The 272,897-nt window shown below is 56.6% G+C and overlaps 12 protein-coding genes and 2 long non-coding RNA genes across 25 annotated transcripts; 5 read left to right on the top strand and 9 right to left on the bottom strand.

The window, feature by feature from the left end:
- Window positions 1-17,988: 17,988 nt before the first annotated feature.
- On the bottom strand, window positions 17,989-20,445 carry LOC125110728 (uncharacterized). Its single transcript, XR_007130698.1, has 2 exons — window positions 20,391-20,445; window positions 17,989-18,126 (listed from the first exon to the last, which is right to left on the bottom strand). It is a non-coding gene; the product is annotated as an uncharacterized LOC125110728 (long non-coding RNA).
- Window positions 20,446-41,762: 21,317 nt separating this feature from the next.
- On the top strand, window positions 41,763-46,145 carry SMPD1 (sphingomyelin phosphodiesterase 1). The gene is made up of 6 exons (XM_047751810.1): window positions 41,763-42,195; window positions 43,126-43,898; window positions 44,421-44,592; window positions 44,843-44,919; window positions 45,096-45,241; window positions 45,390-46,145. The coding sequence occupies exons 1-6, from the start codon at window positions 41,896-41,898 to the stop codon at window positions 45,797-45,799; spliced, it is 1,878 nt and encodes a 625-aa protein (XP_047607766.1). The 5' UTR covers window positions 41,763-41,895; the 3' UTR covers window positions 45,800-46,145.
- A 260-nt stretch (window positions 46,146-46,405) lies between these two features.
- On the bottom strand, window positions 46,406-66,853 carry APBB1 (amyloid beta precursor protein binding family B member 1). 2 transcript variants are annotated; one of them, XM_047751809.1, is made up of 14 exons: window positions 66,792-66,853; window positions 58,207-58,938; window positions 52,507-52,688; window positions 52,353-52,409; window positions 52,185-52,270; window positions 52,006-52,069; window positions 51,428-51,577; window positions 50,982-51,109; window positions 50,468-50,582; window positions 50,244-50,328; window positions 49,781-49,864; window positions 47,349-47,464; window positions 47,052-47,228; window positions 46,406-46,971 (listed from the first exon to the last, which is right to left on the bottom strand). In XM_047751809.1, the coding sequence occupies exons 2-14, from the start codon at window positions 58,922-58,924 to the stop codon at window positions 46,804-46,806; spliced, it is 2,130 nt and encodes a 709-aa protein (XP_047607765.1). In that variant the 5' UTR covers window positions 58,925-58,938; window positions 66,792-66,853; the 3' UTR covers window positions 46,406-46,803. The 2 variants fall into 2 exon arrangements, with proteins under 2 accessions (XP_047607765.1, XP_047607764.1); XM_047751808.1 differs by lacking the exon at window positions 66,792-66,853 and adding an exon at window positions 66,435-66,547.
- Window positions 66,854-72,867: 6,014 nt separating this feature from the next.
- Window positions 72,868-82,192, bottom strand: HPX (hemopexin). The gene is made up of 10 exons (XM_047752974.1): window positions 81,567-82,192; window positions 81,345-81,409; window positions 81,187-81,258; window positions 80,616-80,737; window positions 78,930-79,080; window positions 78,142-78,354; window positions 77,788-77,895; window positions 73,618-73,748; window positions 73,379-73,541; window positions 72,868-73,259 (listed from the first exon to the last, which is right to left on the bottom strand). Exons 1-10 carry the CDS (start codon window positions 81,647-81,649, stop codon window positions 72,988-72,990), a joined length of 1,380 nt encoding a protein of 459 aa, XP_047608930.1. The 5' UTR covers window positions 81,650-82,192; the 3' UTR covers window positions 72,868-72,987.
- A 5,934-nt stretch (window positions 82,193-88,126) lies between these two features.
- On the bottom strand, window positions 88,127-113,252 carry TRIM3 (tripartite motif containing 3). 4 transcript variants are annotated; one of them, XM_047752374.1, is made up of 12 exons: window positions 113,124-113,252; window positions 104,464-104,628; window positions 97,447-97,678; window positions 97,098-97,249; window positions 96,733-96,913; window positions 95,691-96,423; window positions 95,463-95,566; window positions 90,547-90,714; window positions 90,191-90,359; window positions 89,872-89,942; window positions 88,802-88,942; window positions 88,127-88,694 (listed from the first exon to the last, which is right to left on the bottom strand). In XM_047752374.1, exons 2-12 carry the CDS (start codon window positions 104,592-104,594, stop codon window positions 88,542-88,544), a joined length of 2,235 nt encoding a protein of 744 aa, XP_047608330.1. In that variant the 5' UTR covers window positions 104,595-104,628; window positions 113,124-113,252; the 3' UTR covers window positions 88,127-88,541. The 4 variants fall into 4 exon arrangements, with proteins under 4 accessions (XP_047608330.1, XP_047608332.1, XP_047608329.1 ...); XM_047752376.1 differs by lacking the exons at window positions 104,464-104,628; window positions 113,124-113,252 and having other exon boundaries at window positions 97,452-97,677; XM_047752373.1 differs by lacking the exon at window positions 88,127-88,694 and having other exon boundaries at window positions 88,809-89,942.
- Window positions 113,253-115,298: 2,046 nt separating this feature from the next.
- Window positions 115,299-120,237, bottom strand: ARFIP2 (ADP ribosylation factor interacting protein 2). 3 transcript variants are annotated; one of them, XM_047752967.1, is made up of 8 exons: window positions 120,042-120,169; window positions 119,109-119,249; window positions 118,757-118,853; window positions 117,918-118,036; window positions 117,513-117,734; window positions 116,813-116,970; window positions 116,507-116,681; window positions 115,299-116,062 (listed from the first exon to the last, which is right to left on the bottom strand). In XM_047752967.1, exons 2-8 carry the CDS (start codon window positions 119,205-119,207, stop codon window positions 115,907-115,909), a joined length of 1,026 nt encoding a protein of 341 aa, XP_047608923.1. In that variant the 5' UTR covers window positions 119,208-119,249; window positions 120,042-120,169; the 3' UTR covers window positions 115,299-115,906. The 3 variants fall into 3 exon arrangements, with proteins under 3 accessions (XP_047608923.1, XP_047608924.1, XP_047608926.1); XM_047752968.1 differs by lacking the exon at window positions 119,109-119,249 and having other exon boundaries at window positions 120,042-120,237; XM_047752970.1 differs by lacking the exons at window positions 119,109-119,249; window positions 120,042-120,169 and having other exon boundaries at window positions 117,918-118,083; window positions 118,752-118,853.
- A 59-nt stretch (window positions 120,238-120,296) lies between these two features.
- On the top strand, window positions 120,297-126,218 carry TIMM10B (translocase of inner mitochondrial membrane 10B). Of its 2 annotated transcripts, XR_007130803.1 has the most exons (4): window positions 120,297-120,377; window positions 120,579-120,674; window positions 120,871-121,161; window positions 125,521-126,218. XR_007130803.1 is itself a non-coding variant. In XM_047752767.1 (3 exons), exons 1-3 carry the CDS (start codon window positions 120,339-120,341, stop codon window positions 121,045-121,047), a joined length of 312 nt encoding a protein of 103 aa, XP_047608723.1. In that variant the 5' UTR covers window positions 120,297-120,338; the 3' UTR covers window positions 121,048-124,862. The 2 variants fall into 2 exon arrangements, 1 of the variants encoding a protein (XP_047608723.1); XM_047752767.1 differs by lacking the exon at window positions 125,521-126,218 and having other exon boundaries at window positions 120,871-124,862.
- A 1,211-nt stretch (window positions 126,219-127,429) lies between these two features.
- On the top strand, window positions 127,430-196,761 carry DNHD1 (dynein heavy chain domain 1). The gene is given in 49 exon segments (XM_047752075.1): window positions 127,430-130,729; window positions 131,107-131,161; window positions 131,292-131,365; window positions 131,619-132,432; window positions 134,960-135,133; window positions 139,442-139,645; window positions 139,726-139,836; window positions 141,207-141,363; window positions 147,113-147,367; window positions 147,457-147,594; window positions 147,725-147,776; window positions 152,593-152,858; window positions 152,949-153,192; window positions 157,835-157,992; window positions 158,377-158,515; window positions 158,518-158,859; window positions 162,402-162,529; window positions 162,622-162,820; window positions 163,173-163,267; window positions 163,784-163,988; window positions 165,244-165,369; window positions 165,667-165,764; window positions 165,853-168,736; window positions 168,892-169,069; window positions 169,229-169,421; window positions 169,651-169,936; window positions 179,934-181,539; window positions 181,741-181,949; window positions 182,143-182,347; window positions 182,418-182,520; window positions 185,603-185,662; window positions 185,664-185,753; window positions 185,950-186,132; window positions 186,247-186,402; window positions 186,404-186,649; window positions 186,651-186,680; window positions 186,851-187,322; window positions 189,599-189,886; window positions 190,010-190,165; window positions 190,322-190,500; window positions 190,638-191,600; window positions 191,798-191,984; window positions 192,163-192,285; window positions 192,375-192,576; window positions 193,261-193,352; window positions 193,511-193,630; window positions 193,829-194,612; window positions 194,745-194,766; window positions 194,768-196,761. Coding segments are annotated over 49 exon segments (14,484 nt in total). The 5' UTR covers window positions 127,430-130,617; the 3' UTR covers window positions 195,089-196,761.
- On the bottom strand, window positions 164,658-220,405 carry RRP8 (ribosomal RNA processing 8). Of its 2 annotated transcripts, XM_047752070.1 has the most exons (8): window positions 220,196-220,405; window positions 217,807-218,173; window positions 216,881-217,340; window positions 216,665-216,794; window positions 216,431-216,537; window positions 216,254-216,350; window positions 164,912-165,016; window positions 164,658-164,804 (listed from the first exon to the last, which is right to left on the bottom strand). In XM_047752070.1, exons 1-7 carry the CDS (start codon window positions 220,292-220,294, stop codon window positions 164,918-164,920), a joined length of 1,359 nt encoding a protein of 452 aa, XP_047608026.1. In that variant the 5' UTR covers window positions 220,295-220,405; the 3' UTR covers window positions 164,658-164,804; window positions 164,912-164,917. The 2 variants fall into 2 exon arrangements, with proteins under 2 accessions (XP_047608026.1, XP_047608025.1); XM_047752069.1 differs by lacking the exons at window positions 164,658-164,804; window positions 164,912-165,016 and adding an exon at window positions 212,528-216,030 and having other exon boundaries at window positions 220,196-220,403.
- Window positions 206,082-208,297, top strand: LOC125110668 (uncharacterized). Its single transcript, XR_007130688.1, has 2 exons — window positions 206,082-207,609; window positions 208,178-208,297. It is a non-coding gene; the product is annotated as an uncharacterized LOC125110668 (long non-coding RNA).
- A 59-nt stretch (window positions 220,406-220,464) lies between the features above and the next one.
- ILK (integrin linked kinase) lies at window positions 220,465-226,982 on the top strand. 3 transcript variants are annotated; one of them, XM_047752071.1, is made up of 13 exons: window positions 220,465-220,605; window positions 220,941-221,162; window positions 224,169-224,334; window positions 224,513-224,608; window positions 224,789-224,885; window positions 224,992-225,075; window positions 225,188-225,273; window positions 225,395-225,504; window positions 225,614-225,741; window positions 225,832-225,953; window positions 226,056-226,155; window positions 226,263-226,393; window positions 226,575-226,982. In XM_047752071.1, the coding sequence occupies exons 2-13, from the start codon at window positions 221,074-221,076 to the stop codon at window positions 226,722-226,724; spliced, it is 1,359 nt and encodes a 452-aa protein (XP_047608027.1). In that variant the 5' UTR covers window positions 220,465-220,605; window positions 220,941-221,073; the 3' UTR covers window positions 226,725-226,982. The 3 variants fall into 3 exon arrangements, with proteins under 3 accessions (XP_047608027.1, XP_047608029.1, XP_047608028.1); XM_047752073.1 differs by having other exon boundaries at window positions 220,473-220,605; window positions 221,063-221,162; XM_047752072.1 differs by having other exon boundaries at window positions 220,530-220,605; window positions 220,938-221,162.
- On the bottom strand, window positions 226,951-228,377 carry TAF10 (TATA-box binding protein associated factor 10). Its single transcript, XM_047752074.1, has 5 exons — window positions 228,124-228,377; window positions 227,828-227,982; window positions 227,518-227,582; window positions 227,309-227,423; window positions 226,951-227,121 (listed from the first exon to the last, which is right to left on the bottom strand). Exons 1-5 carry the CDS (start codon window positions 228,353-228,355, stop codon window positions 227,032-227,034), a joined length of 657 nt encoding a protein of 218 aa, XP_047608030.1. The 5' UTR covers window positions 228,356-228,377; the 3' UTR covers window positions 226,951-227,031.
- Window positions 228,378-229,228: 851 nt separating this feature from the next.
- Window positions 229,229-237,017, bottom strand: TPP1 (tripeptidyl peptidase 1). Its single transcript, XM_047754054.1, has 13 exons — window positions 236,936-237,017; window positions 236,768-236,839; window positions 236,372-236,511; window positions 234,973-235,123; window positions 234,658-234,785; window positions 234,040-234,218; window positions 233,673-233,871; window positions 233,350-233,538; window positions 233,039-233,108; window positions 232,211-232,331; window positions 231,969-232,127; window positions 231,674-231,799; window positions 229,229-231,542 (listed from the first exon to the last, which is right to left on the bottom strand). The coding sequence occupies exons 1-13, from the start codon at window positions 236,977-236,979 to the stop codon at window positions 231,402-231,404; spliced, it is 1,719 nt and encodes a 572-aa protein (XP_047610010.1). The 5' UTR covers window positions 236,980-237,017; the 3' UTR covers window positions 229,229-231,401.
- A 786-nt stretch (window positions 237,018-237,803) lies between these two features.
- DCHS1 (dachsous cadherin-related 1) lies at window positions 237,804-272,604 on the bottom strand. Of its 2 annotated transcripts, none has more exons than XM_047754051.1 (21): window positions 272,455-272,604; window positions 257,055-258,965; window positions 250,951-251,139; window positions 250,619-250,850; window positions 250,263-250,499; window positions 248,905-249,930; window positions 248,493-248,686; window positions 248,174-248,270; window positions 247,917-248,074; window positions 246,869-247,733; window positions 246,532-246,771; window positions 246,317-246,442; window positions 245,518-245,727; window positions 243,116-243,994; window positions 242,880-242,993; window positions 242,493-242,704; window positions 242,250-242,404; window positions 242,017-242,147; window positions 241,632-241,915; window positions 241,186-241,324; window positions 237,804-240,872 (listed from the first exon to the last, which is right to left on the bottom strand). In XM_047754051.1, the coding sequence occupies exons 2-21, from the start codon at window positions 258,843-258,845 to the stop codon at window positions 238,261-238,263; spliced, it is 9,891 nt and encodes a 3,296-aa protein (XP_047610007.1). In that variant the 5' UTR covers window positions 258,846-258,965; window positions 272,455-272,604; the 3' UTR covers window positions 237,804-238,260. The 2 variants fall into 2 exon arrangements, with proteins under 2 accessions (XP_047610007.1, XP_047610008.1); XM_047754052.1 differs by lacking the exon at window positions 272,455-272,604 and adding an exon at window positions 259,194-259,286.
- Between the last annotated feature and the right edge of the window lie 293 nt (window positions 272,605-272,897).

Below are 272,897 nucleotides of genomic sequence, written 5' to 3'. Positions count from 1 at the left end.
ACCAGACCTCTTCCCTGGGCACAGTAATGGGGCCCACTAACTCTGGCAGAAAAGCGAGACGCCTTCTAATTGCGCAAATGCATCATGTTTCAATGTGGATTTAGACTGTAAGCTCTAAAAATTAATGTCTGTTCCCGGGAGTGGTGGATGAGCTAGAATAACAATTCTATTAATCAAATGAGCTGATGTGATTCCCACTCACACATAGGAGAAAATTGAAAAGGAAATCCAGCCGGGAGCTTCTAAATTCACAGCTAACACAGACCTGGAGGCTCTTTGTCTTCCTCCACCCACCCGCCATCCCTGCTCCTATACACACGATTCCGAAAGACGCGGTGACCACAGGCATCATTTTGAACAGGCTCAAGTTCTGGGGACCTGCCTCAAGTTGGCACACTCAGGCTTGAGACTTTGGGACAGGATAAGAGTGGTGAACTTGGGGCATTCTGCTGTGGCGCACTGAGTGAGGATATGGCATTGTCACTGCCGTGGCTGCAGTTACAGCTGTGGCGCAAGTTCATTCCGTCCCTGGCCCTGGACCGGCCACATGCCGGGGGCGTGGCCAGAAAAGAAAAAAAAAAGTGGTGAACTTGGAAAGATAGAGGGGCAGGCTGGGACCTGGGACCCGGGACCCTTCGTTGCAGTGCTTGTACCTGGACAAACGCCTCCTCCAGCCACAGAGAAACTGTAAGGTACTAAAAATTGCTGCATGCACCTGTGCACGGGGGCAGATTATGAAAAGACAATACAAAAAGGCCACTGCTCAACTCAAGGGCCCCCTCTGAGGTGCCAGGAGCAGAAGCAGGGCACCACCGAGGGGATGGGCGGACCACCTAAGACCCCCCCTCCCACCTGACCCACCCATCCGCCCCGACCCCCAACCCCATTTAAAGAACCACCCCCCCACCCCCAGGGAGTGAGCAAGGGCACCCGTTTCTTGTTCTCACTCCCTCCTGCTGCAGAGGAGCCCCAGTAAAGCCTTGCCTGAAATCCTTGTCTGGCCTCTTACCGTATCTCTTGATTAAAGAGTCCAAGGATCTGAGTCGGCGACACAAGAAGTGAAAGTCGCCCCCTCACCGGTGATAGCTGCGGAAGGCGGTGATTTTGAGGGGAGCAAATTTAAAAAGAGTCTCGTGGAGACGGAAAGGATTACATCCAACAGCCCAGGAGCTCACGAGGCTCTGGATCTGCAGCGGCCCCCTCCCCCTAGAGAAGCAAAGAGCAGGTCCAGGTTAAGGGTGTTTCATCCTTCCCTCGGTGACATCCTTCTCCCTTCTGAACCCGCTTCAACTCCTCCGTGACGAAACCTGCAGGTCCGCTTAGGCTGTTGGTACCTCGGGGGAGGGGGCTGTAAGGGAAAGAGTGACCCACCAACCTTTGATTTGTGGGGGGAGACCTCGAGTGGGCTGTGACGTGGAGGTCCCGGGGGTGACAGGCCAAGCCGACAGCAGCGAGAAAATATCCATGATGACAGGGGAGCACTGCGGAGGGGACAGATCTGAGGGGCCGTAAGGCTGCAGCTTTGGGACCCTTGTACAGACGCCGAGGATGCTGCCCTGTGAGAGGAGGGGAGACGGGGCTGGGCATTCAGCGCGTCCAGATCTCACCTGGTTACCATTCGTTCCACACCCCCGTTTCAAGTCCAAAGTTGTAAACACTCGCCCCCTCAGGGCTCCCATACCCCCTCTGGCTGCCTCGATGCTTTCCCGTGAACCTGGGTGTCAAGCACAGCCCCTTCCTTCATCCGGTTTCACTAAGAAAACCTGGGGTCTCTGGCAGTTAAGGATCCAGCATTGTCACTGAAGTGGCTTGGGGACCTGCTGTGATGCGGTTTTGATCCCTGGGTTGGGAACTCCCACATGCCCCAGGTGTGGCCAAAAAGCAAACAAACAAAAACCACAACTTCTGGCACACAAAAAAGTTGAATTACAACTTTCTCTCTCTCTCTCTTTTGTTTTTTTTTTTTTTTGGCTGCACCCGTGGTGATGGGTAGTTCCTGGGCCAAGGATCAAACCCTCACTACAGCTGTAACCAGAGCCACAGCAGTGACAACACCAGATCCTTAACCCTCTGAGCTAGAGGGGAACTCCTGGTACTTTCAGAGCAGTTTGAGCTGGCTGCATCTCCTTTCTTCTTTGTGTTTGTCCGTTTCAGTCTTTCCAGCATGAGAGGAGGTTAGCACCTCCACGGCTCCCTTTCTTGGATAAAGCCCTTTCAAAACAACCTGATTTGGGATCATATTTGGGGCAGCCTGTCTACACTGGTGACTAATACAACAGATACCTAACTCTTCTGCACCCCCTGTGTCTAGAAGTCTCACACACAGGGTCTCTTTTCTCTGTGGTTGAAGGCTTGCTACGTACGGCTGCTCCTGTTTGCCAAGGCACTGCAACCCACCAGCATCTCCGTGGCCCCCACATGGCCCGATGTCGGGAGCCATAAGGCTGCTCCAGTAAGGAAAGCAAAGCCACAGTCGGCACCTGCATGAGGCTTGTCTGGTTAGCAGAGCTACAGACAAGCTGAAGAAAGAAGAAGGATTGCAGAGCAATCCCTTGAAAGACATCGGCTCCAGGAAAATAAAAATGATATCCTCTAAAAAATATGTTAATCTATTTTTCTGTGTTTATCCTTCTTTTTCTATCTCCTATTCACAGCTTTCTTACAGCTAAAGATTTACCCTGGGTACGTAAAACACTTGAACCAAAACAGAGTGAAGTTATTTAAACAATGTAATGGAAAAAGCCTTTGTTTTGGAGTAACAATTTATGGCACCTATTTTGTGAGAGTATACAGGGGAAACTTATGATTTCAGTCCCTTTACTTAAAAAGAAGTTTGGGGCTGGGAAAAATGTTGTTTGGCCTATAAATTGCTATTTTCTATAATAGATATATTTTTTATCAAATAACAGTGTCACCTGTAACTTTTATCCCTTGTGGGGGCATTTGTTAATTTGGGGGTATAATACTCCTTTCTATTGAAATTGGTGGTTTGGAACTTACGTAAATCAGCACAATAGGTTGCTGGCGCCAAATAAATCATAGTTTTAAGAATGTCATGAGCCCAAGGCTTTCATGCGTTTTTGTTAACTACATAACGCCTTTAGTTAAAGAATGTTAGGTATCATAGTTTATTACTTATCAAAGCTTTGTTCTTAATATAGAATAGAATAGCCACTGTTGTTGACCTTTTGAGAAAAATACAGTGTGAAACTTTGTTTGTAATCTTGAAGGAAAATCTAAAGTTGAAAGGAACATGTTTTAACTAACCTTTTTTTTGTATCTCAGGTGGAGGAACAGAAAGGGCTTTAAATCAAATGTTAATGTCAAATCTTACACGAAACCTGATTGTGATAGGGTATAAAAACTGATGCTTTTCATTTAATAAATTGGGTCACCTGCAGCACGCAGCTGAGGAGTTGGCTCCAATTCTTTCCGCGCCGTTTGTGGCCCATCCTGTCCTTCGGCACTCCCTGGCTGCTGGGGCTGGACCTCGGCAGCCCGAGCACATAAGTTAAGTCTAACACCCAAGGAGTTCAAGGATGAGCTGCAGCGCAGTCCACCCAAGGCTCTCACTGTTGCTGAGGCTGCGCCTTTTCGGAGGGCAGTGTGGCCGCAGCCCACACGTGCTCGATCCTGTGCAGCGGGCATCTGCTGAGGCCAGTGGCAGCTGAGTCACTGCCCCCCACACCGAGTGCTGCCCTGAGGAAGCGAATTGAGGCTGCGACCTGAAGGATGAGAAGGAGCGGCTCAGCCTGCAGGGTGGGAGGGAGGAGCCGATGCCACAGCTGGGCCGGTGTGTGTGAGGCTCTCGGGGTGGGGTCCAGAGGAGCCACTTGCCACGTGACACGGGCACAGAGGCAGGAAAAGGATGCCTTGGGGGAGCTGCACGCAGCCCTGCCCCCTGGATCTCAAGAACAGGGTAGGGCCAGGCTGAGGGCAGCAGGACGGCATGGCCAAGAACGTGGGGCCCGGCTGTGAAATGCACAGGCCTTGGTTTCACTTATTCACAGTCAGGGGCAGGATTTTCTTTTTTCTTTTTTTTTTTATTTTTATAATTTTTTTTTATTTTCCCACTGTACAGCAAGGGGGTCAGGTTATCCTTACATGTATACATTACAATTACATTTTTCCCCCAGCCTTTCTTCTGCTGCAACATGAGTATCTAGACATAGTTCTCAATGCTATTCCGCAGGATCTCCTTGTCAATCTATTCGAAGTTGTGTCTGATATGGGGCAGGATTTTCTGAAGCTCAGACTGGTGGCCGTGGGGAGGGTGATCTGGGAGAGATAAAGCTGAGGATTGGATCCAGGGAGGAAAGAGAACTTGCTGTGTGGCCTTTGGCCCATCGCATAGCCTCCCTCAGCTCCAATTTCTTCGTCTGAAAATGGGGTAAAAGTGCTGTTGTGAGGAGGGAGATAAACTTTCATCAGGGGTAAATGCTTAGTAAATGTTACCATTTCTCATCTTCCTAAATTCTTCAGTTCACATCTACTTTGTAAAAAAAAAAAAAAAGAAAGAAAAGAAAAGAAAGAAAAAATCCTACTTCTCCTCCTTCCTACATACAAATCTGTTTCTCCCGCCTCTCTCCCTTTTTTGCTTCACTGCCATAAATTCTACTTCAGTTGCCTGACTGGGTTCTCGCGTGCAGTCTGTGCCTCCTCGGATCCAGTCTGCATCTTGGCTACCAGAGTAACTCAACAGAAACCTGAATGCTTCGTCTGCCTGCTCGAGGACCCTGCCGATTCTCTATCCACGAGAGGACCGTGCACTGATCCCTGAATATGGGTCACAGGTTCCCAACCATCTTCCCCGCATGCACCTGGCACAGCTTCCCGCCCTGCGCCCTACTCCCTAGACGTTGGGGGCTGCAGGAAGCCCCCCGGACTTGGCCTCTTCCACTCACCCTCCGTCTTTACTCAAGCTTTGCCTCCACCCCAGACACCCTTCTTCATTTAGGCCACACAAACAAAATCCCAGGGCACGCTTTCAGACTCAGTTTTGGCGTCACCTCTTCTTCCCCCATGGCCACAGCCTCCCCCAAACTCTTTGCATTCCTTCCCCGACTGGCACGGCACTACGTACATCCCTGAGTTGCAGCTCTCGTCACACTTAGATTAAGTTTTTTTTCTAGGGCTGCACCCGCAACATATGGACGTTCCCCAGCGAGGGGTCAAACTGAAACTGCACCTGCCAGCCCACACCACAGCCACAGCAGCACCAGATGCAAGCTGCGTCTGCGAACCACACCACAGCTCACAGCAACACCGGATCCTTCACCCACGGAGCGAGGCCAGGGATTGAACCCGCATCCTCATATTCCCGATCCTAGTCAGGTTCTTAACCCACTGAGCCCCAACAGGAACTCCAGACTTATATTAATTTAATGTTTATGTTCATTTTTCAACTCCAAGCCTGGGGGTGGGGGACTTCTCAACAACAGTGGACTTTGTTTAATCACCCTTGTACCCTCAGTGCCTGGCACAAATTCTGTAAGTGCTGGACTTAACACTTGCTGAGCAAATGAATGTATGAATGCATCAAACATAAAAAGTCGCTCTGAATTTGGAACCTGCTGACAGGACTCAGCGTCTAGGTGGCCTGTGTTTAGGGGCTCTCCCTTGGCCATCACAGCCTGGTTTCTCCTCGCCTCCAGGGAGTCTTGAGGGCCGAGAAACCAACTAATTTCTTCTCTCTCTCAGGTGTCACCTGCTGCACCTGGACCCCACCTTGGGACCCAAACCAGAAGACCCTCCTGGTGCGAGGCTGCAGTGCCATCTACTGGTGACTAGAAGACCTGCAGGTCAGGCCGAAGGAGGAAGGGAAAGAAGGAATTAAGGTCACTAAATCTGGCCGTGGAACCACAGCTATTGGACCCACTCTGGGCAGCTTTCCCACCCATGTGAGCCCCGACTCGGGGGAGGGAGCCTCTTATGTCGACTTCCCATTGACCAAAACCCTCAGGCACGTCTCATTGGTCAGAGCCCTGCCTTCAAACCTCAGAGGTGGGGCCCCTACCCCAAGTTCCCTCAGAAGCTAGTGAGCCTAATGCTGGAAACCAACCCCCTGCTGGGTCCTCTCAGGGAGGAGAGCCTCTCACTGAGGACCCGTTGACCACACTCCAGAGTGTGTGACAAGGAGTTCCCGCTGTGGCTCAGCAGTAATGAGCCTGACCAGTATCCATGAGGATGCGGATTCGATCCCTGGCTCTGCTCAGTGGGTCAGGGATCCGGCATTGTCTGTGGGTTGTGGTGTATGTAACAGATGTGGCTCAGATCCCGAGTTGCTGTGGCTGTGGCTGGGGTGTAGGCCGGCAGCTACTGCTCCAATTAGACCCCTAACCTGGGATTAGCAATGAGATCCTGCTGTGTAGCACTGGGAGCTCTGTCTAGTCACTTATGATGGAGCATGATAATGAGAGAAAAAAGAATGTATACATGTAAGTGTAACTGGGTCACCATGCTGTACAGTAGGAAAAAAAATTGTACTGAGAAATAACAAAAAGAATTTTTTTAAAATATCTAATTGTAAAAAGAACCCTAACCTGGGAACTTCCAGGTGCTCCGGGTGTGGCCCTAAAAAAGAATGTGACCAGAGCCTCTCCTGCAGGCTTTGGTGACCAGATGCCTCAGGTCCTCGGTGACCAGAGCCCACCCTCAGCCCCACCAGTGACAGGGACCCTCGCAAAGGTCCCCCAGTCATCAGAGCTTAGCAGCGGGGGCCCCCTCGCGTCTCTCCATTTCTCACTCAGCTCTCACCCGGCCCCTCCCTCAGACCTATTGCTGGGGACAGAGTCCTCAACAGGCCGAGAAGAAAGAGCTTGGGGCATGACTAAAGCAGAAAGGCCACCAGAAAATGAAAAAAGTTTCTTTTAAAGGATTCAGTATTTGAGGGAAAGCATCAACGTGCCCATCAGGGGGTGCATGTGAACGGTGTCGGCCTTCTCGGCACTTGTTTTATGGTTTAACTCTTTTTCCTTTGAATGACACGGGAGACCAGCCATCACCTTCAGCATGTTTAGACCGCTGGCGTGCTTGATCCAGCCCCATTCCCGCAGGGGCGCGGGGCCACCCCACGGGCCCTGCGACCAAAGGGCCTGATTAAGGTCTAGCGAGCGTAACAAGAGCTCAGCGGGTCCCTTCGGATCCCCGTCTGCCTCCTGCTTCCCTCTGGTCCCTGGAGAAGCGGCCGGAGCCTCTTGCGTCCAGGGCTTCTGCCTCCTGGCTTGTCCTCTGGGCCCCTTGCCCAGACAGGGCCCAGCTGTGTCCCGTCTCACGAGGAGGCGTGGGCCGCTGGGCTGATTGGCACTGTCCCAGGGATTGTCCCCCCAGAGGCCAGCTCTGACCACCCCCGCCCCAGCCCTGGGAACTATTAGTGAGACTCCTCTTTGAAATGTTGCTGCTGTGCATTAATCCACACGGACAGGGCGACAAACAAACCAATTTCCACTTGACCGTTGCCCTCCTCTGAGACCATAGCGCCGCGTCCCCAGTAAACTCTGCGGGAAATTGGGCCAAAGGCAGGACATGATGATTCCGATTCTCAGCCCGTGCCCAGGGCTCCCAGCGCCACGGGTGTCTCCATTTGGGCGCAACAGGCTCCCTTGGCCTGGGCCGCCCTGCCTCCGGGGCCTTATCAGTGTAACCACCTGCTCGTGACCTCCAGCTGCCCCCAGGCCTGTTTTTCCCTTTCACAGTGAGAACCTGCAGCCTTTTAGGCTTTCTTTCAGAAAAACAAAACCAGGCCCTGCTTTTCAAAGCCGTCACGGGTCTGTCCCCCACTTCCTCTTTTCATTCATCCCTTCATCTTTTCATTCATTCGCTCATGCCACACCTCTTTATGGAGTTCTGCGAAGTATTGGGCCCTGAGCCGGATGTGGAGGATGCAGCAGTGAATAAAACAGACTCTCTGGGAGTTCCCGTCGTGGCTCAGTGGTTAACAAATCCGACTAGGAACCATGAGGTTGTGGGTTCGATCCCTGGCCTCGCTCAGTGGGTTAAGGATCCGGCGTTGCCGTGAGCTGTGGTGCAGACGCGGCTCGAATCCCACATTACTGTGGCTCTGGCTTAGGCCAGCGGCTACAGCTCCGATTCAACCCCTAGCCTGGGAACCTCCATATGCCGCAGAAGCGGCCCTAGAAATGGCAAAAAGACAAAAATAAAAAAAATAATAAAACAAACTCTCTGACCTTGTGGAATTTACCTCTGAACAGCAGATACAGATGTTAGACAAACGATATGTTCACTTATTTCATAAAAATTGCCATCCATGCTGCAAAGGAGATGGGCCTTCCATGTATCTAGGCCTGTGCTGCATACTTTGGGTGAAATAATAGGAGAAAAGGCATCAGTATACTGTCAAAAACTCAGAACCTAAGTGGCAAGCCAACTTAGAATTCCAGCTGGAAACAAACAACAAAACAAAACAACCTCCTGAGGGGAGGGGAAGAGAAAGTTGGAGAAATCTTTTTTTTTTTTTCTTTCTCAAGACCTCGGCATGTGGAAGGTCCCAGGCCAGGGATCAAATCTGGGTCACTTCGACTCAGAGCCTATGGTGACAATGCTGAATCCTTAACCCACTGAGCCTCGTGAGAACTCCAAGAGAAATCTCTCACGCTAAATAAAGTTCTTGAGGAGTTCCCGCTATGGCTGAGTGGGTTAAGAACCCAACTAGTATCCATGAGAATGCGGGTTCGATGCCCGGCCTCAGTCAGTGGGTTAAGGATCCAGCGCTGCCATGAGGTGTGGGGGTAGGTCATGGATGTGGCTCGGATCTGGCGTTGCTGTGGCTGTGGCATAGGCCGGCAGCTGCAGCTCCAAGTCAACCCCTAGCCTGGGAACTTCCATGTGCCGAGGGTGCTGCTTAAAAAGCAAAAAATAAAATAAAAATTAAAAAATAAGGATTGTAAAAATAAGGATAAATAAAGTTCTTGAGAATATCTCAAAGATTCCTGATGACCGGAAAAGATGAAGCCTGGGTAAAGAGCCTAGGACACACAGCCAAGATGTCAGGACTCAGATGAAAGATTAGCACAAACAGGCCAGACAAGGAAGCACACTCAGCTTAGAAAATATAGCAGCCAAGGGCTGCCTGTGGGCGCTGGCAGGAGAAACGGGAATTAAAGGAGGGCAGGATTTCTTAGCATCAGAGCAAGGGGCAGACAGGTTTTGCAGCAAAATGGGTTCATTCACTCATTTATTCAGTCATCGTCCACCGATCAGTGTCAGGCGCTCTGCTGGACACGAGGGATGCAGCAGCTAACACGATTACTTAACTGGGAGAATACACATACAACAAAACACATGCCACAGTTGCTCTAAAAATACAGGCACAAGATGCTCCTGCTGTGGTGCAGTGGGTTAAGAATCCAACTACAGGAATTCCCGTCGTGGCGCAGTGAAAACGAATCCGACTAGGAACCATGAGGTTGCAGGTTCGATCCCTGCCCTTGCTCTGTGGGTTAAGGATCCCAGCGTTGCCCTGAGCTGTGGTGTAGGTTGCAGATGCATCTTGGATCCCGCGTTGCTGTGGCTCTGGCATAGGCTGGCAGCTACAGCTCCGATTCGACCCCTAGCCTGGGAACCTCCATATGCCATGGGAGCGGCCCAAGAAACGGCAAAAAAAAAAAAAAAAAAAGGAATCCAACTACAGGAGTTCCCATTGTGGCACAGTGAAAACGAATCTGACTAGGAACCATGAGGTTGCGGGTTTGATTCCTGGCCTCGCTCAGCGGGTTAAAGATCTGGCCTTGCCGTGAGCTGTGGTGTAGGTCGCAGACAAGTCTCGGATCTGGCATTGCTATGGCTCTGGCTTAGGCTGCCGGCTACAGCTCCAGTTGGACCCCTAGCCTGGGAACCTCCATATGCCGCAGGTACAGTCCTTAAAGGATTAAAAAAAAAAAAAAATAGAATCCAGCTGAAGTGGCCCAGGTTGTTGCAGAGGCATGTGTTCCATCCCTGGCCCAGTGTCATGGCTGCAGCTTGGATTCAATTCCTGGCCCAGGGACTTCTGTATGTCAAAGGTTCAGCCATAAGAAAATAATGATGACAATAAAAAATAAAAATACAGGCCTGGGACTTAGTAGCAACCCATTGCTAAGGTTATCCCTATAAAAATGTCGCCCTCACTAAATTGGGAGAGGACCAAGTGGCATCATAGCAGGTACCCAGGCATGGCTTCTCCAAAGCCTCTGCTACGTGCACAGCAGACGAGAGTGGGCGCCTCTCGCTAACACACCCACAGTCGTGCCAATTTCAAATCATCATCTCGCATTGAGATGTAATGTTTATTTTTACTATTGCCTTTCATTTCCTGCAAAAATCCTTCCCGGGTTTAGATAAAATTGGCTTTAACCCTTGAGCGTGCATGAATATGGATGCGCTCCACGGCGTGGGAGGTGGAAGAAAGATTGAGAATGGCTGTTGTCGCAGCCGAAGATGAGTCACGTTCTTTAGACCAGAAAAGGGGCTGAGCGGAGCCCAAGGGGAGAAGCTGCAAGGATGAGCCTGAGCTTCCGCCTGGACGCAACAATGGTGCCAGGAGACCTGTCCGCTGGGCAGGTAATGGACATACCCAGGTCCGGTCAGATCTGGAACTTGGAGAGGAAGCCAGTCCACACGCCCGGAAAGCCTAGCCGGGGGGCGGGCTCTCCTTACCGAGGAATCTGCAAGCTGTGCTTGGAAATTTGACTATTGGTGAACGATTTGTAGTTTCTAGTTTTTCTTCCTCTCAGTTCTTTGGAAAAACTTTCAGAAATGCCAGCTACAAGGATACTTTCTCCGATGGTTATGTATTGCGTAATTTTTTTTAATATGTATTCAAAGTCATAGAAAAGGAGTTCCCACTGTGGTGCAGTGGGTGAAGAATCCAACTGCAGCAACTCAGGTTGCTGTGGAGGTTCAGGTTTAATCCCCAGCCCGGCACAGTGGGTTGAAGGATGCAGCACTGACGCGGTTGTGCAGGCCAGCAGCTGAGGCTCGGATTCAGCCCTGGGCCCAGGAACCTCCATATGCTGCAGGCAAGGTCATAAAGTCAAAAAAAAAAAAAAAAAAAGTCATAGAAAAAGACTCAAAACTGAAAACGGCAGCTTGAATCGTGTTCGGAGGAATTCAAGAAAGTTTCATTCACATTCTCAGGAGAGTTATAAAAACGCAGCAGCTGAACCTCAGTTAGGTACTGGGGGCAAAAGGGGGCAGGCGGCTGGTTTCGAAGTCAGAAACCTCCAAAGTTGCTGGCGTGGGGAAAGCTCCCGAAGCCCACCGCCCCGGATTTCTCCTTGCATGAGCTCCCTCTGCTAGGCCTCCCTGAGGTCCGGGGAAGTTTGTTCCCATGAGTGAGGTCCTTTCTGTTACAGATGAATGGTGGTGGCCAGACAGACACTAAGAAGGGTGTCCAGCTCTAGGGGACACCAGTCAGAGGACAGCCAGGAGAAACTGGTGAGCAGGATGTGGCATCTCTTCCCTCTGCCTCTGTAAAGTTGGCATTATCTTTACTGTTTGTCTTTTTAGGGCAGCACCCGCGGCCTATGGAGGTTCCCAGGCTTGGGTAGGATCAGAGCTGCAGCTGCCGGCCTACACCACAGCCACAGCAGCACCAGATCCAAGCAGTGTCTGCGACTTACACCACAGCTCACAGCAACGCCAGATCCTTAACCCGCTGAGCAGGGCCAGGGATCGAACCCGCATCCTCCTGGATACTAGTCAGTTTCATTACTGCTGAGACACCGCAGGAACTCCGAGTTATCTTTACTTAGTAAGATTAAGCACCATCCCCTGTCTTTCCTATTTTGAAACCATCTGGTCAAATACTCAACTACTTATTCACTGAGACTTCCGTGTATTCTTTTAAAATCAATTTAAGGGAGTTCCCGTCGTGGCGCAGTGGAAATGAATAAATGAATCCGACCAGGAATCATGACGTTGCAGGTTCAATCCTTGGCCTCGCTCAGTGGGTTAAGGATCCAGCGTTGCTGTGAGCTATGGTGTAGGTCACAGACGCAGCTCGGATCTGGTGTTGCTGTGGCTGTGGTGTAGGCCAGCAGCTGTAGCTCCGATTGACCCCTAGCCTGGGAACCTCCATGTGCTGCAGGTGTGGCCCTAAAAAGAAAAGTAAATAATTTAAATAATAATAATAATAAATAAAATCAATTTATGAAAGCTCTTGCTGCAGTTGATTGTGAATATGTCCCTAATTTGTCTGCCTTTTTATTTGGATTACTTTGTTTTAACATGCAAAAGTGTAAAATATTCCTGCAGTCCAGTCAGTTAACCTTTCCCTTTGTGTCCACTTCTGCTTCTGAGGAGGAAAATTCCTTCCTTCCAGAGATGTGATAAATAGGTTACTGTTTCCGAGGGTTTTAAAGCTCTTTAGTCCATCTGGAAAGTTCTTGCTCTGCAATGTGAGGAAGAGATGTAGCTTGTTTTTCTTGGGTGCGAGCCAGTTTGCCCAGATCATGTCTGGAATAAATTTCTTCCATTAACAATGACTTCTGATTCCACTTTCATGGTATATTGGATTCATATGTATCCGAGCCACCTTTTTCCAGGCAACCTATTCAGGTCTAAGCAATGATTTTTTTTCTTTTTTTTCTCTCTTTTTTTTTTTGTCTTTTCTAGGTCCGCTCCTGCGGTACATGGAGGTTCCCAGGCTAGGGGTCGAATCGGAGGCGTAGTCCCCGGCCTACTCCAGAGCTGCAGCAACATGGGATCCGAGCCATGTCTGCAACCTACTCCCCAGCTCACAGCTACACGGGATCCTTAGCCCACTGAGCGAGGCCAGGGATCGAACCCACAACCTCGTGGTTCCTAGTCGGATTCGTTAACCACTGCGCCACGATGGGAACTCCCAAGCAATGATTATTTTGACACTTGCCTGTGCATTCCGTATGACTCTCGGCTATAACTATACTTGAAGTTGTTTAAAGGAAGAAATTACATATTTTCCCCCCAATTACTCATTCAAGAAATATTTATAAATGTCAACTAGGGACCAGGCACTGGGTGGTGCTGGAAATGGAGTGGAGAATAAGACAGGCTCAATTTCCTGCCCTTCCTTAGGATCGAATAAGCCTTGACCACCGAGAGCGGGAAGTGGTGAGCGGCGACCTGTGCGTCCTGGAAGGGACGGAGGGAGGGCCCCGCCTGACAGAGGAGCGGGCGCAGGTGCAAAGAGGAGCAGCCTGGAGAATCTGGATGCGGCGGGACCTGGGCTGGCGGGCCACCCCTGCTGGAAGCTTAAGGCCAGCCTCCTAGAGGAAAAGAAAGAGGTGAAGGTGGGGGCCTGGTGATTCCCCCCGGCAGGGCTGTCCTGAGCCGGAGAGGGAGCTCCCGCTCTGGGCCGGGAGTCAGGACAATGCTTCCATAGGATTCTCCTTTCATTCCCAGGATCCTCCTTGAGGTTGGGCCACAAGGCATGAGTGGGTTTACGCCACAGCCTGTACCCGGGGCGGGGGGCAAGGTCTGGAGCGCCTACGCCCCCCCCACCGTGGGGTCCTGCGTCCCAACCCGGGCAAATGAAGGGAGGCCCTGGAGCGCGGGTCGCCCTCTCCTTCCTCGGGGGCAGTCCCACCGTCCCTGAAGCTTGTGCGTCCTGGTGCCCTCTCCCGCGACCCGAGTCCTGAGTCTTCCTAGGACTCTGCCAACTCGCCAGAGTCCTCAGACCGCCAAGGGCCCGGGGCAGGCCTTGGAATCTCCCAGCTCACGCTCTCCATTGTCCTTCAAAGCCCCAAACCTACCACCCAGGCATCCGTGTAGCCCAACCAGCTCATCAGGGGTCGGCAGGACCTGCGGGTTGTGCCGACACCCGCTCAGAAGTCCAGCACGGTGCTCACCCACACAGCATCACGGCGGTGTTTGGGGGTTTCTTTCCCAAAGCTTCCCACTCCCATTTTGTCCCACTCGGGCCACGCCCAAGGCCTGCCCGACCGGCTACCCCCTTTCCTGCCCCCGTACCTGCGTTCTAGTCATTCAAGCCACCTGCCTCGGCCCTTTCTCACCCCCTGGCGCATCACAATAAATAGGGCAACTATTGCTTATTCCAGTGCCAGTTGCCAGGCCACAGACTGTTACCGGTCCACGATGAGACAAGTTCAGAGATTAAGCGTTAAGTGCTAGAGGTCCCTTTGTGGCACAGAGGAAACAAATCCGACTAGGAGCCACAAGTTTGCGGGTTTGATCCCTGGCCTCACTCAGTGGGTTAAGGATCTGGCCTTACAGTGAGCTGTGGTGTAGGCTGCAGATGCAGCTTGGATCCTGCATTGCTGTGGCTGTGGTGTAGGCCGGCAGCTGTAGCTATGATTTGATTCCTAGCCTGGGAAGCTCCATATGCTGAGGGTGCAGCCCTAAAAAGCAAATAAATAAATAAATAAATATAAACTTTAAAAATTAAAGCAAGAGTTCCATCGTGGCTCAGTGGTTAACGAATCCGCCTAGGAACCATGAGGTTGCAGGCTCTATCCCTGGCCTCACTCAGTGGGTTAAGGATCCAGCATTGCCCTGAACTATGGTGCAGGTTGCAGGTGCGGCTCGGATCCCATGTTGCTGTGGCTCTGGCGTAGGCCAGTGGCTACAGCTCTGATTAGACCCCTAGCCTGGGAACCTCCATATACCACGGATGCAGCCCTAGAAAAGACAAAAAGACAAATAATAATAATAATAATCTTAAAAGTTGTAATTCTCACTTAAAATAAAACAGTTTTTTTTTAAAGAGTTAAGTTCTTAGAAATTTCCACAGCATGTGGAAGGTTCCAGGCCAGGGATTGAAGCAGAGCCACAGCAGCACCTAGAGCCTCTGCAGTGACAGCACCAGACCCTTAACCTCCTGCACCACAAGGGGACTCCCAGAAACGTTGACATCAGCTTGACAGAATAATTATATGTCATCTGAACCTAATAATAAAAGGTGCACTCAATTCAGGAGCTCCCCGGCGGTCAAGTGGTTAGGACTCAGTGCTTTCACCACTGCAGCCCAGGTTCAATCCTGGCCTGAGACTGAGATCCCACATCAAGCTGCTCCACACCGTGGCCAACAAAAACAGCAACAAGAGAGCCCTCAGTTCTGTGTGGTACCCTGAGCTGGATCCTGAAACAGAAAGAGGACATTGGTGGGAAAATTGCAAAGCTCCAGAGTCCAAAGTTTGGTCAATGGTACGACGCTAACCTGTTAGTTTTGACAAATACCAGGCGAGGCCTATCCCAACACTCCCTCTACTCTCTTCGCCACTTCTCCGTAAATCTACCATTATTCCAAAATAAAACACCCATTTTGTTTAAACATGGGCGTGCATGGTGAATGGCTTTTTTTAGTTTCATTCTTCTAGCACTTTACAAAAGTGTTAGTCGGCAGGGGATCCAGAAGGGAAATTTTAAACAAGGAAACGGGGAGTTCCCTTCCCGCGCAGCGGGTGAAGGGTCTCGTCACTGCAGCGGCCTGGGTCGTGGTTGTGGCGCAGGCCCCATCCTTGGCCTGGGACCGTCCCCGTTCTGTGGGTGTGGCCAAAAAACCCGAAACTGGTCTTTCGCCACAGAGAGCTGGCGACACCCTGCCTTATACACTGCCCTCCACAGCACTCGTCGCCAGGACGGATACGGATGCTGACGGTGAATTCCTGTTGATGACGGCCAAAGTCACAGAAGCAGGTTTTGAGACCAGTCCCTGCACCCCGCAAAAAGTCACAGCCCAGGGCCCTGTCATTACACACATCCGGGCACATTTCAGGGTTTGGTCATGCATCCAGCACGTCACAGCCTCGCTGTCACATCACAGATACTCTCACAGCTCAGGGCCAAGCGTGGGTGTGACAAGGCCCTGGAAGTGCCCACATATAAACTCTGACAGTTCAGGCCCTGGGTTGTTCTGTGTACAAAAGGGTGACAGGTTCCTGGAATGTCCGTTAGCTGTGACATGGCAGAGCCCCACTCTGTGGCATATCTGGGATATGACAAGGTCCCGGAAAGTGAGTACACGGCTCTGACAAGTTCTCACCACGACAAGGTACCGACCCTAACTCTGTCTGGGCTTCAGGACACCCCTGGGAAACTGGCTCTCTCATTCCCAGTATCCGGGTTTGTCCTGGCTCTGTGGATCCAGGGCAGCTGAACCAATCCAGAGGGGCAGGTGCCTCTGGGTATGTGAAGCCAGACTGGGAGCGGAGTTTGTTCCGAGCTCCAGAACTATTTTTTTTCCCCCACATCAGTACCCATGGCACATGGAGGTCCCCAGGCTAGGGATGGAATCGGAGCTACCTCTGCCAGCCTGTGCCACAGACACAGCAACGTGAGATTGGAGCCTCATCTGTGACCCTACACCACAGCTCACAGCAGTGCGGGATCCTTAACCCACGGATCGAGGCCAGGGATCAAACCCGTGTCCTTACAGACACTATGCCAGGTTCATTACCTGCTGAGCCACAGCAGGAACTCCCGAGCCCCAGAACTATCGATCAAAGTCTATCCTGGCTCCTGGGCTATGAGACAGACCCAGGACTCCTAACCCACAGCACAGATTTCTCTGCTTCCAGGCGTCATGCCTGGGGCCATCACCCCAGGGAGTTTGGTCGGAACTCCTCTAGCTCCCCTGTCCCCTGTCTTGCAGGTCCCAAAGTCTGAGCAGGGAGTCTGAGCAGGTCTCAGCCGAGATCCTCCACCCCAGGGACTGCCTGCCTCTGGCCGCACCCCGCCTGAGCCAAGGCCACTTGCGAAGCCACAGTGCCATCTGCTGGCCATTGTGAGCCATGCCGCTCAGGCCTGAAACGTGCGGGACAGATGAGGAGGGCAAGAGAGCCCTCCCTCCGCTTAGGCTTCATAGCGTAGCCTCCCCTGGAGCCCCAGTGGTCAGGGCCCCCCACTCGGACGGCAGTGATCAGAAGCCCCTCGTGTAAGTCTTTAGTGGCCATAGTTCCCAGGGTAGGTCCCCAAGGATCAGGCCCCTCACTCAGCAGCCCCATCCCATCCTGCAGGGACCAGAGCCTCTTTCTCAGGCCCCGTGATGACCAGAAACCTTCACTTTGGATTCAATGGCCAGAACCCCTCACCCAAGCCCCACGGGGACGAGGGCCTCCCCCTCAGGCCACTCAGTGACCAGAACTCATGACTCCCAGGGACCAGGGCTCTTCCGGGGTGACCTGGGTCGCCTCATTCAGGACCCTCTGCCCCTCATAACTAGAGACCCTCATTCAGAGCTCCGTGGGCCTAGGGAGGGGCATGGGGGTGGGGGTGGGGGCTTGGCCTCCCAAGAGCCGAGCGGTCCCATCTGGCTCCCCATCCACCTTCCCCTCCCCCGGTCTCCAGAGTGGCTTCCCATCTTGTTTGCTCCCGGCTCCCTGCTTCAGACGTGGCCACAGCTGTGCCTGGGTCTCACGAGGAGACCCAGGAGGGAACTGATCTCGTCCCAGCAGCCCTGGCCCAAGAAGACCAGATTCCGGCCACAGCAGGGCAGCCCACCCACCACTCCCAGGGGCTCAGACCCCCTGGCCCTCCAACACCCCAACTGTCACTTCACCCCTCTTCCCCTCTGTCCCATCACCATCCTGTCACACAAAGGCCGAGAGCCCCTCGGACTCACCATCCCACGAGGCCTGACCCCACCCCAGGCCTACTTCCTGGGCCCTTTTCAGATTCTTGAACAGCAAAGCCATAGAAATGAATAGGGCTCCCATTAGGCTTTCAGGCAAACAAAGCTTTTTGTTAAAGAGATAGCTTGTGGAGTTCCCGTTGTGGCTCAGTGGGTTAGGAATCTGACTAGTATCCATGAGGACACAGGTTTGGTCCCTGGCCTCAGTCAGTGGGTTAAGGATCCGGCATTGCCGTGACCTGAGGCGTAGGTCGCAGACTCGGCTCAGATCTGGGGTAGCTGCAGCGGTGGTGTAGGCCGGCAGCTGGAACTCCAACCCTTAGTCTGGGAACCTCCATATGCTGTAGGTGCGGCCCTAAAAGGGGAAAAAAAGAGAGCGAGAAAGAGAGAGCTTAGCTCCCCAGGTAGAAGGGGCAGGTTGCTTTTACGACAAAAGGGAGGGTTTATCACTGATAATTTCCAGAAGTCAGCAAACTTCTTTGATGGGCAGCAGTGGCTCCACAGTGGCTGTCAGGGTTAGGGCGCGCTTCTGCGAGGGGGAAGACGTGTAGGAGACTGTCCTGCAAGAAAGCACAGGCCCAGATAAGGTTCAAATGGACAGCTGAGCTTCTGGTCTTGCGGCATCTAGGTACATGCAGATAAGGCAAGCCTGGGTTTGGTCTCTGGGACTCAGGCCCCTTTGATCTTTTGCTTGAAAGGCCTGTTTTCCCCCAAGCTGTTCCCCACCCCCACCCGCATCCTTCTGGCAAAGATCTGTGCTCCTGACTGCCCTTCTCACCAGGGCAGACTCCACCCCCCTCCCTTCCTTGCAGATCCCAGCTCATTTCAGGCCCTTCCCTCCTCTGTCCTCGAGCCACTTCTGTTTATCCAAATAAGCATTAGATGAGTTTCTACATAGAATCGCGTAAAGGCGGCGGCGGGGGGGGGGGCTGAGATCTGAAGATGTTTTCCAAAGGACCCGAGCATAGGAAGGGATTTGAAGAAGGAACTGCGTGAGCACTGGGCGGGGGAGGGGGCGTCTGAGAACTTGGCACCCTTGCAGCCAAGCTCCAAGGCAGGAGGGGGACTTGGAGGGAGTGGCTGTGGGAAACCGACCTCGAGGGTGGGGGCAGGAGCGGAGGGGACACCAGTTAGGATAACTTGAAGCCATCGAAGCAAGAGATGATAGTGGCTTCTGCTAAGAGTGGCGGCAGAGGTACCGAGGACAGATTTTGGAGCAGATAGAGACGTGACTCGGCGATGAATAAAATTTTGAGATAAACAGAGTTGCAGAGCCAGAAGTGACTCAAATATCTGTGCCAATCATGTAGGTTGAGCCACCTCCTCCCCAGACGGAAGGCCTGGAGCCCTGCCAAATTCAGGAAGAAAATGAGAAGTTCCATTTGGGGCAGAGTTAAGCTAGAGATGCCTGAGCCAGGGCTGGAAGCTGGAGATAGGAATCTGAAATCATCAGTATTAGAAGCTGTGGGCTGGGCTGAGCTCAGGGGCCCTCAGGGGGTGCAGGGGTGCTTGGTTCCCGCCAAGCCAACCCAAAAAGGTCCCAAAATAGGCAGCAGACCTTCCTGATTGCTTTGTGGACAGCTGGATTCCCCTTATCTTTTTTTTTTTTTTTTTCTCAATCAAGTGTGAATCTCCTCATTCGACTACATCCCTTAAACTTTTATAATCAAGACCCTCGCCCAACACCATGATCGAGCCTGAGCCACAGCCACGACAGCACCCCCTGGGGGAATCCCTGCTTTGGAGTGCCTTCTGCAAAGTTTGCGGTCTCCCCTGGTGCCTGGGACTGGCCAGGGCCAGCCGTGCTGCCCCGTGGGTCACCCCAAATCTGTGTTGGGATCGGTGGGTGCCACAGTCCCTATTTTCTCCCTTCAGAAGAAAGAAAGCACAGGATTTTTCTAAAATGAATCTTGGAGATGGGAAGACATTTCTAGGAATGTCACCAAACGCAGACAGAACAAAATAATCAACCACGTAAAACAGAAATTCTGTATCGCTGAATCCACCATAAGCAAAAGAGAAAAGACCAAAAATCCAACCGGAAAAAAACTCAAAAAAAAACCTCTTACTAGTGACAAAGGCTTCATTTCTCCACCTAGAAGAAAATCCTAGGAATTAATGATAATACTAACGGAACAGTAGTAACAATCCAACAGAAAAACGGGCAAAGGAAAGTGTTCAGGTAAAAGAATATAGGGACGTGGAGTTCCCATCGTGGCACGGCAGAAACGAATGCGACCAGAAACCACGAGGTTGCCAGTTTGATCCCTGGCCTCGCTCAACAGGTTAAGGATCCAGCACTGCTGTGAGCTGTGCTGTAGGTGGCAGACGCAGCTCAGATCTGGCGTTGCTGTGGCTGTGGTGCAGGCCAGCAGCTGCAGCTCCAATTCAACCCCTAGCCTGGGAACTTCCAGGTGCCTCGGGTGTGGCCTTAAAAAAAAACAACAAATAAAACCCAGTTCCAAGCCTGGAAACTTGGCATGATCCCTTCCCCCACCCCTGCCACCTCTCTGCTCCGCCCCCTCGTGAGGTCTGGATTCAGCATCCAGGGCAATTTCAGGGGTCCCGCGTTGACTGTGACAGAAGCTTTATCTGCCTGGGTTCCCCTCACCTCTCTCAGCACAGACGCACCTGGGACAGTGACGCGAGCCCACAGTAAACCTGTATCTTGCTAAGTGGCTGATATTTTGAGATTGTTTCTTAAAGCAGCCAGTGTTACCCATCATATACAAGAATGGAAACAGAGCAACAAAAGTCCTATAAACCCAACATTGTCGCTCATTACTAAGCATGGCTTCTGGGCTGTCCACAGCACTATTTTTACCTTTCCTCAAATCTCCGCCTTCCCATCCACCGGATCTTCATTTTTTTTTTTTTTTTCTTTTGATGGCCGCACTGCGGTATGTGGAAGTGCTCGGGCTAGGGGAGGAATCAGAGCTTCAGCTGCTGGCCTGCACCACAGCCGCAGCCACTCCAAATCCAAGCCGCATCTGGGACCTACACTGCGGCTTGTGGCAACGCCAGATCTTTCACCTGCTGAGCAGGGGGCCAGGGATCCAACCCGCGTCCTCATGGATACTCGTCAGGTTCTTAAGCTGCCGAGCCGCAGCAGGACCCCCACACCCTCCATTTACGTCTTCCTACTGCGGTGACAGAAATCCGCCTGCCCGGGCACAGAAAGCCAAAGTGCCATCCTTAAGCTAAGGCATCCTCAGCCTGTGTGCACATTTCCAGCTGTCTTCTTCCCCAGGCAAGGAGTAGACAAAAGACCTTTTTGGTTGGTTGCTGTAAAGTTAGTCCCGACGTTATAGGTAGGCTCCTAGTGTCACAGGCGTTTCCCACCTTTGCCGTTTTGTCGTGTCCCCGAGGCACGCTATCTGAGAGGGTCCCGGGGCATCCTGATACCTTCGGCCACTTCCTAAATTGGAAGAGATCTGAACACCTCACAGCCTGTGTGGCTGGCCGGATTTTCACCATGGAATGCAGACAGAGGCAAGGCAATGCTGAGAGCGCGGCCAGGGTTTGGACAACCTGGAAGCAAGTCCCAAGCCTTGATTCCACTGCTCGCTGGCTGTGTGTCTCTGGTCACGTCATTAATATCACTAAGTCTGTTTCCTGAGAACTCGGGATAATAACAGGCCCTGTCTCAGGGTCATGCCGTGATACTTTGATTACAATTTCTGGTTCTGAAAGAACCCTGAAAGGGTTCCTTCCCCCATTCTTAGCTGCAAAGATACTAGAGCCCAGCTGATTTTGTAAAATCTGATTCTGGAACCCTCTCGGCTTCAGAGGTTAAATCTCCGACTGCAGCAAATGAAAATTAGAACACCATTTTGCCGCTAAAGAAATGGTGAGAGGGACAAACTGGATTTCAACAGAAAGAATACCACAGGCCTGGCTAGTTCTGGAAGGTCACCTGCTCTGTCCACACGGCACAGCTGCCCGGAGCTGGGAAAGCCGCCAGCTCACTGGTCAGGTGGGACCTACAGGCCATTGGCCACAGCACCCCCCAAGTATCTTGGAGCGACTCATGTGTTAAAGTGTCTGCTTTAACACAAGAGAGCTAAGACAGAAAGCCTGCGTTTGGCTGAGCTCTGCAGGCAGGTAAAAAGCAAAAGGAAGTCCATTACGGGCTACTGTGACCTCTCAAAGTCACAAGGAGGAAGAGATGAGAGCTATTTTTTTTTAAAGAAAGAACTAAAAAGGAAGGGAACTTGCTCAAAAGAATATACCACCTTCTTGGCTTAGCTTCAAGAAGGGCAAGAAAGATAAGGGAAACACCAAGACGCAGAGGTGGGAGCCAGGCAGGCAGAAGCCCCTGTGGCGGGGCGTGTGGTTCTGTGAGTTTGTGGATTTTCTTGTACTTTTAGGTGATGGGGGCTGAAATCAGCTGACTTGCTCAAGAGGAAGTGCCTGCCCCACCCCCGCAAGGCAAAACGCAAGTGTATTTACTGCGTTGCTTTTGTTAGAGTTGTGTGGTCTGGGGGGGGGGGGGAATAGCATCAAGCCAGGGAGGTTCTCCTAAAGGAGGGCAAGTCAGGGAACTGGGCATCCAAATAAGATCCGAGGTCTGGGTTCTACTCAAAGCTGGGGGCAGAACCAGGATCTTGTCTTTCCGCCCAGGCGATGTTCTTGCACCTTGAAGCCTCCCCTGGGCTTGCAAGCAGCTCGTATAACCCAAGTCTTCCTATTACTGGGCAAAGTTTGTGTGCCCGACACACAGTGAGGCCAAGTAAAAGTTGACTTTTGAGTCTGGGGCAGAGAAAGTTGACTGCAGGACCAAGCGAGGAGAACGGGGGGCCCTTGTTCAAAACTTTCAGTTTCCTGATGGTTTGGGGGAAAAGGCAAAATTTGGGATGAGGGCTAGCTGCGGGGCGTGTGTCTTTCTTCTGAGTGGTTGGGGGGACGGGACAGGGCAGTGCTCCAGGAATCTTGTGCTCAGTCTCAAGTAGCCCTTCTCCACCTGAGAGGGAGCCTTAATTCTACAAAAGAGGTCAAAGGCACTGTCACGTGTATCCCTTGAAGAGGAACCAGGACCCTGCCCAAGGCTGCACTGCTGTCTCTTGGCAGCTCCTCCTGCGTCTCTGCGTCTCCTTTCTCCCTGATCAGCCACCCTTTGAATCTCAGGGAAGATAGAAGAGGCGGATGAAAGCCTATCTCCTGCCAGTGAGAAACAGGGGACGTGGAAAGGATGTGTCCCCAGAAGCCCCACAGGGTCCTGTTGCACCTCCACGCCTCCGGTAAAGTCAGGGACCGGGTGGCAGTCACACATCCCCTTGTATTTATAGCACTTCCTGCCCAGCCTGGCTTCCGGTGCCCTTCCAGGAAAGCAAAGTTGTGAGGCATCGGGGCGCCGTGAGCGAAGGATCAGACAAAGGGGGAAAGGACAAAAGCCAAAACGGAGAGGACAGAGAAGCAGAGAGAAGAGAGTGCTTCGAGACAGAGGAGGAGCCAAAGCATCCAATTCGGCCAGTAGATCCCAAGGAGAAAGCCTGTAACGAGAGCCAGAGCAAGGACAAGGCCAGATCCTTAACCCACTGAGCCACGTGGGAGCTCCAAACCCACTGTTTACAATTAAAGTCATACACCTGCTCTCAGGACGGACTGCTGTTCCAGCTCTTTATGTCTCCGTGCAGAAGGAATTCAGCAAGAGGCAAAGGGATAGGAAAGAAGCAGATTTATTGAGAGAGCCGGACAACATGTGAGCCGTGGCAAAAGGCGAGAGGGCAGGCCTGGGAGAAACACGATTCCCAGCCAGAGTGTGGGCTACTTCAGACGGGGAGAGGCTCCAAACTACGGGGTGATGAGTTTTTACGGGCGGGGTAATTTCCTAGGCTAATGAGTGGGAAGATTATTCCAATTATTGTGGAGAAGGAGTGGGGACTTCCAGGAAGGGGACCATCACCCAATTTTGGCCTTTTATGGCCAACTTCGGAACTGTCATGGCACCGGGGGGTGTGTCACCTATGTACTAATGTGTCACACTGAGCGTGGAATAGGATTCAAGGTCCGCTGGGAGACAAGCCTTCTGCCGTCTTGGGCCTGATTACGACCGGTTTTTGTCGTATCCTCAACAGCTTCTATGTCACTCTTTTTTTTTTTTTTTCCTTTTTAGGGCCACACTCATATGGAGGTTCCCAGGCTAGGGGTCGAATCAGAGCTGCAGCAGCCAGCCTACACCACAGCCACAGCAGCAGCAGATCTGAGCCATGTCTGCCACCTACACCACAGCTCACGGCAACGCCAGCTCCTGTCGACGAAAAACATACAGCCCGAGAGCAGAGAGTTAAGTTTTATTTGGGGAGAAGTGAGGACTTCAACCCAGAAGACAGCATCTCAGAGAGGCCTGAGGGAGAAATTGCTCCGAGGAGCAGAGGCCCGGAAACTAGGATGTAGGAATTTTTGCAACCAAAGGGAGGTGGTAGGAACAAAATATGCACAGATAACTGGTTTACAGAAGAAGATTTGCAGAAAACTAGTTTCTGTGAGACGAGGTACAGGTCTGGGCTTTCTGGAATCTCTGCTTTGATAGGCAGCGCAGCTGGGGGCCGTGGCTTTGTTTCTGTCCTGAGCGCCCTCAGGGCTCCCTGGCCCACCCTTGGGAGTGGCTGTTCTCCCAGGTGACAGCTTTTGTTTTATCCACTTAACAGCCTAGGAGGCAGTGTCTATCTGAAATACTGCCCCAAAGAGGAAAGGGAGGAATATCAGGATATAAGTCATAGAGGGGGAGGGGGAGGGGCCCCCAGCCAGGCACACGGTTTTTCTAGAAGTTTCCTGCTGGTCTCGTGAAGGCTACTACTAGTCCGAGACCTCAGTCATCACTGAAGGGTTTTAGCGTTTTTCTAGATATGAGGAGATGCCAGAAGTGGGCTCCTAAAACCTCCTAAAAATACCTGACTATCTGAAGACCTGTTCTTCCAGTTTCCCCAGAGCACCAAGGCCTCCCTGCTGGTCCCCACCCTAAGCTCTGCCCACAGGGTGCTGCGGGTGGGCAGCCGCCGTGGCTCGTGCTCTTTGCCTGGCAAAGCAATAAAGCTATTGTTTTCTCCCTTACCCATAACTCTCGTCTCTGCAGTTCAGTTTGGCACCAGCAGACAGAGGCTGAATTCCAGCAACAGCACTCGCCATCGGCCTCTGCGTGGAGTAGAACACGAGCCCCCCTGCGGCGACCGACCCACAGCACCCCCACCCCCACCCCCACCCCACCCCAGTGGAGCTCAGGGCGGGGACCAGGAGGGAGGCCGTCTGTGGTCTGGGGAAACTGGGAGAACAGGTCTTGGGATAGTCAGATATTTTTGGGAGATTTTATGAGTCCACTTCTTGCATCTCCTCATATATAGAAAAACACTAAAACCACCCCATAGAAACTGGTTTTCTGCAAATCTTTTTCTGTACACCCGGTTCTCCGTACATCTTTTGTTCCTACTACTTTTCTTTGGTTGCAAGACTCATATATCCTAGCACCCCCACCTTGCCGCCTCCTCCGAGCGGTTTCTCAGGGGTACCTGAGATGCTGTCTCCCAGGCCTAAGTCCTAATTTCCTCTCGTCTTTCAGGTGGTGCATTTCTTCAGTCGACAGGGGGAAGGGGAGATTGCTGGCTGTGGGGGAACTAGTTCATTCTGGCGCACTGACTGCCAGAGAACCCAGCAGCGGGGCGCCGCCCTGCTAGCCCCCTCCGGCGAAGTGCCTTGGGGCGAGGGGTGGGGGGGCAGAGGTCTTCCCTTTGTTAAAACTTCAAAGCAGAGACTTTCAGATCTAAAGATCAAAACAATCAGTGGCTGGGAAGCAGAGTTAGGATCCAAGATTAAAAGGGGAGAGCAGTCAGGAGTGGCTGTAGGTGATGCAGGGTTGTCGGCAGGAGATATACAGAGAGCAAGCAAACAGCCATCTTGCTGGTGACCCGATTACACAGTCCGAGATCAAGTTCTGTCCGGAGAGGAGACTGTGCTTTGTCTTGTCTCGGTTTGCATCATTTTAATTTTTTTAGGCATCATTTTAACTTTAATTTTTTTTTTTTTTTTTTTGGCCTCACCCACAGCATGTGGAAGTTCCCAGGACAAGGATCCAACCTGAGTCACAGCAGTGACAACGGCAGATCCTTAACTGCTAGACTACCAGGGAACTCCACATCATTTTAATTTTTTTTCTTTTTCTTTTCTTTTTTTTTTTTAATTTTAGGGCTGCACCTGTGGCATATAGAAGTTCCTAGGCTAGGAGTCAAATCCAAAGCCAAGCTGCTGGCCCAGCCTCTGCCACAGCCAGAGCAACTCACTGAGCAAGGCCAGGGATTGAACCCGCATCCTCACAGAGACTGTGTCGGGTTCTTAACCCACTGAGCCACAGTGGGAACTCCAACATCATTTTAATTTTCGAAGATGGAGTGTCAGTTGGGTTTGGGGGTGGAGAAGAGGGTGAAGAGGTCCGAGAGAGAAGACAGTGGCTGAGCTGTCACTGTCCTCCAGCAAGTTCCTCTCGCATCTTCTGTGGGAGTCGCATCTGTGAGTGGAGGAGAGGGAGAGCAATAAAACCAAAGTCCTGGCCTTTGGTGGAAGGAGGGACACTTCCTCTGTTCAGAACCGGGCTCTGCCCCTTGTCTGCTGGGTGATCTTAGGCAAGTTCCTTCACCTCTGCAACTGAGTTTCATCATCTGCAAAGCAGCAGAAGAGGAGATGCACATAGCACGGTGCTGAATATATATATGTGCTGTGGGAATTCCCGCTGTGGTTCAGTGGGTTAAGATACCCACCTAGTCTCCATGAGGACGCACCTCCATCCCTGGCCTGGCTCACTGGGTTAAGGATCCAGCATCGCTGCGAGCTGCTGCAGCAGAGGTTGCAGATGTGGCTTGGATCTGTGTTGTTGTGGCTGTGGCGCAGGCCAGCAGCTATAGCTCCGATTCAACTCCTAGCCTGGGAACCTCTATATGCTGCAGGTACGGCCCTAAAAAGACAAAAAACAAAAAACCCGAAGTCAGTGGAGTCCAGGGGTGTCTCAGCTTTCTTTCTGACCACAGCTTCACACATGCTGCAGTAAATGCCCCTTTCCCACCCCTCGTCTCATGGTGTCTCAAGCAGATCTCACAGCTTTCTGGTGACTTTCCCATGGAAAGTCTCACGTTGGTAATTAGCACGAAATTCACTTCGATGTATCAAGGTGACTCCGTTTTGCTACATCAAAATTTTAACCACGTCCAATTCAGAACGTCCCCCATTAACTGTGCACCTCCAGCTCAGGCCAGTTCTGTGGCCGCTTGGAGTGATGAAAGCAGACAAGAAAGATAGCTCTTTCATTCTCCAAACACGTCCTTTATCTCCCCCAACTGGCTCCTCCGGTGTCCCCACAGCATGTCTGGACACGCGAGCATGGGAGCAGCACCAGCCTGTTGGAACTGGGCTCTTTCCCGCCTCTGCAGAGCGGTTGGAGCCTGGCGCTCCCCCGGGGACATTTGTGGATTTCAGAGGCCCCCGGAGCGCTACTCACCTGCAGGGTTCTCTGACCTGGGGGTGGGGGGGAAGCGGGCGGGAAGCTATGCTCCTCCCAGATGATCCCCTGAGACCCCGTCCCTCAGGCGTCTTCACCTCCTACAGTCCCTTCTCTTTTTTCTTCAACGGCTGCACCCTGGCGTATGGAAGTTCCCATCTCAGCCACAACTGCGGCAGTGTGGATCCTTTACCCCACTGCGCCCGGCTGGGAACCAAACCCAGTCTCCACTGCAACCCGAGCCGCGGGCAGTCAAATTCTTACCCCACTGCGCCCCGGCAGGAACTCCCTCTACCGTCTCTCAACGCCAGTAGCAAGCAGCCACTGGGACAAGGCGCCTTCCCACGTGGTTGTCTTCCTCAGCATCCACCTGTCGTTGCCGCCTCGAGCACGAGCACGCAGCCTACCCTCTGCTGTCTTCTCTCCTTGCTCTTAACATCAGGGGCGGCCCTGGCCAGCAGCCCGTTCGAAAATTACAAGGCAGAAAGACGGGAGCAGACTCTAGGTCACAAAACAAGCTCTTCCAAGAACTCCCGGACCATGCTTGGCTCTGGCAGCTCCCCGGGGACTGCGCTGGGTGTGTGTTTCTGCATCTCGCCCAAGCCTTTCTCCCCAGGAACCTTCCCAGGTTCCCAATCACTCTGAGCGGTTTTCTTGGAAGACGAGCCCCACCCCCAACCCAGTACACACATGTACACAAACAATACTTAGAAATACTTAAAAACCCATGGGGCTTGACCCTGATGCTTTAACTTTCATAGAACTTTAGACTGATTTTATAAAGACTGAAGGGAGATGTTAGGGTGAAGGGACAAAGGGTCTGTTCAGCCAAAGTTTAAATAATCTTTTGGGTATGAGGGTTATCTTAGAGATGTTGCCAAAATATTGAAATATCAGAAGTCCCATGCAGCTTTCTGTTGTACACACACACACACACACACACACACAATTATGGCAGAAACATTCTACAAACACACAGAGAGCCATGGTTCTCTCCAGAGAAAGACTCAGGAGTTTGGGGCAGGAAATAAGTTTTTCTATTTAAAATATACTCCCGAAAGTACTTGAAAACTTTTCTTTTCTTTCTTTTTTTTTTTTTTTTTTGGCAATGCCTGTGGCACATGGAAGTTCTCAGGCCAGGGATCAAACTTGCACCATAGCTGTAACCACAGGAACAGCAATAACAATGCTGGATCCTTCACCCACTGAGCCGTTAATCTTGTTAAAATGGACTTGTCTGAGACGTTGCTTCAACAAAGCCATTGCTTGGCTTAGTGTGAGTGACTCCACTCACTTTTTGGTTCCGTCAGTGTGGGGACCACGGCCCAGCAGGGGGTTTCCGACACGTCTTGGAGGCGGGAGAGGGAATAAGGAAGATCTCGACGGTTTTAAAGGTCAGTTTCCTTAACATTGCGATAGTAACAGACACGCATGTTAAAACAAAAACAGAGAGGGTTAAATTCTAACTTTCTAGAAGGGGCTGTTATTCAGCTCCATCTGATGAAGCATCGAAAGTCTTTTCCATATAGTCTATCCAGGTCGTTCGACTTTCTTATCGGTGCAACAGTGTAAGATTTCCTCTTTTCTCGGGGTTTTGTTTTGTTTTCTTTTGTTTGTCTTTCTGCCTTTTCTAGGGCCGCACCCGAGGCATACGGAGGTTCCCAGGCTAGGGGTCGAATCGGAGCTGTAGCCACTGGCCTATGCCAAAGCCACAGCAACGCGGGATCCGAGCTGCGCCTGCAACCTACACCGCAGCTCACAGCAATGCTGGATCCTTAACCCACCGAGCAAGGCCAGGGATCGAACCCGCAACCTCGTGGTTCTTAGTCGGATTCGTTAACCCCTGTGCCATGATGGGAACTCCCTTTTCTCAGGTTTTAGATCATTTTTTTTCTGTTTCTAACTCCTGGATTCCTAGTCTTTCTTTTTCAGTTTTGTTTGTTTGTTTTTAGGGTGATAAGTGGAAGTTCCCAGGCTAGGGGTTAAGCTGCATCTGCGACCTGCACCACAGCTCATGGCAACGCCAGATCCATAACCCACCGGGTGAGGCCGGGGACTGAACCTGCATCCTCCTGGATACTAGACGGGTTTGTTTCTGCTGAGCCATGACAGGAGCTCCTCTTTTTCAGTTTTACCGAGATACAGCTGGCATATATCACTGTGTAATTTAAGGTAGACACAGCACCACGACTTGACTCACATACACTGTAAAACAATCACCACGGTACGTTTAGTTAACACCCATCATCTCGTATAGACAGCAAAGAAGAAAACAAATACGTTCTCCCGCCTGCAGTGAGAGCTCTTAGGATGGCGCCCTAACACCCCCCAAGTGCACCACGCAGCGGCGGGCACTGGAGTCGGGGTGTTGCCCAGGAGAGCCCGGGACCTGCCCCTCCTTCTGACCGGCGTCTGTCCCTTGGGCCCTGGACCCCCAGTCTTACGGGTCAATAAGCCCGCTTGTATTTCCTTATAACCTGTGTCGTTCCTCTAGTCTCTCTCCAGTCAACACCCTCCTCCCGACGCCAACCTCGGGGCCCCTCCTTTCTGAGAAACACATCCACAGTGGCTGTGGCGCCAGGAAGTGGGACAACGTGTGAAACAGAAGGTCCTCCCCCGCCCCCCTGCCTTTGTTCTAGCAGCGCAGGCATCCGGTAGCGGGGGACTTGTCTCGGGTGGGGTCCCTGAGGGGTGTGTTGTGGGCAGAGTGGGGGGGGTCCCTGGGGGGAGGAGGGGGGGTCTGAGCGGAGCCGCGAAGGATCAAATGATACCCGACCAGGAAGGAGGCAGCGCAGACCGGGGCCTCGTTTCCCACCTGACGGAGGGCAGGGACTCGGGAACCGCTTCACTCTCCCTCCTCCTCCTACGCCACCCGCAGCCTCCGAGGAAGCTCCGTCTCTTTCCTCCGTCCAGGCCCGCGCTGCCGCGTGGGCTCCGTCGGCCTGTCTCCGCAGCCAGAGGCCCTGGAGCTTTACGCTGAGGGTATTCGCTTTCCCCTTCTTGCTTTCCTTATGGCTCCGAGGTGGCCTCCGGGAAGGCCTCAGAAGTCCTCTCCCCACGACTCCCACTCGGTTCCTTAGAGGCTGCTTTCCCAATAGCTCTTCTAGAGTTCCCTCTGCGGAGCGCCCCTCGTGAACCCCACTTTTCAAAATTCATCGTCTCTAACCTCACCCATCACAATTCTTTCTTTTTTTGTTCTTTTCCTTTGTTTTTGTTTTTGGCTTTTTAGGGCCACACCTGTGGCAAATGGAAGTTCCCAGGCGAGGGGTCAAATCGGAGGTGCAGCTGCCAGCCTACACCACAGCCACAGCCACAGCCACACGGGATCTGAGCTGCCTCTGAGGCCTACACCACAGCTCATGGCAACCCAGGATCCTTAACCCACTGAGCAGGGCCAGGGATGGAACCCTCATCCTCATGGATTCTGGTTGGATTCTTAACCCGCTGAGCCACAACGGAAGTCTGACCCATAACCATTCTTTACCAGATGGTCCTCCGGCTCTTCCTCTCTGCAGCTCCATACCCCAATCAAAAAATCCTTTGGAGCTCCCTGGTGGCTCAGCTGGTTAAGGATCTGGCATTGTCAGTGCAGAGGCTTGGGTTGCTGCTGTGGCACCGGTTAAATCCCTGGCCCAGAAACTTCTACATGCCATGGGCATGGCCAAAATAAAATAAAATAAAATAAATTTATGACTCAGTTGTCCAGATGGTAAGTAAGCTCTTCAAGATCTGATCTGCACCCCCAACCCTCACTAGCCTCTCCTCTCAAAACTACCCTTGCTCTAAACTTTAGAAAATTTCCCTTTACTTCAGAGTATTTCATACCTTTGGACCTTTTTTCTTTTGCTTTTTGGTGCTGAACTGGCAGCAGATGGAGGTTCCCAGGCTCAGGGTCAAATTGGATCTGTAGCTGGCAGCCTACACCACAGCCACAGTAAGGCAGGATCCAAGCCGCATCCGCAACCTACACTACAGCTCGCGGCAACATCAGATCCTTAACCCTCTGAGTGAGGCCAGGGATCGAACCCACAACATCATGGCTCCTAGTTAGATTCATTTCCGTTGCACCACCATGGCAACTCCCCGGACCTTTTGTTATACTCTCACTTCTAAGTTATTTAACCATTCTTGGAAGTTCCCTTGAGGCAAAGCAGGTTAAGGATCCCGGCGTTGCCACGATGACGGCAACCTCTGTGGAGGTTTGATCCCTGGCCCAGGAACTTCCACCTGCCACAGAGGCAGCCAAAACCAAAAAGAAAAGCTATATATATATATATATATATATATATATATTCTTATAGAGACATTTCCAGGCACTGGTGAGTACTGGAGAAAAAACAGGAGCGTCAAAGCAGGCATTGTCTGTCCTCGTGAAGTTTCCCGTGTCCTGCAGAAGGCAGACGTGAATCAAACAAGGACAGAAATCAGGGCAGAAGTACAAGATCCATGAGGGAAGAGGAAGAAGAAAAGAAAGAGGGGGAGAGAGAAGGAAAAGAGAAAAAATACAGGGGCCAGCAAAAGCACCCCCTGGGAAACCACGATGGAGCTAAAGAGCGAATCGAAGTTAATTAAGGGGGGGGAGGAAAGCTGCCTTTGGTCAGAGGACCAGCAGGTCAGAGGACTCTGGGAGCATCCCGCATGGGCGCTGAAAGAAGGGCAGTGCGTCCCAAGCACTGAGAAGAAAAGAACAGCCACCTCCTGATCCTGTTCTCTGGGTAAAGACTAATTCATTTTTCTTCCTTTCTTTTTTCTTTGTTCTTTTTACAGCTGCATCCGTGGCATATGGGAGTTCCCGGACCAGGGGTTGAATCAGAGTTGCAGCTGCAGCTATGGCACAGCTTGGCTCAATGCCAGATCCTTAACCCACGGAGAGAGGCCAGAGATCAAACCCGCGGCCTCGTGGAGGCAAGTCAGGTTCTTCACACTCTGAGCCACAGCGGGAACTCCGCTCAGTCATATTTCAAGAGTGGCCTCCTCTGGAAAAAAAACATGTCTTATCTTCATCAACCCTAACGCCTAATCAGCAGGAATCCACCCCGCCTTCCTTTGACTCTGCAGGACCAACGAGCAGCATCCAAAGACCGTTACTGCAGGTCTGTGCTGTCTTGCCCCTTCCTTCCCAGGCCCCGGCGTGGTCTGGGGGACGTGCTGGTGTCCTAGTCGTCTGTTTGTCTCATGGTCCCTGGCACAACACGGGGCACACAGCAGATTTCCGAAAGTGCTTGTCACCTGCATTGCCAGATGGCTGGAATAATGAAGGAATAAAATTTATGACAAGTACCCCCATTCCCGTGAGGATTCAAACGAAACTCTTCCGCGTGATCCTCCCCAGTGGCGCTGGTGCCAGCCTCTCCAGCCTCAGCTCTGGGCACTCTCCAACACCAGACCCCTCTCAGGGCTCCTCTGGGCACTCTCCAACACCAGACCCCCTCAGGGCTCCTCTGGGCACTCTCCAACACCAGACCCCTCTCAGGGCTCCTCTAAGCTTTGTTCCAGAACCTGCCCCCCCCCCCCGCCGCCAGAGCTTTCCTGTGCGGGGGCCTCTGTGCTCCTAGACCCAGGCACACACATCGCCTCCTCTGGACACCTCCACCAGGGCCCTCCGCTTCAGGTGGCCCCCCTCCTCTCTGACGCCTCACACTTGGAAGCTCTCATCGGACTGATTGGAATTGCTCAGTTGCTAGCACAGATCGGCCCTCCGTATCCGCGAATCTGGCATTCACGAATTCAACCTGCTGAGGTGGTTGGTTAAGCCACAGATGTCAAACCCGCAGACGCAGAGGGCTGAGGGCCTCACTGTAGGATGCATTTTCTGTCAGGGGCGTGGGCATCCCTGGATTTTGGCACCCACCAGGCTCCTGGGAGCAATCCCCACAGATCCCAGCAGATCACTGTATAACGACATATAGAAATTTCTAGTTATATTTCTTTAGGCGCAGAATTTCTCCCTCTCCTTTCACAAGAGAATTTGTTTGTATTGAATGACTCCTTTGATAAGAAGTTGAGGGCTGGGAAGACTGAGGCCCCAAAGGCTGACTGAATAACAATAGGTGACTAAACAGTAGGGCTTTTTCTAGGGAGGCTGAATTCAAAGAGGGTTTTGTTTTGACAAATCAGAGTGCGTGTGTGTGTGTGTGTGTGTGTGTGTGTGTGTGTGTTCTGAGTGAATGAATGTATGATTGCCTGGCAATAAAAGGAGCTAAGTTACTGTATGTTACATAAACCCTCCCTACATCTGGCATCTGGGCCGGGGGGTGGGGGGTCAGATTTTTCAAAGTTTCCCATATTCTTTCCCTTGGCTTCACTTCACTGCAGCCAGAGGCAGACGCTCTGTATTGCTCTGTGTCCTTTTTTTTTTTTTTTTTTAAGGTTATATTGAAGTATGCAATGCAGCACTCATTTCTGCTGTATAGCCAAGTAATTGCTATACAGGTGCACACATCCATTCTTTTTCAGATTCTTTTCCCTTGTAGGTTATCATAGAATACCGAGTCGAGTTCCCTCTGCGACACGGCAGGTCCCCGTTGACGGGCCCTTCTGCATATAACAGTGGGCATATGCCCGCCCCAACCCCCCAGGCCGCTCCCCTCCCCACATACGCTTTATCTCACTGAATCATCACCGCAACCTTGCATCATGACCCCCACGTCACACAGGACGAAACTGAAGTTGGGAAAGTGACATGCTTTGCAGGGTCACACAACCAGCGAGTGGCAGAGCCAGGATTCTGACCCGGGGTCCTGATTCGAAAGCCCATCCCTCAGCCCTTGCCTGGCCATGGAAGGTTCTGTACACACTGTGTTTGAACTGTCGGTCGGAAGACACACTTGCTTCGGGGTCTCTGCCCTTAAACTCGTAGATTTCTAGCTCCTGGAACTCCCTACAAATTCCACAAGAGGGAGACCATTCCCCATCCATTCTTGGCTGCTGGCTGAATCACAGGTTTAATTTGCAGTTTCACAGGCAGCCCAAGGGTGGACGGGTTACCTGCGTAGAATTTGAACAGGTTTCCTGACACAGTGGAGCACAGGGGCCCCAAATGGGGTCAAACGAGCCCAAATTAAGTAGGAAGCTCACGGTCCCCACCAGGCAGCCCACCCCCTCTGCCAGTCAGCGCGCTGAGAGTCTGGAACCCAATCTGTGATGGTGCCGGGGCCTGTGTGAGCCTTGGATCCTTAAACACGGAGCTTCCTTTCCCATCTCCAAGTTCCCCTCCTTGTCCAGGAGCCTGGGAGCCTCCACCGTAGGTTGCAGAGCTTCTAGAACCTAGAGAAGAGCATGGATAAATTCGTCCTTTACCACTCCCTCTACCAGCCCTGCAGGGCCCGCTCACAGTGGCTCTCAGGCCACAGGCGATCCCTGAGGTATCTGTGTCTTTGCCCAAGACAGACACTGGGAAAAAGAGTGCAGTGGACGGAGTTCCTGTTGCGGCTCAAAGGTTAAGAACCAAACTGATATCCATGAGGTTGCAGGTTCGATCCCTGGTCTCTCTCAACGGGTTAAGGGTCCAGCATTGCTGTGAGCTGCGATGTAGGTTGCAGATGGGGCTCAGATCTGGCGCTGCTGTGGCTGTGGTGTAGGTCGGCAGCTGCAGCTCTGATTCAACCCCTAACCTGGGAACCTCCATATGCCACAGGTACGGCCCCAAGGAGAACAAAAACATGAAGGCAGTGGATGCCGTGATGTTGCGCCCAGGCACCCGTTCAGGAATGAAGACTCATTCCTCCAGCAGCTGGAACGTGACCCTGGAGGAGGAGCTCCCGGAGGACCCTCCACCTAGGACAGCCACCTCGCTGTCTGGGGCAGCCCTCAGCCTACGACTGATCTGCTTTGGAGAGGGAAAGAGGCCCAGCCCCCTTGCCTCAGCCTGGAACCATTCCATGGAGAAGGCATCTAAGCTCACCCTCTGCCCAATCCCACTTTCTTCTTTCTGCCACAAGTGGTGATCCTGGGACCACTCCTCATACACCTGCTCCAAGCTCATCTCCATCTTAGGGTCTGCTTCTTGGGTAACCCAACCCCTAACACTTGGTACCAGGAGTCTGAGAAAACAGGTGCTGGGATGAGATTTGGGAGCTCAGAAGGTGGGCACTGAGAGTGGATACATGAGGCTGGAAAACCCACCAACTGACTCTGTTCCTTGGGGCAGCCTGGAGGAGACACATTTAGCAAAGCAGCAAGGCATGCACGGTGAGAAGGCCACCTGCCTCACACAGAAGCTCCACGATGGCTCTCTGATACAAGCCGAGAAATGCCACGCCCGAGCTGGGCACACGGATACCAATGGAAATAACAGCACGTCCCTCCGACACCCAAATAGAGACTGGGTGACAGCATTTCACCATCAGCGGCCCAGGAGCACCGGCTCCCCTTTACGAAGTCTGGCCCGGCTTTCGCCGCTGTAGACCACAAAGTGCTATAGCAGTCAAAGCCAAGGTGGCATTCCCAGTAAGGCGCCCTTCCTGAGGTGCCCAGCCAGGCTTCTGGTGGTGAGTTGACTGCACAGGGCTGACTCCACTCTAGAAGGTGAAGCAGTCTGCTTTGGCAGGAGTAAATTCACATCTCAGATATGGGTTTGCCTTTTTGCCCCCTGGGGCTCAGTCCTCACCCCCCTCCAAAGGGTGACGACTGGCATGGGATCCAATCTCATCAGACCAAAGACCGGCTCTTTGACAAAGATGAACAGTGGACACTGACTGCGGGGTCTGTCGATTACACTGTATATATCACATCACCCAGAAATGCCAGCCCAACACAGTAACAGAAGGAGCTGCTGGAGGCACAGCGGGAGCATAAACTTGGAATTGATGCCTGCAGAGGGAGGACAGAATGCTGTCTTCCAGCACGCAGTGTCCGCTTTAAAATAGCCACCTGGAGTTCCTGTCGTGGCTCAGTGGCTAACGAATCTGAGTAGGAACCATGAGGTTGCGGGTTCGATTCCTGGCCTCGCTCAGTGGGTTAAGTATCCAATATTGCTGTGAGCTGTGGTGTAGGTCACAGATGGGTCTCAAATCTTGCGTGGCTGTGGCTGTGGCTGTGTCTGTGGCCGGCAGCTGTAGCTCTGATTCGACCCCTAGCCTGGGAGCCTCCATATGCCACAGGTGTGGGCCTTAAAAGAAAAAAGCAAGAAACAGAAAACCTTCACATGGCACCACAGAGAGTGCACGTCAGTCTAGAAATGGTGCCGCCCTGCTCACCATCACTCCCATGATCCACTTGGGGAATTTGCCTTTTGATTTCTTTTGCTTTTTTGCTTTTTGCTTTTCAAGGCTGCACCTGCAGCACATGGAAGTTCCCAGGAAGGGGTCAAATTGGAGCTACAGCTGCCAGCCTACACCACAGCCACAGCCACATGGATCCTGAACCCACTGAGCGAGGCCAGGGATCAAACCCATCTTCGTGGATCGTAGTCAGGTTTGTTAGCGCTGAGCCACGACGGGAACTCCCTCACTTGGGGAATTTGTACTTCCCGCCCCTACAACTCCGGGCTCTGCGTGTTCAGAGGTCCTGGTTCCCAAACAGAAAATGTGTCCAACAGGGCAAAGAATATGGCTGCTGCCCAGGACTTGGGGCTCCTTGAGCGAAGGGACCAGGAGGCAAGGGGAGGCCTGGCATCTGGACCACGGCATAAAACCCGACGCCAGTGAGGGCAGGCAGGATGGCTGGTACGCAAACGAGACACAGGGGAAGGGGTCTGGCCCCATCTGGTCCACACGGGAGCCTCTTGATACCCCCCTGCTCGGCTCTATGTTGATGGGGATGCCAAGCGCAGCAGCCGTGACTTAAGCCCAGCAGGTACCAGGGCTGAGAGCCCTGAAGCAAAAAGTCTGATTACACCAACAGGGAAGATACTGAACTCGGCAGAGGCGCTAAAGGGGAAGGAAATCCAGACCGCAGAGAAGAGGAAAGGGATGAGTCGTCAGTTGCTGTCCTAAGATTAGCTGCTGGGATTCCCCAAATGAACCGAGTCCCTCGCCCTATTTCAGGACAAGTCTGAAAGGTCACCTCAGCTTCAAAACTCCCACAGGACCCCCTGAGGCCTCTACAGAGACCGCACGGCCACGGCACAGCTCAACATGTCCCTCTGCTTGGTCCTGCTATCTTCCCTTTCCTTCCACAGCTGCAGATTCCAAGAGCACCTCCTAGTCAATCTCTTGCACGTTAATCTCTTTTTCGGAACCTGATTCGTGGACAACAATGTCTTCCATGTCGGGGCAGAGGGACTGCCGGCTATCCACGAGGATAAGTGATGGAGACACCCAGAGCCAAGCTGACGTGAAAAGATGACTGGACAAACGAAAAAGGAGGGGCGGGATCAAGAATGATGCTACTGGAGTTCACCAGTAGCTCAGCAGGTTAAGGATCCAGCATTGTCATTGCTGTGGCTCTCATTACGGCTGTGGCATGGGTTCGAGCCCTGGCCCAGGAACTTCTGCCATCCATGGGCAAGGACAAAAAAAAAAAAGATATTAAGGATATAAGTGAAGGATGAGGCTGTTGCTTGGAGTCTGTGAGGTTAAGTTTAACTGGGGACCTTGCTGAGGACTATATCCCAGGACACGGGCTCTCGGAGAGATCTGGGGAACTGGGAAGAGTCGGGGGGTGGGAGCTGGACATATAGATGAGGTTTCTGCTGGGAAAACAAACATACACACAGTCGCTCGTCAAACGATACTGCTAATCACAAAGAACGGGTGGCTCCAATTGTCTTAGCGCTTCCGTGTATGGAGAGATGCAAGAGTCTGGGCTTGCGGAAGTTATCCTTCTGTTACCCGTCTTAACTACCTAGGCAGCTGCAAGGCCTGACCCCTGTAGATTTGGAATCACAGGCAACATTTTTGTTTACGAGACCTTGGAAGATAAGGTTTTGGGGAACAGAGAGAACATGGCTCTTGGTGGTTACCGGTGTCCTACCTAAGGCAGGACAGGGACCCAGAGCGGTAACTGTTAAGGAGAAATGAGGCTACTTGAAATCCCTTTCTTGGTAACCGCCCAAAGAATTTCCACCCTATTGAGAAAAACCCCTTGATGCTCCCATCCGTGTCTCCTCCTTCTCTTGCTAAGACAATGGTTTTTTTTTTTTTTTTTTAAAGAACATCTGTAAGACCCATAGGGGAAGACCACAAATTCAATAAGACTTCTTGGACTGGTGCTTGATTTTTGAAGCAGTAAAGTCACATGGGGTGTCAGTGCAAAGATGGCGCCCCTGCCAAAGAAGCCCGTTTCACCATGGCATGTATCATGTCCTGGGTAACGGGCAGAGTCAGTGGGCGACCATTCAGGTCATCACAAAGCCGGTTCCGCATGACTTCAATACAGAACGGATACGCCGCTTCATGTGAGGTGTTCCACTTGACTTTATGGGGGCTGCCGCATAGGTACCCTTATCAGGGTAAACAGACCTTGCAATGCTTTTATCCAATCTAACAGGCTGGCCACTTTCTCAGGAACAGCCTGTATGTGCCTGGATCATGTACAACCATCTATCATTGTTCCATGGTAAGCGAGGGGTCCCATACCAACCCAAACATGCTCTTCCATCCTGTAGCATTTAAAAACAAAGATACCGGAGTCCTCAGTGTGGCCCAGTGGGTTAAGAACCCAACAGAGTCTCCATGAGGATGTGGGCTCACTCCCCGGCCTCACTCAGTGGGTTAAGGATCTGGCGTTGCTGTGGCTGGGGTGTAGGCCAGCAGCTGCAGCTCTGATTCCACCCCTAGCCTGGGAATTTCCATGCGCTGCAGGTGTGGCCTTAAAAAAGAAAAGAAAAGAAAAAAGAAAAAGAAAGCCACTACCCCCCAAATTAGTCACTCACAATCCATTTCAGTAAAGAGTATTTATAGGCAGCTGATGATTCTAATCTACGAAATAAAACAACTCCTTCACGTTATATCTCTGGTTCTAGAACTTTCTTGGTTTTGTTTCCCCCTCACCATGGGCCACCCTCTTGGTGACCAGAGTCTTAGAGGTACTTTCTATTGCCCCAAATAATTTTTTCCCTTTAGGGGTGGCTTTGAGGCTAGTGGCCAAGCCTCAGACCATTCACAGTCCAAGTCCAGACCATTCTCTTTTACTTTCATTTTAGCTACTCCAGAGAACAATAGCCAAGATCTTATATAGTTTGCTTTCTTCTTATTAATTTCCACTTCCTCAAGCCTCTCGTCAACCGATGCCCCAGGCGTTGGGGATCTACCTCTAAATTCCTTTAGTAAAATTTACCTTTGTAATTGATGACAGCGCAGCTGCTCTTACACACCATGGGGGATTGTGTGGCCACCCAGGAATCTTCATTCTTCTCCCTTTTATTCTATTTCTTCCCAAACCACGTTTCCGTGAGCTAGGGCCAATCTAGCAAATCCTACATCTGATGCCAATTCTGGGGGTGTTTGCTCCGACACCCGTCAATTCTTAACACCAACTGATGTTATGACAAATCAGTTCAGTTCGGATACTCTCTTCACGGAGTGAGCACCAGAGCCCACACATTAGAAGTCTCAGTGCCACAAGGCCGTCCCCACTCCAGAGGCCCGTCACGAGTGTACCCGAAAACTGGATTCCCCTTTTGGTTGGCAGCAGGTCAAACCAACCCAAAGATTGGAAGGAAGGATTTATGACCTCCAGCAAGTAAGGAGAACACGGAGACCCTTTCCCAAAGCAGTGTCTCCCCAGCAAAACTGGCTAAAAGTGTGAAGTTGCTACATGAAAGGGCTCGAGCCGAATTCTGCATTTCGTTGGGGCGGCAGAGTCCAAGCTGGAGCGGACTGAAGTCGGCCAAGGTCAACATCAGCATCCCTTAAGGTGCCGCCGAAGCCTAAGCCGTAATTGAGCACGTGAGCGGGAGGGGCACGTTTCTGAAAAACTGCTCAGGAAAGTGCTTTGGGCCAGGCTTTACCACCGAATCCACACCAGGAGTCTTCACAAAAGATTTATCATCTTGGCTATGGTGACTTCCCTTGCCTTTAACAGTCTTTTTTTTTTTTCTTTTTTTTCCCCATTAATATCTTTATTTCTGAGACCCATTCAAGGGCAAGCATCGTGCCAGACTTAGATCTCCAAACGCCTTAGGCCGAAATTGGCTTCTTTTATATCAACAAGCTCTATCAGGTTCTTTTCCTCCGAAACTCCCTGCTTTGTCTACATACAAAATGCCCCAAGTTGGAGTTCCCATTGTAGGGCACGGAAATGAATCTGACTAGGAACCATGAGGTTGCGGATTTGATCCCTGGCCTCGGTCAGTGGGTTAAGGATCCAGCGTTGCCGTGAACTGTGCCATAGTTTGCAGACGTGGCCAGGATCTTGCGTTGCTGTGGCTGTGGCGTAGGCGGGCACCTGTAGCTCTGATGAGGCCCTTAGCCTGGGAACCTCCATATGCCGTGGGTGTGGCCCTACAAAGACAAAAACAAAACAAAACAAAACAAAACAAGCCCCAGGTTGCCACCCATACTTAAGCTCTAGGGCTGTGATCCTCTACTCGGGTTTGATAATTTGCTAGAAAAGCTCCCAGAACTCAGGAAAACACCTTTCACTTACATATCCTGGATGGTGCAAAAGGTACAGCCCAGGAATGAAACCAAGAGCAGGGCCCTGGGGGCTCCTGGGCACCAAAGCCTTCCTGGGCCCCTCATTTCTTATTTGTAGGAAAGAGGCCTCACGCAGCCTCCAGGGCTGCTCACGAGTTCTTTCCCAGTGACCAGCCCCATCCTGAGGTCCTTTAGGGGCCTCCACCCTAAGTTACCTTATTAGCATAAACTCAGGTGTGATTGGAAGAGCTCTCAATAACCAGACACCGCTCTCACTCAGGAAATCCAAAGGGTTTTAGGAGTCTTGTGCCAGGAACTGGCGACCAAACCGAATGCCTTTCCTATTATACCCTGGTACTCCATCTGAAACGATGCCCACGCAACGGAGGGGGAAGAGTCACTTGGAAAAAAAATTCTCAACGAAAAGAACCGACAGGACCCGAGAATGGAGGTGAGAATGGTATCACACACGTCTTAGTATTGTTAGAACGGAGGATTCATAATTATAAAATGCCTGTTTCGGGACCTGTCACCTCCTGCAGAGCTCGGGAAATAATAGCTTTTACCGTCATGGCTGCGGGAGGGTGGGAGGCCCAAGTTCTAATCCTCGTCCTTGCTGGCTGCGGGGTCCACACCTCTTCTTGGCCACTTCATCTTCTCTGAGCCTCAGTTTCCTCATCCACACAGGGTAGGGGTGCCCCCCCTGTGAATAAAGGGTCCTTTCTAACTGGAGGCTCTGAGTCAGTAAGATCATCAGTCAGGGTGCGGGTACCAGTGGCAGAACTAGAGAAATTGAGGGCTGGTGGTGCCCGCCAGGACAGAGGGCCAACAAGGTGTGAGAGTCCCTGCCCGCGGTGCCCCCGCCACCCAGCCCCTCCCCCGCCTCCATCCCCCACCCATCTCCCTCCCCAAGTTTAAAGCCGGGTGGGCCTGGCAGTCAGCTATCAGAGGGATCCGAACGCAGCTTTGGAGAAGCGAGGCGCCTAGGGGCCTTGGAGGGGCCTCTCGCCGGCCAGGCTCGGCTCCAGCCAGGGCTGGGCACCTGCCGGGGCCTGGCACAGCTGGACCGCCCGGGGTCAGGGCGAGGGCGGGAGCGGGACCGCGGGCGGGGTCCTGGCGGGTCGGGCGCGGCCGGCCCACTTCGTCTCCACCTCCGCCTCCCCGACACCGCGATCAGCTGCTGCGGACGGAGGAAGAGGAAGGGGCGGAGCGGCTTTGTGGCTCAGCTGCGAGCAGTCAGCCGACCGCGCCGCCTGGGATCCGGAGAGCCAACCAGGGCCCGCACCGGCCGGGGCCGGGCTGGTTCGTCGGGTCTAGGAAGCCCGGCAATGCCCCGCCACCGAGGGCCTCCCGGCCAGGACCGCCCCAGGTGGGGCTGGGAGCAGAGACTGGACAGCTTCTTGCGGGTCCCCAGCCTAAGGCTCCTGAGTATGGGCTTGGCACTGACCCTGGCCCTGTCTGACCCCCTGGTTTTCTGGGCTCCTGCTGGGGCTCATCCTCTTCCCGCCCAAGGCCACCCCGCCAAGTTCAGTCGCGTAGCACCCCAGCTCCGGAAAGCCTTTGGCTGGTGGAACCTCAGCTGTCCCGTCTGCAAAGGCCTGTTCACTGCCCTCGACCTCGGGCTGAAGGTAAGCGCTCTGGGGGCTGCCGGCGGGGGAGGGGGGCGCGGGGCGGGGCGCCGGATGGAGGGGCGCGCTGGAGCGGGGGCTGGGCTAAGACCTAGCCTAAGAGCATCAGCGACCGAGAGGCTGTGGTCCGCAAGCCTTTACCTAATCTGCCCTCCTCTGGGGACACCCGTGGCTGCAAGCCACCACTGCCACCTCCTCTGTGACCTTGTGAAGTGAGGAAAGAGTTCAGGCTGGGCACGGTGCTAGCCCTTTTATGGAGGTCAAATCAAGCCTGCAGGCTGGTTTCCTTACCATTCTTCACCCCATTTCACAAGTGAATAGAGGTCCTGAGCTGAAGTCACTTGCTGGAGGAAGGACCAGGAGGAGGGCCAGCAGCTGGTGAGGGGTAGGGCCAGGGCTCTGACCCTGGTGTGCCTGACCCAGTGCCCTCCACCTTAGCTTTAGCACCTGCAGCCCTAAGCAAGGTGCCTGGGACTAAGGTGCCACCAAGACCCTCCGACTCAAAAAGGACTTGAATTAAGGACGATCCAGAGGTGTGGGACCTGATGGGGCTGGGCTGCCTTGACCCTGATGGGGCTGTGATGAGCGCTGGTTGGTAGGTCAGCTTTCTGGGGCTCCTCAGGGAGACAAGGCCCTGTCCCTGTGTGTGTCCCCAAGCTCTGGAGAGTCGTCATCCTGCCCACCCCAAATTTCATGGCACTCGAGACAGTGGCTGAGAAAGCCAGCGGGCAGGAAAAGACCTGAAATGCCACCGAGCTAAAATGCCACTGGCCTGGTGATGCCCGAGTCACAGGGCAAGGTCTGCTTCACCATGGTGATACCGAATCCATCCTAGCCCCAGTTTGGAGGAGGGGGCCCCAGGGTGGAATCGAGGGGCGGCCAGGTCCCCAGGCTGTCTCTGACCGCTCACCCCCAGTTCTTCCCTCCCAGGAAGAGGTCAGTGTGGCCTGGGTGGGCTCCGTAGCCATCAAGGTGTGCAAGCTGCTGAAAATCGCGCCGCCCGCCGTGTGCCAGTCCGCCGTCCGGCTCTTTGAGGACGACGTGGTGGACGTGTGGACGCGCTCCGTGCTGCGCCCGTCTGAGGCCTGCGGGCTGCTCGTGGGCTCCTCCTGTGGGCACTGGGACATCTTCGAATCTTGGAACATCTCCCTGCCGCCCGTGCCAAAGCCGCCCCCGCAGCCGCCCAGGCCCCCGGCCCCAGGCTCCCCCGTCAGCCGCGTCCTCTTCCTCACGGACCTGCACTGGGACCACGACTACCTGGAGGGCACAGACCCTAACTGCGAGAACCCGCTGTGTTGCCGCCAGGATTCTGGTCCACCGCCTGCCTCCCGGCCCGGTGCCGGATACTGGGGCGAGTACAGCAAGTGCGACCTGCCCCTGCGGACCCTGGAGAGCCTGTTGGGCGGGCTGGGCCCTGCCGGCCCTTTTGAAATGGTGTACTGGACCGGCGACATCCCTGCCCACAACGTCTGGCACCAGTCTCGCCAGGACCAGCTGCGCGCCCTGACCACGGTCACGGCCCTGGTGAAGAAGTTCCTGGGGCCGGTGCCTGTGTACCCGGCCGTCGGCAACCACGAGAGCACGCCTGTCAACAGCTTCCCGCCCCCCTTCATAGAGGGCAACCAGTCTTCCCGCTGGCTCTACGAGGCCATGGCCGAGGCCTGGGAGCCCTGGCTGCCTGCTGAAGCCCTTCGCACCCTCAGGTATCTGAAGCACGTGGGAACCCAGGCCGGGAGGAGAAGGGTCGATGGAAGCCGAGAGGGCGGGGACCTGGCATCATCTGTCCTCGTCGCTGTCGCTCGAGTGCAAGTCCTCGAGTCTGCGGCTCTCCTGGCCGGCGCTCCCAGCCTGAGCCCAGGTTCCCGCCGCATCCTACCTCCTGCTCCCCTCCTTCCCAGGGACGGCGGCACTCCCCCTCCGTTGCCAGTCTGCCCTCTAAAGGGCCCTGCCCTCTGTGACATTCCCAGCGGCTCCCAGCTTCCCCAGATGCAGGTCCCCTTCCCTCGGGATGGCCTTGGCTTTCTATCAAGCTCACTTTCACTTCTCCCCCAGCCGCTCTCCTCGGTCACACAGGCGCTAGCGTCAGCGCTGTCCCAACGTGGGCTTGAGGTCAGGGAGGATGTCCTGTGTGCCTCTGGCCGCCACCCGGACGCCGTGCACAGGACCAGGCTCGCGGGACCAGGGTTACGCTTGCGCGCTGAGCCCTCGTGTTCGCTTCGTTTCAGAATCGGGGGGTTCTATGCCCTTTCCCCACGCCCCGGCCTCCGCCTCATCTCTCTCAATATGAATTTTTGTTCCCGTGAGAACTTCTGGCTCTTGATCAACGCCACCGATCCCGCTGGACAGCTCCAGTGGCTGGTGGGGGAGCTCCAGGCTGCTGAGGACCGAGGAGACAAAGTGAGGGGAGCGGTGGGGAGCTGGGGGAGCAGGGCCCAGGGTGGGGGGCGAAGCAGGCCCTTCAGGAGCAGCGCCCCACCTGAGCTGTGAGCGGAGAAGCTTGATGTTTCTGGCGCTCCCCACAACCGTTGCTCCTCGGGCGTCCGGCTCACGGTCACCCTGGAAAGCCCTTCGGTCTCCTCCCTGCCTCTCTGGCCAGGGCTGCCAGGGCCCCTGGTGCCCTGATCACCCCCCTTAACTCGCCCCACAGGTGCATATCATCGGCCACATTCCCCCAGGGCACTGCCTGAAGAGCTGGAGCTGGAATTATTACCGAATCGTGAACAGGTAGGGAGGAGTGCTGGGAGGGGGGGAGCATCCCGTCACCCCTGCTGCCCCACGGGGGTGGAGAGGCTACTTTCTGGAGCAGGCTGGAGAGAGACAGCATTCCCGCCCCTCGCCGCCTCCGATCCCCTCCGCCCCCTTGCTCCAGCTTCTGAACGGCACCGGTGTTTTCTGGCCAGGTACGAGAACACCGTGGCGGCGCAGTTCTTCGGCCACACGCACGTGGATGAGTTCGAGGTGTTCTACGACGAGGAGACCCTGAGCCGGCCGCTCTCTGTCGCCTTCCTGGCGCCCAGCGCCACCACCTACATCAGCCTGAATCCTGGTGAGTGAGGCGGGAGCCAGTCGTTGGGAGATGGTTGGAGCCGAAGCAGCAGGGGCGGAGTCCGAGCCCAGGCCACCGGGCAGGCCGTGCCTCCCCCGGGAGGTGTCTGGGCCCCTTCCTCGCTCCAGCCAGCCCTCCCCCCTTGCAGGTTACCGGGTCTACCAAATAGACGGCAACTACTCGGGGAGCTCTCACGTGGTCCTGGACCACGAGACCTACATCCTGAACCTGACGCAGGCGAATAAGCCCGGGGCCACCCCGCACTGGCAGCTCCTCTACAGGGCGCTGGAAACCTATGGGCTGCCCAACGCGCTGCCCGCCGCCTGGCACGACCTGGTGTATCGCATGCGGAGTGACACACGACTTTTCCAGACCTTCTGGTTTCTCTACCACAAGGGCCACCCACCCTCGGAGCCCTGTGGCACGCCCTGCCGCCTCGCCACACTGTGCGCCCAGCTCTCCGCCCGCTCAGACAACCCTGCCCTGTGTCGCCACCTCGTGCCAGAGGCAGGCCCCTCTGACGCCCAGAGCCTGCGGCCAAGGCCACCGTTCTGCTAGCGTCCTTCCCCAGAGCCGGGGAAGTGCATGTCTGAGGAAGGAGTGAAAACTCCAGAGGGCCCCGCGGTGGGAAGAAGGCCTGGTGGAAGCGCCTGTCGCAGCGCAAGCACGCCTCGGAAACAGGACCTCCTTTCCCGGAGCTGGTTTAGCGAAACGTGGGACGGGGGCCGGCTGCTCTGAGGCCGCTGCCCCTTTCACAGCCACGCAGCAGAGGTCTAAGTTATTAGCTGCCCCGGGCAGACCCAACAAGCTGTCACCCCAGGCCTGTGCTCGCCACCCAGGAGCCCTGTACTGTTGCTGCTGCCTGGTTGCCAGGCTGTTAAAATAAAAAGAGACTTGGACTCCAGACCCAGCCGTGACTGTCTCAGGGTTTTTGTTTTTTGTTTTTTTGGCCACACCCACAGCATGCAGAAGCTCCCGGGCCAGGGCTTAAACCCCCAACCTGAGTGCCACAGCAGTGACAACGCCAGATCCTTAACCGTTAGGCTGCAAGGGAACTCCAGTCCCAATTTCTCTCGAGGCAGGTAAGGCACTGGGAACGAGACCCTCACTGAGGGATCGGGGTACCCGGAGTGGCGGGCGTGCGGACGCCGGGAGGCACACAGCTCAGCAGGGCAGACAGACTTTATTAGTGATATCAGTACAGCAGGAGTGCCGTGGAGCAGAGGGGAGGGGGCCCGTGCCTGGACCAGTCCCCTCCTGCCCCCGCAGGACCCTAGGAAGGCGGGGCATGGCCTAGACCAGGTCCTCCTGCACCCCCAGAAACGTGGGCCTGGGGGCCTGGGGCTGGCCTTGCTTCCTGCGCCTCTTCTCATCAATCCATGTGGGCACTTCCTCGCCTGACGGGTCTCCCTCCCAGCCCCTAGGCAGGGGGCCCCAGCTACTGGGGAAGGGGCAGCTCTGGGGGGCCCGAGGTCTAGGTATGGCCGGCAGAGCCCCTCCCTGCCCCGCACCCTGAGTTCCCCAGGACCCAACGCAAGCAGGTGTAGGGAGGACCGGGGGCTTCAGGGGGTGTGGGACCCCAGCCGCTTGGGCTTGAGGGAGCCCCACAGCGACTGGACGCCCCTGCGCACCGTCCACCCTACGCGCCGGGCAACAGACTCAGCGGGGGGTGCCGGGAGGCAGGAGGTGGAGGCCTGGGAGCGGGCATCCAGACACTTCTGGTAGCGGAGCTGCAGAGAGGTGGGGGGCAGTCACGCTACAGCCTGCCCTGTGGGCGGGGCACCGCCACGGCACCACTCCCCGCACTTACCATGCACGCAGCCTGCACGGCCTCGGAGAGGCTGGCGGCGTTGGGTTCGCACCAGAACATGTGGCAGCAGAAGGAGGCCGGGCCAGCAGCCATGATGAACGCAAAGGTGTGGACGTCCCTGCCCACGGCCAGGAAGGACAGGAAGCGCACGCGGCACTCCCCCAGCACGGCCTCGGTCTGCAGGGACGGCAGCCGACCTCTGCCTCTGGGCACATCAGCCTCCCCCACGCCTGGTCTCCCCGCTTCCACAAGGCCCAGCCGTGCCCCCCACCCCCACCCCGCCACCCAGGCCTTTACCTGCTGGTGCAAGATGGTGAGGGTGGCAGGGGCCACGCTGACGTGACTCGGTGTCCACTGCTCACGGCTACTGGAGGACAGGACCGACTCCAGGGCCCCGTTGATCACATCCACCCCTGCAAGACAAGGGATGAAGCGTGGATAGTGAGGACACGACCCCCCAGCCCTGCGCTGGACCTCCGCTGCCCGCCCCCGCTTCCCTCGCCCGCGGCCCTGGGCGATGCTGTGCAGGTGTCCCTTGCTTGGTGCTCTCCCCCTTGGCTCCAGTAACCGGGCACTTTTCTAGCCTTTTCCATCTTGAATCCCAAGCTTTGTTTTTGTCCCTGACGCTGCCTCTTCCTCCAGCCTCCTAAGCAGACCAACCCCCTGGAGGTGTGCCCTATCTCGCTCTCCCACGTTCAGACATCCGGGGGCCTCGCACCACAGTGACTCTTACTCCCAAGTCGGTCTCAGTGAGCCCACCGGCCAGTCCTCGCCCGTCCTCGAGAGGCAGCCTCTGTTTTTGCTTCTGGTTTTTAGGGCTTCCCCTCAAGGAATGTGTGCTCTCGTGTCATACTGAGTCACGTCATCACAGTGCATTGTGTCCTTATCACGGCAGAGCCTTTCTCACCCCGCTGCAGGCAGGAAACGCAGCTTGGAGGACCAGGTAATAAACCTTAGGGCGCACTGAGGAACGAGGACCTGAAGGCAGGCAGTCGATTCTGGAGCCTGGGTTCTTGGCCCGGCCCTTCCCTGCCCCTTCTCGAGATTCCCAGTTTCGGAACCGGAAAGGCTGTCACATCTTAGGTGTGCTCAGTCCTTTCCAGGAGGGGCTCAGAGGCCAAGGGACCGAGGCGCCAGGCTTTTAGACCAGTCAGCTTCCCCTGCGACATGAATCCTCTAGACTGCTGTGCAGCATTTCCGCCCAGGCCGCCCCACTTCTGCCCGTACTCAGTTGACAACCGAGGCAAGAGCTCACAGAGTGCTGGGGCGTGGGTTCCGGTCCCTGCACTGCTCGTGAGCTGGCCGTGCCATCCTCTGTGTACCCTCATAGCCAAAAGATGAGGGTGAACCACGCCAACGCAAAGGCCCGCACCTCTGCGGCCCACGCTCGGGCCCTTTCGCCCCTTTTGGTGCCTCTGGCCACCCACGAGGAGCAGACCGCAGGGGCCCTTTGTGGACGGAGGGTCTCCCTCGCAAGACCTCCCGCCTCGTGGCCTTGCTTGTCTTGCCCTCTGGCCGGATCAAAGCCACCCTCCTGTCCTGAGCATGAAAACTGGCCTCCTGTGACCTGTCGAGCGACACACTGGACTGCTCCCTGAGCCTCCAGTGGCGCAGGCAGCACTTAAGATCCAGCCTCGGCAAATGCGCAGCCCGGCAGAAGGGGCCTCCAGAGTGAGAGAAGGGGATGCCTGTCCACGGGCCCTTCCCCTCCACACTGTCTGAGAAACTCCCAACCTTCCTTCAAGGTGCACCCAGGCCCCGCTTCAGAGGCCTTATCTGTTTGGGGCACGGAGAGTGCAGCTGCGACAACGCTTATCACAGGGGGAACCCTTTCTCCACACTGGGCTGGAGCCATCTCAAGGAAAGGAACCAGGCTCCCTCCTGTCGGCGTCCCCACCCCAGCACAGGGCTCACTTATCTACTGAAGGAGCCCCAGATGCATGAGCAAGTCACCCCCAGGGCCACAGGGCCAGAGGCATCCCAACTGGTGTAAGAGACCTAGGAGCCATAGAGGGGTGGTGACCAGGCAGGAACAGGGGGGCCAGCTCAGATGGCACACGGCCCAGATGTTAAGGACAATGATGCCAGCCAACAGAAGAGCTCAGAGGTCGTGAGTGTGGGCCAGGCGGCAAAGCCACGCTGCTTAACGAGCAGTCGGGGTGGCACCTGCCCCGGAGTGGGGCGGATCAGCACAGAGGCAGGGCAAGCTGGGCCTCTGCCGCCTGGAGGAAGCTCAGATGCCACGTTCTCAAGTCCCTTCTGACTCCCGGGTCTAAAGGAAGCTCCTCTGTGACGCAGCTCAGGGCACCTCGATACTTTCTTCCAGTGAATGGCTCCACTTGTCACCGCACGGTTATTGTGTGATTATTGACTTTCTCTTTTTTCCCACTGTCATCTCCTGTAACCTCCACGAAAGCAGGACTGCGGTCATTGTTTTCCCAGGACTTGGCAGCTGAGAGGCAGGCTTCTTAGGTATTTGCTAAGCGAAGGAGCAAGTAAGCGACTGGAGCTGGGAAAGCCCTGGAAACGCCAGAGGGAACCTGGCGGTCCCTGCCCTTGGGCTCCTCGTGGCCCTGGTTCCCTGGTTCACACTCAGTGAAGGCGGACAGGGGCTGCAGGGCGGCGCAGAGGGACGGGAGGCGGGAGGACGGCCTGGTGAGAGGCGCTGGGAGGCGGAGGGCGGGATCGAGGTGGCCGTCCCGTCCCTGGGTGAGAAAGGACACACGTACCAACGGGTTTAGCAACAGGCACCTTCCCCAGGTAATAGACTTGGAACTTTTGTACCAGCTCGTTCTTGGGTGCCGGGAATTCCACTGCGGGGAGAAGGGGAGGGTCAGTCCCACAGGCGCAGACCTTGCTCAGTCGCAGCCCCACCGCCAACTCCGCCTCCCTGCTCCCCTTCTACCAAACTCCCTCCACTTGTCTGACCAAAGAACTGAGGCTCCGTTTCTTCTTTTGGGGGGTGGGGCTACGCCCAAGGCATGTGGAAACTCCGGGGCCAGGCACTGAACCCGTGCCACAGCAGTGATCTGAGCCGCTGCAGTGACACCACCAGATCCTTAACCTGCTGCGCCACAAGGGAACTCCAACGCTCCATTTTTATCATTCTGGCCACTGGCTTGTGTCCCTTCTTGGGTCCCCCTACCTTTGCCAACAAAGCTGGGACGGATCTGGCACAGAGATGACACTGACCTTGGAAAGGGACGTCCACAAGTTTCGAGTGGTCCAGGGAGAGTCTGTTTACTAAGCAGCGGGCATTGCGCCGTTCGGCCATGATCTGAGGCAGGGAGACGAGGAGCGGAAGGGCAAGGGAGGGCCCATTAGGGCTCTGTCGCCCTGGAGCCCCCACCCCCTCGTGACCCCACCCACGTCCTGTAGAACAAAGGTGGCAGCTAGTCCAGGTGTGGGGGCCGTGCCTTAGAGCAGATCTCATGCAGGCTGGTGGCGATGTTCTTGGCGGGTGCCTCACAGCGAAACACGTGGCACTTGAGCATCTGGGTCAGCTTATCGCGAGCTACGTAGGCAAAGTCCCTGTTGGGGGAGGGGCGCCTCAGTGTCTCCCAGGGCCATCGGGTGCTATGCCTGGTCCCCCCCCCCCGTCCCCCCACCCCCCGTCCATCGCAGCTCCTCTAGGGCTTCTGCCCTGGGGATGGCGTCCAGTGGGTGCTGCCTTCTGGCCAGAGGGTAGACAGGCGAGCATGCCAGGGGGAGGGTGGGTGAGCAGAGCGGCCAGGAGGGGGCAGGGCACAACAGGGGAACTTGGGGGCTGCGCGGCATCTGTTCCGGGGCTGGGCAGAGGAACGGTCCGGATGAGCATACTACCTCTCTCTGGGTCCGGCAGCACAAGAGAGGCAAAGAAGAGGGTGAGGGAGGAGGCCCGCTCTGACTGCTGGCTGAGCCCCGCCCTAGGACCCCTGGCCGCGCTCCCACCTTCCGCTGTCCCGCCCGACGCCCCACACGCGGATGCTGACGATGGGCTGGGCGTGCAGCAGCGCCTGGCTGTGCGGCTCCACCAGCTTCAGCGTCTCGTCCTCCAGCTGGAGCAGCAGGTCCTTTCCCTGCAGAGACCCGGGAAGCAGACGCTCAGCGGTGCCCCGCTGGCATCGGGGCTGATCTCCGCCACCTGCAGCTCGGGGACATGTGCTTTGGTGCCGGGCTAGCCACTCCGCAGGCCTCGCTCTGGCCGAGGTCACACCTGTCATCTCTCAGGCGACTTATCATCCTCATCGCTGTCAGACGGCCGTCTCCCGAGATCCCATCCATCTCGCAGGCTGCCCCTCGGCGGGTCCACGCCTCCCTCCCCAGCCCACGCGGGGGGCAGCTGGGCTCTCCCAGTGCCTTTCCCTTGGCTGCCGCCCTGCTGCTCAGGCCCTCACCTCCCCCCAGCCCCCAGACATGGGGTCGTGCAGGTTGTTTTTGTGGTAGGAGAGCTGACGGATGCAGTTGTTGACGGCCACGCTGCTGCGGCCAGGGGCCAGCTCCTCCTCCGTCATCTCCACCCAGCCCAGGGAGCGCACGGCGAAACACTGCCAGACACAAGAGAGAGGTGGGAGGTAGAGGGTCTGGGCTAAAGCTGGAAGAGCCCCCAGCCCGGGACACAGGGAGGTTTGCTGAGACCAGGGGAGTTCTTGACACAGAGCACAGCGGGCAGGAGTGCGGAAGTCCGAGAGGCGCTACAGGCAGGGTATGGGTGGCGGGAGGGGAGATAACCTCAAGGGAGACCCCTGCCAGTCCAGGAAGCATCCCCCAGGAAGGGCCTCCTGCCAGGCCACCGAGCTGCCTGGCTCAGAAGCGGAAGGCCCTCCCATTCAGACACAGGGCGGGGTCTGTGCTGAGACTGCAGGGCTCAGGCCCTGGGCGGCTCTCCTGAGCAGAGAGGCTCCCAGAACACGACCCCAGGGGCTCTCCTGCACCCAGAGACCAGCCTGGGAACAGGCACTGGTCTCGAACACACCTTGGCCCCGGGGTTGGCATTCCGTGCAGGCAGCTTCTCCTCCTCTTGGGGCAACGGCTCTGGGCTGGAGACAGAAGGTGACACTGGGTACAGGCCCTCGAACGGGGAGCTGTCCCAAGGCCGATTCTGGGTGGACCCTCCCTCCCGAGGGCAGCCCAGAGTCGTGCCCTCACACTCACCTGAGGCTCTGAGCTGGGAAGGGCAACGCCCTCTCCTCGGGCTCCTTCAGCCCCAAATCCATCGGGGCCTCCTCGCTGGGCTCGTCCTCGAGAAGGGGAGCAAGAAATCAGGACCCGATGAGGCCCCTTCTCCAGCTCCCCCATCGTGAAGGCACTTCCCTCACTCACCTTCCAAAACTCTCCATCATCGAAGCCTTCTCCGTGGGCGAAGCCGGTCCAGGTGAGCTGGAACGGGGACGGGAGCAGAGAGTGGCCGTGGCGCGTCTCCACCAGCAGCGCCACCCCCCTCCCCTGGTCCAAAGCATCAGGCCTGGAGCCTCACCTGGGACTCCTCTCGGGGGCTGCTCCCCTGCGACTGCGACGGGGAGGCCCGGCCCGGGGGCTCCCACTGGGTGGTCCCCGTCGGGATGTGCCAGTAGTAGGTCCCTGAGGTGTCCTGGACCCTCATCCATCCAGCCGGCAGGTCGGAATCCGTCTCGAAGGCGTTGCGGTTCCAAAAGGAATCTGCCAGGTGCGGGGCTCGGTGAGGGCGTGCCCACCCATCAGGCAGACCCTGGCTACTCCGCCCAGTCCCCTCCCCCGTGGGGCAGAAGGGGTGGGGGAAGGGCTCCAGCACAAGGTTCCCGCTTCCTCCTGGAGCCCAAGGTCTGGAGTCACCAGCAGGGGACATGGCTCAGGTCTCCTCCTGCGCCCTGCTCCCGGCTGCTGCGGCTACACGGAGGGAAGGAGGGAGGCAGAGAGAAGGGAGGGAGGCTGGGTGACCCCGAACGACCTCCTGTCATACATATTTCAGATGGGCACACTCACCAACTCCTGCACACACCCGTGCACACCCGCAACATATACCACACATACCACACAGTCGTGCAGCCACCGCAAACCCAGGAAATACCGCACAAATGTCAGGTATCACATACAGGGGCACGCGCACGTGCAAAGGCAAAAACTCACACCAACTGCAGCCATCCACAGGTGCAGACACCATGCACAGAGGTGTGCACACACATGAATATACATGTTCCAGCGCCTGCCACACAAGTGTGCAGAGACCACACCCCCAGCGACCCTCAACCCATGTGTGAGCACCACACAGTGAATGCACATCAGACACACAACACACCTTCACCTCTGCCCCATGTGTGCAGATGCCACAGACACACCCACCCTGACCTTGCCACACACAGATGCCAGCAAACATGTCGTGCACATGCACCTGTCCTATGCCACGCACCTGTGACACACCGCCTCCTCCCCTGGCAGAGCCACACCATTCCAGCCCTGCAGCCTGGCTCGTGCCCCCTCCACTTCCGCGCTCCCTGCCAGCCCCGCCCCCGTCATGCCCAGCGCCCTGCCGCCCCTCACCTGGGCTACCGTCCTGCAGGATGATGGCCAGGAAGAAGTCCTGGGAGAACATGGCGCTCGTTCCCAGCCCCTCCTGCCTCCCCCCTCCCTCCTCACAGCCCCTCCAGCCCAGCCAGCTGGGCTCACAGCCTGGTGCTGGGCTGCAGAGAAAGCTCATCCCGCCCCCTTCTCACCAGGACAGAGCGCCTGCCAGGCAAGATCCACCCCCGCCCGGAGCTCGCCAGGGAGGGGCCAGGACCACCACGGAAGGGGACCTCCTCGGGGTACAGATGAGGGGGGATCCTGAGACCCCAGCCCTCCCTGCCCCACACCTCTTCTTTCTGATCCTGACTCCCCTCCCCCAATCCTGATTCTCCATCCCACCCCACAGTGGTCACCCCAGTGCCACAGGCAAGCCCCGACTTAGGGACACCAGGAGGCTCAGCCCCTTGGGAACACACCAACCACCTGGGACCCCGCCAAGCCTAGAGCTCTCAGCACAAACAGGGTGTGGCTTTGAGGCTCCCAGGGACATGCCCTGCCCAGAGCCGGCCCAGCAGTTGGAGCCGAGAGTGGGCTTCAGGGGCTGGGCCCCCATAAGTGTGGGGCTGGGTTTGGGGCTTCCCAGCCGCCACCCCCCCCTCACCTGCCAGGGCCCAGCTAGGCTGCAGCGTCTCCTCGGCAACCGCAGCACCAGGACCAGCTGGGAGCGCCCAGACTGCTGACGTGCTTCCCGTTACCACGGAAACCAGGAATCCTGACTGGTCCAAGAGGCAGCACTGAGGGACAGGCAGTCCCCAGACCCAGGCTGCTGGGCAACCAGGCACAGGGCTGGGAGGGGGCGCGGCTTACACCAAGGTGGCCGCATACCTGAGGGGCGCGTCATGGGGGCAAAAGATGCCTCAGCCCTCAGCCTCCACACCAGGTGAGCCCACAGGGGAGGGGCTCTTTTCGTCCCTCCGGCCTTCCAGGTACCTCCTGCTGCCTCTCCCCCGCCTCCTGCTCCTCCCTCCGGTGCTAGGGAATAAGAAGGCCTGCTTTTCCCCAGAGACCTTCAGAGCTCTCTCTCTCTCTCTCTCTCTCCACACCTTCCAGGAACACCACACCCAGGGCAGCCGGGCCCCCCTGGAGCCACCCCGGAAGGGACCCGCTCACCACCTTCGGATGGAGTCACACACACCAATCCACCTGCCCTCCCTGTCGGCCGGCGCCTTCCTGTGTCACAGAGCTTCGTCCTTCCGCTCTCGGCTGGAGGGCAGCTCTCCCCGCTGACCATCTGGGAGGCCCTTCTGGAGCTTGGCTCGTCTCCCTCCGAGCACAGCCCCACCGGGCCTTTGCTTCCACGAGCCGGCTCCTGCTCGGGAACCGACGCGTTCCCTCCGGCCTCCGTTCTCAGGCGCAGCCCCGCGCGCGCAGAGGCTCGTGCAGCCTTCATTCATCCACGCGTGCCTTCCTGGCGAAGGCCAGAGGCCGGCCTTTGCTCCGGAGTCAGTGATGCTCTCTCCCTTCCCCGCACGCACGGCACTGCAGTGGTCCAGACTCCCAGGATTTTCGCCTGGATCCCTGCGACAGCCTCACCAGGGGGCTCCCTCTTCTTGCTAGGCTCTTTCAATCTGGGCTGCACACCACAGCCCGGACGGGCATTCCAAAATACTCACTTCTCTCCAGTGGAACACTTCATCTCTCCTTGTCCTCAAGACAGAACCCGGTTCCTCAAGACAGATGGCTCGTATGCCACCATGAGCCCTAATGGCCTACCTCTCAGCCTGACCTTTGACCGCTGCACACTCCTGGTCTCTGTCCCCACCTGGGATGTGCCCCTCATCTCTCTGAGCCTGGGCTCCTCCCCCGGCTCTTTCCTGGCATTACCCCTCCTCCTTTGAGCATCAGTGTAAAGGCTGCTTCTTTTTTTTTTTTTTTATGCTTTTTAGAGCCACACCTGCGGCACATGGAGGTTCCCAGGCTAGGGGTCTAATCGGAGCTACAGCTGCTGGTCACAGCCACAGCCACAGCCACAGCCATTCAGGGTCTGAGCTGCGTCTAAAACCTACACCACAGCTCACGGCAATGCCAGATCCTTGACCCACTCACTGAGCGAGGCCAGGGATCAAACCTGCAACCTCATGGTTCCTAGTCAAATTCGTTTCCACTGTGCAACCACTGCTTCTCAAAACCGACCCACCCCTCCCCCACCGTGCACACGCGCCTCTCCTGCACCTCCCCCATCCTGGGGCTCAAACTACCTGCTTATTTCTGTCTCCGCACTGGACTGTGAGTGCCAGGAGGCACGGTCACCTGTAGGATGCATTCCCAGCATTCAGGACAAGGCCTGACGCCAACGATGAGCCCAACACAGGTAGGAAAGTTCATCCATTCATCATCCATTCATTCATTCATACAAACACTTACGCCTTCACTCAATAATGCTGGGGTGGGAAGGAGGAAATAATGTTTGCTCAATTCTACCACATTCCTCGGGAGCCCAGACCTCCTCTGTGGCCTTCCCGGTCGTAACAAGCCAGTCACAAGGCAGGAGGCAGTGACGCAGCCCCTCCGGTAAGCTGGCCCCACGCCACCCCCCAACTTCCAGGGCCTCCAGCAGAGCGAGATCCTCGCCCGTCCTCTCGCCTCCCCAACGCCCTTGCTGAGGCCGCTGCCGGTGCCCCGAACACCCTCCCCAGCTCCTCAGCGCTTCCGTCCTCCTACTCCCAGAGGGCTCACGGGCGCAGCCACCACAGGCACCGTCCAGGGGCACTTGAGCAACCAGGCCCTCCGTTATCTGGCCTCGGACTCACACCCACTGGGGCAGGAGGAGCAAAGGAGCAAGCTGCAGGCTGATGCAAGCCTCCGAGATTTTGTGTGGCCCCTGTGCCACGTTTTCAAAAAGAGACCCGCGTGCTAGGATTTAGAAATGGCGATGTCTCAGGTTGACACCTAGTGTTCAGCTTCCCTTAAAGTTACACAAACGGGCTCCAGCGAGACCACCTTTCCCTCCACCTAACCCGTACAAAACCAGCTGGGGCGGGGCAGAACTGCTCCCTTTAAAGGGGGTCCAGGCAGTGACCGCTGGCGGCCCCTGACATCCCCCCAGAGAGAGGCGATCAGACTTTGTCCGACAAAAGTGCTCAATACCACCTATGAAGCGTTCTTACAAAAACAAAATGCAAAAAAACCCCTTGAATCCGAATCTGCTCAAGACTCTAGAATTCACTGCCTCTGTCTGGGAAATCCAAGGGAAGGGGCACCCGTTCGACGCCACCCCAAGGAACAGTGCAAATCCAGAGCAAGGAAAACCCAGGCCAAATGAGCCTGTGGCTTCAATTAAACCATAAGAAAACTGCAAGCAAAAATAAAGAGATATGAGGGATAATGTACAGATCCAAAGAAACCTTGAGACACAGCAATCATCAAAATGTTTGCTCCTATTTGGGTACTGATACAAAGAATCAAAAACAAATTTTGGGGGTCGCACCCTAGGCATGTGGAAGTTCCTGAGCCAGGGACGGAACCCGAGCCACAGCAGTACATTGTGGCTGTAGCAACAGTGTTGGATCCTTAATCCACTGTGCCACCAGAGAACCCCCAATGAATCAAAACTTAAAAAAAAGGGGGGGGCAGAGGAGACATTTATTAAACGTAAACATTAACTGGATGTTCGATACCACTAAGGAATTACTGTTAAATTGTTGTAGGCGTGGAAAGGGTATTGTGGATTTTTTAACAGGAGTTTTTTCTTTTAGAAATGCACGAGTGAACATTTACAAATATATTTGCTTCAGAACAACCCAGCCCCGGGCCCAGGAGAAGGGGGGGGCTGTAGATATAAGAGTGTGTTATGGCCAGGCTGGGGGAAGAATCGGAGCTGTCAGTACCGGCCTACACCACAGCCACAGCCACAGCAACACAGCACCCGGGCCGAGTCTGCGACCCACACCACAGCTCACGGTGACGCCGGATCCTTAATCCGCTGAGCAAGGTGAGGAATCGAACCCAAGTCCTCACAGATACTAGTTGGGTTCTTCCCCCCCGCTCCCGAGCCACAACGGGAGCTCCGTGTTTCCTAACTTTTAGTCAACATCCTATTCCTGTCAAAACAGCAACCCCCTCGTGGTGCTCTGCACACCTGCCACCCCCGGGGGGGTGCAGACAGAGCTCGGAGAGGAGGTGCTGCCGGTTAAAACCCGCGGAGAGCGCCTGGGCCGCTGTGCTGTGTGCATCAGTGACGGCACCAGACGGGGCCCAGAGCTCGGGTCTGGGCGTGGCCCTGGTTTAGACGGCAGTTCTACCGCGATCTCAGACTGTGGCCTTGGGAAAGGTCCAGCCATCCCCAGGTGTCCCCTTGGTCACCTGCAGTAAGGGCATAATCACAGCATCTTCCTCACGTTCTACTGAGGAATAAACACGACGATGCTGAGCACAGGGCCAGGACCCGGGACGTGCCCCACACACAGGCCGGGTCCACTGGCCATCAGGAGCGTGATGCACCGGGAGCTTGGGCAGCCTGCTCAAGCACTCTGGCCATAAGGACCATTTCCTTCAGGAAAACCTGGGCATGGCCTGCCCAGGGCAGGGGACAGGGGCTCTGTGACTCCCACCCAGGCTCACCCTGGCCTCTGCTCAGAGGGACCTACCCTCTGCCTCCCTCCCGCCCGCCATCCCCACGTCAAGCTCTGCAAGGTACCTGCGTCCTCCGGGGAGCCGTAGGAGGGGCTGCCCTGGGATAAGGTGGCCCAGCTCGAGTCCTCGTCGCTGGCTGCGCTGTTCCGCATGCCGAACAGGAGGCTGGCGCTCTTGCTGTGCTCTCGGGGGCCGTCTGCAAGGGCCTGGGGCCCGGCGGGCACCTCCACACTCTCCAGGGGCTCCGGCAGCCCTGGAGGAGAAGACAAGTCCTCTTCCTCCTCCTCCTCCTCCTCCTCGTCGTCCTCCTCCGCCTCCCCTGCCGCCTTCTCCTCTCCCTCGTCCGGGCCCTGCTCTTGGGCGCTGATGATCAGGCCGGGTCCTCGGAGGCCCCTGTTGGCCGCATTATGGGCGGAGAGCTCCAGCTCAGAGTACAGGTGCATCAGGCCTTTGGGGCCCAGGGGTGCCGTCTCGGGCTCCTGGCTGGCCTCCTCGGCCAGGGTCAAGGTCACGTTTCGGTTTTGGTCACGGTGGGCCGTGGCGGCCCGCCGGAGCTGGTTCTGGCCCTCCTTTAGCCACTTGGCGTTGGCGGGGCCCGGCTCGGGCCCACCACCCTCCCCCATGGCGCTGCGCAGGTCCTTGGGTCCCACGGCCGTGGCCTGCAGCTTGGCGTTGAGCAGCTGGTTGTGGGCGGCGTGCAGGGGCAGGGGCAGGCTCAGCGCGGGGCCTCCGTGGCTGTTGGCATTGATGGCCGACTGGCTCAGGGAGGACGGAACAGACATGGCCTTGGCAGATCCTGCAGGTGGGGGGAGGAGACCGTGCTGAGCGTCCAGGTCAGGACAGCGGCAGCCCCGCTTCCGCCCCAGGCCTGGCCCTGCCCCGCTCGTCTCCCCACACGCAGCCCACCCTGCTTGGCCCTTGAGCTGTTTTCCCAGGAGAAGAGCCGGGTGCGCCCTCTGTCGGCCATCGCCACCACCACCTGCGCTGACCGGGCCGGGCGATGTCCACCCGCGGCGCTGAGCTCCTGGGACGGCACAGCCAGCCCCGCTTCGCCCTCTCTCCCGACGGCAGCGACTGCACACAATGGCTCTCTCTGTGCAGCCCCACCCCCAGCCCGGCCGACTGGGGCTTACCGTGCCAGGGGCACAGGCTGGTGTGGGGCTGGCTCATGTGCTCTGGACACCGGACACTGCCTGCCCCTTCCTCCTGCCACACCTCGCTCCTCGGCCCACCACTGTGAGCTCCGGCTGTGCTGCTATCAGCAAAAATCACCGCGCCGAGCCAGCCCCCGAGCCCACGCGGTACCAGGGACCATGAGGACAAGGGTGGCTGAGCTGCGGGTCCAGTCCTCAAGGGCATGGCCTTGGGAAGGCAGCTCACGAAGGAAGGGCCTTCAGCTCCAATTCGTGGTCCTTTGGCCAAGAGAAGCTACGTTTTGGGGACTGTTTCTAAAAAGTATCTCACCTTGGATCCCAGTTCCTCGAACAGATCCTGTAATGTCCCATGTCTGGGTCACTGCAGGAGCCTTTGGTCTGGACCCTGCAGCGCTTCGGGTTTTGTGAAGCCTTCCCTGAGCCCCCTTTGTAAGGCTGCGGCCACCCTGCCCCTCTCAGAAGCCCCCAAACTCTCCCCAGCACCTAGACCATCTGATGAGCTAATTGATCATTTACTTTGGAGGAATTTGGGGGGTTTTGTTTTTTGTTTTTGCTTTTTTGGGCCACACACAAAGCATATAGATGTTCCCAGGCTGGGGGCTGAATCAGAGCTACAGCTGCTGGGCTGCACCACAGTCACAGTGAAGGCAGATCCAAGCCATATTTGCGACCTACACCACAGCTCACAGCAATGCCGGATCCTTAACCCACTGAGTGAGGCCAGGAATCGAACCCGTGTCCTCATGGGTACTAGTCGGGTTCATTGACCGCTAAGCCATGACGGGCACTCCTTTCCTCCGCTCTCCCCCAGGCCCCTTTATCATCTCCTCTGCCAGTGCCAGCACACTCTGGTGGTGGGACTGCGTCTCGACCCTCACTCACAGTGCCCCAACCAAAGTCCAGCTGCCCTTCAGGTGAGGGGCTCTCCTGTCCCCTAGACTGTCCCCCATCCTCAGAAGCCCTCCGTGGGTCACTTCTCCACCTATCGGCCTGCAGCCCCATGGCCCTGATGACCCATCCAGCTTCAAAGTCCCATTCCAGCCTCCCTACCTGTGACCTCCCGCTGCTGAGCTTCTGGCCTCCCGACCCCGCCACCGCCCATGATACGCTTGCTCCCTGGAGTCTCCCTCCATCCTCACCCTCCGTCTCCCAGCTTTTCCTCCCTGACCCACCACCATCCAGCCCATCCAGCCCCCTCTTTGTGACCCCCTAGGACGGCCGCTACCACACTACGGTCCCTCCCTGACGCCCTGGCTCAGTCCTCTCTTCCCACCTGAGCTTCCCCACAACACGGGGCTCCCCTCACTAACTGCCCCTCCCCACGCACCTGTGCCCAGACCCCACTGCGCTGCTCCCTCCTCAGGCCTCACCTGGGAGCCCCCCACATCTCCGCCCCCGCCAGGTTCCTTTTCCCCCTGAGCCGCCACCCCCGTTCCCTCGGCCTCCTCGGTGCAGCTCTCAGCTGTGCCACCCCTCGGGTGTGGTGCAGGGTCCAGGGGCGGCAGCCGCAGCTGGTCTCCCCGTCTCCTCTAGCTCCTAGGGCCCCAGCGTGATCTGGGACACGAACGAGCAAAGGTTCCTGCCCGTGTGCCTGCCTCACGCGTCTCTGCTGCTCTGCTCGGTCCAGCCCCACTGGGGCAATGAGCCATCTCATGGCCACTGGCAGAAATGAGAAGAAACGGCTCTGCCTCTCCCCAGACCCACAGGGACCGTCCAGAAACGGGAACCAGACTGTGTCACTCTCCAGCTCAAAAATGAGACGGCTCCCGCTGCCTTTGGGACAATGTCTGGGCAGGTTAGCAGATCACCAAGCGCCCCCTTGAGCCAGGCCCTGTGACCCTCGGACCTGCTCCCCATCCTGCCTCCTTCCCGCCTCACCCTCCAGCCACATCGAGGATGGTGGATTCCAGAACACATCACACCTGCACAGCCCTGGCTCCTCATCTACACCGCTCCCTTGGCTTAGAATTCTGTCTCCTCTCAGGAGGGCCTCTGCTTGCCTTTCAGAACTTGGCTCAGCAGCCACAGCTCCTAAGCAGTCGGTCCTTCCTGGCCAGTCCCTCTTCCCCGTCCTCAGGGGCCCAGTCCCTCCGCGTCTCACAGTACCTAGCCCCGCGCCACACTCTACCAGCGCACCTGAGACCTCGTCTTATTCGACGTCGCGCTCCCGTTACTACAGAGAGGGGGCTGTGCGCCCACCCACGTGAGCCCCGGCTCAGGATGGAGGCGGGAGAGGAACCAGGAAGCTTGGAACTACCTGGGAACAGGCAGAGACAGGCTCGCGTGGCCCCGCGGGCTCGGGGGGGGGGGGGGCGCGAGTGTCATGGAGGGAGCTGCAGAATGATGAAGGCTCCCTGGGGGGGGGGCCTCGACGGGTGAGGGCTGAGATCTGGGGGGAAGGGGGGGAAGACAGCAAAGAAACAAAAAAAGGGAAAAAGACAAGAATAAAAAAGAGAGATGGGGTGGCTTAAACCGACATCCTGGCTTAAAAGCCTTCCTTCCTTCCCTCCCTCCTTCCTTCCTTTCTTTTTAGGGCCACACGCGTAGCATATGGAAACTCCCAGGCTAGAAATCGAATCAGAGCTGCAGCTGCCAGCCTACACCACAGTCGGGATCTCAACCTGCTGAGCCACAACGGGAACTCCTAAAAGCTGCTCCTCTGAGTGGAATCTCTCTGAGTTTCAGGAGGTGGAAGACCCCGTGGGCTCTGCCAAGCTCAGAGCATCATAGGAAGCAGGGGTGCACGGAGCCAGGTTTTTCAGAGCTCAGGCCAGGACCAACCTCCTGCGCACTTGGAGGTGTGGTCTGGGAAGCGCCTGTGTGCTGAAGCTGGGGTGGTGAAGAGCCAGGGGACTTGGGGGCAGCCCTGCCCATCTGGTCGCTGGGGCAGAAAGCCCTGAGGGGGCAGGGGGAAGGGGGTGAGTACCGAAGCCTGACAGAATAAAAGTGTGGTCACTGTCACCTCACTTTTCAAGGACACAGGATGACCAGCGGCTTGATGGAATCAGCAGGGGCACCACCCAGCTTCTCCCTCTCATGAGTGCTGCCCAAACCTCAGGTCTCTCAAAGGATGGAAAGAGCCACATGGATTCGGGCTCAAAGCAGGGAGCGGGGCGGAGTTCTCAGCAGAGGAACTAAAAGAGGGGCCACGAAGCCTGAAGAAGCTGATGTGAGACCATGGGGTCGGGGGCAGTTCCACTCAAGGTCAACAGTCTTCTGACCTGACCACTCACCACATGCCAGGCGCTGGGCTGGGCTGGGGGGAGGGCAGCCGGGGGGAGAGTGATGAGTAATAAAGAAAGGGTTCCTCCCCGCGGAGCTCACGGTCGTGAACCACCTGGTACGATGCAGTGCACCGCCAGGACCAGAAGAGTACCTGGCACCTCTAGGCGCTCCCTCTTTGTGGCATAAATGCCTGAGCATCACCACAGGGAAGAACAAGGCACTACGGGGGCCTGAGGCAAGAGCACAGCCCTCCTCGGCCACCCTCTCCGGGAACCCTCCCTCCCGGAGGGGGGCCCTCCCCCCCCTCCCAATTCTCAGAGGAGACTGGAGCCCGGGGCCAGAGAATGTGCTCAAATGCACAAACTTACCGACTCGGCCCCTGTCCTTTTCTCCCCTTCTTCCTGAAACCAAGGCGGCAGCAGCAGCCAGGCGACATAGACCTGGTGAGCATTTCCCTTTTCTTTTTCTTTTTTTTTTGTCTCTTCTAGGGCCGCACCCACGGCATATGGAGGTTCCCAGGCTAGGGGTCTAATCGGAGCTGTAGCCACCGGCCTGCACCACAGCCACGGCAACTCGGGATCTGAGCCGCGTCTGTGACCTACACCACAGCTCACGGCAACGCCGGGTCCTTAACTCACTGAGCGAGACCAGGGATCAAACCTGCAACCTCATGGTTCCCACTGGGATTCGTTTCCACTGTGCCACGACGGGAACTCCTGTACCGCCCTTGATCCATTTTCCCTTCCACCTAACGAACCGAGGCTCGGGGGACCCGCCATCTCCCAGATGAAACACCGAGCTTTCCTGACCCGCACTCCCCCAGCGCCACGTGCTGCTCTGGCTCTTTTCCTCCCAACCCGACCCGCGCAGGCTTCCTGACAGCTGTCTGTGCTCCCGGCTGCCCTCTCCGCCCCCCCTTCCAGTCCTGCTTCCACTCCCAGCATGCCTCAGTGACAGCTCCTACCAAGGTCACCAGGACCCCGAGGTCACATCACCCTCCAGACCCGAGTCCTCATCTTGGGTGGACTCTCAGCAGCATCGGCCACCACCGGCCGCCCATCAGCTCTCATCCACGGCCTCCACGCACTGCATCTCCGCTCTTCCTCCCACGCGCCCCCCACTGTCTGCTGGTTTCGTCCCCGCCTTGGCGGGCTCGCCTTCCGCTGCGCTTCGCTGCATCCTCCCGGCCCGTCTCTCTCTGCTTCCACTCTCAGCACAGGTATTCCCTCACGCCCACAGCTTCAGTGGCCCTCTACACACGACGATTTCCAAGAGCTCAGCTCCGTTCCGGGCCCCTCCCTGAGCTCCAGATATACTCAGTCGGCTGCCTACTCACCACCCCACCTGGAGGTCTCAGAGGCCTCTCAAACCCACACACCCGTTCCTGCTCTCTCTGCCATCCCCTAACTGGTCCCCGTTCAGGATGCCGGCTCAGGGAATGACAGGACCAGCCATCCCGCTGCGTATAACAGAAGGAGGGTACCATTCCAGATGCAACCGTCCCCTCACGCCGCATATACTCAATCCATCCCCAGGTCCTGACAAGTTCTCTCCAAGAGAAAACTCTGCACTTGATCCACTGTCCACATCCACTACTGACAACTGTCCACCCCAAGGACAAGGACCTTAAGATTAAAATTCTCAACATGGCTTCAACTGTCCAGCTCAGTCTGGCCTCTGCCTTCCTCTCCAGCTCTGGCACTCTGCTGTCCAGCCGCGCTGGCCTTCTTTTGATTCCTCGAAGACACCGTGCCCTCTCCTTCCAGAAGGTGTCTGCGTGCGATTCCCCTTCTCCCGGGAACGTCCTACCCTCCCAGCCTGACTCCTAGTAACCATCCTCTACCTCTTAGTTCCAGCAGCATGTTCTCAGCGAAGCCTTCCTTCCCCCTCTCCTCCCCCAGATCAGTGTAGCCTGTGCTCACTGGTGCTCTCGAGGCAACACCCCCCCCCCCGTGGTATTTGTTAAATTTGCAATCTTATCCTTATCTGATTCCCCCCAGACTGTCAGCTGCGGGGAATCAGATACGAATAAGGCAGACACAGACGCAGTCCACTGTGCTCGCAATTATATCATCAGTGCCTAACAGTACCTGGTATGTATTACGTGTCCAAAACGTATCTGCTGCGTAAATAAATGATTAGATAGACACTTTTTTCCTTTTAGGGCTACAGATGCGGCATACGGAAGTTCCCAGGCTAGGGGTTGAATTGGAGCTGCAGCTGCCAGCCTACACCACAGCCACAGCAACGCTGGATCCTTAACCCACTGAGCATGGCCAGGGATCGCACCTGCATGCTCGTGGATATCGGTCAGGTTCAACGGAACTCCTTATTTTATTTTATTTTTTTAAGGAAAACACTATATTAGAGTATTAAGGGGAGGGAGGCAGCAGGGTATAGGCTCTCAGAGCGATCAAGGGGAAAGAGGAGGCAGGGGTTATGGCCTAGGTTAAGCTTGGCGGCAGTGGGTGAGATGGAGTGAAATGAATGTATTTGAAAATCACTTGGGCAGTGGATGTGACAGAATTTGATGACACGAGACGTAGCGAACGAGAGCGAGAGGTTCATCTAGACTGTAGCCCAGGATTCCAGTTTGGGAACTGATTGGGAAGTAGCCATTTCTGAGAGTTGAAGGAGGAGTCGATTCAGAAGAACAGCAGAAAGGGAACACGGGGAGGACAATACAGCTTGGGATCTGTGAGTCTGGAATTCCTGTTGGACCTTCAAGGGGATGTCATGAGGCCAGGTGGAGGCTGAGTCTGGAGTTCAGGAAAGAGATCTGGGCAAGATAGATAAGGCTGGGAATTATATTTATATATATATACATATATAAATGGAATATATATATATATAAGTGGAATATATATATATATATATGGAATATATATATACAAATGGAATATATATATATACATAAATGGAATTGGAGGCCTTGAGAGTGAACGAAATACCTGAAGAAAAGGTGCCGAATGAAAGAAGATAGCCCAGGAAAGAAGCAAGAATCTCACCACCATCGAAAGGGAGGGGAAGGAGGGAGCAAATGAGATGGAGAAGGAGCAGACAATGCTGCAGGGGAGACCAGGAAAATGTTTCAAGGAGAGTTGACGTCCCCCACGAGTGCTCGGAAACGTGAGCGGATAACAGGAAAGCATCCACTGGGGTTGGCCACATGGAAGTCTCCAGTGACCTTGGCTAGAGCAGTTTCCGCGGGTGCCAGAGACAGGTGCCAGAGGCAGAGGATGGAGTGAAGTGGTTTTAGGAATGAATGGAAAATGAGGAAATAAACACAGCAAGTGCAGAGGAGGTACCCGCTGTAAGGACGGGAGGGAGCTGGACTCTGCGGAGGGGCTGGGAATGCAAGCAGCAGCACGGGCAGATGCAAAACTGGTTCGAATACCCTCTGCATTGGCAGTGGGAAAGCGGCTCCTAGGGAGCGCTCCTGCCAGCGCTAGGCCTCCCCGAGCCCTGGGGACACAGCCGGCGCCAGGGCACACCCCTCGGTCGCTGAGGGCAACAGACTGCGGCTTGACAGATGCCAGGCCTGGGACCCTGCAGGAATCCCTGCGGCCTGTCTGCCTACCTCACCCCGCGTCCCCCTCCCCGTCCTAGACCTCCCCTCCCCCACCCCCCACCGCCCCCCTCTTCCCGTCCCCCCTTCTCGCTTCCTATTCATCCCGGAGAGGCAGGAGGTAAAGGTCGGGGAGGGGACGGGGTGAGGACCGAAGTGGGGTCGGACCTGGTAAGGGAGGAAGAGGTTGGGGGGGTCGGAATAGGCGGCGGGAGGGCCGCCTTGCCCGGACCGGGCCTGGCCGGGGGACAAGGGGCGCCACAGGGCTCCGGCTGCGGGGTCCGCCGGCCGCCGGGGACCGGGATCCGAGCGCCCGGGCTGGGCCTCGGCAGGGGCAGCTCCTACCTGCGCGGGGAGGCCCCAGGCCCAGGTGGCGGAGGTGGCTCAGGCTGCGGGGCTCGGGCTCCGCGGCGGCTTCTCCATCACAACATCCCCCGCCCAGGAGCGCGCGGGCCGCGGGGCCGCGCCCGGAGCGGCGGGGGCGCGCGCCGGGCCGGGCTGGGGGAGGGGCGCCATCTTGGGCCGGGCGCGGGCGCGAGTCCCCCGCGGGCCCCTCCCCACGCGGCCTTGGGGCCTCGGGGATCCGCGCCGCCCCGGCGCCCTCGCCCGCCGCCGTCCCCGCGCCCGGACCCCGGGTCCCCGGGCGCTGCCCCAGCCTCGGCCGCCCCCCGCCCGCCCTCCGCCGCGAGGCCCCGGACTCACCGTGCGCGCCCGGCAGGCGTCGGCCCCGCACCCCGGCGGGGCGACGCGCCACGGGGATGGAGCGGGAGCGGCGGGGCCCGGGCCACGGGCGCGCGGGCAGCGGCGCGGAGGAGGCAGCCTGCGGGGCCCCGGCGGCAGCCCTCCCTGGCGTGCTGGTGGAGCGGCGAGGCGCACGCGGCGTGGGCGGTAATAATAGTAGCCGGTGTTTCTCGGCCGCTCACGCCGTGCCAGGCGCGGCGGTGAACCCTTCCCACGCACTCGTCCTCACAGCGGCCCTGTGCAGTCGCCGCGGCGAGCGTCCTCAGTTTTCCTGGGCAGGTGCTCAGGTTCAGGAAGGTAAAGCGACTTGCCCGCGGTCACAGGTAAGCGGGGACCTCACGCTGGGACCCAGGTGTTCCCTCACCCCCACCCTGTCGTCGAACACGATCGTGTGACACCAGGGCCTTGCAGACGTGGCAAATGAATTGCTCTCCAGTGGAAGCTCCCGGGAGGGAGGGAAGAAGGCAGAACGTGGATGACAGGCGTAAGCAGGGAATGGGGCGGCCCAGTGTTGCACAGCGGCCCGGATGGTGGGCTAGTTCCCAGCGGGCAGGTCAGTGGCCCAGAGGCCATCGAGGCTGGTGAGGGGGGAGATTACCAGCCAGAAACCCTCTTCTGGCTCATTCCTCCAAGACAGAGGTTTTCGTTTCTTATACCTACGGAATATTGAGCAAGCGACTCAAGATGTCCTCAAGGTGCCCAAAACTAAAAATGTCCAAATCTAAATTCATTGTCTCATCCCCTTCTTTACTGACCTTCTAAGAAGTTTCACTGGAGTGAAACAGAACCCTCCCAGTGCATGTGAGCTCAGCCACACACACACACACACAGACACACACAGACACACCCATGACTGGATGCAGCTATAGCTCATCCATCCCAGCGTCTACCGCTTGCCAGAGTCAGAGGCCTTAAGACCGTCTTGACTACACTTTCACTTGACTTGAAATAAATATAAATTTTTTACTTTATCATGAAATTTTTCATACACACACACACAGAAGTACAGAGAACAATATAAGGAACCCTCATATACCCATCATGTAGCTTCAAAAATTACCAACTCTTAGCCAAGAATTTATTAGGATTTGAATAATTTTTGTGCTGTGTGAACCATGTACCAAGTCCCAAGCTAGGATCTAGGGATCTAAAGATGAATCAGATTTGACTATAATGCAACCTGGAAAATATAACACATGACTTTGGTCCCTGAAAGACGAGTAAGAGTTGACCAGAAGAAGAAAGATGTTTTCATTCATGCGGTCATTCTCTCTCCAGAAATAATTATTACATGGGAGGCCCTGTTCTTGGTGCTAGGAGCTCATTGGGTCCTGCCCTCAGGAAGCTTGCATCGCAGAAGAAGGAGACGGTGAACGAGTGATGGGAATTGTGATGACTGCTTGGAAGGAGGGGCACAGGATGCTCTGGAGTGGACCACATTTGGCCTGGGGAGGTTTGGGGAGGCTTTCATGAGCAAGTGGCACTTATGTGAGAGGAAGGAGCGAAGGAGACAGAGGTCCTCCAGGAGAAGAGAGGGTGATTCCAAGTCAAAGGGGAAGTACAAGAAGGCCAGATGAGTGTGGCAGCGGAGAGGAAGGCAGAAGGCGAGGGGGGCAGGTGGACAGATGCCAGATCAAGGGGGGCTTTGTATGGTAGGCTTAGGGTTTGGGACTTTATTTTAAGGGCAGTGGGAAAGTCAGCAGAGGGTTTGGGGGGGGAGGGGCATGTTCACCCTGCATTTTAGGTCAATTCTGTCTGGAGAATAGACAGGAGTGGCAGGGTGGGGACCGATCAGAAAGCAGCAAATGCAGCCTAGGTAGATGACTGTAGCTGGGGGGAGTCAGGATGGAGAAAATTGTGTAGGTTTAATAACTATTCAGGAAGTAGAATTCACAAAAATTAGTGCTCAGTTGATTGAATGGCTGCGGTAAGGAAAGGATGGCTTCCAGATTTTTGCTTGAGCAAAAACAAAACAAAACAAAAATCCAGAAATATCACCCCTTTACAAACAGCCCACCAAAATGCTTGTCCTGCCAGTCCCTTTGAGCAGAGTGGCTACAATATCCAGGGAGGTAACCAGAAGCTCACAGATAGAATGGTGATGGTAGGGAGAAGAATCTAATTAGCTAAGATGCAAAAAGTAAAATGTTTGACCCACACAGTCTTTCTGAGTCCCTGATCTCCTAGGTCTGCAAATCCTCCTGTCAATGGTGAGTCAGCCTGTGCCCTTCACTCATCCTTTCTCTGTTGCAGCTCATCCCCGTTCTAATGCTTTCCATGGCCTAGGAGCCACCAATGGCCTAGGAGCCAACTCAGATGCTATGTGTGGTTTTGGTCAATGTGGGTCCCTTTGAGGCAGCAGTCTTAAAATTATTACCTTGGACCCATCAGGAAAAACTTGAATTAGAAGCAAATCCCGAGTTCCTGTCATGGCACAGTGGAAACGAATCTGACTAGGAACCATGAGGTTGCAGGTTCCATCCCTGGCCTTGCTCAGTGGGTTGAGGATCTGGGGTTGCCATGAGCTGTAGTGTATGTAGGTTGCAGATGCGGCTTGGATCTGGCGTTGCTGTGGCTCTGGTGTAGGCCAGCGGCTGTAGCTCCGATTAGACCCCTAGCCTGGGAACCTCCACATGCCGTGGGTGTGGCCCTAGAAAGACAAAATGACGAAAAGAAAAAAAGGAAGAAGGAGCAAAGCCATGCAGAATCATTGACCAAGAGTACTGGCTTTATGCGATTTGGTATGGCAGATCAGCCTGGCAGACGTCTGCGTTACCAGGCAGGTGACAGCCAAGTCACCTACAGGGAGGCATAGAGCTTTCAACTTTACTAGCATCAAAGACACTAATGGGGCAAAGGCAGCCTTTTCTACCGCTCTATTAAGTATTGCTTCGATATCGTAATTTTTCTTTTTTTAATGTAGTGGATTTACAGTCTTGCGTCAATTTCCACTTTTCAGCGTAGTGACCCGGTCACACAAATTTGTACGTTCGTTTACTCCTACTGTCTGCCGTCATGTTCTCCCCCGGGAGCCCGGATGTGGTCCCCTGTGCTGTTCGGTAGGACCGCATTGCGTATCCATTCTGAGTATAAATAGTTTGCACTTGTCCATCCCACTGCCTCGCCACCCCCTCGGCAACCACAAGTCCGTTCTCTACGTCCGTGAGTCTGTTTCTGTTTTGTAAATAGGGTCTGTTGTGCCATATTTTAGATTCCACGTGTAGGTGATACATGGTATTTGTCTTTCTCTTTCTGACTTACTTCACTTAGCATGAGAGTCTCTAGTCGCGTGATACTGTAATTTCTCTCGTGATGGAGCCAATGAACCTATCTTCTTCAGGGTGGTTGGTATTCATTTGGGACCTGTCTAAGGAGTAAAATCTTCTCACATATTCTGTGCAACTGAATTCATAAGTCGGATGGTAGGCCTGGCAAAGCCTCCCTCAATACCCTGCTTTAACAGGACTCTTCTAGTATGTTCCCAGGAAGACCATACCGGGTAAGAGGAGGAAGGGACGGAGGCCTGAACTCCGGGAACGGCAGCATTTGGTAAGCCGTATGGGAAAGGAAGGCCGAAGAAAGCTGAGACGAAGCAGAGAGCAGAAGGGTCAGGAGCGCGTCGCGTCGGGGAAGAGCGCCAAGGGAGGGGAGCCGACCAAGGGAGAAGACGCGGTCGACAGCCGCAAGCGCAGCCAAGATTTCCCACAAGGTCAAGGCGAAAAAATATCCTTTGAATTTGGCAGCGTGGAGGTCATGGATTCCGCATGATTGATAAGATGGGTATCAGCGGAAGATGTAGGCAGAAGCCGCAGTGCCGCGAACTGAGCACGTGAAGATGAGAAAATAGGATAAGTAGGTGCAGATCCCCCTTTTGGGAAAGTGGGCAGGGAGAATAGACAGTAGCTGAAACGTGATACAACGCTAAACCTTCTGATTTTGTCTTTTTTTTTTTTTTTAAGATGGTAGAGACTTGAACTTGGGTGTCCACTACAAAAAGGTACCAGTAGAGAAGATGAATTTGAAAGTCAAGGAAAACAGGGAGAGATGGAGTGAGACCCTGGAGGTGATGAGAGCAGGTCGGGTCAAGGGCTCCTGCAGAGCTGGACCCTGACCTCCATGGGCTGAGGGCGAGGATGGGGGTGGGTAAGGCAACAAGGTGCCAGCAGGCAAGCGGCTGAGGTAGTCCGTGCCCAGGGATCACCGCCTTTTCCGTCTTGAGCTGAGGAAGGGAAGGAGGGTTGGGTGAAGAACAAGGAAAACCTCGCCAGAGAAGAATCATCCTGCCGTGAACTTGTTGCTGTTGCCTTTGCTCTTGTGATCAGTGCAGCACCGTTTCCCTCTCTCGTTGGTAACAGCACATCAGTTTTCCTTGAAGAGGGAATTCCCTCCACGGCGCAGTGGGTTAAGGATCCAACTGCAGGAGTTCCCGTCATGGCTCAGTGGTTAACGAATCCGACTAGGAACCATGAGGTTGCAGGTTCGATCCCTGGCCTTGCTCAGTGGGTTAAGGATCCGGTGTTGCCGTGAGCTGTGGTGTAGGTCGAAGACTCGGCTCAGATCCTCCGTTGCTGTGGCTCTGGTGTAGGCCGGCGGCCACAGCTCCAATTTGACCCCTAGCCTGGGAACCTCCACATGCTGCAGGAATGGCCAAAGAAATGGCAAAAAAAAAAAAAAAAAAAAAAAAGAATCCAACTGCAGCAGCTCCCATCCCTCCAGAGGTGCGGGTTTGTTCCCCAGAGAAAAGGATCTGGCATTGCCGCAGCTGCAGCTAAGGTCGCAGCTGTGGCTCCGATACAGTCCCTGGCAGGGGAACTTCCATATCCTATGGGTGGAGCCATAAAATTTAAAAAAAAAAAAAGAAGTTAAAGGGGGCAGAGAAATAAAACCAATAGTAAGAAAGTTGTTCAGACGATCAACCTTGGTGTTCAGTGTGCATAAGAAAAAAATGGCCTTTAGGGAATGGGGAACCGGGCGGTAATAAAGGGATCAAACGCTGTTGTCAGTGAAAGCGCAGGAGGGTGAGAATGGGGCCGGGGAGGAGGCAGAAGGATAAGGGTGAGAGTCTGTGGTCGCCAGTGGGCCGCTGGAATTTAAGGGATGCCTTCGTGGGCCGAGCAGTTGTGAATGGGGCCCGGGGTCTGCGTTTGGCCAGGCCGATTGGGCGACTGTAGTGAGGACCCAGCCGTGAGGACCCAGGAGGTCAGTCGACGGTGGCCGTGAGAGTGCCGTGGCTCCCCGGCCTGGCGCCGAAGGGGGAGGAGTTCCACCTGCACACAAAGAGGGAGAGGAATGGCATGGGTTGTGTGGGAGCCAGTGCTGAGGGGCCTCCCGTGCCCGGGGGCAGCTGCAGGGACAGGCAGAGGCGCCCTGGGGCAGAGCCTGTCCCAGTCGAGGCTGAAGATGGAGAGACAGAGAAGGGAACCATGGAGCCTGTAAAGAATCTAGAGAAGCTTCTTGAGCACTCGAGAGGGCACACCCACAGCCACCCCAGCCCTGTTCTCCTGACGTCCTGGTGTCAGTGTGCCCAGGCTGGGGCAGAGTCTGTGCTCTGCCTCTTACTAGCCGTGCCAACACCGCAGGTCCTTTTACTGCCTTGGGCCTCTGCTCCCCTCCTGTCGATAGGCTGGAAGAAGCCAGTTGTTGACCAGGATTCAGGGGCCACCTGTGCAGAAATGAGGTTTGTCCCTCAGCCCGCCCCTCCCTTGTCTCCTGCAGTATCTCTCTCTTTTTTTTTTTTTTCTTTTTAGGGCCCCACCTAAAAAAGTGGAAGTTCCTGGACTAGGGGTGAACCAGACCTGCAGCCACCAGCCACAGCCACGGCCACCATCTGTGCCGCAGCTTGCAGCAAGCCTGGATTCTTAACCCACTGAACGAGGCCAGGGATTGAACACGAATCCTCGTGGACACTAGCCGGGTTCTTAACCCTCTGAGCCACAACGGGAGCTCCCCACAACCTGTTTAAAAGCCTCAGATCAGACATCATGAGCTTCTCAGCTCAAACCGTGGACTGCGATTTTTCCACAACCAGGGCCTGTTGTTGTCGTTATCGTTCATTTTTTATTAGACCATATGGTTGATTTACAGCTTTGATCAAGCCAGGAAGCCCTCTGGCTTCATTGCAAGGAAAGCCAGGAGGAGGAGCTGGGCCAGGCTCGCATCAGGAGCCCCGAGACCGATGGCAGCCCAGGAGGCTGTTTACGCTCTGGGGCTGGGGCAGCGCCTTGGCCGAGACCAGTTTCTCCACGTCTTTGTAGCAGTAGACATGGGGGCCGTGGACGATGTACAGGCCGAGGCCGCTGGCGGAACACGAGTTGGGGCCGAGAGACTTTTCCGTGCACAGGGCTGCATCGACCTTCTCGTGCGGCCAGGGAAGCTCGGTCCACGGGCCTTGAGCGCCTAAACTCAGGTCCAGCCACCACAGCTTCCGCCCTGGGAAGAAACACCCGACACAGCACGGCCTCCACATCATGAGGCCGCCCACCTGCTCCCGCCCCAAGGGGACCTGGGCCGTGGAGGACCAGCCACCCAGAGCACCCGACGCCCCTCACCTGCCATGACATGGAGCCGAGATGTCCCAGGACAGACGAAGGTCGCATCCACAGCGTCAAGGCTGGTGCCGTGGGGGCTCCCGAGCTCCTTCTCCAGCTGCTTTGGGTAACTGTCTACCAGGGTGTGGCCCGCCTTTGTCAGGAAGATGTAGACCTGGGTGCCCTGGGGACAGGGGGCATCGGTCAGCGTGGAGCTGGAGCTTCTCGGTCTCCTCTCCAGCATCGCTCCCGGCTCGTACCTGGATCAGGTAGAGCTTGTCATCCCAGGAAAAGGCAGCGTCCACGGCCGAAGGACCGTGGGACCACTGATGGTCAATGGGCCAGCTGTGCCACCCGTCCCGGCTGGTGTCCAGACGCCAGTAGTGGGTCCCTGTGGGGTGGCAGAAGCATCTCTAGTGCCGGTGGGAAAAGGCCAGGCAGTGAGGAGGCAAGTGACAGAGGCAGAGATGCCCCCTGAGAGGGAGGAGGGGATGTCTCCGGAGGCCACCTCCCCACCTCCCTGGGGGAAGGAGCAGAGCAGGACCCGGTCGGCGAAGCGGGGCATCGTGCCCTGACTGGAACTGGAGCCTGTGGGGCCTGACGGAAGGGCGGGCTTGGGGACCAGTGGCCACGTTGCCGGGTGAGGGGTCTGGGGGGGCTGGCTGTGCATCTCAGATGTCTGTGTACAGAGAGACTCCAATGAGATGGTGGCCAGAGGTTTAAAGGGAAGCAGCACAGCACGCTTCCCTGGGATGTTCGCACCCTGGCTGTGTCTCCATCCCCTGGGATGCCAGGAGACGGAGGGAGTGGCCAGGCCAGCACCTCGTTTTCCTGTCACTTTTCGTAGCACCGTGTGAGAGGAGCTGTCTGACTCTCTTCCTCAACCCACTGCGCTTAGAGTCCTGTCTCCTCCTCCATTGAAATGTGTCTCTCCAAGGTCGCCAGTTCCTCCAACTTGCCAGATCTAAGGTTTTCACCTTACTCTACCTCTCAGCGGCATTTGACTGCTCGCAGCTCCACCCCACCCCCCTTCTTGTCTTTTTAGGGCCGCGCCTGCAGCGTATGTAAGTTCCCAGGCCAGGGGTCGAATCAGAGCTGCAGCTGCCAGCCTACACCACATCTGCGACCTACACCACAGCTCATGGCAGCGCCGAATCCTTAACTCAGTGAGCAGAGCTGGGGATCGAACCCGCATCCTCATGGATCCTAGTTCTGTTCTGAACCTGCCAAGCCACAACAGGAGCGCCACGCAGCTCCCTTCTTAAATATCTTTTTTTGGATCCCAGCGCCTGTGATTCCAGATTCTTCCAAGTGGTCCTCTTATCTCTCTCCTCCGCCTCAGCCTGACATTGAATATTGGACTCTCCTAGTTGGGGCCTCTGCGCTACCTCCTCTCTTGGCGATTTCATCGAGTCCAGGGCTTTAAATACCATCTACATGCTGAGGCCTTTCCATCTCCTCTTCAGCTCTGATGGCCTCTCCTTCAAGCATCAGGTTCAAACTCAGCTGCCTCCCTGACATGTCCATTTGGGGCCAAGAAGACCAAAACCCTAACATGTCACGTTATTTCTGCCCCCACCAAACACGCATGTGCGCGTGCGCGGACACACACACGCGCGCACACACACACACCCTCCTTCCCTAGTCTTTCCCAATTTTAGAAAAAGACACCGCCAGTCACCTCGTTTCCCATGCCCCAAAGCTAAGTCACTCTTGCCACCTCTCTTGTCCCTCCCCTGCTCCAATCAGCATCCAATGCATGGGTTTGTGTGGGGGGCCCAGCTGCCACAGCACGTCCTCTGCTGCCGTTATCCCAGGGCAAGCCGTCTTTACCTCCGATCCAGACAGCTGCGAGAACGCCTAGCTGGGTCCCTGCTTACAGTTGGGCCTCTGGGACTTGTAGCCCACAAGAAACCAGGGCGAGGAGTTCCCGTCGTGGCGCAGTGGTTAACGAATCCGACGAGGAACCATGAGGTTAGGGGTTTGATCCCTCGCCTCGCTCAGTGGGTTAAGGATCCGGCATTGCCGTGAGCTGTGGTGTAGGTGGCAGATGCGGCTCGGATCCCGCATGGCTGTGGCTGTGGTGTAGGCCGGTGGCTACAGCTCCGATTCGACCCCTAGCCTGGGAACCTCCATATGCCATGGGTGTGGCCTTAGAAAAGACAAAGCCAAAAAAACAGAGAGAGAATGTTCACCAGGTCTGTGTTCCCGGCCGCTGCTGCCTTCCTCCTCCCCAGCACTTCAGTCCCACTGGCCTCGCTTCTTGACCCCCCCAGAGCACTTGCTGTCCCCCCACCCCCAGTGCTCCTCCTTGGGGCTTTATGCGGCTAATTCCTTTTATCACTGAAATCTCAGCTCGAAAATCCTCTCTTTAGAGAAGGGGCCCGTCCTTCTCCTCACATCCCATGATCCTGTCTTGTCGTCCTCACAGCTTTCGGGGACACCTAACATGTTTTATTTTCCATTTTAAAACATCAACACCTCGTGAATCCGTCTGTGCGAGCGTCCAGCGTATTTGAGAATAAGAAACATCTCTGACCTTCCCAGAACCCTTCACGGCCGTTGACGCTGCCTGAGAGACGTCTTCTCTTTCATTTTCCTCTTTTTTGGTGTCCTCTCTCCCTCCAGCAGGCTCTGTGAGGGCAGGTGTCTTGTCTGCCCTGTTGACGACTGTGTCCCCACGTCTAGAAAAATGCCCAGTGCCTGGCAGGTGCTTGCTGTTTGGTGCTGGGAAGATAGGGGGGTTCCCACTGCGGCCGCTTCTCTTTGCGACATTGGCTGGGCAGGGGTCCACGTGTCTCCCTTCCCCTCCTGCAGAGCGACCCTGCTCGTGGCCCCTCTTGGAAGCATCGGAGCTATTGCTGCGCCTTGTGCACAGCGAGGAAGGGCTGAGCCCCCAGCCAGGGCCACCCGAATGGGCTCTGGAATAAAACTCTGGGCTCTCTCTGGAAATCCACGTGGGCAAAAGAGCAACCAAGGCTGTTGTCAGTGGGTCTGAGGCCAAAAGGTCCTGACGAGAGAAAAAGCAGGGAGGACACGGTGGACCTGGTGGGGGAGCCGAAGTTGTGACGAAGCAGGAAGAATGGCTTAGGAGCTCCGAGGTAGAGACAAGGGATGTGTCAGTCAGAGAGGAGAGGACCAGGCCTGGGCTGAGTGGCAGGTCACACTGGAGTTGGCCCCAAGACAGCGAGTTCCCGCCTCACCTGGGTGTTTTTAGCCTAACGGTGTCTGCTCAGCAGCTAGGGAATGTCTCTCTTTCTCCGGCTGTAGGAGCTCAGCTGCATTCTGCTTTGTGGACACACGGTCTGGAGGGTCCAGGGCCTCTGCGTGGCTGGGTGTTCTCTCCACATCTCTGCGTGGTCCCTGGGGCCCTGTTTTCTCCCTGCGTTTTCTCCGTGTCTCCCTGTCTACCTCCAGCTCCATCTCTGTCGTACGAGGCGTGTCCCCGGTGGTGGATGGCACCACGCTCTCACCGGGCTGCCTCTTCTCCTGCTGTGTGTGTGTTCTCGCCTGGCATGTGGTCGCAGTACGGGTCTCTGCCTTTTCACTGCAGCTGTGTGTCTCATCACTGATGCGTGTTCTCAGTGCCCCTCGCCTTCCTGTTGCGGGGTCGGGCTCCCCTTGTGCCCGTATCTTTCCCATCATAGCTGGGTAGCCAGAGCTGGTCAGATGTGTTCCGGACTTAGGAGCAAGAAAGGATTTTCACTCTTCTGTGTCTCACCACTCTTTTACATTTGTGTCTGATCATACAGATGCCTGAGGCTGAGCCTAATGTGGTAGGTCACTCCTTCTCTTGGGGCTGTCCCCCCAAGTCTGGATTAAGACTCGTCACGGCCTGTCTGACGAACCCTAGAGCATGCTTAGGTACCAGGAGATGGGTTTTACTGCGTAATGCCGCAGGTCTAGGGAGCGTCGTCCTCCTGGTCACTCAGAGGAGACATCTCCCAGGGCTGGCGAACCTGTTGCCCAAAGGTCTAAAGGACTGAACACTTGCTGGCTGGTTCTCAGCAATGGCAACATCTCATCCCCAGGGGACATGAGCTCAGAGGTCTGGACATAGGAACCAGACACCTGGGAAAAGATGGAGCTCCTGGGGATACGCTCGGGGGCGAGGGGCGCAGAGGACCCACAAGACATGCTAAAGCCAAGGGAACATGAGGAGTCATAAGGACCCAGAGGTCCAGGGAGGGCATAGACCTGGGAGTGGGTGGTACTGGGAGGCTGACAGGCGGATGAAGTTAGAGGCCTTGGCAGTGAGAGACGGGTTGAACGATCTGCACCCGAGGAGATGAGGGGTGGAAAGGGGCATGCTAGGATGTAAGGATGGGGGCCAGTGATGAAGATGGAGGACATGGGCCCGGGCTGGAGACACACCGGAAAGAGATGGGAGGTATGCGGGCAGAGCGGGGGCACTGGAGGGCATCTCTTACCACGGAAGGCATAGGTGGCACCGTGGCTGTCAGACAGCAGTGCAGTCAAGACCAGGTCTGGGCTACAGCGGTCGTCCCCACGGTGGGTCGCGTTCCTGTGTGCATGGCCTGGGGCAGGGATAGGTGAGGGGGACACAGAGAGAGGAAGAGGTCAGCGTGGGGTCCGAGGGGGCAGAGACGGCCGGCTTTCTAGGGGGCAGGCTTTCCCCATGGAGGACACCTGCGATGAGCGGGGATGAACGTGGGGCTGGGGCGGGGCCCAGGCGTCATTCCACGGGGTGAACGCAGACCTGGGCATGAGGGCCGCCACCCCGGGGAGGCCGACAGATCCCACCCCGGCTGGGGCCCTCTCACCTCTGCCCGGGCAGGACATGAAGTAGTCGCGGACATCCCGAGGGTATTTGGGATCCACCTGTCCCGTGACAGGGTCAAAGCGCAGGAACTGGTTACCCCGGAAGCAGTAGTAGCGGCTGATCCATCGCATGGCGGAGGAGCAGTTGCCCACGGCCGGCCAGAGGCGCTCCTTTGTGGTTTTTGTCTTGGAGTCCCAGAACCAGGTGTGGGTGCCTGTGTCCAGCCAGCCAAGAAGCCTTTGGTGAGGTCCGGCTGCACCTGCCTTGTGCTGGTGCCGGGCCCCAGGATGGACCGGATACGGCCCGGGTCCCATGGAGCTCACAGCCCAGCAGGCCGACAGTTGAGAAGAGTAATCATACCGTCAAGTTTAGCACCAAAGGACACGCGATCAGCTCAGCAAGGGCACTGGGAAGAGCCAGGGGAGACTTCCTGGGGAAGGCGATCCCTAAAGTAAAATCTGAAGCGGGAGTGAGCGAGCAGACAAGAGCAGGAGAGGGAAGCCTAAAGCATGAAGCAACTCGGGCGCGCAGGGAACAGCAGTTTCTGGAGGTTCATATTCAAGGTGAGGGTTCCGTTGGAGTCGAGGCTGGAAGGTCAAGAAGGACGTGGTCATGGAGAACCTTGTACGTCAGACGGAGGAACAAGATGTGTCCCTCACGGTGAGGGACTTTCAGCAGAGTGACACCCGGGTAACTTCCCCTGGACGACTTCCTCTCCATCCTTGGGAGACCACCACCATGCCTACCACCACCGCCAGCCTGCCGTCTCTCATCCCCGCCCGGACTGACCTTGGAAGAAGAGGACGCCCTCCTCTTGGCATTCTCCACGGTGACATTCCACTGCAGCATCCAGTGGGGATGGGACTCCAGGAAACTCCTCTTGGAGCGGCCTTGGATTTTCTTTCTCCTTCTCTGGAGGGTAGACCCAGACCTTGTCCCCCTGCATACAAAAGCATGCTGTCTTTAACACGCACCCCAGATGCTGCCGTCCTGCCGTCCAAGCCCACATCCTGGATCTGTCGCTCTGCATCAGTCTCCTTCTGCAGCCCCACGCGTTGTCAGTCCACCTGCGGACCACAGTGTGCTGTCCCCTTGCACAAATACACACCCTCAGTTTGTGCAAGTCCCAAGCCTATTACTGTACAACCAGATTAGTTTTGGCAAACGCATCCACAAATATTCATCCTGCAATCACCCATCTGTTCGTGCGTCCTTGTGTTCATTCATTCACTCAAGAAGCAGTTGCTGAATGACTTTTGTGAAAGGCAGCGAGGATAAAGCGACAATAAGGTTCTGTCTCTGCCTCCGAGGAGTTCACTGTACAAAAGCAGAAGGGACCCTAAAATCCTATAGCCATGTGAGCCCCAAGGCGGAGGCGCGTGCAGTGCGTTGAGGCTAAAGGCGTGCCGGGGGCATCCTAGAGAAGTCCTGGAAGGCTGCGCAGAGGAGGAGGCACTGGGGCCAAGAGGTAAAAACTGAGCAGAAACTTTCCAGGTGGACAAGCGTGGAAAGGGCATTGCCAGCAGAGGGAAGAGCATGTACACACAATGCCCAGAGAACTCTGCATGGTCTCGGGTGCCTGGTCCACGGTGCAGGAGGAGAAAAGCCTGAAAAGATAACCAAGGACCAGATCTCAGGACTCACGTGCAGCTGGCTTGCAGGAACCGGCACATGGTGGTGCCATTTGCTGAAACGGGGAACTTGGGAGGAAGGCAGGTTTGTAAGGAGATACTGAACTCCATGAGGGGATGTTGCATTTGAGGTGCCTGTGGAACGTCTAAGTTGAAAATGTCAGCCAGGAAGTTGGAACGAGGTGTCTGGAGCCCCGGGAAGAGACCCAGACCTGGTGTCCACAGCGTGGGGAGGCCTCCGAGCCACGGCAGTGGTTGAGATCCCCCCAGGAAGTGTGTACGAAGGGCTGGGATGGAGCCCCAGGGGACACTCCGGGACTGGCCCAGGATGAGAGGCCTGAGAAGAGCAGAGAAGAGGCAGGAGGGAAAACAAAGCCAGAAGTGAGGGCGCCCCAACCTCCAGCATCTTTGTGCCAGTCGGGAGAAGGTGCCAGAAGGTAGACACAGCTGGGCCGGGGCGCGAGACATGGTGAGCACAGTAGGCCAGATTTCGTCTCCACCTGTCCCTCGGCCAGGTGCCATCGTGTTGCGAACCACCTGGCTGCCCAGGATGAGACCTGATATGGAGTCATGGAAGCAAAGGGAGAAACTCCCAGAAGGGAGGGGACGGTCACCAGCGAGAGGAGTAGCAGAGAGGCGTGGCCGAAGGTCAGGGCTGACGAACAGCCACTGGGTGTTGTGCTGCCCACGTGCACACACGTGCCCTTGGTCTGAGCTTTTCCAGGAAAGGCAGGCACAGGGGGAGGAACCCTGGAACCTCTCGGGGAGGGCCCCATGCCAGGGCCACCCGGGGGGAGGGTCCGTAGTGTGGACTCTGAGCTTCCTGACCTTGGCCCGGTCATACCTGGATGAGAAAGACTCTGTCGTGACCACGGCGGAAGGCGGCGTCCACGGAGCTGGGGGCGTCCTTCCATCTCTCTGAGATTAACCCCCGGGTCCAGTTTTGACCCGCCCACACAGACGGCCCTGCAAAACACGCCTGCTGAGGGACCCAGAACAAGCTTTTGGCCCCTGAGATGGTGACAATGAGGCCGTGGGTGATGCCCTCAGGGGATCCCTAGGGTGTCTCACAGAGGGATGCACCCTCAGTGAAGGGGCCAAGTCTGAGTCCCAAATGCCACCCCCAGCCCCTCCTGCCTTTCTTTTCTTTTTCTTTTTTTTTTTAGGGCCGCACCCACGGCATATGGAGGGTCCCAGACTAGGGGTCTAATCGGAGCTGTGCCAGAACCAAGCTGTGTCTGCGATCTACACCACAGCTCACGGCAACACCGGATCCCTAATCCACTGAGCGAGGCCAGGGATCGAAGCTGCCCGTCCTCATGGATGCTCATCAGATTCTTTTCTGCGGCCCCGCAAAGGGAACTCCCCAGTCGCGTTCTTGACACACTGAGCCAGGCCAGGACCTCCCCTCCTACCTTTAAAAAACAGCATAGCCCCGTGCTCATCCAGGGTGCTGGCGTCGAAGCCCCAGCCATCCGAGCAGCGTTCTGAGGAGGTGGAGAGACAGCGAGTCAAAGGCCAGTCAGATGATCAGACACAGCCGGACAGATAGACGCGGGGAGCCGGGCCTCACCGGTCACGTCTGGGTCCGGCTTGGACTCATTCCTGCCTTCAGCTCCGTGCTCAGGGCCAGCAGTCCTAGGGAGAAGACACACAGGTGGGGGGGGGGGGGGTCCACAGGGCCCCATCCCTCTCTCTTAGCTCCTGACCCCAAAGTGACCCTGGCCCTAAAATCTGTCCCTGTCCCACTGGAGCCTGGGCCCCAGTCCTCCTTCACTGCCCCAGCCTCACTCACAGAGAAAGAGGGTGGGCGATGGCCAGAGAGCAGCAGAGCCCCAACAGCCACAGTGCCCCTGCTGTTCCCAGCGCCCGAGCCATGATGAGCTGGAGGGGCCACAGGTCAGTGCTGGGCCCCGGCTGAACGCCCTATATAGAGGTGGCAGCAGCCCCGCCCCGCCCATGCCTGCTGGGGGGGATCTCCCGGGACTGTACCAATGTTGGCTGATTACGTCAGTGCAAATAAGGTCAGGGTCCGGACAGGAATCCGAGCCCAAGACTGACTCTTCCCGGTAGGAGACCCCATCCCCCTCCGGTGACTTTTGAGCGGGGACCAGCCCAGCCGTTAATGTCCAACCATGACTCTCACCACCATGGTGCTGGGTCCTGGTGGCAGGAAGGTCAGGTCAGGGAAGGGGGAAGATGGCTGATTGACGTTTTCTGAGGTTACCTCGATGGTGCCGGAGAGCCGAGGAAACTAAAATGTTTGAGTGTCTGCGAGCCTCGAGACACTCGTACTTACATGAACTTAAAAACCACACGCACAGACACACGTGTGAGAAATGCTCAGAGAACAGGGGGTTTTTTTTGGTCTTTTTAGGGCCGCACCACAGCCACAGCAGTGTGGGATCCAAGCTGCATCTGTGACCTACACCACGGCTCACGGCAACGCCAGATCCGTAACCCACTGAGCGAGGCCAGGGATCAAACCTGCATCCTCGTGGATACTAGTCAGATTCGTTTGCACTGAACCACGACGGGAACTCCGAGAACAGCCTTTTCCAACCTCCACCAAGGGCCTTTCTGGGGCGCCCCCACGCCTCTTCAGCTTTTCCTTGGGCGGTCAGGAATACTGCACTGCTGCCGAATGCCCACGTCTCACCCTCGCCCCCAGCCCCACTGGCAGAGAGCTTTGCAAAGATCACCTGGGAGGGAAGGGCTGACAGTGGTGGGGCAGGAAGAGGGGTCCCTCTTCCAGAGAGACCCGCGGCCAAGGAGACCTTCATAGCTGCCACCCCAAGGGAACAGTGCTTTGTGTACCCATCACAGAGTCAACAGAACGGTGCTGGGGTTTCACAATGTTGACAGCTGCTGACTCCTGCTTACACCTGCTCTTGTCGCCGAAGCCCTTCTCGGCCCCTCCCTCAGCCAGCCCAGGCGCTCCTCGGCTCCTTTGCGTTACCTCAGAAAACGGGAAATCATTTCATCTGTCTGCTTAGGCTTTTGCCTATGCTTCCTCATGCTTTTTTCCTTTGTCTGTCTTTTGGTTTTTTCTTTTTTTGGCTGCACCCATGGCCTATGGAAGCTCCCCAGCCAGGGACTGAATCTGAGCCACAGCTGCAGCCACCTCGGGTCCCCAACCCACTGCACTGGGCCAGGGCTTGAACCCTTACCACCACAGATCCAACGCTACAGTGGGAACTCCTCTTTAAAAAAAAAAAATATTCAATGATTTTTTTCCATTAGAGCTGGTTTATAGTGTTCTGTCAATTTTCTACTGTGCAGCAAAGTGACCCAGTCACACATACATATATATACATTCTTTTTCTCACATTATCATGCTCCATCATAAGTGACTAGATAGAGTTCCCAGTGCTATACGGCAGGAGCTCATTGCTTATCCTCTCCAAAGGCAATAGTTTGCATCTCCTAACCTCAGATTCCCAGTCCGCCCCACTCCCTCCCCCCTTGGCAACCACAAGTCCCCTATTGTCCAAGTCAGTGAGTTTCTTTCCTGTGGAAAGGTTCATTTGTGCTGTTTATTAGATTCCAGATAGAGGGAATTCCTCTTTGTCTGTTTTGATTTGCCTGTCTGGTGTCTCGTCTTGACCTAAATGAGTATCTGGCATAGAGAGGCAGACGTCGAAGCTGTTGTGGGTTTGATTACAGACCCTTGCAATGAAGAGAATGTCGCAATAAAATGAGTCACACATGTTTTGATTTCCCAGTGCATGTAACAGTTATGTAGTCAAAATTAAGTATGTAACAGCATTCGGTCTAAAGATTGTATGTACCTGAATTTAAAAATACTTTATTGCTAAAAATGCTAACCATCATCTGAGCCTTCCGGGAGCTGGAATCTTTCTGCAACAGCAATATCACTGATGACCATAACAAACGTAATAATAATGAAACAGGTTGAAACGTTTCGAGAATTACCAAAATGTGACATAGCAACACAAACCGAGCAAATGCTGGTGGAAAAAAGTGCCAACTGACTTGCTCAGTACAGGATTGCCAAAAACCTCCAGTCTGTAAAACAAACAAACAAAAAAAACACGCAGTATCTGTGAAGTGCAGTAAAGCATAGTAAACAAGGAATGCCTGTGATACACACTCAATAAATATCTTTTGGATGAAAAAAAATGCAAGTACTGACTAGTATTACTAATGTTGCAGCAAAATTTCTGACACCGTTCCTCCTCCTGGGGTGAGGAGAAAGCCAGGACAGGGATGTGTGCTGAGGGGGCATCTCGGGGCCTAGGTCACGGGTCTCCTTGGCACTGACCTTCACCTTACAGGCTTGTTTCTCCCTCCAGGGGTCCAGCAGCTAGCTCCCCTCCTCCGCCGGCCCTGGGATCTCACCTGCTCGCTCTCTCCAGCACCTGCTATCTTCAGCCCTCACGGGGGCCGCTCCCAAAGGCTGCCCCGTTGCCATCGGAGACCTGGGTGTTAAGTTAGGAGACAATTACGGGCAGAGTCAGCTCTGGGCCAGGCTGAGGTTCCAGGACCCCTGTTCCCCAGTTCAGCTGGGAGAGGCCCTAGCCCCTCTCAGATGCCCTTGACACCCCTGTATAACCTTAGCAAGGGCCTCAGATCCCTCATCTACGCTGCAGAGGTCCCTCCTAACAGAAAGATGGAGATTTCTGGGCCCTCGGGAACAGCATGTCACCAGACTGCCAGCAGGCTCAGCATCCTCTCCTGACTTGCAGTGAAGACATGCCTTGTCAACACCTCCTCCACACAGGCTAGTGGGCAAGGCTGAGCTCCCTGAGCTCTGGGCAGCGCCACGGCTCCCATGGCACATGCCTGACACGCCCTCCTCCCACCGCAGGGCATCCCTGGTTTGGCCTGCTCCCTCCCAGGGCCAGCACCGGCCACTGGGGGCTGCTCACCCCAAACCCCTCTCACCCTTTCTTCACTCAGCCTCTTTTTTTTTTTTTTTTTTTGGTGGTTCCTCTTGCAACATGTGGAAGTTCCCAGAGCAGGGATCAAACCAATGCCAGAGCGGTAATCCACGCCACAGCAGTGACACGCTGGATCCTTAACCTGTGAGCCACAAGGGAAATCCTTTCTCAGCCTCTAAAATCTTTTTTTTTTTTTTTTGCTTTTTAGGGCCACACCTGCAGCATACGGAAGTTCCCAGGCTAGGGGTCGAATCAGAGCTGTAGCCACTGGCCTACACCACAGCCACAGCAATGCCAGATCCGAGCCGCGTCTGCAACCTACACCACAGCTCACAGCAACACTGGATCGTTAACCCATGGAGCAAGGTCAGGGATCAAACCTGCATCCTCATGGATCCTAGTCGGGTTTGTTAACCACTGAGCCACGAACTCCCCAGCCTCTAAAACTTGGCATAACCTTCCTGGAATTCTCCCTCCTGAGGACTCAGTGACCTTGGATCAGCAATGTCCTCAACAGCTCCAGCACTCCAGCTCCAGAACTGTGTCCGCACGTCCTACGGATTCACTGAGGCTGCCTGGGGAGGTGGAAGCGTTCACAGTGAGTCACGAACCACCACCCCCACCCCCCCCCCCGCCCCCGGAAAACCCGCTGTGTGGCTCCATGGTCGTACTGACTGGCAGGGCTGTGCCCAGACCTGCTGGTCCCCAAGCAGCCTCCCCTCTGGCCTAGCCCGGCTCTTTGAGAGCAGACAGCACATACTTCCGCGTTGCCGCACAGCTCGGGTCCCCTTCATAGCACCCCTGGATCTACCTCTCGCACAAGAGTGGCTGGTGGCACTTTTCCACTCCTGTTTCCTAATTGGCTTGTCTGCCCTAAGGTGGCTTAGGCACCATCCTGGAAACCCGCCCCTTTCCTGCCCCCCCACCCCTCAGGGGCTGGGCTGGCTGAGCGTTCTGCAGGGCAGGCAGCTTCGGTCCAAGCCCTGGCTCTGCGCAGAGGCTAGAAGGCAGAGGACAGCGACCGGCTGAGAACCCAGGCTGCGGATGTGAGCTTGTCCAGACTTGCGCCTGAGCGCCCCCTGGAGGCCACGGGGGTCAGTGCACCCTCATCCGGCCACCAGAGGCCACCGTCCCCTTTCCTCCCTGAAACTGACTCTCCACAGCCATCCTCCCCAACCCTCTCAGCCTGGCTGTGGGGCCCTCGGGCCATGTCCCCTCCTCGGCAAAGCCCTGCTGCCCAGAACAGGTTTGGGGGCCTGGCTCTTGCTTGATTCCTTGGGTAATTCAAGTCCAGAAATATCCAACCACCCCCTTTTCCATGCAGCCTTCCTAACCAGCAGCTTTCCGGCTGGGCCCTACAGGAGTCTGCATGTGGGCTGCAAACATCTGCAGGGACAGAGCCTCCTCCTGCAGCGCCAGGGGCCCCATTTCAGCTGGACACGGATGCACGGGGCACAGGTGTCTCTTGGAATGGCAGCCTGCCCCCACCTCGGTTACTTCTCCTGGTGCCCTCTGAGTGCTGGGTGTGCTGCCCATGGCCGTGGCCATGTGCTCCCGGGAGCAGAGACTGGATTCTCCCTTGCCTGCGCTTAGAAAAATGGGGGAGTTCCATCGTGGCTCAGAGGAAACGAATCCGACTAGTATCCATGAGGATGCAGGTTCGATCCCTGGCCTCACTCAGTGGGCTATGGATCCAGCATTGCTCTGAGCTGTGGTGTAGGTCGAAGACGTGGCTCAGATCTGGCATTGCTGTGGCTATGGTGTAGGCCGGTGGCTACAGCTCCAATTCAACCCCTAGCCTGGGAACCTCCATATGCCTCTGGTGAGGCCCTAAAAAAAAAAAAGAAAAGAAAAATGGGGGTGCAGCTCCAGGGAGCAAAAAGGGCTCACTGCCCCCAACCATCTCCTCCAAGATTTCCTCTTGCTCTGTCTGTAATGGGCCCTCCTGCATGATCCGTTCTCGTTTCCTGTGAGTAAATAATTACAATTTGCTCATGTCAACGAGAACCTACTGTATAGCATAGAAAAACCTACTCCATAGTTTGTAATCACCAAATGGGAGAAAAGAATGGATATATTTTATGTAACTGACTCCCTTTGCTGTACACCTGAAATGATACAACACTGTAAGGCAACTACACTCCAGTAAAATTAAATTCAAAAAATAATAATTTGTTCCTATCTGTTGGGCACAGATATGTTTTTGTCACTGTGACAAACACAATGTATAAACTATATACTGTCCTATTAGTCCCATTTTACAAATAAGGAAGCCGACATTAGGCATCTTAGACAAATCCTGTTGATAGCCCGTGGTAGAGCCATGCTTAAGCTCTGGCTGCCTGATCCTTCAGGGGGGCTCCTTACCCTATAAAGGGGTGTCTTTACCCTGTAAAGGGGTGTGCTGGTACAGCTTGGCAGCCAGCCTTCCAGGAGGGAAAAAGCCTCATTTGTAGCATTTATTAGTTTCTAAGGTGTATCTTATTTATACATTTTGGCTGCACCTGCAGCATGCAGAAGTTGCTGGGGATCGAACCGGTTCCACGGCCGTAACCGAAGGCACAGCAGTGACAACACCAGATCTTTAACCCGCTGAGCCACGAGGGAACTCCTCTATAGAGTATACACTCCTACCACGGCCACCTTCAACCCACCAAGACACCACCCTGGAGCTCGGCACGGCCCTCGTGGTCCTCCGGGGCCCGCAGGCAGGCCTTCCCACTCTCGCCTCGGGAACCGTGCGACACAGGATGGTCTTGGGCCTCCCCGTGACCCTCACAACCGACCTTCCCTCCCTCGTCCTGGGGGCTTCTCTCCGAGTACCACGCCAGGTGCACCGGGCCGCAGGGGGTACCCGGTAGGAGTCTGCCAGCTACAGGCTCAGGTCTGGAGCAGCCTCGGCCTTTTGTGGGGAGGGAGCAGTCGCAGTTCCCAGATCCCCGAGGGCTGGTGACTGGTGGTTATCTCTGGAATTGACAGAACAGAGCTCAGGAGGGGTGCCAGGCCCCTGGTTCCACTCCGGGGAAACGGCAGCAGTCTGGGGATGCGTGGCAGGAGGAGGCAGCAGAGCTCCCGTTCTGCAATCGGCCACAGGGTCTTCACGCCCTGCTTTCACCTGAGCTCGCCTCAGGTCCCTAAGCCAGGCCCGCGCTTCAAGGACGGCTGTCATCCTGGCCACGGGGCTCCCTGCAGCTGCTGCTGTGCTCTGGGCCAGGGGCATTCTTCCAGGCTCCTCCCTGCTCTGGCCTCATTATTTCTGCAGGGGGCGGGCCTGGGGACAGGCATTTAGAGATGGCTGAGCCCCAGAGCGCCCCTTCTCTTGCTCTCCTCTCCTGAAGCTTCTAAATCATCAGGGCACCTTTGGGAATCTGGGTCCCCTACCTGGTCGCCTGCCCATCCTCACATGGAGAGCTGGCCACCCCCCCTCCAGCCCACAAGAAAGCCACAAAACTGCGGTGGTGGAGACGTTTATTGAATATGGGGGTGGGGTATTGCTGTCTCTGTCAGTGTGTACGGGGTGCTAGGGAGACAACCCGAGGACGTCTGCCCAGGACTGGGAGGCTGTTCCGGCCCCAGGCTGGGGGCGGCGGGCAGACTGAGGGACGGGGGGTGTGTAAGGGGCGGGAGGGCGAAGCTCTGCACACATCCTTGGGACCGCGGTCGGGGCCCACCCAGTCACCAAAGCAAGAACTGAATAAATAAAGTGCAACCGTGGGGTCGGGAGGGGGGAGGGGGGGGGCCCGGGCGCGCCCCCGCCCGCAGCCCACATTCAGTGCTGCCAGGTGCGGCCCGCCTCCCGGCCAGGCCATCCTGTCCAGTCACCCCGATGTCCGTCCCTCCGCGAGCCAGGCAGGGCCCCGGGGCAGCTACTGGAGGTAGCGATAGGCCTTGAAGCAGTGGTTGCCAGCATCGGCCACCACCACGTGGCCGTCCGAGGTCAGTGCCAGGCCCTGTGGGCCATACAGTGGCTCTGCAGATGTGTTGATATAGGACAGGAAGGAGCCGGAGCTGTCGAATACCTGGGGAGCGAGAGAGCGGGGATCAGAGGCGAGGCGGGATCAGGCGGGTGAGCGGCGCCTGGGGGCGGCCTGGGGGCCCGCCTCGTGCCAGCCCCGGGCTTCCCCACCTGGATGCGGCTGTTGCCCCAGTCGGCCACGATGATGTTCCCGTTGGAGTCCACGGCCACCCCCGTGGGGGCGTTGAACTGCCCGTTGCCCTCTCCGTGCGAGCCGAACTTGAAGAGGAACTCTCCGTCCGCGCTGTACACCTGGCAGGGGACAGGGCTGGGGACTGGGGACCCGGCCTCAGGCAGAGGGCAAGGCCTTGGAGGAGGCGGGGGAGAAGCCCCGGGGCTGAGGCCCCCCAATCTGCTGCTCTACACCAGGTCCATGCCGCCCACTGCCGAGGGGACAGCTCCAGCTGCGGTCGCCTGGGCCCTGAGGTCTAAGAGCTCCTCCCCAGGAAAAGCCGTTCTGGGGGTTTTCTGTCTCCTCCGCTCCACGGCCAGCGAATGCGCACACCCCGAGGACGTGCTCTCAGCTCCCCGCCCCGCGCCTACCCTGCCACGTCCAGGGTCCTCAGCTGGATTATTGCAAAAGCCTCGTCTTGGGCCTCTGTGTCCCAGAGACAGAGCGGCCTTCCCGAGACACCCAGGAGTGCACCACCCTCCGCCCGCAGTCCTCCGGTGACTCCCCCTGGCTCCCGGGAAGAAAGGAAAGTGCCTTCAGGGAACAAGCCTCGCTGTCCCCTGGCACCACTTCCCTGTGCAAATCCAGGCTGAACCACTCGTGGTTTCCTGACTGCACGGCAAGGGCCCACCTCCGCTTCCTGGCTCCTCCCGTCCCCCTCTCTTCTGGTTCATTCCCTCTTGAGCTTTAGGCCGTTCTCAGCCTCACCGGATTCAAGGGCTCCTGCTAGGCGCCCCCCTGCCCAGGTCCCCAGCACAGGATCGACCACGTCCTCCCGTGACCTCCCAGGGCCTCCCTCTCCCCATGAGACCCAGGAAGACGGGGGACGTGTGTGTGCCGTGTTCAGCGCTGTGTCCCCAGCCTCCGCACCGTGCCTGGCATGACAGCCACGCGGTAAAGGTTTCGGGCTCTCGGGAACGAGCTCGAGGGGGAGGAGGTGAGGGAGCGAGGAGCCCCGTGGAAGAGGAAGGGCTGGGGACGTGCGCACGGAAGGAGGGCGGCCACTGACCTTCACCGAATGGTTGTGGAAATCCGTCACCACAATCTCGTTCTTGTTGTTCACGGCCACGAAATGGGGCCCTGAAAACACACAGGGGGCCTCTGGCAGTGAGCGGGGACATGGAGTGGGGCGGGGAAGAGCGCCCGGGGTGACAAAGGGGGGGCGTCCGAGGAGGGGTGGGGCCTCTGGGACGATGGTGCGAGGGTACAGAGAAGGGGGAGCCCCTGGGGCCCAAATACAGGAGGAGGGGTCTTTAGAGCTGGGGCACCCCAGGGAGCGCTCTGGGCCTGGGGTATCAGAACAGGATCTCCCAATTCTCCCCCAGTACCTGCGAAGTGGCGATCAGTGGCCCCACGGCCCCCAAAACGGCCAACCAGCTTGCCATTGGGCTGGAAGGTGAAGACGCAGCAGGACTTGTTGTCCACCACGATGATGTGTCCGTTCCGGTCCACGGCCACTCCCTTGGGGCCCGTGAGGCGGCCAGCCCCAATCTTGGTCTAGAGGAAAGGAACGCCCATCAGGGCCCGGATCCTGCCCAGCGAGGAGGGCAGTCCCAGGCTGGAGCCCAGCGGAACCTTGGGCTGGGGATGGGCCAAGCAGCCTGGGCCCTGACCACCAGGAGGCCCTAACCGGTCCCCTCTGCTGGCCACCGCGGGTGCAGAGAAGCATGGCAGGAGGTCTCACCTTGAACTTGCCCTCGGGGGAGAAGATGCTGACCCAGCGGTTGTCGTAGTCTGCCACGATGATGTCTCCATTGGTGTCCACGGCCACACCTGTGGGGCGCTGCAGCTGCCCGGGGGAGCGCCCTCGGACCCCAAAACGGAACTTGAACTGGCCTTCATTGGAGAAAACCTGAGCAAGGAACAAAGGAGGGAGCGGGCAGGAGGGGAGAGACTGTGGGCACAGAGGGAAGGGGGCAGGGTCCTGAGGGAGGGGACCCCCCATTCATTCATCATTCAGCAAGCGCTTACCGGCACCCCCTGTGGGCACAGTGGCTGGGGCAGCGCTTGGGGGACGTGCAGCAAGGGTGCGAAGGCGATTGTGAGAACATGAAAGGGCGGGAAGAGGTCAGAAAAGGCAAGAGCGGGGGCTACCTGAGCTGCTAGAGAGGCCAGGCGATGGACTGAGCCCGGCTGGCAAAGGCAGGAGAAAGGGGTTCAGGCAGAGTGACCAGTACGTAAAAGGCAGAGTCCGCAGGGACGCTGCCGGAGGCCAGGATGGGCAGTGCTGTCCAGTGTGGCTGGAGCGCAGGGAGCGCTCCCATAAAGAACAGGAGACGTGAGGCTTTATTCTGGGTGGGAAGAGTCACTAAAATTTGTGTGCATGGAGTTCTCTTGTGGTTCAGGGGGTTAAGGAGCCGGCGTTGTCACTGCGGCAGCTTGGGTCACGGCTGTGGCGTGAGTTCGATCCCCGGCCTGGGAACTTGCACACGTCACGAGCGTGGGGGAAAAAAAAGAGTTCTGGGCTGGAGCGTGACAAGGTGAGATTTGATTTGCGGTAAAATGAGAAACAGATTTGGTTTTTGTCCCCGGTGCCTGGCACAGAGCTCCTCCAACCCCTAGAACTTCCTGACCAACAGGCGTGTCTGTCGCCGCTCCCAAAGAGCCCCTGATGGGTTTGTGCTAATGAGGGGATGGAGGGAGGGGCCTCTAGACAGCTTCCGGATGGGGCTGGTCCCCAGAAAGACCACCTGATGAAGAGGTCAGAACTTTCAGCCCCACCCACTAACCTCTGGGGAGGAGAAGCGGCGGGGAGCGGGGAGCACAGACGAAGCTCTGTAAAAACTCAACAGGACGACTCCATAAGCTGCCGGGATGGCGCCCCAAGGGCATGGGCCCCAGTTCCACGGGGACCGAAGCGCCTACCCTGGGGACGCTTCCAGACCTCGGCCTACGTGCCTCTTACCTGGTTATTCACCTGCATCCTTTATGATATCCTTTCTAGTCAATAGTAAACAGGAATGTTTCTCTGAGCCCTGTGAGCTGCTCTAGCTGACTGGCCGGGCCCAAGGAGTGGCCTGTGGGAACCTCCACTTTATAGCTGGCTGGTCAGCAGTACTGCTGACTAACCGAACTTTGATTCGCTTTGGAGATAGGGCCGGTCTTTCGGGACTGAGCCCTTAACCTGTGGGAGGTGAGGCCATCTCCACGTGGACAGGGTCGGAAGTGAGTTCAGTTTGCAGGCCCCCTTTGCCGGTGTCCACTGAGACCTGGGGACCTGCCTGGTGGTGGTGGAAAAAGCACGGGGAGCATTTCAGAACCAGCACTCTGGCGGTAGGAAGGAGCTGAGACTGGCAGCTGGCCGACCCGTAGGAGGGGCTACAGTGGTCCAGGGGAGAACTGAGGGTGGCTCGGACCAGGGCACTCGCTGGAGGGAAGTGGATGGATTTGAGAGACATCCAGGAGGAAGATGCAGCAAGACTTAGCAGCAGTCAAGGAGTGGGTGGGTGAGGGTCGGGGGATGGCCAAGGATTAGCTCATCCTGGCTGTGAAGCTGCCAAGGTCATCTTCCTCCTGCCGAGTAAACCCTTCCAGCCTCCTACCTGCTCCACCTTCGCTGCCCAGCATGCTCAGGTCTCCCCATTCTTTTTTTTCTTTTCTTTTCTTTTCTTTCTTTCTTTTTTTTTTTTTTTTTGGTCTTTTTGTCTTTTCTAGGGCCACTCCTGAAGCATATGGAGGTTCCCAGGCTAGGGGTCGAATTGGAGCTGTAGCCGCTGGCCTACACCACAGCCACAGCAACTCGGGATCCAAGCCGCATCTGCAACTTACACCACAGCTCACAGCAACGCCAGATCCTTAACCCACTGAGCAAGGCTGGGGATCGAACCTGCAACCTCGTGGTTCCTAGTCAGATTCATTAACCACTGCACCACGACGGGAACTCCAGGTCTCCCCATTCTAAAAGCACCTGCTCTTGAATGATGCTTTCCTCTACAGCCAAGCCTATCGCTTCTCCTTCACAAACAAAACGTCACTCACCGCATAAGCTCCACGTACGGCTTTGTGAACATGCTAGGGACACAAAATAAATCAGAGCCCTAGGAGCAGCCTTGACGAACTCAAGCTGTGGTCTTGCTCTTTGATCCAGAAGTGCTCCCTTGCTAGTGGACCAGGCCCTCTGCCCCTGCCCCATCCCCACTTCTCAGGCCTGTGGAGCTATTTGAACTTGACCCACCGAAGGACGTCACTCCTCCTGACGTGGGCCTTCCATCGTGCCCTCCCTTGGCTGATCAGAACAGCCCCTGGGTTCTGTCCTGGTCCCTGGAGCTGGACAGTGCTCGCCGGCATGAGAAGGTGGGCAGCCCAGGCTGAGGAGCTGCTGTGAGGGGGACTGACAGGGACCGCCAGGTGGGCAGGGGGCCCACGTGTCTGCCTCCAGCCTGAGCTGCTTCATTTCTAGCTCGACACGGAGGCCTTGGCGGGGGGGGGGGGGGGGGGGGGCTCCCCTTCCAACCTCTCCTAGTCCACCCCTTCTTCACGGCCAATGCCTACGCCCCCTTTGAGTTCCAGAATGTACAGGCCACTCCTTCAGAGAAGGGTTTGGTTTGGTTTTTCACCTTTTTTTTTTTTTGGCCTCGGCCTGCAGTGGCTTGAGGTGTGATTGCAGCTCCCAGACCAGGGACTGAATCTGAGCCCCAGCAGTGAAAGCACCAAGTCCTAGGCACTATGTCACCAGGGAACTCCCTAAATCAATATACACACATCAAGGGAGGTCTCCATGATACACGCTATTGAGCTCTGTCCATAACAGCTTCTGTAACTAAGCAACTGGTCAACCCCCTTGCCCCCTCTAAGGATGCGAGCCCCAGATGGGCAGGGGCTGCATCTGTCTCATTCGCTGCTGCACTTGCAGCGCTGGTATAGGAACTGGCACCCTGCAGACACTCAACAAATGAATGAATTCCTCAGCTCCATCTCAGGCCAGAACTGGACATCTCCATATGGAGGAGGCTGCAGAGCCATCTCAGACTCACCACCTACCAAGTGAACACATCAGCTCATTCCCGGGCCGGCTCCCGAGTGGCAGCACCACGTACCCAGGGCACCAAGCCCCGCGATTCCTGATTCGTGTCTCTCCCTTGCCATCTGACGGCGCATCAAAACCTGCTGAATTTGCTTCCTTATCGCTACAACCTACCGGTGCCCTAACTTGGTCCTTAACCAGATCTCTCTCCTGTGCCAGGGCAGCAGCTGGCGACTTCAGGATCTGAGTCTCGTTGAGGGAGAGAGACTACAACAAAACAAGCCAAGCGGTGATCCCGGTAAGGTCTGAAAGGGGCTGCGGCAAAGGCTGAGGGCGCGCGGAGGAGAACGTGACTCACACTCCCCCGAAGGAAAGGAGGGCGTTTTCACAGAAGAGCTGATAGAACTTCTAGACCGAGACCACCACACAGGATGTCATAGCTCCAGATCAAAGTCTTCATTCAAATTCACAAAACACGCGGGAGAAAATCAAAATTCCACCGCTTCCGCCCCCGAACCATTTACGGCGTGACCTCAGCTACCCATCTACTGAGAGTGACCTCCCTCCAGCCCCTGGGGGACCTTTCGGGTCCCTGAACAAGCCCTTCCAGCACCTTCCCAGCTCCTGGCTTTTGTTTGCAGCCCCACCTGGGCAATGATATGTTCCACAGCTCACACTGGAAGGCTCACTGGTGTCAGGCACGGCACGTCACATCACTTAGGCGCCCAGCCGCCCTCTGCGGTATCCTTTTCCTAATTTTACACATGAGTTAAGCGGCGCTCAGAGAGGTCACGTGACCTGTCAGTAGGCGGCAGGGCTAGGATTCAAGCCCAGGTGTCTGGTTTCAGAGGCTGAACCTTGAACTGCTCTGCTGCGCTGACCACACGGGGGCTGCCAGTAGGCTCTGCCTGCTGCTAGGCTCTGCCCACAGCTAGGCTCTGCCCGCTGCTAGGCTCGCTACAAGGAAGAGACAGAGAAAGCCACATTTTCGGGCCTTACCGAGCTCCAAGTGCAGCAGAGGCCATGTCTGTTTGAGTGGCAGGTGCTTCACTCGGGTGTGTGAGGGAGTGGGAAGGCCAGGGGCAGGACCACCTGTGACACCACTACCGCCGAGCCACTGGAAGGGACCCCTTTTCCCAAGTTACCCCCATTTGACTGTCTAGTCAACGGGATGTTTGCAGAGAATGGCACAGACAGCACACATCCTGGAGTCACAGGCATGCTGGAAGGTAGTAGGGGAGCCGCCGAGCCTGCACCCTGACCACGGGGGTGGTGGAAAGGGGAGAAAGTCAGCCAGCCAGGTGGAGGCTCTGGGGGCGGGGCAGAGGGGAAGGAAGCATGAGCCGGATCTTTGCGGTCCAGGAGCAGGTCTGGCCTGAGCCACATCTCCAGAGGCAGAAGCAGCCAGCGCAGTGAACCCTGGTGTTTAATGGTGAAGGCGCTGGTTCCTGCTGCCACGGTGACAAAGGGTTGGCAAGGGCGCAGGTGGCGACTGGTGTATTAGACACAATACTGTCTGTAGGGTTTCATCTTTCAGGAGGGGACCCGTATAGTCTGGTGCGTGTGTGTGGTTTTCTTGCTGCTTTTAGCGGGCCGTAGCGAGCGAGAACCTCTGTTTTGGTTGGAGGAGCGCTTACCTGGATGCATTGGTTGTTGCTGTCTGCCACCACTATGCGGCCGCTGCTGGCTGCCGACACACCCTGTAAATTGGTGAATTCGCCCTTCTCCCTTCCACGACTGCCTATGAGGAAGAGATGGGATGGAAGTCAAAAAAATTCACCCTGAGGTCGCTTTGAGCCTTCCCCCCGCCACTGCCCACACGGGGGGGGGGGGGGGCGTCTGGCTCCGCCCTCAGCCCTCTGTACCAACGCGGAAGACAAGCTCGTCCTCGATGGGGTTGTCCTTCCGTTTGCCGCCGGTGCTGTACATGGAGCTGGGCCTACGCACCGCCTTCTGGCGCACGTGGCTGCCCGGGCCTCCGGGGGACTTGACGCGGCGCTTGACGTCGTCCGGAGACGGTGGCAGGTCCCCGGGACGCAGGGCACGCACGCGGAAGGGGCTGCCGCGCACTGGCTGGCCGTAGAGCAGCACCGAGAGGAGCAGCTCGCCCTCGGTGCGCGCCGTGTATACCAGCTCGTATGTGCCGTTCTTGTGGTCCACCACGGGCACCGGCAGGCGCGCGCCGTCAGGGCCCGTGATCTCCGCGCGCAGCTCCGCGCTGCCGGTGCGCACCAGCCGCCCATCCTTGTCTTTGGTAGTGACGGTGAGCGAGGCGGGCTGGCCCACCAGGGCCTGGCGGAGGCCCTCGCCCGTGGCCACCGTCTCGTGTGCCGTGGCGCTCGTCGTGAGCAGCGCGCCCAGGTTGAGCACCGATCGCCGCAGCCCGTCGACCTCAAGGACCAGTTCCAGCTGCGCGTTCTCGTGGGGCCGCTCCGGGAAGGCCTGCGCCGCCAAGGCCGCCAGCCTTTCCCGCATGTGCTTGCGCACAAGCAGCACCTCTGGGGCCGAGCCCAGGCGCAGGGCCTGCTCCGCGAAGCTGCAGCTACTGCCGATGTGCTCCTGACCCTGGCGCAGTGTGTCTAGCTGGGTCTGCAACACCTGAGGAGGCGTCGGGGAGGGCTGGGTGAGCAGGCAGGTGGGGACAGGCTGGGGTGGCCAGGCGCGCGCGCGAGCGTGGGGGGGGGGGGGGTTATCTGCGACTCCTGGGGAACTTGTACTATGGCATGAAGGCGATGCAGGAGGGTGAGTGTGGACAAGGGGTGCAGATGCCGCAGCACCTATGGGCGGTGTCAGGAGGCGGAAAGTAGAGCCTGGGGGAGGGGAGTGCGGGTGTGGAGCGCAGGGCAATGCAGGGGGCAGTGCAGCCGTCTCCTGACGGGCGCGGGGAAGAGAGGGGGCCTGACGCACCTTCTGCTTGGCCCCACAGATGGCCTCCAGGTCGCTGACCAGAGCCTGCTTGCGCTGCTGCAGCGCTTGCTCCAGGTCCTCGAAGGCTGCGCTGATCTGCGCCAGGGCCTCGGCCTTGCGCTCCTGCAGCTGCTGGCTGATGCCCCCGACTAAGGCAATGGCTGCGGACAGCTGTGGCAGGCTGCGGAGCGGGGCCGCCTCAGACCCAACCGCTCCCGCCCCCTGGGGACCCCACTGCTGCCCGGGACGACGGCTCCTCCCTGAGACCTCCCTGCTCTCCCTCCGCAGGGTCGCCGCCCCCGCCCGGGATGAAACGCCACCCCAGGTGGCCGCCCCACTGGCCCAGGTGCCCGCCAGGCGCCTACCGGCCGCGCACCGCCTCGAGCTGGCGCTGCAGGGCCGCCTTGTGCTGCTCCACCACGTCGCGCAGCAGCACCGTGCCGTGCTCCCGGTGCTCCCCCGCGCGACACTCGCCGCACATGGCCGTCTCACAGGCCTCACAGTAAAACTCCATCGTCTGGCGGGCCGCATAAGGACGCTGGTCAGGCCACGGCTCGACACCGCACGTCTTTGTCCCCTCCCCTCCCCCCACCTGCACCCCTTACCTGGACCTTCTCCAGGGAAGCCCCCTCTCCCCCGCGGCCCCGCGGCCCCTCCCCCAGCCTCTCCCCCTCCACCCCAAGTCCTGGCCTCACTGGGCCTGCTTGGGCCCACCTTGCCTTCATGGTTGGGGCAGGAGAGGGGACGGCCAGCCACTGCGCTGAGGGGGTGGGGGCCCTCGGGGTCGTGGGCCCCATCGGGCGCCTGCTGCATGGCCTCCATGAGGCTGCTGATGAAGAAGTTGTTCTGCAGCGCGGAGACGCCCTGCTCCGGGAGGATGGACGTCTGCCGACACACCGGACAGGACAGCGTCAGGCTCTGGGCAGGGATGTAGTTCTGGAGGCACCTGGCCGGGGAGGAGGCGGAGTCAAAGGCGTGGGGGGCGGGGCCGGGGCCGTGCGCCCCGCCGCACCCCCGCCGCACCCCCGCCGCACCCCCGCCGCACCCCCGCCGCACCCCCGCCGCACCCCCGCCGCACCCCCGCCGCACCCCCGCCGCACCCCCGCCGCACCCCCGCCGCAGGGGCCAGTCCCTCCCTCACGCGTGGGCCCTTCCACTCCGCGTCGAAGGCTCGCTGGTTGGCACACGTCTGCTCCTACCCGCAAATGTAAAGGGCCTCGCCTCTCACGGCGGAGGGGAAGCTCATCCCTGAGGTGCCTCGGAGGAGCAGACTTAGCCGCATTCCTCCCGGGTCACAAGCACAGGCTCACCTTCCACAGGTGTTTACACACCCTTGGCACAGAAAATATGCACCTAGTCGCCGTGCCCCGCCCCAGTAAGTTGCTACACATTGACTGACTGCCTGCTCTTGCCAAATGTGTGCCAGGCTCTGGGGACACGCAGATCAAGCACAGTGCCTACCTCTAAAATACTCCCACTGTGCAGAGAAAAAAAAGGAACACAGGCAGAGGTTACGGAAGCAAACTGCGTGACGACCAAAAGGCCCGGGTCCTGGAGCTGGGCTGCCTGGGTTCAATTCCTAGGTCAGTCACCTGCTACACTGTGTGACCGCTGACAAGCTAATTAACTTTTATGAGCCGAGGATCCTCCCTCTGTAAGCTGGAGAAAGTTCAGGCTTCACAAGGTGTGGAGAATTGAATGTCAAGTGCTGACATGCCTGACTCGCAGAAAGCACTGGATACTGTGGGCTACTAGTGTCACCTGTGGTTAATATAAGACATAGAGAAGATGCAGCGACGAGGAAATGCACAGAAGGGGCATCTGGCCCACGGTGGGCACAGAGGGTAGCCTGGAAAGGCTTCAGAGGACGTGATGTAAGCACAACCTTCATGGACAAACCGCCGTTGGTCTGACAGGCAGGGAGAGGAGGACTGGGGGCGGGGGGGTTGTCCCAGATGCAGAAGGTGCCAGAAGCAGCGCCGTCCGGGTGGGGATCATAAGCAGTGTGTGGGGGCTGGAGACTGAGGGCAACGAAGGTCTGGTGAGGGGCGTCTCTGGAGAGAGAGAGGCAGGGGCCGGCTCAGGGAGGGCTCCTGGGCCACCCGAAGGAGCGTGGAAGTTAAGCTCCCAATGGCGCGAGGGGGTTGCAGGAGCTTAGCGCAGCCAGGTGTGCATTCGATCCAGCCCGTCTTCACTGCCCCTGTGTGCAGGGTGAGCATGAACAGGAAGAGGCGGCGGACCAGGGCGGAAGCATCCTCCTCCGCCTCAGCCTCTGGCTACCGTTTAGTAAGTGCAGGGTGCCCGGCGCTGTGCTTTGCACCTTCTGGTTGTCAGCGGACTCAGAGCCGGCAAGCGGCCCAAAGGGAAGAAAGCCAATGAGCACAAGAGCCAGACCCAAGGCAAAGCAGGTGCTGAACCAGGAAACTCTTACAATAGTCTCGGCAAAAGTGAGGACGGCCTGGATTTAGGCAACAGCCAAGCCGACTAAGGCGGAACAAATCCGAGAGGCATCTAAGAAGGGCCGCGGGTGGCGGTGTTGTCTTATTGGACACGGGGAGCGAGTGATGAGTCTTGGTTGATGCCCAGATTCCTTGTCCAGATGACTGAGTGGATGATGGAGACACTCACCACGGTGACAAACACACAAAGAGGAGGGTGTGTCGGACAGTCCAGCCTTGCCTTGGTTGTGGGACATCTGGGCGGAGGGGACCAGTAGACAGTGGGAAAGAAGGCAGGTGAGAGATGGGGAGGCCGTGGATGTTTTGATGGCCCCTGTAGCCAGGGGAGAGCATGTGATGGCCAGGAAGAGGGGGACCCAGCGCCAAGAGCGGGAGGGGCACCCGTGAACACTGACTGAGGGGGGCAGAGAAGAAGAGGAGAGACGGCATCAGGGCAGCAGAGGGCCGTGTCATTCCAGAAGGCGGGAGGGAGGAGTCCTCGGTGGAATCAGGGACGGTAGGGACTGCAAAATGCCCACTGAATCTGGCAACTGGGAGCGCCTTCCTCCGTAAGGAGAACAGCTAGTGGAGCGGGGTGGGGCCGACGGGCGGAGGAGTGATGAAGAGGGTGGAAGTGAGAGGGAGGGTGTCGGACTGGGTGGCAGCTGGGGGGACAAAGGGACAAAGCAGAGGTCTAATCTGCTTGGGGGGGGGCGTCTTGAGCCTGAGTATAGAATAAGAGGCGAAGAGACGAGAAGATGCAGGACAAGGTCTGGGCCGGGGGAGGGGCTGGACCCCCCCCCCCCCCCCCCCGCCTCGGGGAGTGGGGCAGGGAGGGACCAGAGGCCCGGAGGCCCCTGAGCGCAGAGGGTGAAGGTGGGAGGCGAAGGAGGGGGACCCAGGCGAGCGGAGGGGGACCCAGGCGAGCGGCGGGGAGGCTGCTGGAGGGAGGAAAGGGCTCGGGCCAGAAAGGGACCCGCCAGCGGGCGGTGGAGGCCCCACGTCTGCGGAGGGACACTGCACAGTGCGACCTCTCCCATCTCCTCTGTCTCTCAGTGGGTGTTCTTGGCAGCCCGGGATCTGCATTAATTAATTTTTATTTATCTAACAGACACTAGGCGCCAGGCACAGTTCTAAGGGCCGCACAGATATGAACGCATCTGTGACCTGGGTTCCCCTTCAGCCTTCGCCAGTCGAGATGGGTTTTTGCCTCATGCTCCACATTCCTCGGGGTCAAGGGAACGTTTCTAAGTTCTTGGTCAGCTCCGCGGAGGCCCAGGCCCTCTGTCTGCGGCATCCTTGACACTGACTCTGCTGCCTGCAGGGTGGCTCCCCCACTCCCTGGGGCCTTCCTTTGGGCTCGGTCTCTCCATTATCTCCACCCCGACACACACACCCCTGCATCACTTGTCGGCGGCCCTGACGGACACAGGGTGACCCGCCCCCCACCAAGATTTCTCGGCTCCTGGAGTTCCCACTGTGGCTCAGTGGGAACAAACCCAACTCGCATCCATGAAGACAAGGGGTCAGTCCCTGGCCTTAATTAGTGGGTTAAGGATCCAGGGTGGCTGTAAGCTGTGGTGTAGGTCACAGACATAGCTCAGATCCTGCGTTGCTGTGGCTGTCGTGTAGGCCGGCGGCCACAGCTCTTATTCGACCCCTAGTCTGGGAACCTCCATCTGCTGCGGGTGCGGCCCTAAAAAGACAGAAAAAAAATAAAAAAGAGATCTTAGCTCCTAAGTCTCCTTACCCCCCACAGCCCCCAATTCTTTTCTCCCCTTCACCTCAGCTGTCCACTCCCCTGCTCCTGGAACCACTCGTGTCTCGTCACCCATCAGGGCGTCAACTCTGAAATCTGCATTTCAGCCATGCGGCTCAGCTCCCCAGTAGCTCTCTTCCCAGTTTGCTGAATCTGCGGTTCCTCCTGCAACATAGCTTTGAACTCATCAAGAGCCCCCCTTTTCTTTTCTTTTTTTTTTTTTTTGCTTTTTAGGGCCGCACCCACGGCATATGGAGGTTCCAAGGCCAGGGGTCTAATTGGAGCTACAGCTGCCGGCCTACACCACAGCCACAGCAACGCCAGAACCCAGACCTGCTGAGTGAGGCCGGGGATCGAACCTGCATCCTCACGGATACTAGTTAGATTCATTGCTACTGCGCCACCAGGGGAACGCCCCTGTTTCCACTCCTGCTTCCCTAGAATCCACTCTCCACACAAGCAGCCAGAGTGAGCTTTAAAAAAAGTCTAATTTATAACAACAACAACAAAATCTAATTCATGTCGCATCACTTCCCTGCTACAGAAACTCCTCCAGTGGTTTCCCACTGCGTTCAAAACAAAAGCCACACTCTGCTAAAACTGCCAAGGTTCCCCGTGGACTGCTCTGTCGCTTTCGGGCCTCGCTTCAGCCCCGTTTCCTCCTCATCTGTCACACTGGCGTCTCCTCTGGTGGCTCACATGCCCCCCTCACTTCTTCCTTGAGGCCTTTGCATCCAACACTGCAAAGGTGTCCCTGGTGCCTGGAACAATCCACACATGGCCCTTTCCTTCTCGTCGTCAGGTCTCAGGTCAAATGTCACCTCCTCGGGGAAGCCCTCCCTGATGACTCTATGCAGACCAGCCCCTGGCCCAACCACCCTCACTTTCCCCTTGGTGGTTTCCTACGAAACACTTCACCCAAGCTGGTCTCTCCCGTTTGATTAGCTGATTGCCGAGCCTCCCTCATGCCGCAAGAGCCGAAGTCCTTGAGAGCAGGGAACGCGGGTGAGTGAATTCGTAATAGTTAGGAGAGCAGGTTCTGCAGTCAGGCCTAGCTTCAGACCTCAACTGTGCACCTGCCGCGGAGCCTTGAGTATTTCTTTTTTTTCTTTTTTTTTGTCTTTTTGCTATTTCTTGGGCCACTCCCGCGGCATATGGAGGTTCCCAGGCTTGGGGTCGAATCGGAGCTGTAGCCACCGGCCTACGCCAGAGCCACAGCAACGCGGGATCCGAGCCGCGTCTGCGACCTACACCACAGCTCACGGCAACGCCGGATCGTTAACCCACTGAGCAAGGGCAGGGACCGAACCCACAACCTCATGGTTCCTAGTCGGATTCGTTAACCACTGCGCCACGACGGGAACTCCTCGAGTATTTCTTAATTACTCAACAACTCTGAACCAGAGCTTCCTCCTCTCTAAGGTGGGGATAATGAGGTATCTGTCGTGAGGATTAAGACATGTAAGTCACTGAGCTGGTCCATGGCAAATAGCAAAGCCATCGATACACGGCAGCTCTTGCTATAATTTCTCAGGCATGGATTTTCTCCAGGACGGCTCAGTGATCGGTGTGGGAGAAGGTGCGGAGACGCCCACGGCTAGCCCTCACCGGGTTAGAGAGGACAGGTGCAGGGCAGCTGTGGTTGCCCAGGACCTACCCTGGGATCCAGGATGGGCAGGAAAGAAAGGGAGGCTGGGGAGCTGGTGGCTGGGAGGAGAGGGAGCAGTTGAGGGCGCGGGATGCCATGTCCCGTCAAAGCTGGTATCGCGGCAATGGGGGGATAACGTCCCCGGGAGAGAGGCTGGCTGGGGGGGCGTGGAGGACGTCCCTGCAGACACAGTCAGGACTGAGAGGCACAAGTGGAGTGAAGTCACTGGGGTGATGAAAGCACTTGGAGTCCGCGGGGAGGCTGAGGCTGTTTCCAGGTGACAAAGTGGACAGAGCAGTCGTGCGGGGCCCTAAAAGCCCAGGGCTGGAGGGGAAGAGCGTCCCTGGGCAGAGCCAGGTTCAGGGCAGGCAGGAGGGTTTGGGTGGAGACGATGGTGAGAAGCAGCCCAGGGACCAGGCAGAGCGATGAGGGGTAAGGCTGGAGGGAGGCCGCCCTCCACCGACAGATGCCATCAGGTGTGAAGCCCTGCAGCGGCTTCCTGCAGCTCTCAGGGTCAGAGCAGGGCACCAACCGGGCTGCAAAGCCTCTCATGGGCCGGCCTCCACCCAGCTCTCTGGCTCCACCCAGGCCTCGCTCCACCACTCCTGCCTCTCCGGGCTTCCTCTAGGCTGTTCTACCTGCTGGCGCTCAGGCCACGCGGCTCTCCCCTTCTTCTGCCGGGAAGGCTCGGACCACTGCCCTCACTCAGGTAACTCTCATCCAGCCTCTGGGTCCCACCTCGGGGAAGCCCTCCCTGTTTCAACTACAACAATCCCATCTAAGATCTCAGCTTAGCACTTCATTTGTGGCACTCATTTTTTTTTGTTGTTTTTTTTTGTTTTTTTTTTTTTGTCTTTTTAGGGCTGCACCTGCGGCATATGGAAGTTCCCAGGTTAGGGGTCAAACCAGGTTAGGCCTACGATGCCACAGCCACAGCCACGCCAGATCTGTGTCGCATCTGTGACCTACGCTTCAGCTTGTGGCAACGCCGGATCCTTAACCCACTGAGTGAGGCCAAGGATCAAACCCACATCCTCCCAGACGCTATGTTGGGTTCTGGGTTCTTTTCTGTTTGTTTGTTTGGGGCTGTACCTGTGGCATATGGAGGTTCTCAAGCTAGGGGTTGAATCGGAGCTGTAGCTGCCAGCCTATGCCAAAGACACAGCAACACAGGATCCGCGTCTCATCCGTGACCTGCACCACAGTTCACAGCAATGCCAGATCCTTAACCCACTGAACAGGGCCAGGAACCAAACCAGCATCCTCGTGGATACTAGTCAGGTTCGTTACTGCTGAGCCACAATGGGAACTCCTATGTTGGGTTCTTAACCTGCTGAGCCACAACGGGAACTCCTCGTGGCTCATTACCGGTGCACAATTACATTCATCTATGGTCTGGCTGCATGATGATTTGATCACTATCTTTCTTGTCTAGACTGTAAGCTCTTTAAGAGCAAGGATCATACCTATTTCTGCTTATCTCTTCTTGCCCAGCACCTGGAACAGGTCTGGAGCAGAAGTTGCTCGATAAATAACTATTTGTTGAATGACTAAGAGCTAGAAACCCAGCGGCTGGGAGGGGCTGCTTTTCACTTAGTGCCTTGGGATGACAGTGACCACAGGCACGGAGGACAGACTCAGCTTCGAACATCCTCGCGCTGGTCAGAAAGTTCTGGGTGCCGGAGCTGGCCGGGCTGCTCGGCCCTGCCTGATTTCTCTGGTGACGTCCAAGACTGCCCAGGCCACCCTCGGGCCTGGAAAGGGGCAGAGAAGGCCCTGCGCTGAGCAGGGAGCACGGCCCCCGGGCCGGGGACCTCTGGTCCTCTCACCGGTTCGTGCCTCATCTCCTGCGCGTGCTCACCCCTCCCCGGCACACGCACCCTCACCTCTCACAGAAGGTGTGCAGGCAAGGCAGAACCTTGGGGCACCGGTACCGGTCCAGGCAGATGCTGCACACCAGGAACTGCTTGTCCATCGGCGGGACCTCTGAGCTGGGGCTGTCCTCCCTCTTGGCCATGGTGCCCACGACGGCTCCTGCCACGCACACCAGCCTGTGGACGGACAGATGGTCAGCACCCGGAAAGCCGGCCCTGCCCTCTGCACCTGCTCGGCAGCACCGCCCGGAACCCCTGCAGAGCAGTGGCTGAGGCGGAGCAGGGAAGGATCTGGGCGAGGGAGGGGGACTGGGTGCCCCCCGCCCCGCCCCGAGCACGCTGCGCTGGTTCCAAAGCACAGGCTTCGGGGGGGCAGGCTGGATTTCAAACGCAGTTCAGCCTCTTGCCAGCTCTGTGACCTTGGAGAAGTCACATACCCTCTCTGAGCCTCAGTTTCCTAACCTGCAGTTATGGGAGTAATAATGCCCACCTCACACCTGCAAGAGCGCAGGTCTGGGGCGGGGTCTGGGGATGCCAGTTTCACCGATGCGCCTGCCCTTCATCTCCTCTGCCCCCCAGCCCTCCCAGGAGACCTTCCCGATGGGGTGCCTCGCCTCTGACCACCTGCGGCCCTTCTATCTCTGCTTCCACCCACCCCACAGAATGACTGCCTGGGATCACGTTCTTTCCCACATCCAATCCGTATCCGGGTCTTGGGGATGCTGTCTCCTAATGCCTTATCCCCTTTTCTCCACCTGCACAGAATCTGCCCCCCGTTGAGGCTGCTGCCAACTCTCTCCAGCGCTATGGCCTCAGGCTCCTAACTGGTGTCCTCATCTCCTCACCTGTGTCTTCCCATCCATCCCCCTCGCAGCCAGAGGGAGGCTTAGAAAACACAGATTCCCTTTAAATTCTTTCAGAGGTTCTCCATTGTCCAGAGGACAAAGTCCAAACTCCTTAAATTGGCCAACAAGGCTTAGCTTTGTCTGGCCCCTACCTCCCTCTGCAACCTCGTGTCTCATGATTCTGTGAGCAGTCACACTGGTTTCTCTGCACTTCCTGGAAAAATCCTTGTTCTCCGGCTTCTGGGCAGTCCCTCGTTCTGTTCCCTCTGCCGGAGAGCCTCTTCCAAACCGCCCCCCGCCACTGTGGCTGGCTGGCTCCTGCTTCTCTTTCAGGTCTGTTCATAAATTTCCCTTCCCCGACTTCCCCAAGTCCGGGATAGCTGCCCCACTTTCGTATCCCTCTGCGCCCTGTATTTCCTGCATCCTCGCCCTTATACGTGGTCCTGTGATCTTCTTATTACTTCTCTGCTTCCTCCACTCTATGCACAGGTATATATATATATATATATATATATATATATATATATGAATTAATATAATTATAAATATATATATTTTATTCCTAGCACTGAGCACAGAGCCCGACATAAAGATCAGTCTATGTTTATTGAATTAATTCATAATTCGGTGAATATTTATTAAGTGCTGACTTTGCACAGGCGCTGGGGACAGAGTGATAGAAAAAACAGATTCGGTCCTTGTGGTGAGGAAGTGGTGACAGATATTTTAAAAGTAAATAAACAATGGATACTTTCAAGCTGGGGGAGGAGATGCTATATAGAAGAAAAAAAGGATGCTATGAGAAAGAGCACTTTTTGGAAAAAATTGGGTAATTGGGGAAGATGTTTTCGAGCAGGTTAACTCATTTGCTTTTTTGGCCATGGTGTGCAGCAGCTCGATGTGGGATCTCAGTTCCCAGACCAGAGATCAAAACCAGGCTGCGAGGGTGAAAGCGCTAAGTCCTAAATGTTAGACCACCAGGGAACTCCCAAGCAGCTAAATTTTATTTTATTTATTTATTTTTCTAGGGCCACACCGCAGCATATGGAGGTTCCCAGGCTAGGAGTCAAATCAGAGCTGTAGCCGTCAGCCTACACCACAGCCACAGCAACGCAGGATCCAAGCCGCATCTGCGACCTACACCACAGCTCACGGCAACACCAGATCCTTAACCTACTGAGCGAGGCCACGGATGGAACCCACAACTTCATGGTTCCTGGTTGGGTTTGTTAAGCATTGAGCCATGATGGGAACTCCCCCAGCAGCTAAGTTTCAAGCAGGGCTTTGAGGGCTGGGAGGAGAGCAGCAGGGAGAAGGTGGGGCTCAGAGAGAGAGGCAGGGAAACCACCCCAGGCTGAAGGAAGAGCAAGAGGGACAGGCCTCTGCAAGGACCCCGCGGCCGGAGCAAAGGGAGTAAAAGGCCAGAGCTGAGTCTGGGGAGGTGGCTGGAGTGAGAGCATAAAGGATCTGGATGTCAAGAATCTGAGTTTTACCCCGAATTGGGAGGGGATGATGCAATTTACCACCACCACTGCTACTACTAGTAATAATAATTTAAAAAGCTACTCTGGGAGTTCCTGTAGTGGCTCAGCGGAAATGAATCCGACTAGCATCCATGAGGACGCAGGTTCAATCCCTGGCCTTGCTCTGTGGGTTAAGGATCCGGCGTTGCCGTGAGGTGTGTAGGTGGCAGACGCAGCTCAGATCCCACATTGTGTGGCTGTGGTGTAGGCTGGTGGCTACAGCTCTGATGAGACCCCTCGCCTGGAAACCTCCATATGCTGTGGGTGTGGCCCTAAAAAGACCCCCCCCCCCCAAAAAAAAGGAAGCTACCCTGGCAGCTGTGAGGACGGAAGAGGAGCCAAGGCAGGAAGCAGGGCGCTCACGTGGGAGGCGACCTCAGTTCTTCAGGTAAGATGCTGTTGGGTGTTAGCAGAGCTAGAGGCAAAAAGGTGGGTCCATGTGAGAAGTAAGCACGAGGTGGAGTCAAAAGGACATCGTGCTGCCTGGACGTGGGGGGGAAGCGGTGTCCACGAGGAGCCCCAGTGGGTTGTGCCCAGGAACAGCGAAGGCTGAGGGGGTGATCTGGGCCGTGTCGTTTCAGCCACGCTGTATTTAAGGTGCCCGTGTGACACCCAGGAGAGATGTCGAGAAAGGAACAGAATACGGGAGCTCAAGAGAGAGGCCTGGGCTGGTTACCACTTTAGGAGCCCGGGCATATGAATGGCACGTAAGGCGATGACAATAGATGGGACCGTGACCCTGAGAGCGTGCGACCAAGGAGGGCAGGGGGAGAGAGTAGCCGAGGAGAGAAGGCGCAGCGACGTAAGACGAAGACCAGAGCGCGGCCACCAGGTCTGGTGGTGGTGGGTGCAGGGGCAGAAGCCAGGTCAGAGGGGGAAGGACGGATGGAGATGCGAACGAACCCAGTGGATGGAGACACTTCAGGAGAGACATCTGGCCATGGAAGGAGACAGAAAGATAGTTGGGCTACTTCAAACCAGGCCGTGACGAACCTCGGGCCACCACTCTCTGGGCCCAGCTGGCCACCGCAGGCCTCTCTAAAGACCATGAGTGAATGAAGGAGTGGGGCCGGTCCCGAGGCTTCTCCAGGTTTGGGGAGGGGCAGAGAGGGGCTGGGCTGCAGGTGCCCTATGGTGACGGGCGGGTGGGCATGAGAGGGCTTCCTGAGTTCATCCTCTCCCGAGGTGGGCCCCGGGATGCCGAGCTTCCTTCTCCAGATGTGGCGGGCTCCGAATCTGGAGACTTAACTACAAGGACAGCAACGCAGCAGGAGGAGGACAGAACCAAGGTTGGCGGAAGGAACAGGAGGCCAGGGCCAAGCTGAAGCTTCTGTTCCCTGAAGGGGAGGGCTGGGAGGAAGAGTAGGAGGGGTCTAGGGGCGCTGCTGGGGCAGCTGGATGCCAGGCTCCGCCTCCCTCGGAGCCCAAGGGGCTCTCCCAGCCTGGCGCACAGGGGCGGGGACTGGGCCCCATCCCAGCAGGACAGCTCCTCCCTCCCTTCCCCTTCCTGCTTCAGTTCCCCACCCAGACGTGCTGGGCACGCAGCCGCTGAGGTCATACCCCCGCCTAAATCACTAAGATTCCTTTCCTCTCCTCGGCTTCTGCTCCCATCTCTCCCACCCCACTGCTCCTCGGAGATCTGCCCCATGGTCCTATAGGTCATGAGTAAAATGGACTGCGTATCACAGCAGACACTTGGAAGGTCTTGAACTCAGAGCTGAGATTTCGCTCTCCTTCCTCAGGCTGCCCACAGCCATCTCGGTAAGCTTCAGCCCTGCAACCTTTTCCATGAGGTTCTAAAGGCACCTAATTTCCCCTTTCAGCATTCATTCAACACCTCTGCTAGGCCTGGGAGTACAAAGATAAACAGGTGCGGCTCGGCCTCCCTGGATTCCACAATCGAATAACGAGATTACGCTGGAGCACCGTGGTGGGGGCATGCCGGGAGCACAGTCACCTAACCTAGATCCACGCTGGAGCAAGGGGGTCCTGGAGCTTGGAGAGCGAGAGAGTTCTCCTGAAGGGAGGCCCCGTCAAGCCCAGAGCTCCAGGATGGGTGAGGTACAGAGAGCACAGTGCCTTCTGCATCAGGGGATGAATCGAGCACGGAGAGGAGAGGCTAAGACGCGTGGTAGGCAGGAGCTCCATCGCGCAATCTTTGTTGCCCTTATTAAGGAGTTTAGACTTTCCCCTTTCCCCTAGGGGATTAAGGCTTCATCCAAAGAGCAAAGGAAACCTTTGGAGGGTGGGGGTGGGGTGCGGCGGCAGAGGGGGTTTAAGTAGAAAGCGAGAGAGCGGCGACAAGAGTAAATTTTTGAACACAGTGTGGCAAACAGTTGAGGGCGTCACAGACAGACAGTTACCTTACACTGCCATGGTCTAGAGGAGGGTGGTGTGGCCTTGACTGGGGGGCAGCAGAGGGGAGGCTGAGAGAAGTGGATTTCATAGGGAGGAGTCAGCAGACCTTGGCGACTGGTTGGTTAGATGTGAAGAATGGAAGGAGAAAGAATTAGACATGATTCCTAGTTTATGGGCTTGGAAGCTGAAAGACGAGTGGTTTGGACAGAGAGGGCTAAGTTCCGTGTTCAGTAAGAGGATCCGAGGTGCCTAGGGGATATGCAAGTGGGACAGGTCATCCTGGCAGCTGGGAAGACAGCCCGGAGCCCAGCAAAGAGGTCTGGCCTCGAGATAAGGATTTGGGAGTCGCCAGGGCAGAGATGGCGCCTGAGGCCATGGAAGCAGGTGACAGCACCCAGACAGGGTCAGAGAGGAGAGTCTGTGACGGGGCCCTAAGGAACCTCAGCATTGAAGGGACAGGCCAGGAGGCAAAGCCTGCAAACACACGGAAAAGGGAATCAGGCAGAGAAACCACGAGCGGCAGGGAGAAGAGAGCATCGCGGACGAGAGACCAGTCTCCACCGTGAAATGCCGCAGAGGGGCCATGCTTCAGGCCCCAGAGAAGCCGTCAGGAACTTCAGGGAGTGTGGTTTCCCCGGCCTGGAGGGAAGGAAGCTAGACCCAGGGGCTAAAGAGGAAGCTGCCTGTGAGCAGATGAGGACAGCCAGAGCTGATTCCCCCAGAGCCTGGACATCTGCAAAGGATGTGTTTCAAGGCTTTTCAGTTTCTCCAAAGTCTCAAACAGCATCTAATTTCCTCCGCCGACTTCCTCCTACAAGCTCAGGAGACACGATTTGCACAGCTGTGAGCGGAGGCAGGCGACCAAAGCACTGTTAACAAGTGGATACAAGAGGCCAGGGAGGCTCGCTGGCTTCTGCAAGTGACTCGCCTCGCTGTTCCCCAGCCTCCACGTGTATTTGATCATTTGAGGGCTCAGCGAAACGACAAATGACTACAGGTTACAGGCCTGGGGTTTCTCTGGAACAGATGAAGCCTGAGGGGTCAAGTCCTCAAAGCCAAGGAGTCCTTTCGGTAAGCCTGGGGACCACCTCTGTGGGACCGTATCCCCCCTGGCCCCACGGCCAGACTGAGTAGGTGACGGAACCAGTCCATGAGCTGATCAACCCATCAGACCATCCAACTTCCCAGCTCTCCAGATAAGGCCCTTCAGGTGGTCACTAGAGACACACTGCTGAAGTGGACACGCTCCCGGTCCATCACAAGGCCTCAGGCAAGGGTGGGAAACAGACACGGAAATACATAACGACGAAGCGATAGGCGGCATGGTATCAACGCATTCAAACTGCTAAGGTGGCGAAGAGAAGGAAGCACCTCACTCTGAAGGTGGTGGAGGAGGATAAAGAAGGCTTGCAGAGGAGTTCCCGCTGCAGTGCAGTGCATGAGCATCTGACAGCGGTGGCTCAGGCAGCTGCAGAGGCGCAGGTTGGATCTCCCACCTGGTGCAGTGGGTTAAAGGATCCAGTGTCACTGCAGCTGCCGCACAGGTAGCACATGTGGCTCAGATTCAATCCCTGGCCCCAGACCTTTCACATGTCTCCGGTGTGGCGAGCAAGAAAGAAGGAAGGAAGGAAGGGAGGGAGAGAGAAGGAAGGAAGGAAGGAAGAAAGGAAGGGAAAAAAGAAGGCTTGCAGAAGAAGGAATATATGACCTGGCTCTTGGGGTACAAATAGGAATGTCTTAGGTACCTTGGGAAGAGTGAGTAAGGAACAGAAGCATGAAAACTTAAGACACACGCACCAGCTGGGCAAGAGCGCAGGACTCAAAAGAGCAGAGGCTGTACGTGATGCTATCACAACCCACTCGAGGCAAGTTTCCCACTGACCTCTCTGGCTGCCCCTTCCCCGGCCGCTCCTTATGTGTCTGGTTCCTTGGGGCTTCGATCTAGGGCCTCCTGCCCCCTCGCTTCCATACACCGCCTGGGAAATCTCACCCTCTCCCTGGTTTTGGTTACCGTCCACTCGCTCATGACCCCCACAGCCTTATCTCCTGTGCAGAAAACTTTCTTGAACCCAGGCCTGTACAGCCAGCTGTACCTTGGACAGGGGTGCTGCTAGAGACTAGCCTAAAATGGAATTCACTTTCCCCTGAGCCACTCTTCCGGCTGTAGCTCTCATGTCAACAAAAGGCAACACTATCCACCGAGTCACACCAGCCGGAACCCTGTGCATCTTCTCATTTCCTCCCCTTCCTCCATCTTTCAGGTTCGAGCTCTGACTCTGTCTGGCCCTAACAGGTGTCTAGGTAAAAAGCTCAGGCGATCCGGGAGCTAGTCCTGACTCTTGCTACCTTTCATGAACGCAAGGTAGGACTCCGGGCAAGACCCTCCTCCAGCCCCTCGCTTTGTAAACTGGGGGGAGGCCACTTTTTCATCCCCAAACCTGAGATTCCCAAGGTTCTCTGTCCAGGTGAAGATTGTGATGTGTGCCCTTGATTAAATCCAGTCTGGTACCACCTTGGGTATTTGATTGCTGGTTTCCAAGGAAAGGCTAGGTGTGTTAGGGAGCGGCTGCAGTTGTTTCCCACCCCCCTTGCAAGATAAACGTTTGCTGGGTTTAGGGCACCCATGCCACTCCCTCAGGCACATTCTGCCCTAGCCATATGGTTTGGCTCTGTTTTTCTGAACACAGGCTGTACTCTCCCAACGACGGGCCTTTGCTCAAGCTCTTCTCTCAGCAAGAATACCATTGTCCCCTAAGCGGCTGAGGCAGCACCTGGCACACAGAGGGTGCTCAGTATATGCTGGTGACAGGAGAGCCATGTTTAAATCACTGCAGTTCCTTCTCACCAGACAGAGAGGCAAAATCAAAGGCAGTAACAAGACAAGGGAACAAAGTTCCAAGGAAAAAGCCCTCCACTTCACACAAAGAAGCTTTCCCGTAGCAGAAGGTGGTAAGTGCTCTGTCACTGGAGGCATGCAAGCCAAGAGAGGCAGGGCACCTGTCAGGCCTGCAGCTCTGATTCCAGTTCTGCAGCAAATCAGAGCCCTGCTTCAGGGGATGAATGGGCACTGATGAGCTGGACGGACAGGCGAGGAGAGACCTGTGCAGAAGACCTCTGCACCTGTTCCAACCTCCCAGATCTCATCTTGCTACCAGGGCCAGCCCTGGGTTTGCTTTCCACATCAGAGACCCCCACGCCAGGAGCGAGCCCAGAGCCGGCCTTCAGCGGACTGACCTCCCTGGGATGCAGCCTGCCCCTCCGAACTGCAACCATCTGTCCCTGCAGGTTTGCAGCCCATGAGCTGGAGCCAAGTCCAGAAGGGAGGAGGCCAGGACCAGGGAGGGGCCTGGGGTCCTCCAGGCGGGCCCAGGCTGCAGGGGAAACAGAAGGGTCCTTTCCTGCAAGAAACAGCCTCCGGAGGAGGCTTCCTGTCCAGGGGCCAGTGCGAGAGGAGAAAAGGGTGTCCCCTAGAGCCCCCGAGGGGCCGCTAGGTACCTGAGGAGGATGGAGGGGGTGGCAAGGGCTGGAAGAGTCTGCACCAGCGAGAAAGGAGCCCGCGGGCGAGCTGGGCCACAAGACTCCAGAGTCCCACTCCGCAACCCCACCCGCGCCCCCGCCCCCCGCCCATCCTCGACCGCAGCACTCGACCCCCTCCGCCAACATACACAAGCTCCCAAACCCCGAGCTGCTCCAAGGATCCATCACCCATCCACCCGCGCCTCCCCCCCAAACATGGACCTCACGTGAGCAGCCACAGCCCGAAGAATCCCCCCACTGCTCTCACAGACAGGGACACGCCTCACGTGGACAGAGGCAGGCACAGCTCTGGGAAAGCATCTGTGCCCCCACCCACAGACACTCGGACAGACCCCGCCGCTCGCACCCGGACCAGGGCCGGGCAGATGGGGATACCAACGCCCCCCGGGGGGCCGCCCGTCGCACTCACCGCGGCCAGGCAGGATGGGAGGGCCGAGGCCCGGACTGCGGCCACTCCGAGGGGCCCGCGGCGCTGCCCCTGCTGCCAGCGCCCGTCCGCCCGGCCCTGCCCGCGGCGCCGCCCCACGTCCCGCGCCTCCGCCTGTCCCCGCGCCGGCGCCGCCGCCGCCGCCGCCGCCGGACCAGCCGCACAGGCCGGAGGGAGGGGCCGGGGCGGGGCTGCGGACCAGCCGGGGGAGGGGGCGGCGGGGACCCACGCCCCGCCCACGCCCCGCCCACCGCCGCGGAGGCCCCGCCCGCCCCGCTCCCCCAGCCCGGCGGAGACTCCCGCAGAGGTTGCCTCCGCGATCGGGCTGGGTAGCCCGTGAGGCGGCGCGCGGAGCCCGGATCCTCGAACCCCGCTCCCCGCTCCCCGCCAGCCGCCTCGGGCTCCCGACAGTTCCAGGGACGGGCGGCAGCGCAGGTCTCAGGGGCTCCGTCCAGAAAAGGCAGCTGGGCAGCAGGGGTTTCGGACGCTGGGAGTCGGTAAGGACTGCCTCGGGGAGGGGCCCTTCCAGGCTTCCCCGGCGGCGGGCTCCTGCGGACTGTGCTGGCGTGGTCTCTGCTGGGCGGAGGACCCAGGCGTCTGTGCCTCGGCCCAGACCTCGGGGCGGCGGAAGGGCCCCAAGGTGGAAGGGCAGCACCCAGAGCTCTGGGAGAAGCGGCCGACGGGTACACAGGTGCGGGGCTCTGCCTCAAGAGCCTCCTCCTGAGGAAATCATGGTTCAGGCCCTCCAGCGACTGCCTCCCACCCTCCAAAGACCAGAGCAATTCTCAGAATCGTCGCACTGTGGAAAAGCAGCCCCGGTGGAAAATAATCAAAAAGTACAATAACAGTTAACAGCGCCTGAGTGCTTATTGTGTGCCAGACACATAACGAATCACTTTGCATATATTACCCCTCATACTCTTCATCTTAATAGGTGGCTTCTTTTATTAGCTGGGTTTTGCAACGGAAAGAACTGAGGGCCCGTGGCTCCCCAGACATCAACCCTGATCAGTCAGCTAGAAAGTGCTGGAACCAGGCCTTGAGCTCTGCCTGAGGGCCTGCCTCCAGTCACGCCGGGTTTCAGCACCTTTCAGGCTGAAAAATCTCCAGCGGCCTTAAAGTGGGGGGGCTTGTGTATGGACCAGCCCCCTGACTAAGCCACCGCCAGAGGCCTGCAGCCTCCAGAGGAAGAGGAGGGTGCTGCCAGGTTCTGGAGCACTCCTCCACCAAGGAGCTACCTGGACCCCGACTAAATCGGTACTGTCAGGAGCTTTCCTTGCCTCACACAAGGGTCAGGTTTGGGCTCAACAGCGGGACGGCAGTGGCTCTGGAAGCTGCCTTGACCTCTCACCCGCCTTAGTGCAGGGCCCAGCACGGGTGCTCTGGTACTTGCGAATGAGCCTCAGACGGAGTTCATGTTTGCTGTGGAAGTGGGGGCCAGGGCTACACAACATGAGGGGACCCGAGACTTCTCCCGATAAGGCCTCACAGCCTGAAAAGGCCTGGCAGGACCTACTACCTCTGTAGTCATCCCCTGGCCTCTCCCCTTCACTTCCCATTCCAAGCTGAATTCCTTCCAGTTCCTACTCTGAGCCTTCACCTGGGTTGGTCTCTGCCTAGAATGCTCTTCCCCATACCCTTCACCTGGCTGCCAGGTCTCCGCTTTCAGGCGGACACCCCCAAGGCCCCCGTCTAGACCAGACACCCTCCTCTGAGCTTCAGGACCCGGCAGCTCTCACTGTGTCTTAGTTGCCTGGTTACATGCCTCTATCCCCCACTAGGCCATAAGCACTGTGGGCAGGGACTGTGTTTTATTCCCTGGTGTTTCCCCAGGGTCTAGCATGGTGCCTGGCAAATAAAACCACTCAGTAAATATTTGCCGTATGAAGGGATGGATGAAGGAGGTCAGGGGGCCCAACTCCCTCGGGGCCTGGTGTTTTAAGATCCATTGCTGTCTTGGTGCTAGCCTAACGGGCAAATAAAGCCTCCTACTGGGACTCGGGAGGGAGCGGGTCCTCGGACTGTTTCTGAAGCCCGTGACTTGAGCTGTCTGGCCCCAGCTCCCCTGAATTGACAGGACTGGGCCACCGTTAGACTGAGCGCTTCTCCACCCAGACCACCCGCCTAGAGTCCCCCACAAACTGACTGCACTGAGCCTGCTTTTATGAAAGGTTTATTCCTAGTGCTAGGTCCCCATCTTCCAGGGCTCTAAGCACAATTAAACTGGGTGGGGAGGTGAGGGGAGACCCATTCAGATACAGGGCCGGAAAGAGGGCTCCCCCATCCCCACCCCTTTGGTCCCAGTCCCCTTCTCTGCAATGGGCACGCATCGAGGAGGGACAAAGGGTACTGGAGGCAACATCATTGGCCCAGGGGAGCCCGAGAAGAGCTGCCATTGGCTGACAGGGCCTTTTGAGGCCCTGCCATTGGTCAGGGGGCACCCCCCAGGAGCTGGGGATCGGCCTGAGGAGTGATGCCGTTGGCCAGGGAGTGGTTTTGTCACAGCCTTTGGCTGTGGAGTGGAAGGAAAAGATCTGGGAATGAAGCCCAGGGGCCAGGAAGTACAGAACAGGGTAGCAGCCGCTGGGCCTGCAAGCCCCTCCCTACCCACAGCAGTGTGGGTAAAACTGGCGTCAGGCCCCAGCCAGGGAAAGGGAACCCAAGCCAGAGGGCAGGTGGCAAGGGATGTCCCAGGTCCAAATCTCCCCCACCCTGGGCCTGCCCCCTTAATGTCCTTCTTGATGGCCAGGCTGGGCTGGAGCGGCTCACTGCTCCTCTAGCCAGGAGGGCTTCTCGGCGCCCGGAGGCCGCAGCTTGATGTTGAACTGCTGCAGGGTCTGCTCCAGCTGTTTCTGGTTCCCGGCAAAGTAGGCCGACACGGCGTTGTGGAAGAGCAGCAGCTGCTTGTGCATCACCTTGATCTGGGGGCCCAGGAAGGTCACCGAGACTGGGCTCACCCGCCCCTGAGGGGCTGCGAGCCTGAGCCTGGACCGGGGTGGGGGCACGTGGACTCCGCACCCAGGGTGCTTTAGGAGTGGGGGCCGAGCTTCGACAAGGGACTCAAAGAGCCACTCTGCCAGGAGAAACCTGGCTTGACTGGCCGGGCCTGGGGGGTTCTGGCATCCCAGCTCCAGGGCTGATTTTTTTCCCAATTTTGTTCCTGGACTGGCAGCCACATCGTCCACTAGAAAAGGGCTGGGGATCAAGGGGAGGGTGCTAGGAGGGGTCCAGGGGTTGAGTGGGCTGGGGGAAGACCCCACTCCTTAGCCAGGTTACACTTTCATTCAACGATGGGCCGGTCTTTGGGGGGAGGGGGGCTGGGTCAAAGGGGGAGGGCGGCTGGGTCAAAGGAGTGGGGTTAGCACCTTGTTTTCTTCCAGGAACTTGAGCTTGATGGCCACATCTCCCCGCAGCTTCTCGTATTTGTCCCGATGGGCCTGGAAAGTGGCCTGGGCACTCTCGAGTCGACCACGCGTCCCTGCATCGCGGGGGCCTAGGCTCAGCTCCTCTAGGTCTGTCCGGTAGGCATCGTATTCCAGCCTGAGGAGGGGGTGAGAGAGGCTGGTCTCCACCACCCATCCTTTCCCTTCTCCGTGCTCGTGCCCCTAAAGCTCAGACTTCCGCTCATGCCGGCCACCTCCCCGACGCCCAGGCCCTGCCAGTGCCCACACCTGGCAGCCTCATACTGTTTGACAGTCATGAGCGTGTCTTCCATGGTCTTGGTCACCAACGTGTTGATGCTGGAGACAAAGAAGTTCACGGCCCCCAGCAGTGTCTCCCCGTTTTTGCACAGCAGCTTCTGCGTCTCGGCATTGTAGCCAAATTCCTCCTGAGGGCAGAAGGCAGGGACCGGCCTTGAGCAATGGCCTCCACCTGACCAGAGCTGCGGGGCCCTTCCTGCCCTCCTCCCCCAGGAGGAAACAGCCACTGAACTGGAGCCACCCAGGGCGGCCTCCAGCAAGGCTCTCTTAGCCAGAAGGGTCGTGGGCCCCCCCTGGGGATGCCTAGGGCGGGGACGTGGGAGCGGGGCTCTCGGAGAAGTTCACGGGACTGGAAGAGGGCAAGCCAGTGCAGCAGGCAAGGGAGCGGCTCCGATGAGGCTGGGCACCGAAGGCATTCTCGCCGAGGCCGAGAAGGGCTATTTGCGAGGCACCTAGTGTGCCGCCTCCCCCACCCCCTCCGACTTCTGGACCTCCGTACAAACCCTTAGGCTGCCTCCACTGGTGAGTGCTGCTGGGGGCGGGGCTGGGCCCACCCTGGAGGGGTTCTCCCTCTGGGCTGCAGGAGGGAGGGAGGAGGGAGGCTGAGGGGTGACTGCCTGGGAGGGCCCCGGGCCCAGGCCCCCCTCCCCCTCTGGCCTGCCCAAGGCACCTGAAGCTCTGGGGACTTCTGGCTGAGGTCAGCAAAGGCATCCCCCAGTGCATGCTGGGTCTGCAGCAGGCTGTAGAGGTGGGCTGTCAGGGCCCGGCCCAGCTGCAGGACACTCTCATACTTGCGCTTCGTCTCACGCAGCAGCTCGATCTGCAGCTCTAGCTCCAGGTCCACAGTCCGGGAGCCTCGGCCAAACCGCTCTGACAACAGCTGCTTTGTGCACTGAGTGGGAAGTGGGGGAACAGGTCAGAGACCCTGGCGCCCGGCCCTGCCCCGCAGCAGGTGTCTACCCCGGCGTCCCCAGACTCCAAGTCTCAGCCCGAGATGATGGGACAGGAGGATCCGCAAGATGGGGAAGAGGTACCCGGGGGAGCTCAGGGGGCGGAGGAGGTGCGTGAATCCCACCTTATACGTGTTGATGCCCCATTTCTTGACGATGTCGAACTTCTCTCCAGCGATGCCCCGGGCCACCTCATCCCCGGGGCCAGCAGGAGGGGCGCTGTGAGATGGATGGCGGCCAGACCCTAAAGGACCAAGTTCTCTGACACCAGCCTCTCTCAGACACAATCCGACGCCTCTGTGGTTCCACCCACACTTCCCTCCCAGCACATGAAAATGACGCCCCGGAAGGAGCAGGGCTGGAGACTCACTAGGAGGAATTCATGCCTTGGACCCTGAGACCCAATCCCAACATACACCTGGCCTCCTTTTGACGTGGAGGTGAGGACTGGAAAGGGAGGCGGGAGGGGTTGCTCGTGTGCAGGGGCAGAGGAAACAGCGGAGACTAGGCTGAGAATGGGGTAGCTGACCACGGCTGGGCGCCCCTCGAACCGAACACCTGGCTGACACTCCCATGTGGATCCCAGTCACTGCGAGATTCAGGGCTGTTTGTTCCTCTAAATAGCAGAGTCTAACGTAAGACTCTGATAAGCCTCTCAAAGCTCCAAATCAGATTCAAGCTCCAGAGCAGGGGAGGCCTGGTGAACAGAGTTCTCTGCCTGACTCAGGTAGTGACGGCAGAGAAGGGACAAGTGGGCATATCTGAGGGATGAAGTGGCAAGTGGAGGCAGATGGACACCCCTGGGAACGGGCCTTGGGCTGAGATGCCCGCAGGTTCATCCTGGCAGAGGTTCCCATGAGCTCCAGACATGATTCACGCCTTCTTAGACGTATCCTATGCCCCCTGGAACCAGTCCTCTTTCCCCTCTCCACTCAACACCCTATCCTGCTCTGATCATTCATACCTGTGGGGATGAGTCCATCACCAGAGCCCCCATAGCCACCAGACACAATGCTGGTTTCATTGAGGTTGGGTCCTGACACCATCACCTGCTGGAGGTCCTATAGGCCAGAGAAGAGGGGGGCTTCAGGAACATATGGGCAGCTGAAGCATTTTGGGGGTGAAAACAAGCTTGGATTGAAGCATCATAGAGAGAGCACACAAGGGAAGTCTGCACAGAATCAGAACAAAGATTGGTAAAAAGACTGAAGGAAATCAGGTGAGTTGGGGGAAGGCTACTGGAAGAAGGAGAGAGCTCAGGGTTTAAGAGTTGGGATTCCTCAACTGAAACAATGTGAAGAATCAAACAGAAGCACCTGCTCCAGCCCATCATCCTCAGGAAGCTGCCCCGCGTCACCATTCCCGTGGATGGGGATCTCCATTGTGGCTGCCTTCCCTAGGATCCCGTCCGTCATGGCGAGCGAAGGGACTGGAGTCAAAGTCTCCACCCCAGCGCCCTGCAAAGCCCAACACAGACAGTTCTGGAAACGGGCCAGTTCTCCGAAGAGGAAGGTCTCCCCTGCCCTTGCAGAGGCCGTCCCGGGGCTTCAGTGCGGTGGGGTCTGCCCACCACTCTTCCCTCGGGGCTTTGTCTTTCTCCCTTCCAAGGTGCAAAGTTTTACACACAGGCACCCAGGCCTCAGGTGTGCCTGACCAGAGGTCATGTTCTCATGACCCCCCCACCCCCACCCCACCCCCAGCAGTCCAGGGATCATTCATGCATTCAGTCCTTCCACAGACATTTAATGAGTGCCTACTACATGCCACGCACTATTTGAGGCAATGGAGAGAAAGCCTGTGCTCTCAAGCAGCTTATCTCCACGCAGGTATTCCTCCTCATCAGGAGACAATCCCTTTCCCAGCGCTCAGGTGCCTATCCCCGTTCAGGTATGTTCGCCATTGTTTGGCCTTTCACACTCCTCTAATGTCTCCTCCTCTTTCCTGCAGGTGGTCTCCCCCTCCTCCATCCCATGCACCCCCTCTTCCTGCCCCCACCCCCGCCCCAGGCCTTAGTTGAATCAGTTGGTGTAAGTTCCCGACCCCGGGGAAAAGTCCCTTTGCCCCAGGACATAGGGAGGTGATCCCTTCCGAAGTCAGTTAGGTCTCCCCAGGTGTGTGAGTCTCCGCCCTCCCCCCCATACACCTGGGCGTCAGGTGTGTCCTCATCCTTTCCCAGGGCTCAGAAGCATCTTGCCCTCAGGTCAGGTTCGTGCGTTCACCTTGCCCTCGCCCGTGCACGTCCCTCTCACCTCGGGCCGGGCCGCTCTTCCCCTCAGGGCGCCAGGCCCGGGCCGCGCGGGGATCTCGGGATCCAGTTCCCGTCGCGATCCTAGCAGCAGGTCAGGGACTCGGCGGAAGTGACGTCCTCTCCCGGGCAGAAGAAGCCGGCCACGTAGCCGATTATGAGGGCGGAAGTGACGTCGCGGGGAGGTGGGCGGGCGCTCCTTGAGCCAACCCCTCTGCCCCTGGGGAGCCAATGAGGTCACTTCCGGGGCGTTCCCTAGAAGCTGTAACGGAAGTGGCGTAGGTTGTGCGCCGGCGGCGTGATGGAACAGCAACAGCAGCAGCAGCAGCAGCTGAGAAACGTGAGTGGGAGCTAAGTCGCTTAAGGGCCCTGCATCCAGCTAGCATCCCTGTTCGCATGGCGGAAACCCCAGAGAGCCAGGCATCCAAGGGCTGGGAACCACGGGCCGTGGTACACGGTCCTGGGAAAGCGCCGGCAGCGCGGCCTTGAGTTGAGACGTGGCCCCCTCTTCGTTGAGTTCCTTGTCCCCCTTCTTCCCCAGTTGCGGGACTTCCTGTTGGTCTACAATCGGATGACGGAACTCTGCTTCCAGCGCTGCGTGCCCAGCCTGCATCACCGAGCTCTGGATGCCGAGGAGGTTAGGTGGGGGAACTGAGTAGGGAGGTGCTCCTCGATCCTCAGAGCTAACCGTGCACTGCTTCCCTCTCCCGTCAATTCCCCTACGTCCGGCCCTGGCTTCCCACGACCTCCGCCCTGAGGCTGGGGATGGGAAGGAGGGAAACGGACCTGACCGGACACCTTTGGCTTCTACTTCCACCCTGTCTTCCTTCCAGGAGGCCTGTCTGCACAGCTGTGCCGGGAAGCTGATCCATTCCAACCACCGCCTCATGGCCGCTTACGTGCAGCTCATGCCTGCCCTGGTACAGCGCCGCATCGCTGACTACGAGGCTGCCTCAGCTGTGCCAGGTGTTGCTGCTGAACAGCCAGAAACCTCGCCATCTGGCAGCTAGCTGTCCTCAACGCTGAGAAGGGAGGCACTGGATGGACCCTCACGTTGAAGGAGCAGTGGACCTTGGGCAAGGTGGAGCCTGTATGTAGAGAATGAGGAGTTGCCTGAGAGCTAGGTACTGTTGCTCCTTTTCCTGGAGCTAATAAACCTGCTCTAATCTGTGCGGTTGATATTCTGGGCAGGGAGAAATTGCCTTCTGTGTGTGGAAGGAAAACCTCAGCATTCCCAGGCACCTGGTTAAAGGAAGGTCTGTGGGTACAGCTTTAAAATTGGCAACAAGACGCTGGTTCGTGCCCAGACGGCAGAGAAAATGGGAACTCTGTCCTTAAATCTGTCTGACTTAAATGGTTCGCTTAGCGATATCTAAGGACCATGGGTTAAGAAACCACAGGGCTTTTAGGCACCACCTCTTCGAAAGTCAGTAGCCCCAGACAGATGAAACCTATAGGACTTCTGGGTGTTCTAGAACGTTAACCACTCCCCCAAGTTGTTACTTTCTTTAATATTTTTGTACTCCCAGAAATTGAGCAGTAAATCCTTTAAACCGAGGAGGTCTTTGTGCTCGTCTTCAGGAGCAGTCAGAAAGGGGAAACTTGGGAACCCATATTCTGCATTATAGTCAGACTCAAGGGAGAGAAACCCACAGAAGTAGAGGGTGGTGGCTAAGGGGACAAAAACAAAACAAAACAAAAAAAAACGGAAGAAAGGAAAACCTTCAGGTCTTTTGGATGTTACGCCCTTGTCTCACTGCTCGCCTGTGATCTCCTAATTCCAGCCCTGCCCCCTACTCTGCATTGTCCCAGCTGTACCTATCCCGTGGTTTCTAATTCCAGCCTCTCCATTCTTTCCTCATTATTGCCTCCCTTGTGGAGTTTACCTCTGTATTCAGCAGTCTCAGTGGCATGTCACTCCATCCCTGAATTTTTTTGCTGCCCTTGTGTCCTTTTTGTATCATTCCACCTGTTTTACTTATTTACTATTATTTACTTTTTGGCCATGCCATGGCATGCAGAAGTTCCCAGGCCAGGGATCAAACTGGAGCCACAGCAGTGACAATGCCGAGTTCTTAACTGCTCGGCCACCAGGGAAATCCCAGTCCAGCTGTTTTAACTTTTCTGGTCCTCCATTCACACGACTGGGGGAAAACACAGCTGTGTAATGAATGCCACTAAATACTCCCAGTCCCAGCTGCAACCAAGTTCTCACTACCAACAAACAGCACTTTGAGGGTTCCTGGTCTGTTTGCTCTTCTCATCACCATGGCAGCTGTTTACACCTTCACTGCTCTCCCTAACCCCCCACCTCACCCTCAGCTATTCCCCCTTCGGTGACCATGCTTCGTTTTTATAATGGAAATGGGAGCTTTTAGACAAAAGCTTGGTTGGTTCCCACAGTAGTACTTTTTCAAAAAACTTGAAACCACCCACAAAACAGGTGTTTTCTCCCCCTATACAGGTCAGGATATTGAATTCTTCTGGTAGCAGACTCTGAAAAGGCAGATCTGACTTTACGATGTACTTAAAGTATATCTCTTTAAGGGAACTATACTAGCCTGGTGTCGTTCTCTTTGCTATACCAGGCTGCTTCTCAAAATCGTCTCTTGAGCACCCACTTTGTATAGGTTCTGGTTTTGATATTATCCCCACTTGAGAGATGAGGAGGTAAGAATTCAGTATGTATCAGAAGCCACTGAAATCTCCTTCAGGTCTTCCCGTGAAGTGTCCCATGGGCATAATGAGAGCAGTGTGACATTTGAAGCACAACTCGAGGATAAGCTTTGACAAAGCTTTATCCCTTTATCACACAAATTATTACACAGGTTTCACTGGAGCAGTCAGGCCATTGCTTCCACTTTTTCTCCGTTAACACCTTCCTGTCATTAGATTCCTGTCAAGCTTAAATTCTAGCCATTTGCTTGGAACAGGCTAGATGTCCTTGCTTCTCTTTGTTGGACTTGGATAAGATGAACCATCTGTGCATGCATTTAGGCTTATAAGGGAGTCATTGTAGGGAGGATTTATATCACCGTGAATCCGTGGTTATCAACTTCAGATGGAGCCTCAGCCCCTGTAATCCCACTAGATTTTTCAAGTCAGCTTTCCTGTTCCCTGCAGTGACTATTTCAAACCAGGATTCTACCTGCACCGTCTCCTCGCTTTCTGCTGGTAGCCTTGTTTTTACCTCGTTAGCAAATGTCGAAGCTGTCAGTGGGGAGCTCCCGCAACTTCTCACAACCCCAAACCCACCTACACCTGCGTCATTCTCTCCTCTCTCCCTCCTGTCGAAACAGGACCAGCGTCCCTCTTAAGGCCCAGTGCCTGTTGCTGCGCCTCCATCCCAGCCCTCCCTCCTGTGGAGAGTGCTGACGTTTCCCCCCCTGATTCTTCTCAGCAGCGTCTTAATGAGCTAAAGAGCCCGGTGCAGCAAACAAGCCCCTGCCGCCCGGGCACCATCCAGTTTGTTTCTGCTTTTACAGCCCTGACTTCTCCCCATTGCTGTTCCACCCAGTCTGTTTGGACTTCTGCAGCCTTTACTCTGTTGGAAGAGTTCTTCCCGAGGTCACCCCAGCTCACCAAGGGACCTTCACCTGCTTGGAGCCAGTGGTGGTTTCCCCAGCTTCCTTCACTTCTCAGGGGCGTCTGGTGCTGTTGCCGAGTCCCTCATCGCCGCTCTCATCAGTGTCTGTGATTCCACTTGTGGTCTCACTGCTGCCACCTCTGGCCACAGCTTCTTAGCCTCCTTTGTAGGCCTTGTCTCCTCCAGCCGTTAAATCCAAACGTTTCTTTCTGAGTATAATCTCTCTGGAAATGTTTTATCCCCACGCTGAGCTTTAGTTACTGTGACTCAGATCTGACCCCTGAGCCATCTGATTGATATTTCTACTGAGGTGTTTCAAGAGTATCCCAACCGGGCAGCTCCGAGGTAGTCCTGTGGTTGGAGTTGCGTGCTTGTACCGCTGCGGCCAGGGTTCAGTCTCTAGTCGGGAAAGAGATCCCACCTCAAGCTACTGCACACTGTGGAGCCGGGGGGCGGGGATCCCAACTCGGTATGGTGCCTCCTGAACTTTCTCACTGGGCCTGGTGCTCCACCGGCTGCAGAAGCTAGAAACCTCACTCATCCCTTCACTCGGTTGTCAGATCATCAGTTTACGTTTCTAAAAATCCCTTGATTCCGTCTGCTTTTCTTCATCTTCACAGTCTCCCACCAGGGTTCTTGCAGTTCCTGGCCCCCCCCCCCCCCGCCCTACGTCTACTTCTGCACCCTCCGGTCTATTCCGCACTCACCGGCCAGAAGATACAGACTGCTGCTTAAAACCTTGCAGCAGCTTCCCATTCTTAGGATAAAAACTGACATTCTTGACCAACAAGGCCCTGTGTGATCCAGCCCCTGCCTGCCTTGATCTCGTGACTGTCAAACCCTGGGCACTTAATACTGCTTGTTGACCCGAACGGGGCCGCACCTCACTCACTCACTCGCTGGCTTTGTGCTCTAACCCCCTGGGCCTTTCAGTTCCCGCAACCTGTCTCACCTCTGTCGTCTCAGGGCCTTTGCACCTGCTGTTTCCTGGCTTGCAATGCTTTCCCCTGACCCTACCTACGTCTACTCATTCTTACATACTTAGTTTAAATACTGTTTCCTCAAACGACTCTTTCCGGGGCTCCAGCTTCCGTAATCCCTCCTGTTTGGGGCCTGTAGCCTTGTGCACTTGGTAATTATAAACCTCAGGAGGTCAGAGTCCTTGTCCTTATTGCTCACCATTGAATCCTTATCAGTGCCGGGTGTGTAAAAGGGCTTAATAAACATTTGTTGAATGAACATCTTTCCGTCTCCTCCCAGCTCAGTCAACTCATATTTACATAATAAAGGCTTTTTGTCAGAAGGGACAAGCGAACCTGCATTTAAGGCCTTCTGCCGGTGATGTAGAGGTGTTTTTCATTCAGAATTCCACTTTTTGGTATCTTTTGCCTTTCGTATTCACAGATCAGTCAACACCAGAAAGGCTCCTGGTGCAGCAGATGAGCAGGTCTTGTTATGGGGAGGTTGGGAGGTGTCGTCTTTGTCCCTGCAGTCATTTACCCAGTTAAAGGGGTTCAGAGACGAGAACGGGCTGCTGGAGCACACCTGCCCATCCCTTTCCCTACTAACCAAGAGCGAGTCTTGAATCCTCTTAACCGTTGTGGTCGTCTCCCGAAAGCCTCGCGAAGCCTTCTAACTCCTCAGCCTCGCCACTGAGGCTTTCTCTGGTCAGGACCCAGATGACTGCTCGGGCCTCGTCTTCAACCCTGTTTCCTCGGTGTTTGATTCTCTTAGCCTTGGTTATAAAAGAATCAATCTGTTTGTGGTGTTCAGACACATCCTCTAATTCCAGGCTCTTTTTTTCCCGTGTCTCGGTATGCCCCACATGCCTCCGTATGTTTACACGCTTCATAAATACTTGGGTGACTGCTTTGACCAACACTGTTAAGCTCCACAGGTCAGAGGTGAACGGGGAAGAGGCCGTCCTTGTTCTCTCGGAGCTGGACGTGGATGCGGTGAAGGTCGGTAGAGAACAGCTGAAGGCCACGGAGGAGGAGTGAGCGCTGTCCCGGGATCAGACGCGACTGCTGACTTCCCTGTGAGCCGTGAAGCACAGCCTCCCTGAGGGAGCGATGCTGCAGCTGCGATTTGACAGAGGCATTAGAATTAACCAGGCCAGCGACGGGATGACGGGCTGCCCTGCGTGCTGTCGTGTCTGCTTGGATGCCGCCTCCCGTGAAGGCGTGCTCGGATCGCACGTTTAAACTGCACCCGTCCTCCCGCCAGACAGTCCCGACCCCCTTTTTCTCCGTAGCCCTTTGGCTTCTCAGGTACTGGTCGGTTTCCTCATTTTGTGTGTATCCCTCCATTAGAATGCCAGCTCCATAAACGAGGCATTTTTGTCACTGTTCTTGTTTTGTACACTGATGTGACCAAACAACTGAATTAGTGCCCAACACAATTCAGGCTCAACAAATATTTGTTGATAAATGAAGGCAAGAGAGAATATTTCCAGAGCAGAGATCTAGAGCTTGGCTTTTAGACAGGTCATCCTTTTGTGGTAACTGGAAGGGGGAGTGGCTGAGATTAGATCTAAGTTTTTTGACTGGTTTTAGAAGATTAAGGGTTCCTTTTAAATAAATAGCTTCTGTAACAGTTTGATGTGTCAGTTTGGCTAGGTTACAATACCCAATTACTTCATCAAGTATTAACCATCAAGGTGGTACTTGGGATGGTATTTTATAGGTGTGGTTGGGATGGTATTTTATAGGTACGGTTGGGATGGTATTTTATAGGTACGGTTGCGTCTACCATTAGTTGACTTCCTTTTTGTCTTTTTTTTTTTTTAAGAGCTCCACCAGCAGCATATGGAAGTTCCAAGGCTAGGGGTCAAATCAGAGCAGTAGCTGCCAGCCTACACCCCAGCCACAGCAGTGTGGGATCCGAGCTGCATCTGCGACCTACACCACAGCTCACAGCAACGCCGGATCCTTAACCCACTGAGCGAGGCCAGGGATCGAACCCTCATCCTTATGGATCCTAGTTGGGTTCATTACCACTGAGCCACATCAGGAACTCCAACAATTAGTTGATTTTAAGTAAAAGAAACAACCCTCACTAGTGTGGGTGGGCTTTATCTAATCAGTTGAAGGCCTTGAAAGCAAAATCTGAAATTTCTCAGAAAAGAAATTCTGCCTCAAGACTGAAACATTGGAGTTCCTATTGTGGCTCAGGGGAAATGACTCTGACTAGTATCCGTGAGGATAAAGGTTCAATCCTTGGCCTCACTCGGTGGGTTAAGGATCCGGAGTTGCCGTGAGCTGTGCCGTAGGACACAGAGGTGGCTCAGATCCCACGTTGCTGTGGCTCTTGTAGGCTGGCAGCTATAGCTCCGATTTGATCCTTAGCCTGGAAACTTGCATATGCTGTGAGCGTGGCCCTAAAAAGACCCAAAAAAGACTGCAGTATTAACCTCTGCCTGAATTTCTAGCATGCTGACCTGCCTTACGGATTTTGGACTTGCCAGCCCCACAGTCATGTGAGCCAATGCCTTAAAATCAGTCTCCTTAGATGGATAGATAAATAGGGACATTTATATCTCTCTATATCTGTGTATACCTATTTAGATATAGCTATGTAGATATCTTTCTGTGGAGAACCCTGGCTGATAGAGCATCTTTTTTTTTTTTTTTTGTCTTTTTAGGGCCATACCCCTGGCATATGGAGGTTCCCAGGCTAGGGGTCAAATCAGAGGTGCGGCCGCTGGCCTATGCCACAGCCACAGGAATGTCAGATTCGAGTCCAGTCTGTGACCTACACCACAGCTCACGCAACGCCGGGTCCTTAACCCACTGGGTGAGGCCAGGGATCGAACCTGCATCCTCGTGGATGCTAGTCAGCTTTGTTTCTGCTGAGCTGCGACGGGAACTGCTTTTTTAACTTGCACATGACTTTACCATCAGAGAGTAAAAGCAGAAGAAAGTGGAAGATGAGAGAGTGCAGCAGAAGGCTTAAACTGGTCTCTGCCCAGAATGAGAGAGTGAGCTGACAGGAGGAACATAATGGATTATTCTGTAGCGTTGGGGGCTCAGAAGAGCTTGCTGAACAGAATTCCCTTTGGCCTGGTCTGTCTGAGAAGCGTTCTCACATCGAAGAATCATCGGCGTGTACATTGTCATGTCAGTTTCGGGTGTGCGGCGCAGGGAGCTGACGTGTCCATACATTCTGAGATGATCACGGCAGTGAGTCTGGCTACCACCCACCACCATTTAAAGTTGTTGCTATGTCACAGGCTGTATTCCTGGTTCTGTGTATCACATCCCCGTAACTTACTTATTTTATAACTGGGAAAACCCTGCTCCTTAAAGGCCTTACTTACACTTTAAGCCCTGATGTGACAGGGACCCTTCCCTGCACTGCCCACAAAGGCTCCTTATCTGCACCCTTGCTGGACCCTTTTTCACCGTTATGTCCACAGCACTTGGTAGACACACAGCTCACACAAAGCAGTTCTGTCACATGCTTTTTAGCTACCAGGCTCTGTCTACGCATCTTTTATACCAACTCATGTAATTCTCACAGCAGCCCTGTAAGGTAGGTCCTATTCTTATTTTCAATTAAAACCCACACACCTGCAGTAAAGTATCCCACCACTGCCAAGTGATGGAGTCAGGGTTTCAGTCCGGGCAGTCTGACTTTCAGGGTCTGTCCTCTTTCTCACTAGTGAAGATTGCTGTACCTTCATGCTTTTGCTCCACGAGTATCTTCTGATTATCTGCTCGTGGTGCCTAGCACTAGGATGGAGCAGAGGGCAGTCGGAATCTGCCCATGGAGGAGCTTACACTTGCCGTCAGGGGAAACCGCCCATGAGAAGTGAAGTAAGCACTGCTATGGGATGGTACTGAGTGCTGTGGAGAAAACTAAGACAGTGTAAGGAGGCAGGTGGTTGCTTTTTTATGCCAACTTGTTGGAGAAGGTCTTACCGATGAGGTGTCTTAAGCAGAGACTTGAAATGAGGGCATGAGCCTCGTGGATGTCAGGAGAAAGAGTGCACTGTGGTGTCAGCCTCCAGTTCCCCAGGCTCCCCTGTCCCCTTCTTGCTTTGCTGGCAGAACCCCTGGCTTTCACCTGGGCAGACGGTCACTGAAGGTAAAGATCAGATTTCTCAGCTTTCCTTGCAGCCAAGTGTGTCCGCGAGTTGAGCGATGTGGACGTTGCCAAGCTGTGCCCTTCAGGGTAAGGGTGTGCCTTCTCCTGCCCTTTCCCCATCTCACCGCTTGGGCTGGGGCCCAGCGCACATGGTGGTGAGCGCTCCTGGACCGCGAGGACAAGGATCACTTCCTTGGAGAAGGCAAAACGACTCAGAGGCGGCCGTGTTAGCCCGGAGTACTTAGTAACGTGGGAGGAAAAATAAGCTGCTCACATGTTTAAGCTCTGGTCTTGGGGGTCTTTTTGTTACTATAGCATGTGGGTAGTAGAATCTTACATGGGGCCCAAGAGTTCTTGTCGCCTGGGTACACACCTGTATAATCCTAGGACTGTGACTAGGGCAGATTTTACTTGTGATTAGCTGGCGTAATGCAGCGTAAGAAGGGGAGGTTATCGGGGTGGGCCTGGCCGCATGAACTTTTTTTTTAACTTTTTATATAATGATTTTTTTCCCCATTATAGCTGGTTTACGGTGTTCTGTCGATTTTCTACTGTACAGCGGGGTGGCCCCGTTGCACACCCGTGTATACATTCTTTTTCTCACATCATTCTCCATCATAAGTGACCATACATAGTTACCGCACGTGAACTTTTTAAAAGCCGAGCATTTTCTCTGATTGCAGAGAATGTCAGAAAGATTTGAAGCGTGGGAAGGGTTTGAGGCACTGTTGCTGGTTTGAAGGTGAAGGGCCACATGGCAAGGAAAAGGGGTGGCCTCCTGGACCTGAGAGTGGCCCCTGACGGATGTCCAGGAGGAAACAGGGACCTCAGTCCCATACCTGCAAGAAATTGAATCCTGCCGACGGCAAGAAGGAGCTTTTCCCAGAGCCGCCAGCTAAGAACTCAGCCCAGCCCATACCTTGATCTCAGGTTTATGGTACCCTGAGCAGAGACCCAGTCAGGCCACTCTGGGCGTTGCTCTACAGGACTGTGACAGTACTAAATGGGTGTTGTTTGTAAGCTGCTCTGTGGCAAAGGGCTAAACAGCCGCAGGAAGCTTGTCTGTCTCCTAAATGATCCCTAAGCAGAGATGAGCTGTGTGTAGGCTCCAAGGTGGGAGCGGGCTCAGTGTGATCCAGGCAGGCACAGGGGTGTGAGCAGGGGCAGAGGAGGGCCGAGTTCACGGAGGTAGCAGCTGGCTGATCAGATAGCAGCCTGTGGGCCTTGTGGAACTTCGGCTTTGCCGAGGGCATGAGATGATAAGGCTTCAGTGAGTTTGGAGCAGGGGAGTGCTAGGATGTGCCTGCATTTGAAAAGGGTCACTGGCTGCTCTGAAAAGCAGAGCAAGGGTAGAAACAGACCGGTTAGAAGGCTATGGGATAATTCAGGTGAGAGGTGATGCCTTAGACCAAGGTTTAGCTCTTGGGTGGTGACAATAGTTGGATTTTGGATTCATTTGGAAGTTGTCGCCTAACAGAATTTACTAAAGGATGAGACATGCAATGTTGGGGGGGCGGCAGAGTCAAAGGTGAGTCTCAATTGTGAACCAAGCAACTGGAAAAATGGATTTGCAGTTTATTGAGATTGGAAAGATGGTGAAAGGAACAGATTTCTGGGGGGGGGGGTGCAGATTTGAGTCTGGTTTTGGAGATTTTTAAGTTTGGGGTTCTCATTGGATATCCAAGGCAGAGGTGGGACTCTACCCTCTGCTGGGTTTCTATTTTTAAATCATTTAGCTCCGCCCCTTACCCCATTTTGAGCTCCCTGTGGTCAAGGATTTTGTCTTATATGGGTTTTTCGAGGGTGTGCATCGGCCGAGGTGAATGCGCTGCGGTGTATGTTGGCTGGGGGAGTGTCCCCCAAACAGAGTTTGTTGGTGCCGGGCTCTAGCTTGCTGGCTCAGTGAATGGATAAACCCGCCCATGGATTTACACCTGCCCGCGACACCCTCGGGACCCCTACCGCCCTCGGTCAACCTGGAAGACCCCTATTCCCAAGTCCCAGAGGGCAGCAGGCAGGTGAGGCCGGGGCCGCGCTCCCCGCCCCCCTCCCCCTTCCTGGGGTGCCCTCCGCGGAGGAGGCGCGGGCCCCAGGCCAGCCTGCAACGGTTCCAACAGCGGGCCGGGCGGCGACTGCGCTGAACCCGCTGCCGGATCGGCATCGCTTGGCTTCCGCCCGCCCTCCCTGCCGCCCCCAGGAATGTCCCACTCAGCTAAGGAGCCAACCCCGCACCCCCAGCCTGTCCTCTCCGCTGTCCGCCGCGCTCCCCGCCTTCCTGCCAAGTAGTTCTCGGTACCCACCCTCCGCTTGCCGTCCGCACACCCGCCCAGCCCACTGGCGGATCGCGCTGGGCTTTGCTGCCTCTGAGGGACCCTGACCTGTACCTCCCCTTCAGGGCATCGCCAGGCTCCAGCCCCAGCGGCAGCTCTTGCTGGTCGGAGGGCCTCTGGGTGAGCCCTTTTGGTGTGCGTGTCAGTTCGCCTCTACAGGGGATGGTGGGGTGGGTGTCTCTGAGTTGGGCGGCTGTGAGCAGAGAGCCTGTGCCTGAACCCAAGGCTAAGGTCGTGGTGTCTCCAGCAGGCACTTCCCCATGAAACCTCGGCCGCGGATCCATCTCTTGTCCCTTCCCCCGCCTCCCGCGGCCCTTAGGCCAGGTGAGGGAACAGTGTCCTGGCTCTGGCGGTGGGAGGGGACTTTTGTGCCGGGAGGCCCTAGCTCTGTCCGGTCTCTGGGGAAGCTGTGGGGGCTGGGGGCTCAGGAAGGGCCCTCTGCTGGTCGCGCTGTGCCCTGCAGGTGCATGCGTTTCCCTGGGCCCCGTTCCTCCCTTCCGCTCTCTCCCTGTCCTTTTGACCCTGCCCAGAGCCTAAGCCCCCTGCCCTCGCCCCTGTCTCGGGCTGGGCCACACAGGTGCGATCCAGCAGGTGGGAGCCTGGAACTGGCAGGCGGATCCGGAGCAGTGGGCAAGGTCACTTCGACAGCAGTTGAATGCCGGACTCCTCTTGGTCCCAGCCGGAGAGGCATCATCAGAAGCCCCTGAGTCCTGGCACCCCGTGGGTGTCCGAGACAACGCAGAGCAGCCCCGGGCCGGGCAGGGAAGACAGAGGCCGTTCCTGAAGGCGGTGACCCGGTCAGGGCGGCCTGCAGCGCTGGAGCTCCTGCTAGCGGAGCTCCAAGCTCTGTTCTCAGCGGTGCTGCAGGATGGCAGCCCCGCAGCTTGGCACTACCTGCATGCAGTGCTGGGGCTGCTGCCTCCGTATCGTGCGCTGTTTGTCGGGCACCTCGATTTGCTGCCTTTCCTGGAGCATCTGTGCCTCTGGGCACCCTGGATCCAGTCCCAGCTCCAGCTGGACCTGCTGGGTGCCATAGACCAGGCCTTTCCTCGGGATGCCTCTTTGTTAGAGGGCAGTGCCCATGTTGACTGCTGGCCTCGGAAGCAGAGGTTCCGTGACAGGCCTCCACACCCAGCCTGCCCCTTTGTGCAGGCCCGAGGGGGAGGGCGGCAGGGGGAGGAGGAGTTGGCCACGTGGCTGCGACCACTGACACTGCCCGAGCTACAGCAGGGCCTGGGCATTGTTGGTGCTGAGGTGGCCCTGGACGAGACCCAGTGGCAAGATGGCCTCGGCCTCCTGCCCTTGGCACTGGCCACGGACATCCCTGTACAGTACAAGAGCAGTGACAGCGACAGCACAGAGGAGGGGCCTGGTGGAAGAAGAGAGACCAGGTGAGTGAGGGGCCGACCTGGGGCTGTGAGCAGAGGAGAGAAAGAAGCCTCTTCCTTTTTATGTGCCGAAATAACCCCAGTGGTCTCAGGGGTGACCCCCACAGGGAAATGCAAAAGGTCATGAAAATCTGAAGTCGACTACGAGGAAGCCAGGGCTTCAGAAAACAGCTTGAGTTTCTGGCATTTCTCGACTTCTTTTTCAGACGGTGCTTACTCCTTGAATCCCTGAGTCTTGCCTCTGGGTCCTCCTAGTGCCAGGTGCTGGATGCTGGGTCCAGGTCCTTCCCCTGGGCGACAGAGGGCCTGTCTGAGGGCCCTTCCCGCTGGTGTCTCTGTGAGCGAAGCCAGCTAAACCAAGGCACCGTGGGGTTGCCGGTCCTGCCGGGGGGACTTTGATTCTGACCCTTCCTGAGTCTTCCTCCTGCGCTGCAGGTGAGGGAATCCTGGCTCCTTGAGCCACCATGCTTTTCCCCTCAGTCTGGCCGTCACCGCCCCCTGCAGGGCTTCCGAACATCTGCAGAGACCTCTGTCTTCCGAGCGTCCCCTCACTCTGATCTTGGAGACTTGTCCTGTCTCTGGGCAGCTTGACTGGGGCATATTCACTGTCTGGGAAGAAGGGTAGTTTTACCTTTAATGCAGCTCGGCTTCCTCGGCTTTTGCTCTGTATTTATGGCTGGGTCGGGTTTTTTCCTGAAGCCGTAGAGCCTGTGGACAGATAGGGGCCAGGGGGCAGCACTGTGTGCTGTCGTTGCCTCCGGCAGATGCCCCTCTTCTCAAAGATCTGCCCTGTGCCTTGAGTGTAACGCTTTCCCGGGGGGCCTGCTTGAGGCAGAATGGGCAGAAAAGCCAGCAAGAAGTCCAGTTCTTGGTCCTCTCTTGGAAGCTGATGGCAAAGCTCCAAGGCCCAGCTAGCGTGGCATCGTCTGCGCCATGTCCTCCAGGACTGGCCTTCAGGCATTCGTTCATTCAAGAAGCATTACTGCACATGTAGCAGGTATCAGGAACTGCTAGCTGAGGATGCAGAGGTGACAGCCTCAGCTTTTCCCTGGGGTTAACAGTTTAGTCAAAGCAGACAGATGTTAAGTAAGTCGATGTAAGTAAAACATTACAATTTGTGTTACGTGCTATAAAATCGAAAAAGAGGGCTGCCTTTCCTCTGGCTGCTGCTCTGGGTGTGTGGGTGGGTGTGGGTGTGTGTCTGCGCAGGCATGTATCAGAGTTAGGGAAAAGCCCATCACAGGAGTTTGGGTTTAGATGAGGGTTTACAAAATATCTGGCAGGTGTGAAGGTGAAATGAAAGTTTCAAGGAGGAGATGTTAAATACTACTGAGGCAAGGAAGAAAAATTTACAAATATTCACTGGATCTAGCAGCAAGGAAGAGGTTGGTGGGAGCAGTGTCGGTAGAGTTTTGTGGGGAGGAGAGCAGACTCTAACCTGCGTTTAGGAGTTAATGGCCGGTGAAGAGGCGGAAATCCCGTTTTATTTTCCTTTATGAAGCTAGGCTTGAAAGGGAAAGAGAGAGGTTAGGACAGCAGATTGAAAGAATAGTGGTGTCTAAGCAGGACCAAAGAAATGGAGAGATGTTTATAGCCCCGAGGTGGCGCTTGAGAAGCAGGTGCTCAGGACATATCCGTGGAGCAGATGGGTCAGTCCAGGCTAGCGGGTGAGGAGGAGACCGCACGTACATCAGCAAGAGGGGCCAAGGCCGTGCGAGCGCAAACGGAGGAATGAGCCTTGAGAGGAGGGGGGCGCTCCTTCCTCTCAAGTTCAGGGAAAAGATTCGGGTGGGAATATGTACAGAGACACGCGTGGGGAGGCAGTGGTGCTTGGAATCAGCTGATGGCCGAGAGCCTGGGTTTTCCTGGGCAGGCGTGGAGGGGGAGAGGGGCAGGGGTGAGGCCCAGGGTGGCGGCGGAGGAGGGTACAAGGGGGAGCAGCCAGAACTCGTGCTGAGACGTGGAGCAGCGGCATCCGCAAGTGAGACGACCCCGGGAGCCCACGAGGAGCTGATGTGCCTGGTTCCCAGGACCTCCGCCCCTACGCAGATCCCGAGGGGCTTTAATTATTGAAGGACTGATCCTTTCATGGCAGTTACACCCATGAGGTGTCCAGCTCCAGCCTCAGGGTCATGAACCCTCATGTTGATGGGAACAGCAGCGCTGGAGGGGGGATCCCACCGTACGCCTGGGGTGCCTTGTTCTGCCGATCACTAATATACTTTGACTGATGAAGTCTGAGTTTGGTTATTCGTAGGGTTTTTGGTTTGTTTATTTTTGGGCTCTGAGTTCACGCTAACCAATAGGATTAGTCCAGGTAATCCATCGCTGTTTCTTCGTCTGAAAGGGAGGGTTGTTCCCACGCGCAGGTCTGTGTGAAAGTAGGGGCCGCATGGACTGTGTTCAGTATGTGAACGCTTTGGGTAGAGACGGTGGAAGGGCGCCTGATGTAGCTCCTTCAGTCGCTGGCCAGCAGCGGCCACCTGATCGCGGGGCTCCGCCTCTCGTCTCCCGATCTCTTATCGCGCAGGCCTCAGCTTGACTCGGACGTTGGTGGGGAGAGGGCCTCGCGGAAGAGGAGCCCTGGCTGCTTCCCGCGCACCTCCCTCCCGGGGGGCCCGATGGTGGCCGTTAGGAAGACAGAGAGCCACCCGGAGAGGATCCACTTCCTCTACCTCAACGTGGCTCCCAGTCGCTACTTTAGGTGAGAGCCTGAGCCCGGCCCACTCCTCTCCCGCCTGCCCACTCCTGCCCCTCGCCTTCTCCTCCGCCTCCTGCTTCCCTTCCTCCTTGCTCCCTTGGCCCTCCTAGTCTTTTGGTCTTTGTCATTCCTTTCTCCTCCTTGCTCTGTCTTCTGTTGTCTGTCCTAGAATGATAGCGGCCCTTGGTCATCGCCTGAGCAGGGAGCAGAATGGCGATCCCTCCTAACTCCGTGCAAGAATCAGGTGCTCGTTTACACCTTCGATAGTGTCAGGGGAGCTTTGTGGTTTTGCAAGGCATCCCGCTCCTTAGACTGCTTTCTTTTCAGTTCTACCTTTTGGTTCTGGTTTTATCTCTGTGCTGTAAAAACAAGTCTCCTGCTTCCGCTGACTCCAGCGGCTTTCATTCACTTTCTTCCATTAGATCCAAATCTTTTTTTTTTTGGCGGCACCCATGGCCTATTCAGAAGTTTCTGGGCCAGGGATCAAACCTGAGCCACAACAGTGACAGCAACGAGTCCTGAATCACTAGGCCACCAGAGGACTCCTAGATCCAAATCTTAGTGTTTTTAAAAGCTCTATTTAAGTCCCTTTGTCCCTTCTCTTCCCAGAAATGATAATACTATTAATGAAGCTTTTCTATATGCACGTGTCATTTAACCCACCTACCAAGTATTGATTCCTTGTGTGAGATGAGTAGACCGATGCACAGAGAGGTTAAGGAAATTGTCCGAGAGCACATGGCACGTGTGGAAAGAGGACCTAAACCTAGGACTGTCAGAGCTCCGGTCCATACTCTTAAGCCATTTTCGATACGCGCTCCCTGGGGGCCTTTCCTCCTGCGTGCGCTGCCCTCTCTCCTGAGCTTAGGCGCCACTAATGATCCGTACCGTCCATTGATTTACGGATCAATCCACTTAACAGAGCTTAGCGAGAACAGTGTGTCAGTTACTAAGCAGTTGTCTCTTGGCTTTCTTTCGTCTCTCCTCCCCCTGCTTTTTAATCCTCGGGCTGGGCCTCTGCAAACTTAATTTCCCCTATTTCAGCTAGCTGCCTCTTAGGTTTGATTAGCAGGGGGTGCTAGAAGGAGACTGGACGGCAGGGTGAGAGAAGGGACTTTGTCCTTCCTTTGCTCGCTTTTCGTGCCCGAGAAATGATCTCTCATCCTGTCGGCCTCTTCGTGATCCCGAGAGGGACCAAGGCCAGCTGGGTAGCGCCTTCCCTCAGAGCTCTGAGTCACAGCTCTGCAGGGCCCTCCTTCAAACCGCTTAGATCCTAGTAGCAGCCAGGCAGCCTCTCCTAGAAATCCAAGTCCCCGAGCTGCGAGCCCCTCCGCCCAGCCACGGCTACTAAGGAGGCCACCTCTCCCCTTCGTTCCTGGCTGGCATTCTGCCACCTGCCGTGTTGCCTCTGTGCTACCTTGGTGTCCCTTTCTGCTGTTCAGATGTCCCCTGACACCTTTTCTTTTTTCTTTTTATTTATGTTTGCTTTTGAGGGCCACACCCACACCATATGGTGGTTCCCAGGCTAGGGGTCGAATCGGAGCTAGAGCCGCTGGTCTGTAGCACAGTCACAGCAACGCCCGAGCTGAGCCTTGTCTGTGACCTGCACCACAGCGCACGGCCGGATCCTCAAGCCACTGAGCGAGGCCAGGGATGAAACCTGCGTCCTCGTGGATCCTGGTCAGGTTTGTGACCACTGAGCCACGCCGGGAACGCCTCTGACACCTTCTCTAAAACACATGTTCTCTAGTAAATTGACTCCGTTGAAATGCCTAGCGTGGCTGCTCTTTTCCTGACTCTGCTCTGATACGGTGCTTGGTACAATGTATGGTCCCAGATACGGGATTCTGACACTGGTGCGGTAACGTCCTTGGCCTTGGACAGGCCTGGGCTCCTTGCTTGTGGGAAATAGTGACCTGTAGCGGCATTAAACTGTCACCATGGTTGAGGGTGATGAACTGCCTACTGACGCCTGGCGGCTGCTGCACTTGACCACCTGGCCGTCATGACAGCGAGATGGGCTGCCTGCCTGTTGACATGGGGAGAGCTCACGGAAAGAAAATCACCGTGGTAGCCAGAGAAGCAGCACAATCTGAGTAAGTAGGCACAGAGAGAGGCAGGAAACCGTGAGCTAGAGAACTAAAAAGGCAGTGAATAATGACCGGGCCAAGGGCAGCCAAAGGAAGAACCCCGGGAGGTGCTTTTGTCCCGGACGGAAGTGCCTGTTGACTCCGGTAGAGGCAGTGGTGTGTCACTTTTACTCTGTGCCCCTCAAGACAGAGAAGAGGAGCCGAGCTTCCCAAAGACTCAGCTTGGGGCCCATGTACCGAGGAGGGAGGTGTTTGCTGGTTCAACCTGCGTCGTTACCAGGGTCCCAGCTGGAAGCCCAGGGCACGTCATTTGTGAGTTCTATAATGATTTTCACTTTTTATCCAGGTACTTTGCCCAGTTTTCCTAGTTGTTCTCAAGTGGAAGTATTGGCCCAAATTTCTAGTGCACCATCAGCAAAAATAGAAAGCTGGCATTTTTTGTTTTGCTTTGTTTGCCATGTAACAGGTTTTTTGGTTTGTTTGTTTTTGTTTTGTTTTTTTTTTTAAATCTTCCCAGGGCCGCACCTGTGGTGTATGGAGGTTCCCAGGCTAGGGGTCTAATTGGAGCTGTAGCTGCTGGCCTACACCACAGCCTCAGCAACACCAGATCTGAGCCGAGTCTGCGACCTACTATAGCTCACAACAACACCAGATCCTTAACCCACTGAGCGAGGCCAGGGATCCAACCCGCAACCTCATGATTCCTAGTCGGATTCGTTAACCACTGAGCCACGATGGGAACTCCAGTGCTGGCATAATAAACATTTCTGGAATGAGTGACTGTCCCCCCAAAAGCAGTGGCCACTGGGAGCGCAGAGAGCACTCCCTGCCTCCCGGCCCCGGGCAGGGAGAGGAGCCTCCGTTAAGAAGGTTGCAGGCAAAGGAGTGTCCCTGTGGACGAGCCCGAGGGCTCCATTAGGACAGGAAGCTATCCTGCAGGAAGACAAGTGACCCAGCAATTAGGAGAAGGGGGCTCGAATCAGGTAGATTTCGTTTTAAATCCTATATTCTGCCCTTAACTGCCTTGTGCAAAGTTCGGACTTCTCTTTGGTTGTACAGTTTTCTCATTGTAATTTGGGGAAAAGATTTAGTCACGTTGTCAGAAATGAAGTAAAGTTTCTGTATGACTTGACTTAGCTCGTCCTGGTCTCCATCTAAAGGTTCATGAGTCATTTGCTTAATAATCTAGGAGGTTGAGAGCGAGAAGAGAAGGCGAAGGCAATTTTATCTTGTAGCTGTTAGAGGCCTGGGACCCGGGACCCACAGCTTTTGCCTCTTTCTGGCCACGCTCATGACACGTGGACGTTCTCGGGCCAGGGATCAAACCTGTGCCACTGCAGTGACAGCGCCGGATCTTTAACTCACTGAGCAACTGGGGAACGCCCACACACACCATTTTAAAGGGCTTAAAGATATATTTGGTGCTTTAAAATATGACTGGCTCCATGTTAGGAAAAGAAAACTGCAAAATAAAAATAAATGCTTTACTAAATATGCCCAACCATAGCATTAGGGCAATGAGTTTACTGCAACTAGATACAACTATTATATAGTTACCTATAAATTGTATTTAATGTGGGATGTAGGTGCATTTCCCTGAAGGAAGAAACTTAGCGGGATTTTTCGCTGGCTCTGGAGGCTCTTGTCTGGTTCACTAGGTGGCAGTTTTCCTCTTGCTGGCCTGTGTCTGGTCTTGTAGTCACCCTTGCCTTCCCCCCTTCTCGGTTACTCCAAACAGCACTCCCTGATTATCTTTGCAAATGCTATTTCAGCATCTAGGGAAGTACATATTTTATCATTTCTAAGATGCCCATTTTTTTCCACATGTCAACATTCTGAAATGGTGATGCGTCTTACACATTGATAGCATATCATGTTGGCAGCATTTTTTATTTTAGGGTTTCATAAAAAAAATACTGCAGCCTACAATTGATGGCATCTTAGATTTGATGGGCTATAAGCTGTCTGGGGCTGGAGTTAGGAACTTCTTGGAGCTGGTTAGGGCCCTTTTTCTTTCTTCCCATCTATTTTTGGTTTCTGTTTTGTCTTAATCCTTATCCCATCTTTCTGGTTTGAGGCTCACTCTGCTCTCCTTCCCCTCGTCCCTCTCTCTTCTTCCTTCCTTCCTGCCGCCTCATTTTCCCCTTCCTGTCCCTCTCTCGTCCCCTCCTGGAATCTGCACAAGTTCCCAGGGCTCCTGCTGACCGGTACTCTTTTTAAGGCCCTACAGCCTGGAGGTGGTCCCCGCCGACCAGGTGAATCCCGAGCACTACATCTTCTCTCCCTTTGGGATCCTGCACGTCCACCCCACGGAGGGCACGGAGGCCATGGCGCTGGGCACCTGGCACCGCCACTCTGTCCTCTGGCAACAGCTCCAGTTCATTCCATTCTTCAAGTATTGCCTCTTACGCAAGGCCTTGGCATGGTAGGTGGTGACGGGTGTGGGGTTTGGGAAGAAGCGTCCCAAAGAGCAATAGCACGTGGTCCCTGCCCTCTGATCTGTAGCTGGAAGAAGGGCGCGAAGTTGCAGAAGCTGCACCGGCACCAGGCTTTCCTGGGGACGCACCTGCTCCTTGCTGTGCCGCACTTCGGAGTCGGGCTGCTCCACATTAGCAGGTGAGGTCTTCAGATGACGGCTCCACTGTGCGTCTGACACTTTCTTTATAGAAGTCATAATGCCTTCATTGTAGAGAATCTGGCAGATAGAAGAAAGCCGGAAGGGGAAAAATCTTTAACCTCACTGTCTGCAAATAACCGTGACAAACACTGTGATACGCATCCTTGTAGTCTTTTTTCTGTCACACATACAGACGCGGTTGTACTTTGCATATTGTTAGGTAACCAGTTTTTTCCTCTGGATTGTATATTCTGGACATAGCTCTGTACAATTACGCATTTGTACGTCAGCTTGCCCCCGATCATACAATTATTAGGTATCAAGTTTGCAAATCTGGGGATGTAATGCAGGTATTTGAATCCAAACTCTACTCTTTCCGTGGTATTGCTTATATTATTTTTATTTTTTAACACCTTTCTTTTTTTTTCTTCTGTCTTTTGTCTTTTTAGGACCACACCCACGGCATATAGAGGTTCCCAGGCTAGGGGTTGAATTGGAGCCGTAGCCCCCGGCCTACGCCAGAGCCACAGCAACACCAGATCCGAGTGGCGTCTGTGACCTACACCACAGCTCATGGCAACGCCGGATCCTTAACCCACTGAGCGAGGCCAGGGATCGAACCCGCAACCTCATGGTTCCTAGTTGGGTTAGTTTCTGCTGCACCATGACAGGAACTCCCTCCCTCCCTTTCTTTCTTTTCTTTTCCTTTTTTTTTCTTTGGCTGTACCTGCAGCATATGGAAGTTCCTGGGCTAGGAGCTGAACTGCAGCCACATAGGCAACCTACACAGCACCTTGCCACAACACTGGATCCTTAACCCCCTGAGCGAGGCCAGGGATCAAACCTGCATCCTCATGGATACTTGTCAGGTTCGTTTCCTCTGAGCCGTAATGGGAACTCCCTTCATTTTTCTAAGGCTGTTTAGAGATGTGGGTTTTTCAGGACGGTGGTAGGGGAATGATAACAAGTGGGTTTCCTCAGGGATGGGCAGCCCACAGGGCAGCTGGAGGTCCCTCACCTTTGATTCTAAAAGCTACCTGTCCCCGCAGGCTGTTAGGGCCATTCCAGGGAGGCAGCCTCTGCTGTCTCTCCTTCTAGTCAGACCTTGGGAACTCTTTGACCTCCCTCCTGCAAGGAAGGTTACTCAGTGTCCGCATTTGCACAGATCCCAAGCCTTCCCCAGAGAATCCCCAGCCGGCAACTTCTGGCCTTGAACTCTCCCAAAGAGCTCCAAGAGGGGCTGTCACACTGTCAGTTACAGGGAATAAGAGAGTCTCTAACCTGTGCACACTCCGAGGTGAGCTGGGCCTGGAAGACGTTGAGGGGCAGGGGCCGGCCCTGGCTCTGACAGCCGAGCCCTTGATTCCAGGCTTCTGCAGGAGCTGCGCTCTGTGTCCTGGTTCCCCCGTGAGGCAGATCAGTGCTTCGAGCTGCTGGACCTGCAGCGGGCTCTAGCCAGGGAGAACCACAGGGCCCTGCGGCTGCTCCATCGCTGCCTGCACCTCTGCACAGCCGTCGTGCGTCTGGTAAGAGGCTCCAGTTTATTGCCGTCTCTGCTTCCGCGCTCACCTCCCCAGCGCTTCAGCCCCCTCTTGGCTGAGGCGCCTGCAGAGTTGTGGACTCTGCACTCGTCCTGTCCGGCAGCAGCAGCCTGTGCCCTGCGGGGATGGGGTGGGAACAGGCGGGCAGAGATGTGGACTCAGCCTTTTCCTAAGGCCTTGAGCAGAGAGGAGAAGGAACATAATGGTGGCTGTTTTTCCAGTTTGTACAGCTGGGAATTTGAGAGTTTCACGCTGCCGGCCTTAAATCTGAGCCTGTCTGAGCCTTGGGCAGGCCGCTGTGGCTGGTAGAAGCATCTAGTCTCAGAGGTCTGCCTTCATACACCTGCTTTGCCTCTGTGGTACATGCCCCCTGCCCAGGGCTCTGGAAGGTCCTGCCGTCTATTTGTCCCTTTTTCTTGGCTCATCCTCCTCCTCTGTTGTTGGTCAGGAGGGTGAAAACTTAAATTGGCTGAAACCTTAAAGTTTCCATAATAAGCATTTTAAATACTGCAGTAGAAATGTTCCCATGATTTTAAATAGTCCGATTCTTTCCCTCTCCCAGAATTCCCTGTCCTCCTATCCTACTCTTTGTGGTCCTTTTCCTGCGTTTCCTGTCGCCTTTTAACATGCCGCCTATTTGAGCTAAGTCCCCATGGTAGATGTGAGCTCCGCCGGAGCAGAGGTCTTGGTTTTGCTCCTGATGTGTCCGGAGAGGCTAGAAGGCTCTGTGTACAAAGATGCTCATAACAGCTCCACGTATTTGAGAATTTGGACTGAGCAGAGCGTCCGTATGTTTTATGAGTTTTATGGATTGGACCCTTCAGGGATATTCTTCGGTTGTTTTAGAAGGTCTGGCTAAAGAGGAAATTCACAGCCTTGTTCAGGAGGGTTAGGAGAGGGGCCGGGGGCCCTGGGAGTGTCAGCGTCCTAGAGCCATGGGCGGGAGCAGAGGAGGCGGCGGCCTTTAGCATCCAGACAGCAAAGCCTGGACTTGCCTCTGCACCGAGCTCGGTGGGGCTGGAGGTAAGCGCCTACTGCTGTGCCCTTTCTCTCCTCTCAGTTCCTAAGGAGCCAGGGATCAAACCCACTGCCACACAGTGACAATGGTGGGTCCTTAACCCAATACTCCACCAGGGAACTCCCTCAACTTTGTTTTAATGTGACAGAAATACTAATCATGACTTCCCTATGGTCAGTAGTTAATTGACTTTTAAAATTATGTATGACTTTGTATGCAGTAAGGAAAACAAATTTTAAGTGTACAGTTGGTTGAAATTTTTGCCTATGTGTGAACCCGTGTAACCAGCAGCCCATCAAGATGTGAACTATTAACAGCCCTGCAGCAGCCATGCTAGTACCTCACTCGTCAGCACCCCCGCAAAAGGAACCTCTGTCACCATCGATTAACTTTGATTTTGAATTTCATGTAAATGGAATCAGACGGCATATGTTCTTTCTTATCTGGCTTTTTTCACTCCACATTATGTTAGTGAGATGTACCCATAACGTTGTAGGTAGAAATGGGTCATTCTTCTGTTTTATAGTGTTTTACTGCACAAATATACCACAATTTATTGGTTAATTCTCCTATTGATGGACATTTGTGTTCATTCCAGATTTTTACTATTGTGAATAATTGTTATGAACATTTTTATGTGTCTTGGCAGACATAAGCATTCATTCCTTGGGGGTATATATTCCAGGAGTGAAATTGCTGGACTTAGGGTTTATGTTTTGCAGTGCCAAACAGTTTTCTAGAGTGTCTGGACCAGTTTTTATATTCCCATCAGACTTCGAGTTGTCCTGTGATCTCATCAGCACTTGGTATTGTCAAGGTTTTTAGTTTTAGCCAAATTGGTGAGGATGTAGTGGTATCTCCTTGTGGTTTAACTTGCGTTTCTGTGATCACCAGTGATGCTGAGCATCCTTTCATATGTTTATTGGCCATTTTGGTGTGAAGCATCTCACTCTTGCTAATTTTTGATTGAGTCGTCTGGTTTTTTTTCCCTTATTGATATGTAGGAGTTATTCATATATTCTAAATATGAGTCCTGTATCAAATATATATATGTGTATATATACTTGTGTGTGTGTGTATGACATTTTTATCCCAGTCTGTGGCTTACTTTGTTACTATTTTACTGGTGTCTTTTGATGAACAGAAGTTCTTAATTTTCTTAAAGTTCATTTAATTACTTTTTTTTTTTTTTGGTCTTTCTGTCTTTTCCAGGGCTGCTCCCGCGGCATATGGAGGGTCCCAGGCCAGGGGTCCAATCGGAGCTGCAGCTGCTGGCCTACACCACAGCCACAGCAACGCGAGATCCGAGCCGCATCTGCAACCTACACCACAGCTCACTGCAACGCCGGATCCTTAACCCACGGAGCAAGGCCAGGGATTGAACCCGCAACCTCATGGTTCCCAGTTGGATTCGCTAACCACTGAGCCACAACGGGAACTCCTAATCTCTTGTGGTTAGTGTCCTTTGAGTCTTGGTTTAAGAAATCTTTGCCTACTCCATATTCTCCTGTGTTTTTTCCTAGGAATTGTATTACCTTATCTTTTACATTTAGGTGTGTAATCCACTTCAAATTCGTTTTTATGTGTGGTGTGAAGTAAGAGTCAAGTTTTATTTTTCTCATTTACTGAAAAGACTGTCCTTTCCCCACTGAGTTACAGTGGTGTCTTTGTCTTAAATCAGTTGATTATACATGTGGGGGTCTGTTTCTGGACTCTGTTCTGTTCCGTTAACTTATCTGTTAGTGGTATCACACGATCTTAATGATTGTAGCTTTATAACATGTCGATATCTGTCACTCATGCTGGAGAATAATGTGAGAAAAAGAATGTGGGTGACTGGGTCACTTTGCTGAACAGTAGAAAATTGACAGAACACTGTAAACCAACTACAATGGAAAAATAAAAATCTTAAAAAAAATAAGTCAATATCAGGTACTGTAAGTCCTACAATAAGTCCTACAGCTTTTTTTTTTTTTTTCTTTTTAGGGCCGCACCCACGGCATACAGAAGTTCCCAGGCTAGAGGTCAAATTGGAGCTGCAGCTACCGACCTACGACACAGCTACAGCAACACCAGATGGGAGCCTTGTCTGCGATCTACACCACAGCTTATGGCAACACGGGATCCTTAACCCACTGAGCAAGGTCAGGGATCAAACCCATAACCTCATGGATACTAGTTGGGTTCTTAAACCCACTGAGCCACAATAGGAATTCCAGTCCTACAGCTTTTTGTGATTCAAGATTTCCCTAGCTATTCTAGGTTCTTTGAATTTCCATATAAATTTTAGGATCAGCTTGGTAATTTCCACAAAATAATTGACTGGAATTTTTTTTTTAGCTTGCTTTGAATCTATAGATTAGATTTGATATCCTGACAATATTTAGTTTCCTAATCCATGAATATGGATCTCTTGATTTATTTTGATTTCTTTAATTACTCTTAATAAGGTTTTCTAGGTCTCCTGGAGAGGTTTTGAATTATTTCTTTATTTAGATTTATTATAGCTGTTTGATATTTTTTGTGGCCACTACAAATGGCCACTATAAATATTTTAAAACATTATTATTTTCTAATAGCTCCTATACGATATACAAAAATGAATTCACAGCAGATAAAAGACATTGTGAAGAAAAAAAAATCCAAAAAGCTTTCAGAAGATAGTATAGGATAATATTTTTATCATCTCAGGGTTTCTTAAAATATAAAAATTATGAATCATAAAAAACAATAGATATGACTATATTAAAATTGACTTTTTAAAAAGCATCGTAAAGAGAGTGCAAAGATGAGTGCGTGCAGCAGCTGGAGCTTCTGTCTGTGCTGCCATGTGGAGTGGAGCGGGTCCCTGCTGGCAGCCACCCCAGGTGGGGGCGGGAGGGGTGGGCAATAGCAGCTGGCAGCTGAATTCCTACAGGACCCCCTGAATAGAAGCATGCCCCCGCCCACTAAAATGCAGCTCTCCTGAGCAGCTCAAATAGATTAGAAATAAATAAATGGCAATATTTTCAACATGAGTCTTTGGTAGACACTTATTAACTTTTAAGGAGTTCCCATCAATTCCTAGTTTACTAAGAGTTTTTTTTTTTCATAAATGAGTGTTGAATTTTATCCAGTGATTTTTTTTTTTCTTCTCCAATTTAGATAATCGTGGGATTTTTCTCCCTTAGCCTATTAATATGGTGAATTGTCCATGTTTGACCATCTTTGCATTACTGGGATAAACCTATTTCTCCCCCCCCACACCCACTTCCTTCCTTCCTTGTGTAACTTTTTTTTTTCCCCCGTCTTTTTTGTCTTTTCTAGGGCCGCTCCCACGGCATATGGAGGTTCCCAGGCTAGAGGTCTAATCGGAGCTGTAGCTGCCGGCCTACACCACAGCCACAGCAACACGGGATCTGAGCCATGTCTGCGACCTACACCGCCGCTCACGGCAATGCCGGATCCTTAACCCACTGAGCAAGGCCAGGGATCGAACCTGCAATCTCATGGTTTCTAGTCGGATTCGTTAACCACTGAGCCATGACAGGAACTCCTCTTGTGTAACTTTTAACTTTGATATAAATTTCAGACTTATTAGGAGAGTTGCAAGGATAGTGTGATAAACGCTCATATACCTTTAACCCAGATTATTTTTGTCCCTTTTTCTTTCTCTGTGTCTATATGCATTGTTTTCCTGAGCTGTTTGAGAGTGAGTTGCAGTCACCAAGTGTGGTTATACATTCTTGCTAGAAATATTTCCTATGGAACTGACCGTGCCAGGCACTAAGCAGTACACGTGAAATAAGGTGTCCTCCTTGCAAGGTGACAGGGTGGTGGACAAGTCACGTGGGTGACTAGGTCATGGTGCCCTGGACTCAGAACTGTGCCGTGGGAGCACTGGGACTGGAGGGTATTGCCAGAGTGCGGAAGAGGGCACCTCGCCAAGCCCGAGGCCTGTTGGTCTGGCACGCTGCTTGCTTGCTTCCCCTGCCTTATGTCTGGGTCTCAGACGATTGGCATCTGAGCTCAGGGTGAGCAGAATACAATTCACCAACACCTCGTAGTTCTAACCACAAGCCCCCTTGAACAGCAAGGACCGCAGGTCCATCTGGCCAAGCGAATCTTTCCATGCTTCCCCTCTGCCCCTCAGCAGGACAGGCCCAGAGGAGAGGCAACTATCAGCGGCCTTTGCAGGCTGAGGCACTTCCCAGATAGGCCAAGAACCCCCAAAGAGGCGCCCCGGCTTTTATCCGACACCCCCATCCCCCAGTAGAAAGTCTCTCTGTGGCCTGAGAGAGCCCCCGTTGGCACGTGCGGCGGAGGGATGCGGGTCAGCAGAGGCCGCATCGCCGGGCCTGGTGCCTGGACTCCGTATCCCGCAATAACTGCTGAGCCTCGCTCAGCTCTTTGTCTGTGTCTAATCTGTGTGCTGTGAACCTCTCTTTGCACATGCGCGACTTTCCCGCTGGAGCCCCACTCCGGGGGCTTTTAGCAGACAGGCCTGGCCTGTCACGTCGGCTCACTGTAGCGTCTCAATGCAAGTTCCCCGTGGCACATCTTCTGTGGCCACTGAAAGATTTCCGGGGCCAATCTCCGCTGAAAAGCAGCCCTTTACATGCATGTCCAGGTTCTAGGCTCGAGGCTCCAAGCCCTGAGAGTCTGACGCAGACCAGGGGGCGGCCACGTTGCTCCCGTCCCCCTTGCTCCAGCGAGCTTTCCTCTCTGTGCTGCCAGATTCACGAGGATACGTACCGCATGCAACAGGGCTTGCAGGAGCGAGTGAAAAACTGCAGGAGGACAAGGACAGGCCAGGGCTCCGTGTACCTTCAGCGGGTACAGTGCCAGCAGCTGGAGCGGAAGCTGAGGCGGGCAGAGGCCTGGCTGCTGCAGATGGGGAAGCTGGCCCGCCTGGTAGACTTCATGATTTGCCAGACCCTCGTGTCCATCGTAGAGGAGGAGGTTACCTCTTTTGTGGCCAACATCCTGCAGGCGAGGCGGAGGGTGGCACGTGTGGAGGCGGGTGGGCCATCTAGGCCGGAGGGGGCCAGACTCTCACCTCTCCTGCCCCTTCTCTGCAGGCCCCAAGGCGGAAGCCCTTTCTCTCTGCCCAGCTGGTCTTTGACAGTTGTGGCCAGCTGGCTCACGAGCCCTGCCTTGAAAATATGATCCAGATTATGACTGGGGCCCTGAGGTCCATCGTGGCCTCTGCCCTGAAGGTATTCTGGAGGGGGGAGGGGCTGCCTGCAGGATTTCCCACTTGCCAGCCTCTGCCTAAAATCGGAAGCTGTCAGCCTGGTCCGAACACTCACTGCTCTTTCTGCCCCTTCTCTGAACCTTGGCCTGAAGGTGATGCAGTCGCCGGACCCGAATACGCCCTGGGATTTCCTGTGTTCTGAGGGTATGGAGGTGCCCTGGGCGGTGGGAGGAAGGCGGGAGAGGGAGAGTCGGGCACCGGGTGTGGATGGAGCACCTGCAACCTGGCTCTGCGCACGCGCGGGGGTAGCAGGGAGGGGGTGTGTTTTTGCTCACTTGTGTGTGGGCCTGTGTGCATGTGTGTACACACCTGAGCGTGGCGAGGAGTGTACGAAGGCGTGTGACTGCTTCATCCTAACTCCAGGAGGCTCTAGTCCAGGATTTCACGTGCCGTTGGGTTGCTTGCTGAGTTAACGTGGACGGGTTTGAAGACCTCTGCCTGTTCAGTGTTGGCTTTATTTCCCACCGCCTCGCACGGCCTCTGGAGTGGTTGGTTCGCGTTACTGAGCAGTTTCATGGGTCCCGGTTGCTGCTGGTTGTCATCCTCTCACTCGATCATCACCAGGAGGGGGAGACACACCTTCCCGTGTCCTTCACTTGGTGTAACGCTGTCGCCAGGACAACCGTTAACCGCTTTCACTCACATCCGACGGACGCGTAGGTGCTCTTCCAGTTCCGTTCCACCGCATGTTTTCCTTAGGACGACGAAAAGACACGGCGTTACCTTTGGGAAACAGGGACGAGGAAGGAAGGAAAAAGAAAGGTCATTGAAAGGAGCTGGTGTCTTTTACAAATCACACCAGCTGGGGCACGTTTTTTTCTCAGATGGATGAATCTAGGTTAATTGACAGGGACTACTGGTATTTGTTGTGCATGGTACATGGAAAAAGGAAGGGCTCTGAAATCAGACGTGTTAGTTTACTAATCTGTAAAATGGGCACAACTTTCCCGGTGATTTTTTTTTTTTTAGGGCTGCACCTGTGGCATATGGAGGTTCCCAAGCTAGGAGTCCAGTCGGAGCTATAGCCACCAGCCTGCACCACGGCCACAGCAACCCCGGATCCTTAACCCACTAAGCGAGGCCAGGGATTGAACCTGTGTCCTTTCGGATGCTAGCGGGGTTCGTTAATCACTGAGCCACAAAGGGAGCTCCTGGGCATAACATTCCACCAGCAACAATGCATTTAACCTCAACAGCAGTCCTTGTGTCGATGTCTCTGTTAGTAATTGTGTTTGTCTGCAGTTCATCCTCTGTGCGGATTCCTCAGGAAGGGCTTGTGGGAGCGAAATTCTCAAGTTCTTCTGTGTGGACCTTTGAGAGGCAGTGTTACGAGGTATAAAATCATTGCCTCACGTAGTCTTCTTTGCCGTGTCTAAACGATCTTACTCCATTTTCTCTGGCATTAAAAGTTGTCATAGGGACTTCCTGTTGTGGCTCAGCGGTTGGGAACTTGACTAGCATCTATGAGGATGCAGGTTCGATCCCTAGCCTCGCTCAGTGGGGTTAAGGATCCGGTGTTGCCATGAGCTGTGGTGTAGGTCGCAGATTCGGCTCGGATCCCGAGTTGCTGTGGCTCTGGCGTAGGCCAGCAGCTGCAGCTCTGATTCACCCTCTAGCCTGGGAACCTCCATATATCACAGATGAGGCCCTAAAAAAAAAAGAAAAAAGTTGTTATAAAAAATAATAATCTAATTTTATTTCCTTCACAAGTCACTTGCTTAGTAGAGTACGTCTTGGTATTGAACATTCTGAGGCAGCACACTCGGGTGTGCTCCTTCAGAATGTAGCTTCAAGTCTTTTATTTCAGGAGTGTTCTTGAATGCAAGTTTTTCCTATTGTTCTTTTCCCTTTCTTTGGAGACTCCTAGTATGTGTCTTTTAGATCCTGACCACCTACTCCAAATATGTGTCCTTTTCTTGTGAAACCTTTAAAAAAAAAAATCCGTATTTTTTTTTTGTTTTATAATTATCCTTATTTTTACCTTTTATTTTTCTTAAGGCACTATTGATCTGTTAAGTTTATTTGCTCTTATGTTTCTTTTTAGTTCAGTTTCCATCCTAAAGTGATTTTATTTTCTTCTGTTTCCGATTCTTTCCTGAGTTCTGTGGCATAATTTCTGAGTTTTTAAAAATTCTGATATGGGAGTTCCCGCTGTGGCGCAGTGGCATCAGAGGCGTCTCTGCAGCGCCGGGGCGTAGGTTCAACCCCGGCCCAGCGCAGTCAGCATTGCCACGGCTACTGCTCAGATTCGGTCCCTGGCACGGGAACTTCCATATGCTGTGGGTGTAGCCGTAAAAAAAAATCCTGATATGTTTGTCTTTCGTGGACGATGTCATTTTCCTGGTGTCTCGGGCTCGTTTTGCTGTTTCCCAACACACTTTCGCTGCCTCTAAAGAGATCCTTCTGCCCATTTTCCTTTCTTCTGCCAGCTCTGGGCGAGCTTTGATGCTGGCACTTTTCTGTTGCTCATTTTTCTGCCTTTATTAACTTTCGGGAGACAACGTGGTTCAGGCTGGTTTTCTAACGTCTCAGTTTCTTTTTCTGTTGTTTTTCTGCTGTGTTCAAAAAAACGGGGGCCAACTTTCTAAGGTTTCCTGGTTTCTGTGTCTCTGTCTCACTTTCATCCAGACCTTTGCTTTTTCTCTGTCACTTCCATTCCGCTCACTTTTTACCTTAACCCCAGCAGTTTCCCCTTAGGGCCGAGCTCTGTTCTGGAAGGGAGCCCTTGCTGGTTGGTTTCAGGACGTGTCCGGGTGTGGGCGGCTTCAGCTCCCACAGCCCTCACCTCGCCTGCTGTTGGAGGGGCCGGATCCCCTTCCACTCTCACCTGATGCTCTCAGCCTAGCCCTCTGCTTTCCACGGAATCCCGTTGGCTCTTGTGGAGAGGTGGGGTCTCAGGTCCATCTGGTGGCCGCTGTTCCCGTCTGTGTCCCTCCCACAAACGGCGAGGCCACGAGGGCAGAGACTGGGGGCGGCTTGTTCCCACCCCCTCTAAAGGGCTTGTAAGGATCCTTGTCTTCATTTTGTTAAAGGTGTTTTCCAGATGGGCTTTTGGTTTTACTGTCTCATTGCTCTGTCAATTTCTATCCCAAATGCGTGTGGGAATTTGGAATAAGTTTCAAAACTGCTGCCTGTTCCACCATCTTCTCCTTGTGGCCTTGCTTTTAAAAGCCCCTTCCTGTTATGCAGAGTACAGACTACCAGGTGCTAGAGGCAAGGACCAGAGCAGGGAGCAAGTGAGAAGGGCGCTGCGGTGATGCCCTAAGGTTAGATGGTGACTTGGGCTGGGGAGGGGACAGGCGGTGGTACAGGCAGTGAGAACAGGTTGGATTCTGCGTGTACTTTTTTTTTTTTTGTCTTTTTAGGGCCACACCCCCAGCATATGGAGGTTCCCAGGCTAAGGGTTGAGTCGGATCTATAGCCGATGGCCTAGGGCACAGCCACAGCAATGCCAGATTCAAGCTGGATTTGACACCTGCACCATAGCTCAGGGCAACACCGGATCCTTAACCCACTGAGTGAGGCCAGGGATTGAACCTGCGTCCTCATGGTTACTCATCAGATTTGTTTCTGCTGAGCCACAATGGGAACTCCCTCTGGGTGTATGTGAATGTAGAGTCAATGGGATTTTGCGATGCTGCACGTGCTGCGTGTGAGAGAAGAGTCAAAGACGGCTTTCAAGGTTTGACTGGAGCCCCTGGGAGAGTGGAGCTCCCGTTGGCCCAAGCTGGAAGAAAGCACGAGGGCCGATTTCGAGTGGGGAGGGAGAGATCGGAGCTCGTTTTCGGCTGTTAAAAGTTTGAGGTGCAGGAGTTAAAAGTCTGTGGCTCAGTGGTTAACGAATCCGACTAGGAACCATGAGATTGCGGGTTCGATCCCTGACCTTGCTCAGTGGGTTAAGGATCCAGCGTTGCCGTGAACTGTGGTGTAGGTTGCAGACGTGGCTCGGATCCCGCGTTGCTGTGGCTCTGGCGTAGGCTGGTGGCTGCAGCTCTGATTCAACCCCTAGCCTGGGAACCTCCACATGCTGCGGGAGCGGCCCAAGAAATGGCAAAAAGACCAAAAAAAAAAAAAAGAGTTTGAGGTGCGTCTTAGACACCTAAGTAGAGATGTGTCTTAGGCAGTTGTTTAAATGGGATCAGGACTCGGGGAGTGATGTGAGCTAGACATAAATTTCAGAGCAAGTCGATGGTATTTAAAACCCTGCAACAGGTGAGTTCTCCTGGAGGGTGAGTTCTGAGGGAGACCCGAGGACTGGGCCCTGGGGGTGCCGCGGGCTCAGCGGGGGGTGGAGTGGGTCTAATCTCTGAGCCTTTGGGGGCTTCCTCGCCCTCTGTGCAGAGATTTAACTAGGTACTGAAAGTGGCAGGTGACCCGTTTCTAGGCAGTGAAGGGGGAGGCCAGGTTCAAGGGCGCTCTTTAGGGCAGATGCTGAGGGCTGGGCTGCTCTGCTGCCTTCGCTCCTCCTCTGTTCTGCGGAGGAGGAGGGACTGAGCTCCGTAGGTGCCTTCAGTTCAGAGCCGAGGTAAGGAGGGGAGCGCAGCAGGGCTGACGCCGTCCGTCCGTCCTGCTGGTGGGGTCATGGTCCTTTAGAGCCAGCTGCTCAGGTAGCTGGCGGCAGGGCCGTGCCCTCCCCGTTTGCCAAGCAGCGCAGAGGCCTGGACACTTGGCCTGGAGTGTTTTTGCTTTTCGGCTCTCGCGGTTATTCACCAGCCACGCAGTATTCTTTAGTAATAATCCCCTCCCTGCTTAGACCAGCTGGAGGAAATTCTGTTCGGTCCCCAGACCCTAACTGATCCGTTGCCTTGGTGGGCCTGGTACTGTTTCTCATGTGATGTATGTGTAAGCTCACGAGCAGAGGCGGTGTGTGTGTGCGATGTGTGTACACACTCAGGGTAGAGAGCGGCTGTGTGTGGCCCCCGGGGGCACTTGTGGACAGTTACGGCCTGTGCCCCACCAGACGACGACGATGAGGAGGACTCAGACGCGGAGGTCGTGATGCCCAGGTTCCAGGGCCAGCCCAGGGAGGCTGTGGACATGTTCTGCGGCCCGAATATAGGATCCGTGTGGCCCTGGAAGTCCCACACCGTTACCGAAGCCCTGGAGGTCTGCGGGCACCGGCTGCGGGGCCAGTACCTGCCCCCCGATTATAAACAGCTGCAAGAGGACCTGGACAACAACCCTCGGATCCAGCAGGCACTGGCTACACAGCAGGCCCTGCTGGAGGTGAGGACAGAGGTTTAGGGGGTGGGGTGGTGCCCGCCCGTCCCCATCATAGCTGCCGGGCTCTGCCCCAAGCACCTCGTCTGCCCCCAGGGCATGCTGCAGGAGGTGCAGGACTTCTGCAGGGACCACCGCTGGATGGCAGGCATTTACGAGTTCCTGCGAGCCTGGGGGCCTCAGAAGCTGGAGTCCATGCGGGGCTGTCCCATCAAGAACTATGTGATGCTGGTGAGCCGCCTGAGTGACTGGCAGACCCGCGTGGCCAGTGTGCCCACGGAGGTGATCACCAAAGGCAGGTTGCTGCTGCTGAGCTGCCACGAAGTACGGGGCGAGATGGGTGAGTGCCGCCTGTCCCGCTCCCTCCCTCCCTCTCCTCTGCCCTCCTCGGGCCCCCACTGTCCTCCCGGGACCTTGGTGCAGGCCGCTCGTTGGACCTGCAGAGCCTCCCAAAGCCCCCGGTCTCAGCCCCTTCCCTTTGCACGGAAGGTGTGATGGCTTCAGAGGCCAGCGCCTCTGTCATGGCTCTGGTCCTTCCACACGCTCCTCAGGACTTGTGTCCCTGTCACCTGACACTTTCTAGTCTTTTTCTTTCTTTTTCTTTAGGGCTGCAGGTGTAGCATATGAAGTTCCCAGGCTAGGGGTCTAATTGGAGCTACAGCCGCTGGCCTACACCACAGCCACAGCAACGCAGGATCCTTAACGCACTGATCGAGGCCAGGGATCAAACTTGCATCCTCATGGATACTAGTCAGGTTCATAACCCACTGAGCCACGAAACGAACTCCTGAGGACTCGCTTTCTGTACAGAGACTCCCAGGCATCACGGGGGCCCTCTCCCCACATGTTGCAGTCAAAACCAACACGACATTACATGTAGAAAGGAGCTCTCGTTACCTGATCTTGGATTACTCTGTAGCCCCAAATTCTACTGATGGTAGAAGAACATATAGCTGGCCCTCCATATCTGCCTGTTCTGCATCTGCAAATAAAATTCCAGAAAATTCAAAAAAGCAAAACTTGAACTGACAGCTGTTCAGACAGCCCTTACATTGTACTTAGAATTATTTACGTAGTACTTACATCATATCAGGCATTACAAGTAAACTAGAGATTTAAAGTATATAAGAGATGGGAGTTCCCATCATGGCTCAGCAGAAACAAATCTGACTAGTATCCATGAGGACACAGGTTCGATTCCCAGCCTCTCTCAGTGGATTAAGGATGCAGCATTGCTGTGAGCTGTGGTGTAGGTCGCAGACGCAGCTCACTCAGATCCTGCATTGCTGTGGCTGTGGTGGAGGCCTGCAGCTGCAGCTCCGATTCAACCCCTAGCCTGGGGACCTCCATATGCCGCAGATTTGGCCCTAAAAAGACAAAAAATAATAAAAATAATAATAAAGTGTATGAGAGGGAGTTGCCTGGTGGCCCAGCCGGTTAGGATACAGCATTGTCACTGCTGTGGCATGGGTTGGATCCCTGGCCCAGGAAATTCTGCATGCTGCAGGTGTGGCCAAAATAAAAAAGACTATGAAAGGATGTATATAAGTTATAAGTAAATGTTACGCCATTTTATATTAGGGAGCTGAGCACGTGTGGACTTTGGTACCCGCAGGGGTCCCAGGGCCAGTCCCCCGAGGGACAGCTGTAGCCCAGTCGAAAGTGAAAGCCTTTTCCATCTAAAGCAGCACTTGTCATCTAATTCCATCTGTTCTGGGTAGCCGGTCAACCCAGCATTCATACGACCGTCCAGGTTGTTTTCATTCTCAAGTGTCCTCTGCTCCTTTTCCTCCCACGCTGGTACCCGGCGTTGGAGAGGTGTCTTCGCCGGCGGCCGGCGCCTCCCTGAGGCAGCGCCCCTCCTGGTGTCCGCCCTGCTCTGGCCTCGCTGCTCCCGGCACAGCCGAACCTGGCCTGTGTTCTTTTGCTGGTAGGAGCCCAGAGGGGCTGCTGCCTTTGCTGACGCAGCCCGGCCTTGGCTCCGGCGGACACCACACAGCCTGGGGGCCTTAGGGACCCTTTATCCGAGGTGTCTGAGGCTGGCCCTTGCCCCTCCACACAGGCCCCCCATCCGGGCCCACTGGCTCTCAGCTCTCCTGCCCTCTGTACCCCATCTGGGAGCTGTGGGGGACTTGGGACATTACATGTGGCCCTCCTCCTGCCACAACACATGGCACCAGGATTTCGGCTCTGCTGTGACCATCTCATTCACCTGAGCGTGCAGGCAGCCTGCGGGGGGTGGAGGGGGGGTAGCTTCCCAAGGCTATGGAGAGGGAGCTCAGTCCACTCTGCTGTCTGCCGCCCCGCCCCCCCCCCCCCCCCCCAGCTCATCTCAGTTGCCTTCTGACAGGTCTGCCTATAGCCCCACCAGGCCAAGGCCCAGCTGTTGGTCTCCCTGGTTCAAAACACGGTCTTGTGCCTCCTTTCTCCCTGCCCACGGGAAGGCGGTCTCATGCTACCGTTCTTTTTTATTCTTATTTTGTCTTTTTTGGCCGCACCTGCATCCTCCGGAGGTTCCCAGGCCAGGGATGGAATATGAACTGCAGCTATGACCTGCGCCATAGCTGTGGCAACACTGAATCCTTAACCCACTGCGCTGGGCTGGGGATGAAATCTGCACTGCCACAGAGATGACGCCAGATCCTTAACCCACTGCGCCACAGTGGGTACTCCCTCATGCTACTGTTTACGAGCTACGTGCCTCCACCCGAGATGGCGCTGCAGACGCACGGTGGGTGGAGTAGATCGGGAAGCCGGCGGTTTGTCCTTCCAGGAGACAGGGAGGTTGTTCTGTTTGGTCCCTAACACCCGAGGAAGGCAGTGGCCAGTCGTGTTTGCTTCCTGCAGAGACGGGATGCTCTCAGACCTGCGGCCCCCGGGCCTGCTTCCTTTATGATGGTGGGAGGCCTTGGAGCTGGACAGGAAAGAGTCTGCCGGAACGAGCTTGCCTCCTGCCCCTGCCCTTCCACCGATAAAAGCACATGCCTTCTTCAGTACCTTCTGGGCCACAGAACTCCCCACTCCGAACCCCCGGGGCACAGGCTAGCAAGGCCGGAGCAGGAGGGCCTGTCCGTGGCCACTGTCTTTCTGACCCTGCTTTGGGCAGGCTTAGCTCCACTGCGGCTCAGGAAGTCTGTGTCCTTTCTAGGCTGTTGGCTTCTTGGCCCCTCGTCCAGGGTTAACTGGCTTCTTCAAGATGGACAGATGGGGAGAGAAAAGCCGGGTTCAGAGTCCCGGCTGTTTGTCTGTTTACTGGTTTGGGTGGCTTCGGTTTCTCTGTTTGTAACACGAGCACGTGGCCCCTCGGGTTGTGGAGAGGAGGATTACATGAGCTGTCACTTGCAGTATTCCTGTCACCAAGTATGGCGTACAGTAGGTGCCTAAGTTTCTTCAGTTCATCTCATCCCCTTCCTCTATACTCATCCTTCTTGTTGATCTAATTTTACCTTCTTACCCGCTTCCTTGAATCGCACATGACTCATTACCCTCTTTTGTGAGTCGATCTCATCAGAAACTTGAGTTCACCCTTTAATCTTCCCTCTCCCTGATGCCACCACATCCAGCCTGTCACCAGATCTTCTGCCTCCTGAATCCCTCTTAAATCCACCTCCGATGGCCAACGCCCGGGAGCCCTGGCCTCTTCTCAGTCCGCTGCTCCTTTACGCCACATGGTGGCACCGTCGAGCTCCTGGCTGGCTTCACCTGCCCGGGCCGCTGGTCTGACAGCCGCACTGCTGCGGCGGCCCAGCTCCTGTCATAGGCCAGTGGGGTCATCTGTAAAAGGGTCAGTTCGTATCTTTGTGTTCTGCCAAACCTTGGGTACCCCTCGAAGACCCCCTAAGCCTTGCTTTTCTCAGTCTCAGCTCTTGGTGCTGAGTCCTGTTGGTGACTCTCTCCAGAGCTCCAAAAGGCCCGTCCTCAGTTTGTCTCAGTTACCTGCCGCTGGAACCCACTGTCCCACTTCCCGGTTGCAGAGATGCTCGGGGAGGGTCAGTCCAACTTGCTTTTCACCCTCAGAGCAAAACATATAACAGAGTGGAGCCGGGTTTGAATCCTCGCTCTGCCTTTGTGTGATGCTGGTAAAGTTAGTTAACCTCTGAGCCTCCCTTTGCTTATATTTAAATAGGAACAAAGGGTTCTGTGGGGATAGCCCGGGTTAATCCAGGCAGAGTAGTTACACTGTGTCTGGCTTGTAGTGGGCACTCCGTACGCTGTTATTTAGTGCTACACCCTGCGTGCCCTGTTTTCTGTATCTGGCTGCTCTGTGCAGATGTTAGCATCTCTGAACCTGAGAGGTGCCGTATAAGTGATGGCATGGCATCATCGTGTTTTTCGTGGTGTGGGTACAGTGATGGTGCTTCCCACAATCAGTGGCGTCACACTGGTGGTATTCCTGCCCTCGGTGACAGTGGACTTGTTCCTGTTGACAAAGGCAGCTTCCAAGATTATTTTCTAGGCCCACCTGACAGCTTCTTTCCTTTAATCCTTAAAACAAAAGGCAGATGCTACACGCATCTTGGTACCTTTTCTCCTAGAGCAGAGGCAGTGAGCCCCCCCCAGACAGAAGACGCTTCTCTGGGTGGCCTTCTGGCCCGCGGACATGGCTTCCCGTGCCTTTGCAGGTGTTCTCATCCGCTTGGCGGGCCCCTGGGAGCCGTGACCACTCAGCACGTTCCGCTGCAAGGTCCCCTTCCCCACGCCAGGCGGAGGGTTCCTCGAGGAACATTTATCACATTGGCATGTCTCTGCTGCCTTATCATGGGAACCCTGTGGGCCCCACTCCTTGTGCTTGTCTGCTGGGGCCCAGCACAGGCCCTGGGGCCCTGCAGCTGCCTGAACATGGGGCAGGCAGGGGTCCAAGAGGTGTTCAGTGACTGCAGGAGCACATTCAGGGTCTGGCCTCCCCTCCCACCTGCCCCCTACTCTGGACGGGGGAGCCCGGGCACTGCGCCCCCTAGTGGCTGCCTCTCTCCCGCCTGCAGAGTCCCAGCTGGCGAGCATCCGGAAGGACATTCTTGAACAGGTGCAGAGCGAGTGCCAGAGAGGCAGTCAGCAGCTAATAGCAGAGCTCAGGGATTTCCTGAAGGCCTTCCAATCCATCAGCTCAGACGTCCACGCCATCGCATGGTGCTCCCAGAAGGTGAGCTGGCAGGCCCTTCCTTCCCAGCTCATCCAGGGCCCAGCGCCCCGCATCTCAGCACCTCCTTCAGGATTTAGCTGAGCTCCCCATGCGGCTTGATGCTCTTAAACGGCGCTCATGCGTGTGATCTGCCCTCTGTCCTGGCTCCTAGGGATCCAGGGCCCTGTCGTCAGGGTGATGACTTGGTGCGGGAGGAACCGGGCCGTCTCCCGGGAGACCCGGGTCAGATGGGGGAATCTGATCCCCGAGGGCCCTCATCTCATTGGTTGAAAGGTGGCTGCCCGGGCCAGGCGCCTCTAGCAGTTGGCACCCAGAGAGCTGCCCGGGGCTGGTGAGGGACGGGGATGGGGGGGGGGTGCTGGTCCCATGCTGTGGTCCCTGCAGCTGAACGAGGCCAACCAGCGGTTCGCGGAGCTGGAGGAGCGAATGGGATACGCGCGGTCGCTCTCTGAACTGGTCCGCGACCACTTTGGTCTCTTCAACGCCGAGAACGAGGCGCTGGACGTCTCGGTGAGAAGGCGGCACGCGTTCCCCCCCGGGGCCCCGCCCCCGACCCCCGCAGCCGCTCAACTCCCCCCCCCCCCCCGCAGCTTCTGGACGCGTGGGAATCATTCCAGTTCGAGAAGAGCCAGGCCTCCGAGTTCCTGCTCAGCAAGGGACATGCCATTGTGCCCAAGCTGCAGCAGCTGATGGTGGCGGCGCTGGCAGAGCTGGAGGGCCTGGTCGAGAAGGCGCTGTCCGGCCCCTTCATGGACCCTGAGCAGGAGCAGAGGAGCACCGAGCGCCAGCTCATCTCCCTGGAGCGTCAGTTCCAGAGCACAGCCAGCTACCTCGGCGAACTGCACCATGCCTATGCCACCTTCACTGGTACCGGGGCGCCCCTCCACCCGGGATGGGCCCTCCGCTGAGATCAGGGCTGGGACCAAGGGATCGTCCCAGGTGGCCCTGAGCATGTCTCCGGGAATCACATACCTTCGTTTTAGTCTCTTTTACTTACTTATTTATTTAGGGCTGCACCCTCAGCATATGGAAGTTCCCAGGCTAGAGGTCTAATTGGAGTTTGAGCTGCCAGCCTACACCACAGCCACAGCAATGCCAGATCCTTACCCCACTGATGGAGGCCAGGGATCAGACTTGCATCCTCATGGAGGCAATGTCGGGTTCTTAAGAGTAAGAATGATTTTGTAATGTTGGTATATCACAGCTTGGCTAAATAGTGAATTTTTTTTTTTTTTTTGGTCTCTGTCCTTTTAGGGCCACACCTGCAGCATATGGAGGTTCCCAGGCTAGGGGTCTAATCGGAGCTGTAGTTGCTGGCCTACGCCAGAGCCACAGCAACACACGATCAGAGCCGTGTCTGCAACCTACACCACAGCTCACGGCAACGCCAGATCCTTAACCCACTGAGCGAGGCCAGGGATCGAATTCACAACCTCATGGTTCCTAATCGGATTCGTTTCTGCTGTGCCATGACAGAAACTCCCTAAATAGTGAATTCTAAAGTCACAAATTGTTTTTCTCCAAACCGAGCTACTATGTTGCTGTCTTCTGATGTTCATTACTTGTGGGCAAATTTGATATCAATCTGATTTGCTTCCTTTGTAGGCAGTTTGTTTTTCCCTTATTTGGTGATGGCTGCTATAATTGCTCCAGTCTCCTTGCAGAATTCCTATTTGTATGTTGGGTTTTCTGGCGCTCTCCATTTCTTTTCTTCGTCATCACTTGTTCCTTTATTTATTTTTCATTTCTTTTAGTTCTGGGGAGATGGGAGCTCGTCTTATGAGCGTCCGTTTTCTGTGCTGCCTACTCTGTAGTTTCCATTGCATTTTGAAGCACACACACGTTGTTTTGTGTGATTCGGTGCACATGTGTACGTGTATACGTGTGCATACATGTGTATTTCCTGCCTCTGTCAACTGAAGAGGCCAAGAAGCAAAGACGCCCGATAGCAAGGAGCCACCTTGCGCCCAGCTCTCAGTTTCTGGTACCATTTGCCACTAACAGGACTCGGGGCTCCTCAGAGAAGGCGTGATTCCCAGGCCTTGGCAGGGTAGGTGCAAGAGAAGCGTGGGATGTCTTTTTAAGCCAGAAAGTAAGGAAGTGTTAACTTCTTTTCAAAAGTGACGGGGCGTGTCCCAAGGCCAGGGAACACACCAACCGGTCAAATCTGGGATCATCCGAGTCCCAAAGTAAAGTACAAAGTTAACTCCCACCAAAACAGGCATGTTGATCCGTAGTGAGTAGACAAGTCAGCGAGGGGGAGATGGGACCTCGTGCTGGCGGTAGGATGGACTGGTCAGCGCGGCCGGAGGGCCGGAGAGGGAGAACCGTGGTCTTGTAAGCTTCACGGTAAATAGCGGATGGAGTCAGGCTCCTCCGTCGACACCGACTGCGGGGGCAGATTTGATGAGGAGCGGACTGTTTGCGCCGGCTTAGAGAGTTGCCCTCAGAGACGACTGCTTAGTTGCAAAGGAGAATAAAAGAACAGCAACAATTTGTTGTAGAAACTGGGCAGCCTATCAGAGGGGATCCCACTGAACCTCCCCGGGGAGGGCGGGTGAGAGGCCGCTGGACGCGATGCTCCCGCAGTCGTGGCGCTCAGGGGACCCACAGGCATGAACAGCCTCTGCCGTGAAAAGGATCCCCCACACGCAGCCCAGGCAAGTTTCCATTAACAAAAAAAGGGAGAAAGGGGACCGTATGCTCCAAAAATGTCTGTGTTACAAGTGGAAGAGACATGACGAGCCCATGTGCTACTTGACTGAGCTGGGTGCTGCTCTGCTTGAGGGAAGAGAGGCTCTGGAGCGTTTGCGAGGTCAGCTGACAAAATTGGAAGATGGACAGGAGATCAGATAGAGGTGTTCTACCAGCGTCGTGTGTCAAGCTGGTAATTGTGCTCAAGTTAAGGAAGAGGACATCCCTTTTCATGGGAATTACGCACTTGAGTGTTTGGGGGCCAAGGGACATGATATATATACGTTAGCTTTTAATAGTTCAGAAACAAACTGTGTGTGTGTGTGTGTGTATGCACACCTGCCCAGACACACACACAGCATGTAAACACAAATGGTAAAGAAAAATGGGCAAAATGTTAACAAAAGGTGATCTTTTGTTTGTTGGATCTTTGCCTTTTCTAGGGCCACACCCGCAGCACATGGAGGTTCCCAGGCTGGGGGGTCCAGTTGGAGCCGTAGCCACCGGCCTACACCACAGCCACAGCAACGTGGAATCCGAGCCGCGTCTGCGACCTACACCACAGCTTGTGGCAACGCCAGGACCTTAACCCACTGAGCCAGGCCAGGGATCGAACCCACAACCTCATGGTTCCTAGTCAGATTCGTTAACCACTGCGCCACAACGGGAACTCCCAAAAGGTGATCTTGATCAGAGGTATACAGGAATTCTTTTTACTATGTTTTCTTGCAACTTAAGAAAATTGATAGCATTTGCAGAGAAAACAGTTTAAAAATGCAGTGGAATTTAGTGAGTAGATCATCCTCAAGTTTGTCTTCATCGGCTCGTGTGTCTGGAGACGTTACGTGTGCTCCTTCTCACGGAGAAAGTTCTTCACTGGCGCAGTGTTTAATGTCGAGACAGCTGCTCTCGGGGATTGTACGGGTCTCTAGCAGGATCTTTTGCATTCAGACAAAGGAAGATTTAAAGAGTTCATTGACTTTGTGTGTGTGTGATGTGGGGGTTGGTTTGTTTTCTTTGAGTTTTTAGCCAGGTCAGAGCTCTGATAGCCTGGTGATTCTCAGTCTTTAAACGCTCTGACCCCCATGACAGACGATGCTGGCGCATGTATGGTGCGTGGCTCTCAGCATCTGGCTGCGGCGTTTTCACTTTTTTCTCATTCAAGAAGATGCACCTGGGAGTTCCCTGGTAGCTAGTGGGTTAAGAACCTGGCACTGGACTTCCTGTCGTGGTGCAGCAGAAACGAATCTGACTAGTATCCATGAGGACACCCAGTTTCAATCTCTGGCCTCGCTCGTGGGTTAAAGATCCGGTGTTGCCCTGAGCTCTAGCGTAGGTCGCAGACACAGCTCAGACCTGGCATGGCTGTGGCTGTGGTGTAGGCCAGCGCTGCAGCTCCGATTTGACCCCTAGCCTGGGAACCTCCACATGCCGCGGGTGCGGCCCCCCACAAAACTGAAAGGATAGAGTGTAGTGTGGCTGGAGTGGTTGTGAGATGGAGACCAGCAGAAGCGGGTCCATCTTTGTGTCACTGTCACATTTTCCTAGATGCTCTCTCCCGGAACCAACTCTCCCTTGGACGGTTGTACTGAGCAGCTCTGGACAACCTCACCCCCCCCCCCACTTTCATTAGGGGCTCTTGACTGTCCCACCCCGGTCATGCCCCCCCCCCCGCCCCCACACATGGCCGGGCCTCAGCCAGCCCTCTCCCACAGGGGACGAGGGGCCCGTGCCCTTGCCAGTCTGCGGGACCCGTCCGATCGTTCAGCAGCAGCGCATCTGGCACCTGTACCGAGTCGTCTCTGAAAACATCAGCGAGTGGAAGTGCACGGCTTTGGCCAAGGTGACGCTTTCCTTAGCTGCATCTGGGAGTGGAGAGTCTGCGGGGGCAGGGGGCGGGCGGGGAGGGTCTCCAGCGAGCCTTTCTCCCTGCAGTTCAACCTGGCCATGGCCCAGGAGAGGACAGACGGCTGGCTCACAGAGGCGGCCGGGATGGGCACAGCCCTCGGGCTGCATAGCCCGGTGCTGCAGCGCTGCATGCACGTGCTGGAGGAGTTTCGCAGCCTCCTGCCGCTGCTCAGCAAGCTGGGCAGCCTCCAGCTGCAGAACCTCGACTTCCGAGCCCTCCTGCAAGGTAGGTGTGGGCAGAGTCAGCGCCAAAGCGGAGGGAGGGACGTGAGGCTGAGCAGTGCAACAGCTCGGTCCCAGTTCCGGTCCCGGTGGCTCCACCGCTCCTCCCGGCTGGCCCGGCCATCCCCCCGGGTTAAGAACCCCCTTCCCCACAGGGACAGACACTTTTAACCTTCTGCACTGCCGTGTGGGCCCTCTCTGCCGACCTGGGCTGGACGCAGGCTGGAGCCTTAGCTCTGGACGCTGAGCTGCGCTCTGGACCTTGGCTGCCTCTGTGCTGCTTTGAGACCCACTGGACTGGCCTGGGCTGGGCTCTGCCAATAGCAGGTGCTGCCTGCCTGTCCCTCTCTCCGCAGCCTTAGGACTAGGCCCTCTCCACAACACAGAGCTGCTGACACTGGGCCAGCTGCTCACTTGTCCACTGCTGGAGTTTACAGACCGAATCAATAAGGTGGGCCCCCCACCCCCACCCCAGAGGAAGGGTGATGCAAGCCCACGACCTGTGTGTTAAGCTCCCATGGAGCCAGTTAGGGCCCCGTAGCCCCTTGAGACAAGGGGATAGTGGGCACTGGCTTGGGGTGGAGGTGGGCGGGGGGTGAGATCGCCAGCCTGCCTGGACGGTATGGGGATCTTAAGGGGGGGGGTTCCAGACTCTCTGAGAGTATGTCCCCCCCACCCGGCCCCAAAGCTGTGGATACACAAGATGGCAGCTCTCCGCCAACACTCACCCTGTCCCCATAGAGCACGAGCTGCCTGAGGTATTGCCTGCTCAGCTGGAGCCTGCGAAAGAGGGGGTTCAGGTGGCAGCCTTAGGTCACAGGAGGTCCTGGGGGCCTGTCTTTGCCACCTGCTGGCTGGCTCTCTGTCTGAGACCTCCACTTCCCTGAGCCCTGGCTCCCGAGTCCCAGCTCCAGGCTAGCCTTGTGCCACCAGCCAGTCCTGGTTCCTGAGACCCGGCTGTTTCCAGATCTGGCAGTCTGCAAACCAACGGGTTCGTGCCCAAGAGGCCCTGGTGCGGCTGCAGCGGGCCTGGGAAGCGCGGCAGCTGCGGCTGCTCAACTTCATCCTGCACGTGCCCCCCGAGCCCCCGGCCTCCGAGCGCTCCAGGAAAGCGCTCCGCAGCCCCCAGAGCGAGGTGGTGGCCAAGGACAGTGGCACCTTCATCCTTTCAGGTGAGACCAACCCTGGCGGCCCAGTGAAAGCCCGGGGCAGCCCCCAGACAGCCTGAGCCCTCAGCCGTCCTGTTCTGAGAGCGTAGCCTCCATGCGGCTCTCATCGTCCTAATTTCCTCGGGCTGCCCCTGCCCCTCCCTCCCACCCAGGCTCTGGCCCTTCAGCGGAGGCCGTCTCTCCCCTTTCTGGGCGCCTCCGGAATCCCTCACAGTCCCGGCTCTCTGTCGGCCGATGCCTCGTCCTCTGGGTGGCGCCCGCTCACTCCTTCCGGTCCTGCCTCCTCTGAGCCTAACACCGGAGACGGGCTTTCAGAGCCAAGTCCTGGCCCTCGCGAGCCCCGGGCGGGCGCAGGGAGAGAGGGACGGCCGAGTGGAGCTGAGGCCCTGCTGGAGCGCCATAGGGTCCCAGAAAGAAGCCCAACCGCGGGGGCTCAGGAGGTCGGAGAAACCTTCCCTCCCCTTAAGGCAAAGGCCGCACGTGCTTCCGAAGGCGCAGGCCTTTGCCAGATGGGCACGGAGGATGGGCTTGCCAGGCAGAGGGAACAGCCCCAAAGAGGGTGTCATCAGGAAACTGCCAGGACGGGAAATTCTCACCCAGCCCAGTCGAAACCCAACTGGCGAGTTCAAAAGAGTACGTTAAATAAGGAAGTCATAAAACACGGATCCAGGGCTTGCGATTTTTATTTTGGCTTAAACCGTAAACTATGCATGTATTTACCTCCCTTTTAACCTAAGGGCAGGAGCTTTTGTCTGACTCGCGGTCAATGGGAGACGTTCCTCGTGTTCGTACATTGTCTGCTCTTTCCCCTTTCGGTTCCTGTAAAGTTGAGCAGTAACATGAGGACGCTCCAGAAGTTACCCGAGTCCAGAACTTTTCTAGATTTTTCTCATAATTTCAAAAATTTTAAAAACGGACTTGCCTACCTGAGTTTAACGTCCCGTGTTTATGGGTCCTTCTTCAGCGAAGGTGCCGCAGTGTCCACAGCACATCTTTTCCCACCCATGTTTCATGGTAAACAATCTTAAATTCTGTAATGAAAATTAGAACTCATGTCAACACTTTTGCAAACACACTCTGACTCTTGGTGGGCATATGGTTCAACAAGTGGAAGAAAAAAGTGTTCTGCAGAATAGTTTGAGGTCTGTGAGCGGCAGTGCCTTTGGGGTGTCTGTTCCCCCCGCCCCCCACCCCCCATCCTTGCCCTTCCTGACGGGCAGCTCAGCTCAGCTCAGCACTGGAGCCCCCGCCCCCTTAGATTACAGCAGCCTGCAGGACTCCATCCAGGAAAGTCTTCAGGTGTTGGTCAAGATCCTGGCCATCCAGAAGTCGGGAGACTTAAACCGAAGGGCCTTGGAGTGGGTGACCATCATGCGTGGCCTGGGTGCGTGCTGCCCTTTAGCGTGGCCTTCGGGTGGGTGGGAGCTGAGGGCGCGGGAGGGGTGGGGGCTGGGCTAGGGCGGCGTGGGGTCCGCCTTCCTTCAGGCCACGTCTGGGGCTGAAGTGGCCCGGCCTTCACTGACGGCGCAGGTTTTCTCTCCTTCGAGTAAGTTCCCTGGGTGCTGCTAAGCCCAGAGTTTTGGGGGGCGGGGCACCCCAAGAGGGCAGGAGTGGTCTGGACCCCCTTGCAGAAGCTGGAACCCAAGCTCCCCCACCTCGTGTCCCCTGACTGCTCCCACAGACGCGCTGCTGCAGGTGTGGGTGACTTTCCAGCAGAAGTGGATCTTTCTGAACAGAGTTCTGCACGAGATGAAGACCCCGTTCCCTGGCTCCGACCTGGTAGGGCAGGGGCTGTGGCGGTGGGCCGGCACCAGATCGGGGCCCCGGTGGGGGCCCTGCCCTCACTCGCATCGCCTGCCTCCCGCAGCGCTCCCGTTTCGAGGCCGTGGATGAGCAGTACCGGGCCCTGATGCAGGTGTCTGTGGCCGACCCCTTGGTTCTGTCACTCATCGTGCCCAGTGCCCGGCGGAGCCCTCATTTCCAAGGGCAGCAGCTGCAGCGAGCGCTGCAGGCCGGCTCCGTGGAGCTGGAGGGCATCGTGACGGCGCTGGAGAGCGTGCTGTACGGCGTGCGCGCTCGCTGCCCCCGCCTCTTCTTCCTCAGCGACAGTGACCTGGTGGCCCTGCTGTCCGCTCCGCTGGAGCCCTGCGAGGCCCAGCTGTGGGCGCGCCGCTGCTTCCCTCCCGTGCAGGCCGTGAGCTTCAGGTCCCACGAAATGGCCAAACACACAGGTGCCCAGCAGGCAAGCTCCAGCACGCGGATTCAGGTGGAGGCCCTGGCGGTGCTGGGGGCCGGTGGGGAGGCGGTGGCGCTGCGGGGGCCCCTCCCTCTGCACCCAGACCTCCCCAAGTGGCTGGCCTCGCTGGAGCGGTGTCTGCGGCTGGCACTGGTGCACACGCTGCAGGACTGTGTGGCTGCCCGCTTGGCTCTGGGCCCGGCCCTGGACAAGGCCTTCAAGCAGCTGCCCCCGCAGAGCCAGCTGCCCCCGCAGCTATATGTCCAGCACTGGCTGGACCTGGCACAGGCCTTCCCGTGGCAGTGCGTGCTGGTGGCAGAAGAGGTGGTGTGGCGGGTCGGCACGGAGGAGGCCCTGCTGGAAGGGAAGGCCCAGGCCCTGGTCCCCTGGCACGTGCGCAAGCTCGAGGTGCTGGTGCATTTCGTGCGGACCCAGAGGGCCTCTCGGGGTGAGCAGCCCCCACCCTCTGTCCGCCAGAGCAGCCTGCTCAGGGCCCTGCTCGTCGTGGCAGTGGCTCACCGGGACATCGCACAGCTGCTGCAGGAGCACCAGGTCAGCGACCTGGCCGACTTCCACTGGGCCCGCCAACTCAAGTACCACCTGGGTTCACCGCACGCCACCTGCCAAAACCTGCAGGATCCCACGTCCAGCGCACCTACGAGGACTTCTCTGTCACCAGCTGCGTGCTGGATAGACGTGCTGGGCCGGTCTGTCTTCTACAACTATGAGTACCTGGGTCCCAGGCTGGGGCTGCTGCCCAGCCTGCTCCCTGAGCGGCCAGCCCTGGTGCTGCTGCTGGCCCTGGAGGAGGTGGCCTGCGGGGCTCTGCTGGGCCCTGCCGGTGTGGACAAGGCAGCCACGGTGAAGAGCCTGGCACAGGCCCTGGGCCGCCAGCTAGTGGTGCTGCCCTGCTTCCCTCAGATAGAGGCCCGAAGCCTGAGCCGCTGTCTGCACGGCGCCCTGCAGGGCGGCGCCTGGCTGCTCCTGAGAGCGGCTCAGCACTTGCCCCTCGGCTTGCTCTCTGCCCTGGGCCAGCGCTTGGCTGAACTGCGCCACCTCTACGCCCCACTGTACCAAGAAGCTTCCCGAAACACCAGCACTGTGGACCCCACCCACCCCCAGGTCCTCGGCCGTGGCTTCTTTGAGAAACGCCAGGTGGACCTGCGCCTTGGCTTCGGCTGCCTCCTGACAATGCGAGCACTGAGCCCCGCCCTGCCTGCCAACCTGCGCCTGCTGCTGCGCCCTGTGGCCTTGGCACTGCCCGACCTGCAGCAAGTGGCAGAGCTGACCCTGCTGGGTGCGGGCATCCGGGACGCCTCCCGCCTGGCTACCCGCCTATCCAGATTCTTCTCCCTAGAGCGGGAGCTGGCATCTGGGCCCCTGCCCTGCCGCTTGCCACTCCTCAAGCAGGTCCTGGAAGACATGATCCAGGCTCTCAGCGCGACGGAGGAGGACCCCGAGTCCGAGCAGGCCCGCAGCCCAGCCGCCGTCGAGGAGGCCACCCTGCTGCAGGCCCTGCAACGCTCCCCACTGTTCAGCGGCCTGGGTGGGGTCTGCCTGCACGACCTCCAAAAGCTGCTCGGTGGGCTCTTCCCCACCGCCAGCCAGGTGCCGGAAGAGCCGCGGAGCCCCAGGCTGAGGAGGTCACTGGTGGTGGAGGAGCTGCGGCAAGGAGGCCTGCACCCCAGCCCTGACATTCTGGGGTCCCTCGAGCAGCTGGGCCAGGCCCTGGGCCAGGCTGCAGGCGTTCTGCTCCTGGGCCCTGCAGGCAGCGGCAAGACCGCTTGCTGGCACAGCTTATATAAGGTCCAGAACAGGCTGGCGGCCATGGAAGACGCCGCAGCCCAGAGCTGCCGGCCTGTGCAGATCGCACACCTGTATCCCAGTGTGCTCAGCCCCCAGGAGTTCCTGGGGTGGCTGGAGGGCCCCTGCTGGCACCACGGCGTCTTCCCGCGTCTGCTCGGGGAAGCCAGTCGCTGCAGGACCGCGGGCCCAGAGGGGCAGGTGCAGGAGTCAGCAGGGATTCAGCGCTGGATCGTGTGTGACGGGGCTCCCAGTGCTGCCTGGCTGGACTGCGTCACTTGCCTCCTGGGTGACCCCCCCCAGCTCAGCCTCCCCAGCGGTGAGCGGATTGCACGGCCCCCGGGTACTCTCCTCTTGATGGAGGTGGGAGATGCCACAGGCATGTCCCCCACGGCGGTGGGCCGCTGTGCCCTCGTCTGGTGTGGCGGGGAGCAGACGTGGCAGGGCAGGCTGGGCGTCCTGATGGCAGCTCTGCCCCGTGAGTACCGACTACAGCTCCAGACCATCACGGAGCTCAACCACCTGGCTGACGTGCTGGTACCTGCCACATTCCGATTCCTCACCTGCCAGGGTGCCAGTTCTGTGCTGCAGGTACACGGGCGGCAGGCCATTTCCCCGGGGGTGGCGGAAGTCGCCAGCCTGGCCCGCATCTTGCGTTGTCTGCTTGACCCACACCTGCGCGGAGACGAGGAGGCCAAGGCACACGTCCCAGGTGAAGGGAAGGGTCCGTCTGAGAGCTCCGTGGCCTTGAGAGCGGGGGCAGAGCGGGGGCCTGAAAGCGGGGCGTCACAGCCAGCCCCTCCTCTCTTCCCCGCCCCTCCCCTTCTTGCTACGGGGCTGCGGTTCTGGCCATGGCGACCTTTGCAGAGGACCTCAGCTGTAGTGACCCTGTGGCCCGAAGCTTCAGGTCCTCGAAGAGCGTCTTTCGGACCCGGAACCAGGCCGACAGCGAAGCTGTGACGAATAAGCGCAGGGAGCACCTGCTGGCCGTCAGCAGCTTCCTCTTTGCTTTGATCTGGGGCTTTGGAGCCCACCTTCCCTGCAGGTGTCCACGGGGGTGGGGGGGGGCGGCAGAGGGCTGAGATGGCATCGCCCACGGGGGCAACACCAGGCGACGGACGTCGTCAGGGGAGGGTGGAGCGTGTGAGGGCCCTGAAGATGGAACCGCCGTAGCTGACGCTTTGGCCTTTGTCCGTCTGCACAGGCTCTGGCCCCGCTTTGATGCCTTCATGAGAGATTCCATCAGCTGCCTGTCCGACTACCCGGAGCCACCACCCTCAGCCTCGGTGTTTGACCTCCATGTGTGCCCTGAGGATGGGACGCTGGTCCCCTTCACCGGCCAGTACCTGGGCAGCCACATCAAGGGAGCTCCGGGCACCTTCCATCCTTCCCCCCAGGTGTGAGGACAGCGGGGACCTGGCAGGGCTGGGGGTCCGACAGCTCCCCTGGGGTGGTTCGTGTCCTAGGCCCAGCCGAGGCCAACCTGCTCCCGTTCTTTGGTGTGTTTTCATAACCACAAGAACACATGAAGGGGTCTGCAAACACAGCTTGAGTACAGGGCTCCTAGGCTCTGCCCTTCGGCTCGCTCCCTGTGCTGCCGCAGCAAGCCCTGCTCCTGTCCTGCAGACCGAACGGCTCTTGTACGTGGTGGACCTGCTCCTGTCAGAGGGGCACCCGGTGCTGCTGGCTGGAGAGGCAGCAACAGGGAAGTCGGCCTTTGTGGAGGCGCTAGTGGAGCCACAGCACCCGTACACGTGCAGCCCCATCCACCCGGCCGTCAGGACCACCCACCTCCGCCTCCTGCTGAGCCAAGGGGTCCAGGGCCCACCGCAGGCCAGCCCATGGCCTGCGCAGCAGGATTCTAAGGGCTGCATCCTCTTCCTGCTGGAAGATCTGCACCTGGCTGCTTCCGGTGAGGAGCTGGGAGGAGGGAAGGGGTCACTGTCACCTCTTGAGACGGTGAAAGCCCTGGCGGTATTCACAGACTCCTACAGACCGAACCTCAGCGCTCCATTCTCAACATCTCCATCTGCCTGTGCTCCCTCAGTAGCCTTATCTCCTGCAGGGCCTCATCCACCACCTCTGTGCTTTGACTGCTAAATCTTCATCGCCAAGACTCTCTTCTAAGCACCAGACCTATCTATCCAACAGTTTCTGGTCCCTTCAGCATCTCAGATCCAACCCTGAACTCATTATCTTGCCCCCAAACCCTACTCCGTATGCCCTCTTAGTAATGGCACCCCCCTCCGCTGGTACCATCTCGTCAGTTTAGCCAGAACCCCTGTGGACGTGGCCCCTCCTCTCACCATGTCCAGTCACCGCGTGTCCTAGTTTTGCCCCCTGAGTACGTCTCAAACCTCTCCACCTATTTCCACTCATCTTCCCTGGTTCAGACACTCGTGGCCTAGAGCTTCGGAAGATGCTCGGGCAAGCTTTCTTGTGGTGAGCCTTCCTTCTCTAGACTTTTGTGCTCTGCGTTCTAACTGGACTCAACTACGCAGCACAAGCATCCAGTAAGTCAGGCTGCCTCTGGGCTCGCCATCCTCTCTGCCGTTTCTCCTCCGTTTATCTGGCTAAATCCTACTTATTCTTTTTTTTTTTTTTTTTGTCTTTGTTGTCTTTGTTGTTGTTATTTCTTGGGCCGCTCCCGCGGCATATGGAGGTTCCCAGGCTAGGGGTTGAATCGGAGCTGTAGCCACCGGCCTACGCCAGAGCCACAGCAACGCGGGATCCGAGCCGCGTCTGCAACCTACACCACAGCTCACGGCAACGCCGGATCGTTAACCCACTGAGCAAGGGCAGGGACCGAACCCGCAACCTCATGGTTCCTAGTCGGATTCGTTAACCACTGCACCACGACGGGAACTCCAAAATCCTACTTATTCCTTACAAGTAATCTCAGGCAGTGTCGCCTCCAGGTTCGCGTCAACACTCACTCCTGTGCCCTATCCAAAAATCCGTGACAACCCTGGTTTTCTGACGCTATGTTCACTTCCGTCCCACTCTGAGCTTCATGAGAGCAGAGAGGTGTCTCAGTCATTTTGATGACCTGGCAGGAAGTAAATGCTCAGTAAGAGTAAAGGAAAGGGGGAAAATCCTGATGAAAGTCTGGGTTACTGAAGTTAGATGTTTCTAAAGTCATCTACCTCCATAAGACGATGACAGGTTCGGAGAATGTGGGTATGGGCATGGGCAAAAATGAAGCCCGGGTACAGGGTATTGAAGTTGAGGGAGTCCACGCGCTAAAGCTTTAGGTGGATTGTCCGGTTAGACACTGAAGTCCCTGGAGCAGTGCGGAAAAGCTGAGCCAAGTGGAATCGTTTATTGGACACTACATTCTCCATAAAGCCTAATGAGATGGAGGTTTGTTATGGTGATTTTTAAAGACCAAGAAACTGAAAGATTTTATAACTTGACCGAGACACTCTAGCCGGAAAGCATTAGATCACAATGAACATTCATGTCTGCTGGGCTCCAAACCAGTAATTTTTTCCAACTACATTATTTGGCCTTCTCAGTGAATTTGCACAAGGAATCGGGATGTCGCTGGATAACAGAAAGGGTAAAAGGAGGTACCGCCAGACCTGTGACTGGCAGCCGAGAAGAGATTTCAGCAGGAAGGTTGAAAACATGGCAAGCAACCCTATGAAGTGACATACACACAGCTGGCAGTGTAAAAGCTCTCCTGGGGTGACAGCCACCAAAACGCCATACAGAGCAGAAGACCGAGAGCCACACAACAAGAAGAAAACTTTGTCGGAGGTCTCGATGTGGCGAAGCGGTTAACGAATCCAATGAGGAACCATGAGGTTGCAGGTTCGGTCCCTGGCCTTGCTCAGTGGGTTAAGGATCTGGCATTGCCGTGAGCTGTGGTGGAGGTCACAGAGGTGGCTCGGATCCTGTGTTGCTGTGGCTCTGGCATAGGCCAGCGGCTCCAGCTCCGATTCGACCCCTAGCCTGGGAACCTCCATCTGCTGCATGAGCAGCCCTAGAAAAGGCAAAAAAGAAAAAAGAAAAAAAAAAAGGAAAACTGTGTCAAGAGAAAACAGTTGATAAAAGCTGATCCTGAGATGGTCTAGACGTCGAGTTTGACAAATACTTTATAGCAGCTACTATAAAAGCTGTCAGGTGCTGAAAGGGAGAGAGGAGCTTAATGAGTGAACACAGAGGTAATCTCAGCAAAGAAATAAAAACTACTAAAAACGACTAAATGGAAATTACAGAACTGGAGGTTATAACTGAAATGAAGAGATTCACTGGGTGGCTTAATAGTGCATTGGAAATGGCAAAAGAGCCAGTGAACCCCAAAGACCAAAAACGTTGACTATGAAAAGAGCTTTAATCTAATGTGTATATAACGGGAGTTTCCGAAGGAACGAAGAGTGAGACTAGGGCAAGAAAATACCTTTGAGGAAATGATGGCCTACATTTTTCCAAATTTCTTTAAAAACATTGGCTTTCAGGTATAGAAATCTCAGTTCTCCTTTAAGGAGGATCATAAAAAGAAACACATCTAGGAATATCATGGTCAAACTGCCAAAAAGCCAGAGAGAGAGGAACTTTGAAAGTGGTCAGAGGAAAAATAAAAAGACACATTATATATACATGAACCACATTAAAAATGACAGTTAACCTCTCTCATCGGAAACAACAGAGTCCTGAGGTTCCCCTGGTGGCTCAGCGGAAACGAATCCGACTAGCATCCATGAGGACACGAGTTTGATCCCTGGCCTTGCTCAGTGGGGTGAGGATCCGGCATTGCCGTGAGCTCTGGTGTGGGTCGCAGACGTGGCTCGGATCCTGCGTTGCTGTGGCTGTGGTGTAGGCTGGCAGCTGAGCCAGGGATGAGACCCCTAGCCTGGGAACCTCCATATGCCGTGGGTGTGGCCCTAAAAAGACACAAAAAAGAAAGGAAGAGAAAAGAAAAACAACAGAGCCCTGAAGGTGGTAGAACAACAGCTTTAAAGTGCTAAAAGGGGGAAAAAAAAAAACCCACCCTGTCACCCTAGAATTTTCTATCCAGTAAAGAAACGATTATAAGTGAAGATGAAATAAAAATATTCCCGACCCATGAAATATGAGCAAATTCACTGCTACTAGCACTGTGCTGCCAGAAATGCAAAAAGCTGTTTTTTGGGTCTAGAGGAAAAAACCCGGATCTGCAGGAAAGAATGAAGAGCACCAGAGACGGCAAACGCGCGGGCGCCTGTAAATACTGTTTTGTCTCTTAATTTCTTCCCAGCATAGCTGCTAGTTTAAAATCCCGTGGATGCAGTTCCCATTGTGGCTCAGGGGAAACAAATCTGACTAGTATACACGAGGACCCAGGTTCAGTCCCTGGCCTCGCTCCCTAGGTTAAGGATCCGGCGTTGCCGTGACCTGGGGTGTAGGTTGCAGGTGCGCCTCTGCTCCCGCATGGCTGTGGCTGTGGCTGTGGCGTAGGCCAGCGGCTACAACTCTGATTCGGCCCCTAGCCTGGGAATTTCCATGTGCCGGAGGTATGGCCCTAAAAAGACAAAAAATAAAATAACATGGAGTTGTCGGTGTAGGTAGGTGTGGAAAAAGTTGGAAGGATAGTAAAAGGGTAGGGTGGGGAATTATGCGCGTGCAGGTTCTTACGGTGGCGAAATGTGACGTGGGAGGAGGGAGGAGTAAACACGAGTGCGAAGTGGAAGAGCGTTACAGCTAAATATGGACGCGCTAAGGAGGCCTATTGTTCGCCATGGAGAAGTCACTAAGTACTAACACCAAAGAGAAGGACTAAAGCCAATGAAGGAAATCCAGCGGGATATAAACATATGTCAGTTATATAAAAGAAAGCAAGAAATGGGCAACAGCAGAATGAAAACAGACAAATAGAAGACAACAATACAATGGATTTTAAACCAACCATATCAGTGATTGCTCTAAATGTCTTTTTGTCTTCTTTTTTTGTCTCTTTAGGGCCACGCCTGCAGCATATGGAGGTTCCCAGGCCAGGGGTCCAATCGGAGCTGTAGCCGCCGGCCTACACCACAGCCACAGCAACGTGGGATCCAAGCTGCGTCTGTGACCTACACCACAGCTCACGGCAATGCCAGATCCTTAACCCACTGAGCGAGGCCAGGGATCGAGCCTGCGTCCTCACGGATACTAGTCAGATTCGTTTCCTCTGAGCCATCATGGGAACTCCAAAACACAGATTTTATTAAAGGCAAAAGAGTTATCATACAAATGGTATGCATAAGAAAGTTATGTGGGGAGTTCCTGACGTGGGGCATCGGAAACGAATCCGACTAGTATCCACGAGGTTGCAGGTTCAATCCCTGGCTTCGCTCAGTGGGTTAAGGATCCAGTGTTGCCATGAGCTGTGGTGTAGGCCACAGATGCGGCTCGTCTCTGACGATGCTGTGGCCATAGCGTTGGCCGGTAGCTGCAGCTCCCATTGGACCCCTAGCCTGGGAACTTCCATATGCCGCAGGTATGTGGCCTTAAAAGGAAAAAAAAGAAAGAAAGTTATGTGGCTGTATTAATACCAAAGCCCCTCAGGACAAGCGGTATTATAAAGAACTGGAGCTCTCACGATCTCTAATGAGGGAGAAATAAATGCCCTGAACGTGTCCCCACCTGACCAGAGCTTCAAAATATGTGAAGAGAAAAATGGAGAGTCACGAGAGAAAAAGAGCAAATCTAAAATCACAGTAGGAGGTTTGATGCCCCTCTCAACAACTGTCAGAACAAGGATAGAGGACATAAGCGTGTAGCTCTGACACGGTTCACCACGTCGACTCTTAGAGACATACGCCCACCGACGGCCCAGTGCACACGGAACCCCCGCCAACAGAGACCGTAGGCACAAAACAAGGCTCAACAAACTTCAAAGGATTAAATTTGAGTATTTTCTCTGTAACATTAAAAACCAGTAACAGTAAGATACGTAGAAAATCCCCAACTATTTGAAGTTAGCACACTTCTAAGCAACTCATGCATCAAAGAGACTCCAGGGGAAATTAGAAAATATTTTGGACTGAATAGTAATAAAAAACAAAACACATCAAAATGTGTGGGATGTAGCTTAAGCAGTGCTCGGAGCGTCTATAAGCTTTAAGGTCCTCGATTAGAAAAGGAGTTCCCACTGTGGCACAGGGGGTTAAGAACCCTACTGCAGCGGCTTGGTTGCTGCAGAGGTGTGGTTACATCCCTGGCCCAGCACAGTGGGTTAAAGGATCCAGAGTAGGTTGTAGCTGTGGCTCGGATTCAATCCCTGGTGTGGGAACTCAATAAATAAAGAAGAAAAACTTGGAATCAGTGATCTATATTCTCAGCTTAAGAATCTAGAAAAAGAGGAGCAAGTTCAACCCAAAGTAATTAAAAGGAGATAAATACCAAAGATCAAAGCAGTAATTGATGAAACAGAAAAAAGTGCAAGCAATAGAAAATATCAACAAAGCCAAAATTTGGTTCTTTGAAAAAGATGAATGCATCAAGTAACACACATCAAGAAATAAAAAGAGAAAATATAAATGATCAATATCAGGAATGAGAGTTTTATCTTAAAAGACATTAAAAAGGATTACCAGGGAATATTGTGAAAAACTTTATATACTAACTAGCAATTTAGATGAAATGGACAGATGCTTTGAAAAACACAACTTATCAAAATCTCAAGAGGAAAAAGAATATATTAAATTTTTTTTTTTTTGTCTTTTTGCTATTTCTTTGGGCTGCTCCCGCAGCATATGGAGGTTCCCAGGCTAGGGGTCTAATCAGAGCTGGAGCCGCCAGCCTACGCCAGAGCCACAGCAATGCTGGATCCAAGCCGTGTCTGCAACCTACACCACAGCTCACGGCAACGCCGGATCGTTAAACCACTGAGCAAGGGCAGGGATCGAACCTGCAACCTCATGGTTCCTAGTCGGATTCGTTAACCACTGTGCCACGACAGGAACTCCTATTAAATTTTTAAATTCATAAAAATATTCCCAGTTAGCTGGGTACATAAATTATACACGATATTAAGAAAAAAGTGGAAACTTAGGCACGCTTTTTCAGAAAATGAGTAGATAACTTTTCAAATAATTTTAAAAGGCCACCATAACCCTAATACCAAGTTCTGAAAAGATACTTCAAGAAAAGAAATTATAGACCATGAACTTTCACAAATAAAAGTTTTTAAAAGTCCTTAGTGATATTAAGTACGATTCAGCAGCATATGAAAACAAGAACACATGATCAAGTGGCGAGTATCCCAAGAATGCAAAGTTGACTCAGCATTCAAAAATCAGTCAGTGCAATGCATGACATTAACAGAACGAAGGAAAAAAGTGTAAGATCATCTCATCAATAGGAAAAGCACTTGATACGACGCAACCCTTTGTAACTCTCAGCAAGCTAGGCATAGAAAGGAATTTTCTCAGTTGATGAAGGGCGTCTATTAAAATTTACAGCTAATCACATGCTTAACTGTGAAGTATTGAGCACTTTCTCCATAAGTTCAGTGGCAAGACAAGAATGTCCACTCTCACTGCTGCTATTCGCATTGCACCAGAAACCCCTATCAGTGCAATAAGAAAGAGAAATAGGAGTTTCTGTCGTGGCGCAGCGGAAACGAATCTGACTGGCATCCAGTTCGATCTCTGGCCTCACTCAGTGGGTTAAGGATCTGGCGTTGCCATCAGCTGTGGTGTAGGTTTGCAGACACAGCTTAGATCCTGTGTGGCTGTGGCGGTGGTGTAGGCTGGCAGCTACAACTCCAATTCGACCCCTAGCCTGGAAACTTGCATATGCTGAGGGTGTGGGCCCTAAAAAGACCAAAAAAAAAGAAAATTCTTTTAAAATGGGAAAGGACGTAATAATACTGTCTCTAGGGGGCTATAACATGATTTACCACACAAAGAGTCCCGAGGAATCTATATAAGAAAACAAACTATAAACCTATTAGATTAAATAAGTGAATTTAGCAGTGTCACAGCATACAACCTATTGAAGTCATTTTTTATATCTTAAAAACAACTGGAAATCAAACATTTTAAATATCATCCAGAAGCTTAAAAGACTTAGGAATAAAACAGTGAATGCTATACACGGAAAATTACTAAATACTGCTGAGCTAAAGGAGACGTGGGCAAATGAAGAGATACTCCATGTCCATAAACCAGAAGAGTCTATAGTACTGAAGTGCCCATCTCTCCCAAACTGAGCTATAGACTCAACAAAATCCCAACAATCTCAATCTCATCAGGCTGTTTTCTTAGACACCGGCAGACTCATGCTGAGACTCAGATAGAAACATGCAAGAGAACTAGAAGAGCCAAAACAGCTTTGAAAAAGAACAGAGTTGAATGTAAACTGGTACGGCCACTATGGAGAACAGTCTGGAGATACCTTAGAAATCTATCCATAGAAATTCCATGTGACCCCGCAATCCCTCTCTTGGGCATCTATCCGGACAAAACTCTACTTAAAAGAGACACATGCACCCACATGTTCACTGCAGCACTATTCACAATAGCCAGGACACGGAAACAACCCAAATGTCCATCGACAGATGATTGGATTCGGAAGATGTGGTATATACACACAATGGAATACTACTCAGCCATAAAAAAGAATGACATAATGCCATTTGCAGCAACATGGATGGAGCTAGAGAATCTCATACTGAGTGAAATGAGTCAGAAAGACAAAGACAAATACCATGTGATATCACTTATAACTGGAATCTAATATCCAGCACAAATGAACATCTCCTCAGAAAAGAAAATCATGGACTTGGAGAAGAGACTTGTGGCTGCCGGACGGGAGAGGGAGGGAGTGGGAGGGATCGGGAGCTTGGGGTTATCGGATACAACTTGGAATGGATTTACAATGAGATCCTGCTGAGTAGCATTGAGAGCTATGTCTAGATACACATTGCAGCCGAACAAAGGGTGGAAAAAAAATGTATACATGTAAGTGTAACTTGGCCCCCATTCTGTACAGCGGAAAAATAAATTAAAGAAAAAGAAAAAGAACAGAAATAAATTAATTTAAAAAAAAGAAAAAGAGCAGGACTTACCTTTTGATTTCGAGACCTACTGTGTCCAGTTAGAGTGAGGTATTGATGTGAGGACGTGGGTGTGGCCTAAAGGAACAGACCAGTGACTCCGATGTACAGGGGTTACCATTTGGTTTTCACCAAGTGTGCCGAGGAAATTCAATGGGGAGAGGGCAGTGGAGGAGCTGGAGCAACTTCATGTCTGGGGGGGAAAATGAGCCTTGAATCCTACCTCACGACATCCATAGAAATCAATTATAAATGGATTATAGGCCAAACTACAAAAGATAAAACTATAAAACTTTAAAAAGTTGGAGAAAAATCTGTGTGAACTTGGTTAGAGGCAAAGATTTAAGATACAAAAATTGTATTTTACCAAAATTAAAAACTGTCGCTTATGCTGGGAGTTCCCACTGTGATGCAGTGGAAGGGAACCCGACGAGTGTCCATGAGGACGCGGGTTCAATCCCTGGCCCCGCCCAGTGGGTTAAGGATCTGGTGTTGCCCTGAGCTGTGGTGTAGGTGGAAGACACAGCTCGGACCTGGTATTGCTGTGGCTGTGGTGTAGGCCGGCGGCTACAGCTCCAATTTGACCCCTAGACTGGAAACTTCCATATGGCCCTAAAAAAGCAAAAGTAAAAAATTTAAAAATAAAAGACATTGATAAGAAAATGACAAAAATAAACCATAGACAGAAAATCTTCATAATACATGTATCTGACAAAGGACTCACACCTAAACACATAAAAAGCTCTTACAACTCAGGAAGAAAAGCTCCATGCTTAAAAAACAGCTAAAAGACTTGAGCAGACACTTCACAAGAAAAATGTATGCTTGCTAATAGCCCATGGAAAGGCGCTTGACAGTATGAGGCATCTGTGAACTGCAAATTACAACCACCATGCGGTAACACTCGGCACCTACCAGGGAGATTATAATTAGAAAGACTGATAAGAAACAGTGTTTGCAACACGTAGAGCAACAGAAACCCTCACACTTTGCTGGTAGGAGTGTCAACTGATATACAGCAGACTGAATGTATAAGACCCAGGAGTTCTGCTCACAGGTAACTCCCCAAGTGAAATGAAGGCACGGACTGCTCTCAGACTGACACGTGAGTGTCCAGCGTTAGTCTGAGTTGTCAAAACCTGGAAACAATTGAAAAAACCATCAGTGTCGGTGGATCTACAAATGTGACCTGTTCATGCTGGGACATCACTCAGCAAGGAGACAGCACCACCCACCTACCGACGCACACCAAACAGGGAAGACTCTCCAATCGTGCGGAGTGAAAGAAGCCAGACCTGGTAACTGTACGCTGTATATGACGTTCTAGAACAGGCAAAGCTAATCCGCGGTGATCGACGGCAGAGCAGACCGAAATTCCTGGGACGGTGCGTTAGAGGGGTTGACAGCCTCAGGGCGTGGGGGGATGAAAATGCCCTAAGTGTCACTGGGGTGGTCAGAACTTGGGGAGCTCCTGAAGAGGGGTACATTTTCTTTTATGGCAATAATGTCTTAATAAAGTTGACTTGACAAAAGTGTGCACATGCTGTAACTCCAGCATCTCTGCGATGGTGGCACTTTTCCGTCTGCCATGGTCAGATCAGGCCTCCATCAGCCACAGTTTCCAAACCCGCCTACTCGCTGTCTGCCCACAAATCTGTCCTTGGTCCTAGAGGCGGGACTTGGGGAGAAGCGGGACGACACCCCTCACTCAGAGGGAGAGACCACAGCTTATTCAGACGTGACCAGGTCCCCACACGCCAGATGCATACAACCCCCTGGGACGCCGTGTGCCAGGAGCAGGCCCGGGGAGGCCAGGGAGGGGGGCGGGTGACGCGCTCAAGCGGACTCACGCCTGGTCTCCCCGCTGTTCTTCGCCCCCCCTCAGACCCGGAGCAGAGCTGTCAGCCGGTGCTGGAGACCCTGCGCCAGGCCATGGCCGGCACGGTGTACGCCCACGACACCTTGGAGCTGCAGACGCTGCAGCCCGGGCTCAACTTCCTTGCCACAGCCACGGTGCCAGGCTTCTGCGAGCGCCCGCTGTGCCCGCGCCTCTCTCGACTCTTCACGGTGCTGGCCCTGGGCAGCATGACCCAGGCCACACTGCTGGGCAGGCACGCGCCCGGCATCCAGGCCTGGCTCGAGCGCTTCTCCTCCATGGAGCGGCAGGGCCTTCTAGCGAAAGCCCTGGTTCAGGCCTCGGTGGGCGCCTGGGAGGCCGTGGGCCGCTGCTTCCTGCCCTCGCCCCTCCGCCCACACTACCGCTTCTCTCCGCACTCCGTGGGCCAGCTGCTGGGCAGCCTGCAGCTGCTGCCCAGCAGGGCGGGCTCCCGGGGTCCGGTGGACTGTCCCAGCCACCAGGAGCACTTGCGCCGAGTGTCCGGCCTCCGGGGCACCCGCCTGGCGATCGCCATGGCCACACGCAATATTGTGCGCCTTTGGTTGCACGAGGCCCAGAGGACCTTCTGCGACCGGCTGGACAGCCCCGGGGAACGCTCCTTCTGTGCCACCCTGCTCCTAGAGGTCGCGCAGAGCGTCTTCTGCGGTGGGCCGGCGCCCCAGAGCCTGGACCAGGGCTGCGAGGAGGAGGAGGAGGAGGAGGAAGAGGAAGAGAAGGTGCCCGAAGTGGAATCTGAAGGGGAGCTGGCCCCGTGGGAGGACCTGAGCAGCAGCGGCAGTGAGACGGAGGGGGACGACGACCCGAGGGGCCTTGAAGTCCCCGCAGGCCCGCCGCCCAGTGACGCGGCATCACCCGCAGCGCCGGGAAAGGAGCCCACGGACAGCCTCCATCAGAAGCCAGGCCGGGAGGAAGGCAGTGGGGCCTCCAGCCGCAGACTCCAGCCGAATAAATCCAAGAGCTGGTGGCAGAAGGCCACTCAGATAGACCTGATCTCACCCCTGTTGCTACCAGTGCTCCTACTCCGTCCCCAGGAAAAGCCCTCGGACCTGGTCTTCAGTCGGGAGCTGATGGTGGGGTCTGACTCGGAGAGCTCCAGCTTGTACCTGGAGCGCCCCTGGGAGAGCCTGGAGGAGCAGCTGGCCACCTCGGCCGCTCGGCTGCAGCTGAGCCCCCACCTCGCCCGGTGCCGCTCGATGGCCCAGCATGTGGCCCGCCTGGTCCGGGTGCTGGCCAGGCCCCGGCAGCATGGTCTCCTGCTCTCGGGGGCTCAGAGCACTGGGCGCCGTGCTGCCATCACTCTGGCTGCTGGTATTTGCCAGGCCCGCCTCTTCCACCTGCCATCTGGGCCAGAGGGGGCCGTGCTCCAGTGTCTGCGGGACGCCAGCTGGCATGCGGGCGTGTTCGGCCAGCCGGTGGCCCTGCTGGTGCCCGAGGATGTGGATCCGACCAGCCTTCATCGTCTGGTGGCCCTGGCCACCTCGGGCTCGTTCCCTGACCAGTACACGGAGGCGGACCTGGACCGCATGGAAGAGCATCTCCCTGGAGAGAACCTCGGTGCCAAGCAGAACAGCAGGAAGGAAGGGCTGTTGCAGAGGTGAGGCCAGGAAGCCCCCCCAGGGCCCGCTCTGCTCCTGCTCCATCCTGGCCACAAAGGCCCACACCCAACCGAACCAAAGCTAAGGGCTACGCTGAGGGCTCAGAAGGTCAGCACTAAGGGGTCAGGGTTGTGACGGGGGGACCTGGGCGGGCAAGCGGGGATCCAGGGGAGGCCGGTATCCAAGCTCCTGCCTCGCAGGTTCTACCAGCAAGTGTGCAGCCACCTGCACCTGTTCGTCCTGCTGGGCGATGCCCAGGCCCAGAGACAGCTGCCCTCCACCCTTTTCCTGAGGCTCCTGCAGCTGGCCGTGGCCAGCACGGACCGCTATGAACCCTGGGACCAAGATTCCCTGGTCAGCGTGGCCCGGCACCGCCTAGAGGGTGCCCAGAGCCCACGCTTTGAGGACGGTGAGCCCTCTAGCTGCCCTCGCCGCTCGTCTCGGCCAGTTCTAAAGAGGATCCGTACTCGAGCCTCTCTCTCTAGAACCTCGCTGAGCCCCCTTCTCCCTTTCTGCCCGCCTTCCTGAGCCGGGAGAGGGCCCCTTTTCTTTCTTGTTCCCCAAGAGCTCACACGTCCAGGCTAAAGCCATGCCCGTTACAGACTCCTTGAAGCACCCGAACCTCCAGGCCTCAATTCCCAGCGTGGCCAAAGCCATGGCTCTCATCCACCTCTCGGCCGCCAGCTACCAGGGGCACCTGTGTCCTGACCTGGCACTCGTCACCCCCAAGACCTTCCTGGACTTCCTGGACACCTTCGTGCTGCTGCAGCGACAGATGGCCCTGCGGCTAGAAGACAAGGCCCGGCGGTGAGTGGCCCCCACTCCCGAGCCTCCCTTGGCTCCCTCGGGTGCACTCACTGGCACCCTGTGTCTCCAGGATCCAGAACGCCCTGGAGAACCTTTGGGTGCTGACAGAACAGCACAGCGCCCAGGCCGACCTGATCTGCAGCTTGGAGCAGCGGCTGAAGGGCTCCCGCAAGGTGAGGCCTGCTCAGCAGGGTCAGAGCGGGGGCCCAAAGGGGACCTTAGGGGACCAGCCCTTCGGAAGCTCAGTTCAGGCTCCTGAGAGCCCCCCTGCCCAGGGGTCGCTCATCCCTGCTGCCCCTCGTCTGCCGCTCAGGCTCAGAGGTCTCAGGGCTCGGCTGAGAGTGGGCAGATTCTTCCAGACGCAGGGGACTCAAGCGTCCACTTCTGGTTGTCCCTCGTACCCTGGCCGCTCCTGACAGAGTCCCCTGCGGGCGGGGCCGGGTTACCTGCTCGAGGCTATCTCGCCCTCGAATCCTCCTCTCGCTTCTCCACCGCTGCTGCCGGCTCGCCCTTGGAAGCCGTCCCCTCCCCGCTGTGTCCCTGCACCACGTCCTTCTCCAAAAGCAGCGCAGAGACCAAGAGACACGCACCAGTGGGCTGCAGCGGGGGGCGCGGGTGGTCAGGGCTGGGAATGGATTGCAACAGCCCACTAGACTTCAGTGACCTGAATGTCCCTGTCACCCTCCTCAGGACACTCCCAGCGACAGGCTTTTCTCCTCCCCTCTCCCCAGTACGGTTCCACAATGATTTTCAGCCACCCCACTTTTCCTGGAACGCTCCCCCAATACAGTTCCTTTTTTTTTTTTTTTGGTCTTTTTAGGGCCGCACCCGTGGCATATGGCAGTCCCCAGGCTAGGGGTCAAGTCAGAGCTGCAGCTCTGGGCCTGCACCACCATTCACAGCATAGCCGGATCCTTAACCCACTGAGCAAGGCTAGGGATCAAACCCATGTCCTCATGGATACTAGTGGATACTAGCCAGGTTCGTTACCACTGCGCCACGATGGGAACTCCTGTTGCTTTCTTATACAGAGCATTTTCTGATCTGAATAAAACAAACTATTCATATCTAGCTAAAACTGGTGGCAGTGGGGTCATTACACCTTCTGTAGATGAACACTCTTAGTTAAAAGTGTTTTCCCAGGAGTTCCCACTTGTGGTGCAGTGGGTTAAGGATCTGACTGCAGCAGCTTGGGTTGCTGCAGAGGCACAGGTTCTAGCCCTGGCCTGAGCAGTGGGTTAAAGATCTGGTGTTGCTCAGCTGCTCAGTCCCCAGCCTGGGAACGTCCATATGCCACAGGTGGGGCCATAAAAAATCATTTTAAAAAGTTATCACAAAATATAGAGAAGTTTAGGAAGTCCCCGTTGTGGCTCAGTGAGTTATAAACCCAACTAGTATCCATGAGGATACAGGTTCGATCCCTGGCCTTGCTCAGTGGGTTAAGGATCCGGCGTTGCCGTGAGCTGTGGTGTAGGTGGCAGAGGTGGCTCGGATCTGGCGTGGCTGTGGCTGTGGTGTAGGCTGGCAGCTGTAGCTCTGATTCGACTCCTAGTCTGGAAACTTCCATGTGCCGCAGGTGGGTCCTAAACAAATAAAACAAAGAGAAGTTTTTCCTTTCGTTTTCAATAAGAATTCTAAAGTCGCGTTTTTTCCCGTTCCTCGTACACAAGCCCTTGACGAAGGCGCGGGGATAAGTTCAGTGAGGTGGACGGTGAGCAGCTCAGGAGCAGAGCATCTGCCTGCCTTCCCGGTGGGCTCGAGGGTATCTGCCTACATGGTTTTCACTGTGCTCGGTGTGGACGGTGCTCTCGGCGGTCCTCACAGCACAGGTGCCTCCTGCCTCCCACCGCGGAGGATCACTGCTTAGACTGAAGCCCCAGAGCCACTGCGACGCAGAAGAGTGAAGCAGTTCGTAGATGGACAGGGTTCTCTTTCTCATGGTTTCCAAATTCCAGTTTCTTGTCTTGGGCCCTACGCTCCCCTGATGATTAATCCCAGGAATTGCTGCTCTGGTTTAGAGGTGCTATTACTCTTTGATCCCTGGGTCAGTTACAACATGAGAGCACAACATAAGAAGCTCAAAGCCTGGGTAAGAGGGTTCATGGTGTCAGGGGCACTTCCTCAACAGCCACCAAAGTGTGTACTGCTTTCAGCATCGCCCCCCGCCCCGGAAGCGGCACCACCGTCCACTCAGTCACCTCAGCCACGTCCCGGGGGTCCATTAGGACCCCTCTCCATCCCCTTCCCTCTCATATCCAGTCGGTTCACTCATTCATTTCCGTTCTGTATGCAGCAAAAGTCAGTGGAACCCTGTATTTGCTGTCCAGATGCTCGTTAATATCCTTGTCTGTGTCTGCATGTAGGTTTCATGTCTGGGTAGACAGATGAAATTCTTACCTCAGCTTTTCCAAGGAGGCCACTGTTTCTTCCATTTTGCGGATGAGAAAACGCAGAGGGAGGTTATAGGCCGAGAATTAAATGAGATCTCACATGTCAAGTATTTCAAAGTGCTGGCACATAGCAAGAGCCTAAAAATGTTGGCATCTGTTAGTATTAGGCTAGATGGCCTCCTTATAATAAAAAAGGTAAGGCACTGCTCTGGCATCCACGGAGCCTGGTTTACTAGAAGACAGAAGCTCATGCGGGCAATTACAAAACAGTCTGTGAGGACAGGCCGAGTCCAGGGGCTCTGAAGTATCAAGAAAGACTAGAAGAGTTCCCATCATGGCTCAACGGTAACGAACCCAGCTAGCATCCATGAGGACGTGGGTTCAATCCCTGGCCTTGCTCAGTGGGTTAAGGATCTGGCGTTGCCGTGAGCTGTGGTGTAGGTGACAGACGAAGCTCCAATCCCACATTGCTGTGGCTGTGGTGTAGGCTGGCAGCTGCAGCTCCAATTCAACCCCTGGCCCAGGAACTTCCATATGCTGCAGGTGCGGCCCTAAAATAAGCCCCCCCCCCAAAAAAAAATGTATGTAGCCCAAGGGTTAAGCATGCGGACTTTGGATCAGCCTGCCCGGGCCGGTAGTAGGTCAGGAGAAGCATCCACTCGGGGCTGCGTGACTGGGTGTGTGACACACAGACCCGTAAGGGATGCTTTCGGGGCTCAGCATGGATCTGCGGCCTGTTTGGAGCTCAGCTTGGTCACCCTGACCACCAAGGCTGGAGCTCATCTGAGTCCGAGCCCCCGAGGTCTTCCCCTGGGGCCCCGCCTGTCCAGGAGCTGGAGCGGCAGAGCCTGCACTCTGTTGGCAGAGCCTGGGCGAAGTGCAGCATCAGCTGGAGCAGAGCAAGCTGCTGTACAAGCGGCAGCTGGCAGGAGTGTCGGCAGCAGGAGCACTTCCTTGGCAACCTGACCAAGCAGCACGATGCCCTGCGGACTCAGCACGAGGCCTTCCTGGAGCAGGTGGGCTCTGCTGCCACCTGCTCCACTCTTGGCAGGGGACACCCCCTCTCGGATGCCCAGGGAGAGGATGGGTTGGCTTGCCAGGGAGGAGCCGGTGGGGGAGGCGGTGGCTTGCTGTGTGGCCCCTCGGGAGGCCCCGGGCGAAGATGATCCTTCTGGGAAGAACCCGAAGAGGCCGTCTCTCCTCCTCCTCTAGATGGGCAAGGCGTTTCTGGGGCCCCTGAGCCAGCTGCAGGTGACTGACTTTGAGGAGATTCGGAGCTACCGAGCACCCCCAGAGGCTGTGGTCCAGGTGACCGATGCTCTGTGTGACCTCTTCCACCGCGAAACGGGCTGGGCCAGTGCCAAGCAGCTGTTGGGCACTCAGGACTTCTATCAGGTGGGGTTCAGTGGAGGAGCCAGTGGAGCCCTAACAGGGAGCCTGTGGGTGGGTGGGGGGGGGCGGTTAGAGCCTCCGTAGCTTCCCCGCCCCTCTTACCGCACACTCTCCCAGGAGCTGGTGTTCTTTCCCAAAGAGAAGATGACCGACTCGGAGATGGTGAAGCTAAACCGAGCTCTGAAGGCTCCAGGTATGAGCGACGCAGCCTTGGGGGCGGTGAGCGTACCTGCTGCCCGCCTGGCAGCCTGGCTCTGGGCGGTTCTGTGCTACTGGGCTGGCACGGCGCCGAGGGCTGGCCACGGGCCTGCTGCTGCGGCAGGTGGAGGCCACCCTGGCTCGGGAGCAGGCCCGCCTGGGCCACTGCCAGTTCCAGGCCCAGGCGGTGCTAGAGCACAGTTCGGCCCTGACCAAGAAGCTGGAGGAGGCCCAGGCTGCCTACGGGCACGTGGGAGAGATGCTCCGTCGGGCGCAGAGCGGCCGCTGTTGCAAGTGGTCCATCAAGGCCGCACTCTTCACACCCAGTGCATTCCTGGACCACAGAGCTCCAGGTAACCAGCCCCCCGGGTCTGCCTCCCCCAGTTCATTTCGCCCCGCTGCCCCCTTGGCCGCCCCACCCCCTGCCCCCCTTGCCAGGCCTTCCTCCACACCATGTCTGGCTCCCTCGCCATGGCCCCTCGGCCTGTACCACCCCCACCCCCCGGTCTTCCCTCCACCCCAGAAACTGAAGAGACACCTCACAACCGTGCTCGGCGATGCCCTCCTGTGTTCCGCTGCCATCAGCTACCTGGGTCCCTTCCCAGTGGCGCGGCGACAGGAGCTGCTGGACAAGTGGCTGGCTCTCTGCAGGGGCTGTCCGGAGCCCCTGGGCCCTGATGACGTGGCCCAGGCGCTGAAGCACGTGCAGCAACCGGTCACTAAGCCGCCCAGGAGCCCCCTGCTGTCCACACGCTCTCCCTTCAGCCTCCTGTCCTCACTGAGCTCAGAATCGGAACAGTTCCAGTGGGACCGAGCGCTGAAGCCCCAGGCAAAGTCAGCCCGCCTGGCAGCGCTGCTCCTACGAAGCCGCACGCACTACTCCAGCTGTCGCTGGCCCCTGCTGCTGGACCCCAGCCACCAGGCCCCCATCTGGCTGAACCCGCTGCCTCCAGAGGAGGCTGGATGCTTGGCCCCAGGTACCCGTGGGGGCAGAGGTGAAGCCGGGCCCAGTAAGTACAAGGCTGCAAAGCTGCCCACCCTCTGACCACACACACACCATCGTCCCCTTCATGGTGGAGCCACTGAGTCCCTGTGGCCAGGGCGTCCCAGATGTCATCAGCCAGGTCCCAGTTGCTTTGGGGGCCCATAGGCCAATGATTCTGGGTCGACCTGGCTGCCCCCGATCGTCCACCTCCCTGGTCTTGCTCAGCGCTGCGAGGAACGTGGACTTGAGGTTTATCCCACGCTGGGGAATTCTGGGGAAATATTTCTGTTGGTTGTGCTTGGGTCAGGGCCCCATCAGGGCAGAGCCCAGGGCAACGAGGGCAGTGTTTATTCCCCAGGAGGAGGAGCTGGGGGCTGCACTGGTGAGAATAATACAATCTACGAACAGAAGGTGTAGGGTCTGTGACATGCGCTCCGCAGCAGACTCTCGGGTCCGGTATCTGTCCTGTGCCGTGTGACCGAAGGCGACGTATTTACTCTCTCTAAGCCTGCACTCATGTGCCGATAAAATGGGGGCCTTGACGATACCCGTCTCATAAAGTGCTGTATTAAGGCAATTCATCCAAAGGCGGTCACGATGCCTAACACGTGATTCTCAGAAATGTTCGTCCTTAGCGCCGGCAGTGCCTGCCTGCTGGCATTACTAAGTCCGTCCCCTCGACTGTCCAGCGCCCCTTCCTGCTGTGCCCACACAGAGCATCCTAAAAACGCCCGTTCGGCAACTCTCATGCGCGTAACTATGCATTAGTTTACCGCCTCTCCGCTGAGAGACACCCCCAAGTAACATGGAGCTGCTGCCCCCAGTTCCGAGTCCAGAAACGCCGAATGGTGTTCGTTGCTCTCGATCAGCTCTGGTCGCGGCTCTTTGCGAGTCTGTGACCTAAGCTAGATCCCACGCCAGATCGCACCATACCCATACCCCAGAGTGAAGCAAAATCAAACCCAGATAACAGTCATCGGTTCGGCTGCCCCGAGCGCTGATGGAGAGCGTCCTTCTCCGGGCCGATGGGCCCCAGAGCCACCCGTGAAAGAAGGTTGGGCACGAGTCCCATTTTGTTCTCCCATCAGTGTCCATTCCCTGTTGGAATGGGTATGGGGGCTTAGGATTTGCCTTAAAATTAAGCAAACACAGATCTCTTGTTACCAGACGGGGGGGTTTTCCGGCGAATCCCCTAGACCCTCTCATCGTGTTCCCTGCAGATTTCATGTATATGGACCCTATGAGCGAGTAACCGGAGCCGGAGATCTCGATACATTCTCGTTCTTGCATTTAAACCCCGCCTCCCAGCCTCTGTCTCTTAACATTGGTTCTGGGGCTCCACCAATGCCGTTAAGCCTCGGAGTAACAGTCACGCATCTAAACCTCAGCCCTCACCTCACAGCCGTAGTGAGAACACCGTCTGAGGGGCGAGCTCAGGCTCTTTGGCCGTGGAGTGACCCAGGCTGTGTCTGAAGCCATCGGGGAGAGAGACGAGGTTCTCTGTCAAGCCGGGAATGCGCGGAGATATGCTTGGGGTGAACCTGGAGCCTGGGGCCTCCCTGATTCTCCAGATCCCTCCAACAGCCCGCAATGTCCTATTCCGTGAGCCACGAGGTACAGAGTCATTTCTATAAAATCAACAAGGTGCACACTTCTGTGCTCTGAGGTTGCTGTCAGGAGAGAGGAATTTCCTTAAAGCTTTTTTCTGTTTCTCACATCTAAGTAGCTAAGTCGCCAGCGTGTTCCAGGAGCTTCTACTAAATCCGTGAGAGTTCACTGAGTACACGGTCCAAGCCCCACCCAAAAAGCTACCTTCTTACTCGCCCTACAGGCTGGCCACCTTCCCAGTAAGGAAAAGAAAAAGCGAATCCTCTTTGGCCCCCCCCTCCCCGCTGCCCCCGACTCGCGACACCCCTAGGCATGTTCTCGTGACCAGTAAGCAGAATCCAGCTCGTCGTGGTTTAAATAAAGGGGTGTATGCACCTCACATTTATAGGAAGGCCTGCCATAAGCGGGTGCAGGGCTTCCATGCTGCCTCCAAGCACCCAGATTCCTCTGTCTCTCTGGCCCGTGGCCCTTCGTGTGTTGCTGTATCACGCCGCAGTGGGTTGAATGGTGGCCACCCCAAAAGACAGATGCGCATCCTAACCTCTGGGTCCCTTAAATGTGACCCTGTTCGGGACGAGAGGCGTTGCAGGTGTAACTAAGCTACAGACCTTGCAAGGAGCCCAGCTAGATTTGCTGGGACGGCCCCAGCAAGAGCGTCTCTTTGTCTTTCGGCCACAGGGAAGGGCTTCCAGAAAGATCAGGCAGAGGAGGCCCAAGAGGAGGCCCTGGAGGAGGAAGGTGATAGCAGCACTGAGTGTGCTGAGACGCAAGAGCCGAAGGCGGAGGAGAGCGAGACCCAGGAGGAGGGGGACGAGGAGGAGCAGGAGCAGCAGCAGGAGGAGGAGGAGGATGGGGAGGAGGCGGGGAGGCAGGAGACTGAGCCCCTGTCGCCTCCCCGCCTCCTCCTCGTCATCTCAGGAGCTGACCCGGAGCTGGGGCCTCGGCTCCAGGAGGCCGCTGCTGGTGGTGAGAACTTGTCCCCCCCACCCCCAGCCAGGGAGGGGCCGCTCAGAGCCAGGTTTTGTGCGTGGCGTGGGGGAGGGCCCAGGGGCTGGCACAGGGGAGACAGTGCCCTTGGCCCCCTCACAGGCCTGCCCGTGCTGCTGACCAATGTGGAGCTGGGCCTGGGCTGCCCAGAGCTGCAGTGGCTGCTGCGGCGGCGGGAAGAGCTGAGCCCACCCGACGTGCAGCCCGGCTTCTGTCTCTATTTGAGCACCAGCCTCCCTCTTGGAGCCCTGGGAAAAGGTGAGGCCCAGGGGGTGCACTGCCAAACAGCTCTGGGGCCCCAGCTTCACTCAGGCTGGCCCAGGATGGCACGCAGCAGGGAGCCTCACTCCCTGTGCCCCCCACCCTGGCTCTGCCCAAGAGAAGGGGTTAAGCATCTCCCATGTGACTCCAAAGCACTAGGCTGTGAACGGCTGAAGGGGCTGAATGTGCTGGACCTGGGCACGAACATGGAAATCCTAGAAGAACAGATGCTGCGTGAAATCTTGTGCATAGAGCGTCCTGAGCTGCAGAGCTACTGGCAGGACCTGCAGATCCGATTCCTGGACGCCTGGGAAGCTCTGGAGGCTGCTGAGGTGCTTGGGGGTCCAGTCTGTGGGATGGATCCGCTTTGGAGGGGCTGATCCCAGGTACGGGGGTGGAGGTGAGTGACGCTGCCTGGGGGCTGTGTGGGAGAGGAGGACAGATCCCTGCAACAAGTGACTCTATGTAGCAGCGGCTGCTGACGATGCTGCTGCTCCAGAGCCCAGCGCATCAGAGACCAGCCAGGTTCCTGCGGCACATGGTGAGAGCCCAGGCGCGGCTGTGTCGGCTGCGTGCCCACTTTGAGGAGCTGGAAGAGCAGAGGCTGCAGGCTGTGGCACTGTGGGCACCATATCGGCATGTGGCCCGGCATGGCATGGCCATTGTCAAGGCCCTCAGCCCACTGCAGAACCTGCTACCGCTCTTCCGGATGAGCCCCGAGGACTGCCTGGCAGCCACCAGGCGGGCTCTGAACAGCGTGAAGGGTGAGATTCATGAGCAGGAGGAACTTCGCTGCCACCTGCTGCAGCTGAAAAGACAGCTGACCCACCAGCTCCTGGGCAGCACTGTCGCTACCCTGGGCCGGACCCAAGTGCCCTTGGTGGGCGCCTTGGGTGCCTTGGCTCTGCTTCAGGCGTCAAGGAAGGCACCAGAGCTCGAGAGGCTGGCGTTCTGGCCTGGCTTGGCAGCCTCTCCCAGCACAGGCTACGGAAAGTCAGTCTCAGGCGTGGCTCGACCAGCCTGGCTGGGGCTGCGGGCCTGGCACCAGTGTAAGGTCTTGGAGCTGCTGCCCCCATTTGCAGGGCTGTGCGCATCCTTGGCCAACCACGCCAGCGCCTGGCAGGCTTACCTGTCGCTGTCATCCACAGTGCTGGGTCCTGCACCCGGGCCTGGGACAGACCCACTCAGCCTCCTCCAGAAGCTGATCCTGTGGCGTGTGCTGCGACCTGAGCGCCTGGCCAGCGCCCTGGCAGCCTGCGCCACCAGCCTGCTGGGCCGGCCCCTGGATGAAAACCTGGGTGCCCCCACCATACCCTTTACACGTAGTCAGGCCACGCAGCCCGTGCTGATCTTGTTGCCACCAGCTGGTCACCCCACGGCCGCCCTGCATCCCCTGACTGCCCTCCAGGAACTGGCTGCCACAGAGGAGCAGGTTGGAGCCTATCGCGTCTCGGCCGCAGGGCGACTGGGCTCCCAGGAGCCGGGATGGGTGTGGGGCCCCGCTCTCGGCATCTCGTGGGTCTTTCTGGATTACTCAGGGACTTTGGGGTCATCTGTGGCCCTATGCTGGGTCTCTTGGGTCACCCTAGGACCCTCTGAGCTACTCTGTCCTCTTGATGTTGTCCCCAGGGGCAGAGGCATCTGGAGGTGATCGCTCTGGGCTCTGAGGCCTGGGACCCCATCTCAGCCGTGGTCGGCAGTCTCTGCCAGGCTATGCACAAGGGGCACTGGCTGGTGCTAGAGAACTGCCACCTGATGCCACACTGGCCCAAAGAGCTGCTACAGCCCTTGCTGGGGCTGTTGGACGGAGCCAAGGGTGGGTTTGCTGCCTGGAGAGGGCTTCTGGGACCCGATCCTCCACTTGGGCCTGAGCGTGAACTCAGATCTCATGGCCGATCCCCGATCCCCTTGTATCTGACTCCCGACTCCTCCAGCCTCAAGTCTGATCCTAGGCTTGTGCAGCCACTGATCTCAGCCCCATGTCTGACTCCTAGTGGTTTCGGACCTGGAGTTAGAATTGCTTTTAGCTCAACAAGCAAGCAGGAGTGTGACCGCTGTCCACAGAGACTTCCGTCTCTGGCTTATTGTGCCTGCAGAGGCTACCGCTTCCTTGCCAGGTGAGGAGCTCCCCCCACCCCACCCCAGGCGCTCAGACTGGAGCCGGAGGGCAGCCGTACTGTGCTGACTCAGCATCTCCTTCCTCTAGCCGTGCTGACTCAGCACTCCATGCCTGTTTTCTGGGACCAGTCCCTGGAGCTGGGCCACGTCTTGGTCGACAGCGTGGAGCTGGCCCAGCAAGGACCCTGGATGCAGCCCCCAACCAGAGCGCTGCCTCTGCTCCTCCTGCACGGCCTCCTGCTGCACAGGCAGCTCTACGGGGCGAAGCTGCAGGCCCACAGGGGGCGCTGGTGAGAGCCCCCGCCCGTCCGCTCTGTCCTCACTCCGCAAACTGAGTATTTTTCACATGCCGGGACTCCCCTCTGTGGAGCTCTCAAGTGGGAGGGCCAGGGAACACCTAGGAGAGCTTCCCCAAGAACTTTGGGGTCTCGCTCTGGACTGAGTCTGGACAGCAGAGACGGCCCCATTGCGAGCCGAGGGAGCGAGGGTTCAGCGGGAGGGGGGAGACGTCAGCATGGCCGAGGGGACATGCGGTGGGCTGGCGCTTATGGCAAAGGGCCTTTGAGACCATGACAAGTGGCCTAACTGGATCCGGAGGGCGGTGGGAAGCCACTAAGGGTTTTGAGGAGGAGAAGAAACAGGATCCGATTTGCTTGTTGGAAAGATCACTCTGGCTACAGCGTGGAGAACGGACCAGACAGGGCAGGGCTGGAGGCCAGCAGAAGTTGGGGGAGGAACAAGGCCACGGCACGGGGGCAGGGACAAGGAGAGGAAAGGTGGGCGTCAAGGATGGCGCCCCAAGTTCTGCCTTGTACTGCTGGGTGGCTGCTGTGGGGGGGGGGTGATTTCAGCTGAAAGCAGTTATAGTTGAGGTGCTGAGTAAGCCCTCGAGGGGCTGGAGCTCCCGAGAAAGGTGTGAAGAGCCCTCAGCATCGGGATGGTTTGGACCCCTGCTTCCTGCCCTCTGCTCCCAGGACTCAAGAGACCGTGACCCAGGTCCTTCAGATGCAGAGCCAGCTGGCGGCCAGCCTTAGCAATCCCAGCGCTGCCATGCGGGAGCTGGCCGGTGAGATGCCTCCTGGCCCAGTGTGCTCGCCAGCACCAGGGGAGCCTGGAAAGGGGTAGGGGTGGGAGCCCTGAGACGGGGACATAATCACAGCTTTGGTGTGGGACGGGCTGCAAATTAGAGGGGCTGGAACCGAGGGGCTCTGACCTCATCCTCAGCTTCGGTTTTCTACGGGGGTCCCGTGGGAGATGACAAGGACAGGGAGGCCCTGGTTAGCCTCACGCAAGCCTGCCTGAGCCCCAGCAGCGGGAATTGGGCCACTCTGATGCCCAGCCCAGGTAAGCGCCAGTCGCGTATCTGTGTTGGGCTGGGAAACAGCGGTGAAATGGCACCTTCCTCAAGGGAATAGCAAGAGAAATTCCAGTAAGGGGGGCGGGGGAGGCAGCAGTGTGCACAGCTATGGGACCATGGCTTAAGCGTCCCAGGAAGGCCTCCTCTCTTGGGTCTGGTCTCTCACGCCCCACTCCACCCCCAAGAACTAGGGGAGCTGGACGCTCTGGAAGAGTGCAAGGCCCAGATGCGCCTCCTGCCCACCCCTGCCGACCCCGGGCCCTGCGGACTGAGTGCTGGCCCCCACAGCTGGCTCTTGCGACGCCAGAGTCGCGCTCTCCTGGGCGCGCTGCAGCGGACCTCGTCCGCCTGGGTTCCCGCGGCCCGCGGGGGCTCCGGGCGCCCCGAGAGGCGGCTGCGGCAACGCCTGGTGCACGCCAGGCGGAGGCTGGAGTCGCTGCAGGCCCTGCTGGGCGCGGCCTCGCGCCCAGAGGAGGGCGGCGGGGGGTGGCTGAGCGCGCCGCGGCCGCTGGACGGCTTCCTGCGGGCCGAGGCGCTGGAGCTGGGCCGGCTGGCGGGCGCGCTGCAGAGGGACCTCGACTGCCTGCGGCAGCAGCTGCAGGGCGCGCCGCCGTGCGCCTCCCCGCGCTGCGCGGCCGTGGCCCGCGCCCTCTGGACCGGCCGCCTGCCCCCGCCCTGGCGACCGCACGCGCCTGCCGGGCCCCAGCCGCCCTGGCTCTGGCTGCGACAGCTGTCGCGCCGCGGGCAGCTGTTGGCTCGCTACCTGCGGGTGGGAACCCAAGCACCGGAGCGCGTCTTTCACCTGTCAGCCTTCTGCCACCCGCGCCGCCTGCTGCTGTCACTGCGATGGGAGGCTGCCTTTTCCGCGGTCGCCCTGGCGCGTCAACCTGGCTGCCCCGGCCCGGGCGCCTTTCAGTCCCCCGATAAGCGTCAGGAGCTGAACACCGCGCTGCACCTCCAGGTATCTTCGTGCGGCCCCTCCTATGCCCGATGCCACCTCGCAGCTACCCCACCCTGCCGCTTCCCGCCTTAGCCCCACCGCTTCTCGGATCCCGGCCGCGAGCCTTGCCTGACCGGTTTCTGGCGCTCCCAGGTGGTGAGCGGCCCGAATCCCAGGGCACCAGGAGATGGGGGTGCTCCTGATTGGGCTACAGCTGCGGAACGCTGAGTGGGACCCGCTAGCAGGGGCCTTGCAGGACAGTCCCTCCGGCCAACCCAGCCCTCTGCCTCCGGTCAGCGTCAGCGCCCTGGCCCCGGGGGCTAATGAGCTGCGACACCCAGCCGGCCTGGCTGTGTATTCCTGTCCTGTGTACATGGAAGGGCCCCTCGGTACCACTAGGCTGCACAGCAGCAAGATCCTGATGCACCTGCCGCTGCCCACCAAGCTCAGCCCCGCCACCTGCGCGCAGCGGAGGGTCCATGTGTGCAGTCCGCCCCTGCCCTGAGCCCTCTGCCCAAATAAAGGTGGAGGGAGCCGATGAAAGGTGTCTGAGGCTCAGGAGGAATGGAGGGTGCCTGCACACCAAGAACAGGACACGCTGAGGGGGAAGGCAGCAGAGAGGCCTGCTGACAATGAAGGCAGAAGAGGGTGTGTGCTGGGGCGGGGTAACACACAGGACCTCGCCTGTGCTCTCAGCACTTGTGCTAGACCCACAAGGAATATTTAAAGGGGCTTCGGAATTCGATGACTTCTTCAGGCACTTAGCAGTATCACTGGGAATGCCTCGGCCCTGCCCGGCCAGGCATCCCCTCCCCCAGGATGGATTCTCTGAATGGGTCCTACACACAAAAACAAAAGCAAAATAAGGCACAAGGTCCTACGTTCATTCGACGAAGATTTACGAGCAGTCCTCCCAACCAGGTGCTCTCCCAGGCCCCGATGAGGTTGCCCTAATGCCGGGAGACAGACGATAAAAGGCCAACATATAATGAGTTAAATCTGATGATTTCTAAGATCCCTATAAAGAAAAAGCAGGCGGGTGTGTCAGAGTCACCAGAGGAGAGCAGTTCCTCGCGTGTGGTGGTCAGGGAAGGCTTGGCGAGTATTCGAAAGGGAGCTACTTGAAGATCTAGGAGGCTTTCAGGTAAAGCCTCGGGAGGTGCAAAGGTCTGAGGCAGGAAGAACCTTGGGGTGTTCAAGGGACAGAACAGGTGGCTGGAGCACTGAGTGAGGGGCAGAGGGGGCCCAAAGAATGGAAAGGTCTGGAGCCTTTTCATGACAGGAGCTTGTACTTTATAAAAGCATGAGGCGGACTCTACTGGAGAGTATTCAACGGGAAATGATCTTTTTCCAAGATCACACTGGCTTTTCGATGGTAGGATGCATGGATGGAAGGAAATCCAGAGAAACAGGGAGGAAGATGCGTTGGGAGGCTACTGAAGCAGTTCAGTAGAGATGGTGGAGTTTGGACGAGGGTCCTACGCTGGCGATGGAGAAGGGGTGGATTTAGGAGGTACTCCGGAGGCGGAGCCAGCAGAGCTGGCGGATGGACTGGATGGGGAAGCGTGAGGAAAGAGGGCAAATCTAGGATGACTCCTGGATTTTAAGCCGGAGCAGCTGCATGGATCACGGTGTCCCTGAGTGAGGGGGGATCGGGAGCTCTGCTTCCACATGTTCAGTTACTGTTCATCGCGTGGCTGCGGCTACCACAGGGCAAACCTCTCTGAGAAAAGCCAGTTAGAAGACAGCAGCGCGAAAAGCCAACTCTACTGGCTCCTGTCCTTGCCGCCCAAAGGTACGGGGTACAAGTCCCTTCCCTCGCTGTGTACGCGGTGGGAGGAAATGCAGACAACGAGGTGGGCTGAGCATCCGTCACAGCCTCGTCACAAAGTCGCTCCCCTGGCTCCTAAACGGCGACTGATGGCCTCTAGCAACGGCAGAGACACCGAAGCGTCCCCTTTCCTCAGGAACCCTCCTCTTTCTTTTCCACTGTCAACCAAGCGCCAGGCTGCTCCTCGCGGCGGGGCTTAGTGCGGGGTCAGGACGGCCTTTGGGATACACGAGCCCTCTGTCCACGTTCCCATCGCGACTCTCTCCCCCGTGGGAACAGGGAACAGTAGTGGGTTGCGAGTAAAGCCGTCTGAAATTGGTTAATACCCAATATTTTCGACACACCCACATCATTCTCTAGACTGAAATTTTTTTCTTTTCTACCTAGCACATTTTTAAGTTTTTAAATGTCTGCTTCATTGAGGCATGCGTGACTGAAACTCCTTCTTGAATTATGCCCAACAAATGCTGCTATCCGTCAGTCAGAGATGATAAAATAAGGGCCGTATGGCAGCAGAGCTCGAATACGATGCCCGCAGGGAACACGCGCCAGGTTTGACAGTTTCGCTCTTGACATTATCTGCCAGATACATTAAAATCCCCTTGAGAAAGTCAAGTCTCAAACAATGAAAGGAAGGAAGGAGTAGACACAGGACAAAGGGGAGAACTAAGTCCCATCCTGTCCTGATGGGTGGGGGGGATGAAGGAGTGGAGACCGGGTGCGGGCGGGGGGGTGTTGGGGGGGGCGTGATAACATCGGCCTGGTCCGGGACTTCGGGCTGGAGAAGGAAACTGAGGTACTGAAGGCAAAGAGGCTTTTGCCCTTTTGCGGTTGGGGCTTTAGACGGGAACTGCTTTGCAGCACGGACCTACTGTGACCCCCAGGGCCCAAGAAGGCAGAGTGGCACGGACAGGGAGGTGTGTCGCCTGACCCCCACATGGTGTAGAAACGGAACTGGCTGTTAGGCCGGATGGAGTATAAAGCAGAGAGCAACTGGGGTCTGTAGCTCCAGACAGGGTTGTTTGGGGGAGGCCAGACTGGAGGGAGGGGCACGGGCCCTGACAGCTGAAAAAGACGGGACCACACACGCACAGGCCTTAGAAGCACATGCCGGCAGGACGCCCAGGTGCGGAACTGGGCCAGCCAGACCCAGAGCAGTCCAGCCCGTGCACACCCCGGAACCAGTACTAGGCTGGGGACCCCTTCCTCTGATGTTACCGAAGCCCTTCTCTCTCCATCCAGATGCCACTTTGGAGGGAAGCAGAGGTCGAATGCAGAGTGTGGAATTCTGGGCATGTATTCGGAGAGAATCAAGGAAACCTATGAGGCTGGACCAAATTTCTCTCTTCCTATCCAGGGCCGGGGGCGGGGATGGGAGGGAGACTGGTGAGGAGAATCAGATCAGGAATTGAAAAGGAGGCAAATTGCATCTGCATCCCCAGAGGTATGCGGACAGCTGCGTCCCGCTCCGTACACCCCCTGCGCTAACAGTCCAAAGATGAGAGCGCTCACTGACCAGTGCTCTCTCGCTCACCTGAAACGCGTATGTTCTCAGCTACTCAGTCTAATTTGAAAGCTACATGCAGAAATAGGATATATAGGGGGAATGTCTGAAACAGAAAAAAAAATGCCAGTTTCGCCCACTAATGCCCAAGAAGCTCTGGTTGCTCTCATATAGGTGTGATTATTATTCTTCTCTTTTATGGATCGAGAAGCAGATGCAGATTCCCAGGTCACAGAGTCAGAGCCAGTTTTTTTTTTTTTTAACTTTATAGTATATATTTCTTTCTTTAAAGAAATTTAGCGTGTAGTTCTTACAACCAAGTAATACCTGGCTCTTGTTGTAGGCAGCGTACACTGTTATTCGGGCTTCAAGCTCACACTCCACTTGACATGCTTTTCACATTCTTTTCTCACTTCGTGAGAGGAAACTGGACCCATTTCAGGCCATGTGACTGTGAGCCCGAGCTCGAGGGCCATGCAAGGAAAGGCATTTCGAATTAGAGAACTTTTAAAAATGTCAGGATGACAAATCCTCTCGGATGGTGCCTAAGACAGCACTTCACACGGAGCTTTTACCCGCACGGAATAATCTAGTCAGCACTGGGCACCGTCGTCACCAGCCCTGAGGATCTAAGCCATGGTTTAGAAGGAAGGTTCCAGCACCCGCTACCAGAGAGCTTTCTCTAGGGGTACAGCAGCAGGTGGAGGAGGCCCCTCTTGTTTCTGGATGGACAATGACCACATCCCTGGGCAGAATCAGGTGCTGGAAGACAGGTTGGTGCCAGCCCTGGAGGGAGTGACATGGGCCTTTTGAGGGAACAGATTAACCCATTTGGGGAGCAGATCCCGCCTGCCACACACCAGGCAGTCGCATAGTCACTTTCAAACCGTCCTTCTAACGATCCTGCGAGTCTCGTCGACGCCCCCTGCTCCCCCGGCCCTGCTTTTTTGCACTTTTAAAATTGAAATACAGTTGATGTGCCATATAAACATTATACGTGAACAACAGAGTGATACACAATATTTATTTGGTTACTTATTTGTTTGTTTTTGGCTGTGCCCAAGGTGTGCAAAATTTCCCAGGCCAGGGATTGAACCCGAGCTACAGCAGTGACAACACTGACTCCTTAACTGCTAAGCCACCAGGGAACTCCCAGTGATTCACAATTTTTAATGGTTATACTCCATTTGCAATTAATAAATATTTAGAGCCAGTTTTGAATACAGGCGTTTGTTTCCAGAGTCCATTCTACTGCCTCTAACATAACAGATGCTGGGTGGACAGTGGAAAGCAAGACTCCTCCTGCTCTGCTGGTGGACAAGTGAACTGGTTTATTCTGGGGAGCAAACTGGCACTTAGTGAAACTGGTGAAACACAACATGTCCTAGCCATGTTGCTCCACGGTTTATTTCCCAGAGAGTCACACAAAAACGAGCTGGGAAGGGGTCTATCCTACTCCGCTTTCTAAGAGTTTTGTGTCAGACTGGTATTATTTACATGGTTGATAAAATGCCCCGATAAAGGGAGTTCCCATCATGGCTCAGCGGTAACAAACCCAACTAGTAACCAGGAGTATGCGGGTTCGATCCCTGGCCTCGCTCAGTGAGTTAAGGCAGCCGGCGTTGCCTTGAGTTGTGGTGTGGGTCACCGGTGTGGCTCGGATCTGGCATTCCATGTGGCTGTGGCATAGGCTGGCAGCTGCAGCTCCAATTCAACCGCTAGCCTGGGTACTTCCATATGCTGCAGGAGTGGCCCTAAAAGCATAAATAGTAACAATATTCCAATAAAGCCATCTGGGCCCGGGGTTTTTTGTTTTATTTTTCTGAGGAAGTTTTTAATTACAAATCAGTTTTCTTAGTAGATAAAAGGGTAACAGGTTTTTTACTCTTGAGTCTTCAGGGTTATTTATATATTCTGGATATTAACCCTTTGTCAGATATGTAGTTTGCAAATATTTTCTCTTCAGTCTGCAGCTTCCTATCTTAATAGGGTCTCTCGGAGCAAAAGTTTTAAATTTTTAACACAGTCCCAGTTGATCAACGTTTTCTTTTATGAATCATGCTTTTGATGTCAAGTTTAAAACTCTTTACCTCTCCTTAGATATCAAAGATTTGCTCCTGTGTTTCTTTTCTCAAGGTTTGGTTATTTTACATTTTACATTTAAGTCCGTGATCCACACTGAGGTTGTTTTTGTACAGGTGTGAGACTAGCTCAACAGGAAGATTTAGGTACGTGCGTGTGTGTATGTTTTTGCCTCTGGCTGTCCAAGCTCTTCAGCTCCGTTTGTTGAAAAGGCTGTCTTCCCCCCATTGACCTGTTTTTGCATCTTTGTCCAAAATCAGTTGGGCATAACCGTGGGTTTCTGGGTTCTCTACCCCGTTCCCTATAGTTTCCATAATTTCTGTTGAGAACTCTGCTGTCATTGACGATTGTTTTTGCCCTTTTTCTTTGGCTCTCCGCTAAAGTTTCTTTCTCTTAGTTTTCCGGAGTCTAATTATGGCATGTTTTAAATGGACTTATTCATGTTTATTCTTTTTGGAGTTCACTGTTTCTTGACTCCATATGGATTTCTTACCAAATTTGGGGTGTTTGCAGCCATTTTTCCTCAAGTGCTTTCTCAGCTGCATCCTTTTTCTCATCTTCCTCTGGGATTTCAGAGATATTATGTTAGATCTTTGGTTACAGGCCCACAAGCTCCATCCGTTTCTTTCAGTCCTGTTGTTCAAACTGAACAATTTGTGTTGCCTTTTTTGTTCCCCTTTTAGTTATTTATACTTTTCAGCTTTTTGAATTTCCATTTAGTTCTTGTAGTGTCTGTTTCTCTGGCAAGATTCCCTAATCTGTGTATTCATTGAGGGTGTATGTTCCTTGAATTTCTTTCTTTTTATGGACACACCAGTGGACGTTCCCAAGCTAGGGGTCACATCAGAACTGCAACTGTAAGCCTACACCACAGCCATGGCAACACCAGACCCAAGTTGCATCTGCGGCCTACACTGCAGCTTGCAGCAACACCAGATCCTTAACCCTCTGAGAGAGACCAGGGATCGAACCTGCATCCTCATGTATGCTACATCTGGTTCTTAACCCACTGAGCCACAATGGGAACTCCCCTTGAGTTTCTTATATCTATTTTTCCTTTCATTATTTGGACACGTTGTAAATTACTACTTATAATTTCATATTTTTGTAACAGGGCCATTATTCCTATTTATTGGCATGTCTGGTAATTTGGGTTGAAAACTGGGTATGGCTGATACTGTCGATACTGTACTAAATTTTTGTTCTGTTATGTTCTGAAGATTTGTTGGGGTTGTTGTAGAAGGCGTTTTGGGGTGGGAGTGGGCTCAAATGCAAATTTTGTATTTCCTGTGTTATGCATTCAACAGCTGCTCTATCTGCTTAGTTCTTTGGGCTTCCAGCAGCTGCTTTTCCCGCCCAGCCTTGGCGCACCTCGCCTGCAATGACCTAGTTTAGTCACTGGCCAACAATGTGGGCAGATCTGGGGGCTCGTCTCTTCTACAGTGCTTTTGCTTTGGGGATTTTCCTTTTAAATTTCCCGCGACTTTCCACTGGCAAACCCTGTCCTCGGACACTTCAGCCACCACCCAAGCTGGACATCCACTTGCAATGCACTCGGGCAAGAAAGCAGCAAATGTTCACGCCTTAGCCAGGGCGTTTCTGTCATTCAAGGATAGACTCCTCGCGGTGTTCTGCCAGCTTTTTTTGCTAGGTCCCTTTAAGTAACCCTGGGCACGTGTAATTTAGTGGTCGTCCACTATGTGGACAGAGCTTATGCCCACACCTTGGTTTCATTCCATAGACCACTCTCTCTCTCTCCAAATTTCTGCTCTTAAATTTCCAGTGGCTTTACTAGCCCTGAACTCTGTCCCCTGCTATTTTGAGCCACTGAGGGTGTGGTTTTCTGCCTCTGGAACTGGGGATAGGGTTGGGCTGGGGAAGGAGAGCTTTCAGACAGAAAGACCACAGAAATCACAGCTCTTACCCACTGCAGCTGCAGGCTTTCAAAGGTAAATTCTCCTCTGCTTTCTGCTTGCTTTTGTTCACTTTCCAGGGCCCTCAAATCACTGTGTTTTTGTTTGTATTTTGTTCAGATTTTACAGTTGTTAACTATGGGAAACCTGGCCTGACTAATTAACTTGAAATGTGGAACCAAGAATCATATATACCTTTTTAAGAGAACATTTATAAGAAAACTCTTCTCCCATTATTTTGTGGTCAGCAGGATTTGGATTGATTATTTATTTATTTATCCATCTATCTTTTTAGGGCCGTACCTGCAGCATATGGAAGTTCCCAGGCTAGGGGTCGAATTGGAACTGCAGCTCCCAGCCTACACCACAGCCACAGCCATGATAGATCCAGAGCCATGTCTGTGACCTGCATCCCAGCAAATAGCAACGGTGGATCCTTAACCCACTGAGCCAGGCCAGGGATCCACCTTGCATCTTCATGGGTACTAGTTGGGTTCTCAACCAGCCGAGCCACAACGGGAACTCAGATTTGGATGATTTAAATGTCCTAAACTAGAGGCCTGGCTATGTTAAATGTTCTAAATAGAAACACACCTGGAACACTAAACAGATGCCAGCTACAAATATGTACTAGATCCCAGGGGCACAGTAACAGACAAGCCCCTGCCCCCTTGGCGTTTATATTCTAGTGCGGGAAAGGACATAATAATTATATAAACACATGAGCGTGCTATTTAAAAGGTGGTGATAAATTATTTAAAGAAACACAAAGCATAGTAAGGCCGTAGCGAAGAAAAGCATTGGCTAGAGAGCGACTCTCTGATACGCTGGCATCTTACAGACACCTGCAGTAAGCGCGGACGTCAGCCACAAAAACATTTGTGGAAACACTCTTCCAGGTATGTGAAATAATAGTGCGACGCCCTGAGGCGGAGGCGTGCCTGGAGTAGTGAGTAAACAGCCCGATGGGCCGCGTGGCTGGGAGGGTGTGAGCGAAGGTGGGGCGGGTGAGACCCACAACTGGGACCCAGATACTACGGGGCCTTTCCGGCTGTGGCCAGAGCTCTGGGCTGTACCGGGGGAGACGGGAAACCGCCAGAGCTCCGGAGAAGAGGGAGACGAGTTACAGGGACACGCAGCACCATGGAGAGAACCTGAACGCATTGTTTTGAGTGGGGAAAGAAAGATTTATAGGAAAATATCATTTATGTTCACTTGCAAGCAGATAAAAAAAAGTCCTATACAAAATATTATCAAACTGCTTTCATCAACACATGAAAGGACGTCATCAACTAAGCTGATTTTATTCCAAAGATTCAAGGTCGATTTTACAGAGGGAAATAAATCTTTTGCCTGCTATGCTGACAGAATTTTTTAAAAGCTGTGATCGTTTCAATTAAGAAGCTGCATTTGACAACATTCAAAATCTAAATCATGATACAAATAATACCAAATGGAGCACATTATTAATCTGACAGCTGTGAATCGGAATCTCACTTCAGACATCACACTCAGTGGTGAAATACTGAAAGCTCTTCCTTCAAGTCTGTGAATGGTTCAAAGACTTCCACCCAAACCACGTTCCTTGCACAGGGTGGTGCATGTCCTGGCCAGTGAAGATGAAAGAAATAATGATATAAAACTGGAAAGGACGAAATAAAACTGATAGAGTATTCAGAGATGATATATCTGTATTCGTTTATTTTGTAAAATAAACGAATACAGATGAATGGGTACAGTTAGGGAGGTTATTTAACAAGGATGATGCTCCGCAGTCCACACACAAAAACCTGTTTTTAGCGTCACACCTGTTCCCAGGCTGGGGGTCCAATGGGAGCCGGCCTACAGCACAGCCGCAGCAACGCAGGATCTGAGCCATGTCTGCGGTCTACACCCCCAGCTCACAGCAATGCCGGATCCTTAACCCACTGAGCGAGGCCAGGGATCGAACCTGCAACCTCACGGTTCCTAGTTGGATTTGTTTCCTCTATACCACGATGGGAACACCCGGTTGTACCTCTATACACAAGCAAGCAGAAAATGAAACTTCTAAAGATCCCTCCCATTTGCAAGACATTTGAAAAAGAAACAGTAAATGTCAGGAATAAATCTAACAAAAGATGCGCGAGAAGAACTTAGCACGTAAATCTATAAAACATTACGGACAGCAGTGAATTCAGTGGAGCACAAAGACCACGGAATTAGAAGCCCCAGTATTATAAATATTCCAGTCTGATCTATAGCACAAGAAAATCCCAGCAGGGTCTTTGGGGAGCTTGACAACCATGGAAACGCCAAGGGCCAGCAACAGTCTTTTGAGAGAAGAAGAATGTGTGGGACTTGCTGTGTCACATACTAAGACGCCTGAGAAGCTACTGCAGTTTAAAAAGCGAGGTATTGGTGTGAAGACGGACATAAACACCGAGGAATGGCTCAGGATGCCCAGAAACAACCTCACACATATGTAGAAAAAAGAGAGAGAGGTGGACAGCAACAGGAAAAAATTTTTTCAATGAACTCTTTGAGATTAACTAGATATCTAGATGGAATTAAACTTGGCTCCTATTCTAACCACACAGGAAAACCAGCTGCATATGGGTTGCAGCATTATGAAAAGCCAATACTAACACTTGCAGAATATAATTTAGTAAGATAACGTCATCATTTTGGAGTAGAAACGATGATTTTTCTTTTGAGGGCCACCCCTGCAGCATATGGAAGTCCCAGACTCGGGGTGGAATCAGAGCTGCAGCTGCTGGCCTACGCCACAGTCACAGCCACGCCAGATCCAGGCCAAGTGTGCAGCCTAGGCTGCAGCTCGAGGCAACACCAGATCCTTGACCCACCGAGCAAGGCCAGGGATCGAACCCGCATCCTCATGGATACTAGCTGGGTTCTTAACCCACTGAAGCACAACAGGAACTCCCAGAAATGACTCTTTAAGCAGGCACACACAGCACTAACCGTAAACAATGGATAAACTAGGCTACATTAAAATCAAAACCTCCCGTTCGTCAGCAGGCACCCATTAAGGGAGTGAAAAGGCAAAGCACAGAAGAGGAGACGATCGTACAGCACATACAGGCGAAGGGGACCGTGGCCAGTGTGTGTGTGTGTGTGTGTGTGTGTGTGTGTGTGTGTGTGTGTGAAGAACGTCTCCAAAAATCAACAAGGAAAAGACAATCCAATAGGAAAAAAGGGCAAGAGGCTTGAACAAGCACTCGACAGAAGAGGGTTTTCAAACACAGAGGGGGACCCATAGGTCAGTCCCATTAGGAATCGGGTAAATGCAAAGTTAAACCAAATAACCTAACACTGTACGCCGGAATTGGGGGGCTCCCACGAGAGAGCAGACCGACGCATTGAGTGACCTCTCGTGTCGCTGGCGGAGACGGTATGTAGTTGAACACTCTGTGAACAGTCTGCGTTTTCTATTAAAAGCTGAGGACACACACAGCTCACGACCAGTCTTCCTCGCAGCCACATTCCCAACAGAAACACGCGCGCTCCAGAGGCACCTGCGGCCCCTTCACAGCAGCGCTATTCGTGGAAACCGCCCACCAGTGAGGACGCGGCTCACGCTCTGCTTCTCTTCCTTCCGGGGCCGGCAGGAGCCCACGTCCTGACCATCTAGGGAGCTTTATGGGGCGGTGGGTCCTGTTTCACTCAATTAAATGGGCAAAAAGGATGTGGCACGTCTGGGCTGACGCTTCTGCGCAGGGGGTGGTCTAGTCTCACTGCCCCCCAGTGATTATGGAAGCGGGTCCTGCAGCGGGGTTTCATTAGTGTAGGTACCTGAGTCCCTGCCAATGTGCGGCACTAGTCAAAAATCATCCTTTGTGGGGTTAAGCCATTACTATTCGGGGTTTTTATCTCCTGCAGCATGACCCAGCCCATTTAACCCAAATGTACACCAGCAGTTGACTCAATCAATAAACTGGTTTCTTCACAGAACGGGATATTGTTACAGAAATAAAAATGAATGAGGGAGTTCCCACTGTGGCACGGTGGATAAAGAATCCTACTGCAGTGGCTCAGATTGCTTCAGAGGTGCAGGTTTGATCCCCAGCCCAGCGCAGTGGGTTAAAGGATCCCGCATTGCCACAGCTGTGGCACAGGTTGCAGCTGCGGCTCGGATTCAGTCCCTGACCTGGGAACTTCCATATGCCATAGGTGAGGCCACACCAAAAAAAAAAAAAAAAGAGTGTAATTCAGCTGCACTCAACTCACAGACGCATCCCATAAACCTAGTGCTGAGTGAAAGAGGTCAGGCACATGGAAACACACCCCAAGGTAGGTAGGATTTCGGTAGGGATGCTTAACTAGTAAGACTGCAGGGAAAGCGAGGACACGGATGTCATAATAGCCAGGATGGTGGTAACTTTGCGAAGTCAAGAGAACAGAGTTGCTAAGGTTTGGGAAGGGACTTAACAGAGAGGCTCTGGGTGTTGACAGTGTTCCGTTTCTTAGTTTGGGTGGTGGTTCCATGGGTGTTGCCTTGTGATAAACCACCGGGTTTCACATTTGCTTACTTTTCTGGATGGGCGTTATTATTATTTTTACTTTTCTGACCAGTTCAATTAAAAGGGATTTTAAGAAAAGTTACTAGTCGCTATAGCAACAAACCAAGAATATAGTGCCCCCAAAGATACACATTTATTTCTCACTCACACGAAGGCCAAAGCAGAGGTTCCTGAGGTGGGTGGCTCTGCTCCAAGTGATGCTCAGACTCCTCCGGGCTTTTGGCTTCATCTCCTCCAACAGGTAGCTTGTGAGGTCAAATGCGCCAAGGCATCAAGTTGGCCAAAATGGAAAAGACACGGGGGACTATGCCCAGGAAAACGTGGGACCACGTCAGAGAAGCAGCACACCCCAGCTCCACTGCTCTCCCACCGGCTAGACTCAGTCTCATGGCCACACTGGAGAACAAGGGGAGCTGGGAGGGTCCTGCTGATCCCCGGCAAGAAGCAAGTGGGGTACGGAACAGCCGGCAAGGCCAGTCTCTGTCGCAACATCCAGGTACCAAAACCACCATCTGGCTTGCCAAAGATACCCAGGCATCCACACAGCCAACACACGGCGGCAGAGCGCAAGAGGAACAGACGTGCCGAATAAAGGAAACAGTGTCACAAAGAGCAGGAGAGCGGCCTTGCCCGAGCCGATCCTAACACAGCGCCATCGACTCCGAGGAGGAGTAACGCGATTCTCAGCCTGTCTGTGGACCAACAAGCGTGAGAGCAGAGTCGGGCAGCAATGGTGCCAGCAGTGCCAGCCTCTCCTGCCCGACTCCGAAGGGCGGCCTTCATCTCTGCACTCGTTCGTCCTCCTGTGGCTCCTGTCTGTTCTCTAAGCCTCGCTCCCTGGACTTGCCAGTACTTCTGAGTAACTTAAACCTCCAGGAATTTTCTTCTTAACTACTTTATCACAGCCAGACTTGTAACAGAGTAGATTTATCTTACCTGCTGAACCTCCAGTCCCACGTTGAACTTCAGCTGCCCAGGAGGCGTCCTTCTTTGGGGCTTGGCTGTGGCGGGAATGCTGCTGCGGAAAGCCCGACCCCTAAACGCGCCTCCAGCAAAGAGCCCCGCAGCACGAAGACAACCCTCACTTCCCAGATCTCCAAGGAGCGCACCCACCTGGGGGAACTTACTTTGCCCTTGGAACCCCAGCTGCAAGGATTTTAACCTCTCAAGACGGTAACCAGGGGGGCGGGTTCATTTCCTGTGGCAGATGCTCTCAACAGGCTACTTCCCAGCTGAGAGGCAGGCATCTGGATGCATGAGCAGCTGCACGGGTGATGCTCGTTACTCACCCATCTCCTTCTGGCTCCTACACGCTTCTGTCTCCCGGGGCAACACACCTCCCTCTCGACTCCCACCCACACACACTGGCTCTGCAAATCCTACTTCCCAGAACCCAAGGCCAGGTGGTTCTGTTAGGTACCGCCACAGGGGAACGGAGAGTGAAAGAAGGGGGAGGGGAGGGTAGTCACACCTCCTTTCCAGGTGCCGTCAAGTTCCCCCAGCTGCAGACAGCTGGCTCCAGCTACCAGCTTCTCCTCCGCTCTGCAGCGGCTTTGCCACACTTCTCAGTGGTACTGGCAGATCCGCCCCCGCTTGGCCGTCAGCACCCTTGAGGTCATGCCATTCCTCAGACGTTCAAGGAGCTTCCCCCACAAAGGTCTGAGTACTGACCAGCCAGCAAGGGCCCCTTCTCTGAGCTCCTGGTTTGATAATCATGTGCTTCTTCCCTTTGTCTTCCCAGGTTACCTGACTCCTCCAGCTACTAATTTTTAATGACATCAGCGTCGTCTTCTGACGCGTTTGGCTTTCTATCACTTGTAATCAATTCTCTGCATTAAATGCCCTCTATGTGAAATACTCACTGTGGTCTCTAGTTTCCTGACTGGGCCCTGATTGATACACGGCTGGGTATTAAAAACAGTTGAATAAAAGGAAAAAAAATAAGAAATAAGGTTTGTTGACAATACTCCATAAAAAGCCTGCAGGTGCACACAGGAACTATTCATATTTTAAAAGAATCCTTGCACAAGAGGATGTTAAGTACAGGTGGTCGATAAATCCACGTAGGATTTCCTCTAGGATAATAACGCCGACACGGAGACCACCAACCTTCTTCTTGTACGTGAGGTTAGAAACGCAGGAGTTCCCACTGTGGCTCAGCAGATTAAGAACCCGACTATTGGAGTTCCTGTTGTGACTCAGTGGTTAACAAACTCGACTAGTATCTACGAGGACACAGGTTCAATCCCTGGCCTCGCTCAGTGGGTTAAGGATCTGGCGTTGCCACCAGCTGCAGTGTAGGTCGCAGACACAGCTCAGAGTCAGTGTGGCTGTGGCTGTGGTGTATGTAGGCTGCCGGTTGTAGCTCCGATTCCACCCCTAGCCTGGGAAGTTCCATATGCCTCAGGGGTGGCCCTAAAAAGACCAAAAAAGAAGAAAGAAATGGAAGCTTTAGTGATGGGAATTTTTTAGAATAAAGAGAACTTCTCCCTGAATGGCAAAGCAGTGGTGCTGTTCCCTCCCTCCTAAGCCAAGGGAGAAAGACTCCAGCAGGAGCCGAAAGCCATTTCATGTTCCCGTGAGAGGGACAGACCTTGCAGCCACTCAGCCTTACGTTCTCCAGCGAGAGGCCGGCTACACTCGGAACCTTACAGACCCAGCTCCATGCGACCCCTGGGGGATCCTGCAGCAGACACTTCCTGGGAGAAAGTAACCTGAATCCCTTCTGAATGGGGTTTGGACCCAGAGACCTGGTGAGCTCAGAGGCGGCTGGGTAGAGGGATAGGAGTCAGCTGCTGGTGAGGCTGCACGTGGCTGTTCGGCAGCCCAGGCACACACGCGGTCTGTGGGCTCCCAGAAAAGCAACCAGTCTTAAGGAGGGCAGCCTGCCAGGGTGAGGGGCTTGGGCCCTGGCAGGATAGGTACACGGACAGGGTCTGAAGCTGAGGAGCCGACGGGGAGTGAGAGCGGAGCGTGGCCAGGAAGGAACCAAAGCCAGCAAGCGCGCCCGTCCCCACGGGGGGCTCCAAAGAACCCCAACACCCCACACCCCGAGCCAACACTGAAATGCCTGTCTTCGCAGAACACACGGATGGAGCCCAACTACGCTAGTCTTTCTGCCTCCAATATGCCCTAGCCCATCCCAGCGCTGGAAGTGACCGAGGAGGGAAGACTGAGTGGAGGGCAGGCTTCCCCACCCCCACCGGGCTGCGGGAGAACAGCCCTGACCGGAGGAGTGGCTAAGTGATCAGAAGGCAGGGGGACAAATAGGCTCACAGATGGGCCTGGCCACATAGTGGAACATATTTACACCACAACACTAACGATGCAGAGGAACCCTTGAGGTAAAGCCCCAAAGGCAGGGCTGTGGCAACCGCAGGCTTCTGGGAAGGGTAGCAGTGGGCAAGGCCTCTGCGCAATCAAAAGCCACTAGCTTGTGACCATGAGAACCGAGGGGCCAGGGCATCACCCACCTGACTGCTAGCCCCCTCCAACTGCTGAGCCGGTGCCAATAACCAGCATCCATCAGGCTTCCGGTTTCAGGAGAAGAAAAATCCGATCGTGTTTTAAGACAGTCTTCAGTGGGATTTTTTTTTTTTTTTTTTGGCCACCATGAAGATGTAACGGATAAAATCAGTACCTCAGCTTCCTCATGTGAGCGTTTTTCCCCCCAACTAGGACTCCAGTTCTTAGAACGGGGAAGCGTTGACTGGCATCTGGCGAGACAACTAAACAGCTGAAGCCCCTTGAAGGAAACGAGGGGGGCTGTGTGATCGACAGTAGGGGGCACAGGTCTGTGCAGGGAAGACTTAGCAGCGCGGCTGCTCTGCGTCACTCCCCAGACGACCAGTGCCAGGGAGGTCATCCCCGTTCAAAGCCAGCGTGGATTTCCTGGTCCAGCCACTCTCCTCTAAGCAGGGATTCGAACATCCCGGCGTCTCCATCGTCAAAACGCGCGCGTCGAGGCCGCCCCGGGAGGCAGAGGCAGGGGGGCGGGTGTGGAGGCGGCGCATCTCCGCTGCCCCTGCCCTGGTCTGGAAGTGAAACCTCACCCCTTCTCACGTGCCACAGGCCAGGGCCCTGTCTTGATGCAAGGAGCCGGGAAACGTCAGACACTGTGTCCGGGAAAAGGACACTTCGGTGAGCTGCCAGCCCGGTTTTTTCCACAGAAGGTGCCGCCGCTGTGAGGCTCAGGAGGAGGCAAATGAACTGGCCGTGAAAGGAGCATCTTGGGAGGACGGCGCAGCAAGTGTGACAATCCAGGAGGAAACATCACAGAAGTGTAACAAGGCAGAAGGAGCCACGGCTCTCGGCGCCTAAGGCTTAAAGAATGAAAAGCTGGCCCACGTGGCTAGAGTTTCCTAGAGTTTCGAGTTTCCTGCAAAAGGAGTTGGCGAAGATGCAGCTGAATAAGGGAGGCCTGAGCAAGACCACACAGGGCCTGGGAAGGGGCCGTCTTTTGTTCTCAAAGCAATGAGATCCATTGATTTTTTTTTGTTTTTGTTTTCCACGTGTTAGGGCCATGGAAAACAATGCTGTGGCATACGGAGGTTCCCAGGCTAGGGGTTCAATCAGAGCTATAGCCGCCAGCCTACACCACAGCCACAGCCACACAGGATCTGAGCCACATCTGCAACCTATACCACAGCTCATGGCAATGCCAGATCCTGAGCGAGGCCAGGGATCGAACCCGCAACCTCACGGTTCCTGGTCGGATTCGTTTCTGCTGCACCACGACAGGGACTCCCCATTGAGGAATTTTAAGCAGAGGAGCAAGGTATCCGATTCACATTTTAAACCGCTCACTTGGCTCTGGGGACAGAAGTGGGAGCAGCAGGACCAGTAAGGTGACTTCTGTGGGAGGGAGTTGACTCTGCTGCCAGGTGGCCAGCCTGGGAGGGCGCAGGGACAGAGGGCGACCTGAGCAGAGGTCGCTGTGAAAACCCACAAAGGGCCTGTGCAGTCCCCTAAGCGCTGGAGTTACTGGAGCTGAGCGGCGGCTCCGCCAGAGCACCAGAGCACGCGGCCTCCTTGGGACCCGCGTACCTCAGGGCCGTGTGACAGGGACGAAAGCGGAGCCCGCCCCGACGGCAGAGGCCCTGAACCTCTAAAGGGACATACGCCGAGGGAGCCGCGCACAGACCGCTCCCAAACCTGGCCCGCTCCTGTCTCTCACCCCCTCCTGGCCGTTTGTGGGGACGGTCTCCTGCTGTGGAGAAAAGCAGCAGCAAGGCCATGACTTCCGCTCCTCCTCAGTTTGCGGATGTCTTATGATCAGTTTAAGATACAAACCCAAAGTCAAGTGAGCACAATGTCTAAACCTGCGCCTACTGTACCTTTAACTACTTCTGCCTCCCAGCTCCGCTCCACTTCAGTCAAGGAGCCTGCGCTGGGGAGGGAGGGACCCTCTGGGCGCCCCCCAAGAGCTGCTGACTGCGCTGCACCCAGCTGTGAAGCAGGAGGGGATGAGAGGGTTCCTGCTTGACTGGCGTTTCTGTGCCCCAGGCCAGGGCTCTTGGGCCCTCTTCTGCAGCCCCCTTGGCCCCGGAGCCTGTAGCTTTATTCTGGGTGGTCTGCCCCTCCCTCCCGAGCCCACGAGGCGCACCCCTGGCTTCTCTGTGTTGACGTCTCCACCTTCCAGACCCCGAGTGGGCCTCTGCTCGCCACTGCACTTCCAAGGCAGGAGTCGGGCTCCAGATTCCCTGTCCCTGGGCTTTGGGGATAAATACCTCCAGCTTCCTGAATGGTCCCAGTGGAGTCTCCAGTTGGACCCCTCCCCACTCCCGTGTACCGCGTACTAGGACTCTGGCCCCCCTTCTTCCCGCTCGCAAACTGTTCCTTCAACTGGCCTCACCGCGGCTGACACAGCGGCGTGCTGTGACTTCTTCAGGAAACACACACCGACCTCTCTTCGGTCTAGACTCCCAGCGTCAGACACCGAAGCCCAGGCAAGAACCTGAACGGGAGCTTGTCCTGAGGCTGATGATGCAGCGGGGAGGACCCGACTCAGGAGAGCCCTGCTTGCAGAATCCGCGACGGATGGAGACACTCGTGGCGGCTGGGCTGAGCGAGGGGGAGCCGGGGGCCAGCGTCAGACCCAGAAAGATATTTACTCAGGTGGCTCGAGCCAGGACAGGCAGAGAGAGAATCCAAATCACAAGTAAGGGAGGCGGCGGAGCCCAGCGGTCCCGCTGAGCACGGTGAGAGACCAGGGGAAGCGAATCGAGGTCTAGGGGGATAAACAGCACCGGGAAACAGAGACACCGTAAAAGGAGCCGTGTGTCCTACAGCGAGGGGCCCGGCTCCTCCAAAACAGGCCTGGGATGGACGGCTTGAGCCTCCTGCCCCGTGGAGCTGCCGTCACAGCCGTCTCCCCAGGGGATCCCGACCAGCTGGAGAGGACGCTCAGAGTATTTGATCTGGGCTGCCCAGCAGCCAGCCCCACTCACCAGCCTCACATCCCCCCCCCGAACTGGAAGCCGCTCCGGCGGCCTGTGCGGTCCTTCTGACATCCGTGCTATCCAGCCTCTCCCACCCTTTGTCTGCACATCTCCTGGTCCCGCCCTCTTCTTCAAGGGGTTGGCACCTGCTCCGAGCCAACCGCAACCATCACCCTGGAGAACTGCCAAGTCCACGCAGATGCCCTCCCAGGCCCTGAGCCCTGCGCGCCTTCACCAGTCTCCCTGGAGCCTCCCTCGCACGCTTCCCGGGCCCTCTCCCCATAACTACACTCTGGACACTGCCATCGCCTGGCGCTGCTCTGCTTCCCGACGGGAACTACTCTGAGTTCCAATTTCTGAGCCCAGCCTCCCAGGCTCCCAGACTCCTGGTCCAATTACTGCCAATGCAAGAGCCAGCCCCCGTCTGCACTCACACACCTGTTCTATAAAATTCCGCGGTCCGGCACTGCCATCGCTGACTTGCGAACGGTCTGAGCCGCCTCTGCTCGATTTCACTTCAACAGGGCGGCAAGGTTCCCATCCTGGGTGATCCCTCAGTGCTCACTCTTTCCACTGCTACGCCTAGATTCCTGGGCAGGCCGAGATCCCCCACTGGGCTGGCTGGGGTCACTGATTCATGAACGCCGCCCTGTAAGTTCCAACAGGCCCTCGACGTTGCACTGCGGTCCTCTCCTGCTGCGATCTGGCTTCTCGCTCATCCTTACAGACCTTTCAACAGCATCTGACAGCCTCCCCATCCCTTCCGTGTGAAATCCACTCCCCTGGTTTCACTTCTCCACCTGTGGCCAAACCTTCTCAGCTTGTCACCTTCACTGGTTTATTCTTCTTTTCCCAGACTTTACATGCTCCTGAGAGCTCAGAGCCCTTTTCCCTTCTCCTTAATCATACTCTGGCCATCTTGCCTGTCCCTATGACCGAAGCACCTCCCCCAGGCTGCTGAGTTTACGTCCCATTTCCAAAGGACAGTCAGGTACCGAAAGGCCACCACCCTGAACAGCATCACTAGCCAACCAGCTGCCCGAGCCGTGCTTCAGACCTTCTCTCTCTAAGCCTCCATGTCCCTCGGTTCTACCTGCAGAGGTTCTCCCGCCTGCCTGCCTCCTCCATCGTCTGAGGGCATCGTCAGGTGCCCTCATCGTGGGCCTGAACCTGGGTTCCTGCGACACCCCTGCTTCTCATCAGTCCCACTCAGCTGGTCCCTGTCACCTCCTTAGAAGAATCTCAAGGGACCAGCTCTGGGAACACAAGGATAAAGACGAGCGAGAAGCAGCCGACGGCACAAAGCCATCACCGCACAACATTTAAATCCTGAAGCCGCACTTTGCACACAGCGCTAAGAGTGCAGGTGCACACGCCAGCCCTGCTTCGGGAGTCCTGGAGAAGGAAACTACTGGCCGGCCCGTCTGGAAGGAGGAGTAAGACGCTGCCAGTCAGATGAGCATTCGGCAGAGAAGCCCACGCCGAGGTATTGAGCTACTCCATCCGCTGAACGCTTCCCAGTGCAGCCTCCAAACACGCTCTCTGGTCTACACAGACTGCCCCTAAGCATCCCCCCCTTACCGGAGGCACGTAACTGGCTCAGAGCCCTGGAACCTGCGTCCCAGTGGTCACCTGCAGGTCTTGCTCTTTGAATCAGGTAAAACAGGCTGTGTTTTATGCTTGGGCCCACGGCACAGGCCTTCCAGAAGAGGCCAAGGACTCTCAGGCAGGTCATGACCCAGCACTGGCTGTCCTTGGACAAGCTGGTCTGGGCGCCCCCCGGGCAGAAAGAGACACACCCCCTGCCAGCGAGGAGCCTGATGCCCACCCCGAGTGGCACCAATCAGCTGTGATGAAGAGACCCAGACCCTACCCCACCCCTTCCAGAAACAACTCAGAACCCATCAGGAATCTTTTAAGTACCCTATACAATTAAGAATGTTGAAAGGCCTATCCTGAGTTCCCCAAGTCTTTCTCAGTCAACAGATGCATTCTTTACCCTTCAATCCCTAACCATGCCTGGCGAAGATCCTTAGAAAACAGTCCGGCTTATAACACACAACAGTCACAGCTACAGTTTATCGAGCACCTCCTATGTACCCAGCCCTGGCGACACGTTTCCTCGTTAATCCACACAACAATCTCATGAGACAGGAATCCTAGCATTTTCCAAATGAGGAACGTGACTTTCAAAGATTCAAAGACTCCTGGGGGAGTTCCCTGGTGGCTCAGTGGGCTAAGGACCCAGCACGGTCACAGCTGTGGTGGTGAGTTTGATCCCTGGCTCAGGGACTTGTGCATGCCACAGGCGTGATCAAAAAAAAAAAAAAAAAAAAACCTCACCAACCAACCTAAGGGGATAAAAGACTCTCGGCAATAAGCGGCAGTCCTACCTGATTCCAAAATCTATGCTCTCAGCCTGACACACACCAGAGCCCCCCCAGGACTACTCCCCTACCAGGAGTAGTTTGGGCCATGAGGCTCCAAAGATGGAGATGAGAATCAGAGAAAGAGGTATTCAGTACAGGGGCAACCTGGAAGCCCAGCCACAAGGGTGGTGGCACCAGTGCCCCAGAGCCAAGAAGCACTGCCTTAAAGACCTGGACAGGATCAAGCTGCAGGAGGAGCTGGGGTGAGCTCGTCCGCAGGAGGGAAAATGAGAAGAGAGGAAAGGAAAGTGCTAGGACAGGAAGCCCATGGGCTCCTGAGAGACGGAAAGAGGAGCCTAACCCAGAGATGCCTAGAACCCCAAACCACGCAGCTTTCATGACTCCGAGGGGCCCTGTAATTCCAGATACCGCCGTGTTCTCGCCATACGCTCCTTGTTCTTCAGCTGCAGCCCAAACGACCTTACGCTTCCTGGAACCAAGAAGCCTTCATTAAAGCAAGACTGAGCCAGGGCGCTCATTACATTTTGCTTGTGGGACGGAGGAAGGGTGACCACGTCCTGGGTCACAGCCTGGCCGGGAACAGTCTTCAGACGACTGAGCCTGGGGTTTAAGATTTGCCTCCCTTTCCAAGGGGGGTCCAGAGGTCACCTGCGCTTGTAGAGACAGGGCTGAAGCTTCAGGCCTGCGAGTTGAGCCTTGGGCCCTACCCGAGGGGGCCCAGTCTTTTGAAAGTCGAACAGGAAGAAATGGCTGTTGGTCAGGTCCTGGGGGCAGAAAAGTCCCAATGAGCTCTAAACCCTCACCCCGGCTCCTCAAAACACAACCATCTATGTCCTGCCCCTGCTCGGAAAGCTGCCCAGGGCTCTCGAGTGAGCTGTGCTCTCCGTGAGCTGAGGCCTGTGTCTGGCTCCGACCTCCTTCCTGAAGCCTGTCGCCCAAGGGCCACCCGTGAGACAAGAGCAGGGACAGACCTCTTTGGGCCCTTACCTTGGAGATGACCTTGAAGCCCAGTTTGGCGACAGCCCCCAGGAAGGTCCGAACATCTTCGAAGCGGCTGCTGACCTCAGCCACTTTCAGGAGACCCCTGAGAAGGACGGAAAGTTCCAGTGAATGCACCGACACACACACGCACGTACACCTGCTCCTGCGGCCTGCGGCTCCTACCCTGGCTTCAGTACGCGATTGGCCTCCTCCAGGAAGTCTCGGATGTTGGTTCCCATCAGCGAAAGGCAGAACACGGCCACATCCACAGACGCATCCTCCAGAGGCACCTGCGGAGAGCGGGAGTGTGGCACGAAGCACGTGACCCCGGGAGGAGAAAGCACGTGACCCAGGGCTAGGGTGGGGGCAGGGAGGGCGTGTTGAGATCAGCACACGGGCTTGATCTCAAGGGATTACCTGGGCCATGTCACACACGGTGACCCTGGGGTCTAAGGAGGCCAAATCAAAGCAGTGCACAGGATTCCGGATGCTCGAGGCCAGGCGGCAATCCCCACAGCCAAAGTCGGCCACCACCAGAGACGCAGGCCTGGGAGTGGGAGGCAGGGATGGCTCGCGGGCGGGGTCCCAGCCCGGGACCGAGCCGCCTCACGCCTCACGTGCCCCACCCCTCACCGCTGGCGAAGATCCCTGGCGATGCGGTCCACGGGCTGCAGCGGCCACTTCCTGACCTGGCTCTGGAACCCACGGTGGTACAGGAGGAAGGCCTCGGGGTCTTCCTGGAAGAGGCGCTGCGCGGCATGGCTGGGCTGCGAGTACAGCTGTTCGTTGAGGTAGCGGAAGCGGGCGCCGTCCAGCCGCTGGGCCATGCGGGCCCTCAGGGCCTCAGCCCGGGCCCCGGGGCCGTCCGGCCCGGCAGCAGGAGGCGCCTCGGTCTCCTGGGTGGGGGCAGGGGCCGGCTCCGGAGGCTGGTCCGGGGGCTGAGGGGGGCGAAACTTGTTCTTCTGTCTTCGCTTATTCTTCTGCCGGTTCCGCCACTGCTTGCGACTCAAGGTGCGGGGGGGTTCAGAGGAAGGGGTCTCAGGGCTTGGCTTGGTGGGATCATTTGCAGCACTAGAATTCCAAGCTTTAGGACCTGCAGGGAGGGAGACAGGAAGGCATATTTGAGGCAAGATCCCCTGAATTGGCACGTCATCCTGGTCACACCCCTGTGCCTGAGACAGACTGTGGATGAAAGGGCTTCTTCTTTTTTTTGTTGTTTCTTTTACAGGGCCGCACCCGCAACATATGGAGGTTCCCAGGCTAGGGATGGACTCAGAGCTACAGCTGCCAGCCTACACCACGGCCCCTGCAACGTGGGACTCGAGCTGCATCTGCGACCTACACCACAACTCACAGCAGCGCCGCATCCTTAACCCACACAGCAGGGCGAGGATCGAACCCGCATCCCCATGGATACCAGTCAGGTTCTTAACCTGCTAAACCACGACAGGAACGCCTGAAAGTACTTCTTATTCCCTAAGCCCAAACCCTCTGGTGGCAGCCCAGCTCTGTCCTATGTAGGATCGGCCGACCCCCGCCCTGTCCACACACACTAATACCTGTTTGGGCAACACTGCCCAAGTGCTGGGCAGGATCTGCAGGGGCCCGTTTCTGGTGTTTCCTCTTTCCTGTCTCTTTGTTAGCAGAGTCTCTGCCACGAAGAGCCCCTTCGTGGCACCTGTTCCTTGCCGCTTCCTCTGCCTCGGAGTCACTGCCAGGCGGGCCCCAATTTTGACATTTCTTCTTTCTTTTCTTCTCTCCTTCGGGAGAAGCACTGGCACGTAAGGCCTTTTTTGGGTGTCTCCTCTTCCTTTCCACCACTTCCTCCTCCTCAGAGTCACTACCGGGCAGGTTGGGGGGCTGCCGGGGCAGAGCTGCTGCCTCCAGGGCCCTTAATGTCGCCAAGAGCCGGCGGCGCTTGGATCCCTGGGGGAAGACAAGAGTGATAGTGGGGAAAGGAGAATGGCTGGGGCCTGTGGAGTCAGAGATGGGGCCCGACTCAGACGCCGGGTGGAGGCATCTGGATTATTCCCAGGCAACCTAACTAGCCTGTCACCATCCCCACCTTTGGGAGGCTGGAGGTCAGAGAAATCACCCACCCACGAGCTGCACTGTGATGAGGTACTAGAGTTCTCCAGAGACGGGTGATAAGGCCACGAGCAACAGGACCAAGGCCAGCGACCAGGAGTTCCAACCCTTCAGCTCAGGCTTTTCCCTCTAGCTGGTATCTTTCTTTTACTTTTGGCTGTGCCTGCAGAATGTGGAAGTTCCTGGACCAGGGATCAAACCCGTGCCACAGCAGCAACCCAGGCCGCTTCAGTGACACCACCATATCCTTAATTCGCTGTGCCATAAGGGAACTCCTAGCTGGTATCTTTCGAGAGGTAAGGAAGCTTCTGAACACAAGAATGACAGGATCACACTCGTGTGTATTAAAGAAGAGTAGAGAACAGGAGTTCCCGTCGTGGGGCAGTGGAAACGAATCCAACTAGGAACCATGAGGTTGAAGGTTCGATCCCTGGCCTTGCCCTGTGGGTTAAGGATCCGGCGTTGCCACGAGCTGCGGTGTAGGTCAGATGTGGCTCAGATCTGGCATTGCTGTGGCTGTGGTGTAGGCCAGCAGAGCTGTAGCTCTGATTGGACCCCTAGCCTGGGAACCTCCATATGCCACAGGTGCGGCCCTACAAAGCAAAAAAAAAAAAAAAGAAGAAGAAGAAGAAGAAATATAGAGATCAACCTGAAAGGGGAAGGAGTTCCCGATGCTCAGGGAGTTAAGAATCTGACAGAATGTCGATGAGATTGTGGGTTCGATCCCTGGCCTCACTCAGTGGGTTAAGGATCCAGTGCCGCTGCAAGCGAAGGCATAGATCAAAGATGTGGCTCAGATCTGGTGTTGCCTTAACTGTGGCTGTGGTGTAGACCGGCAGCTGCGGCTCCTACTGGACCCCTAGCCTGGGAACCTCCATATGGCACAGGTGCGGCCCTACAAAGCAAAAAAAAAAAAAAGAAGAAGAAGAAGAAGAAGAAGAAGAAATATAGAGATCAACCTGAAAGGGGAAGGAAAAGGGGAAGGAGTTCCCGATGCTCAGGGAGTTAAGAATCTGACAGAATGTCGATGAGATTGTGGGTGTAGACCGGCAGCTGCGGCTCCTATTGGACCCCTAGCCTGAGAACTTCCATATGTCGGGGGTGTGGCCCTAAAAAGAAAAGAAAAGTGGGGGAGGAGAGAAGCTGTAGCAGAGCCCAGGGGTTGGGTTACAGCGCTGGGCTGAGAGGGTGCAGAGAAGGGAGTAAAGCAGGTAGAGGCCATGCGGGGGCGGACTGGAGGGTAGGAAGAGCCTGAGAGTGGGGCAGAGGCTTGAAGAAGAAGGGCTACTGCCTGGGGCCGTTCCGGGCTCAAGTCCTGCGGGGCCCTCCCAGGCCGGCACTTGCCTTGGAGGTCCTAGGGACCCTGGGCACCACCTCCCTTTGAAAGGTGGGACTGACAACCCCCAGGGCTCAATGACAGCCCCTCGCTCGCTCCTCCTCTTTCCAATCACAGCAAGAACCAACGACCTCAACACGCAAGTCCGAAGAAATCATCCCCCAGCTAAAATCCTCCTTTGGCTTCTTTCTACCCTTCCTTATACGAGGAACTTCTAATCCAGCTCTCCAACTTCTGGGGCATCGCCTCTCACTCTCGGTGTTCCAACCGCCCGGATTATTTCCTGGGCGCGATCCTAGCAGGACAGGCTCTCCTGCGCCAGGGTGCTCCGCACGTGCTTCTCGCGTCCAAGAAACCCTCTCGGCTTCACCTCCCGCCCGCCAGCTCCCTCAGTTCCCACGGCATTTTCCTTCGGAAGCCCGGGCCCTTCCACCTGCCGCGGGGCTGCCGCCGCCCTTCCCCAGCCCGCCCGCCGCGCCCCCTCCGCTCCGGGGTCCGCCCGCCCTGCCCGAGGGGCCGCTCACCTTGGTGTGCGAGGCTGCCGGGGGCCGCGGCCGTAAGGGCACCGGCCGGGGGTCCGGGACGGCCGGGGCCTCCTCGGCCCACGCGGGCTCCTCAAACATGCGGCCGGGAGGCGAGCTCGGGGGCCCGCGCTCCTCTCCACGTGCGCAGCGCGTCCCGGGGCTCCCGGCGCGCAAGCCGCCCGAGCGCCGCCGGGAACCACCGAGTGCCGGCGGCGGCTAGACAAGCCGGCGCGGCGCCGGGGACCATCGAGTTCACACACCGGCGGCTAGAAGGGCCAGGAAGGCGGGCGGGGGCGGGGGCAAGGCGGCCGCGCGGGCCCGAGCGGGCCGGGCCCGGCCGGGGCGGGGCCGGGCGGCGGGCGCGGCCGGACGGGAGTTCCCCGGAGCAGGCTCCTCCAGCCCGAGGCCCGGTGAGTGTGCGAGCAGCCGGGCCCCCTCCCCACGGCTCGATCCCCGCCGGGCCGTCACCCCTCCCCACGCCCGCTCCGTTCCGAGCGGGGAACAGGGGCCGCCGCCGGGAAGGACCTACGGTCGCCTCCCGCAGCGTCTAGGGCGCCCGAACTCCCCCTCCCCCCAGCCGGGTTCGCAGGTGGGGACGCGGGGCTGGTTCTCGACATCCCTGTGGGAGGTGCTGCCTCCCAGGCACTCCTGCCTCTCCCGACCCGCCCTGCCCTCGCGCCCGGGGGCACAGACACAGTCTGGGATCACCTTGCTGCCCCCCTAATTCCGTCCACACCTCCAGCAGCCCAGGACGCAGCGCCTAGACCGCCACCCCGACAAAAAGACTTCTCTCCAGTAGGGGACAGAGCTTGGGGTCCACCCCCCTTGCCTGGATCCTTCTGCAGTCCCCACGCTTCCCCAATCTAGGGGACGCAGCTATGGACGACATCTTCGCTCAGTGCCGGGAGGGCAACGCGGTGGCCGTCCGCCTGTGGCTGGACAACACGGAGAACGACCTCAACCAGGGGTGAGCTGAGGTGGCTGGTGGGGGAGAGGAAGGGCAAAGACCTGGTCCTCGCCGGATGTGCGGTGCTCCGGGCCGGGGCTGGCGGTGGACTTTCCTCTCGGTCGGATGAGTGCTAAGCACAGCCTGTCGGGGGCAGGGGGGGTCTCCACTCAGGAAGCTGTTGTTTGAGCTGAAACTTGAGTGCTCCGTAAGAATTTCTCAGGCAGAGGCTGCAGAGAACCTTTCCAGCTTGGCCGAACTGCTTGGGCAAAAGCTAGGGAGCATGACACAGAAGAGGGTGTCCAGGAAATTGTCCAGAGTTCGGTATGACTCTGGCCCCAGAACAGAAGACCCAGGTGGGCTGCTGTGGGCTGCAGCATTGGGTACAAGTGGAGAATGACAGGAGATAGGATTGGAAAGGTCTGCAAGAATATGTAGCCTTTAGTCAAGTATTTATTCTAATAAAGCCACGCGATGATATGAGGAATTGCTGGATCTTGGGTGCTTTGTGAAGAGCAGATGGCAGCGAGGCAGCGGCCTGATGCATCCTAGAAGTGGAGATGGCTTGGACTAGAACGGGGTGGGTGAAAGAGAAAGAAGTGATCAGAACCCTGAAAGCTGCAGGAGAAAGAATTAATGAGACTTGGTGAGGGCAGCGAGAAAGGTCAGAAATGATGGCCAGGCACTCGGGTACATGGAGGACCTTTCACTGAGAGGGCCAAGACCGAAGGGGGTGGCGGTCCACTCTGGACACGTTAAAGCGGCGACGTGGTGGAGTGGAGCTGCTGCGTAGGCTGCTGGGTGTGCAGACCTGGATTTCGGGAGAGCCCTCGCCTTGGAGGCACAGCTTTGGGAGATAATTAGCACGGAGGTGGCACCTGAAGAGGCGGGTGAACCCACGGGGATGAGAAACCTGTCAGACCACAAAGGAGCACCTGGAGGTTGGAGAAACAGGGGGCTATGGTCATAGGGCTTAGAGCAGCGAAGGCCTCAAGGAAGGGGAGTGGTCAGCAGTGGGACAGGCTGCCAAAAGGGCAAAGACCTAGGCCCTTGAAAGGAACTACTGAATTCACACAATTAATGACATATTCGATCACCTCTCTGAGGGCTGTTTCCGAGGAAAACGGGAAGAAACCAGACAACGCATGGCTCCTTCATTTAAGGATCTACACTGACCACGTCCTGTGCTGGTGCTAGGGGTCCAGGCTCAGACGCCATGCTCGCCCTCAAGGCCGCGGCCTTGCAGCAGGTTGAACAGGCGGTGAGGACGTAGAGAAAGCAAAGGCAGACAGGTTCTGTAAGGCTGGCTGAGACAGGAAGGCAAGAAAAGCAGTAGTTAAGGTTGATTGAGGATGGCCGCTTTTCTTTTTTTTATTTAAAATTTTTCTTCTTAAGGTTGGGAGAATGGAGGTCTTAGGTGTGAGAGGCAAGGACCCCCTGTCATCTTCATCCAGGCTTTCTGGGTTCCCAGTCAGCTCTACTCTGTTTCTCCAGAGCTTGCAGTCACTTGTGCCATTTTCCATGTAATTCTTCAAAGGGTGCTTTGATAAAGACAGCAAGCAGTTCCCATTTTGTTGCTAGGGTTATAAAGACTTGGGTGACATGGTCCAGCGAACCTGGCATCTAGGAAAACTGCCGCCAGAAGGTGAGGTGGAGGTGTGTTAGTGGAACTGGCGCTGGTTTGCGGGCCCAGCTGGCTATATGCCGGATGTGAAGTGGGGGTGAATTTCCCACAGGCCTCTTGGGGATTCAAGTGCAGGCTCTGAGGTGACCTGCAGCCTGACAGTGGGCAGAGCCCTGTGCCCATGCTTTTGCCCTCAGCCTCCCGCCTGCTCTGGGGCTAGACTGCCAAAGGCTGATAAGCTGGGGCACAAATTTAAGAGCTGGGATGCGCAACTGACTGATAAGCAGGGGGTGCTGACTGCTGGGTGAGAGGGAGGGGACACCGGCCTCCCGGGAAAGCTTCGGGCTGTCTTTGTGAGCAGAGGGGCAGCTGTGGAGGGAAATCGAGCTGAAGGCCACGCCCACCACCCACACTGGCTGTGGGGGCATCCGGACCCCAGATCGGCTCCCGGCCTGCCTGGAGCCCCCCCCCCACCCCACGGGAAGTGACTGCAGCACTAAGGCATCCGGAGGCTGCTGGCCCGGGCCGGGGACCGCCCCCTGCCCCGCCCCCGGGATCCGCTGCGGGACTGGAGGGAGTTGCCTTTTATGGCCCCGGGCTGTCAGGCAAGCCCGACACCCACCCTGTGGTGTTTCCTCGTTGTTTGCACCCTTTTTCACTTTGTAAGACACAAGTTTGAGGAAAAGGGAAAGTCAGGTACAACTTTCTCTCTCAAGAAGCCGTTCTCATCTTCTTCTGTTTTCTGTGCCCAGGACTGTTTGAGTAGAGGCTCCTGTCTTACGCGGTGGTGTTCGGCTCATCACTAAGGACTCATCAGAAGCATTTCTCCTTTTCCGTCTTAAACCTTTCCCAAACAGGATTTTAATTCCATTCCCTCTTTAGATCTTCATTTCAGCAAGCTTGCTCCCTCTCCCACGAGTAGTGGCTTTCCTCTCACAGCTGCCCTCCTCCCCCTTAGCACGCCCCGACCGCTGCTGTCAAAGCTTCCTCTCAGGAAGCTGACAGTCTAACAGACCAGACTTTTACAGTCCGACAAGCCTGACAAGCATTGTGGTAGGGGATGTACAAGGTGCAGAGGAAACTGAAAGGACCCACAGATGATGCAGAGGGCGCAGAGGAAGCCAGACCAAGAAGGCTGCCCCAACCAGACAGGGCAGGCCAGGAAAGAAAGGCTGGTGGGAGAGAGTGATGGAGACAAGACAGTGAAGCCTGTGGATGTGTCGGGATGTCAGGTCGGGGGAAGGTCTGAACTGCCCGCTTTGGGGCGTGCTGGCGGGAATGAGAGTCGCAGTCTTGAGAGGTGACGTCTCCCAGGGAGCATGCAGTGCTATCCGTGTGTCTTGCGTCAAAGCCTCTGCCCCCATCCCACCTCCAGATCAATGACCATTGCCCCTTCCTCAAAGGGACGATCACGGCTTCTCCCCCTTGCACTGGGCCTGCCGAGAAGGCCGCTCTGCTGTGGTTGAGATGCTGATCATGCGAGGGGCACGAATCAATGTCATGAACCGTGGGGATGACACGCCCCTGCACCTGGCAGCCAGTCACGGACACCGTGATATCGTACAGAAGGTACGTGCGAACCCCTGCCTCTGTCACCTGCTTGATGTACACGGCTGGAGTCGGGGCAGGCACTATAAATCGGTAGGAAGTATGAGGTCCCCTCTCCCTCCCTGCGGGCCACCACGCTCCTCTCTCATCTGAGACTGACCGAGCCTTCCGCCCCTGTCTGTCTGGCCGTGGGGACCAGCTCCTGCAGTACAAAGCTGACATCAACGCAGTGAATGAGCATGGGAACGTGCCGCTGCACTACGCCTGCTTCTGGGGTCAAGACCAGGTGGCAGAGGTGAGTGCTCGGGCCCTGAGCTCGGGGATGGGTAGGGAGCAAAGTCAGAGCTCGAGGGAGAGGTTCCAGACCTTCAGCCCAGCCTGTGAGAGGGGCCGGGGAGACACGCGCGGGGCCTCTGCTGTGTCTGCATTTACGATCGCTTGGGACTGCCCTCACCACAGCCACCTCTGACCGCAGGACCTGGTGGCTAACGGGGCCCTCGTCAGCATCTGTAACAAGTACGGAGAGATGCCTGTGGACAAAGCCAAGGCGCCCCTGAGAGAGCTGCTCCGAGGTCTGTCCCCGCCCCCTGCCCGCACCCTCTTGCCTGCCGGCCGTGTCCCCGCCCGGCCCCTCCCACCGCGCCAGGGCTGAGACCGAGACACGGCTCTCTTCTCTAGAGCGGGCAGAGAAGATGGGCCAGAACCTGAACCGAATTCCATACAAGGACACATTCTGGAAGGGGACCACCCGCACTCGACCCAGTGAGTCGGCGGCGAGGGGAGGGCGTCACAGGGGCTGGGCCTGGGCTCCCGGGCCTGGGCCGGAGGGGGGCAGGGGGGGGCGGCTGGGGACCTGACCGGCCCGCACCCTCAGGGAACGGGACTCTGAACAAGCACTCCGGCATTGACTTCAAGCAGCTCAACTTCTTGACGAAGCTCAACGAGAACCACTCTGGAGAGGTGACCCCCGCCCCTCCCGCCCCCCTGCCCCACCCCCACGGCCCTCGCTCTGCGCCGCTGTCAGTGTCTCCTCCAGTCAGTGGCCTCCGTTCCAGCCTCCTGACCCTCACCTGTCCCTCAGCTGTGGAAGGGCCGCTGGCAGGGCAATGACATCGTCGTGAAGATGCTGAAGGTTCGCGACTGGAGCACCAGGAAAAGCAGGGACTTCAACGAGGAGTGTCCCCGGCTCAGGTGGGGCAGGGCCTGAACCGGAAGCCCTGGTGGCGAGGAAGCCTGTCCAGCACTCAGAGGGGGGCCGTCTATACTGATCTCAGCCGGGGACACGCTCTCCTCCTTCCAGGATCTTCTCCCACCCGAACGTGCTCCCGGTGCTGGGTGCCTGTCAGTCGCCGCCTGCTCCTCACCCGACCCTCATCACACACTGGATGCCGTACGGATCCCTGTACAACGTGCTACACGAGGGCACCAGTGAGTCGGGGAGGCCAGCCCTCGCCGAGGGAGCGGGAGGGGAGGCGCGTGCGCCTCGCCAGACGGGCTAACTCTCGGCTCCCCTCTCAGATTTTGTTGTGGACCAGAGCCAGGCCGTGAAGTTTGCACTGGACATGGCAAGAGGCATGGCCTTCCTGCACACGCTAGAGCCCCTGATCCCGAGACACGCACTCAACAGTCGCAGTGTCATGGTGAGGTCGCAGCCACCGTCCTGGCCCGGGCCCCCAGAAGTCCCGTCCCTGACGAGAGCAGGACTTACCTCTCTCCACTCACATCCATCTTCTCTTCCTCAGATTGACGAGGACATGACTGCCCGCATCAGCATGGCCGACGTCAAGTTCTCCTTCCAGTGCCCTGGGCGCATGTATGCCCCTGCCTGGGTGGCCCCCGAAGGTGAGTGAGGGCTCTACGCTGGGAGGCAGAGAAGGGGCAACTCAGTAGGGACGGGAGGGAGCAGAGGCAGGGCAGACAGCGGGAACAGTTAGCTCCTGTCCCTCCAGCTCTGCAAAAGAAGCCTGAAGACACCAACAGACGCTCAGCAGACATGTGGAGTTTTGCAGTGCTTCTCTGGGAACTGGTGACGCGGGAGGTCCCCTTTGCTGACCTCTCCAACATGGAAATTGGAATGAAGGTGAGCACACAGCTGGAGACACTTGAGCTGGGGGACTGCTGGCGGTAGGGACCAGAGCTGCGGTGGGGGCAGGCTCTTTCCACATCTGTTCAACGATACAGAATCCTGCCTGGAGGGCTAGGGGCCTCTCCCCATGAGACTCAAGTTCGGAGACCCACCTTGTTCTTCCCTGTGTTTGCAGGTGGCACTGGAAGGCCTGCGGCCCACCATCCCACCAGGCATCTCCCCCCACGTGTGTAAGCTGATGAAGATCTGCATGAATGAAGACCCCGCGAAGCGGCCCAAGTTCGACATGATCGTTCCCATCCTGGAGAAGATGCAGGACAAGTAGGGCTGGCAAGTCCTGGCCTGAACTCCAGGGGTGTCAGGACACGTTGAGGGGGGGCAGCTCCCCAGAGCAGCAGGCCTCGGGCTGCCGCCCCTGCCTCCAGTCACGGTACTACCCAGCCGGGGGCCCTCCCCTGCCCCCAGCCCTGCCACTGTGGCCCCGCAAGGGAATGGGCTCAAAGCTTTGTCACTTGCCACACGGTGTCTCCCAGCATGGGAGGGATCAGCCCTGCCTGTCACAATAAAGTTTATTATGAAAACAGGCTGGTGTGGGGACAAGGGGACAGACAAGGACATTTAGACCGGGTGGCTCAGGTGAAGTAGTGCGGCTTCTTCACATTGATGCCATACTCGCTGAGGGCAGGGGTCAAGTCCTCCATGGTCAGAGTGTACTTGCGGTCCTGAGGGAAGAGGGAAGGGCACCAGCTGAACACGGCCATTCCAGGTTTCAGTCCCGGGTGGGTGGCCCTGAGCAGGCCTTTCACCTCCCCTAGGGCTCAGTTTCCTTCCCTCAAAGGGGTCTCAGGATAGCTTAAGCCTCTGCTGCCGCAGGAGGTAACTACTGACTCGAGGAGCCTCCCCTCACACCTTGCTCTTGCTTCGGGAGCTGCCAGAGGCCGTGCCCTTCATTTTGCAGTGCTGTAGGGCATCATTGGCAATATCTGAGATGAATTTCTGGGCAGCTAGGGAGATGAGCCGAATTCTAGAGAGAGAAAAAAATGGTGAGAAGGCGAAGGAAAACAAACGCCACACACAAGCAGCCAAGGCTCTAGCCTGCCCAGAGGCTGGTTACTCACATGCGTGGGTCCGAGGCCTCAAAACCAGCGCGGTTCAGGTAGTAACCAGTCACTGCATCAGGGATCTGAGAAACCAATTAGACGACCGTCAGTTAATCCTGTGCATTCCTGGGCTGGGCGGGAGGGTGAGGGAGTGGGAGCCAGCCCCGGTTATCAGGAAGCTTCCAGTTTGTGTGGACAGAAGGGATCAATCACGAGAGCTAGCGGGGCAGTAAATACAGGAGGAGGAGGAGGACGCTGCCGATGCAGGTGGTGTGGCCCAAGTTGGCGTGACAGCGGGCAAACAGCCTGGCTCGGGCGGGAAGCCCACCGTAGGCGTGTAATCCTCCAGCTGCATCAGGAAGTCCACCAAAGGCGTGCTGGACACCACCGGCTTCACGTCTCCGTTGGCCGCGCTTGGCAGCACGTACACCCCGTTAGACATGGCCCCCTCCGGGGGCGCCGCGCCGCCCGCCGACACCGGAGCTGGAGGAGAACCAGCCAAGTGAGACACGGAGGTGGGAGCGCGGGGGCCCAGCGGGGTCTCTGCCTTGCACCCTCCGCCCGCACCCGCCGCTGGGCCCAGCCCGAGGCGCTGCCCTCGCCCTCACCCGGCCCGGCCCTCACCCGCCCCGCGCCGCTCGGCCGGCTCCCCGGCCCGCGCCGCCACGGGCCCCGTGCCCCCGGCCGCAGCTCCGGCCCCAGGCCCCCCAGCTGTCCCCGCGGGGCTGGCCTTATTCTCCGCAGCGGTGCCGGCGGGCAGCGCGGCGGGGGCCGAGACCGCGGGCGCCGGGCCCGGGGCCGAGGCGGCGGAGGCCGGCGCCGCCTCGGGGTCCGCGCCGGAGCCGCTGCAGCTCATCGGGCCGGTGGGAGAGGCGGCGAACAGAGCCGCTTCCGCTTCCGCTCACGTTACGCACCAGCGGGGGTGACGTCACGCGCCTCGAGCCCCGCCCTCCCCCGCCCCTGCCGCGCTGGCTCCTCCCTTTGGCCTCCCGCCTCTTCTCGCTGCCTCTCCGCTCGCTGCTGCTGGACAAAGGCCGGAGGGCGGAGACCGAGCGCGGACATTTCGGCTCCCGTCCCCCGTCCTTCGAGCCTGTTCCGCTGGAATGGGAGTCCTCGAATGTCGCGAACTCGCTTCTGCGGGTCTCAGGCCTCCTCACCCAGCCCTGCGCCTTGCTTTGGGGCTCATCGTCCCAACAGCTCTGGACCACCGGTCGCCTGCCAGTTGACATCCTTTCTGATCTCCTTATTCAGCCATTTAAGGGGTTTGCTGTGGAGTTGAAAGCCAGCTGCCCAGAAGTGAGGGCAGCAATATAGCTCATAGTGCTGCTGCAGATGGGGAGGGAGGTACAGTACGCCCTCCGTATAGGTGGGGAGGGCTGGACAGGATGGATTCCTGGATCCCCCCCCCCCCCCCCCCCCGCCATCACCTTGGATACCGAAATCCGTGGATGCTCAAGTCCCTTATATAAAATGGCAGAGTATTTGTTCACTTTTAAGTTATCTCTGGATTACTTAAGAGCACCCAATGCAATGTAAATGCCCTGTAAGTAGTTGCTTGTGCATGGTCAATCCCACTTTTGTGTTTTATAACTTTCCGGAATTTCCCCCCCTCCCCGGAATATCTTCAATTCGTGGTTGAATTCATGGATGCAGAACCGGAGGGTACAGAGGGCTGACTGTCTTTCAGCCTGAATAAACAACATGTGCAAAATCACAGCCAGTGAAAAAGTAGTGTTTCCAAGGCAGCAAATTTATTTAATTCCTATCTGCCAGTCCTGAGCTAGGGCCTGCTTATACAGAGTTAAGTAAGACAAGATTCTAGTCTTCTAGGCACCAGTGGTCTTGGAAAGGGAGGCAAACAGGTAAACTGGCAATTTCAGCACGATGGGGTGGTTCCAATACTGGAGGCAGACACAGCACTCGGGGCCAGGGATGGGAACTACCAGCTGCTGCCTACTTCTTTGTGTCCAGGGCCTTCTATCAACTTTATTCTATTTTCTGATCCCCTGAATACTATGAAAGGTAGGTATCAATATCCTCACTTAACAGATGAGGGAAAAGGCTCAAAGAGATGAATTTACTTGCCCAAGGCTCTTTCCTAGTCTGTAGCAGAACCAAGAATCAAACAGGTTTGGTGTTAAAAATCTGGGATTTTTTTGCCATACCAAAATCAACTAGCTTCAGGGAGCCAACAGTTTCATAAGAGAAGGGGACTTCCGAGCTGAGTCTTGAAAGAAGTGTGGAATCAAGCAGGCAGAGGGGACCAGGGCAGTGTTAAAATGGTACGGACGACCTTGAGCAAAAGTGAATGTGTGTATGGGGAGAGCGGGGAAGAATAAATTTGTTACCCAGGAACAAACAGCAAGGAAAGGATTAGGTTTGTGAGTCGTGATAAAAAGCCTGAACTCTATCCAGTCGTCTTCAAAAGGTCTTAATTAATTAAATGACCTCATGGGAATTGGATCTTAGACTGGTAGATGGATTTTTCGAGGTCATGACCATAGCATGCAGTAGCTCCTGCACCAGGGATCACACCCGAGCCACAACCGGGAGCACAGCCGCAGGAGTGACCACGCCAGATCCTTAACCATTAGGCCACCAGAGAATGCCCTGCTGGATGGCCTTAAGGAAGGACGGGAAGTAAGGACACTTCTTGCAAAAGGGCCTCTGCAATTCAGAGAAGAGAGTATGGCTCAAAGCTAATGTAGTAGCAGCAGAGATAGATGAGTTCTAGATTTTTTTTTTTTTTTGGTCTTTTTGCCTTTTTCTAGGGCTGCATCCGTGGCATATGGAGGTTCCCAGGCTAGGGGTCGAATCGGAGCTGTCGCCACCAGCCTACACCAGAGCCACAGCAATGTGGGATCTGAGCCACATCTGCAACCTACACCACAGCTCACGGCAACGCCAGATCCTTACCCCACTGAGAAAGGCCAGGGATCGAACTCACAATCTCACGGTTCCTAGTCGGATTTGTTAACCACTGAGCCACGATGGGAACTCCCAAATTCTAGATATTCTTAGGAGGTATAATTGGCAGGACTTGGGGACTGATAAAGATATATTTAAGAGGTAAAGTCAGTAGGACTTGTCGATTGAAGGTGGTGATGTGGGGAGCTGAAGGCTGACGCTTTAGGTTTCTGGCTTGGTTGGATGAAATTGTCATTTACAAAGCAGAAACACGACAGTCTGGGATTTGGAGGAAGAGAGATGAAGGACTGAGTATCACACAGCTTTTGCGCTTGAGGCATCCATCCCCGCTGGAGAGACAGTCTGATTTAATGAGATGGTGATGGCTGGGGATGCCAGCAGTTGATTTGTTTGCGGAGACGATGAGAAGAGCAGAAGGGTAAGGCTGGAGCCGTGAAGGACACCAGCATTCAGTGAGGAAGCAGAGAAAGAGGAAATAGAGGATGAAAGAGGACGAGGGGGTGGTCAGAGACGCCGAAAGCCAGGGCAGGAGAGGGGGCAGGCACCGGTGACAGAGCTCGTAAAGCCAAGACTGGCACGTGTGCGCTGGACCAGGGAAGAGTGAGAAAGTGAGAGAGCAGAGGCCTCAAGGCAATGAATTGAGGAGTGAAGCTGAGGGGAGGCAGGGTATACAGATAGTGCAGGCAACCCCGTGGAAAAGCCTTGCTGAAAAGCCCAAGAAGACATGGGGGCGGGGGGGGGGGGCTCCCGGACAGTGCATCAGTAGAGGGGCCTGGGACAGGTGAAGGGGGCCCTGAGTGTGATGGCGCAGGTGGGCTTAGCAGTCAAGTGCACAGCCTTTCCGGGCTGGGGAGAGCAGCTGTGTGCAGCGATCAGCAGTTGAGGTTTCATCAGGGCTTCTGACAGTGCAGAATAAGGGACGGAGCCACCAGCTGTGGGGCAGCGGACAGGCCCCCTTTTCCAGCAGCACAGGGTCAGGGGTCGATTAGTGTCTTCAGCAGAGCTGGGAAGTTGGGTGTCCCCCAGCCTGTCACAGGATCCCAGCCAGGGCCCGAGCAGAAACCTTGGCCCTCCACCTCCTCATTCAGACAGGACTCGTGGCAGCCATGGGTCACCTAAGGAGGGGGGGCATCAGAGCCGGCCCGCTGGTGCCAGGACGCTCCCACCCCATCAGAATCGCCCTTGAGTTCATCTCAGCACTCGCCATACTCATGAAAATGTCTACGCCCCTTCCTGCCACACTCACGTCAAAGAGCCCTGCTCCATGCTGCTTGTAGAGCCTTGGGTTGAGAAAGCCAAGAGGTGGGTGGCCTCTGAGGATTCTGTGCTCATTTATCAGGGACAGGAGTCCCCCGAACACGGGAGTGGAGGCCTGCAAGGGTGAGGGCGCAAGTACAGGTTAGAGGTCGGAGTGACTGGACGCTGGGGGGGTGGGTGTCGGGAAGGATCGGGGCTCTGAGGAGCTAGGGGCTCTGTGAGCAAGGTCTTGGGGCAGAGAAGGGCAGTTCCTGGGCAGGGGCTGGAGCCAGGCTGATTCTCACCGAGGTGCCAGACACCCACGGAATGGGCACGTGGTTGCTGACCACCCAGTAGCCATCGGAGAGGGCAGCCACGTCTGGGTAGGCACGGCCGCTTGCATTGAAGTAGCTGGATGGTGGCAGGTGTGGGCTAGAGGTCAGGTACGAGGTGACAGCTTCCTCCTGAAAGGTATCCTCGAGTGAGTATTGTCTGCCCAACTGAGGACCCCCCACCCCCGCGTCCGTCCACACAAACGGGAACGTACCTGGTATGAAGGCCGGGGGAACACGTTGCTGAAGCCACCACCACTGATGTAGTCAACGACCTCATTTGTGATTCGGAAAGGATTCTGGAAGGATGTGCCTCCCACCGTGGTGACATAGGGGCTGAGGGCAGAAGCAGCACTCAGATTGTACGGGTCCTGAGGGCAGCTCTGGGATGCGTAGGGGTGGGTGACTTTGGCCTGGGTCTTGCTGGAGGGGCTGGACTCTGGGGAAGCATGTCCGTGGGGACGACTGAGGGGTCTTTAGCCCTCAAGGCTGGCCTGAGGTGACTCTGCACACTTTTGCCTACAGAACGCCCGCCAAATCCTCCACTAAGATGCCTGGGGACTGAGGAAGCAGAACACCAGGAGCTGTGTCCTGCTCAAGAGACTTGGGGCTTAGGAGTTCCCATTGTGGCTCAGTGGTTAACAAAATCGACTAGCATCCATGAGGACGCAGGTTTGATCCCTGGCCTCGCTCGGTGGGTTAAGGATCCAGCATTGCCGTGAGCGCTGGTGTACGTCACCTATGTGGCCTGGATCCCAAGCTGCTGTGGCTGTGGTGTAGCCCGGCAGCTACAGCTTTTATGGGACCCCTAGCCTGGGACACTCCACTCCGTATGCCACGGTGCGGCCCTAAAAAGACAAAAGACGAAAATATAAGAGAGACTTGAGGCTTGGGACCTACAGGAAGAAGAGGGGGTGCCGGAAGCAGAGCTGAGCTGAGGGCCGAGCCACAGGAGCCCCTGGTGGGTCGCAGCAAAGGTTCCAGATCACGAGGTCACAGACGAAAGGCTGGTGGTCACAGGTGAGTGGTTTCGGGGTGCTTACCTGGAGGCAGGGAAGCTGGGACGGAACTGGTGTCTTCCAGAGACTGACCAACACCCAGCCCCACTGTCACCTGGGAGAGAGACCCAAGTTTAGCACTCAGATTACTTGGTCAGAGCTTGGAATGTGGGTTCAGCTGCGAGAGAAGGAACTCAAGGGTCAGTCATTACTGCCGGAGGTCAGAGTTTAGCGGTCAGGCCAGTGGTCTCTGCTGAGTTCAGACTGTGATTGGAGATCAGGTCCAGGAGTCGCCATGGGGTCAAGGCTCTCCTGTAGGGGGGTGGGGGGCGTCTAGGTTCAGAGTAGGAGGTCACCTGAGGCAAAGAGCAGGGTGAGCCCCCGAGCAGCAGCCTTCATGAGCTCGACGTTGACGCGCTGGATGTAGGCGCTGCTGAGGGAATCCTCGTCATCCCCGTAGCTCACGGTGTGCACGTGTGGCAGGGCCGACTCGTTACTGAGCAGCAGGAGCCACTGCAGGAAGGGCTCCTGTGACTCGTGCCGGCCTGGATTGTTTGGGGGGGAAGGCAGAAGGGGCATCATGGGGGGTGGTTGTCAGGATCTCCCTCCAGCTCGTGCGGTTCCCTCGGGGGAGCAGGGAAAACCGCCCCGCCCCCACTGGCCGGTCCCCTGGCCATACCCGGGCTGCTGTAGACCCAGGTGGAGATGTTGGCGCCGGCGCTCATCAGGTACTCCACGTCTAGGCTGGCCTCGATCCCGGCCCGGCCCCGGCCCTGCTGCCCCACCACGCGGGCTACGGCTGCCTGGTGCGCAAAGCTCCCACCGAAGAGGCGCATGAACTCGGCCAGGTCGGAGGCGTGGAAATACTGCTCCAGGAACTAGGAGGGCGTCAGAGCAGAGGCCGGGGGTCAGAGGCCGCAGCCCTGGGGGTCAGGTCGGGGATGCCGTCCCAGATGGCAGGACTGGGCATGAGCGCCAGGGGCTGGAGTCGGAGAGCCAGTCCCATGGGGAGGCTACAAGGACCTGGGGCTCTCTGCACGGCTCACCTGGGCACAGGCTTGGCTGTTGTTGGTGGCGCCGGAGCCCACATCTTGTGCCGTCAAGTTGTACCGCTTGCGGATCACGGACGGGGTCACCCCCAGGTGCAGGCCGAGGGTCCCCGTCACCTGCGGCTCAGGGCGCTGCCTCAGGGTTGATGTGGGGGGAAAGCGGTGCAGCCCCCCCACTGTGGGGGAGGGGTCGGGATTGAGGAGGAGATCTTTTAGACCCCAGCCCCCACTGTACCACTAACCCCTCTCCAGCCACCCCCCACGGCATCTTGTTTTTTGGTTTTTTTTTTTTTGTCCTTTCAGTGGCATTTGGAGGTTCCCAGGCCAGGGGCGCCATCAGAGCTGTAGCTGCAGGCCTATACCACAGCCACAGCAACACGGGATCCGAGCCACGCCTGCCATCTACACCACAGCCACAGCATCGCGGGATCCTTAACCCACTGAGCGAGGCCAGGGATCGAACCCGCATCCTCGTGGATACTAGCTGGGTTCGTTTTAACCACTGAGCCATGACGGGAACTCCTCCCCCACGGCATCTAAGTTCCAGAAGATGCCTTCTTCTCCAGGTTCCAGGCTCTGCCTGTCCCAACCCTCACCAACCCCACTGGGTGTTACCAAAGTCCACATGGGAGGCCAAGGCCTTCGGGAGTCTGTAGGGATGCGGGGACCTTACAGCATGGGTCTCTGCAGGTCCCCCCACATAGCGATGGAACTCAGCCCCAGAGAGCAGCAGCTCCGCCTGTCTGGAGGTCAGAGATCAGAGGACAGAGGTCAGAAAGCACAGAGTGAAGCAGAGGCTGCCTGAGCATCCCTGGGCAGTTAGTCATTATCTCCCCATGTGTTATTTTTCAACCACAGCCCCTGGCAAGCTCTCCGCTCCCTCCCGCCGGAGTGACTAATCTCCTTATTGGGAGATTATTTCCCTCTCACCGGACACTCAGCCAGCAAGTCAGAAAGTCCTGTGTGGTCACCGAGTGACAGTTCCGGGCTCCAGCCGCCAAAAGCCATTTTTGGACCGTGTGGAGTGTCAGTTGCGATGGCCGGACCAGGTCAGCCACATCCTCCAGGGCCAGGTACTTTCCTGCAGAGAGTCCAGAGAGGCTCTTGCCTTCATTCATTGCTTTTCCAAGTTGCTCGTTTTGGACCTCACTCGGGACTTCCTAGGGAAACTGGAGCAGGGTCTTGAGGGGTGCATGGGGACCATCTAGTAAAAAGGCAAAGCTGTGCAGGCCGATGGAGGAAAAATGGATTTCTCCTAAAGGCCAGGAAGTTGCAAATGCTGGCCAGAGCATGCATTGTCATGATTGCGAAAAACCAGTGAGATTAATAGGTTACAATTGTTCATTTTACATTTATTTCCAAAAAAAGTTTTCAAGATTTTCGGAGCCAGTGGTGACCTCTGGTTTAGCTCACATCTTCATACTCATTAATTTTTAGCCTAACTTGATGGTGAGTCACTGCTGTCCTGCCTGGAGCCATGCACACACCTGCTGGGTGAGTCTGAGACTGCCCCGCGCACACACACGCCCTTTCCCCCACCACGAAGGGCTTGCAACAGGGGAGGCACACGATCCAGCTTGACCACTGGAGCAAATTATGGACCGTCAAGGAATGGTGAGAAGTGGGAGTTTCGGAGTTGGAGCCAGCAGCCTTGGGGTCGGATGGAGGAGTGAGTGGGAGTGAGTGTGAGGAGCAGGGAGGGGAATTTGAGGTCATGAGGCTCCCGTCTGTACCGGATGCTACTTCGCCATTTGTCGGGCAGCCGTTAAATAGCAGAATCAGAATTTGAAACCAGATCTGATGACCAAGCCTGTGCTCTTAACCATATTCATTTTCCATTTTTTATTTATTTGCTTATTTGCCTTGGGTTTTTTTTTTGTCTTTTTTTTTTCTTTTTAGGGCCACACCTGCGGCCTATGGAGGTTCCCAGGCTAGGGGGTGAATCAGAGCTGTAGCCGCTGGCCTACACCACAGCCACAGCAATGCCAGATCCGAGCCTCGTCTGCGACCTACACCACAGCTCACGGCAACGCCGGATCCTTAACCCACTGAGCGAGGCCAGGGATCAAACCTGCATCCTCATAGATCCCAGTCAGATTTGTTTCCACTGAGCCATGACAGGAACTCCCTCCAATTCACTTTTTTATTTGGAACCTCTTCAGTGATGGCCACTGCCATTCGTCTGCCCTGTATCAGCCCCTCAGACAGGCACCGAGAGCGTGTCTGTGACCCGACCTGTACCATCCATGCTCAGCCCAGCCCAGACCCTCCACTGGCATCCCACGTGGCTCCCTCCTGCCCCCACCCCCCGCCCCGTCCTGACAGGCACCGTAGCGAGGAGAGCCAGGGTCCGACACAGCCCGCACCAGCTCGGACAGTCTGTCCACGTTCTGCTGTCTCAGGGCAAAGGTGAGACTCAGCTCTTCCTCAGGGTCCGCACGGCCCAGGGACACCCAGCCTGGGGGCAGCCTGCAGGGTCAGGGGCCTTTGTTAGAGCGGGGATGGCAAAGATTTGTTGTGGAGGGTTCGGCGTTGGGTCTAGCCCTTGGGGAGGGTTCCAGAAGCAGCTTCGGATCACAGCAGGTGGGTGACCAGGAACTGAGGCTGGGAACCTGGGCTGAGGAGCGGGTACCAGGGGCGGGGAAGGGATGAGGGAGGCTGGAACCAGGACAGTGGGTGCAGGACAGGCCACGGGGAGGGGGAGGTCGGCGCTAAGTCAACTCACGTCCGCTGCTGGTCAGGCTCTGGGCTGTAACTGCACTGGCCGGCGACAGAGAGGGCGAGAAGCCCGAGGAGGCTGCAGGGGCGGCACGTGGGTTTCAGCAGGAGCCGTGCCACCATGGCAGTCCCACCCCCAACGTGGTTCCCTTCTCCGGGGCCCCCAGTTTCTCACCAGGCTTGGGGTCCCATCCGGTCGTTCTGCGGATCTGCTGTCATATGACAGATCACGTGAGGCCTGTCCCGCCTCCACCACCACCATCTCCCTCTCTGCCTAGAAACTAGTGATGGAGCTGGCTCCTCCCTCGAATGGGCGGTGCTGAATGCTGGGGACCAGGACGGACAGCCACTCGGATGCTCCCTTGTGGCCTGTCAATCGCTGTAAACTCGGGCTCTCCCCACCTGCTGCCACAATCCAGGACTCCCCGCAGGCCAGGGAGCTCTGCAGGGCAGAGCCCCTGGAGGCTGGCAGAACCGCAGACCTGGGGTCTCATGGCCACGTGGCATCAGGAGAGTCACCTCTAGGAGCTCAGGTCTCTTTGGGTAGAACATGGAGCCGATTAGGTTAAAGGGGCTCTGCCTAGAGGGCTGCAGTGCCAACGGGCAGAGAGAAAGCAGAGCCTCCCCTGGCAAAGGCTCCACAAATGTGAGCTCTTACCATACGTGCCCATTTGTGGCCCCAAGAAAAACGGATCGACCACTTGGCTGCTCTTGTATGCACGCCCCACCTCCTTAAAGACCCTCAGGCCGAGGGTGGTCATCTCCAAAACGTCTCCCCACCCAGCCAGTCCCTCTCTAGGTCACTGCCACAAGCAAGCCCCTCCGTCCGCCCTCTCTGGGCCTCCTGCCCACCTTAGAGGGGAAGGTCAGTGCACAGAGAAGTGCCAGTCAGCCTCGGGCTAAGCCCGGGCTCCCAGTGGCGCCCCCCCCCCGCCCCCGCCCAACACCTCTGTGTCCCACCCTCCGTGCCTCCTGAGGCGTCCCCCATGTGCCAAGGTGCCTTCCTGTCCCTAAGCTCCCAAAGAACAGAGCTAGACACGGGATACAAACTGCAGTTTATTAAGGCTCCAGAGTGAGAATTGGCACTTGGTTCTGGGCAGGGGCAGGGGTGTCAGCGGAACCCAAAGGAGCTGGGCCCCAAAGGTTGGAGGGACCGCCCCCATCCCCCCTACCCCCCAATAAATAAAGTCTCGGCTCCATCTCAGGGTGCTGACACAGGGCGAGAAGCCCTCGGTGAGGAGAAACCGAGCCTGCCGCCTCATCTTTCTCCCCACGCTGGACCTGGCCACAGGGCAGTGCCCGGCAGGGCCTCGTGGTACTGGTGCTCTGCCAGGGCTGCGGTGAGATGGGAGACCTGCCCCAGTGGAGGACTCAGGGATGGGGGCAGGCCCCCCGCCCCCGTGGCCAATCGTGGTCCGAGGCTGCCCGGGGCAGGCTCAGACGGGGCCTGCGTTGGGGACGCAGTGAGCATCCCAGGTCGGGGCCCAGCCCGGGCCACAGCTAGATGTGCAGCTCCGTGTCGTCGGGTGGCTCCAGGCCGGACTCTGCACTGAGTGCTGAGGCTGAGGGGCCCTGGGCCACCCCAAACGGTGAGACCACGGGTGAGCGAGCAGCCAGAGGAGACAGGGAAGGTGAGAAGCTGGGGGACATGGCAGCTGAGGACAGGGAACCTTCATGGCTGATGGGGGAGCGGTGAGAGGCTGGAGGGAAGATGGCCCGGGCTGCAGCCGTGCTGGCTGGCTTGGGGGGCACAGACTTGGCTCCCGGGTGGGCCACGGCAGTGATGAGGGGCGGTGGGTCAATTCGGGGAGCCGGGGGACATGGCCGAGCCTCATCCTTGAGCCGGGCGATCTCTGTGAAAACACTGGCCAGCGGCTGGAACTGAGGGCACCAGCTCAGCAGGTAGTCCCAGTTATAGCTGCCACGGAGCTCCTCCTCACCGGCCACGATGGCCGTCAGCGCACCTGCCACGCATGGCTTGCCATCTGCTGGAAAGCCGTAGTCCCCGGCAGGGGCGGGGCTCAGGCCGCAGCCCCCCAGGAAGGCTGTGGCTGTGGCCGGGGGGCCCTCTTCTCGGTACAGCGTGGCTCCCGCGCCGGGCAGCAGCAGCCCTGCCTTGCGGCCCTTATACCAGCTGTCAGGGGCAGGGGGCTCGCAGGACGTGTCGCTCAGCCCGTCTGCATCCTGCTGGATGCCGGAGTCAGGGCCACGGGCAGCCAGGGAGGAGGCCACGCTGGCCACTCGGGGGAACTCGTTGATCATGCGGATCTCGTCGTCCTCTGCGGCCTCTGCTGAGCCCCGGCCGCTCGAGTGCGAGGGGTCCAGGGAGCCACCGCGAGGGTAGGGGCCTCCAGCTCCTGGCCCACCGTAGCTGGGGAGAGTCTGGTGATACAGGTGCTCTGAGGGGGGGGGGCTGGGTGGCTCTCGGCCCAGCTTCTGCAGGGAGCCGCTGGCCAGCGGCGCTGCCTGCGACATGGGGCCAGGCGCCGCCTCAGCCTTGCGGCCACGGGCCCGCACCAGCCCTAGGACCAAGGCTGCCAGCGCGAGCACCACCACGACGCCCAGGGAGGCGGCCACCGCCCCCACCAAGAGCAGGTTGAGGTCGGGCGCCAGGCCCAGCGCAGTGTGGGTGATGTCCACAGTCACGGGTACCGTGGCACTCCGGGAACCTGGCAGAGGCCCCCGCGCCACCACCTCCAGCCTCAGCTCCCGCGGTGCCTCACGCCGGGTCCGGCCACCACCCGCAGAGGTGCCTGTTCCACTGCCTGGTGCCCGACTGTCCACCCGCAGGTACAGGGCACCTGTAGTCTGGTTGATGCCAAAATAGGGGGAAGGGGTGGCCAGGAAATAGAGCACCAGGCCGTCGGCACCTCCATCCTCATCTGTGGCCTGCACGTGACCCAGGCTGTGGCCACGCCGGGCACCTTCTGGCACTTGGAAGTGGAAAGCTGGGGCCATGAACACGGGGTCATACTCATCCTCGCCTGTCACCAGCACTGATACCGTGACCGAAGCCGACAGATTCCCAGCATCAGTCGCCCCCACCAGCAACTGGAAGCTTCCTGTGTGCTCGTAGTCAAAGGCCACGCGTGCCCGCAACTCCCCCGTGGAGCTGTTCAGCGCAAATGCTTCGCGGCCCTCGGGCCCTGGCCCGGCCTCCAGCAGGCTGTAGTGGAGCTTCCCGAAGGCCCCGGCGTCGCCGTCGACCGCGTGCAGAGTGGTCACGAGGGTGCCCGGAGGCTGGTTCTCCGCCAGGCTGGTGCTGAGCAGGCTCAGGGGGAAGGCCGGGCCGTGGTCATTCACATCCTGGACCTCGATGGTCACCGGTGCCAAAGCGAAGTGTGCGCCCGCGGGGTCGGCAGCCTGCACGACCAGCTGATGTCGAGTCTGGGTCTCGCAGTCCAAGGGGCGGGCCAGTCGCAAGTCGCCCGAGCTCTCGTCCAGCTCGAAGAGCCCTAAAGGGTCCCCTGAGCTGAGGGTGAAGCGTATGAGGCCGTGAGGGCCTGGGTCCGCGTCGGAGGCCTCCACCTGCAGCAGCTCAGCTCCAACGGGCGTGTCCTCGGGCACCGCCACGCGGTAGGACGCCCGGGTGAAGACAGGTGGGTTGTCATTGACGTCCAGCACGGTGACGGTGACTGGCACGGCTGAGCTGCGAGGTGGCTGTCCCCGGTCAGCTGCAGCCACAGTTAGATTGTACTGGGTTAGGCTCTCGAAGTCTAGCGGCTCGAGCAGCACGAGGCAGCCCAGCACCCGGGGGCCCAGTCCACCACTCTCCCCAGCCTCAGCCAGCCGGGGTTCCAGGTGGAAGACTCGGCCCCGGTTGCCACTGACGATGCTGTAGTCCACGGTGGCGTGGCTGCGGCTTCCGTCAGCGTCTGTGGCCTCCAGGGTGAGCAGGGTGGAACCGGGGGGCAGGTCCTCGCTCACTGCCACGCGGTAGTGCGGCAATGTGAAGCTCGGGGCGTGGTCGTTCTGGTCCTGCAGCTGCACGTGCACCGTGGCTCGTGCCACCCGGCCGGGGGTCCCGTGATCGCGTGCTTCCAGCACCACATCCACCACTCCCGGCCCTTCATGGCCCCAGGCCACCGTTCCCGCTGCTGTGAACAAGGTGCCTGGGACAAGAAGGGAAGGGTGGGGCATGGGGTCAGCAGAGGCTGTGGGGAACAGTGACCCTTTGGGGACTGGCCTACGGCCTGGGAAGTCCGACTCTAGGGAGTAGCCTGTTCTGCGAGATAGGGAGTGGCCCCCCCCCAGGTTCAGAGGACAGCTTCTGGACATGCAGTGAGGACAGTGCCTAAAACAGACGGGGTGGGGGCAGGCGGGGTGGTTGTCTTCCTTGGATCAGAGACCTGGGCGGTAAGAGTTCAGGCAAGACATAGGGCCCAACATGGACGAGGACGAGAGGTAGGTCCCCGAAGGATGTACCGTTGTTGGGGTCCACACTGAAGCCCTCTGCGGGGGAAGCCAAGTGGTAGGAGATGTGACCATTGGCACCCGAGTCCCGGTCGGTGGCAGAGACGGACAGAATGGCACTGCCTGGGGGTGCGTGTTCAAGCAGCATCGCCTGAGGGGTGAGGACGAGGACTTACACGCCGCCCAGCCGCCCTGCTGCCCACTCAGCCCGTGTGCTGGGGCCTGGTCCAGGAGCGGGGCTGGGCATCCAGTCCTGCTCGGACAATCTGAATTGTCCACCTTCCCCCCGTTTCTGGGCACTGGCTGAAGAACCCGGACACAGCTCCGGCACTGGGAAGGCTGGTTTGAGATGCGCCCCTTGCAGCCCCGTTCCCGGGGCAGTGCCAACATCTAGGGCTCCCCGGACCCTTGCAGCCTCGTTCCTTCCCCTCGACGTGAGCAGCGCCGGGCATCAGTACCTGGTAGAGGCTCTGGGAGAAGGTGGGTGCGTTGTCGTTGACATCCTCCACGAGCACAGTGAGGTTGGCGTGGCCCTGGTGCGGCCCGTCGTGGGCCAGCAGCTGCAGGTGGTAGCGGTCCCGCTGCTCGTAATCCAGGGGGCCCGTGAGGGAGAGGCGGCCTCCGTAGCGGCCTACGCTGAAGGGGCCCCGCTGCCCAGAGGGGCTCAGCACGTACCACAGCGCCGGCCCCGAGTCCACGTCGTTCCCCGTGACCTGTGCGATCTCTGAGCCCAAGAGCGCGTCTGTAACACACGGCACGGTGTGTCTGGCACGGTCCCCCCGGGCCGGGGGGCTCGGGGCCACCCTGCCGCCCTCGGTGCCGCTCGCTTTACGCAGCCCTCACCTTCCGCCACGCGGAGCTCCCAGGGCTGGGGGATGGTGGGGCGGTTGTCATTGGTGTCGACGACCAGCACCGTGAGGGTGGCGGAGCCCACCAGCGCCGGGCTGCCCTTGTCTGTGGCCATCAGCACCAGCCTGGACACAGAGCACCATCAGGGGTGGGGCCTGAGGAGGAGGGAATCGAGGGCCCCGAAGGCCCCGGAAGGGAGCCTCAGGGTCTACAGAGCCAAGCCTCACCGAGTTTCAGCCCAGATCTCACGGTCCAGGATCGCTGTGGTGGTGACGGTGCCCGTGGCCGGGTCTACGTGGAACAAGCCCCGGGCCGGCTGGGATGCAGCCAGACTGTAGGAGACCTGTCCGCTGGGGCCTTGATCCGGGTCATCGGCCTCCACCTGGTGGGGCAGGAGGCTGCTGGCACCAGGCGGGCCACAGGCACAGTCTGCCCAGCCCTGCCCCCCACCTTCCCATCCCTCCCCACACCTGCAGCAGGGGGCCCTCCAAGGGCCTGGACTCGGGCAGGAAGGCCACGTAGTGGGGCCGCAGGAAGCGGGGCGCGTTGTCATTGGCATCTTGCAGGGTCAGGGTCAGCACCGAGAAGGCAAAGGCTCCCCCACTCTCCGCCTGCAGCACGAGGCGCAGTCGCGGGCTGGCCTCAAAGTCCAGCCCCTCGGCCGAGCGAACTGTGATGGCTCCTGGCGGGAGGCAGGGTGCGTCAGTGCCGGGCTCCTTGCTCGCCCTGGAGCCTCCCTCCCTGAGGCCCTTTACTCAAGGGCCGCCCCTCCCCAACCAGAGGCTCCTGAGGCCCGGACGGGGTTCCCCCAGGAGGCTGCCCCCTCACGGAGCCCCCTGCTCCGGCCCCTTCCCTACCTGTACTGGGCTGGATGGAGAACGTCCCTCGCTCGTTCCCGCTGAGGATGCTGTAGGTGATGGGTCCACTCGAGCCCCCCGCGTGGAGAGCCTTGGGGGAGACAACGGGAGTTCCTGCAGAGAGGACAGTACCAGCTGGACCGTAAGCTCAGGACTGAGGGCGTTGGGGACCCTTTTCAGCGCGTAACCCCAGCCCATCCAGGGCTGCCAAACTGAGAGATGTGTCTGGGACCCACCTGGGGGTGCGTTCTCACGAAGCACAGCTTCACTACTAGCCCGGGGGAAGTGGGGTCCACGCTCAGGCTCTCCTTGCAGCCCCACAATGACCACACCGGTGGCAGAGCGAGCTGGACGGCCAAGGTCAGTGGCCACGATGAAGAGGACACGATCCCGGGGACCCAGAGTGACGGGGGAGCGGGCCACCCGGATTTCACCGGTGTAAGAGTCCACCGTGGTGCCAGGCGGTGGGGTGCCAGCCAGGCGGTACAGGATGGAGGCGTTGGCACCCGCGTCACGGTCTTCGGCTCGCAGAGTGGCCAGAGGCAGGGTCGGGGTGCTGAGACTCGGCCCTGGGCGGGGCAGGCGCAGCCGCAGGGGACTGGTGGGGAAGGCGGGCGCGTGGTCGTTGACATCACGCACCGTCACGGTGACAGGCACTGTGGTGCTTAGGGGTCCAGCAGCTGCAGCATCCACCGCGCTCACGGTAAAGGCATAGCTGGGACACTGCTCCCTGTCCAGGGCCGTGGCCGTGCGCAGTTCCCCAGAGCTGGGCTCCAGCAGGAAGGCTCCGGCTGCACCTGCACCCAGGTAGTAGGTCACGTGGCCATTGGCCCCGGCATCAGGGTCACGAGCCTGTAGCTGCAGCAGCAGGGTCCCCGCAGGCGCGTCCTCAGGCACCTCCACGGAGTAGGCAGGCTCAGGGAAGGTGGGGGCGTGGTCATTGGCGTCCAGCACTGTCACTGTCACGAGCAGGGTGGCACTGAGAGCTGGCTGGCCTCCATCTCGGGCTTCTATCTTCAGCTGGAATGCTGGCTCCACCTCTCGGTCTAGCGGCCTCATGGTGCCAAATTCCCCAGAAGCTAGGTCTAGGACGAAGGCTCCTGCCGGGTCCCCATCTGTGGAGGAGGGCACACATACAAATATGTGTATCAGCCCAGGGGGTGGGGGTGATTTACAGGCAGCAGCCAAGAGAGGGAGAGAGAGGAGTTCCCATCGTGGCTCAGCGGAAACAAATCTGACTAGTATCCACGAGGATGCAGGTTCGATCCCCGGCCTCGCTCTGTGGGTTAAGGATGTTGCCATGAGCTGTGGAGGTAGGTCTCAGATGAAGCTAGGATCCCGCGTTGCTGTGGCTCTGGTGTAGGCCAGCGGCTACAGCTCCGATTTGACCCCTAGCCTGGGAACTTCCATATGTGGCGGGTGCGGCCCTAAAAAGAAAAAAAAAAAAAAAGGAAAGAGAGAGGGAGAGAAGGGCAGAGAAAGAGGAACACAGAAAGTAAAGAAAGACACTATAAAGCCGATTTTCTCATAGTGTGGACTGGGGACCCCAGGGATTTCCGAGATACTTTCAGAGAGTACCTAAGATCAAAATTATTTTCAGAGCAATACTAAGACAATATATGACTTTTTCATTCTTTTTTTTTCTTTTTTTGGTTTTTTTTTTAGGGCAGCAGCCACAGCATATGGAGGTTCCCAGGCTAGGGGTCGAATCGGAGCTGTAGCCACCAGCCTACGCCACAGCCACAGCAACGTGGGATCCGAGCCGCGTCTGCACCCTACACCATAGCTCGCAGCAATGCCGGATCCTTAACCCACTGAGCAAGGCCAGGGATCAAACCTGAAATCTCATGGTTCCTAGTCAGACTCATTAACCACTGAGCCATGACGGGAACTCCGACTTTTTCATTCTTAACTCACCAACGGACAGTGGAGCCCAGAGGCTACATGGCATGCGACGACATCATCACTTGGATGCATAATAGAAAGTGTGCTGATATAGCCTTGTGTTTTCTAGCATGTTCTTGGTAGACCATGCAGAGCATAAATATGCATTGTTTTCAGAGATTCATTTAATCTTTGCTGACCTGCCTTCAATGACACCTGCTATCATCTTTGCAACCCCGTTACTGTCCAACAAATTGTTAGTTGAAACCCAACATTTCCTTGGGCCTGTGCAGAAACATGGGAAGCACTTCACTTCATTGGCTCATTTAGCAATGATATTTAAAAATCTTTCTTAGTTTTACAAACCAATACGGTAAATACTGACATGCTTTTCTAATATATATAATATACGTCTCACTTTATTATGTCATGTTTTACTATATTAATAAATACTGATGTCACATAAGCCAAAGCTCTTTACAGTTCTCCAAAATTAAGAATATCAAGGGTTTCTGAGACCAAAGAAGTCTGAGAATAACTGCTCTACAGAGGGAGATGGGCGAGGAAAAGAAAGAAACAGAAAGACAAAAACAGAGACAAAGAGAGAGCAAGAACTGGAGGCGCAAAGAGACAGATACACATACGCATGAGAGAAAGAGAGCAAAACAGAGAGAAGGAGGAGACCAGACGCACTGGGTGTGACACAGGCCAGTGTGAGGAGCAGACAGACCGAGGCCAGTGGGGAGGCTCTCACCCAGGATGCGGTACTGCAGCTGCCCGTTGGCGCCGGCATCTGGGTCAGAGGCCCGAAGCGTGGCGAGGGTCTGAGGGTCTTGGCCCTCAGGCACCTCCAGGGAGAGATGGGCACTCCCAAAGGCGGGGGCGTGGTCATTCTCATCCTCCACCGCCACGCGCACTGTGACGTGGGCCAAGAGCGGCGGTGAGCCCCCGTCCCGGGCATACACTGTCGGGAAGCAAAATCAGTGAGCTGCACCTGCTCCCGTCCCGCGAGGAGCCCACCACGTGGTGCTCATGGCTGTTTGCCGGGTGCGCGCAAAAGCCCGATGTTCCTCTCCCCACACCCCACAGGTGCCTACGAATGTACAGGCACACACACACACACAGACGTGTGTCAGAAGAGGCACGCCTGGTGCACGTCTGATGTATCTTGGATTAGTGGTGGTGTGACCGAAGAAGCACTAAGTCACGTAACAAAAGATCTGGGTTCAAGTCTCAGCTCTACCACTTCCAAGCTGGATCAGCCTGAGCAAGTCACTTAATCTTGCCATAGCCAACATCCATGTGCTCCTCTGTTAAATGACTGCAGTATCATCTGAGGGAACCCTAGAGGGCTAGCGTGACCACAGTGGTGACAGCCTGTGAGTCAGTTCACAGTGCACCCTGTCACACTCTCCAGCTTCAGAAGGATCCAAAAATATAACAGAAGCTGTGCTGTAAGAGGTGCCAGCTTCTAGAAGGTACTCTGGGGGTCCTGCCCTTGCAACACTGGTGGCCACAACGCCTCAGGCTTGCAGGGGCCTATCACCGGGTACCTGTCAGGTTGATCTCCTCCTGCTCCTCCCGGTCCAGGGCCTGGAGAGTTGTAAGAACGCCAGTGTCTGGGTCCAGGGAGAAGCTTTCGCCAGAGACGCCTCCATAAGTCACGTGCCCGTTGGCCCCTGAGGAGGAGCCACAAGGAAGACCAGAGGGTGAATGTGCTCTTTCTTGCCCCAGCCCTCCTGCTCTCAACTCAGCCCCCGGATCTTACCCAGGTCAGGGTCGGTGGCCCGTAGAGTGAGCAGAGAGACGCCAGGGGGGCTGTTCTCACGCAAGAGGACGCTGTACTCCTGCTGTTGGAAAGTGGGTGCCTCGTCGTTGACATCGGCGACACTGACGGTCAGAAGCTGCGTGGCTGAGCGCGGCGGCGAGCCGTGGTCCGAGGCCACGACGGTCAGCAGGTACTCAGCTCTCTGCTCGCGGTCCAGGGGCCGCACCACGGACAGCGCTCCTAGGTGGGCGGTCGGGCAGGAGGGTGGGAAACCTCAACACCCCCTCCCGCTCCGCAGCCTCCTCGCCGCCCTCCCTCTGCCCCCGGCCCCACTCACCGGTGCTGGGGTGGAGCCGGAAGCAGCCGTCCCCGCCGGCGGCCAGGCGATAGGACACGCGTGCGGCCTCACCCAGGTCCGGGTCCCGGGCTACCACGTGCAGCGCCGCGGGCCCGGGCGGCTGATCCTCGGGAAGGCGCACACGTGAGGGCGAGGCAAAGACCGGGGCGTTGTCATTCTCGTCCGTGACGAAGACGCGCGCGGAAACGCGGGCTGCGCGGCGGCGGCTGGCGTTGGCCGGCCGGTCAGCGGCCTCCACGAGGAGCAGCAGAGCGGGGGTGGCCTCGCGGTCCAGGCCCCGGGGAGCGCTGAGCGCCCCGGTGCGCGCGTCCAGGCGAAGCGCGGGCGCGGGCGGCTCCTGGCGCAGCAGGCGGTAGCGCACGTCGCTGTTGGGGCCCGGGCCGTCGGCGTCCGACGCGCGGAAGGTGTACAGCGCCGCTCCCGGCTCGGGGTTCTCCGGCAGCGCCAGCGCCAGCGGGTCGCGCGCGAAAGCCGGCGTGTGCTCGTTCTCGTCCTGCACGCGCACCTGCACGCGCAGCAGCCGCGCGCCCGCGCCTCCCGGGCCCTCGGCGCGCACGGTCAGCGCGCGCCACGCCGGGCCCGCCTCGAAGTCCAGGGGCCGCGCCAAGTACAAGCGCCCCGAGGCCGCGTCCAGCGCGAAGGTGCCCTCCGGGTCGGCGCCGCCCACCAGCGTGTAGGTGAGGCCGCCCACCGCCGCCGGCTCTGGGGGCGCCACCGAGCCCAGCAGGGAGCCGGGCGGAAGCCCCTCGGCCGCCGTCACGTTCAGCACGACAGGCAGCGGCGCCGTGGGGTCCGGCTCAGAGGGTTCGGGCGGCGGCTCGGCCGAGCGAGCTGAGGGAAGCACCTGTGCGTGGGGACCCAGGAGGGAGCACGGAATTAGGGGGACCCGTGCAAAAGGGCGTCTGGGCTGGCCAGCTGGGTGGCCAGAAGGGCGGGCAGCGCAGCGTGCCTAGATGGGCTCCTGGAGGGGGGTACCCACACCTATGGTCACGGAGGGGCGGCCGTAAGGGAGGAAGCGCAGCCATACCTGCACGAGCAGCTGGAGGCTCGAGCTCCGAGGCGGGCTGCCTTGATCGTGAGCGCTGAGCGTCAGCACATAGTGAGGCCGCTCGGCTCGGATCAGGGGGGCTGCCGTGAGCAGCTCCCCCGAGTGAGGGTGCAGAGAGAAGAGCTCTGAGCCAGGACCTGGGGACAGGCGGAGGAAGGATGAGCGCTGGGGTTCCAGAGCTGGGCATGTCCGGGGGCCTGCCGTCCCCCAGCAGCTCCTTTTGCTCCAGCCCCTACCGGTCAGCGTGTAGAGGATGGTTCCGTTCTCCCCCGCATCTGGATCCTTGGCCTGCAGGGTCGTCACCAGTGTTCCCGGAGGCACACCATCCGGCACCTGTGGGAACACACAACTCGCCTGGAGTGGTCGCCTTCCTCTTCTTGCCACAGCTCGGGATGAGTGCCCCGGTCTCTGTGCTTGCAGAGCCCTTTTTTTTTTTTTTTTTTTGGCTCTCAGGCTTATTCCAAGATGTAGTTTCTCTTACCTACACCTACAGCTCTCTATGGAGACCCAGGTACCCTCTTCCTTCCCAGGGCAGGGTCCTGCAGCGTCACGTACCTGCACGGGGAGCCCCCCACCGGCAGCCCCCGAGGCCTGCAGGAACGTGGGACTGTTGTCATTGAGGTCCAGCACTGTGATGTGTACGGTGCCTGTGGTGCTTCGGGGCGGGCTGCCCCCATCCTGCACCTGCACCAGGAGCTGGTAGCTGCTCTGCCGCTCACGGTCCAGAGTTTGCAGCGTGGTCACCTCTCCTGGAGGGCAGGGTGGAGAGAGGTCACGTGTGGGTGAGCAGGCATGCGGAGCCTGAGGTCTGGGAGAGCCCGGGGCCCGGGTCGTGGGGAGGGAAGGCCAGGGTAAGCCTTGGGGCTCAGATCTGGTCCTTGTGGCTGGGCTCTGGGGATCCCGTGCGGGCGCTTTCTAGTCTGCAGACAGGGTTATGGGGTCTCAGATTTTGGGTCCCAGTGCTCACCAGTCTGGGGGTGGATGCGGAAGACCTTGCTGTCCTCTGACAGCTGTCGCAGGCTGTAGGTCAGACGTCCATTGGGCCCTGAGTCTCGGTCAGTTGCAAAGACCCGGCCCACACTGGTCCCTGGGAGCTGGTTCTCAGCCACAGCCAGGAAGGTGGGCTCCTCAGACAGGCGAGGGCTGTGGTCGTTCTGGCTGAGGATGCTGACCCTTACGGTGGCTGTGGCTGTCTGCTGCCCCAACTCGGCTTTGGAGCCAGACACTGCCATTACCCTCAGCGTGTACAGCTCCTGGGCCTCCCGGTCCAGGGCGGCTCGCACCCACAGCCACCCACTCTGGGGTTCCAGGCCAAAGGGGCTACTTGGCCCATCTGCTGCCAAATGGTAGGTGACAGGGCCCCCGTCTGGTGCTCGAGCCTGCACTTGCAGGACCCGAGTTCCAGGGCTGGTGCCAGAGGGCAGGTCTACACGGTAAGTAGGGCTGTCGAAGTGGGGAGCCAGCCCACGGCTCCCCAGGTCCTGTACCACCACCCGCAGTCGAAAGTGGCTGGTGCGGGGTGGGGAGCCCCCATCCCGGGCCTCCAGCTCCAGTTCGTGGGCTGGCCCCCCCAAGGGCCCCAGAGGTCCCATGAGCCGTATGTGGCCTGTGGTGGGGTCCACGGTGAAGGCCCCACCGCCCCCTGCAAGGAGGGTAAAGGTGACTCGACCGTTAGCGCCCGAGTCGGGGTCCAGAGCCCGCAGCGTGTAGATGGGGGTCCCTGGGGCAGTGCCCGGTGGCAGGAACACCGTGTCCTCCGGTGCAGGGAAGGCAGGGGAGTTGTCGTTCACATCATCCAGCAGCACACGCACCCGAGCCAGGGCGAACACCGGGGGCGCTCCACTGCCTGCCCGCACCTCCAGCTCCAGCACTGGTCCCAACAGCTCCCGGTCCAGGGGGCGAAGCGTCTCTAACAGCCCCGTGGCCCCATCTAGGGAGAAGAGTCCTCGGGGATCCCCGCCTGATAGGGCGAGGGTCACAGGCCCCAGGCGACCTAGGGAAAAGGAGAGAAGGGTTGGGAAAGAGATGGGAGGCACCTATTGAGCTGAGGCTCAGATCGGATCCCGAAAGGGTGCGGCGGGGCCCGCAGCTGTGCCTCTCAAAGTTTCAGCGGGAGAGGCAGGTGTTGGCCAAGAAGCTGGGTGGCACTGGCGAGATACCCATGGACCAGGGACGAGGAAGCGGAGTGCTGCCCCAGGCCCGAGGAGGTGGTGGGGGCTGGGACCAGCGTGTGTTTGGCGCTGGGCTGTCCCTATGCTGTGGTACTCGAGGGTTGCCTTGGGGTGTCTGGGCGTGGCCCCCAGGGGAGAGCATGCTAAGCGGTACCTGGTGGGTTGTGCGCCTGGACTACGCCCACACTGGTCCCGGGCGCCACGTCCTCTGGCACAGAAAAGACGTACTGTAGCTGTTCAAACACGGGCGGGCTGGGCGTTCCAGGCACAATGCTGACGTTGACTCGGGCACGGGGCTCTGCCTGGAGGCCGCCTCCATCCTGCGCGCCGATCTCCAGCTGCACCACAGAGTTGGCCCGTCTGGCCAGGGGCCAGGCTACTGTCAACAGCCCTGGGAGGAGGGACAGGAGTGAAAGGGGATAAGAAAGCCGAGCAGGGCTGGGAGCGCTGGGGTGGGAGGCAGGCAGGCAGGCGGGCGGGGAGGCAAGCCCTGGGGTGGGAGGGCCTCACCTGAGTGCTCGTCCAAGGCAAAGAGTGGGGGGCTGTTGCCAGCCAGGATGTGGTAGGAGAGTCGCCCATGGGGCCCCTGGTCAGGGTCGTGGGCTCGCACCCTCAGCACAGCTGTGCCTGGTGTGCTCTGGGCGCTCAGGCTGGCCGCGTACTCCCGTGGATAAAACCGCGGGGGGTTGTCGTTCTCGTCCGACACAAACACCTTCACGTACACCATGGACTTGAGGCCTCCCTGGGGAGACAAGCGGCCATCCGTCCAGCGGGCCCCGACGGGCCTGGCAAACACCCCGCCCCCCCCCCCCCCCCAACCTGCCCAGGGTCTGTCCACTCACCCCATCCACCGCTGTCACAGTGAAGTCGAAGCTGGAGGGCCCCTGATCCCGGTCCAGGGTCCGGGTCGTGCACACGTCGCCACTGTGGGCATCGATGCGGAACGGGGGAGACCCAGAGGCCCCAAGTCCGGCACCCAAGGAATAGGAGAGGAGGCCAAACGGGCCACTGTCTGCATCTGTGGCTGTCACCTGGGGAGAGGCCGGGTGAGTCATGCCCCATTTTTTGGCCAGAAAAGCCATAGCCAGGTGGCAATTAGAAGGAGCAGGCCCTGGTCCAGTTGGTGGCCAGAGTCTGGACGGTGGACACACAGAAGGGACTTGTAGGACACTGAATCCAAATCCAGCCCAGACCTCACCACTTGCCCTCAGTTCCTGTGAGCCTCTGATCACATTTTTGTCAACTGGTCAACATGCAACCTTGTCTTTGTGTGTTTCCGTTTAAAGGCACCTTATTTAACATGTGTTGTTGGTTCATTAACATGAGCTCATGGCCAATGGCAGAGCTCTTATCTAAAAGAAGCTTATCCAACACACCTATTTCCTCTGGAAGGCGGGGCACAGGCTTCCTGTGCTTTAGAAACACAGTGCTCCGCTTGGGGACCATTTGAAACAGCAAAATCGCCAAACAGAAAGCACAAAAATGCAAAAAACGTGGCACTAATTAGACCGTGCAGAGACCCTTGTTTACAGTGGAAGAACTGAAACATGAAGGCAGGGCGCTGCCTGGGCCCACCTCCGCTTGGAACGCGCTCCTTGAGAGGCTTGAATTTTCCATCCTTCTGCGCATGTCAGGGAAGGGCTGCGGAAGCCCCACGGGCACTGATTCAGGGGCTGCCAATCGATTTTAGAGAGTTGCTGAATTCACAGATACAAGCAAACGATGAGAATCAACTGTACCCAAAAGGAGGGTACTGAGAGCTGCGACTGCAAAGTCCAGGGGCGTCGCAGGGAGTTAAAATCATCGCCCAGTCCTCAACCACTGCGAGCAGAGACCTGGCTGATGAACAAAGGTACTGAGGCTCCTGCTATAGAACTGCTCTTTATTGAGTTTGGCCATAAAGTGCGATCCGACTGATACTCGGATCTGATTGCTCAGGGGAGCGGGGGCTGCCCTATGGACTTGTGGGTGTGCTGCATGCACGTTCAGCATGCTTTCCTCTCGCAAGCCAACCTCACTGGAAATGAGAGAGGCGGAACTGCAGGTCTATCGGGCAATACTGAGGTCGTTGAGTCCTGGGGGCTCCCCAAAACTAAGAAGGAGGGGAAAGCTTTCCTGGTGACTTCACAGACAATTCCTGGACTGGCTCAGGAAGCGCTGAATATTTGGGGACCATATCTAAATGAAGCTTACCTAACACACTTAAGAGTCTCTGAACATTGAAAAGCCAGATGAGCAAGCGACACCATTCTGAAAGCTCCTGAGCCAGGACAGGGCCGGGCACCCAGTAGGTGTACTCTCTCTGTATCTGTTCATGGAGGAAACAGGCACTCGGGTGGCTCTGCCTTACAGCAAAAACTTCTTCCAAACGAAGGTTTATAAACTGGGTGCCCGTTAGGCCCTCAGGAGTGGGTGAGCTGGTGCAGACGGCTGCAGCCTGTGACAAAGGACTCTTTGTGGCTACAAGGGCCTCAGGGTCACAATATGCTGCAAAAGGAAGCAGGAGAGTTCCCCTTTCTTAGCCAGAAAATGCTGCTCAGAGAGACGCCTGGCCAAGGACTTCTGATTGCTGCCCGGGCCCTTGACAGATGTGATTTGCGCCACTGTTTACCCTCCGGAGAGACACAAAGGCCCTGCCATGCCGAACCCTGGAAGCGGCTCCTGCTCCAACTCTTTACTGCAGCCTTGGGCCCGGATATGCCAGGAGACCAACCTGCCCCTGCCTCCATCTGGCAGGCTGCAGCCCAGCTGCAGCACCATCTCCAGAAGCTGTTACAGCCTCTGCCCTTTGACTTGCTGAGGGAAGAAAGCAATAACCAGTGGTCAAGGGAAGTTGTCAGGAAGTGACCCCCAAAGGCGCCCGGGCCACTGACTGGAAATGACCAGGGGAGAAGTGAATGTTCCGGCCCGTGCCGCCCGGGTCAGCGACTCCATGGCAAACGCACAGCATCCCTGTTCAGGAGGCTGCTCTGCCGTCCAACCTTGGTCAGCTCCATCTCCAACTCCGCCCCGAAGCTCTGACAAACCCATCTCCCCGCCTTGTCTGCCCCCACCCCCCGCAGCGCTCATCAGATGCACTGCTGCAAAGAGTGAATAGAGACCCTCGGCTCTGCCCTCTCTGGCGGTCCCACCACACCACGGAGTGACTGCGTCCAGCCCGCCCTGACCTCCGTCTTCTTCTTCGGTGTCTCTCCTGCTCCGACGTTTTGCTCTTGCTTCTCCCCCTACTCCCACTGCTTCCGGCGCCCAGCACTCCCCCCCCCCACCTCCCCTGCGCTGCCTGTCCTGCGTTGCTGTTCCCTGGAATCTTTCCTTGGCCTCTGCTCCCTCCCCACACCCTCTCAGGCCCTTCTCGTCCACTGCGGTGGCCTTGACCCTTGACCAACGTCTGTGCTCAGACCGTCCCTCTGTGCTCCGAACGTGTACATCCAGATGCCTCTCAACCTCCCCACTCAGCTGTCCCACAGGCACCTTAAATCCAGCCTCTCCGAAGCTAAGCTCGTGATCATAATGAATCTTCCATCCACGCGGGTGCGGCAGCCAGAAATCTGTTCTTCCCTTTTCCTCTCCTGGTCTATCAATCCACCAGGGACTAAGTGAATCTTCATCATCCCTCCTATTCGTCTATTCCTCTCCGTCACCACTGTTCTGACGTGGGCCTGAGCTGGCACCCCCCCCCCCCCACAGACGACCGTAATTCCCTTCTCAGGGGTGTCTGCCTCCAGTCTGTCCTCTACACCAGGGCTTCTCAACCTCAGAATGACTGACATTTCAGACCAGGTCATTCTTGGCCATGGTGCTGTCGTGTGCATTAGAGAATATTTGGAAGCATCTCTGGCCTCTTATCCACAAGACACAACTAGATCCCACCAGTTGTGACAACCAAAACATGTCTCTAAATATTGCCCAAACGTCCCCTCCGGGTTAGGGTTAGGGTCAGGGTTAGGGTCAGGGTTAGGGTGATTGCTGCACAATCACCAGCAGTGTGAACCACTGACTACCGGAAGCCTGTTTTCAGAAAACAAATATGATCATATTCTTTTTTTTTTTTTTTGGTCTTTTTTGGGCCACACCTGCGGCATATGGCGGTTCCCAAGCTAAAGGTCAAATTGGAGCTGTAGCCGCTGGCCTATGCCACAGCCCCAGCAACACCATATCCGAGCCGCATCTGCAACCTACACCCACAGCTCATGCAGCACCGGATCCTTAACCCACTGAGCGAGGCCAGGGATCGAACATGCCTCCTCATGGATGCCAGTCAGATTCGTTAACCGCTGAGCCACGACAGGAACTCTGATCATATTACTGTTTTACTTAAAAATCTTCAACGTTCCCTGAAGAAGAATGCTCAGACTCCTTGGCTTGGCTCGATTCCTCAGTGTTGGCCTCCTGCAGTCTCATCTCCCGCTCCTCCATCTCCGACCTTCAACCCCGGAGATGCTGAGCCACTTGCTGGCCCCTGAACAGGTCGGACAGGTCAGGCTCCTCCACTTCTCTCTGTGCATCGCCTCTGCTTGGAACCCTTCCCTCGTCCGGTTCCTCATAAGCTCCTGTTCATCCTTTGAGTCTCAGCTCAAAGGTACTTTCCTTTGGGAAAACGTTCCTGCTCACCTGCACCTCATGCGCATCCCTATGTGGAAGGGTTTTTTTTTTTTTTTTTTAATCACAATAAAACTAGTTCTTTGCATTTGAATCTCCCCTCTAGACTGTTAACTCCACGAAGCAGGCGGGGGGGCCCCTCCTTCATTATCCTATTCTGGGTTCCTCGTGCAGGGACTGGCGCGTGGCAGGTGCTGGATAAATGCACGCGGAGTGAATCCAGTCTTAAGACTTCTTTAACGATTATCAGCACTCAGAGGTCAGAGGCCACGTGTACCTCTGCTTCCCTGTGATTTTTACCACCTGGAGAGACACCCTCCTGCTTCCAGCCCTGGTGAGGAGGGAAGCCGTTTGGAAGCCGAGGTCCTGGGCTTGGCCCTGGGCCGAGAGGGAGAGCGGACTCGTGGGAGAGTGGGTGGGAGCTGGACCGCAGCAGGTGGGTGGGAACCCAGAGTCTGGCCAGACACAGGGTCAGCCAGGCCCAGGCACTGGCCTGAAGGTCAGGCGGCTCCCAGATGGACTTTTCTCTTCTTTTTTGGCCGCACCCACGGCATGCAGACGTTCCTAGACCAGGAACTAAAAAGCCACAGCAGTGACCACACCGGATTCCTAAGCGCTAGGCCACCAGGGACTTCCCAGGGTGGGCTTCTGAGACATGAAGCCTTCGAGCACGAGTCTCCTAAAACCCTCCCTGTGTTCAGGCTCCTCTCCTGCATCCACACTCCAGCCAAAGCCATCTTTGTAGAAGATAGATCAGATTCACCAAGAGCCCCTTGCTGGCTCTGTATGATTTTAAGATAAAGTCAAAGCTTGTAATCTGGTCCCAGTCTACTCTCCTGTCTCGTCTCCCTGCAACTCTTGCTCATCAGCACAGTTGAGGCCAACCTGAGTGATGCGGCCCCACAGAGCACATCAAGAGGTTCTGCAGCTCTTCCTGTTGGCCTGGAGTCCCCGTCCACCCCCCCCCCCCCCACATCATCCACTTGGCAAAGTCTCACTGCCTCTGCAAAGGCCCTGCTCTGGCTTCCACAGCATCTCATGTACCGCCTGATGCATCACTAGTTACTGGTGTCTCCTTGCCTAGACTGGGACCTGCCTGGTAGCAAGACTGTCACCTTTCCTTGTTCCCCGGGCCCAGCACAGCACCAGGCTCACAGGAAGTTAATTTTTGAATGTATCACTCACCACCGACCTAATCGATCTTTCACCGTTAGAGCAAGCGGACTTCCTAAAAAAAAAGATCTGTGGTGAGAAGGGAGTGATGAATAGGTCGAGTACAGAGAATTTTTAGGGCACTTAAACTGCTCTAATATTGTACCGTATGTCCATTAGACGTATACATCACACTTCTGTCCAAACCCACAGAAAGACCACCACCAGGAGTGAAGCCCACCGTACACGCTGGACTTGGGTGTGATAATGAGGTGTCCGTGTGTGTCATCAGCTGCTGTAACAAGTGGATTCCCCGCGTGGGACACAGACCCAGTGCAAGGCCATGCAGGAGTGGGGGCAGGGGTGTATGGGAAATTTGTACCTTCCACTCAATTTGGCTGTGAATCTTGGATTGTCCCCCAAACATAAAGTCTTAAAAACAAAAACAAAACAATCGGATCCTGCCCTTTCTGGCTCAAAGAGGCTGAGGGTGCTCCTTTGCCTTCCAGGGAAAGACCAGAGCCCTCCCCACCTGCTGTCGAAGGACTTCTGAAGTCTGGCCTCCGCCTGCCTCTCCAGGTTCCTGTTCCCTCCGTCTCCTCCAGGCCTGGCTGACAGGAAGTCTGTGGCTCCCACAGCCAGTCCAGGGCTCCTGCCTCTTCCTCTGACAGGTTTCCTGCTCTGGGTCTTGGGATCCCCCTGGATATTTCTCGTGTCTCTCATGCTCGTGCCTGAACCCAAGTGTCCCATCAGGGCTCAGCGCCAAGGGCAGGGATGCAGGGGCCATCCAGCCCAGCCCAGTGCTGGACTAGGCTCGGAGGGCTCTGGAAATGCTGGAATCTCCCTTGGGAAGAGGAGCCACGTGGGTGGGCAGAATCTCCACCTATGTCCTGCGGAATGGCTTAAAGACTCTCTCTCACTTCCTGACATGAGATGCGGTTTCTCTAAATCTAATCTTAATTCTTTCAACTGCCCAGCTTGCCTGGCCCAGCTCTTGCGCCCTGCTTTCTCATCTTCTCATTAACCCTCACCCTCTGCACAGAGTGGGGAGCTCGCAGGAGAGGACCACACCCACTGGCATATTTCACCCTGGACAGATGCATCCGGAAGGCTTGGTTCCCACTCTGAGGTCCCCTGGGAACCGCTGATCCTCTCCTGCCACAGCAGCATCCTGCCGTGTGCGGGGCTTACCTACCTGCAGGAAGCAGGTTCCGGGCTGGGTGCCCTCGGGCAGGGAGGCGTTGTAGAAGGTCCTCTGGAACTGCGGCTCGTTGTCGTTCACGTCCTGCAAGGCCACACTCACCGTGGCAGAGGAGGCAAGAGGGGGCAAGCCTCCGTCCGTGGCCACCACAATTAGCTGTGGCTGAGGTTCCAACTCGTAGTCCAGCGAGGCAGCCGTGGTGATGATGCCCGAGGAGGGGTCGATGGAGAACCAGTGGGCGTGGGCACCTGGGGCCAGGCTATAGGTGACCTGACCGTTGGTGCCCTGGTCGGGATCCTGGGCCGTCACCCGCACCACGAAACTGCCGGGCAGTGCAACCTCAGGCAGGGGCTCCGGCCGGTAGAGCTGGCGGTCAAAGGCGGGGGCATTGTCGTTGACGTCGGTGACGTGCAGCACGAAGGCAGCCTCGGCCCGCAGCGGGGGCGAGCCCGAGTCTGTGGCCGTAACTCGCAAGTTATAGGCATCCCGCTCCTCCCGATCCAGCCGGCGAGCCACGCACACCAGGTAGATGACGCTGTCCTGGGTGCTGAGCGCAAAGTGGCCCTCGCCACCCTCCAGGGACACGTTGACGTGGGCGAAGTCACCATCATCGGGGTCCGACACAGAGATGCGGGCGACAAGCTGGCCGGGGGGGGCAGCCTCGGACACCCGGGGGGAGCCGTCCGCGCTCAGGAAGATGACGGTCATGGAGGGCTGATTGTCGTTGGCGTCGCGCACGTGCACGGTCACGAAGGCCGAGCCCAGCTCGGGGTGAGCCCCGCCGTCCCGCGCCTGCACCACCAGTTCATGGACCCGCCGTTGCTCAAAGTCCAGCGGCCGCTCCAGCCGCAGCAGCCCCGTGTGTGCGTCGATGGAGAAGGGGCCGTCACCCTCACTCTGCCTCCGGTTGATCTCGTAGGTCACAGCCCCGTTGGCTCCGGCGTCGGCGTCCGAGGCGTACACCTGCAGCACGGGACTGCCGGGGGCCAGGCTCTCGGACACCGTGGCGTGGTAGCGGCTCTGGTTGAAAGCCGGGGCGTGGTCATTGATGTCCAGCAGGGTCACATCCAGCAGGGCCTGGGCCCTCCGGGGCGGGGAGCCGCCGTCGTAGGCTTCCAGCTGCAGCATGTAGTGTGAGCGGTTCTCTCGGTCCAGCTCCCCAGTAACTACCAGCTCAGGCACGGGGGCCCCATCGGGACCCGGGCGCGTCTCCAGCCGGAAGGTCTCTCCAGCCCCGTCACCAGACAGCGAGTAGCCCTGGGTCCCCAGGCGGCCAGCGTCGGCATCACGAGCAGGCTCCAGGGGGTAGCGGGTGCCAAGAGCTGTGTGCTCAGGTACCTGCAGGACGGCCCGAGCCTGAGGGAAGGCTGGGGCGTGGTCATTGATGTCAGCCACTCGCACGGTAACTTCCACGGTGGCGCCGTCAGGAGTGACTGCCGTGAAGCGGTAGCGATCCCGCCGCTCCCGGTCCAAGACTCGGGCTGTACGGACCACCCCGCTGTGTTCGTCGATGGCCAGGTCTGTGCCCACGCCGCTGCCCTCCTGGGCGGAGATGAAGTACATGGGAGGCGCTGCCATGCCTGCAGGAAGCCCTGCACTTATGTCCCCAATCAGGGTGCCCGCTGGCTGCTCCTCATCAATCTGCAGGTCCAAGCTCCCAGCCTGACCCCAGGCTCCCGGCACTCTGGCACCCAGCAGCAGCCACAGCAGCAGGGATAGTAGGGGGAGAGGCCTGGGGCTCTGCCTGCCCGGGCAGGAAGGCGCAGCGCCCCCCTCCTTCTGCATGGCAGGGGCAGTCCAGCTGTGGCTTGGGCTCCAGCTCTAGGCCAGGCTGTGGGCCAGGCTTGATCTCAAGCTTTGGATCAGGTCCAATTTAGATCCTGGTTCCAGCTCAGGCTCCCGGACCTGAGAAAACAAGCAGAAGCAAAGAGAGGATGATGCAGGAGGCGTCAGTAGTCCAGGGGCCTGGGGTCTGGGCCTCACCCGGATTCAAGCGTGCTCAGCCCCCGGCAGGGCCCTCGGTTCCTGCCCTCAGGCCCCTCCCTCCACCTCCAGGCTTCAACACGTGGCCGCTCCGTTCTCATTTTTCTTCTCATGCAGGGCGAACACTCACTTCAATATTGGTAACCTCACCTGAATCTCAGCCTTTTCCTTTCTGCTGGAGACTTGTATCAGCATTGAACTGTGCTGAAGATGCTTTTATTCTATATGTACTTATGTATTTTCTCTTAGCCCTACTGCCCTCTCCATTCAACATGAGATTGAGCACCTACTATGAGGAGCCAGTGGGGACACTTTGGTGAATAAAGGACATGGTCCAAGAATGGGCAGGTGACGTAAGGACCAGGATGGAACAGGCTGCGAGGGAGACGGACGTGGAGCCGTGAGGACATTTACGTATAAGGGGCATATGAGGGCGCACGAGAGGGTCTTCCCGCCGTCAGGGAGTCAGGAGAGCTTCCTCCAAGTCGGCATCGACCTAACACAGGTGTCAGCTGGACAGCGGTGGGCAGAGAACAAGCGAAGAACATTCGGAAGAGGGAAGAGGATGCAGAAGGGCTTGGCGCCTACAGTCAAGAGAGGCGGAGAGTCTGGGTGGGGAGAGGACGGTGCGTGCTGGCGGCAGCGCGGAGGAGATGGGGCAGCGCGGAGGCCACGCCGATCATCCTGACTTTACGCCGAGGCCCAGTGGGAGCCCTGAACGCATCTGAAGAGCCGGTGCTGCGCGGGGACACACATTTCGGGGAGATGGCTACCTCTGCCCCGTGGTACACGAGGATCGTGCAGGTGGGAGAGTTATCTTAGGACGGCCTCACAACACCCTGCTGGGGTCCAGGTGAGGCCGTGGCTTTGACGGTGACCTGGGTGAGTGACAGCAATGAAAGGGGTGGGCAGAAGCGAGAGCTCTGTGGGAGGGTGGGCAGGGCTGGATGGTGGTCGGAGGCAGGGGTGAGGGGTGGGAGGACGCGAGGGCGAGGGGCACATTTCTGGCCCAAACCATCAGCTGGATAAAGAAGTCTTTAACCGGCCAGAGAGAGAAACAGAAAGAGATCCAGGGACGGGCAGCGCTTCTGAGGCCAAGGGAGCCGGGCTTCAAATGCTGCTGGTGTTCAAGGCGGCAGCGGCCTGGGGCCCCAGGAGGCTCAGTGACTGAGCGACAGCGAGTTGGAGGGGCGCTCCCGTCTTTAGGGCTGGCTCACGGCCCGTTTCTCCCTGCTCACGCCCTCCTCCATCTACGCTGAGGCTCCCTCCCCGGCGACACGGTCTCCCTAGGACTCCAATCATGCCGGTGCTCGACAGCCAAGGGACACTTTTCAGTCTTCCCGCGGGATCTTTCTGGGCCTCGGAATCATCAGTCACCCGCTTCTGGAAGCCTGTCCCTTTGGGCTTCTCTTGGTGACACCCCACCTCTCGATGCCACTAGACCCTTCTCCGTCTGCTCCTCGGACTCGTGGGCACGTTCTTCCTCCGCCCTTAACAACCGGTGCCCCTCAGGGCTCGGGCCTGGGCTGCACGCTCTCCCACTGTCCACATGGCCCAGTGACCCTCTCCGCTCCTGTGCCTCCAATTCAATGAGTCAGTCGTAGTTTAGGTACCATCCATTGGCTGATGGCTTCACCCTCTCCATCTCCAGCTCTAAAGGGCCCTGCAGACATGTGCCAGCCACACGCTGGCCGTCCTGCCAGGGCCCCCATCCCTCCCGTGGGAGCAGCGCCCCCGCACAGGAGCGCGCCTTCCCTCCTTGCTTTTCGTCAGTCCTGATTTCCAGCGCGTCTTCCAAACCAGACCATCTCAACCAGACACGTCTCAAGCCTGCCCTTCCCTCTGTTTTCGCACTGCTGCTTGTCCCAACCCTGCTTTTGGTTCCTGCTCCAGCCCTGTCCTGGTCCCCGTGCTCCCTGGATTGGACCCTCTGATCCATCTCCATGTGACGCGCTGTCCTCACAACTCTCACCGAACCGCTCGTGATGAAAGACTTCCGCTGGTTCGGCATTACTGATGCCAGGAAACTGTTACCCTACAGACAGAAAGTGCAGACGCGCACGCGCCTAGACTGTCCGCAGTCTCGGGTTCACGGGCCCCGGGTACAGAACCCTTAGTCCAAGACAAAGCCCGGCCTGGTTCATACGTCCTCCTGACCAGAACCTTCCAACCCCTCCACCGGGCACCCCCTCCACAGCCCGCATCCCACCCTAACCCATCACCCCATTCCTTCCTGACTCCTTGCCTGTGTGCAGAACTCTCTCGGCCTGGGAGATCCTCTAAAAGTCCTGTCCAAAAGAGAAGGGAACAATGGGTCCCGAAAGGCGGGGGGTCCCGGGCCTGGGTCACTGAAGCCTCAGGCTCCCCAGGGGGCTGGGTGGTGGCGGGCAAGTTGGCTATGCTTATAAGAAAGATCGTCTCCCTTCCACAGTGCCAAAGGACTGCAGAACTTTCCTAAAAGGATGCTCCGCCCAACCAGAAAAAGCCACACGCAGACACGGATCTAAAGAGCAACTGCACTCAGGCTGCCGGTCCCTCAGCAGCTGCGGGGGCCATCAGCGCCTCTTCCCTCCGAGACCCAGCCCTGCCTCATAACCCTGCTCCACAGACCTGTGGAGACCATTCCCCACTGGTCCAAGCTGGCGAGTGAGGGTATGGACAAAGCAATGGCTTAAGCTAGACTTTAGCCGACTGCAACCTAGGGGCCCCATCCAGTCCCTTGGCTATTCTGGGATGGCCTGAAGGTGAATACGGCTGTGCAGGTAACCATTTGTGATTGATTTCATCACAGGGCACACTGCCTTTGAACCTCGATTATGTGGAATGTTGTGTCATCCAAGAACCCACGTTGTTCATTAGCTACAGACCTAAAACACTGTACTCAATGACCGTTATTACAGCTCGAACTTCATTAAAAGATTTGTGGGGGGAAAAAAAGTCCCGTCCACGTGGCCATCTCCTACTCAAACTTCAAGATCCCCTTCAATCGCCCCGTCTGCTGTGGAATCTTCTGCACGCCTCTGCACCACCACACCCACACCCGACACAGGGAGCAGCAAGCCTGGTCACACCCGCTCAGACAACACACACAAACTCATGGGAGCCTGTGTTCAGGAGTCTGGCCACGGAGGTGGCTACGGAGCGTGTCCTGTGATCTTTCTACATCTGCTCTGCTCTCGGGCTGCCTGTCCTCCGAAGCCATGAGCGTTTCTGACCCCGCACTGGCACTTCCAGCCCCCGTTTCTCCGACCTGTGCGAGGCAAGGACAAAGGCTGGGACTCTGGAGTCAGAGCTGGCGGGGAGTCCAGTCCGAGTGTTATTGTCCTAATCTACATGCTAATGTCCACGTGGTGGGGTTTTGTGAGAGTTACACGCGATGGGACCAAGGGGCTCAGAGCTGGGCTCTTGGCAGAAGCTCTCTCCTTGGTTCCCAATGCCATGCCCTTCAGAGTTCTAGGTTCACCAAGCCCCTGCTCCCCAAGGCTCAGGCCGTGGAGCCTGAGGAGCTGCCACATGGAAGAACAGCTCAGAGGAATTCAAAGCAAGGTCAGGGCACGCACAGGCTTGTCCCAAAGGGGAGAGAGGCCGGGCATACGGGGCACAGGCCAGGGATGCAGGCCTAGAGGCCGGGTGAGGGCTGAGAACTGTTCGCGTAGCGGTCGGTGCAGAGAGAGCCGAGTGGGGAGAGACGGCAATGAGTGGTGAGGTCGGGGTGCTTCTTAGACTCCGTATCAGAATTCGGCCTCCCCACCCAGAGACGGGTGGCAGCTGTCTGAGGGTGTGTCCTGTTCACCCCCGTGCAGCACGGGACGTGGCACGCAGCACACGATCAATGCATTTTTCTGAACGAAAGGATACACGAGTGGAATGAGAATAAACTCAGATGAGCAGCCTTGAAAAGGAGGGACTCAGGCCCAGGGAGATGCCCCTTCTCCCAACCCGGGCAGACCCTGGTCCCCGGCCAAGCAAACGCCCCAGGACACCCTCACGGCGGATACACAGCGCACACTCACCAAGTCACAGCCCCACACACAGCCAGGCACACTCAGCACGCGCTCCCACTCACATGGACGTGGGTTACTGACATATACACAGACAGCCCTCCTCACGGAGTCAGAGGAGCATGCGGTCACTCACATGGGTGGGCGTGTTCGTTCACCTGGACCCCCCCCCCCAGGCAGGCAGGTGTGTGCACACGCACGCACACACACAGAGGCAGGCAGGCACACATGGACACACACACACACACACAGGCAGGCACACACACACACACACATACACACAAGCAGGCACACACACACAGACATGCACACAGGCACACACACGCACAGGCACACACCCTCTCATGGACACAGACAGACCACTCTCACCCCTGCACAGACTCTTGCACGCAGGCCAGTGCACACTCGCAGACCCACCCACACTCAGGCACGCTCTCACACACGCTGCCGGGGCACTGGTGGTCAGCTCTGTGGTTGCAGCTGTGACCTCCAGGTCCCTGGGGCCTCTGTCTGGACCGCGCCTCATCACTTCCTGCTCCGGGGCTTCCAGTTCCAAACTGAACTCCAGACTCTCTCCCGAGACCGTCTCATCCTCTCTCCAGCTCTCTTCTCGGCCCCGTCTCCCCATCTGTCCAGTGTTTCTCACCACTTCTTCCCCAGACTCGCTCCTCCTCCCCGTCCCGCCCCTCCCCCTCCCGGCCCTGACCGCCCCTCCCCCAGATCTGGCCTCAAACATCCATCTCGTGGTTCCCTCAGCCTGTCCTGCCTCCTGCCCAGACCTGGCTTCCGTCACCCCCCCCACCCCCGCCCCCAGGACGGTGGCGTCTCTTGCCCGCCCGCCCGCCCGGGTCTGCGTGCTTGCTCGTGCCCTCACCCCGTCCCGGCCCGTTGCTCTGTCCCCGGCTCCATCCTGCTCTCCCCCTCCAGCCCCACATCTGGGCCTCTGGAGCCGCAGCTGGTTCTCGTTAGGAGGGGGAGGGGAAAGCTGTTCATTGGGGCCATGTGATGTCAGTCCCGCCGCAGCCCCTGCCTGCGTCTCCAGGACCTGGGAGCGGGGAAACGGGGAAACGGGGGAGAGGAGCGAGGAGGGGGGCCGAGGGGGAGGGGGCCGTGAGGGGAAAAGGTGCTCCAGGAGCAAGAGAGGAGCAGTTCCGGGGGGAAGAGGCTGGGGCGCTGGCACCTGGCAGGCCTCCTCCCTCTCCTTCCTGTCCCAGGGCCGGGCAGCGGCAGGGGCCAGAAAGCCCACGGGGTGGGGAGGGGGCTGCAAAGGCAGATTGGCAGAGACCTGAAGGAAGAAGAGGGTAGCCTCTGGGAGTGAAGGGCGGGCGGTGGGGACCCAGGGCCCCGCCTAAAGGAGGGAAGAGGAGGGAAGAGTTCGGGTGGGGGTGGGGAATGGGGGGCGCACCAGCCAGGAGAGGAGTGTGTGTCAGCAGAGGGAGAGTGAGTGAGTTCATTCGCGAGGCAAGGCGGGGTGGGTAAGTCAGAGGCGGAACAGCTGGGCTGGAGAGGTGGGGGTGCCGATAAAGGCAGAGCCGGAGGTGGGGAGCCGTGGTTGGGGGAGGAGGAGAGCAGGCGTGAGGCAGGGAGGAAGGCCGAGAAAGCTGACAAGCTGGCTCCCCTGGACGGCCCGGGGCACCTCCTTGGATGGGCGTCTCTGTCCCTCCCGAGGACTGGCTGCCCCCAGCACCTCAGAGAAAGGCTGCAGAGAAGGCAGCGGGCAAGTCTCCTGCGTGTGCTGTTAGGGTGCTGGCCATTCCCAGACGGCGCCCGATTCAATCATCATAACCACCAAGCGAGGAAGGGGTCCCACCTTCCACAGAGGGCCTGGGAGGGACACCACTTTCCTGAGCCGGCACCACCCCGATTCGATCCCAGGACTGTCTGGGATTCAGGGAGGGTGGGAAAGATGGAGAGAGGAAGGGATGACAGCGGAGCTGTAGGGAGAGACCTAGCAAGACAACCGGGGCCCTCAGAAGAGAAGTTACAGGAAAGGAATGCCCTGGCCAGGGTGTCCAGAAGAGCCCAGGTCAGGAGCAGTGGGACTGAGGGGACACAGAGAAGAAAGATGGGAGGATGAGAAGTTGACAAGACTTGGCCACTGCCCCTTCAGGAAGGGCGACGGCATGGAATAGCTCTAGGCTGATGCCCAGGGCCCTGGCCTGGTTACGGAGAGGTCCCTCCAGCCATCTGGGGGTGCCTGTTAGGATGGCCCCATGGAGATGTCCCAGGTACAGCTGGAGGTGCAGGTGTGGAGCTTGGGAGAGCGGTCTGGGCTGGAGACGTGGATCTGGACCACTCCAGGGGTAACAGAGCCGTGGGCGTGGAGACCTGTCAGCTGGGATGGGCACGCAGAGCCAAGAGAGGGCCTAGGACACAAGCCTGGGGGAAGGCACAGCTGAGGGGCAGGCTCTGGAGGAGAAGGAGAAGGAGGCCCGCTCTCAGGAGTAGAGGAGGGAGCATTTCAACAGGGAGGGCGGGCTCCACAGCGGCTGCTGCTGCTGAGAGGTCAAGTAAGGTGAAGGCTGGGAAGCAGCCGTCGGTTTAGGAAGTGAGGAGGCACAGCGGTCTTGGGGAGAACTGTTTCAGGGGATCCTAAGGCAGGGAGCCCCCTGCAACCGGGAAAGGGCAGAGGCGGAATCCACCAGCAACAAGCCGTAGACCCGCTGTGGGCAGATCCACTCAGCAGCACACGCTCGCCGTGCTCCCAGAAAAGGGAGGCCGTGTGCCGCGTGAGGCAGGACAGGGCAGTGGTGGAGACGCGGACGTGGGGCCACATCAACTGGACTTTTGCCCAGCCCCACACTTGTTAGCTGTGCAGCCCCGGGCAAGACACTGACGTGTCCGGTGCCCCCACCTCACTTACGAGACAGGGACACTAAGAGCACTTACTACAGGGGGTCTGCAGCCAGAACAAGGGGCACACGCACGGCGTCTTCCCGCGCAAGCGGGAACTATTATGCCAGCGCTTCAGAAGATGGGCTCGGCTGTCTGACTCTGCCACTCACAGCGTGACCCTGGGGAAACGTTCATCTTTCTAGGCCTGAGTTTCTCCTTCTGGAAAACGGGGATTACAGACATAGGCCGACTTTAAGTGGCTGATACAAGCGTTAAATGAAAGAATGCTATGAAAGACACTTAGCACAGAAACGCTCAGTAAATGTCCGCTGCTCTTGAGTGCCCGACCCTCAGGGTAACCCTGGCCTAAGTGTCACTGCTCGGAAGAGGAGGGACACGGGAACCCAGCGCTGATGGACTTCAAAGCTGGTGCCTTCTGTTCCACGAGATTGCCTCTCTGCTGGAGGGCTGATGGCTGATAAAGGGTCCTGTCAGCAGCCAGGCAGCAGGGCAGGGACAGAGCCCTGGCAGAGCTCTGTGTCGGGGGTCAGTCCAGCGGGTGCGCACAAGGCGGGTTAGAGGAGGAGGTGATGGATGACGAGGCAGCTGAGAGTCCAGGGAGGGGGTCAGGCGGGCATGGGGTCTGGGGGGTAAGAGGGGAAATGACCAGAGGATGCCAGGAGGATCCAGGAGACGCAGGGAAAAACAGGACAGGCAGGCCCAGGGCGTGCTTATGAAACGGTTCATGGGTAGCTTTACTCCCTAACTATCCACTGAACACCTACCACGTGCCAAACAGCAAACCAGGCATCAGAGACCTCGCAGTGACCCGGCCAGATTGAGTCCCTGCCTCCGTGGTGTTCACAGGGTGAGGGAGCTGGGTGTGGGGGGATGAGCAGCAGGGCCGGGTCTGACAAGGGGAGCCCGGGCTGCAGAAGAGGCCTGTGAGGCTGCAGCGAGCAGAGAAGCTGGAGATGTAGAGGGAAGAAGAAGCCTGGGGAACCGGGAGGTGGAGGAGGCGAGAGTAGTAGAGGGCTGAGATCTTGGAAGCAAATCTAACTAAGTTAACAGTTGAGCACGAGACAGTTGTTCCCCTTCGGAACCCTCAAAGCAGCCCTCCTCCCATCACGTCCATAGTCGGCCAGGAAAGGGAAGCTCAGAGATGCTCAGGTCGCCCAGGTGATAGACGGTGTGGCGGGAAGGCTCCCTTTCCTCCTTCCTCACCAAGCGTGACAGCAGATCTGAGGCCCGAGGGGAATCTGCTCCCAGTGTGCAGCTTAGACAGAGAACACAAAGCATAGGACACCCTGCTGTGCTCAGCGAACACAGAGGGGCAGCAGGCTCGGGCCTTCCAGGTGGACCGCTGGGTGGAGGCGCCCTCTCACCAGGGGACACATGGACTGGGGTGCCCCTCCGAAGGGGCAGAGGGTGAAATGCCTGGGAGCCAGAGGGCTACCCTGGAACACAGATGGTGGAGCCGAAGGACAGCAGGCACGGGCAGGAAACCAGGACAAAGCTGGGATCCAGCAGCATAAACTCCCGGCAAAGGCTTTTGCTTTTGGGTCCCTGGGCACCCGAGAGTCCAGTCTTGCCTCTGTTACTACCAACAGGCAGAAGGAAGAGGAAGAGGGCACAAGCATCCAGGAGGAGCGGGGCCTTGGGTGCCAGGGGATGACTGGTGTATGTGAACGGGCTGCTGGAGGAAGGAGCACCTCTGGCACCTCCGGGGAAGGGGGCCTGGCGGAGCAGAGCAGATGGCAAGGCGTGTGGTCTTATGACCTGATGGCATGTCACAGCTTCCTTGTCTTCTGCTCCCTCCAGGAACCCAGTAGGCCTGTGGCCCAACAGACTGGGATCTACAAATTTGGGGTGTGTGTTAAATATTTGCGAGCTGCATGCGGGGGAAAGAGTACAGAGAGACCGAGGAAGAGGATTCAGGAAGAAAGCAGCCCAGGTGAGGGGGGTATGGAGAGGGCATCGGGGGAGGAGGAACAACCTAGGGGGGACGGGAGTGGAAACGTCAGATCTCAGGCGGGCAAGGGGGCAAGCGTGGAAAGGTCTCGACTGTGTGGGCAGCTGAGACCCGGGGTCAGTCTTGCCAGGAGTGCATGAGGGGGCGGGAGGTGCTGTGAGCGCCTCATTCGTTCCTTCACTTGTTCATTGCCAAGTGTCTAAGAGGGGCCTGGGGACAGGAAGAGGAATACCGTGCCCTCCTGCCCTGAAGGATGTCCCCGCCCAGGCAGAGAGACAGAAGAAGAAGAGGCAATGACAGCAGCAACACAGAGGACCCCAAGCTTGCCTGGTGGTCAAAGAGGCAGGGTTTGAGATGAGACCTGAGGATGCGAGGCGGTTTGCCAGGAGATGAGGGGCGTCAAGGGCTTTTCAGGCAGAGAACAGCAGGTGCAAAGGGCCGGAAGCATGGAAGAATGCCGCGTCTTTGGGGAACTCCAAGGAATTCAAGATGGCTGGAACCCACTGCGGAAACGGGCCAGGTGACCAGGCTGGGCAGGCTGCAGGGAGTCAGCAGGACAGGTCTCCTAAGCCCTCTTAACACAGATTTCTCCCCCGAGATCCTGGGTGTAGCATCCTGGGTAGCAGGGATACTGAGGAATGCTGAGCAGAGGTGCCACGGCTGATCTGCACTCGAGGGAGAGCCCTCTTGTCGCCACAAGAAGATTGGACTCCTGGATTGGAAGAGGGAAGAGCAGGTGTCTAGGGAGACGAGTTAGGAGGCTCCTGCAGTAAATCGTGTGCAAAGATGCTGAGGTGAAGGCAGGAGCTGAGGCCAGGGGGAAAGGGGGGGGTACCCGAGTCAGCTGGAAAGGAGGTAGAACCCACAGGCCCCTATGCCTTCCACATCCCAGGGCATGTGGAGAGGGGAGTGGCTCCAGTTAGTTTCTGGGTTTGTAGCTTGATAACTGAGTAGGGATGGTGGTTTGGGGAGGAAAGAATGATAAGTCAGGTCTGGAAATGTTCAGGGGATTATGAGCTAAATAGGAAAGATCGAGCAGGATCAGATGTGCAGGACTGGGGGTCAGAAGAGAGGTCTGGAAGAGCTAGATTTGGGGCGTCCCCCGCCTCTACACGTGACAGTCAAAGCCCTGGAAGTGAGTGAGGCAGACCGCCCAGAGAGGCGTGTTCGGTGGAACGACAAGAAGGTCCAAGCCAGAATCTTAACACGCAGTAATATCTGGGGACCACCAAAGGAGCCCCCCAGGCGGACTGAGAAGAAACAGCCAGGAGGAGCTCTGAGGGACAGCTGCACGGAAGCCACGCCATTGTGTCGTGTGCTTCTATGCCTGCCTCCCTCGCCAAGGGGAGGACTGTGTCTCCCACCAGAGTGGCTGGCACCTGCGGGCTCATTCTGTTCTATTCTATGTCAAGAGACTAAAACGATGGCTCAGAAGCCACGAGACGAGAATGATTCAGAGAGAGAAAACGGTCAACGTGAGACGCTGCCAAGAGGACTTCTGCAACGAGCCCCTGGATTTGGCAGGTGAGAGGTCATGCTCTCTTAGGGAGGGCAGTGACCTTGGAGGGGCAGGAGCAGACAAGAGGAGAGGAAGAGAAAACAGCTCTGTGTGGAGGCCCTTGCACAGAGCGGGGCAGTGACGCAAAGCGAGAGCCTCTTAGCCCGTCGGGCTCTGCAGGGCTGAGGCTGGAGGCTCCTCGTGTGCCCACGGGGGAGTGGGTCGAGAGGGAGACTAGACACACGGCTAAGATGCATCCTGCGAGGTCCTCTTGGAGGCGGGAGGGGTGGGATCCACAACAGTCAAGACAATGCACACTGACTGGCCTCGGTTTGCTGAGTGAGCAACAGACCAGGGGGTCCGGCCCTCGCTCCTCCCTCTCCTTGGGCCTCCGCCTCCCTTTCGGCCACCGGGCCCTTCCGACCCCACTGCCTAAAGAGCTCCTGAAACCACCTCCTTCCTGGCCCGCCACCGCCTCTCCCCCGGCGCAGACCCGCGCGCTCCCTCCCGGTTCCCGCAACAGCCGCCATCCCTTCTTTTCAGACTCTTCCTCCAGGCACCAGGCTGCATTTCTAACCCAGATCTGATCCTCTCCCGCCCCGGCTTCAGGTGACTTGCTGACTTTCCATTATTCTGCGGATCTGCAAGCTCTCACCTGACCTCCCGGAAATGCGCGGCCTAACTAACCCTCTGCTGCGTCCCCCGGAGTCACTGACCTGCCCTTGCCCGGTGAGGGGTGAGGGCCAGGCTCACCGAGCCGCTCTTCCCCTCAGATGCGATGCTTTCTGGCGTATGGGCTTTCCACCGCTGCCCCCTTGGCCTCGAGTATTCTCTACCCGGCCCACGTCACCTCTGCCTCTCTTTCGCTTGGTTGACGACCTATTTTTCTATGAAGCTGAAGTTTAAATGTCACTTCCTTCCAGAAGCCTCTTCTGCTCTTCCTACAGGGGCTTAGGTGTCCCTGCTATGTGCTGCCATGTTTCAGCACCCACCCCGGAGCCTGTAGGGGCAAGGACCGTATCCACTCTGTTCACCCTCGTAATGCTGGCACCTATTGCACTGCCTTGGCACACAGTGGGTGCTTAATAGGTGTCTGCAGCATGAAGGAACCAGCAGGTTGACTACTTAATCCGCTGGAAACAATGAGGGATGTGAAAAAATAGAAAACATTTCATCTATTTATTTATTTATGGAGGGCCCAGTTGAGGGGGCAATTTATAGAAGCATGAATTTATAGCAGCATCCCTTGGTGTGGTTGAGAAGCCATTCCAGCTAGGGTAGAGGCTCCGTGGTGGTCTCGAGGACAAGGACGACAGAACAGAGAGTGGCCACCGCGCGGTGGAAGCGATGGCCCTGGGCATATAAACTGGAAGGAGAGCACCAGGCCACGGAGGGGCAGAGGAGAGAAAAGCCAAGAGGTCAAGAACAAGGGGTCATGGTGAGGTCGACGAGTAAGCGGAATGGGGGCGTGGGCACGGGGGAGCCAGAACACAGGAGACTGGGCAGAATGGAATGCAGGAGTGCAGAATTTGAGAGATGGGCCAGTCCTCCAGAGTGGTCCTGGGAGGGGAGAAGAAGGCAACTGGAGCTAAAGAGGTCCGGAAACTGTGAGGCTACACCTGGAGGGACACTTAGAATCACGACAAGATACAGGGTGAAAGGAAGACTGACCCAGGTTCCCAAGTTTTCAGGGAACCAGAGGGTAAGCCTGGGAGGTCTTGGGGTGAGCATCAGAAGTTAATGAGAGTGGAAGAAGCCATGGCGTGGGCATCATGAGTTACTGGGAGTTCATCAGCAGTCGAGACAGCTCCGTCTCTGTGTGTGCACGGCACCTAACGTGTTTCCTACGGGATGTACAAGCCAGTGTTGGTAAGGGCGACTGCAACACAGCCTCCTGCTCGTGTCGGGTCTCTGGGACACCTGCTATGCACAGGCAGCCCTGATGAGGTTGACCCGAGATGAGGTGGCTGTGACAGGGTTGCCAGTGGATGTGTATTGCTGTGGCAGTCGATGTCTCTGGAAAGGTGCTGGCAGTAACGTGCCTCCCAGGGTAGGTGTCGGCCTTGCCAACGATCCTGAGAGTATGTGTTGACTGCACCATTTCTGCCGTGGACGTGTGATGTTCTGAGAGCACCTTCTGTACCGTGTGTTTCCTGGGGGGGGGGGCGGCGGGTGGTGATGGCTGGGAGGGCATCTCTGTGGATGTGTGCTGTCTGGGGCTCCGTCCCCTGTGGCTTGAGTCGGGCTGTGACTGTGTCCCCTGTGGGTATTTGAGGAGTTGACATAAGCACCAATATTTTTCTGGCCTGTGACCCTGTGGCTGCGGGCCCAGCCCACGCCACACTGAGTTCATTGTGCTCTTAGACCTCCCCGTCCCCACCCCCTCCACGTGGGACCAGGCCTGCCCTGACCTCCCTCCACCTCCTGCTGGGGATTCTGATCCAGGCATCCCGGTCACAACCGCTACCCCAGGCTGGGGGACAGACCTCCAATTGGGCTTCTCCTGCCTCTCCTCTGTTTCTCTTTATTTCTCCCCCCGCAGCTTCTTTGTCTCTGTCTCCGTTGGTCTGTCACACACCCATCCTCCACATTCTGACACATGGCTCCCACAGAGGCGGGCAACACACACACACACACACACACACGCACACGCACACACACACTCCCTCCCTCCCCGAGGCGGGCGCACCAAGACACACGCTCACTCGGACCCACACGCCCTTGGAGTGACACGCACGTATACACACGGCCAGACACACACGGACACACAACTTCCCAGTGACACGCACTGACTCACTCTCTGCCCGTGCACTCGCACTCGCACTCCCACTCGGAGGCGCACACACACGCACCCTGCCCACCCCCCGGGCCCACTCCCGCCGCCGCGCACCCCCCTCGAGGACACTCGCACACAAAGACCCCCGGGCCCTGCCCCCACGCTCACTTCACGCTCGCCCGGGTCCCGCAGGCCCAGACCCCCCCCTCCCCCATTGTCTCCGGCTCAGAACAAAGCCCCCGGCTCCGCCGCCGCCGCCGCCGCCGCCCGGAGAGCCGGGCGGGCCGGGCGGGCGCGGCCGGACGGGCCGGGCGGCCGCGGGCACTGACCTCCGCGCGGCGCGGGCTCCCTCGCCCGGTCCTGGGGCGCCGTCCGGCGCGGTCAGCCCCCCGGGCAGCGCCCGCCCGCGCGGGGCCTGGGGCCGCGCATCGTCCGCCGTCGCTGTCTCCCGGCCCGCCAGCAGCTCCGGGCGGCCGGCCGGCCGTCGGTCCGTCCGCGCGCCCCCGCCCGTCGGTCGGTCCGTCCGCCGCCGCCGCCGCCGCCGCCGCCGCCGCCGCCGGGGCGCCGCCTCCTCCACAGCCGCCCCGCGGAGGATGCGAGCTCGGCCGCCGCGGCCCCGCGCCCCCCTCCCCCGCCTCCCCCGCCCTCCGCGCGGTAACCCGAGCCCCCGCCCCTCCGCCCGCGAGCCCCCGCCCCCGCCCCCGCCCCCCCCCCCCGCGCTCCGCGCTCCGCTCCGGGGCCCCCCCAGCGCCCGCCAGGCCTCCCTCCGCCC

Source organism: Phacochoerus africanus, chromosome 11 (genome assembly GCF_016906955.1).
Source record: "Phacochoerus africanus isolate WHEZ1 chromosome 11, ROS_Pafr_v1, whole genome shotgun sequence".
In the NCBI taxonomy this organism is placed as follows: domain Eukaryota; kingdom Metazoa; phylum Chordata; class Mammalia; order Artiodactyla; family Suidae; genus Phacochoerus; species Phacochoerus africanus.
Note: the sequence above shows the minus strand (reverse complement) of the source record. Positions and strands in the feature narration are given on the sequence as shown.

Excerpts from the sequence above, each read along its gene's own strand:
- TAF10 (XM_047752074.1), bottom strand. The coding sequence starts at position 228,355 with ATGAGCTGCAGCGGCTCCGGCGCGGACCCCGAGGCGGCGCCGGCCTCC. Across the intron at positions 227,424-227,517 it reads GAGGCCTCGGACCCACGCAT|AATTCGGCTCATCTCCCTAG; the intron begins GTGAGTAACCAG and ends TTCTCTCTCTAG. Across the intron at positions 227,122-227,308 it reads GCTCCCGAAGCAAGAGCAAG|GACCGCAAGTACACTCTGAC; the intron begins GTGTGAGGGGAG and ends CTCTTCCCTCAG.
- TPP1 (XM_047754054.1), bottom strand. The coding sequence starts at position 236,979 with ATGACAGCAGATCCGCAGAACGACCGGATGGGACCCCAAGCCTG. Across the intron at positions 235,124-236,371 it reads CCCTGGCTCTCCTCGCTACG|GAAAGTACCTGGCCCTGGAG; the intron begins GTGCCTGTCAGG and ends GACTCTCTGCAG. Across the intron at positions 231,543-231,673 it reads ATGGAGCAGGGCTCTTTGAC|GTGACCCATGGCTGCCACGA; the intron begins GTGAGTGTGGCA and ends CCCCCTCCTTAG.
- ILK (XM_047752071.1), top strand. The coding sequence starts at position 221,074 with ATGGACGACATCTTCGCTCAGTGCCGGGAGGGCAACGCGGTGGCCGTC. Across the intron at positions 221,163-224,168 it reads GAGAACGACCTCAACCAGGG|GGACGATCACGGCTTCTCCC; the intron begins GTGAGCTGAGGT and ends CCTTCCTCAAAG. Across the intron at positions 224,609-224,788 it reads GTCAAGACCAGGTGGCAGAG|GACCTGGTGGCTAACGGGGC; the intron begins GTGAGTGCTCGG and ends CTCTGACCGCAG.
- SMPD1 (XM_047751810.1), top strand. The coding sequence starts at position 41,896 with ATGCCCCGCCACCGAGGGCCTCCCGGCCAGGACCGCCCCAGGTGGGGC. Across the intron at positions 42,196-43,125 it reads CCCTCGACCTCGGGCTGAAG|GAAGAGGTCAGTGTGGCCTG; the intron begins GTAAGCGCTCTG and ends CTTCCCTCCCAG. Across the intron at positions 43,899-44,420 it reads GAAGCCCTTCGCACCCTCAG|AATCGGGGGGTTCTATGCCC; the intron begins GTATCTGAAGCA and ends GCTTCGTTTCAG.
- TIMM10B (XM_047752767.1), top strand. The coding sequence starts at position 120,339 with ATGGAACAGCAACAGCAGCAGCAGCAGCAGCTGAGAAAC. Across the intron at positions 120,378-120,578 it reads AGCAGCAGCAGCTGAGAAAC|TTGCGGGACTTCCTGTTGGT; the intron begins GTGAGTGGGAGC and ends CTTCTTCCCCAG. Across the intron at positions 120,675-120,870 it reads GAGCTCTGGATGCCGAGGAG|GAGGCCTGTCTGCACAGCTG; the intron begins GTTAGGTGGGGG and ends TCTTCCTTCCAG.
- HPX (XM_047752974.1), bottom strand. The coding sequence starts at position 81,649 with ATGGCTCGGGCGCTGGGAACAGCAGGGGCACTGTGGCTGTTGGGGCTC. Across the intron at positions 78,355-78,929 it reads GGGCGTCCTCTTCTTCCAAG|GCACCCACACCTGGTTCTGG; the intron begins GTCAGTCCGGGC and ends GGCTGGACACAG. Across the intron at positions 73,260-73,378 it reads TCGGCTCCATGTCATGGCAG|GGCGGAAGCTGTGGTGGCTG; the intron begins GTGAGGGGCGTC and ends GTTTCTTCCCAG.
- RRP8 (XM_047752069.1), bottom strand. The coding sequence starts at position 220,294 with ATGTTTGAGGAGCCCGCGTGGGCCGAGGAGGCCCCGGCCGTCCCGGAC. Across the intron at positions 217,341-217,806 it reads GGGCAGTGTTGCCCAAACAG|GTCCTAAAGCTTGGAATTCT; the intron begins GTATTAGTGTGT and ends CCCTCCCTGCAG. Across the intron at positions 216,795-216,880 it reads GCCAGGGATCTTCGCCAGCG|GCCTGCGTCTCTGGTGGTGG; the intron begins GTGAGGGGTGGG and ends TCCCACTCCCAG.
- APBB1 (XM_047751809.1), bottom strand. The coding sequence starts at position 58,924 with ATGTCTGTTCCGTCCTCCCTGAGCCAGTCGGCCATCAATGCCAACAGC. Across the intron at positions 51,110-51,427 it reads TGTCTGGGGGCTGGGGGGAG|GGAAAGGACCTGCTGCTCCA; the intron begins GTGAGGGCCTGA and ends GGGTCTCTGCAG. Across the intron at positions 50,583-50,981 it reads GTCGGGCGGGACAGCGGAAG|GGACTTTGCCTACGTAGCTC; the intron begins GTGGGAGCGCGG and ends CTCCCCCAACAG.
- ARFIP2 (XM_047752967.1), bottom strand. The coding sequence starts at position 119,207 with ATGACGGACGGGATCCTAGGGAAGGCAGCCACAATGGAGATCCCCATC. Across the intron at positions 117,735-117,917 it reads GGGGCATCAACACGTATAAG|TGCACAAAGCAGCTGTTGTC; the intron begins GTGGGATTCACG and ends CTTCCCACTCAG. Across the intron at positions 116,682-116,812 it reads AAACAGTATGAGGCTGCCAG|GCTGGAATACGATGCCTACC; the intron begins GTGTGGGCACTG and ends CCCCCTCCTCAG.
- DCHS1 (XM_047754051.1), bottom strand. The coding sequence starts at position 258,845 with ATGCAGAAGGAGGGGGGCGCTGCGCCTTCCTGCCCGGGCAGGCAGAGC. Across the intron at positions 250,500-250,618 it reads TGCCTTGGACGAGCACTCAG|GGCTGTTGACAGTAGCCTGG; the intron begins GTGAGGCCCTCC and ends CCCTCCTCCCAG. Across the intron at positions 247,734-247,916 it reads GCCTCCAGCTGCTCGTGCAG|GTGCTTCCCTCAGCTCGCTC; the intron begins GTATGGCTGCGC and ends CCCCACGCACAG.
- TRIM3 (XM_047752373.1), bottom strand. The coding sequence starts at position 104,594 with ATGGCCAAGAGGGAGGACAGCCCCAGCTCAGAGGTCCCGCCGATGGAC. Across the intron at positions 96,914-97,097 it reads CTCGAGGCGGTGCGCGGCCG|CCTGCCACAGCTGTCCGCAG; the intron begins GTAGGCGCCTGG and ends CCCGCTCCGCAG. Across the intron at positions 90,360-90,546 it reads CCCCCGAGGGCAAGTTCAAG|ACCAAGATTGGGGCTGGCCG; the intron begins GTGAGACCTCCT and ends CCTTTCCTCTAG.